The sequence below is a fragment of the Sebastes umbrosus genome, chromosome 16 (genome assembly GCF_015220745.1).
Source record: "Sebastes umbrosus isolate fSebUmb1 chromosome 16, fSebUmb1.pri, whole genome shotgun sequence".
In the NCBI taxonomy this organism is placed as follows: domain Eukaryota; kingdom Metazoa; phylum Chordata; class Actinopteri; order Perciformes; family Sebastidae; genus Sebastes; species Sebastes umbrosus.
Genome location: NC_051284.1, coordinates 196,317 through 446,576, shown reverse-complemented (window position 1 = coordinate 446,576; position 250,260 = coordinate 196,317). Strand labels below are relative to the sequence as shown.

Here is a 250,260-nt window from a genome sequence, read left to right as displayed (position 1 = left end):
CCTCCAGTAATCAGCAGGGCAGGGAGAAGGGGAAGAAGTACATTGTAGAAGATGTATTTCATTTTGTAGCTGTATTTACCCATATGAGAGACATACTTCTAAAACATCATTTCCTAATAAGTATCATTTGAAATAACTGATATTAGTGTATGCCGACTGTTGCAGCACCAATAACAAGAATTAATAATAATTGATACTTTATTTAGAGGACAAAAAAATGTTCAGGTAAATATTATATACATTTCTACTACTTTGAAAACCAGGGTTACAAAGTGCTTCACAGTTACAAAAACATGATAGCAGCATTTGAATAAATGAATAGAAAATAAGTAATTTTTCTGCATTCTACATGTGAACATTTGCTGATTTGATTGTCTCCTCACAGCTCTCAACATGGAAACGGCTGAGCCGGCGGCTCTCAGCCAAGCCCGCAGGAAGAGCGTCGGGCTTTGAAGCAAATTTTCGTAGCAGCCAAACGTCACGTGATGCCATTGAACCCAGGATTACTATTTCCCATAGACTTCCATTGGGAAAGAGACGTCTGTATATCAGCGGATACATTTTTTTGAGGTGAATCAACTCCCCAGTATGAACACTCTAATAGTCCTTATTTAAATCATCAGGTCCTAAAAGTCATAAAACGCACTAATAGCTGAATCTTTATCACTCAGCAATTGAGCCATGTTGGCTTCATGTCCCACTGAGCAACTCTCATAGGAATGAACGGGAGCCTCCAACGCTGGATCCAGTTCTCTTTATAAATCGCAGCTAACGGTGCTGACAGAACTAACAGTGTTAACCTGGGGGAGGAACCGGAGGGTGGGTGTTCCGCTTCTACGATGACGGTGTTATCAGCTGTAACCGCTGTATGAGAGCAGCGCAGAGCGACGGCCGTGAGCTAGCCAGTGAGGTACACACACACGGACTTACATGCACTAAAAGGCACGCACGATCGGAGGAAATTGTGAATCCTGGAGACTAACTGGACATTTGAAAATAGCAATGTATTTTGTTTGCCACCTAATTATATATAGAAATAAGATCCACAAATATAAACTATCCTAAAGCAACAGTTTCAGGTATCGTTCTGACAGTTAAATGATTAATAGGAAAAATTAATCCACAGATTAAGCGATAATGGCAAAAACTTTTCGTATTTACAACCACAGTGTGTGTGAGAGAGGAAGACAGCCACAGACTGTACTGTGAAAGGATCCATGCATCTAAAGTCTGTAATGCATAATGTGTTTTCTCTCTGGAAAAAGTGAGTTAGAAATATGATTGAAACACGCTGAATCTACTGAAATGTTATAGGTCACCAAGAGTCCAATTGGACAAATTGACTCCGTGTGATGAGCTGATTATGGCTTGTTCCTTTTTCAACAATAGATGGAAAAAGACACTTTATGATCATCATCATAACATGGCCAAAAATCACTAAAAGACAATGAATGAACCTGTTAACATGTATGTAAAGTGCAAATGTAAATACATCAGATTACTAGATGTTAATAATCACCAAAAACAAACTTGTAATTTACTTGTGTTGGCAGCAGTCACACAATGGGAGGGCTGTAGCTCAGTGGATAGAGCTGGCCGTCCTTTAGCCACAAGGTTGGCGGATCGATCTCCGACTCCTACAGTTGAAGTGTCCTTAAGCAAGACACTGAACCCCAAGATGCTCCCAGACTTCTTCACAGCAGCTCACTGCTCCTAAATGCTTAAGATGGGTTAAATGCAGAGGTTGAATGTCATGTATGTACAGTATATGATGATTGTAATAAAGTTTAAGCTTTTAATAACAGGTGGTTGTACTGTATATGTGTAAATGTCCTCGATCTTTCTCTGGTCGTCTGCTGACTCCTGCTCGATACCCTTTGACCTCTTCCCAGTAGATGCTGTGAGTGGTTTTAGGCCCTGTCTACACGTAAACAGATATTTTTAAGACGGATATTTTTCCCTCCGTTTAAAAAAATAAATCTGTCCACACGACCTACGTTTTACTAAATATCTCCGTCGACACTCAAAACGCAGAAACGACTCCAAACGCTCACTGGAATATTTACATGTCACCACAAGTGAAATCACAAGTTAAGGGTCAAAGAATTTTGTTACCATCCTTCTCTCTCCCTTTCCTTCAGCTTCATTACAGTCAGTGTGATAACAGTTATTGTTGATTGGCCTCCCCACCCCCAACCTCTCAAACCTCAACCACAGAGCCATTCCACTCAGAGCATACACCGTATCATGTGACCCCAGGCACCCCATCAACCCATTCATCACACTGCCTCCATCTGGTCCTAGATACTGATCCCTGACCTGCACACAAGCTTTATCCCCTCTGCAATAGCATCACTCAACAAGACACAGTGTATAGGTTTATGTGTATAGGTGAATGTGTACACATGTGGATGTATCTGATGTCTTTCATGTAGTTCTGTTGTTGTATATAATGTATTTATGTGAGGCTCTGTATAGACTGTTGCAACACATTTCCTTGGAAAAGTACAATAAAGAATCTATCTATCTATCTATCTATCTATCTATCTATCTATCTATCCATACATCCATACATCTATACATCCATACACCCGACCCACCCACCCAAGTATCCATCCATCCACCCTTCCATTATCCATCCATCCATCCATCCATCCATCCACCCATCCATCCATTCATCCATCCATCCATCCACCCTTCCATCATCCATCCGCTGGTCCATCCATCCATCATCCATACATCCATCTATACATCCACCCAACCCACCCAAGTATCTATCCATCCACCCATCCATCATCCATCCGCCTGTCCATCCATCATTCATCATCCGTCCATCCATCCATCCATCCATCCACCAACCCAACTATCCATCCACCCACCCTTCTATCATCCATCCACCTGTCCATCCATCCATCCATCCACCCAGCCGACCCAAGTATCCATCCATCTATCCATCCACCCACCCAACTATCCATCCATCCACCCTTCCATCATCCATCCATCCATCCACCCAACTATCCATCCATCTAACCTTCCATCATCCATCCACCTGTCCATCATCCATCCATCCACCCACCCAACTATCCATCCATCTACCCTTCCATCATCCATCCATCCATCCATCCACCCAACTATCCATCCATCTAACCTTCCATCATCCATCCACCTGTCCATCATCCATCCATCCATCCACCCACCCAACTATCCATCCATCCATCCATCCATCTACCCTTTTATCATCCATCCACCTGTCCATCCATCCATCATCCATCCATCCATCCACCCACCCAACTATCCATCCATCTACTCTTCTATCATCCATCCACCTGTCCATCCATCCATCATCCATCCATCCATCCATCCATCCACCCACCCAACTATCCATCCATCTACCCTTCTATCATCCACCCACCTGTCAATCCATCCATCCATCATCCATCCATCCATCCACCCAACTATCCATCCATCTACTCTTCTATCATCCATCCACCTGTCCATCCATTCATCATCCATCATCCATCCATCCACCCACCCTACTATCCATCCAGCCACCTGTCCATCCATCCATCCACCCAACCCAACCAAATATCCATCCATCCATCCATCCATCCATCCACAGACCCAACTATCCATCCATCTACCCTTCCATCATCCATCCACCTATCTATCTACTCCTGTTCATTCATGGGGATCACTACATCGGTGAAATGGCGAGAACCCTGGACAGAAACAGACAACATCCACTGATTAAGACCATGATATGCAGTTGAAAGCTCCGGGAACAGCTAGTAAGTGAACTTTGAGTCTTAGGTCTTCTTATAGCAACAAATCCCATGTGCAGATCCAAAGCAACAATGACTGTATCCTAGTTACACAAGTATTGTGTGTGTATCAAAACCTGGTATATGTGCCAGAGAACTCCATTGTCGTCCAAAATCTATTAAAACCGCTTCAATGAGCCACACTGTGTAACTGGGTGACATGTTCCTTCATCACCATGAACACACACACTGGAGTTTATTGTGACTCAATCCCACATACACTGTCCTGCTGCTACTAATTAACTAGAGCAACCAAATGAGGATTAATCCGACGCTGAAGTAGTCCCCAACAAATGCACTATTTCCTCCTGTTTGAGTTATTCTTTTATACATTGAACAGCTGTTTTAGAAATACGGAACATCGTTTTTTGGGGGGTGGGTTTTTACATAAAAAACACATCAGCTTTTTACTGTCACCAGTCACTGACATGGTTCAGGTGAGGATTTGAACAGCTTCAAACAGTGTTAGTCTGTAAAACCTGCATGAATGTACTTTAATCTGCCTTCAAGAGCTGGAAACATGTTTAAACACTCTCTTGGTCATTGTCATAATATCTCACTAAACACTTGGATGATTTAGTTCAAATGTTCTTTGGCATAAAAATGTAAAAACACCAGCAGGAAACATAAGCTGTCAGCCCATTCAGGTAAAAAATAGCAAACCACTTTGAGAGGCTGTCCTAATATTTAGATTGTGTTATATAAGACAAAAGATAATTGTGTTCTGTGTTTCACTGGTAGAACAAGAACTCCTGAGCGCATGCCAGTTGGATGATGTGAAAACAAGTGACTATCTTCTGCAGAGCACTGGTTTAGTAATTATTCTTGTTGAATTTGTGCGTAAACAGCAGCTGAACGAGGCTTCAAAGCGAAGAAGTGCGCTGCATCTCTTCCTGTGCTGCAGTCATTAAGTCCAGGCTGAAGGTGTGTCTGGTCTCTGTACACTGTCACCACACGGGAAATGAGGATCATATTAGTGAAGCCTGTTTATACGCTTCAGACAGACAGCCATGTTTCAGTTTACAGTGGCGCTATACAAGGGTAATAAGAGGTGTGGGTGTGTAGACAGACAGGCACTGAATTAAAAACGTCTTCATTGGCATCTTTTTGGTATGAGCAATGTGGATACCAAACCAGTCCAGGTTAAAGCATTCCCCCATATTAACAGTTATTCATTATATATGTCTGAGGTGTACAACATCCACTCATCAAGATTGCATTTTTCAGATTCTCGTATTCACATCGGTGATTAAGTATGTGAATAGATGATACCGGCCCTCTGAACCTACTGGTAGGTGTAGCAGGCCCCTTCTAACCCATATCTATGAGGCTGATAACCTCCGGTAATGCCCATTCAATCGGCTGAGAACATTGAAAGCGGGTGGATATCATCACAGAGTATTGTTGTCACAGTGAAGCTACCATCTTTAGTACCATCATGCCTGCTCAGAGATACCAAACTAAAACCTTACCTGGCAATCTGTGCTAGAGCCATATGCTGAACAGAAGTACTGTAGTGAGCGGATGGATACACAGTTGTTTGTCAAGAAATAAATACATAATAATTCAGAAGAAAACGTTGTTTTTCTCCTAATAGACTTACTAAACAAACAAAATACAATGTTTTAATTGGTGACAACAATTAGTCAATAACTATTTTGATAAACGATAAATACTTTCTCAACAAAAAATGCCAAATATTTGCTGGTTCCAGCTTCTCAAATGTGAGGAATTGCTAAATTAATTGTCATATACGATAGTAGACCAAACATCTTTCGGTTTTGGACATTTGGTAGAATATGTATACATCACCTTGGAATGTGAGAAACCGAACAATTAATAAATTAATCAAGAAAATAATTGGCGGATTAAGCAAAGATGAAAATAATGATTAGTTGCAGCCCTTCCTTCTTTAGAGTTAATGGTAGGTGTATTTTTCCAACTCAGCTGTTTCCCCCTGCTTCCAGTCATTATGCTAAGCTACAACACTAAATAACACAACATAATACATAAAGAAAGGAGCCCTCTAAGAACTGTATGCTAGATATTTAAATACAAGATCATTTACTCCTGTAAAACTTTTCAAGGAGCAGCCTACACTCCATTAACCCACATGTAGAGACCCACAGCTCATCCACAGTCTGGGATTCCTATAAATAAACACACATGAGATGAGAGAGAAGCAGATTTTCTGAGAAGAGCACATTTGCATATTGACCCACATTAACCCAGTGTAACAGTTAGGAGGTTATTTTCTGCCTCTCGGATGCTATCCTTTAAACAGCAGAGTCAGTGCACCTCAGCCCACATGATATAAAGCAGAGGCAGATGTTAGGTAACCATTTCAGAGACCAAAGTGATCATCCTCCTACTGGCAAAAACCACTGAAGTAAATCAACCTTAAAGTTGATCCTAATCTTCGGTGAGCTAAAATCAGACATCAGCCAGCCGATATCATCTAGAGTAGTCTAATCTGTTTAAAAGCCATCTGGCACATTTCACTGCACCCAGCTGTTCAACAAATAATCAAATCTCACAGCAATACTTCCACCGGAACAATCTTTCAATTTATTGTCTTACAATCAGCACACAACGTAAACTCCTCCCATCACAGTGCTAAATATGGTTCTGCATGTTGTTCCACTGCTGCCGTCTCCCTGATGGGACTCAATCTCATATGATCACATAGTTGTGTTGGGTTCATTGAACCTGTTGTTGGTGCTTGGCTTCTATCTGGAAGGGCATCAGCCTTGTAATTGCTCGTGGGGAATGCAGAGAATGCCACAGATGAGAGGAGGCCGACTACAGTCTCGTTATATGTGTCAGAAGGCTACGGACGTTTTTACTTGGCGGAGGTAAAAATGGCATTTGTTTGTCTGTCTGTCTGTCTGTTAGCAGGATTACTCCAAAAGCCCGCTATGGGTTTGAATGAAATGTTTTGGAGGGGGGCGGGGGGGTTTGGGGTGGCACAATGAACAATCCATTCGATATTTTGGTCCGGATTCAGGACTTTTTTTAAGGATTCCGATCAGCCTGAGCATTAAGAACACAGGGTATAACACATGCACAGTGTAGCTGATGACATGTTGAAGACGCATGACCCCGCCTTGTGTGTGCAGGAGCTGCTGTCCGTCCGCGGTGAGAAAGAACAAAGCGGTAGATGACGGGATGAGAGACAACGCAGTGTAACGTTATACAGACATAACAAGGCTGCTGAATGAGAGAGGCATCTGCCGATACATTACATGGAAACACACCGTGTTAATAATAAGCCGACCACCTCACGGTACCGCCAGCTGGGAGCTGTGATCTGTTTTTAAAGTCAGGCACCTTGGCGGAGGTCTGCGCTCTCCGAGTGCCATTCTAGTTGTGTTTTACTTCAGTACGGCTCTTTATAGGCTGACGTTTTACTGGCGTCCGGTAGTCGCTTTCAGTCCAAAGTGGTGGAAGCGTAGCTCTGCTGCCGGGCGCTGATGTTGCAATGGAACGAACTATTGATATAGCAATATATGTTCTTTGATAAACCATGTGACAAAGTGAAATTGTGACTTGATGTCAACATATCAATGAATAAGTGAAGACTTTAACCTGTTGGCGGCACTAAATGAAAAGTCAGGGATCACCAAATATTTGTGCCAATTTTTATGGCAATAAATGAAATAGTTATTGAGAACGACAAAATGCACCCATCCACTCTGACACGCTGTGGCCGGCCAGGCAGGTAGTCCATGACGATGACTTCTGATCCCACATTGGTGGATACGTTATGGAGGTGGGTGGGGGTCGTGGTGCAACGCCATCCAGTGTCATGGAAGTGTTGAGTTGGGGAGAGCTGGAGGGGGGGGGGCCGTGGTCTTGATGGACCTTTCCATGACTGAGCACATGCTTTATTTACAGTAACGGACTTGCTCATGAGTCATAATAGGGAATAAACCATCAACTTCTCATGTCCTTCTGGTGCTGAGTGAGTGTTTAACATCTCTACAGTGTTGTCGGGAACATCATGTCATTTATTGAAGAACATTTGTCTGTGACAGAGCTGGCAGTGAAGACAGAAACAGGAAGTGAGCCATAACTCATGAAATATTCAGTATATGTAGGTGTTAATGCAGTCTTTGTACAGGTGTCGGTAATAACAGTGTCCTCAGGGGACGTCTTCATCAGACCCAGAGACTAACAGGACACAGTCCCTGCAGGGCACTCAGCCAATCAGGAGCAAGATGACACATGGCAGGGTATATTTAAGGGCGTTTTCACATTAGGTACGATTGATCCGTACCGTGCCCGAGTACGAATGCCCCCCTCCTCCCCTCCCGGTCAGCTTTCACATGAGTAAAGTTGTTCCGTACCCAAGTATACTCGTGTCATCAACCACGTGTATGTGTTTATGTTGAGATCAGCTGTTCTAGTATGAGCATCGTAAAACACTTCATTCAAACTGGACAGAAACTAAATCAAACTCACCAACACATCGTCGTTAGTCTTTCCAACAATCACCAACTCTGGTTTGGTCTAAATAAACTCTGATTTCACCGAGTTAGATGTGAAAATAGGCCGACTCTACACGTTGTCTCCCCCCCCACCCCGTCTCTCTCTCTCAGCCCACTGAGCAGCTGAGCGTCTCTCGTTCTTCACAGACAGACCATTAAATCAGCTAAATAAAATAACCAACATCACTCAACCCCATCGCCTATTGTTTCTATTTTAATGAACCTCTCGCCGGCCTTCCTGCTGTATCATCCACGGCCGTGCAGTTCAGAGGATGAGATCGGTGCATGATGCGCACAGATACAGACATACTGTAGATATGAAACTGTTTTATATGTTTACAGATTTCAGAGACCGGCGGCGTTGAAAAAGCCTGACCTTTCAAAACTACTCGCTAACTGCTAACGTTACTGGCGTTAAATAGCGGTCCACTTCCGTGTTTCGGGTACGGTTGGCTTTCACACCTGATGCGAACCGTACCCGAGTCCACATGATCCGTACTCCAGACCACCTTTTCAAGTGGACTGGAGTACGGATCTACGAACCGTCCCCGAGTACGGTACGGAGCATTCACACTAATCAAACCAACTGGACTTTGGGGACAAGTGGACTCGGATCCGGGCCCGGGTACTGATGTGAAAGCAGCCTTACTGTATCTGGGTCTGAGTGCAGGCATACTGTGCATGTGGAATTGTGTGTAATGTCACAACATTTTATATTTATTTATTTATATTATCTGTATATCTATATCTATTTATATAAGCTGTGTGTGTGTCCCACTAACTAGCTCATACAGTGGTTAACACTAATAACGCTGCACCACGACACACGGTGGCGGGATTGCGTTGGTGTGGAAGCGTAACACTCAACCTGCGGTTCCCCCCCAGATTAAAACTATTAGCTCTGTCAGCACTTGTTGCTGTTAGCACCGTTAGCACCGTTAGCACCGTGAGCACCATTAGCACCGTTAGCACCGTGAGCACCGTTAGCACCGTTAGCATCGTTAGCACCGTGAGCGCTGTTAGGACCGTTAGCACCGTTAGCACCGTTTGCTGCTAGCCACCTGCAGCTCAGACATCTCCATGTTCAGAGCCGTGTGCAGGCCGTCGATCCCGGCTGTATGGGGTTGTAGCTGCTGTAGTAGTTGGCCAATCACACGCCACATTAAATCAAAGAAGGCTTGTGGTGATTGGCTGCCAGCAAAACCATACAAATAATTTTTTTTTCTAGATGTGTGCACAAAAAGGATGGACTGCAGATCCGGTTTGGCTGGAGAAGTTTCGATACTACTTGGTGCTGGGCTATTAGGGTCAATACCTTCAAGGTATTGAATACCGATACCCAGCCCTATTTGCGTTACCCCAAATATGAATGTGATTTTCAACGAGGTAGTCTTACTTCTGGATGATATTTTGTAAGTTCTGAGGCCTGTACTATGAAGCCAGTTCATCATCCCCAGGGTATCTTCTTTATCTGGCTTCACTAACCCTAACAAACAAGATCACACTAAGCGGTCCTACGACGCTGGTTATCAACTCAGTAAGTCAACCCAGGATTTCTCTAGCTGGCTGTGAGCATGTTCACATGAACGGGGAGGTGTTTGCAGCATCTGACCAATCACAGACATGAACAAGTCTACAGACTGCAGACAGACAGGCAGAGAGACACATTTAACAAAGGAAGAGTAAACTATATTAGACAACTACCAAGAAGTTAAACACTTAATCAGACTAAAAGAACCACAGTTAAAGCTGCTGAATGCAGGAAGGACAGCTGGTGAAAGAAATAATTACCGATGTGAATGTGAAAATTAACAGACTTATTAATTTAACGGAGTGATGTATTAATAGCTATCAAAATATAATAGATAAATAGATCACTCTTCATTAAACCGCTTAGTAATATTGAGGCGTGTATGACTATTTCAACCTTTTTTCAACTGTGTCTCCGTCTCAGGCGGTGTGAAACAGACTTGAGAACAAGTAAAAACATAAATATAAAAACAGAATTCAAAGCAGTAAACACCCACAGCATAAATCCAGCTGTCCTTCCTGCATCTGTCAGTTTAAACTGAGTTGTTTTTAGTCTGGATTACGACTGTAACTTCTTCACATGTGTGTAATATTATCATACGATCCCCGCACTCAGCTGTGATTGGTCAGTAGGCGGTGCTTTTAAACAAGTTGATCTCTTATCTCCAACATAACCTGCTCCGGAGCAGTTATTGGAGCAAGTTACCATGGAAATCTAGCAGCAGGTCTCACAAAATTTCAGAGATAAACCGAGGAGCTCAGGTAATGTGGTACATTGTAGAAGATGACGACATCCCATCATTTAGAAACATTTCATTTCAGGAAGGTTTGGTCAATCCGTACAGACGTAACAAAAGGAATTACTCAAAAACTGTGACATGTTTATTAACTGCATATAGTGTGGGTTGATGCCTGGTAGCCAATCAAATTCATTATTTACAGCAAACTTTCAAAATAAAAGTCTTAAAGACAAAAATCATAAGAAACCAAAATCAAGAGAATCAAGTTAATTCAGTCGCAAGCACTTCCTCATCCACCTCTCAACACGCTGTCACAAACACACATTCCTCCCCTTCCTGTCACAAGCATGGTGTCCATCTCCCTGTCCATCTGTTGTGTGACTGCCTGAACACACACGCACACGCACACGCACACGCACGCACGCACGCACACACACACACACACACACACACACACACACACACACACACACTCTCACAAACACACACACACACACACACACACACACACACCCCTTCCCATTGACACTAATGTAGTTGGAGGAAGGGCAAGCCAACACTTGACTGCACAAACACAGAGCTGATTGAGTGTGTCTCATCATGCAGCGAACCACAGCGCAGTAGGACTGGATGCTCAGTGAGTGTCCATGTCTGAAACATGGTGAAACATGGTGAAACATGGTGAAACAGTGTGTTGTATGAAGATGGCGGCATGGGTAGCACAGCTTGGAAATCAACAATAAGGGTCATATACAAATGATATTGTGTTTTGACTTATTTACAACTAGCAGGACTAGTAGAACCATGGTATGATAATCCATGTTGTTGTCTTTTCATATAACCTCTGTTTAATTTTGCATACTGTAGATGATGGACTCAGGCGACTAATTTCACTTTCAAATCAGCAGCAGCTCAGCTGGTATCCTCACTGTGTGACCACAGAGCCTTACAGCACCGAGAGGTGTTTACAGTAGTACACATAGTCTGGATTCTGCTCTTTTTAGAGCATCCGTTAACTCCACTGAGCTCCTTCTAAAGACTGAAGGCCTTTGCACACCAAGTCTGGATTTTTTGCACACGTTTTTTTAATCCGTCATCTGATAAAAATCGTTACTTACAGAAATCATAGACTGTATATAAGAAGTGGACGTAGTCACCGTGACCTCACCCCTTGGTTTGTGGACTGCCGTTTTGAAGCCTCGAGTTCGGCATTTTGGATGTCACTATCTTGGTTCTTGGCCGTCGCCATCTTGGTTTTTTGCAACCAGAAGTGACACGAGAGGGTGGAGCTAAGTACAACCGAACGCCGAACAAGACATTTTTAGGTGACCAAAATGTTATTAACTTTGATGAAGTGAAAACACACTGTGAGAGATCGGTGTCTTTCTGTAGTCCTAGCTTGTCACGAAGCTCTCTCCATCTTGGAAATGCCACACCAATATTTACCCTCGTTTCAGCTCTCTGCTTGTCCCATACTTTTCTCAGGTTGTTTCGTTCACCCGTACATTGCGCATTATGGGGGTCTAAAAAAACGATTGTAAACAATAGGGCGGTTAGCTACACAGGTGGATCGCTGGCTTCCTTCCTCACTCTCTGACGCATCATCCGGTGTTTCCTGGGAAATAATAGGAACTAGAAGGAGCAACGTGGATATGTCGTCATTGACAGGAGACACAATGAAACGGTCCGTTACCATAAATAAAATTGAAGGTTTCTCTGTGTTTAAACATTGTTGGAAACACTTGGGATAATGTAAGTACACTACTAAAATACATAGGTAGAGTCATTTTTAGACATTTTCATGCAGAAATGTTACATATCATACCTTTAAAGTGTAAAAAACAGCCCAACCTGTGTCTACTGGATGTTCCCAAAGCTAGACTTGAAGGGATGACCGAGCATTTACTGTCTCTAGCTCAAAACTTTGGAATAGTTTACCTACAGCTGTGAGATCCTCTAATTCAACTGAAATCACTGGTATTTATTCCCTCAACTTTCCTTGATGTTATTTCTGTTTTGTAAATTTGATTTCGTTGCTCTTGTGTTTGTTGCTATTTTTTTGGTATTGAATGCTTTTCGTGAAGCACGTTGTAACTTTTGTTTAATAAGTGTTACATCAATACATCTTTACTTTACTACTTTACCTTTGCTAGGGTGCCAACTTTGGCCATCAGGATTTAATCTAAATACTCATTCACACACCGATGGCTCAGCCTTTGGGAGCAATTTGGGGTTAAGTGTCTAGCTTAGGACACATCTACATGTGACCCGGAGCAGCTGGGGATCGAACCACCGACCTCCGATTGTTGGACAACCTGCTCTACCCTCTGAGCCACAGCTGCCACTCATAGATCTGTAAGGTTTCTATGTGTAACAATTTTTATCAGATGACAAATTTAAAAAATGCAGACGAAAAATACAGACTTTACAGTTAGAGCTAAAGATTTTTTTTCTATAATTTTATTTTTGTCTACATTTTTCTAAAATGCTTCAGATTGAAGAGGACTGGAACCTTCTTCAGGAGACAGGCTGCTCTGGTATTTGGCAGAATGTGAGCTCCAGATTGCAGCACAGCTCGGTGGGCCTGGCTGGGAGGACGAGGTGAGAGCAGCGTAGGAGGCTGCACACACTCAGTGAGAAGAACACACACACACACACACACACACACACACACACACACACACACACACGTTGATCAGATGATGAGAGCGTAATAATGTCTCAGGAGATAGTGGTAGCAGGAGATAGTAACAGGATACATCAAATAACACGCTTAGTGTGTGTAATTGTACAAGGAGTACTTTGTACCACTTTTACACTCTACTGTATATGTTGATGTTAAAGGATGAGGTATTGCTGTGTTCAGTGTAGATATACTGTATATGTTGATGTTAAAGGATGAGGTATTGCTGTGTTCAGTGTGGATATACTGTATATGTTGATGTTAAAGGATGAGGTAATGCTGTGTTCAGTGTAGATATATTGTATATGTTGATGTTAAAGGATGAGGTAATGCTGTGTTCAGCGTAGATATACTGTATATGTTGATGTTAAAGGATGAGGTATTGCTGTGTTCAGCGTAGATATACTGTATATGTTGATGTTAAAGGATGAGGTATTGCTGTGTTCAGCGTAGATATACTGTATATGTTGATGTTAAAGGATGAGGTATTGCTGTGTTCAGCGTAGATATACTGTATATGTTGATGTTAAAGGATGAGGTATTGCTGTGTTCAGCGTAGATATACTGTATATGTTGATGTTAAAGGATGAGGTATTGCTGTGTTCAGTGTAGATATACTGTATATGTTGATGTTAAAGGATGAGGTATTGCTGTGTTCAGTGTAGATATACTGTATATGTTGATGTTAAAGGATGAGGTATTGCTGTGTGTTCAGCATAGATATACTGTATATGTTGATGTTAAAGGATGAGGTATTGCTGTGTTCAGCGTAGATATACTGTATATGTTGATGTTAAAGGATGAGGTATTGCTGTGTGTTCAGCGTAGATATACTGCGGGCTATCTAACTAGAAAGCAAGGAATCTGTCTGTCTGTGTGTCCTTCGCATTTCTCGAGAACCGTTCACCCCATCTACTTCACGTTTGGCAGGTGTATTGCTGGGGACCCAAGGAAGTGCAGTGTCTAAGTTCGTGCAATTTGGATGCGTGACACACTCAATATGAATAAACTGTGAATAAACAAGCGAGCGGCGCTCTGTGCAGCAGCGGGGGCGGGGCTTCAAGGCTCTGCGGTCTCAAGGCCCTGACACATCAAGCCGACAGTTGGCTGGTTTGAGGCCTTTGGTGAGCGTCTGCCGACCTAGTTTTTACGGTGTCCCGCACCGTCGGCTGTAGTCTGCCCGTGTTGGAGGCTGATTCAGAATGTTGAATCAGCGGCGGAGCTTGTCGGTGAGAGAAATCACTCTGATTGGCTGTTCAGCTTTAACCATTAAGTGCACGAGAAGAGAAACAGAAGTGAGGAAAGCAAGACAACGAGTAAAGTCAAGAGGACACACACAGAAGTCTCTTCTCATGTTTCATCTTCATCTCTCGGATATTTTCACAGCAACATGAACATCTGGAATGAAGTTAAGTGGTGAGTGAGAGTTGTGTGAAAATGGTCGGGAGACGCCGCTTTGTTTTATGTACGTATCATAACAACGGCTTGTATATCCGCCGTTCCCAGTATTCCTGTTTCCCTTTTTGAATGATGAATACAGACTATCGCCGCCTGCTGGTGTGGAGAGTTATTTCCTCTCAGGCAGGCGCAGAATGTTCGTGCTAACTGGCCGTTGGCTGCAGTCTTTGCGGTGTGTTCAAATGCAACTTCTTGGCCAAAACAAAGGCGACGCAACAGTCGGCCTTCATCATCGCTAGTTCTTTGAATGTTGGGTTGGTGTGTCCGGGCCTTTAGTCAATCATGTCGTCCTCAGCGGGCCTTTACAGGCGGCTCTTTGACTGCAGTTCACCTTTGCTGCAGGATGCTGGATATACTAACGTTACAACTCTTCTTCACTTCCCTGGAGTCAACAAGCGATGAGCGGTTCTCGACAACAGCACCTCTGGGGGCCAAGAAATCGGCCCGCCCTGAACGGGCAGTGCATTAGTAGCTATACTTAAATGTTTAGCCTAGCTACACACAAAGACAGGAAATAGATGGAAACTGTTAGCCCTCTATAGAAAGTGAGAATTGATTCCAAAGAATTCTTATCCTCTCGTTTTGTATGAAAGTGATGAAAAATAGGAGCTCCACTGGCAACGGTAGTCAGAAAATCATAATCTTGAAATCACAAAAACCCATATAGAAACAATAGATTCCAGCACAGAATATTCAAACAGCATTTTTATTTCATCAGAATAAAAAAACATTGGTTAAATACAAGCTCTCTTGAATAATATGATGCTTTTCTTCTCTGTTTCAAAACAATAAAATAGAATTGTATCATTTTACAAAAAAAAAGCTCTCACTAGTCAATCATTACCTTTATATTATTATTATAATGAACACCTCCATCTGAGAGCAGACACTGGGATTTAGGACATTTTTGCATAACAAGCATACTCAAACTATCCTGGCAACTTTTCTTCTGGATGTTTGTCCCACTACTGTTGGTAAAGGACCAGCTGTGCTCAGGAGATTCAAGTCATTTCATATGTTGCATAAGGTATCAATGGACACAGCGTAGGAGCGGAGCCAGGCATTGCATAGGCTTCGAAGCGACACATGCATAATAGAAGACAGAGAAGGGCAGTGCAATAAGCAGTATATAATGCAGCATTAACACACATAACTAAGGACTAAACCGTATATTGAACTTGATTATATAGAACTGTTATACAGTACATTGGTTTAGTGCTTTATAAAGCTACATACTGGATAAATACAGGTGGTTATGGCACAGTGCATTAACTGGATGGTATACATAAAGCTTTATAAGGCTATGGTAACTTAATCAATCATATGTGATGCTGCATGTAACATATTTATACATTAGAGGTCATCAGAAAAACAAGTCCTGTTTTTGCCAAACACACCAGTGGGGTTGTTAGTGAACGTGTGTGTGATATTAACTTATACACGGGATTCTTTTACAGAATGTCGTGAAGATGATTTTACTAAAAACCAAAACTTAGGATACGTTTGCCATCTGGTGCCAATGTCCCCATTGTGTTTTCTTCACCCCCCCACAGCTAAATCTAAAGGATGATGGATTATCTCTCCAGTAAAACCTACAGCATCGTTCTGCGATAATGTGAGCGCAGCATAAAACACGGGAAGAACAGTGCCTTCTCTTTCTTGTGACATAAGAAAATCCTAAATATTTTTCTGATGCCAGTTAAAAGTGTGTTTTCCTTAATTCTTTTTGGGAGTTCTACTTCTATGTGTAAACTGGGACTGGGACTCATCTGTGCCTCGTCAATCCCAAACAAAAGCTAAATTTAACATTAAATTGGAAACATGCTGGAGTACTTGTGAAGTCGTGGCAAACAAAGACACACACAAAGACGAATTAGAGCCGCTTGATTTGGTCACTGTTGCCACGGCAACATGATAAATCAATAACACACAAAGTAACTGTGTGTGTGTGTGGGTGTGTGGAGGTGTTTGGGTGTATTTTTAGGGGAGTGTGTGGTGTGGAAGGAGGGAGAAGGCGGGATAAAAAAAGTTATTTTGGGTTTGCACAAAAAAGGGTGATTGCCAAGGTTTACAGCATCAAGAACACACTGGTCCAAGAGAATGTCAGGGCCCCGCAGACGGCTTTCTAATGGTTTTCACTGGTGGTTCAGGCTGTGAAAAAGACTGAGCACAGTGTTCAAGCCAAAATAGCACCTTAAAGAAAAGAAAAGTAGTTGAACAGCTCTCATGAGATGCTTGTACAGTACAGTGAAAGAAAGAAAGAAAGAAAGAAAGAAAGAAAGAATGAAAGAAAGAACAAGGGGAAACTGCTTCAACCCTACTGAAACATAAATAGCCCTAAAGTATGAAGATCATGGACACCATATTTCTGCATCAACAGTAGCAGATTGGCTGCCATGAAATCATTGGATCTTTACAGGGTAAAAATATAGATTTAAAGTCTTCGGCTTACATGCAATAACACAAAAAGAGCATTTTTAGTTCTTCAAAGTACATTCTGCAAAAACCTAAACAAATATTGAAACAGTCCTTCTCAATTCTAATTCAGAGCATTGGATGTGGTTTCCATGAGGAAATGTGTGGAGATCCATGCAGAGAGTGCAGACTGCCCACACTGTCGGAGTAAAGATCCTATTCTATCATGTTCCTGTGATTCTTCATGTGTACCTCCTGCGACTCAACTGTCGCTGAATGAGTGAACCACGTGTGTGTGTCCACACTGTGAGCAACATGATCGACTACTGTTCAACAGCTCCGATAAGACTGCACAGGTCTAGGGTCAGGTGTGGGCCGGTTGGTAGTGTGAAGCTGAGAGCTTGGTTTGGGTCTCTCTTCCTCTCTCTGACTGTCTGTGTACATAGATTTGGAGCATGCTGCCTTCCTAAAAGCCTGAATCCACCAGACCTTCCAGGTTGTGTTCCCTAAGAAAACCTCATTCAAAATCACACTGACATTATGTAATGCATATTACTAAAAATCCCGCTTTGGAACATTACCCTGCTCAACAGTATGTTGTACTGTTCATTCCATTGGTGTAGACAGGGATGTAATATGCTTGATTTATGCACTAGGTCCGACAGAGGCAAGAAAAACCTCCCCTTTAACGGGTAGAAACCTGGAGCAGAACCCAGCTCTGGGTGGGCGACCATCTTCCGCGACTGGTTGGGTCAATTAGCGGCAATTACTCTAGAGAACACCATTTCCCACAAGCCCATGACCTGCGTGGGTTAAGCATCACAAGACTGTCAAGTGGGGATATGTGACAGGACAGGATGGGCTAGAATGGCGTAAACACCGGAGATGGAGTCAGGACTTTGGAGATCTCTATAAACAGATCCTGTATATGCATGTAGAATCTGTTTTTACATCAGAAGTATTCTGGTTTCTGCTTGTAGTCGGAGTAGTATCGACCAGTCACGTTTGAGCAGGCTTTGGTTGCATGCAGGTAAACCGTCTCTGTGGAGAGCAAAAGAGGTGTAACGTGCTGGCCCAAATGCAATCTGGGAACCCACCGGCTGTCGTTTAGCTTTTTAGTAGGGCTGTCAAATTTAACGTGATAACGCGTTAACGCAAATTCGTTTTAACGCCACTAATTTCTTTAACGCATTAGCACAACTTGCAATTTCTAGGTTGTAGTGGGCTCAGTTTTAAAGCTGGAGTGAAGATACTGGTATAGTATGAAACTAGAAAAACCTGATGAATCCATCAGTACCAACCATGTCCTACTAGCTGGCTGCAAAATAAGACTCCAAACTTGCGCTAAAACACACTGACAGCTGCTGTTGCCTGTTGGGCAGTTAGTTTTTTCTGCTAAATGCAGTACCTGTGAGGGTTTCTGGATCAATACCTGTCATTGTTTTGTGTTGTTCATTGATTTACAATAATAAATATATACATACATTTGCATAAAAGAGGCATATGTGCCCACTCCCATGTTGATAAGAGTATTAAATACTTGACTAATCTCCCTTTAAGGTACATTTTGAACACATAAAATGTGTGCAATTAATTTGAGATTAATTATGGATTATGGAACCTAATTATGGATCATGCGAATAATTGCGATTAAATATTTTAATCAATTGACAACCCAAATTTGTATTGCTAAAATTTTTTAATGTTAACTGAGTGTACATTGGCTACTACTTGTGAAACAATCTGGGCGTAAACGTCGTCTCTCAACTCCATCTCCATTCTCGTGTCTCAAGTAGCTAATCGGACTATAAACAAACAGCGGCGCACGGAAGAGAAAGTTTTGGCCCGGTTAGCCGCTGGCTACACCGGAACCCCAGAACTATAGGCCGTCGCTCCCTGAGGCTCATCTGTCGTCAGACCAACAGCTGATGGGTTCAGAGACTGGGACTTTGGCTCTCTGTTAGTGTACAGCACTGCTTCCAGCCAACAACTGAAGCCCATAGTCACACTGTACACCACTGGGGCTTTAATGCTATGGGACTGCTCGCTATGTTGACACGTTAAATGATTAGAATGATCAAAGTCAACATGATGAAGGTGATAATATATGATTTCTCTGCTCAGGTCTTTGTAACTGCAGACTCTCTCTCTCTCTGCTCACGGTCACACAGAAGGACTAGCATTAGCCATGTTGCTCTCAGTATGAACATAGTGATTTTAGAATACTACAAACACACAATGTCATTTTTTGACCTTAAAAATATGAAACATAGCAATTTAAAATATAAAGCTGCACTTTGTAGTTTCTGAAAACTATTTCTTTAACATAGCTACATATGGTTAGCCCAACATTAGCTGAAGCATTGCTTTACTGTACCTCAGGGAGTCTGTGTTGGTACCCTGGTTTTCTGGAGGGGGTCAAGAAAAGCAGCAGTTGTTGCGTTTAACAGTGTCATGTCCAGGTCTGTTGCTGTAGTCTTTGGTTTGGATCTTCTGGTACATGTTGCACATTTGGATGAACCGATTGACTTAGCTTAGCATCTCTCACCCCATGTACAGTATGACATACATTTAAATGACTACCAGGCCAGAATGAATAGTACGTATAGAAGCCCATTGCTATTCAACAGCTTTCTCTTTGTGTCTCTGATTTGTATGGTTCTTGTCTAATGAGATAAGCTGGTAGATTATAGAAGCATTTACTGTTTTGTGTAATAACAAGAAAGTTGAAATGATATGATGTTATTATAACCAAAATAGTTTCTTGTTAAAACTGAATGATTTGATATGTAGTTATAACAAGAAAAATACGTAAACATGAACAATTTCTCGTTATAACGATACACCGAGTTTGTTTTGTCATGATGGGCTGACTTGACTTCCAGCAAGCACTGGTAATATATCATTTAATATATCATTATGAAATAAATGTTGATTGCGCAATGTAATGGCTGTAGAATAATGGCACCATCAGCGTTTATACTGGTTCCCTATAAGCCTCGCTTTCACTATGCAGTTCCGTCTGTCACCGGGTACGATCTACGGGGAAAATGAAGGCTCCATTTACGACACAAAGGAAGTACGTCTACCAATGTGCAACCAAAACAGGAAGAGGAGAGAGCATTGCTACCGCTATCCCCAGGTAGTGGAAATGGTGGACAGTGGAACAACTGTAGTAAGTTGTATTGTAATATTACTGTGTCGTTGATAAAGTTTGCGGCTGGTTTTCGCCTGTCCGTCCACATCCGACAGACGCGGTTGGGCAGAGACCATGCTCTAGACGGGAGTTTTCGATACACTGCCCCCTACAGTTTGGGAAAATATTGGTTTGCCTCAAGGAGAAACCCGCACGGAGTATAAAATATCTAAAGGTTTCCTCGTCACGATTCTGCTTCAGCTCAAGTCTGTGCAACCATCCGTGTGGAAAGCATAACTGGGAATCCATAGCGTTTCCCACTTGGAAAACTTGTCCATTACCACATTAAAGTTCAGATGAACATAATTTCATTTCCATTAGATAAAAGCTGACTACGATATTTAAACTGTTGGGAAGGCATAGCGCTGAAAGATGTCAAGAAATAACTTTGGTTAACGGATGTTAAAACGGTCTGGTTCATTTTTAGAATGAGCATTGGATTTGCTGTTCTATTGGACTTGTTTATTTTTCGTGATGGGTAGTTTGATAGTTAATTAAAAATCATGATTTTTAAACTGCAAAGAAGCTGTTGCTGAATGGGATGTGAGAGGTGTAATGGTTGAAAACGTGTGAGGTAAAAAGGTTTAAAACGTGGGATTGCAGATGTGCGTGCTCCTCTAGGTTTCCTTCCATCCAAGTAGAGATGATACTAAAGGATGGTGTTAAAGCTATTAGTGAGTCGTTATTAAAATGAGAATAAGATTTGTATCAAAGCCTTAATAATAATAATAATAATAATAATAATAATAATAATAATAATAATAAATTTGACTTATATAGCGCTTTTCAGGAACTCAAAGACGCTTAACAACATAAATGGGAAGCGGTGTGAGACAAACAGCAGACAAACGACACACATGGGCGCACACTCAGACAAATGGGTGAGGGTGGGGGGGGGCTAGGAGTAGGCAGAGGAGAAGAGATGGGTTTTGAGTTGGGACTGAAATAGTGAGAGGGATTCAGAGTCTCTGATGTGTTGTGGGAGGGAGTTCCAAAGCCTGGGAGCTGACCTGGAGAATGCTCTGTCCCCAAAGCTGCGGAGGCTGGACTTGGGGGTGGAGAGAAGACCAGCCGAGGTGGATGTGAGGGGCCGTGAGGGTTGGTAGGGGGAGAGGAGGTCAGAGAGGTAGGGGGTTGCCAGTTGGTGCAGGGCTCTGGTGATCCAGTGAGAAACAGGGAGCCAGTGGAGGTCTTTTAGGACTGGGGTGATGTGGTGCCAGGATTTGGTGTGAGTTAGGAGTCGGGCAGCTGCGTTCTGGACCAGTTGGAGTCTATCGATGGAGGTAGTGCTTATGCCGTACAGGAGAGAGTTGCAGTAGTCGAGGCGGGAGGAGATGAAGCCTCTCGGCAGCAGGGGATGTGAGGGAAGGTCTGATCTTGGCAATATTGCACAAGTGGTAGAAGGAGATTTTGACAACTTGGCAGATGTGGGGCTCAAGGGAGAGGCTGGGATCAAATAACACGCCAAGGTTGCGTGCATGGGAGGAGGGGGAAACAGTGGTGCCATCAATGGTGAGTGTGGGGTTGTTGAGTTTGCTGAGGGTAGATTTGGAGCCGATGAGGAGGAGATCAGTTTTGTCGCTGTTGAGTTTGAGAAAATTCTCTTGCATCCAGGTTTTTATTGCAGAGAGGCAGGAGTTGATGTGGGAGAGGGGTGGGTTGTGGGGGGAGTTGGTGCTGAAATATATCGGTGTGTCATCGGCATAGCAGTGGAAGTCCAGGTTGAAATGGGTGGAGGATCTGACCGAGGGGGAATATGTAGATTATGAAAAGGAGTGGGACGAGTACAGAGCCTTGGGGGACACCTTGTGTGACTGTAGATGTGGCAGAGGAGTTGTTTTGAAGGGAGATGAAATGTGATCTGTTGGTGAGGTAGGACCGGAGCCAGCTGAGTGCAGTACCTTCGCTACCGATGTCTTGGAGTCTGGTGAGTAGGATGTTGTGACTCACGATATTGAAGGCTGCACTCAGGTCCAGGAGGACGAGGATGTTGAGGGCTCTGATGTCGGCAGAGGTGAGGAGGTGATTGAGGACTTGGAGGAGTGCAGTTTCTGTGCTGTGGAGGGGGCGAAAACCGGATTGAAGGGGTTAAAATAAGTTACTGGAGTGCAGGTGGGATTGGAGTTGTGTGGTGACGAGGCGTTCAAGGGTTTTGGAGAGGAAGGGGAGGTTGGAGATATGACGGTAGTAATTGAGACAGGAGGGGTCCAGACCTGGTTTCTTGAGCATTGGGGCTGACAGCAGTGGTTTAGAAGGCTGAGGGGACAGTTTCGTGGGACAGTGAGGAGTTGAAGAGGTTGGTGAGGTAGGGGCATAGGACAGGGAGGCAGGACTTCAGCAGGGGAGTGGGGAGGGGGTCCAGGGAGCAGGTGGTGGGTTTGGACGAGCTGAGGAGTTTGGAAATGGTGTCTGGGTCAACTGGGTCGAACCGGGAGAGGCAGCGATAGGGGGGAGGGGTCAGGGGGTCCAGAGGAATGGAGAGAAAAGGGTGTGGGTGCTGCTGGGTTAGACACGGGGAACAGAGTTGTTGATGGTGGTGATTTTGTCGGACTTTAGACTGAACTGGTCCTGTTTGTGGTCTGTTACAGTCACGCATGATGATCAGCGTTTCCTACATACATGCTGTAGAGATTGAGATGAGATAATTCTTTATCCATGGAGGTATTCCTATGTGGGGGGCGGTCCGTCGTAACGCAGCATGACGTTGAAGGATCGGGCGAAGTTGTTGGAGAGGGAGCAGCTGCTGCTTTCGTCCATGAGGGGCAGTAGGAAGGCCAGGAGCAGCAGAGCCAGCAGGAGGAGCCACAGAGGAAGAGCCAGCCGACATACCCGCTGCAACAAGCCGGGCTTCTGCAACAACAGCAGCAACACAGGGTTAGTGGAAAACACATTACAACCCTCTGAACCCCCAAGCAGTTCCAGGGCGGTTTTTGCTCCTGTCACATTTTACTCACCGTGGCCTTGTTTTTCACTGCATTATGTATATTAATAATTTGCTCTTCACTCCCTGCGATGTAAGGCGCAGAGTAGAGGTATAAAATGCCATCAAAAATGTGCGCAAGTTAGCTATTCACTGTTTCTAGACAGCAGTGGCAGCTGTTATTTCATTGGTTACCCTTTGAAAGGTCAGCGGCAACAGAGTTGAAATAATTTGAACTCTGAGCGGTGGTGCGTGTTGAGTGGTGCGCCACGCAAGGGGCAACACTTCTGCCTAGTCAGGCGGCCCTGCTCTCCCCATAGCAAACAATAGCACAGCCAGCGCAGAGCGATTTCACCGCTGATCATGTTTGGGTGGCTTAACACACTTAAAATGCCATAAATCATAAAAAAGAAAAAAGAAAAACACAAGTTGAATTTCTTTGATACAGTGGAAACAGTTTATAGTGATCTCCTCTGTCTGGGTGAAATTGATCACAATAAGTGGATGATTATTATAAACAAATTTTTGTTGTTATACATCATTTTTCATGAAGATTACCATCTTATTGATATCTGTATATTAATTACGTGAATACAAAGTAATGAAACGAATATCCTGCCCTTTTATCTCACCAAGGGTGAGACATTGCTGTTTTTGGCCATTTTTTGTTGATTTGGGGATAATTCATTAACTCAAAAACTGTTGAAAAATGACACATTTTCACATCTATCAACACCCATTGGCAGGAGTACATTGAGAAAGCCTGGTAAGTATAAGAAATGATAAGATGAAAGCAGAAGCAGTGCTCAGGCCCCGACACTCTCTCCCATTCCTATGTGAATCATGTTTACCGCCTACGTCCATCTTTCACCTTCTGAGCACTGCGTCACCCGGCCCCGCTGGAAATAACTCAATGTAAAACTTAACAGTTGCCTGCAAAGATAAAATCCACTGAGTCCCAGCATCCAACACTAATACACAAGGCAACAGATGGGCTGTTCTTCTGGAAGACTGTTGTGCGAATATCATTTGCTGAAAGCCATTACACTGACACACTATAGTACTAATGCAGAAGTATCTACCGTAGTTCCCTCATACACCAGTGTGGGAAAAATATTATTCTGCATTATGATCGCAACACTTTAGAAGTAAACTGTGCCTTGTGACTTATTGCCATTATGAAGTATGAATAATTGTAGGGACCTACAGTACGTTTTGCTAAATTCACTAATGTATATATATCTAACAGTATTAACATATATTTAGCAGTTTATCCAGATGATCTAAACCACTTTAGTTGAATACTGCCAATAACCCCTCATTGCACAGGAAAACACTATCACATCTAGTAGATCAAAGTTGGTTAGCATTTTAGAGGAGTAATGTCTACCTGAGCAGAGAATGAAGTCTCACTCCCTCTATGTGTGTTGTAACCAGAGCTTCGCCGTGCTTTGTTGACATTGCCTGACTGGCCGTACATGCTTTTAGTGCATGTGAGCGTGCCCCACTGTCTAGCTCACGGCCGCTGCTGTGCACTGCTCTTAGCTGCCGGCTCACTGTCGCCATGTTGAGAGCTGTTGAGAGGCAATCGAAATGCTCACAATTCCTTTAATTCGTTTATATGCAAATATTGGTGGCAGATGGTGGCTCAGATTGCACAAAAAGTAGTGCTATGATATTGGATGTTACACGGACTGTGATAAATGCAAATCCCACTGGTCTGATTGCATAGAAATAGAAAAACTATATGCTATAATAGTTTTCCTAAAATTAGAAAAAAAAAAAATCACAATATATCTCCTGGCTTACAGTATCGCAATACATTGCAATACATTGAATCGTAACCCCTGTATCACGATTGGTCTGATTGCATAGAAATAGAAAAACTATATGCTATAATAGTTTTCCTAAAATTAGAAAAAAAAAAAATCACAATATATCTCCTGGCTTACAGTATCGCAATACATTGCAATACATTGAATCGTAACCCCTGTATCACGATACGTATTGTATCACCAGATTCTTGCCAATACACAGCCCTATTCACCAGTGCATTTAGGAGTACCTACTTCCACCAAATATACCATAATGACTTGAACTGTTGTGCTGACTCTGATAAGAGTAAAACCCATACAATAGGAGTAGAGGGTCAGTTTAGCAAAGATCTGGCTTTTGCTATTTGGGCACGCATGTGGCAGTGACAGAGTGATACAAAACAACTGACATTGGATCCTAGTACAATAATCAGCTTTAATCTTCATAACCTTTTTCAGGTCTTTAAATTACGATGAAACCACATCAAAAGGTTTAATGTTTAGTGTAATCTTGTTGACTCAGTTTCAGTTTTAAAGAGCTTAATTCTTCCTGTACTGATTTTTCACTGAAAGTTTAATACAGTTCTCTGCATGTGTCTTCAAAATAACTGTAAAAAGCCTTTCATTTAGCTTCATGGACCTTACAGACAACTTGTTAATATGTCAATCAGGCTTCCATGATTACATTAATCATTTGATGGAGGTCCGTCATTCTTTAACATCAAACCCTTTAGCTATTTCAATGACGGCTGCAACTCACAGAGGGGAGGAAAATGGTAGCCACAGGACAGAAACATGAACACAACTGAAATGAAACCTAACAATGTGGTCAAACTCTTGAGATGGACGGAGGGAGAGGCATGCAGAGTGTGTTGGACTGTGTGAGTAAAGGTTAATGATTGATGGAAGAGGAAGTGAAACTAGCTAATCATACCTCCATGTGACAAACACCCACAGGACAAAGGTATGTGCGTGTGTGTGCGTTACAATCAGAATACACTACCTCAACTTACTGTGAATGACTGAATACACATGGTAGAAATACATATATAACCATAATTTAAGATACCGGTGATTCAGGAGGGGGTCTTAAAGAGACAGGAGCTAAAACGGAGCGTTTCAGACACAGGGTGCAAATGATCATTGTATGTCCCCTTTGAGGTGTAGGATGGCAACATTGAGGGGGGCTGGAACTACCTTTACTCTAATAATTCACACAGTAAATTCACAATAATGTACATTTCCATATTTGTTTGATCGCTGTCAAGCTACCCTCAATGAAACTCAACATTTCCTGCAGAAGTTTCACAGTAAAAGCCTAGCAGTACTTTTACATTGTTCCTTTTTGTTAGCTAATTCATTTAACGTGTGTTTGTGAGTTCTGATGAGTAAAATCTGCTCAGGGTTATGTGACCGGTGACACCAGTGAACTTAAAGTCCAATAACATTTTGCATTAGCAAAGTGTTCAGACTCATCATGTGCTGTAAATGGTGACAGTATGAATCCAGCTAGCAGCCTCATTTATAAAGTCTGTATTACAAACTGCTGCTGCTTTTTCCTCATTCATTTCAGTTGTCTTTGTTTCATTCATTGTTGGTGAAATGCCTTCATAAGCCCATTTATTTTTTAGCCATTATAGCAGAATGTCTCTGGCAATGTTGTTCAGTTCACCAGATTGTCCTAGACTGATATATCTCAATAACTATTGAAAGAATTGCCATGGAATTTAGTTCTGTAGACTCTTAGGGCCCTATTTAAATAACCTAAAGTGCAAGGTAAAAGTGCATTTAGGATGTGCATAATCTGGGCGCAAAATAATGCCCAAGCGGCAAAGGGGTTGTATTTAGTCTCTTCATTAATCATACAGACGTAGGCAAAATTGTTGGTACTCTTCCGTTAAAGAAAGAAAACCCCACAATGGTCACTGAAATAACTTGAAACTGACAAAAGTAATAATAAATAAAAATTTACTGAAAATTAACTAATGAAAATCAGCTGTTGCTTTTGAATTGTGGTTCAACAGAATCATTTTAAAAAACAAACTGATGAAACTGGCCTAGACAAAAATGATGGTAGCCCTAGAAAAGATTGAAAATAATTTGACCATAGGGACATATTAAACTAAGGTGTGTCCTGTAATTAGCATCACAGGTGTCTTCAAACTTGTAATCAGTCAGTCTGCCTATTTAAAGGGTGAAAAGTAGTCACTGTGCTGTTTGGTATCATGGTGTGTACCACACTGAACATGGACCACAGAAAGCTAAGGAGAGAGTTGTCTCAGGAGATGAGAAAGAAAATTATTGACAAGCATGTTAAAGGTAAAGGCTATAGGACCATCTCCAAGCAGCTTGATGTTCCTGTGACTACAGTTGCACATATTATTCAGAAGTTTAAGGTCCACGGGACTGTAGCCAACCTCCCTGGACGTGGCCGCAAGAGGAAAATTGATGACAAATTGAAGAGACGGATAATACGAATGGTAAGCAAAGCGCCCAGAACAACTTCCAAAGAGATTAGAGGTGAACTCCAAGGTCAAGGTACATCAGTGTCAGATCGCACCATCCGTCGCTGTTTGAGCCAAAGTGGACTTAATGGAAGACGACCGAGGAGGACACCACTGTTGAAAGCAAATCATAAAAAAGCGAGACTGGAATATGCCAAAATGCATATTGACAAGCCACAAAGCTTCTGGGAGAATGTCCTTTGGACAGATGAGACAAAACTGGAGCTTTTTGGCAAGTCAAATCAGCTCTATGTTTACAGACGCAAAAATGAAGCATACAAAGAAAGGAACACTGTACCTACAGTGAAACATGGAGGAGGCTCGGTTATGTTCTGGGGCTGCTTTGCTGCATCTGGCACAGGGTGTCTTGAATCTGTGCCGGGTACAATGAAATCTCAAGACTATCAAGGCATTCTGGAGCGAAATGTGCTGCCCAGTGTCAGAAAGCTTGGTCTCCGTCGCAGGTCATGGGTCCTCCAACAGGATAATGACCCAAAACACACAGCTAAAAACACCCAAGAATGGCTAAGAACCAAACATTGGACTGTTCTGAAGTGGCCTTCTATGAGCCCTGATCTAAATCCTATTGAACATCTGTGGAAGGAGCTGAAACATGCAGTCTGGAGAAGGCACCCTTCAAACCTGAGACAGCTAGAGCAGTTTGCTCAAGAGGAGTGGGCCAACATACCTGTCGACAGGTGCAGAAGTCTCATTGAGAGTTACAGAAATCGCTTGTTTGCAGTGATTGCCTCAAAAGGTTGTGCAACTAAATATTAAGTTAAGAGTACCATCATTTTTGTCCAGGCCAGTTTCATTAGTTTGTTTTTTAAAATGATTCTGTTGAACCAAAATTCAAAAGCAATGTCTCATTTTCATTAGTTAATTTTCAATAAATTTTTATTTATTATTACTTTTCTCAGTTTCAAGTTATTTCAGTGACCTTTGTGGGTTTTTCTTTCTTTAACGGAAGAGTACCAACAATTTTGCCTACGTCTGTAGGTGTGTTTTGGTAATTAAATCAGAGTGTTATCACCCATTCCCATACCCATTCGCCAGGTGAGCCTGCAAAGGGTGCATTGATATTTAAAAGGCGGATTTGGCAAATTGGAGAAGCAAAAGTTTTCACCTGCTGCCTGAATTTAGTGTTTTCCTTAAGATACTGTAAATATAAACCTTGTTCTAGCGCCGACGCTGAGGAGGAGGAGCTGCTGCATCCTTGTGTGTGTAGCAAGCAGAGTGTGTTGTGAACCTGCCTGTAGACGCATCTTACTATCTGAATAATGCTCCCTTTAAATAGCAGGAAAATACTGTTTTTGTTGGTCAAAGACGCAATCGCTTTCTGATTAGATTAGATTTCCTTTATTGTCATTGTACAGGTACAACGAAATTGAGTTTGCAACTCCCCATCACATACCCGATGCATTAGAAGACGGTCTATAAATATAAATATAGGGTACTATACAAGCGACAGCTATAAGGTTAGTGACCAGTGTCGTGTCGTATGTGCAAACTGTCTTAAAGGGCAGTAAAAGTAAGTAGACAATCTTCAATGATGTAATAAAGACAATGGTTATAAAAATAATGAAATGCATAATAAATAGATATAGTCAGTCCGCATGTGCATCATCGTAAAACAAATAATGCAGTCAAAGGTTAAAGTGCATGGTAAAAAAAGTGCATCATAAAATAAAGTAAGTTGCCTCAACAAAGCGCCTGACCCGCCCAACAAGCACTGGCACACAGATGGGCGCAAGTAAGGCATGCTCATTTTGAAAAATGTTAATGAGTTATTATTTTATTGCTTTGTTACTTGTTCAAATAAAGACTAACTTTCAGTGCATCAGTAAGTCAATAGAGGAGTAACCCAGCATTGGAATACTGGCAGATGAGTGCTAGAAAAAGGACAAGTAAACACTAAGCTAAGTGAAAACAGTAGATGGGGCTGAAACTTCCTTGGGACTGCACTACACAGCTATTAGAGGGTTTGACAGCTTAGAGACATGAAGCCCAACAGAAGCAAAGCAGACAGGATGTACACTGTTGAGCTGACATGCAAACAAAGACGCCTGTCACTCTAAGATGAATACACATTGTGTCTTGATTCACAAGACTCAAAGAATTATAAGGAACTTAAATTCAGAGTTGTTCCTGCACATCAATTCATCTGGTAAAGTCATAAGGAACTGCTAAATGGTGGGTGTTGTTTGTTACATGGCACTAGAAAAGCGGAAAACAATGCAGTGACTCAACAACCCCCCCCCTCTCGTGAAGGTAAAGGCTGAAGGAAAGCCGTGTGAAAAGATACAGGAATGTTTGGAGGGCTTTTCAGCTGGGGTGTCTCAGGGGGTCAACAGGGTGGCCGGAGGGGGAGGGCATGCTTTAATCTGCTCACTGCTTACTAAATGAATGGTGGGTTGGTTTCATATGCTTGACTTGATGCCAGTCCTGGGTGGTCAGGTCAGGTTATAAGGAACTTAAATTCAGAGTTGTTCCTGCACATCAATTCATCTGGTAAAGTCATAAGGAACTGCTAAGGTCTTTGGGCTTTCTACAACCCAAAGACCTCTGGGAAATTTCAATAAGAAACTCCCGAAAACCTTTCAAACTAACTGTTGTTGATTTAAAATAAAGACAGATTCAGCAACTGCATGGCTTATTTATCGCCTCAAATGTTTTCAGAAACATATTTCGGTGAACTACTTTCGTAATATAAGAGAAGAAACCGCCATGTTGGTTCCTGTTTGAAAGCTGGGAGCAGCAGCCCACGAGTGAAAGCATTCGTCCTATTACGTGCCTGGTGCCTAGTGGCATGCCATCAAGCGTCCAATGATGGCAAGTGGCATCAACGCCCCTGTGGACACGTACCATAATACTCCTCGGACATGTTAACAGCATTAAGCCCTTAGCACAACAGGTTCAATGGAAAAAATAAAATACCTTAGCGCAATGAGGCTCACTAAGAAAAATCTTTGTCAGTTTTAAAATAGCTTTTTAGCACGGTTATCTGAGGAAGCTGTATTAAGAAAAAAGCAGCAGCAGCAAGGCATCGTTTTGGAGTCGGTCAGGTAGGATCCTGTTGCATTGGTGCAGGTCTCCAGTTTGTGGGTTAATATGTCTAAAACTAGTGCTGAAGCAATCAGTTGATTAAGAAATTAGACAAAAAATTACTACTTTTATATTATGATTAAGGCTGTCAAAGTTAAAAGGGACTGTTTGTAAGAATCAGAAATGTCCTGTTAACAGCGACACCTTTGGCCATTAAGTCAACGAAAGTCAGCGTCGGGTTCACGCTTGTGCTCGCTCTACATAGACATGACTGAGCATCGATCAAAACAGTGAGGCGACACACGTCAGCTAAAAGCACAATATCACTCTATATTTCAGCTGCTTGGCAGTAATGTTATCTGACCAGACGAAGGTCTCTCCATGAATCAATGCTGATCCTAGTGTTGGCTTTTCCTACCTCAGCCTCCCGACTGCGGCCGGAGGGAACAGGGGAGACGATAACGTTTCTCTCTGCGGAGCCCCCTCACTTCACAAGACACGGGACACCTCTGTTATTCTCAGAGCTAAACTAACTCTTCTGCAGTGTGGAGTGTGCGCGCATGCATGTGAGAGGTGGAGCGAGAACGAGCACGGTGTGTGAGTGAAGGCAAGCAGAGGAGCAGAGTACAGCAGAGACTCTGGCCCTGGAGACCAAAGCTACGGTCTCCCCCGCGTCCTCTGACTGCGGCCAACACTGTTTAACAGACGGGCTTCACTAGATACAACCAAGAGGTTTTGGTGCTTCACTGTAGTTTGTGTTGGAGTCTGAGTCTGAACAGCGTAGCCACATGCGGTTAAATAACGCTCTAAACTTACGCTAAATTTTTTTTTTTTTTTTAAAAGTTATTTTTTTGGGGGCATTTTCCATTTTTATTGACAGGACAGTGGATAGAGTCTTGAAAGGGGGGAGAGAGAGAGTGGATGCGGAAAGGGCCACAGGCCGGATTCGAACCCGGGCCGCCGCGGTCAGGACCAAGCCTTGATACATGGACGCCCGCTCTACCAACTGAACTAACCCAGGCGCCCAACTTATGCTAAATTTTAAAAGGAAAAACTGTCATGTCCATTTTCAAAGGGGTCCGTTGACCTCTGACCTCCAGATGTGTGAATGTAAATGGGTTCTATGGGTACCAACGAGTCTCCCCTTTACAGACATGCCCACTTTATGATAATCACATGCAGTTTGGGGCAAATCATAGTCAAGTCAGCACGCTGACACACTGACAGCTGTTGTTGCCTGTTGGGCTGCAGTTTGCCATGTTATGATTTGAGCATATTGCTTTATGCTAAATGCAGTACCTGTGAGGGTTTCTGGACAATATCTGTCATTGTTTTGTGTTGTTAATTGATTTACAATAATAAATATATACATACATTTGCATAAAACAGCATATTTGTCCACTCCCATGTTGATAAGAGGATTAAATACCTGACAAATCTCCCTTTAAAGGTACATTTTGAACGGATAGAAAATGTGCAATTAATCGCGATAAACTACGGACAATCATGCGATTAATCGCGATTAAATATTTTAATCGATTGACAGCCCTAATTATGATATAATTTCTCAAGCAAAATGTCAAGCATTCACTGGTTTGTGAGGACGTGTTGCTCTTCTCTCATACACACTGTATATATCAGTGTAAACTGAGTATCTTTGGGTTTTGGACTGTTGGTTGGACATATGACGCTTGAAGACATCAGCTTGGGCTCTTGGAAATTGTGAAGGGCATTTCACTATTTTCTCACATGTTATAGTCTAAATAGATTAATCAGACAAATAGACCGATAAATAATAGTGAAATGCAGCAGTATGAGCTGCCTCTATCATCATGTGTGGAGTGTGTAATGTATTGCTGCTCTTATCCACCACAGCTACTACTTTTAGTTGGTGGAGCATCATGCCACATTTGTGCTGTCCAGTTATGTTAACTCATCTTTTTAAAAGTTACCTTCTGCACCTTTGCTGCGATGGCCGGCTCCTCTTGTTTGGCTTGGACTCTCTGCAGAGATAATCACAATGTTGACAGAGTTACACACCCTAACCTTGTGCACTGGGTCATCATGCTAAATTCAAACCACATTACTGACTACTGACTCATGCAGCACCACACTGTTGTCATGTTGAACACCCCAGTTGGGTGTTCTTATCATCATCATATGAGATTGTGAATACTTTTGTTTTCACCACATCTGGAGAGCAGTCTGCTGTAAATCTGTCTACTGAGCAGCAGCTACTTTGCAGATGTGTGAATGACAGGGAACTTTAACTGTGACAGTAAAAGCAGTGCTCTAAATAATGTTACACTGACACCTTGTGGTGAACAAACAACAGTGCACTTAAACGGGGATCCCACATCACATCAGTTAATGCAGGACCCTGACATACAACATGAATAGATAATTTCCTAAATCAAGCACAGTTCCATCTGCACTCGAGATTTAATATTATTTTCTGTTTCAGTGTTTCGGCTCACAGAAACCTGTCTATTATGACCTATACTAGGCCTTCTGAACTCTTTTATTCTGGGATCCACAATGCAGTGTCCCAGGGACCCAAGCTCATGAATGCATGATTCCCCTCTCGTCTACAGTTATTAAAGGCAAAAATAATCCAGTACACAATTTCATAGGACGTCAGTAAATCATCTCACAATGTCATAAACTTTGCTTTACATTTTTTGAACTGACAAAAACTTCCTACAATCAACACATCAGCATGTGGGAGAACCAGAGCCTGAACCTGGGAACAGAAGGTGCAGACTACCAGACGGAGGCTCTGATCCAGCTGTTGATTGGTCATGCAGCTGTAGTATGAACTCACAGGTTTAGTGTTGAACTGAAGGAAAGTCAATGCATATTGTTCTCTTTTTCAACATTTCTTTTTCTTTGCAAACTTTACTCTTTATGGTTCACGTGATGCCAGGAGAGAAACAGTTGGATTGGTGCATCCCTAATGATAAAGACATATGCCTCTAGAGATATACAGAGACATCATTATCTATTAACATTATCTGTATCTGTTCAACCAACATCATCATCTCTTCTGTATTCAGATAGAAGACTGGAAGTGTGGAAGGCGTGGTTTATACAAAGTCACATTAAATTGGGCAAATATTGTATAATATCTAACCTAATATTTATTGGCATGCGATTTTTGTGCAATGGAATTGATTTAATATTGGCATATACAGTAATTATAGGGCTGTGTATTGGCAATAATCTGGTGATATGAAACGCATCACGATACTGGGGTTATGATTCAATATTAGGGATGGGTCATGATTTTCGATTTTTCGAATAGTCGTTAAATTATAAAAAAAACGTTTATTCGAATAATAATCGACTAATTCCCAATGATTTTCGAGTAGTATTTTTGCTTGGAATGCACATCCCTATTCAATATATTGCGATATATTGCGATACTGTAAGAAAGGCGATATATTGCATAAAATAATAATGCATAAAATCGGATTAAAAAAAGGTTTACCTTTTTATGCAATCAGAACAGTAAGATCTGTATTTGCCTTTATCACCACCTTTTCATTTTGAAAGAGCAACGGCCAATGAGAAAACTCCAACACTTGGCCGACCAATCATGTAGCTTCATCAGTCAGTCAGACAGTGCCAGCCCTCTGCAGTCCAGCCAAAAACATATGGAAGAAATGTGTCTTTCTATTTATGTTTTGGCATGAATTTGGTTGAAAGCTAACACTTGTTTGTGAATGGCCTGAATCTGACTGATAGTGCACTGATGTCACAGACAGGTTGTTGATGGAATCTCAAAACATAGTCAGACAAACACAAAGACTCCCAGGAACAGAAGCTGAATCAAACCAATTAACAGGAAAGACAATGTGAGCATTTGTGACTAAATCTAAAGAAAGTATAGCGCACTTTATGGGTTTGGTGTTGACTACAGTACAAAGGCAACAAATGGAGCTGGCCTTCAGCGGACACACACACAGAAAGCCTTAAAAAGGAATTGTCTCTAGGCAGCTTTGACTCAACAATGGCCTCTCACCTTGGCACTGGCCCTGGCCCTGATGTCTCCCACATCCTTCAGTTTGGACTTGAAGAGCATCCAGCGGTAGCGAAGTTCCTCCAGACTCACATCTTCTGCTGGTCCAGAACCAGCCTCACTGCTCTGACTCTCCTGGAGCAACAGCTGGAACTGCACCTGACCCCAGGCCAGTCTTGACCTCAGAGCCTGTACCGGCACACAGCAGAGAGTTTCAGGTATACTGGACTAGAACAGAGTTGGAATGAAAAGCAACATAAGGTGCAATAGAACTGAAACATTTACCAGAAGAGGTCAAGGGCTTTTATAGAGTCAGCTTAATGAGGCTAAACATTACATCAGTTTACTGAAAGTTAAAGGGGGACTTTGGTATTTTTCAACCCTATCATCCCATGCTTTTGTGTCTAAGTGACTAGTGGAGACAATCAATTCTGAAATTGGTCCAGTATTGAGGGAGAGCACTGTAACCGGCAGCTGCTAAACGGGTGTTGTTTCTAACCAAGTCTCGTTCTGAAATCATCGAAATACTCAGCCATGACATTGAAAATCTTTGAGATAACACTAAGCTACACTTTCTGTCCTCCAACACAACAGACTCTGACAACACCGGCACTCCTCTCTCCAACTCTCACTCAAGTTTCCACCACTGTCTACCGGGAACATAAGGCTCCCTCAGATTACCTTTTATACATGGTCAAACATAAAATACTATTTATTCTGTGGCTTGGCTGAGTACATGATTGTTAATATTTACTGATAGATGTGCATCCATATTGCCCAGTATGCCCAGTTAATCAATATTTTAAATTCAATACTTAATCAATAGTCCATGTCAATCCATTGCTATCCATCTTGCATTAGTCTGACCCGTTCTCACTCCCAACTCGTAAAATACCGACGCTTAGTCAGTGTCCCTCGACGTCTGATACCAACACACGGGGGCACCCATCCACCTCAGAGCAACTGATGTAGTATAAAGAGCGACAAAGTCTATGTAGGGCGGGTGGGAGGCTTGGATGGATGGGTCAAACAAACACAGGACTTTCACCCAGGACAACGCTGTTCGTGTCCTGTGTGAAACCAAGTCAACGTTCACTTATTTACCGTAGTTTTATTACGTATCTTATGTAGATTACGTGAACTTATTTTGCTTAACAAATATACTTATTTTAAGTCAAAACCACAATTTCCTAAGCCTAACAAAGTACATGTGTTGTGTAAGTAAAAATAAAAACGAAGTAAACCTACGTTGGAATTATATTTTTAAAAGAGATTGTATGCATGTAACGAGTGGAAACTGTGTTTCCTGTGAACACGGAAGTTTATTTTGAAAAGACACTATGCATGTAACGAGTGGAAACTGTTTCCTGTGAACACGGAAGTTTATTTTGAAAAGACACCATGCATGTAACGAGTGGAAACTGTGTTCCCTGTGAACACGGAAGTTTATTTTGAAAAGACACTATGCATGTAACGAGTGGAAACTGTGTTTCCTGTGAACACGGAAGTCTATTTTGAAAAGACACTATGCATGAAACGAGAGGAAACTGACATGCCGTCCCTGACACGTCCAAAACTGACACTAGAGGAGTAACTAGAGCATCACAGTTTGAAGCGTAGGGCCACTGACAAAGCGTCAGTATTTGGCGAGTTGGGAGAACGTGTTGAATTGGCCATTGTGTTGGGTCAATGATCCACTGTTATCCAACACACTGAAGACGGGGGAATGATGGCAGAGGTAAACCTTCATTTATTAAGGTATTGCAAACGCTCAGGTTCAGCCAAGGTTGCAAAGTAATTATTAGATGTGTCTATAAAACAACAAGAAATACATGCATACAAACTTGTCAAAATAACAATAAGTCAGGAGTCAATAAGTCATCAGTAACAATAACCTGTGATCCATCTGCTCGTATGTCAAGGTTACAACCATATACATACTTAGTACGTAACAAAAAGCTGGTGAACAGCGTACAGTCTTAACATGTCTTGAAAATGATTTAATGTCAACAGAAGTTCACCTTGAGTGTTTCCTGTCGGATCTTGAGTTCTTTGGCGCTGAATGTTGCTCCCTTAGTGCTGCAGATCCCTGAGAGGAGTTCATTCTCTTTGGACAGCCAGGCCTCGAACTCCCTCCTCCTGGATTTGTACTCTCCTGTGCCCCCCTGTAAGACCCCCAAACAACTCAGAAAACTCTTGCACAGCACACACTATCGACAAGTAAACAGTCATTTTGTGCCCTTTCTGAGTTTGGAGTGTGGATACTCGGCTGATGTGTGGACTGTTAACAAAACCATCAGTGAGAAAAGCTGGAACACAGCACTCATCTGTCAACACAGCTTTTGTGCTTCTCTGTTTTTCTATTGATTTCATTTCAAGGACAATTCTTCTGCCAGACAAGTGCAAAATGGGCAAAGGTGATTACAGCCATTCAGAGCTACAACTGAAACTGGAAAGATGACAGAATAAACATCTCAAGACTGATGTCTGAACACCTGCATGCATCCCTGGAGTGAATGCTAAGCTCTCAATTAACTTTATTCTGCCTTTTTTGGACTAATTCTACCCTCATTAGCACTTTCGAGCTGAGATCGAGATTTTTGAGCCAGATCAGCTGTCGTTCAATGTCTAATTTGTGATGTCTCACTTCTCTGGCTGTATGATTGGATGGATTACTGGCAGCTCAGAAATTCTGCTCAGCTGTCTTGCAGTTTGAGCAGTTTCATGGTCAAACGTTCTCTTTTTGTCAACATTGTTGAAGACTTTCTGCACAGTATCGGCCATGAAGAAAGGTGATCTGTGATTCTACCTTGACAGGCAGCAAGGGTTTTTTATTCACTTTTTATCCTCGTAGTAAATTTTACAGGATAGGTTGGATGTTTCCCACATCTGACATGGGAAAGAAAATCCTTTTTGTTGAATTATCAGTACAAACAATAAACCACTGTGCTGAAAAATTCTGGTTTGTTGAATAAAAGAGAGCATTGCCATCATGAAATAGTTTCAGCAGCTTGAATCTGGATCAGTTTGGGATGAATTCAGTGATTCAGTTCTGCTAAGGTGCTTTGCAACAGCATGTAATAGTCATGGGTATTATAGTGTTTACCACTACATTAAAGGGATAGTTCAGGTGTTTTGAAGTAGGGTTGTATGAGGTACTTATCCATAGTCACGGGAGCAAAGCAATGTACTGCTATGGACGGGGGCAGCAGCAAAACGCCTAAAAGAAAGACTCCCCTAAAAAAAAATCTATTTTAGTTTAAGTGTACGCTGTATTTAGAATATTTTCACCGCTTTACCTTGCCGTGACAGCTATACAGTCTTTGTTTCTCTCGGGGAACTGAAGCGGATATCTATGCTGTCTTCAAAGCCACCAGACTCCATTGAAAAAAAACAGTAATTTGACCTCTCAGAACACGGGAGTTGCTGGTGTAACATATGCCTCTTGCATGTTTCATTAGATACACAATTTCAGCTTTAACAAATTGTTACTATTGTTACTAGCAATTTTACTTTCATGTGATAGTCGTTAGGTGCACATATTTGTGTTATTTTCATATTTTTATGCAGTTATTTTATATTTTATATTTAATACTACTGTATCCAAGGTAACGATAGCTATAAAAGCTCATCACTGAGGGAACAAGTCAGACCCTCAGTCTATGTATAATGTATAATGTATAATCAAAGAGAACGGGCTTGTATCTCCCAGGAGAACGGGTGTCCCGAAGTGCTTGTAAGCAAATAAATCCATCTTGAAGCGTCATCGGAGCTGTCTGTGGTTTGTTGGAGTGTTAACCGTTAACGTTAACCGTCAGCCGTTTACAATCTGGCTGCCAACGTCATCAGCGGTACAAAACTGCGCCAATGGGGCCGTTATGAACTGTGTATGGAGGAAGTAAACAGAAGAAAGACCTCCCGTTACACCGGTCTACCACTACCTCCATCAGTTAGTTTGTTTGTGTCATTGTGTGACTTTGGTTGATTCGGATTCACCAAAGTCACACACTAACACAAACAAACTGGTGGGTTTGGCGAGAGCATAGATGGATACAGCGGCTTCAGTTCTCCGTCAGAAGGTGAAGCGGTGAAAATATTCTAAATAGAGCATACACATGAACTGATTTTTTTAGGTGAGCCTTTCTTTCATGTGTCTAAAGTCAGTTTTGTTGCTTCCCCTGTCCACATCAGTACATTGCGTCTGTTTCTTCAAAATGGGGGTGTGCTGACCACCATCTACTGTAGGTAATACACTGACTATGGATAAGGACCTCATACAAGCTCAATACAAAACACCCCAACTATTCCTTTAAGGAAGGAGAGCCATAACCTTTTAGTATTCCTGTGTTTCTGAGTAGAGGAACATTGAGTTTAGGATTGAAAGTAAACTTTACAGAGAAAAACACCTGAACACCTGACTCGGTCCACATCTACTCTACAAAGTAAACCAAGGGGCAGGAAGTATGAACACTGCACAACAATACCATAGTGAGTTGCGTTGTTGTTGATGTTTGCTTGGTCGGGTCCCTTCTGAACAGCATGAACGCTCCTCCTCCTTCTGGACTCAGGCCTTCCCCTGCCTCCATGCTGCCTTCACCAGAGCTCGTTGTTCGCCCCTCACCATAGCTGACCTTTGTGGTTAATGCTGTTCCCCCTCTGTCTCTGCTGCCGCCCCCTGTTGATTTATCACTGTCTGGGCTTCCATCCACGGTGGAGTCTTTGGGACCTTTCTGGCCTGCTCCGCTGAAAAAACTCCAAGCAGAGGAATCTACTTTGTCTCCTTTAAAGGAGCGTCCACTGTCCTTGTCTGTCCTTGATGGGCTGAGATGTTTATCGTCTTGTCCAGCCAGAATGAGGTGACCTTCACCCTGGCCCTGTATCCAACCACCCTGCCCCGTCATCACCCCCTCTCCTGCCTCTCCCTCCAGGCTTGCTCCTCTTCCAGGCCCAGAGCTAGCCACGGCTCCATACAGCTCAGCTGGCTTGTCTTGTTGTTGGCCTCTCTGGCTCCTGGAGCCTCCTGCCCTGCCCTGACTGTCTCCCTCCCCCAGACTGAGCTCTGTTGTTAGGGATGTGCGGTCTACAAACAGGCCTCCAACGCTCCATGAGTCAGACTCTGTCTGCTCTGTGGAGCTGTTCAGCAGCCTGGGAGGGACACAAGAGAGAGGTTAAGTAATAACTCACCTGGAAGTCTAATGCACCACAACCACAGGAAGAGACTGTTGAACAACAGAGAAGCAACGCTCCTTAAATTCAGTATTGATTAGGGCTGTCAAAGTTAACGCAAATGAGTTTTAACGCCACTAATTTCTTTAACGCATTAACGCAACTTGTGATTCCTAGGTTGTAGTGGGCTCAGTTTTAAAGCTAGAGTGGAGATACTGGCATCGTGTTATACTAGTTTGTCAGGAAAGAGGCTACAGTAAATAACGCACCAAACTTATGCTAAATGTTGGGGAGGAAAAACTGGCATGGTCATTTTCAAAGGGGTCCCTTGACCTCTGACCTCCAGATCAGTGAATGTAAATGGGTTCTATGGGTACCCACGAGTCTCCCCTTTACAGACATGCCCACTTTATGATAATCACATGCAGTTTGGGACAAGTCATAGTCAAGTCAGCACACTGACACACTGACAGCTGTTGTTGCCTGTTGGGCTGCAGTTTGCCATGTTATGATTGGAGCATATTGTTTTCTGCTAAATGCAGTACTTGTGAGGGTTTCTGGACAATATCTGTCATTGTTTTGTGTTGTTAATTGATTTACAATAATAAATATATTATTATTATAAATAAATTATAAATATAAATTGCTGTTATTTCTTCTGAGACAACACTTAGGGTGTTGAATGTAAAACTGAATGCTCAAGACATTAGAATAAATGAAAAGACACATGTTAAGGCATGGATCACTCCCGAGCCAAGCTGTTGTCTTTATATTACATACACATTTTTGAATCTTAGAAATGATATGTTTCATATCAATATTAGGGCTGTCAATCGCTATTAATCGCATGATTGTCCATAGTTTATCGCGATTAATTGCACATGTTTTATGTGTTCAAAATGTACCTTAAAGGGAGATTTGTCAAGTATTTAATCCTCTTATCAACATGGGAGTGGACAAATATGCTGCTTTATGCAAATGTATGTATATATTTATTATTGTAAATCAATTAACAACACAAAACAATGACAGATATTGTCCAGACTATGTTGACTATGACTTGCCCCAAACTGCATGTGGTTATCATAAAGGGGTTATGTCTGTAAAGGGGAGACTCGTGGGTACCCATAGAACCCATTTACATTCACTGATCTGGAGGTCCGAGGTGAAGGGACCCCTCTGACCTCAGGTTTTCTAGTTTCATATGATACCAGTATCTTCTCTCTAGCTTTAAAACTGAGCCTCTACAACCTAAAAACCGTAAATTGCGTTAACGCGTTGAAGAAATAGTGGCGTGAGTTATTATCGCGTTAATTTTGACAGCCCTACTTAAAAGACAACAGTCTTTGTTTTTCCCAACTGACGAAGGCCAACGCAGCAACAGAGGCTTTGTTTAGCGGCGCACATCCTAATGAATCACAAAAAGCTTTGCCTATGGCGGGACTGTAATAGAGGCGATGACTGTGGTGGCTGAAACATTATTAAAGGACCATAAGAGTAAGACAGATTTTACGTCTACTATTGTTGATGTACAACTTGGTGCTATGAATAGCTCTCGGAGGAAAAAAGGTTGGAGACCCCGGGACCAGTGAAACTGGGCTAAGAGTTGTTCTGTGATAGTCTTGCCTACCACACACCAAGCAAACCAAACTAAAAATACTTATTCTCCTATTGTTTCATGTACCTGTGAAGATTGAGACTCATATTGTACAGGGCCAACCAGGACTCTCGTAGGCGCTTAATGTCCCGCAGAATGTGGACCTGTCCCTCTTCTGAAGTCCTCTCCAAAACCCCCCTGACCCTGGACCTCCATCTGCTGCAGCTGAAGCTCCTTCTCTGGGAACTCTCCCAGAGCTCTCTGTGGACAAAGACAATGGAGCACGTTAATAAACATGGTGGTCAGAGAGAGGAGGTCAAACGCTATGGAGGCTCAGCAGTCACGCAGCAATCCTGATGCAGCCGCCAAGAAGTTCATCTGTGATAGTGAACTTCATACGGTGTGACACTTTGCATCCTTGTACAGGTAGTTTATGTTCAATAATCTCAACACACCTACACTGTATGTCATATGTCTGTCTGTCAGTCCAGCTGTTGGAGAGATAACAGCTCTGCTTTAGTGAGGTACACATGTTTGTCCATTAACTAGGCAACAACAAACAGAATTTAGCTCCAAAGCCCAGCCAATAGCAGACAGTAGATGGCTTCACACACATTTGGGTTTGAAGATTGGTTTGAAGTTAAACCTTCACGGCAAAATCGCTGCCAAAACAATAAGAAAAAAAAATAAACTACTTAACCCTAAAATCTCAATATTTTTTTTTTTTACTATTGTTGTGGTGCCAATATCTAGCAGCCATCTGCAGAACAGCAGTAGAAAGGGACTGTATGTAAGTTTTTACACCTATAAATGTCTTTTACTCATTTGTTTTTGCCAATGTGTTAACAGGTTGTAACCTAGCCTAAAAATGAGACCTCACGCAACTTTCTGGGTTTCCTCTATCAGTCTATAGTCTGCTTTTTAATGTGAAGAAGAGTGCCTTTATTTTCAGCTCCGCTACAGGGCTAACAGTGTGCAGCCATAGCTAATGCTTGGTTAGAAATGGATAACTCCAACAAACGACCATTCACCACCAAAACTCAGACTTCAACACAAACTCCACAGAAGCACAAATTGGGTCTCACTGTAAAGCTGAGGCTCTTGTGGATCCAATGAGCCCAACTGTACCCCATCTGGATTACTCACCTACAGTGATATTGGTAAATGGTTAATGGACTTGCATTTATAGAGCTCCTTTCTAGTATTCCGACCACTCAAAGTGCTTTACACTACACGTCAGCATTCACCCATTCACACACGCATTCATACACTGATGGCAGAGGCTGCCATACAAGGTGTCAACATGCCCATCAGGATCTAATCTAAACACTCATTCACACACCGATGACTCAGCTTTCAGGATTAATTTGGGGTTCAGCATCTTGCTCAAGGACACTTCGACATGTGGACATGTGGACTAGAGGAGTTGGGGCTGGGTGACCCACTCTATATCTGAGCCACAGCCGCCACAATATTGTCCTATTTCAGTCACTGTGGGTGTATGTGTGTTAATGCCCCAGCCAACTGTATTTGTAGTAATGTACAAGTGCCACAAGATGGCAGTAGCTACATCTGAAGTACAGTATGGGAACTGTGAAAGTCTGTTTTACAATAAAGGCCTTGTCAGGGGAAATGAAGGGATTATGTTCACTGAAATGCTACGGAGCTTTTAAACAGATACAGAAAGTATTGAGATAGCATTAACAGCATGATGCTTTAACAAAGAAAAGAAGGGTGCTTCATACTAAAACAGGGCTCCCACTCTTTTCTAGAGATCATTTTCCAGGACTTTTCCAGGAATCTTCCAGGACATTTCCAGTGATGATCTGGATGCTATGACAAACAGGGCTCGCGCCATACACCAATATGTTTCTCTCTGTGGAAGTCTGATTTAAAAGACGTGCTAGAAGTTATGGCTGTAACTTATCTATGAAATCATTTCTTACATGCTTAGAAATTATGACAAATTGATTTAAAGTTAGAGTCGAGTTTGCAAGGATTATTAATTGCCACCGACTCTTATCAGTTTATCACACCATATGTTAGCCGTATAATTATATTAAGTGGAGTCTTTAACGCGGCTAATCACACCCACTGTACCACTACAAAAGTTAAACATTTCATGTCATGTTATGGTCCATTTTACCTAAAAACATCAACGCAGCATTGCGTTTGAAGAGGCAATGCTAGCAAAGTAAAAAAGTACCGTTGACTCACATGCATGGGCTTCCCATTCATTCATGCCCAACAAACCATTGAAACCATTGCTCCTAGCCAGAGTTGAATCACAAACCTTGAAACTTTGCAGGCAAACAAGCATGTCAACTTTAGCAACTAAACCAAAAATGCTAACCAATTTAACATAAATCTACCGTTTAAAATAAGTTGGGAAGAAAGCAACGTTATGTAAAGTCATCCAACCTGCCTGTGCTACCATGTGATGTGACTTGGGGGTGTGGTCATAGCGAACCTATTCAAAATACTCTTGTCCATAAACAACCATTTGATTTCCAGGACGCATGGGAGCCCTGTAAAATATGAACAAATATATTTATCAGGCAGAAATAAAGGCCAGTCTCTAATATAAGCCTGCTTTAAATAAAAGCCTGGCACCGTCTCTAGTTGAGAAAGGGCTAACAGCAAAACGTTACCAGCAGAAACATTGTTGCACCTATTCATTCTGAAAGACCAACGGCCAACGGGGAAACTACGACATTCAACCGTCCAATGGCTTTACCTCATCATTCCCACAGTCACTCACTCACTCAGTAAGTCAGACTTTCGCATTTATAGGGCTGGCATGGTTTGCTGTGGTCCTACGACATGTCTAGAGCGTAACCACAAATTGCAAAAAAAACTTGCAAAAAGCTCTTGTGAGAACTCGCTGCCCGACGACCTACCTAACCGTAAACATTCAAGGTCAATGCCTAACCTTAACCGTTTGAGGTCAGTGTCTAACCTCAACCATTAATAGTCAATGCCCAACCTCAACTATTTATCGTCAATGCCTCACCTTAACTATTCAAGGTCAATGCCTAACCTCAACCATTTATGGTCAATGCCTAACCTCAACCATTCAAGGTCAATGCCTAACCTTAACTATTCAAGGTCAATGCCTAACCTCAACCATTTATGGTCAATGCCTGACCTCAACCATTCAAGGTCAATGCCTAACCTTAACTATTCAAGGTCAATGCCTAACCTCGACCATTTATGGTCAATGCCTAACCTTAACTATTCAAGGTCAATGCCTAACCTCAACCATTCAAAGTCAATGCCTAACTTAACTATTCGAGGTGAATGCCTAACCTCAACCATTCAAGGTCAATGCCTAACTTCAACCATTCAAGGTCAATGCCTAACCTCAACCATTCAAAGTCAATGCCTAACTTGACTATTCGAGGTGAATGCCTAACCTCAACCATTTATGGTCAATGCCTAATCTTAACCATTTATGGTCAATGCGTAATCTTAACTATTCAAGGTCAATGCCTAACCTCAACCATTCAAGGTCAATGCCTAACTTAACTATTCAAGGTCAATGCCTAACCTCAACCATTCAAGGTCAATGCCTAACTTAACTATTCAAGGTCAATGCCTAACCTTAACCATCTCGCGAGATTTTCGCTATTTGCATCCTACCTTCTGGCCACGACCGCGGTCCTACGTGCCAAGGTATTTCCACAGGTTTTTAATGTGTATATGAATGGATAGAGGTGAGTGTCAGTGTCCCAGGGATAGAAGTGCCATGTTGATGAGACATTCCCTGGATTACTGTTGATAATAAGGGAAAACTATGGTTGAAAACTATGGTGTACGGTCTAAGACCTGCTCTATATATAAAGCGTCTTGAGATAACTTCTGTTGTGATTTGACGCTATACAAAAATAAATTGAATTGAATTGAATTGAAAAGTTTAAACAATGATTATGATGCAAAACGTCTGAAGTGGAATGTGGAATACCTATTTTAATGATTTCTAAGCAAATTTATGGACGTTAATTCTCAATTAAATAACTTACTTGCTATCACAAAGTAAGAGAGTAAGTTGTGTTTGACATCTGTGTGTTTCTGTTTTAACTGACTTATGACTCATGAGTGACTCACTGACCGCAGGAAAAGGGCTGCATCCAATGACATCATTGGATTCAAGGGGTTAACTCCCAGTAGTTTAGGTAACATGCTGTCAGTAAACTACACAATGTTAAATACTGGCTCGGCTGTGATTCAGGCCACAGGTCGCAGGTTGTCGAATGCAGCTTTGCAACACTCACTCGCACGCTCTCTGCTGGATAAGAAAGAGCATGAATTTTTCTTTCAAACTTCAACACATCATTTCCTGTCTGTGGTGAAGCACACGTATTCCTCTGGAGCGGCTGTTTAATGTGGGCAAACACACTGAACCAACAGTGTTATTTTACTGGAATGGATTTCTCCTCTCTGGTACACCCGTGGTGTCTGTTCTAGGCTGATAAGATGGGTGTTAGTTTTTTTATTCCTAAAGAGGAACTCTGGAGAAACTTTTCTGCACACTGCTACATATCTTGGTATCTCTTATAGTTTAAAAAGAGCAGAGCTCCTGAAACAGATTCGGCCACATGTAACAATGCTCCGAGTTAATGAAATGCAGAGGTGAAGAATCTTAACCCACAGTGGTGATGAGACTGGCAGGTAGGTCAGTGTAATAATGTACATTGGAATTATAAAGACTCCTTGGTATTCCCATTAACATTCATGACTGGGACCATCAGTTAAGGTCACAGTGAGCTGCCATCAGAGAACAATACGTGACAATGATATGAAATCAAAAGCGAGGCAAAGTGATTTGAATGAAATCATGAGTTTACCCTGCTGGATTTCCACACTACAAGTAGGGCTGAGCGATAATTTATCGTCTTTCAATGGAATCATATCCTGATGAAGTCCTATATAGAGATATCATGATACGCAATGACGTTGTCCAAATTGATAATAACAAGCACATACTAACTCAAATTGCTCTGAATATTGTTCCTATTGGGGGGATTATTGGGGAATACCCCAGTGTGGTTAAATCAAACTGTTGTCTTAATCTGATTACACCGTAAACATAGTCAGTGTACAGCTGGAAATATTTAATCATTTTTTTCTCTCTGTAATTTCACTTGAAAGTTGAAAATGTTATGTTAATTATGAACTAAAGTTCTTGATTCATTGAGAATTAATACTCAAGTGTTTAATTCACACAGGAGTATACAACAATAGGCTTTACCATGTGACTATTTGATATAGACTATTTATTTATCGAACTAGCAGAAGACATGCTATATGGTGATATACTGTATATAGCTATCAAGATATGAAATGCCCTATATCAGGATAGAAGATTTTACCAAATCACAGCATGCATTTTTCTCTGGTGTTCCTTGAGGTCTTGGTGTCTTAATGTGGTATTTTGGAGGGATTATTGATTATTTTATCAATTCCCCAGTGGCTTTTTTTAATTGCATGTATGTGTGAGAGTGTTAATATGTGTATAATATGTATGTAAATATGTATATATGTATGCATGTGCTCGCATATATGGACTATGTGTATGTATGCAGATGTATGTGTATATGTGTATATAGATATGTATATGTATGTATCCCTCTTTATTATCTTTTTTTCCCCTCAGTTATCTATTTACTCATTTTTATATCTTACTCTTCTGTTCTGTGTGTGGGTGTATAAAATATTAGGGGAAAAAAAAATGCAAATATATACTGCACATATTGTGAATGTATAATTCACGAGTAATTTGCAATAAACGTATTTAAAAAAAAATCTCTAGCGGTAGAAAATGGTTAAATTTAGCACCAAATCAACCCCAAAATGCTGAAACAACTTATGAGACATAATAGAGCATGGGAATGGCCATCATAATGTTCTAAACCCTTATACACTTTCACTATTTATTTTTGATCAATTAATTTACTTATTCATGTTTATTTTATTTTATTTATGACTAGAACAATTTGACACACAGTGCTGAGCTGCATCTCAAATTAATCTTCAGGTTACAGCTTTCAGATGATGTACATCACTTCTATGTGACATCTACTGTTGACCAGCTATCTCCCCCTAAAGACCCCCTAGACCCCCTAAAAAAGACAAAACGGGTCTATTGTGGGTTAATGTGCACAATTGTAAACCCTTAAATAAATAAGGGCGGACTAATGTCCTCTAAATGTGCTGATTGTGAGGTGGAGGAATACACACACCTGAGCTTCGAGCTGGCGGCCCTCTACGCTCCATTGTCCTGAGGGGCTGTTGAAGGACTCCAGCTTCTGCTTCATGATCATCAGCCACTTCTCTATGTTCAGCAGGCTGTCGTGGAAGCTCTCATGGTCAGCGATGCTCCCCTCGCTCTCATTCACCTTCACCTGCAAACAAAATGAAAAGATTAGCTGAAATCATGGAAAAACATTTTGAAAATTCCTGCAATGCATTAGCAAAATATCTGCAGCAGGTCTCATTCTAAATGATAAATAGATTGGTGCAGCTTTAACTGTGGGTGAAATGATTCAGAACTTTTCTTTCTCCTCTTACCCTGGCTGCTGTGTGCAGGTGTTTCCAGTCAGCGTAGAGCCTCTCAAACTGGGTCCTGTTACTCTGACTGGACGACACCAGAGTCTCCAGCGCTGAGATGTGGGCTTCACAGTCCTCCAGGTCCTTCAGGATCACCTGAGGACACACAGCGGGACAGCGTGCCATGGGATAACACAACAACACACAACTGCGGGTTTGGTGTAAACTTTCGGTTCAGGCAACGCATCGTTTAAAAAACAATCTAATCTATAGATACTACAATATTCAGTATGATATTGCAGCACCGTCTTTTATAATGAATGAATCAATCAATCACTTTGACAACACTAAAGGCAGACAGTGTTCACACTAATAACGATAAAGTTTCAAGTCTCTTCAGACTCATTCTCATTGTGAACTGAAATGAGCTGAAACCAATGGCTGCCTGAAGGAAGTAAAACACATTACAACACTACAGCATGCTTTCACAAATGCCTGTTATGCAAAGTGTACTTGATGTGTAGTAAATGTAGTGAATCAAAAACACAGCATTAATCATGTTGTTCGTAATGGATCCAACTGTGGAAACACCCTTCCATCAACACTGGTGTCTTTTTAGAATATGATAAAACCTCCACTCATGATCTTTGCACTGCGGTTATTTACCGTGACTTCCAAGAAGTTGCATCCGAACTCATCTGCTTAACCTGCTGGAGGCTACAACATGAGAGTGTGCACAGTAGACATGTTCAACTGACTCTGACTTGGCCCTGGTCTAGTCTGGGATTAACCTCACCCTAAACTGGTCTGACTGGCTTTTCTTAGCCAGGATGTCAGGCTGGAGGCCGTCAGCTGCCACCAGTTGGTCCCGGAGAGCGGCCAGCTTGGAGCGAATCAACTCATAGGCATCCCCAAAGTCCTTGGTTCTTGAGATTAAGCCCTGAGAGTGGGGAAAAAAGAATCATTAAGTGTGTTGTTATACAGCCAGTCATGTCTGAACTGTATATTGAAGCCAGTATGACCTCCATGATTTGACTTTGCATATAAAGATGGTGACCAAAACAGCTTTTTATCACTTATGAAACATTGCCAAAGTACAGCTGTTCCTATCCTATAAAGATGCTGGAGAGCTTTTTATTTCAAAAAGATTAGACTATTGCAAAGCTCTTTTTGTTGGTCTTTCAAAACAATCAATTGAAAAAACTTTGTGTGCTGCTAGACTTTTAAAAAGTACACAACACACTGACTGTCTGTCTCACTCGCTCTCTCCTTTACCCTCTCCTCCTGCTGGGGATAAATTAACGGAAAGCAGCCAGTACCGGAGGTTTGTGGGCCTCTAACAGATCCGAACGACGGGGAACACACAACTTCCAGCTCAAGAGAAAACTACAGAAAAGTCCCGTTAGAGAAATAAACATATCCCAGTGCTGCCCGGTGCGGTGTCGGTGCTGAGGCGAGAGCGGCCGGTGCTGGTGGACGCTGCACCTCAAAAATGTCCCAAAACTGCATTTCAAACGGTGGACATCGGCAACATGTCTATCCATTCTCCGGTGCGGTGAGACCGGCGTACGGCGGTGCATCTCCTCAGTGCAGCAGCAGGCAGACGGCCGCCTCACCAGGAGGAGACGGTGAAGAAGAGAGCGAGATAGAGTGAGAGAGAGTAGGTGTGTTGAGATAATTCTTGTCTCACTTGTGGTCTGATAAACAATAAATTCATCTAAACTGGGTTGAAAACGATGCAATCTGGTTGCCATGGTAATGAATTACGTCTGACTATTAATCACACCCCCATTCTCTGTTTGAGAAAGAACGTTGACCAAAAAACAGGAAGTAAAACTGTCTGAGATGATCTTTTAGATGAACTGAGGGTCATCTCAAAGGCACAGATTATTGTTTTGGACCCTCAACATCTTTTACATGTTGAGTTCCAGATGCTTCCATCAGAGCAGAGGTTAAGTCTCTCCAAAGGTAGCACTGATAGACACAGATTGTCCTGTGTTCCATCTGCTATTGTTTTTTAAAACAGACTATAACTCCGGATGTCATGTCATTGTGTCTACTTTTTCCATGAGTCATAGTGACAGTGTAGATATATGGTGATATGGAGATATGGATCGTGTGTTGTGTTGTGTATGATATATTGTATGTATTTGTTTAAACTACTGTATGTAAAGCAAATTGCCCCTCAGGGACATCAAAGTTATTTTTAATCTGAATCTGATCACTAGTGGGACCTTTAGTAGTTTAGACTAAAAACATGGAGATATGAAGGGCTCATTCTAAGCTAACGAAAACACAACCATTCTTAGTTTCAGGTGATTACACACTAATGAAAACATAGTTATGAATATTATATTCCATTTCTGCCAATAGATCCCCCGAAATGTTACACACTGGCTCTTTAAAAGTACATTTTTATTCACGCAGTAGTGATTGCATCAATCATTTTAAATTAAAAACGTATTAAAACCTGCCATTTAAATTGAAGTACAGCCAAATGATTGACAGTAGCATGCTGGTACCTGTAGTCGGCTCTTCCTCTGCAGCAGCTGAGTGTGCAGCAGCTCTCTGTTCCTGATGGCAGCACTCAGCTCGCCCTGCATGCCGTCAGACCTCTCAGGACCGAACACAGAGTCCAGCAGGTCCCCCTTGACCTGCAGCAGACTGAGGCGCTCCTGCAGCAGGACACTGCCCTTCAGCAGACGCTACAATAAAACACAGAAATGTCTTCAAAACCAAAGTAAAGGCATCCACAAAGATTGTGCAAATATGAATATTAGTGTATTTACATTCATTTTAGAATCAAATCTCTGGAATGACAATGACAATATTAAATAAATAAATAAATAAATAAATATGCCTATGAAATAAATGAGGCAATAAATATATAAATAAGTTCGATAAATAAATAGGTTTTGCACATTTTTTAAAGAACGACATTTATATATTTCAGGGGATTTTTTTTATTTCCATCTGATATATTTTTATCTCAGAGATTCAGACCAAAGTACAAGAATTAGCTAGCTAGTTAGTGCACCCCCGGAATCCCTCCGCCTCAGTCCCCGCCGTTGGGAGACTACTTTGCTGGGAAGTTTGCTGATCCGGTGGGGAGCCGAGGTCCGTCTCTGGGAAATATGACCAGATACAGTAGTGTGGAAAATAATGCTGCTAGTAGATTACTTCACCGGGTGTAGAGCGGACGACGGCTCCAGAGATGGACTCATTTGGCAGCTGTAGCAACTTGAATTCAGCCAGCGCAAACCCAAGCATCGAAGATAAATGTGGCTTTAGGAAATAAAAGTCCCTCAATAGTTACCTGAGCTTCCGGGGGCGGCACGGCTGCGACCCGGGCTCCGTACATCGCTGCAGTTTTTAGTTTTTTTTATTCTTTTATCTTAGTGTTAGTTTAGGTTTTTATTACATTTTATGTTGTGGTTCTCATGTGATTGTGTGTGCGGATGTATGGCACAATGTCTACACTTAAGAAACTTTGGTTGGCACTTCTTATCTACCTCCTTCTGCCATGCCAAACATTCCAAGCAGTAAATAACAAGGCGGTGGTATCATACACCAGAGACGCACTGCTGGCTCTCCGAGCTGTAGGCAACACGCCACCCCCCGATCTGCCGGAGAGTATTCGACCGCGGCCGCCGGGGAAACGCCACTGGAGGAGAGGACGGAGAGGAGGCGTCTGTAAGCTGCTCCGTCGGAGAGGCAGCAGACCGGCGCTACCGTCCATGATACTCTGCAACGCCAGGTCCTTGAAGAATAAAATGGACGAGCTGCGGACCTGCGTTACGACCTGCTACGAGTACCGTGAGTCATGCATGTTGGTCTTCACTGAGACATGGCTTCATCAGGACATTCCCAACTCCCTGTGTGAACTAGAAGGCTTCTCTCTCATACGAGCCGACAGGAGTGGGATGTCGGGGATAAACAGAGGAGGGGGCCTCTGTGTTCACATGAATGACAACTGGTGTAGACAATACACGATGCGTCAGACCGTCTGTAACCCCGACGTTGAACTTGTCTGCGTGAGCTTGAGACCCGTTTATCTGCCTCGAGAGTTTGGAAACATCATCCTCTGCGCTGTGTATGTTCCACCCAGCGGGAACGCTGCTAGCGCAGCCGCCCAGGTTACAGACTGTGTTCAACAACAACTTTTACGCTGCCCTGAGGCCCCGGTTTTTATCTTAGGGGACTTCAACCACTGTAAACTGGAAATGTCACTTCCAGGTTTTGTGGCGTTAAAGTTGACACGTTATTATTGCGTTAACTTTGACAGCCCTAATATTTACGTATTTATTTATTTAACATTGAATGAAATGGTATTCCATACAAATCCACATAGTTACTCACACATCATTTTAAGTTCAACTTCAGAAAATCTCTCCATACTGAACTTCATACAAATTTTTTATGAGTATACTAGAGTGCTGCCACAGTGATGCAACTCTTACATGAGCTTAGACTTTGAAATGCATTTTACTGTAGACCTGAAATTGGAGAGTTATAAATCTGTCTGATCTTTTTTTAGAAGGGGGTATAAATGTGGGCAGCAGGCGTGTTATTTCACTGACCTGACATCCCCCTGCTGCTTGTTTGTTCTCCTTTTTCTTGGTGACTCATTGCATCCTGACTAGTTATTAAGTGACATTGTTTGTCCCCATTGTTTCATGTGATTGTGTAACAGCAGAGTGAGACAGGAAGCTTTGGGAGAAAGCTGAGCCTGACATGCAACAAAGGAGTGGACTGAACTCTGTTCTGTCAGAGCTCCCACTGTGTCTCTCAGAGCGCGTTGAGGTTACCGGCCGCAACAGTGTGTGGCTGGTATTGTTTTCACCTTGTGAGTCTGTGTGTGAGTCATCATGGTTAATGTGGTCCTGGAGACACCTACTGTAACAGGAACTACCACAGAGGAGATCTCTTGTTTAGCTCTGGTTTGGTGGAAACATCTATGTTCACCAACTAGCCTCTAACTGTGTCTGCTGCTGAGCAGATAGTGACCAGTGGATTTATCACAGCCTTGTCACTGAAAACAACGCTATGAGACCGGTGAAACTGAAACAAAACAGTAAGGTTGCACCCAGACAGCTAAACAATGAGTTGAATCTCACTATGAAGTTCCATAAAGACAAAGGGAGCTGCATATTCAGGTGATAATTCTCTGTAGGTCCCTTCACATTACACAGCCCCTTTCACACTGCCTGTTCAAAGCCGGACTCTTGCACTATTATTACACCTTGCTGTTCTGTATAAAAGGTACAGAAGCAGAATGGGGGGACAGAGTTGTTCAGCTACCGAGCCGGCAGCAAAGGTAGTAACGGAGCCGAATCAATAGCTGGGCTTCCACCAAAAGTTCCTGGGACTACTTTTCAAGGAACTAAAGGGTTCCTTCAGCCCACTGTTGTCTGCGTTTCCACCGTGGTCTAAAGACAAATTAGTCCACTGACGTATGAAAAAGCAACATGACATGAGACGAGGGCTGCTGGTGGTCACAGCAGTAAACTCACTCTGCAGCCTGACGTTCAGTGTGTCGTCTGTTTACTCTGAAAAACATGCTGGAATAAAATAAATGGTTTGTCACACTGCGAGGATATTTACTGCTGCATGTATTTACTGATGAACGTTGGATGTAATGAATGTAATGCAGAGGAGTAAAATGAAACTAAGAGTCTGTCTCCTCAGTAGATCATCTATTGAGTGTTTAATGGTTATTTATTTGTGATTTAGAACTTTAACACCGTGAAACAATCAGAAAATAACTTTTCTTTCTCTCATTCACAGCACCGCCGGCTGTCGTCCTCATCTCACGTTACCTATTGCCCTTGCGATCTCTCTCTCTCTGTTTTTAATGAGACGGGAAGCCGACAGCAGAGCCTAACTTTACTTTTAATGTTATCCAACAAAGAGAAATGTTTTCCTCTCGTCCTAAAATGATCCTAAATCAATACTAGAGGACTTCCTTGTTTTATGAATGAAGCGGTACAGTTGAAGCAGCGCCGCTGTGTGTGTGTGTGTTTCACCAATCAGTGACGGTCATCCCTGTAAACTCCGTCCCAAAAGTTCCTGTACCTCAGAAAGTACTACCCCCGAACAGGGCCTTTTTTGGGGGTAGAAAGGCCCCATGAAATGTCCTCGGAACTGAATTTAGATCCTGGTCCCTGCGGTCAAAACACAAGTTCCTCAAAAGGTTCTTAGTTCCAGGGGAAAGTTCCTGTGTTGGAAATGGGGCTAATGTCTTTGTAACAGCCGGCAGGGCGGGACTACACACTAGATGCCAACACTGTTTTTTTTACTCGTTGTGCCTCTTTTGCTCCTGTAATGCCGGCGTGCTATCTAAAATCGCACAGTGGGGAAACATTATGCGGCTGTTGTTTGTTTCACAGTGTAAAAAAGCAAAACCGGCGTAATGGTGGATCTGATTCACGGCAGTATTGCGAAGTCTCTGTAAAAAGGGCTATTGTCATTTTATACATTGTCATTATAAAAATAATCAATTACAGCCGCTTTAAGGAAATATGTGTGTATTACCTCTATGTTCTGGACTAACATGGCGATGTGGGAGAAGTCAGTAACCTCAGAGGAAGCCTCCAGAACCTGAGAGACCATGTGGCTCCACTGTGCGTAGACCAGCAGCGGGTCCTGGAGAATGTTTCTGAGCCCTGACTCGGACTCTGAACACAGCCTCTTCGCTCTGCTTTTCACACTGCAACAGGAGCACAAGCACAGTTACAACAGATAACTTCTGTGAAGGAGATTAACCCGAGTATTCCAAAACTGACCTTCGAGGCAGTGATTAGGACGTTGTACATATAATATATATATTTTTAAAAAAGACAAAATTATGTGCCAAATAATATATAGCAAAGGAAAACCAAAGTAAATCATCACACAGTGAGAGGCTTGCGTCAATATTCTTCACTAGTTCATCAAATAAAAGTTTCCCCACAGGCTTCATCAGGTTCTCTTTACAATGATCTCACACAAACAATATGAACAGTTTTGGTTGAACATCAAACCTTCATGAATCAATAACATTCAGTCTACAATAACTCTGATGTACACAGCATTCAGCTGCATCACGTTCTGGCTATGCTCCGGGTCAGTCATGGCTGAGTCACGGCTCCGTCACAGTTTCACTGTCCATTGGAGACATTTCAGAAGCAGAGCGTCTGTTCTTCAGCGGCCACATTTATAATACAGTTTAGAGTTGTTTTGTTGACATTGATCATGTCCTACAAGCATCACTGCAGCTCATTTAGATGGTAACAGATGCTTTGTGGCGGTGCTTGAATATGAAAACCCTGTTGTTGCTTCTAACTCTCTGTCATCCCTCATTTTAAATATAAAACAGAAAATCCCATAGCACAGCTGCTGTCATAAACTTGTATTTTTTATTATTTTGTCTGACAATGTCCTTATCATTAAACGTTATCTGCAGCTCGGTGACGACTGTTGGTGAACATAGTATTAATGACGCTCCATTACGATAATAACACGTTAGCATATCATACGTTAACATATGAAACTAAAAAAAACGAAGGAATCGTAGCAGGAATGGTACCAACCATGTCATACTAGCTTGTCGTGAAGGAGGTTAAATAACACTCCAAACTTACACTAAATTTTTACGAAGAAAAACTGTCATGTCCATTTTCAAAGGGGTCCCTTGACCTCTGACCTCCAGATCAGTGAATGTAAATGGGTTCTATGGGTACCCACGAGTCTCCACTTTACAGACATGCCCACTTTATGATAATCACATGACGTTTGGGGCAAGTCATAGTCAAGTCAGCACACTGACACACTGACAGCTGTTGTTGCCTGTTGGGCTGCAGTTTGCCATGTTATGATTGGAGCATATTGTTTTATGCTAAATGCAGTACCTGTGAGGGTTCTGGGCAATATCTGTCATTGTTTTGTGTTGTTAATTGATTTACAATAATAAATATATACATACATTTACATAAAGCAGCATATTTGTCCACTCCCATGTTGATAAGAGGATTAAATACATCTCCCTTTAAGGTACATTTTGAACAGATAAGAAATGTGTGATTAATTTGCAATTAATCACTATGGACAATCATGTGATTAATCACAATTAAATATTTTACAGTGAATGTAATGTGAACTTTGTTTACAAGAAAACCTTTAAGAATACATTTAAGAAAAAGTAAAGCAACATTGTTATTTACAAAAAATATTATTGGCCTTTTCAAATTAACTCATGCTTGGTCGCAATTTCCTCCTGACAAAGGAAGCATTTGTCACAGGCAACATCATGGACTGTGAGCGTGACTGCACAGTTATTTATAGGGATGCAAATATTAAAGCCCCCTCCAGTAAAACATGTGTTTTGCTTATTGTTCTTCACTGGGATGTTGGAGCTTCACTGTGCAGAGTTTGTTTTCATAGTCATCTGCTGAGGAGGGATTCATCTTAAATCTCAGTTTAACACCTGGACGTATCAGCAGGATTTATGACATCACAACTAGTTTGGAAGCCAATCATGGTCCAATATAACCTGATGCGCCAGATGGTTGCATCTGAGAAACTGTCATTTAGAACTGTTCAGAAAAGGGCAGGCTCTATCAAGAAATACTTGGTAGGTGATTTGATGAACCATCTGTCAATCAAACTCTTGCCTAAGCCAGTCTTTTCCATCGAGAAAAGCCTTCAGTGCCGTACTTTGCTTTTCTTTCAATGAAGAAATATACTCCAGTTGAGGTGGTTCGGGCAACTGATCAGGATGCCTCCTGGGTACCTCCCTGTAGAGGTTTTCTTCAAGCGCGTTCAATTGGTAGAAGACCCTGGGGTAGATCCAGAACACACTGGAGGGATTATATATATCTCATCTGGCTTGGGAACACCTTGGAATCCCCCAGGAGGAGCTGGAAAATGTTGCTAGGGAGTGGCACGTCTGGGAGACCTTACTTAGCCTGCTGCCACCACAACCTGGCCACGGTTCCAAAGTCACGGCTAAAAACTAAAGGTGACTGTGCATCTGCTGCTAGAGACCCCAGACTTTAGAACTCCCTGCCTGAGGAGATCAGGTGTGCATAAACGGTGCCCCATTTTAAATCACTACTTAAAAAACACTTTTACAGAGCTGCTTTGTATTCCTGATTTCGATGCTTTTATGTTTGTTTATTTTTGGTTTTCACTTATTTCATTGTCTGTTGGTTCTTCAAATTACTTTTATTACCTCTGCCAAGGCTGAAGGCCTAGGATGGAGGTTAGGTTTTCACCTGCGTTGGTTTGTAAGTTTGTTTGTTGGTTTGTCCGTCTGGAGGATTACTCTAAAAGTCTGTGATGGATTTGAATGAAACTGTTTGGAGGGGTGAGGTGTGGCACGATGAACAATCCATTACATTTTGGTGGCGATCCGGATCATGAGCCGGCTTCGGGAATTTTTTTTAATAACTCCGCTCAGCCTGTGCATTAACACCACAGGCTTTAAGACATGCGCAGTGTAACTGATGACGTGTTCATGACATGTTCATGACATGTTCATGACGCGTCACCCTGCCTCTTTCCTTCTGCCTGCAGAGAGAGGGACAGAGAGAGAGTGGGGGATCAACTGTAGATTCTGCGTTTTTTCACATTAAACTCTGTGAAATTCCAGTTGAGTTGGACCAAAGCACACTTGGGGTGTATGCCAAAGCTCTTAATTTTCGTTTCCTCGCTCCTCGATCCTCGCTTGAACCGGAAGTTGTTCTGGTGCGCCATCTTGAAGACCGTTCCAAAGCTCTTATTTGTGCATCGAGGAGCGAGGAGCGAGGATCGAGGAGGCTTGCCGGAGGAGCGAGGATACACCAGTGTATCCTCCACGGAAGTCTTTTACCGACCGATACGCCCCCTTATTGGATATCAGTTACTGATTGGACGCTGCTGGGCCGATCAGACTGATCTAATAACTTTACCTCTTAACATCACTGGAGTTCTAGTCCATCTAGTTATAATCTGTGTTTAATTGAAACTCTGAGCAGCAGCAGAAGGACCTGCAATATCTCTGCTTCACACACGCCAGTGAAACAGTCTGTCACTGAGAGGGGTTTATACAACCTGACAAACAGACTCAAGAATAACTTTCTGCATTTTATTAGAAAGATTTTTCTCTTCATGATCTGTTATTTCCCCCCGTAACTTAAAGTCAGAGAGAGAAGAAGATTCTGTCTGTCAGCAACAAACACCTTTTACATTATTTATCATCATTTTCCATTCAGTCACATGAGGCCTGATCATTCCTGAACGTCGGGTTTGATATGAGTTACATCATTTACATTTTCCCTTTAGCCTAATAAAAAAAAAAACACCATAGTCATATTCTGAGTTATGAAATAATGAACTCACAATCAGAATATCAATACTACAGACGCTAATAATGAATAAATATACAAAGTTATTGTGCCAGTAGAGATGGTTCCTTGAGCCTCTAAGCAGTCCACAGTAGAAATACAGACTGCAGCTGCACACTTTGTCTTTATTAGTATTAGATCAGTTCAAACATAAACAGCTGTTAAAGCTGACTGACAGCTGATCCAGCCTGTGATCAGCTGCTGACCTGTCATCAGAAACGGACGTCGCTTCACGTGACGCTTCAGAGGAAACGACGTTCCATTGCTCTTAAAACGGCTTTCCTCGTTTCCTCTCTCCTCGCATGGTTTCCTTGCGTCTCTCCATGCTTTCCCTGTGGGAAGGGACTAAGACGCAAAGGAAAAGACGCAAGTGAGGGGAACGAGGATTGCAATTAAGAGCTTTGGGATGCCCCTGTGTGATTGTTGGAAAGACTATCGACGACGGTTTTTAGGTGAGTTTTATTTTGTTTCTGTTCAGTTTGAATGAAGTGTTTTACGATGCTCCGCTACGTACAGCTGATCACAACATATAACAAAAAAACACCATGGATGATGGCGCAAGCTGAACGGAGAAGGGGGGGGCCATCGTACTTCTGGGCAGCCTTGGCAGAGGACCTGCGTTCTCCAAGTGCCATTCTAGGTTGTTTTGTATTCTATTCGTAATTGCACCTGTAATACTTTCTTTGCTACCTGACACTTTTGTCTCTTTGCTCAATATCTTTTTCATTGCTTTGTTCTGTTTTCTGTATGTTCAGCCACTTTGTAACCTCTGTTTTTAATAAACTGCTATATAAATAAAGTTATTATTATTATTATTATTATAAGTGGCAGAGACTGGAATGGAATGGATGGATGATAGATGGAATGGGCAGACGGACAACTAACTAATTCCCTAAAATTACGTCCCAAAAATCACAAAGTTCTTTCCAGGAAACTCAACAGTTACTGTGGAAACTATTAGGAAATAACGGACCCATTTAATAAAGTGTTACCAGTATTTGTTAGCTATAGGAAAGACAAAGAAGAAATAGGGTTACGGCACATAATTAGGGCATTAAAGCTACAAAATCCACAAATGGGACTCCTGATGGTTTGTTATACGTCACAGAGCAAATTGTGAAACTGTCCCTTCATATGACCGTAATTTTAGGCTTTTGAACCAAACACCACTTAAATAGCATTACCTCCCAAATAAGGGAACACATGGCTCAAACAGCTAACTCATGACTGAATTTTAAACATCCAAAACTAGAACACTCCATTAAGCCACACAAATCTCTGAAAGTAGCACTAAAAGCTAAGTAGGATGTCCTGCGGCAGGGAAATACAATTCACATGTGAAATATTTACTTATTATGAGTAGTTTATAATGTTAAAAGACAAGAGAAGCACATTTAATCATGACCTGATGCTGTTTCTGGACTGTATATTACCCAAGCACTCCTAGATATCATTATCAGTTTTGAAAACATTTCCTACCATGTGAAATATTAGCTATTTTTTCATTTTAAAAAACTACTTTGTTTACATTGGCTTGTGATCTTCTTCTCCTCTTTCATTGTGTATTACCGCCACTAACTGTTAATATGCAATAACATGGGCAAATGCCCCGTGGCCCCAGACCCCTTGTCGACTGGGTCCTCGGTTAACCTGACCTTGATGAGCGTCCCTGGTACATAATCTAGTTTTATGCTTATCACATTACAACCTGGGGCCAGATAGTATTCCAACATAGAGAAACTACACAGAGAGGAGAAACAGGGCTTTAATTGAGGCCTCAACAGCTCAATGTTGCCCCAGGGCCTGCTAACAGGATAATCTGTCCTAAACACTGTAAAAAGTGTTATCCCATCAACCTCATGTCCGTGGTGTGCATGTGCATCCTTAAAAACGTGCAGGTAGAACATTTCATTTAGATTGAATGGAAAGATTTGACTTGTAGATATTCAAGAAAGCGATTACGCCCAATATTTCTGGAAAAGGTCGGGGAATGACACCAAGAAGATATGCTCAAAGATGTGTAATGAGTAAAATATTTAATTGTGATTAATCACATGATTGTCCATAGTGATTAATCGCAAATTAATCACACATTTCCTTATCTGTTCAAAATGTACCTTAAAGGGAGATGTATTTAATCCTCTTATCAACATGGGAGTGGACAAATATGCTGCTTTTATGTAAATGTATGTATATATTTATTATTGTAAATCAATTAACAACACAAAACAATGACAGATATTGTCCAGAAACCCTCACAGGTACTGCATTTAGCATAAAACAATATGCCTCCAATCATAACATGGCAAACTGCAGCCCAACAGGCAACAACAGCTGTCAGTGTGTCAGTGTGCTGACTTGACTATGACTTGCCCCAAACTGCATGTGATTATCATAAAGTGGGCATGTCTGTAAAGGGGAGACTCGTGGGTACCCAGAGAACCCATTCACATATCTGGAGGTCAGAGGTCAAGGGACCCCTTTGAAAATGGCCATGCTGCATTCAATGAATTGATGTCCTCTTGATTTGTGTCATTTTCTGCTGAATACAGGTTAGCACATAATACGTATATACTATACTACATACTTATTATTTTCTAGATTTTGTTTTATTTGATTTGCAAGGTATTTACTAGATTTATTAGTATATTCAAATTCTTTATGTCTGAGCCTGTGTATCAGGAATTCACATGTGTGTTTTGACATGAAATACTTGCAGGTATTATGTGGCCTACATATGGTCCACGAGGTTTTCACTTTCAGGGTTTTTAAACAGCGGTGGGCTTCCTGTCACATACCTTTGATGTTCTTTGACAACAGCCAGGACATCGTCAGAGAGGTGGCGCGAGTCCTCTGAGAACCTGAAGAGCTCCTTGAGCTGAGCCTTGAGTAGTTCCACCTGGGACTCCTCCCCTGCCAGAGTGTTCCTCACACCCTGCAAGACACAAACATGGAACAAAAGTAAGCTCAAGACACAACAGCAGAATACCAAACGGTGTGATCTTTACCACAGACACCCGAGTTGCACTCATGGACTGTATATAAGAAGTGGACGTAGTCACCGTGACCTCACCCATTGGTTTGGGGATTGGTGTGGATGTTTTTGGCTGTCGCCATGTTTGTTTTTCTTGCAACCAGAAGTGAAAAACACACTGTGAAAGGGTTAAAGTTCTGAGACGAAAACACGGACAACTCCCAGACAGGACAACGCCGTGGTAGCGACCTGTCAATCACAAGGTAGCCCCGCCCTAAAGCATCCCCTGCTTTATGGTCTATCTGACTCTCAATGGGACCATCATTTACTAAATGAACATCATGCTGTATTGAAGAAGACTTGAAACTAGTGATTGAGACCATAAACTCATGTTTACAATGTTTACTGAGGTAATAAATCAAGAGAGTAGTAGGCTCATTTTCTCATAGACTTCTATTCAATCAGACTTCTTTTAGCAACCAGAGGAGTCGCCCCCCTGCTGGCTGTTAGAGAGAATGCAGGTTTAAGCCACTTCTGCTTTGACTTCACTAGCCCACTGGTTGCACACTCACTAAGCCATTGTCTATACTACTTAATGCCATGTCCACGTTGTATCATTCAGACAATTAATTGTTAATTGTGTTAATTCTGATTTGGAGATCTTGGGAATTCCTGACAGCTACAATATCTCTCAGTTGGTTGAAAGAACTAGAGAAATGTCAACAAACCTGTAACAAAATGACTGCTCCTTGAGTAAATCAATTAAAACCCAATACTGTATTAACGCTGCCATGCCATTGTTCCAACAGCCCATTAGGTTCAAGGTTCAAGGTTCTTTATTTGTCATTTGTCAATTCCAGCAAAGCAGTCATTGGCAATGAAAATCTTTGGTCTCAGGTTCCTTCAACAATGCTCATAAAAAAAATATATATATATATATATATATATATATATATATACTGGAAAAACTAAATTTGGAAACTTGTGTTTGGTGGATTATTTCTCTGTTGTTACAATGCTAATGGTCATTGTATTTTACATCGTTGGAAAGCCTGTTTATTTACCTTCACAATGATGTCCAACTTGTAAGGATCATGCATTTGTGGGATGAGCAGCTCAGCTGATTATGTGGGTAGCGCCCAAGAAAAATTTGCCAAAATGCTCTGCCAATGGTAAACAGTGTATTCTCATAAGGCTACCAGGAAGCCTGCAATGACTGCCCTTCACCGTCAGGCCCGTTTGCGCTGGTGTCGACAACACAGACAATGGAACCTGAACATGTGGGGGAATGTCATGTTCAGTGATGAGTCCAGGTTCTGTCTGCCAAAGTTGGATGGCAGGGTCAAAGTATGGAGACGACAAGGAGAACGCTATGCTGATTGTTGCAGCGATGGAGTAACAGCTTTTGGTGGGGGCAGTGTCATGGTGTGGGGGTGGGGGGCATCTCCCTCACTGGAAAAACAAGGCTTGTCATCATTGAAGGCCATCTCAATGCAGGGAGATATCGGGATGAGATTCTGCAGCCAGTGGGGATCCCATATCTCCACAATCTTGCACCTAACTTCATCCTCCAAGAAACAACGCTCAACCCCACAAAGCCAGGGTTATCACAGACTACCTCCACAATGTGGGAGTAGAGAGAATGGAACGGCCTGCCAAGAGTCCACACCTCAACCCAATTCAACACTTGTGGGATCAGCTTGGGCGTGCTGTACGTGTTAGAGTGACCAACACAACCACGCTGGCTGACCTGCAACGAATCCTGGTTGAGGAATGGAACGCCATCCCACAGCAACGTGTGACCAGGTTGGTGACCAGCATGAGGAGGAGGTGCCAGGCTGTTGTGGCTGCGTATGGATCTTCCACCGCTACGGAGGCTCCTGACGGTGTATTAAATGAATAAAGTGTAAAATTGCCAATATGTCTTGTTTGTTCTTTGTTACTGATAGAGAGTTCAATCATCCAATCCACCAAACAACTCAAAACAAGAGTCAACACCAACAGGAGAATACACTGTTTACCATTGGCAGAGCATTTTGGAACATTTTTCTTGGGCGCTACCCACATAATCAGCTGAGCTGCTCATCCCACAAATGCATGATCCTTACATGTTGGACATCATTGTGAAGGTAAATAAACAGACTTTCCAACCATGTAAAATACAATGACCATTAGCATTGTAACAACAGAGAAATAATCCACCAAACACAAGTTTCCAAACTTTGTTTTTTCCAGTTTATATATATATATAAAAAAGGGGAAATCATACAAGTAAAAGTAAAAGCAAAATGATAATCTAAGGCATAAAATAATGCAGTTAAAATATAGGGCTTAAATATAAACATAAGTAAATTTAAAATAGTAATGGAATTGTAAATTTGTAATTTTGTTGAAGACAATATTTCAGATGGGAAAATCTATTATTATTTATCATTATTCTGAAACCCCAATAGTCTTCCTGTAACAAACAGAAGCTCATGAGTAATTATTATTCACAATGACATCACTGGACCTTCCCAGTTGCAATATTTAGGGCCCGAGCACGAAAGTGCCAGGACCCAACGGCGTCCTGGCACGAATTTTCGTGCGAGGAAACCTATTGTTTTTCTAAGTATTATTATTATTATTTTTCTGCTGCGAGATCGCGTTTTTGAGGCCTTTCCCATCCCCAAAAACTCACCAAAATTGGAACGTGCGTCGGGAGTGGCGAAAATTGCAATGTTCTGTAGTGTTTGGGAACGGGCGTCGCCAGTGGGCTCCATAGCGCCCCCTAACGCGTTGAAATCTTAACTCGGTCAAAGTTGATCAGATATTTATGAAATTTGGTATGCATATCCCAATAATTATTGGAAACATATTCCTAATTGGGTTTCATTAGCTCCGCCCACCCGGAAGTCGGCCATATTGAATTATGTGTATTTTATGTATTATATTCATACTTTTATCAAATCCTCCTAGAGACTTCATCGGATTCGCGTGAAATTTGGGTGGAATAACCCTCAAACTACTGTGATGGCACCTTGTGAAGGAATTTTTGATCGCTCGAATGGTGATGTCATAGGTCATGTGCGAAGACGCCAATTTATCACGTTTTAGGTATGGAACTGTGCGATACACCTCCTAGAGGATTCAAGCGATCCATCTCAAAGTTGGGCAGCAGATTCTCAACACCTTCATGATGCTAAATTGAAAGGCTTTTGTGTTTATGCAAAACGGCGTTGTTGTGGCGGCGCGGCGAATTCTGATGTTTCGCCATGACACAGGAAGCTGTTGTAGCTTGACTTTACATAGTCCAATCTGCCCCAAATTTCACAAGCTGGATAATAGTCCAGGCCTTAAGACATATATGTGGTATTATGAGTGAAAGTCATAGCGCCCCCTACAGGAATCAAGAAATTGTTGTAAATTGACTATACATTGTCCAATCTTCCCCAAATTTGGTATGCATATCCCACTCATTATTTGAAACATATTCCTGAATGGGTTTCATTAGCTCCGCCCACCCGGAAGTCGGCCATATTGGATTTTGTGCTTTTCATGTAATTTATGTATTTCATGCATACTTTTACAAACTACTCCTAGAGACTTCATCGGATTCGCGTGAAATTTGGGTGGTATAACCCTCAAACTACTGTGATGATAAATGGTGAAGGAATGTTTGATCGCTCGAATGGTGATGTCGTACGTGATTTTTGATTGTTCGCCATGACACAAGAGACTGTTTTAACTTGACTTTACATAGTCCGATCTGCCCCAAATTTCACAAGCTGGATAATAGTCCTGGCCTGAAGACATATATGTGCCATTTTGAGTGAAAGTCATAGCGCCCCCTACAGGAAACAGGAAATTGTTGTAAATTGACTATACATTGTCCCATCTTCCCCAAATTTGACATGTTTTATAAGGGTGCCGGCCTGAAGACATATACGTGGTATTATGCATGATAGTCATAGCGCCCCCTACAGGAAACAGGAAGTTGTTGTAAATTGACTATACATTGTCCAATATCCCCAAAGTTGACATGATTTATAAGAGTCCCGGCCTGCGTGCAGTTTCCGACTTTCACGGGAATGGACGACAGCGGATACCCCGACGTGCACGTTCCCCAGACGTGCCCGCGGGGGCGAGGGCCCGTTCATCGCTGCTTGCAGCTTTAATTATTTGCTACTATGGTGAAGGCATGACTGACCTTACTCTGATTGGCTTACCCCAATATTCAATAGAAAATGATGGCAATGTGTGTAACAACCAATGTGACGACCAACTTGGTCACATTGTGAACATTTTCCCAATTGAACGTTTAAAAGTGTACTTTGAGACTTTGTTACTATATCACCACGTTCTGTGAGCTATCTGGAGCCTCTTTTCAGCTTTAAGCAGCTCCTCCATTGTTGTTGTACTTTGCAACAGACCTTGGATGAATACTTTGACGAGACATAGCAAGAACAGCACAGGTGCAACTAATAAAAGCAACAATGGCTCTGTATCATTTAGATGTGCATGCACAATGCCAAAGCCCTGGAAGTGGCCCATGTAAACAGACTGCAGCCATTACTAATGTCACTCACGAAGGACTAAATGACACAGATGTAGATAATTAACAATGAGTAAGTTTGCTTCAGGTGTGTCAAGAAGAAAGCACCAAAAGTGTAATTACTGGCTGGCTGCTAATTGGCACCACCAAATGAAACGCAGCCATAATGACTTTTATCAGCCTCAGCTGCCATTACCCTGCTATGACACATCTGTGACAAGAGTCCATTGAAATGCACAGCTGCAATAATGTGAAAACACCCACACCAAACTTCAAACTATTGAAACAGCTAGATATATACACTTTATTTTACATTACATTACTATTTTACATGACCTTCTAACTAACTCAGTATGTTGGTAATTATTACCAATGGGAATAAATGCACTGCAACTGTTTTCAGAGAAATACGAGAAATAGTTCACATACACATTTACCATAAAACTGCAATTAATAGCCCAGGCTTTGCTTCAATCACTGAACTCAACCAGCCTATATTTGGTACAGGCATCTATATGGGACAGACCTTTAATTCCTTTCACACAAAACTCACACTCAGCAAAGATGAAAATTACTTGTTGAAAATTAGGCTATCAAATAATTATGAATCATTCATTTGCTCTAGCTCAGAGCACCGGCATACCGGCATAACACCTCTCTTTATCCTGTTAAACCCACCTGCCCGTCAGCGACGAGCCTATGTAGCATACCGAAAAAGGACAAGGGGAGAAAACTAAACAGAGAAAGGGGACGCTTTTATTTTGTAGCTAGCAAGGTAACGAAAACAAGCGTACCTGAAAACACGGGGCAGGGAGAAGAGAAAATATTGTTTATGTCAGTTAAAGTGCGGTTGGCACACAGTGAGCAGCAATGGACTTCACATGACAATAGTCTAAACTTGGATTCATTTTTATGAAAAAAATGTTTTGATTCATTCGATTGGTGAACCCTTACGGACTAAAGGAATATAAATAATCACGGAATGGACACCAGAGCTGGGCGACATGAAGAAAATCAAATATCACAATATTTTTGATATTGTAAGGTTGACTATTGGTGCTTTCACAAAACATTTAGACAATGAGATTTTGATAAATAGTCATCAGTAATGTGGATATAATGACTACATGTAAGTCAGTAAAGGCAAATAATAGAACAGACAGTTCAGAAAATCACATCACTTTACTGTAATGCAGTCTTTAAAATCAGGAAAACACTTATGCCATATTACGATATCCAATATCTAAGATGATATCTAGTCTCATATCATAATATCGATATCATATTTCTATATTTCCCAGCCCTAATGGATACATTCAGACTTTATGACAGTTTCAGAAGTAGAGTGTCACTACTTTTTTTTTCGTCTCTCTTGTTTACCATGCCGGTAAACCTGAATGAATTATATGTTGGTGCTCATGGTTTCTGTAAAAATGAACTGAACGACTGAATTGTGGAGAATATAACCGATGTGCAACATGTTCCATATTGACAAAAGTTGCCCAGCGTCTAGATGAGACTTGTATTTGTGAGAACGCGTAGCCACACCCTGCAGGTGAAAAGGACTCGGTGTCTTATTGGGGCTTGACTTAAATTGTTAAAAGTTTTTGGGTATAGACATATTGATGTGTATATGTGTATATTAAAAACTGAAAAAAACAAAACTGAAATATCACATTGGCATAATTCAAACCGTTAACTCAGTACTTATTTGAAGCTTTTTTGGCAGTGGTTACAGCCTCAGGTCTTCTTAGGTATGAGGGACAAGGTTTGCACACCTGGGCTATTTTTCTCTGCAGATCCTCTTGAGCTCTGTCAGGTTGGATGGGACCGACAGCCATTGTTTGATATACTGTATGGTATAACTCATTTAAGGCTGCACTGCAGTAGGCAGTATATTTATTTATCATTGGGCAAAAACTCCATAATAACCTTTCAGCATTTTGTAATTCAAGTGTTCTGAGAGAAAACTAGACTTCTGCTCCTCCTCATGGCTCTGCTTTCAGGCTTTAGAACATCTAGCCCGTGACTGATGGGAGACTTTGACCAATCACAGGTCATTATAGAGAGAGAGAGCGTTCCTATTGGCTGTTAATTCAACGGAGGCAGCTGTCAATCACTCACAAACTCCGACCAAATGGTCAAACTAGGCAGCGCTGATCAAATATGAATCAATATTCTGTTACTTTAATGCCCATCTCCTCAGATGTTATCAGAATCATCTTGTAGTGAGTGAGATCTCAACATGGCTGCCGAGTCACAATCTTTCTCATTGTACAGCTAAACAGTACACTACAAGATGATTCTGAGAACATGAGGAGAGAAATAGTCATTACAGTAACAGATATTGATTTATGTTTGATCAGCGCTGCCTAGTTTGACCGTTTGATCGGAGACGGCAAACTCCAGCTCCGCTCTGATAGGTTGTTTTCCTCCAGTCTGTGAGATCTTGTAGATGCCATTAGGAGCACCGGAGGACATGGAGGAACACAATTTTTTCAGATTACCTGTCTCATGTATTACTGTCAGGATATAGTGACTGTTTGATAAAAATAACTTTGTTTTTTTTTTATCATATTTGCTCCAACCTGCCTACTTCAGCTTTTAAGTATATATCCAGCATTCAACAGAGATGTGACATTTTTTTTTTTTATTGAGGCTAAAATGTTCCAATGTCTTATTTCTAGCAACTGCTCTCATGAATTATTAAACACACTTATTCAATAAGAGCACACAGCTGTATTTTCTTTAAGGTTAGAGCCATTACTGGAGCGTGTTCTGTAATTGTTTGACATTTATTTCCATTACCACTCAATGCAAATTCTCAGGAGTGAAATATTTCAGCTACAATGGCATATTTGCAATTTAGATAAACTGGAGTTGTTTACAATCCATTTCACGTCTTCAGCTAAAAGTAAGAACAGGCTGTGTCACAGTGAGGTGACAGCCTGTCTAGATTGCAGCAGAAGATAGACAGACGAGTCCACCGGATCATTTAGCATTCCAGTCACACCCGACAGAAGCAGCTCCGCAGGTACACAACTCTACCTCTGGAAGATTCTCTGTGAACTGTCAACTCATTGTCTCCTGCTGATTCTGCCTGTTATCTGTCACATGCTGCAAACAGCATGTTATATACATATATAACAACATATGAAAGCTGAAAGCTAAATTCTATAGAGGCAAAGCTTGTCACGTTCATTCCCACTGTCCTACTACACAATGCTGCTTATCAATCCACAGCCAGCGGTGACTCGTCAGACAAAGAGATGGATGGACCTGGCACATGTCCCAGATAGAAATAATAATGTGATTGTGACTCTACCACACCTCTCTGAGGCATTCATTCAGTGGATCCACTAAAGTGATAAAGCAGCTTCCCTGACAGGGCAGCAAGATTCTGTTTCCACAGTGTGTCAGGCATGTGAGATAGGCTGTAAAATATAGTGTGATGGAGAAAAAGAATCCAGTCAAGAGCCATCATGTCAGGGCACATAGATTGTATCACCTCTAAGAGGGACCGGCGGAGGAATGATGTTTATGTAAAGAGGAAAGGCATCGAGGGAAGGCATCAAAATACAAAATGAATGTGAGCAACCGCGGAGAAGAATGGATAAAAGCAAGAAATAGAGAAGGGATGGGGGAGGACAGACGGGGTGCAAATAGATTTGGTATGCTGGAGTGGAGACTCACATATTCAAACCTACAGCTGGGTATCAAACCTCAATCATGTTTTTGCTACCACCAGAAATGTGTCCGTAGCACTGAGTATCAAAACTGTCAAGTAAATGTATTGTTGTATTTTCAGACCTGCAAACTTTAGAGCAGTGACAAAGGTGACAAGATACAAAACTAAAATCATGTGGGGGTGGGGGGCTCCGGGGGCATTCCCCCCTGGAAGAGATTGTTAGCGATATTAAAAGGGATTGTATGTTACTTTTTACACCTAAAAAACTTTTTTTCTTGCCAATGTGTGAACAGGTTGTAACCTAACCTAAAAAAACAGTTCTGGTTCCAAAAACCAAGATGGCGACAGCCAAAATGCTGAATTTGAGAATTCAAAACAGCAGTCCACAAAATAATGGGTGACATCACGGTGACTACGTCCACTTCTTCTATACAGTCTATGAGTTTAACAGAATTCACACACATTCTCAGTGTGAGTCTCTATCTTTTATACATTCATACAGTACATCCCCCTGAACTGTCACTGAGAATTTTGCCTTCTGTCTGCTGTATTTGTATTCTCAAATTTTACCTCACGCAGAACTTTATGAAAATTACACGCCAGAAATACATGACAGGTTCAAAGGAACTTCAGTTGAGTAGCCATCAATACATATTACACAATACGTTTCCTGCATCTAGGACACTTCCACTAAACTTTAGAATACTGCTGATATATTTAGAAAACCTACCGTGTATTTCCTCCACTGGCCCACCATCTGCTCCTCGGTCCGGTCAGTGCGGTCCCTCGCCTCGCGGCCCTCCCCCAGTTCCTGGTCCAGCTCCTGTAGCAGCACCCTGAGGTGGCCGATGTCCTCTCCCAGCCGCTGGCATCTGGCCATGTACTGACTGTGGGAGTCCAGGCTGGAGCGCAGGCCCTCCTCAGTCTCAAACAGGCCCTGCCTCAGCCTCTGCCAGCCCAGCCTCAGCTCCTCGGCCTCTTCCACCACCATCTCCGCACCAGAGGGAGAGGTGTTACCCCTCACCGCCTCCGCCACTCCCTCGATATGCTGCAGGGTCTTCTCCTCGCCGGCCACGCTATCGTCCAGAGCCTGACACGGAGGCAGAAGAAGAAACATTACAATGTGTTGGACTTGACTATGACTTGCCCCAAACTGCATGTGATTATCATAAAGTGGGCATGTCTGTAAAGGGGAGACTCGTGGGTACCCATAGAACCCATTTACATTCACACATCTTGAGGTCAGAGGTCAAGGGACCCCTTTGACAATGGCCATGCCAGTTTTTCCTCACCAAAATGTAGCGTAAGTTTGGAGCGTTATTTAACCTCCTTCACAACAAGCTAGTATGACATGGTTGGTACCGATGGATTCTTTAGGTTTTCTTGTTTCATCTGATGATGATGCAAGTTGCATTAATGCGTTAAAGAAATTAGTGGTCTTAAAACGAGTTTGCGTTAACACGTTGTTATCGCGTTAACTTTGACAGCCCTAAAAATCAAACTGAAATAAAGACAAAAATCAACTGAGCTTTAACGGTGCAGTTGCAGTAGGATTAAACAGAACTTGGATTTATATTTGGAGTACTGCAGTATTATATATGTTCTCCATTCCTTTGTCCCCCAACATGCTTTCACCATGCTACAGACCACACTTATTGTATCCATCCATTTATGCTCTTTTGATGTCTTGCTGCTCAGGCACGATTCACCATGAGGATAATTATATTCACTCTTCATTTGGTTGGTACTTTTAGATGTTACACAGCTGAGACTATTTATTCAAACTCCAGATAGAATATTCTCCCTTTGCCTGTTGAAAATAACAAAGACATCAAGCAGCAGCTTCCTAATTCAGCTTCAGTGAGTCTCACTTGTAAGGCTTTGAGCTTGTTCTCGGCTGTATCCTCCCTCTCCATCAGATCAGTCAGCTCCTTGGTTTTTGACAGCAGCCAGGACTGGAACCTCTGAACGCGGCCTTGGTACGTCTGGTGCTCCTCAGCGATCTTCTGAAGCAGTGACAGACGCTCCTAGCACAGCAGGAGAACACATTTTTAGCAGCGCACTGTTTAAAATGAACGAAGATCTTTCAGCATACATCACAGACTTGATATTTGGGTATCTGAGCGTGGAGCGTGAATGTGAATTTGTATACTCCTGTGAGACTGAGATCTGTTACTTCAATGACAAGACTCTTGAGACCACATTGAAGAACACAGAGACTACTAAAAAGAGCCAGTTCACAGGTAGGAGGTGCTTCCACAAAATAGTATCCTCGTCAAACACAGCATTATTTAAATCACAACTTTCCCATTTGGAGTCAAAAGTACAGATTTGCCAGCAGACTGGTGTGTTCGTGTGAATGCATGATGTAGGTAAAGATTGACTTGGTGGATGTGTGTGGTAAAAGAAAGAGCTGTCTGAAAAGGGAAGAGGAAGAGCCGTCTCACTGTGCGGCTCACGGAAGAGAAAAGCAGCAGTATGACTAATTCAACAGTATCTCTGCTCTAAATCAGTAAACACTAAACTGCTGTCTTCCTTGGCAGCTTTGATTATAGACATCAGCATGCTTTGTATGGCTGAGGGATTCAGTCAGAGAGAGAGAGTAAGGTACAGATGTAAACATGAGTTTAAGTTGGAAATGCATGTTGTTCATGTAAATTAAGGGATCACTGATTTGTGGGCACATACTGTATGCTCACTGTGATTCAAATATAATGCAAATCCCACTAACACTCTCACACATAGTGAGCCTCCCCCACACCATCATCTCCTCAGTGAAAAATAGGGATGGTAATTATTAACCGTTTAACTGTTTTTTAACCGATTATTGGGATTATTATCGGTTAGAAGAAATATTCAAAATTAAATGAAAAGCTGAGCAAAACTCAGAAGAGCGGCTTGTCACTTAAAGGAGAATAGCTGGTCCACTTTAACAGCCCACCTTAAGTGAGTCTGAGCCGCTGTTGCAGATTACAGGAAGTTGGCTTGGAGGAGTTGTGGCATTTATTCACCAACAAATAAACTGTACACACTGATACTGCTATGTTCACAGCTACAATACTACTGAAAACTTCGTACTCACCGTCGTCACACACGGTTTGTCGAACACTCGCTAACGTTACAGAGTAGCCAGTCAGCTCGCAGCTCAACTCATTTATACGGTGGAGACTTACGGGGAGAATACACACAGTGTCGTGGCTGCTACAGTAACTCTCCTAGTCTGGTGAAGTGGAGACTCAGTTGTCTGTTGTGCTCATACACTGCTGTTGCTGGTGATAATTGATGGATTTAACCTGTTTGTGCATCAGCTTTTAGTTGCAGCTGGGCGGATTGTTAGTCACTAAAAATAGCACCGCTGCATGCTTGTCAGTTGATGGTTAATAATCGGTTAATGAGGGTCGGTTATCAGTTAGGAAAAAAATCTAAATTAGAATCCCTAGTGAAAACATTTCAACCTTTTAACCTCACAGCCACAATTCCTGTTTCCTTGATCCTTCACAAAACTACTAGTAAACTTAGTCAACAATATGTACTCTATATGTGTGTATGTGTGTGTGTGTGTTTGTGTGTGTGTATGTGTGTGTGGTGTTGGTTGGGAAGCATGAGCGCATCATAAACAACTTTTCAAGCCACTGGCATTGCAACTGGAAGGGTTTCTCAAGCTCTCTACTTCCTGTTAACAAAGAAGCTGTTCCTTATTCAGACAAAGGAACTCTCTTCTGTTTTATTAACAAGCTTTTTTCACTGCATGGTTCATTTTCTATTCTTTCTTCTTTAGTTTATTAATTTACTTGCTTTGTCTCTCTCTTCATGTGCTGAAACTGTTAAAGTATTTTTCTACACACGTTCAACCAGCTGACCTGTGTGCATTTTCACATAAACCTCAAGCAAATGTACTATACATCCTTTGCATTAGCATAACCAGAGCTGTCACAGGCAGACTGGGTGCAAGGCTCTGTCCATACTTGTGCAAAAGTGCAAGACCCTGATCACTGACATGAGACATAGAGATGTGTGCCTCGAGGCCATGGCCTATGCAAATCTTACTAAAAATTGCTCTATGTGCAGCATTATACTATTTTTATATTGTTAGAGCAGAGTTATGCACGCCTACTTCAGCATTATGTTCGTCCTCTTGGCTTATAAGTTGCTGCTGTAAAAAACGGAAAACAAAAACATTTAAATGTTTTATGACAGTCTGCTGTAGGGGTGACCCTGAATAGTCAACTATTCAACGATTCGATCCAAGGAGCCCGATTCGACTGCCAATCTCACAGTCCAGTTGTTGCAGTGATGGGAAAAATGTGGTTATGAAACAAAGGATCATTCCATTGGGGTTATATGGGGGAGATAAATGTCTGATTGTACATAGATTTGCTCGGTTTCTCCCAATAAATCATGATATATACTGTAGCCTGTTCTGGGGTACATATCAGCCAATTGTAGTAAAAAATAGAATTAATAATACTGTTAATACAAATAACTCATATGCTTTCAATAAATCTCCTTAGTGTGCATGAATAAATCACCACATGGACTAAGTTGCACTATGCAAATTAACAGGACCATCAGAGCCGGATCTTGGCGACAGCCTCAGAAAGACTAAATAACACCTTATAATAATAAGGTTTTGTGTTGTTATTTGATTTTCAATAATAAATATATACGTACATTTGCATAAAGCAGAATATTTGCCCACTCCCATGTTGATAAGAGTATTAAATACTTGACAAATCTCCCTTTAAGGTACATTTTGAACAAATAAAAATGTGTGATTAATCGCGATTAACTATTTTAATCGATTCACAGCCCCAATTTCAGCCAATCATGTTGATGTTTTTCTATAGATGCATAAATCTTAAATCAGAGGGGGATCAATGAGCAAAAAAAAAACAAAAAAAACTGATTCAACGATCAGTTAACGATACACAAGACTTGACAAATCAGATTCGACTTTGTAAATTCTTTGTGGGGGATACCCCATGGCTGTATTCAAAACCGCATACTATACTGGTAGTACGTACTGATTTGGCCAAAATGTAGTACGTAGTATGCAGTATGCGAACAAAAGCAAAATCTCCAGTATGCCAAAAATACCCGAATGACGTACTGATTTGGAAAAATTCTCCAGTATGCATCGGACCAGTCTATCTCGCCCACAATGCAAAGCACTGGAACAGTACAGGCTACCGGTACAAAAACAGCAGCCAAAAGCTGCTTGTTTTTTACGTTTTTTGTAGCCATTTCAACACTAAATTCACTTCTGAAAGTTTTTGAGGCGAGAAATCAACTGTGTAGATTATTAATATCGGCAGTTTTACGAAGTTAGATGGTGAATCGAACATTTGTTCCACCGTTGTCGGAGTTTAGAAGCTCCACAAAACACCATGACAGCCAGCGAGTGCCTGCCCGGGTCGCTGCCAGCAAGCCGGGTAGTCACGCTCAGAGACCGCTATGAGCTGCTGGAGCTCACTCCGGTCTCATAGGCAAGAGGCTTTTATTTCCTTGTTGACGGATAGTTTGTTTAAACATCACAACACAGATGTCCATTATAAATTAACAGGAGCCTGTGTTTATTTGCCTTTTTTCGAGTGAAAAAGCTCCACAATCGCCCGCGGGCGTAGCTCGCTGGAGAGCCGGCCAGTGACGCTCACAGAGCGGCTGCAGAGCAGCAGAGTCGCGAGGGAAAGAGCAGCTTCTGACGGGGCAGAGAGATTCCTGATGAGACAACATGACACTTTTTTAGCATTTCTCTAATATCTGGAGGGAGATCAGTCCACTTTTTTTTTTGCTGTAACTGAAAAAGCAGTTTGAGTAAAGTAAACGTTGTGGATGAATATTTTATATTTCCCGTCTCTCCTCGTTGATGATCCTGTTTGTCGGACTTCATTATGAGCTGTTAGAATAAATAGTTTAAACCTGCAGTATCTTATAAAGTAAACAAGCACAACATAAACAACAAAATCAAAGTTGTATTTTTTGATAATATTGTAATAGTGGTACAAGTTTGTTTTTTTTGTCCTGCTTTAAGAGCTGGTTTAAAGGCTTAAGCCTCGTCTAGCATACTGCTAAATACATCACTTTAACTGTCACATACTGCATACTACTCAGCAGTATGCGGTTTCGAATACAGCCCATTTCTGCTGCCGCACTGACATTTTTATGTATGGCAGTACTGTAAGAGATGGACTCACTGTGTATGGAAGTCACGTTTCTTGTTTTATTAGCAGCAATACTACTGCAGTCGCATCTGTCACACACCTATTGCAATGGCTCTAAGCATATGCACACCTTGTATGTAAGTATGCAACAGGCTGCACTGCAGTAGAGTCTGACCACATGAGTAAGCAGCTTACCTCTGCTCTATCTCTGACATCGTTGTAGGCCTCCTGCAGCCTCTCCTGGGCCTGGGGCTCCACGCTGGGGTCCTGGGTTCTGTTGTGCAGCGCGGCGGCCTCGTCCAGCAGCCTCTCCAACAGCGCCGCCTGGCCGTGGATGTCGCTCACCACCACCCTCTGCTGGTCCACCTGCCAGAGCTTCTCTTTCACCCCCAGCTGCAGCTCCACCGCGACATCCAGACTGCGCTGCCGACTCGTCAACCACAGCTCAAACTCCTCGTAGGCCTTCAGGTACTCGCCCCAGTGGAGCCACACCCACTCTATGCGACTGGGTGGGAGGTGAAACACATGGAGAGGAGTTAGGCTGAGCAGTTTGGGTCTGGTTTACTACAGACTACATACGCATATATTTCAACTAGGGCTGTCAAAGTTAACACCATAATAACGAGTTACCGCAAATTTGTTTTAACGCCACTAATTTCTTTAAAGCATTAACGCAACTTGCGATTTTTAGGTTGTAGAGGGCTCAGTTTTAAAACTAGAGTGAAAATACTGGTATCATATGAATGAATGAAACTAGAAAACCAAAGGAATCCATCGATACCAACCATGTCATACTCGCTTGTCGCGAAGGAGGATATATATAACGCTCCAAACTTGCGCTAAATTTTGATGAGGAAAAACTGGCATGTCCATTTTCAAAGTGTTCCGTTGACCTCTGACCTCCAGATCAGTGAATGTAAATGGGTTCTATGGGTACCCACGAGTCTCCCCTTTACAGACATGCCCACTTTATGATAATCACATGCAGTTTGGGGAAAGTCATAGTCAAGTCAGCACACTGACACACTGACAGCTGTTGTTGCCTGTTGGGCTGCAGTTTGACATGTTATGACATAGAGAACTGTCTTGTCTTAAAGACAATTTAACATCTTATAAAAACTGGATTCTATTTCCCTTCCAACTTATTTATCTATCTAAATAAACAGCAAACTATTTTCTGAACAAAGCAATTAAAATACGACTACAAGCCCGCAGCTATTTGGCATGTAGCATCAGATATGGCGCAAACCAGATGTGTGATAACTGCCTGATAACATACTACTCCAATTTAACTAGCTCTCAGGCTGATGTTATCAAAACTAAATATTTACGACTATAATTGACTCACTAATAAAATGATACGTTCTTAAAGTGGAGGAGTCACGCATTTCAACTCCTTCTAATCCTTCCGGATGTGACACATTTGGCTGACAGAATAAGTAAACTAATCAATTAATTGGTTTAAGTCATTTATCAAGAAAAATTGCCAAATATTCTCTGGTGCCAGCTTCCCCAGTGTGAGGACTTATTGCCTTCCTCTGTTTTATATCACTGTAAACTCAATATCTTTGGGTTTTGGACTGTTGGTTGGAAAAAAACACACGCCGAATTCACACCAGAGCAGTAGCGAAGTGCGGCCTGCGGTGTACTCCCACGCAATGTCTATGGAAAGCTGCAGCGGCTACTCCCGAGCTCAGCGAGCTGCAGCTGTTTGATTCTGCTGCGAAGTGCTGCCAAACAAAAGTTGGGAAAAATTTAACTTTTAGCGGCGAAGTGCAGCCAGAGAGGACCCATAGCCAATCAGTAAACAGATCATGTGACTCTTGTTACATGTTGACCTATGTTACAGAGATTTTATTCCCGCCTTATTTCACTATCATTCAACATTTTGTAGCCTAGAGCATATGTAGCATTATAATAACAGTATGTCAGCGTCACCATGATAGCTAGTAAATCTTGCATCATTCAACTATTTCTGTGGTTTACATTTGCACCATAAAGGTTATGCAGTACAATGGAAAGAAGCCCAAACAAACATAGATCTGTGTGAAATCAAGTCATTTGGAGCGGTTAAACCAGGGGTGTCAAACATACAACCCGAGGGCCAGAACCGGCCCACCAAAGGGTCCAATCCAGCCCAGTGGATGACTTTGCAAAGTGTATAAATTGGAGAGAAGTCATCCAATTTTTCAATAAAATGCACTGCTATTCCTGTTATAGATCCCACATAGAGGCTACGTGACACAACACTATGAAGTCTAGGCTAATGTTCATGCAAGAGCCGCCAGTGAAAAACCTGTGTTAAACCAACGCTGTTCATGTCCCGTGTGAAACCAAGTCAACGTTGATTTATTTTACAGTAGTTTGGTTACATAGCTTCCGTCCTTTACTAACACCAGTTACGTAATAAACTTAGTTATTTTATGTAACAAACGTACTTATTTTAACCCAACCCACAATCTTTTCCTAAACCTAAGCAAGTAGTTTTGTTGTGCAAGTAAACCTAAAAAAGAAGTAAACCTACACTGGAAATTTATTTTGAAAAGAGACTGTATGCATGTAATGAGCCCAAACTACGTTTCCTGTGAATACAGATGTTTATTTTGAAAAGACACTATGCATGTAATGGCCGTATATTGACACAACGTCCTAAACTGACGCTAGAGGAGTACCTACAGCGTCATAGTTGGAAACGTAGGGCCACCTACCAGGCGGCAGTGTTTGACGAGTTAGGAAAACGTGTTTGTTAACGCTCTATGTGAAGCTTTTTCTGCATATTTGATGGTTCAAGTGTGGATTCTGGAACAATTACCTGAAAACACACATCCGAAGCTACTCAAAACAGAGCATTAACGGCTTAATTGTGAATGTAGCCAAGGCTGTTCTCAGGGCAAACTAACCAGGAATATCAAATACCCTCTAATCACTACACACACTGTCCAGCTGCAGTCTGCAGTGAGTAGGGCAGCACCTGTGACAGTGGATGATATAGGTGCAGGTGTCCTCCCACAGGCTTTTCAGCTTTTTGAGCTTAGCGTGGGTGTGGTTCCTCAGCTCTTCATCTCCGCTCTGCAAAAGGTTCTCAGCCGCCACCAGCGCCATGTCCATCTTCACACGACCTTCATGCTCCGACTGATGGATCTTCTACACATTCAGAAGAGCACAGGGAACAGCATTATAGTCAATATAAAATTGAACATAGTGTAGTGAATAGTGGTGTGACGATTCACTCAGCTCACGATATGATACACAATATTGGGTTCACGATCTCGATACGATACGATATTAAAACAATAATTTTAACAAAACTTGAATGATGAAAATATATGACTGAAAAAGTACCTTTTTATTCAAAAGACAAAATGCAAAACAATGCTGTTTTTTGTCCTATAGTTCCATTTTTTATGATAACAGTCCTTCCTCCTGTCCTGTCTTCCATCATTCAGTATCAAATCAAATCAATTTATTTTTGTATAGCGTCAAATCACAACAGAAGTTATCTCAAGACGCTTTATACAGACGTAGGCAAAGTTGTTGGTACCCTTCCGTTAAAGAGAGAAAAACCCACAATGGTCACCGAAATAACTTGAAACTGACAAAAGTAATAATAAATAAAAATTTACTGAAAATTAACTAATGAAAATCAGACATTGTTTTTGAATTGTGGTTCAACAGAATCATTTTAAAAAACAAACTAATGAAACTGACCTGGACAAAAAATGATGGTACCCCTAGAAAAGATGTAAAATAATGTGACCATAGGGACATGTTAAACCAGGGGTCTCAAACTCGCGGCCCGCGGGCCAATTGCGGCCCGCAAGACGATATTTTGTGGCCCCCACCTTGATATGAAATTGTTTTTTTTGTTTTTTTTCAACATATTTTTATTATTTTCAGAACAGAAGGCTCACAACAATGTTATGTTCAACAGTTATTCTATACAGTCAGACCCCCCCCCACCCTCCCCCAAAACCAATAAATAAAAATAAATGAATTATAAAAATGGGTGAAAAGGGACATTTTACATAAAATCTCATAGAGTAAAGTATATTGTCCTCAGACTCTCATGAATGGTAAACGGTGATCATAGAAATATATTTTATGTTTTACATGGCACTAGGCATAATTTGCTTCCACCCTGAAGGGTATTGGCCTTTCAACAGAGTGTGTTTGAGCTCTAATGGTATATAGTCCAGGACAGGGTTCCAGATCTTAATAAATGAGCCCTCAACACCCCTAAGGACTGCACTCATCCTTTCATGTGGCAGTACGTTGAAGATCTCCCTGTACCAGAAAGTTACTGTGGGTGGGGTGTCTTTCACCCATTTTAGCAGGATGCATTTACGAGCAAGGAGCAGAAGTTTGTCCAGCAATTTGTACTGATTGCTCGAGAGAGAGATATGAAAGTTTAATGTTAGTGCGGCCCGCGAGTTTTATGTGAATGGCACTTTGCCGCGTTGTGTGTGGAAGGTCCCTTTGTTGCGCGAGCCCGAGCTGAACGAACCTACCAATCACAGTGGGGTATATGGCTCCCGGGGGCGGGCAATCGGCCGGGCTTGATGCAAGCAGAGAAACATTTCACAACAACTATGGCGGCGCCCTTGTAACATCGCATAAGCCTGATTAAAGCTTGATTTATACTTCTGCGTTGAATCGACGCCATAGCCTGACGTGCACCTCTCCAGAAATGTAACTACACGTCGCGGCGACGCAGACCGCAACAGCTGTGATTGGTCCAGTCTCTCAGCGATGCTGAGCGGCCAGGACCCCGGACAACCACAGAAAGTTCAACTTCTCTCTGCCTCGATCTTTTCAATGTTTGTTCACACAAATCGACTCAGATATATTTTCTCTTTTCGGCGTTCCAGTAATGTCAGTAAAAGTTCTGTGGTTCAACAGTTATTAGCTCCAACTCCGCTCAGTTTCTGTTTGTAGTACAAGAAGAAGAAGAAGAAGAAGGAAACTCATAGAGACGCCGCCGCCAACTAGCGGTTTGGTGGTGTAATTGCAGAGCAACACAAACACAGCAGGCACAACTTTATTGCGGAGTGACACCAAGTGGAATGAATATATATCTTGTCACACAGCCCCAATCATATCTTTTTCAAAGCCTGCAGTGAAGAGAAAGGTTGGTGACGAGCACAGACAATTTCAGGAAAAGTGGGAGACGCAATAGAGGCCATGTTCAGAAGAACTGTTCATGTTCTTCAATGTTCCATTCATGTTCAGGACAGTTCATGTTCAGAAGAACCGTTCATGTTCAGAAGAACCCATTCAAGTTAAAGAACTGTTAATAATGACGTTTGAGAAGATTGTTTTTTTTTAACAAAGCTTTTTTTGTGGAATATCTGATGCGGCCCAGCCTCACCCAGACTCTGCCTCCAGCGGCCCCCAGGTAAATTGAGTTTGAGACCACTGTGTTAAACTAAGGTGTGTCCTGTAAATAGCATCACAGGTATCTTCAAACTTGTAATCAGTCAGTCTGCCTATTTAAAAGGGTGAAAAGTAGTCACTGTGCTGTTTGGTATCATGGTGTGTACCACACTGAACATGGACCACAGAAAGCTAAGGAGAGAGTTGTCTCAGGAGATTATAAAGACAATTATAGACCTTCATGTTAAAGGTAAAGGCTATAAGACCATCTCCAAGCAGCTTGATGTTCCTGTGACTACAGCTGCACATATTATTCAGAAGTTTAAGGTCCATGGGACTGTAGCCTACCTCCCTGGACGTGGCCGCAAGAGGAAAATTGATGACATATTGAAGAGACGGATAATACGAATGGTAACCAAAGAGCCCAGAACAACTTCCAAAGAGATTAGAGGTGAACTCCAAGGTCAAGGTACATCAGTGTCAGATCGCACCATCCGTCACTGTTTGAGCCAAAGTGGACTTAATGGAAGACAACCGAGGAGGACACCAAATCATAAAAAAGCGAGACTGGAATTTTCCAAAATGCATATTGACAAGCCACAAAGCTTCTGGGAGAATGTCCTTTGAACAGATGAGACAAAACTGGAGCTTTTTGGCAAGTCACATCAGCTCTATGTTCACAGACGCAAAAATGAAGCATACAAAGAAAAGAACACTGTACCTACAGTGAAACATGGTGGAGGCTCGGTTATGTTCTGGGGATGCTTTGCTGCATCTGGCACAGGGTGTCTTGAATCTGTGCCGGGTACAATGAAATCTCAAGACTATCAAGGCATTCTGGAGCGAAATGTGCTGCCCAGTGTCAGAAAGCTTGGTCTCAGTTGCAGGTCATGGGTCCTCCAACAGGATAATGACCCAAAACACAGCTAAAAACACCCAAGAATGGCTAAGAACAAAACATTGGACTATTCTGAAGTGGCCTTCTATGAGCCCTGATCTAAATCCTATTGAACATCTGTGGAAGGAGCTGAAACATGCAGTCTGGAGAAGGCACCCTTCAAACCTGAGACAGCTGGAGCAGTTTGCTCACGAGGAGTGGGCCAACATACCTGTCGACAGGTGCAGAAGTCTCATTGAGAGTTACAGAAATCACTTGATTGCAGTGATTGCCTCAAAAGGTTGTGCAACAAAATATTAAGTTAAGGGTACCATCATTTTTGTCTAAGCCAGTTTCATTAGTTTGTTTTTTTAAATGATTCTGTTGAACCATAATTCAAAAACAATATCTGATTTTCATTAGTTAATTTTCAGTGAATTTTTATTTATTATTACTTTTGTCAGTTTCAAGTTATTTCAGTGACTATTGTTGGTTTTTCTTTCTTTAACGGAAGGGTACCAACGATTTTGCCTATGTCTGTATATAGAGCAGGTCTATGACCATACACCAGAGTTTAGAGACCCAACAGGATCCACCAAGCGCACTGAGGCCAGGAAAAACTCCCCGATTACTGGGAAGAAACCTGGAGCAGAACCGGGCGCAGGGCGGGCGGCCATCTGCCGAGACCGGCTGGGGGGATAGGGATAGGGATAGGGATAGAGAGAGAGAGAGAGAGAGAGAGAGAGAGAGAGAGAGAGAGAGAGAGAGAGAGAGAGAGAGAGAGAAGCAGCCACAATAGTAGCCTAGCAGCTGTAATAGATAACAAGTAGGACTGATAACACAAAACCAATAGTGGTGGATGGAACTATCAGAATTGATGTCATTGGGTCGTCCTCAGACGGGCTTTCAAGCGGAGCTTCCAGCTGTCTCAGTCCTCCATACATCTTGCTAGCTCGCCAGCACTGTCCAGCATCTGTCCTCAGTACGTCCATGTGTGTTGGTGTGGGACGTCCCTGCGATCGATGCCCGTGCGTTGGTTCCCGCAGCATTAGCATGCTTGCTGGGAGCTCTTGATGTCTTTGGCAGTGACTGAGAAGTATCAGTCCTTCCTCCTGTCCTCCATCAGTCAGTATCAATCCTTCCTCCTGTCCTCTGTCCCCCTGTCCTCTTTCTTCCATCAGTCAGTAACAGTCCTTCCTCCTGTCCTCTGTCTTTCATCAGTCAGTAAAAGTCCTTCCTCCTGTCCTCTGTCCTCCTGTACTGTGTCTTCCATCAGTCAGTAAAAGTCCTTCCTCCTGTCCTCTGTCCTCCTGTACTGTGTCTTCCATCAGTCAGTAACAGTCCTTCCTCCTGTCCTCTGTCTTCCATCAGTCAGTAACAGTCCTTCCTCCTGTCCTCTGTCTTTCATCAGTCAGTAAAAGTCCTTCCTCCTGTCCTCTGTCTTGCATCAGTCAGTAACAGTCCTTCCTCCTGTCCTCTGTCCTCCTGTACTGTCTTCCATCAGTCAGTAACAGTCCTTCCTCCTTTCCTCTGTCTTCCATCAGTCAGTAACAGTCCTTCCTCCTGTCCTCTGTCCTTCATCAGTCAGTAACAGTCATTCCTCCTGTCCTGTCTTCCATCAGTCAGTAACAGTCCTTCATCCTGTCCTCTGTCTTCCATCAGTCAGTAACAGTCCTTCCTCCTGTCCTCTGTCCCCCTGTCCTCTTTCTTCCATCAGTCAGTAACAGTCCTTCCTCCTGTCCTCTGTCTTTCATCAGTCAGTAAAAGTCCTTCCTCCTGTCCTCTGTCCTCCTGTACTGTGTCTTCCATCAGTCAGTAAAAGTCCTTCCTCCTGTCCTCTGTCCTCCTGTACTGTGTCTTCCATCAGTCAGTAACAGTCCTTCCTCCTGTCCTCTGTCTTCCATCAGTCAGTAACAGTCCTTCCTCCTGTCCTCTGTCTTTCATCAGTCAGTAAAAGTCCTTCCTCCTGTCCTCTGTCTTGCATCAGTCAGTAACAGTCCTTCCTCCTGTCCTCTGTCCTCCTGTACTGTCTTCCATCAGTCAGTAACAGTCCTTCCTCCTGTCCTCTGTCTTTCATCAGTCAGTAAAAGTCCTTCCTCCTGTCCTCTGTCTTGCATCAGTCAGTAACAGTCCTTCCTCCTGTCCTCTGTCCTCCTGTACTGTCTTCCATCAGTCAGTAACAGTCCTTCCTCCTTTCCTCTGTCTTCCATCAGTCAGTAACAGTCCTTCATCCTGTCCTCTGTCTTCCATCAGTCAGTAACAGTCCTTCCTCCTGTCCTCTGTCCCCCTGTCCTCTTTCTTCCATCAGTCAGTAACAGTCCTTCCTCCTGTCCTCTGTCTTTCATCAGTCAGTAAAAGTCCTTCCTCCTGTCCTCTGTCCTCCTGTACTGTGTCTTCCATCAGTCAGTAAAAGTCCTTCCTCCTGTCCTCTGTCCTCCTGTACTGTGTCTTCCATCAGTCAGTAACAGTCCTTCCTCCTGTCCTCTGTCTTCCATCAGTCAGTAACAGTCCTTCCTCCTGTCCTCTGTCTTTCATCAGTCAGTAAAAGTCCTTCCTCCTGTCCTCTGTCCTCCTGTACTGTGTCTTTCATCAGTCAGTAACAGTCCTTCCTCCTGTCCTCTGTCTTTCATCAGTCAGTAAAAGTCCTTCCTCCTGTCCTCTGTCTTGCATCAGTCAGTAACAGTCCTTCCTCCTGTCCTCTGTCCTCCTGTACTGTGTCTTCCATCAGTCAGTAACAGTCCTTCCTCCTTTCCTCTGTCTTCCATCAGTCAGTAACAGTCCTTCCTCCTGTCCTCTGTCTTTCATCAGTCAGTAACAGTCCTTCCTCCTGTCCTCTGTCCTCCTGTACTGTGTCTTCCATCAGTCAGTAACAGTCCTTCCTCCTTTCCTCTGTCTTCCATCAGTCAGTAACAGTCCTTCCTCCTGTCCTCTGTCTTTTATCAGTCAGTAACAGTTCTTCCTCCTGTCCTCCTGTACTGTGTCTTCCATCAGTCAGTAACAGTCCTTCCTCCTGTCCTCCATCAGTCAGTAACAGTCATTCCTCCTGTCCTCTTGTCCTGTCTTCCATCAGTCAGTAACAGTCCTTCATCCTGTCCTCTGTCTTCCATCAGTCAGTAACAGTCCTTCCTCCTGTCCTCTGTCCTCATGTACTGTGTATTCCATCAGTAGTAACAGTCCTTCCTCCTGTCCTCTGTCCTCCTGTACTGTGTCTTCCATCAGTCAGTAACAGTCCTTCCTCCTGTCCTCTGTCTTTCATCAATCAGTAAAAGTCCTTTCTCCTGTCCTCTGTCTTTCATCCTGTCCTCTGCTGATGTCCCTCACTGCTGCATGTAACGTTAGGGCTGGTAGGGGTGGGGGTTCTTTGTCTCAGCCAGCTGATCAGTTTACCAGTCAGATACATGACAAACTAACCTGAACAGTGAGACTACACAGCCTACTGCCAACTCCTCTGTCCCCCCTGTCCTCCATCATTCAGTGACAGTCCTTCCTCCTGTCCTCTGTCTTCCTGTACTGTGTCTTCCATCAGTCAGTAACAGTCCTTCCTCCTGTCCTCTGTCCCCCTGTCCTGTCCTCCATCATTCAGTAACAGTCCTTCCTCCTGTCCTCTGTCTTCCATCAGTCAGTAACAGTCCTTCCTCCTGTCCTCTTGTCCTCTGTCTTCCATCAGTCAGTAACAGTCCTTCCTCCTGTCCTCTGTCCTCCTGTCCTCTGTCTTCCATCAGTCAGTAACAGTCCTTCTTCCTGTCCTCTGTCCTCCTGTCCTCTGTCTTCCATCAGTCAGTAACAGTCCTTCCTCCTGTCCTCTGCTGATGTCCCTCACTGCTGCATGTAACGTTAGGGCTGGTGGGGGGGGGGGGGGGGGGGGGGGGTTCTTTGTCTCAGCCAGCTGATCAGTTTACCAGTCAGATACATGACAAACTAACCTGAACAGTGAGACTACACAGCCTACTGCCAGCTTTAGTTTCAGTCTTGTGTAGCCGAGGGTTACGCTGCTCCTATACTTTATGAAGGTAATAAATGAATAACACGGAGCCTCCGTAGTCTGCAGCCTCGTCAATAACAGCACGTCACCGCTTCACGTCTTCCGTTCCTCCCTTCACAATAAACTCCCCGGACACAAACACTGAAACACTGAAACACTGAAACACGGCTTACTAGAGGAACTAAAGTCATTCACAACTCAACTAAATAACCTACACGTGTTTACAGTTAGCTGTTAGCCGCCGAGCTAGCGCGCTCTGCTTGTGTAAACAGCAGCGCTGGATGAGAGACAGCGGACAGAGCAGATTGAAACGTTGCTTTCCTCCATGTTTAACTGTTTCATCGCGTTTATGCTTGTTGAACAGGTGGAATAACTTATCTTGGCTTTACACTTGCAAAGTTTTATTGCACTTACAGACACGAGAGTAACGTCAACTCGTCTCTCCACCGCAGCCTCTCTGATCAGCTGTTCACTGACTGCGCTGTGTGTGTGCGTGTGTGTGTCTGTGTGTGTGTGTGGAGCTCCGACAAGGCCTATGAAAGGAGGCTGAGTCATGGCCAGACATGGCTCCGGGGGTATAACACATGCGCAGTGTAACTGAAGCTGCGGCCGTGCGTTATGATTGGTTCAATTTCGGAGAGGGCAGACCAGATTCTACTCAGCCTCCTTCCATAGGCTTTGCATAGCAGCTGCAGATTTAGCCCCGGAGCCCGTATGTACCTAGTACACCTATTATGCCCTGATATCGCGATTCAGTTTTTCATTTCGACGATGCATATCGTCATGTTTTTATATCGCAATATTTCGTGGCACGATATTTCGTCACACCCCTAGTAGTGTATATTCAACATTAAATAAATAAATAATACTCTCAAATGGTAAAATGACTGTGAGCTCATGAGCAGCTTTCTCACCCAACATGTATCATTACTGCTAATACTTCTCATTAACCCCATTCATTTCACTCTTCCTGTGTAACATCTTTCACAGAAGAGAATGTTGGAAGTAATTTCATTCTCAGTTCTCCTTAGATCTCATTTCTATTTGTATTATCAAGTAAGCTGCACTCATTTTAAAATCTAGTGTACTCTTTCTAGTTTCTCAGCATTACCGACCCTACCTTTAAGTTTCATTATCTTATGAACAAAAGATATATACATCCCACTTCATCATTTTGTAATTCCTGCAGAAATCTTCAAATGTCAAAAGTTTTTGATCCCAAATCACAGCATGGCTTTTTCTCTGGTGTTTCTCAAAGTCTTGGTGTTTTAATGTGGTATTTTGGAAGGATTATTGATCATTTTTATCAATTCTCCAGTGGTAAAAAATTGTTAAATTTAGCACCAAATCTGTGTAACAAATGGTATCAACACAAAAGTTCCTACAACAATTCAAGAGACATAATAGAGCATTTGTAATCATACACAATCACAATTAATTTTAATTAATTAATTCATGTTTTTTTCTGATTTATGACTAAAACAACTTGACACACAGTGCTGAGCTGCATCTCAAATGAATCCTCAGGTTCCCAGCTTTCAGATGATGTACACCACTTCTATGTGACATCTACTGTTGACCTGCTATCTCCCCCTAAAGACTCCCTTGCCCCGCCTAAAAAAGACAAAAAAATGTGTCTATGATACAGAGGGGGGGAGTGGAAAAGGTTAAAATATACAAAACACTGAAAACTGATGATGTGTACACACTATAACCTTTCAATTTTTAAAATGTATTTATTTATTTAAAATGTCAGACTATCTAAGGATCTTCAGACATTTGGTTTCTGGAGGTACTGTATAAGTACTGAGGTGTGTTTCATTCCCTTTCCTTTTCGGAAAATGACGGTGTCCATGATTTCTTAATTTGTTTGTATATCTACTGATATGTAAATAGAAATTGGTCACAAATAAAGGACCTCAGATACTGTACCCTGCTCAGAGACCAGAAGCTGCAGCTGTCCTCACTCTGGAGTTTAATCACAGAGTACTGAAGTAGCAGCGGGGTCAGAGGTGAAGGGTCAAACAGTAAGTTAAGGGGCAGTACACATGCCGTGTCTAAAAATGCGTGGAAAATGCCAGCTGTGCTGCTTTTTTTTCTTTTCAATGGGAAGTTGAGCTCCTGTCATGTCTGCTGTAACTAGGCAACCAAAATCTGTGTGCTGCGATGGCGATGATGATGAAGCTGCAGTAATTTAGCAGGAAGCCTCGCTGACTAAACTAAAGAAAATTAAAACAAAGACAAATGGATTTCCAACACCGGTAATCCCTCACAGTAGTTTTACTCCTGATTGTTAGTCTGGCTGAACTTTTAACTGGATGTTGTGTCGTCCTTGGTCAGAAAGGGTGAAGCCAGTAATAGAGTCTGTGGGACAGATCGTAAAGCTCTGGGTAGTCCTGAACTAAAAGTACACCATGTGTACAGCCCCTAGGTATCTCACCTCTGTCTCCCTGAGTCGGATCTCCAGGGCATCACGGGGCCCCTGGGTGTTGTCGTTGGCTTTCAGTCTCTCCTGGATGGCCCGCATCCAGGAGAGGGCCGCCTCCAGGCTCTCCATGAACTCCTGCTCCTCCTGCTGCGTCATGACCAGTCCCAGGCCTGAAAAGAAGAACAGGAGTCAGATTCTAGGTCAGCAGGCTCTTCATTTTAAAGGGGAACGTATTTACACATTTTGAACAAAAATGTTGTGTTACAAACTAGGAGCTTGAAGTTTGAAAAGACATGGGCATTTACATAGTAGGCATGGTCTAACAAAATGTTCATATAGGTTGCATCATTGGAAATGTAGGATCCAGTGTTTAGGGGAGTTTCTCCCATACCAGGGACTAAAAGTACAATGGAACGCCACTCAAAGTCGGAGTTCCTACTTGTAAACTCGGGGCGAATCCATCTACCCCGACTTCACTAGGACGCAGTTGTCTGACGTCACACAACAAAGCAACGTAAAGTATATCTACCTTTAAAACCTGTTCTGCATGTAAATTGATGTCAAAATACGTCACCAACGTTATTAGGTAGCTGGTTCCAGTACACAATCTGTGTGAGTGTGTCATGCGTCATTTTTCCTCCTCCGTTTCATTTATATATACATGGAGACTGCAGAATTCAATAGTGTTTACACTTGCCAAAGAAACATCAGTTTGTCACAGTCAGCCATGTTTTTTGTTTACGTTTTGGCATCGTGCATCTGGAACGCTTGGAGGTGGGAAGTTGGAAATTTCCACTGGGGAATTACGAGCTCCGACTTTGACTGGAACGCATAAAAGTAAGGATATCTCGGCTTCCGCTGTTTCGAGTTCGGCCACTGATCTAAGGTATAATGTTGAATCAACACCTCACTGATGGGACTTTTTTTGTATGTGTCCACCTCCTGTACTGTATATTATATTTCATACTTTTGGAAGAAATTTAAATAACTTGTCCCCTGTCTTGTTATGTGCATATTCAAGAACATGGTAATGGCACAATTCCAGGAATTCCGTCAACTGAAGCCAGTAAGGCATTGTGCAGAAACTTCAGTGTGCCCTCAGGAGAGGCTGCTGGAAGAAAACTTTGAGAGAACATAACTGGCAGAGGTAGTCATGAAATGAAGAGTGCAGTAAAACGTATGGCAGGGAGGAGATCTGGCACTGGAGGAGCACAAAGAGGCACCACATCATTTCTTATAGGGAAAATAAAATGCAGGCAGCATGACTCATTTCTCCCCACCACCACAACATTCCTTCTACCCAATATGTGCTTGTTTTGTCTCAGACTCTTGAAACTTGGTAGTATTTAGAAGTCCCTGTCCTCAGGGAAAGAGCATTTAAATCATTTCTTTATACTTAATCAAACTTTCTTGTGCTAATACTGATGAAGAGCTCGACTGCAGTTGTTTTTTGTCTTAATCAGATTTCTTTTTATCTAATGTTTTAATTTGTAATAGAATTGTGTCATCATTAATAGCATTGCATCTGGCAACTATAGTAGATGCAAGGTTCTTTATTTGTCATTTGTCAATTCCAGCAAAGCAGTCATTGGCAATATGCGCACATAAAATATGTATAAATACAAAAGGGGAAATCACACAAGTAATATCAAAAGCAAAATGATAATCAAAGGCATAAAATAGTGCAGTTAAAATAGATATAAACATAAGTAAACATAAAATAGTAATGTAAATATAAATTGACTGAGTTCATCTTTGCATGCAAACTCTTAATTAGAAACCAATACCGTGTTTTTGAGAATCAATACAGTATCACAAAACATTACATAGCGATATTCAATTTTTTTCCGATATTTTCTTACACCCCTAATAATGAGAAGAAATATATAGACACGGGTGTAAACAGGAATGGAGTGTGTAATAATGACAAGTAATATATATACACACAGGGGTGTAAACAGGAATGGAGTGTGTCATTATGACAAGTAATATACAGTATATACACACAGGGGTGTAAACAGGAATGTAGTGTGTAATAATGAGAAGTAATATATATATATCCACAGGGGTGTAAACAGGAATGGAGTGTGTCATAATGATAAGTACTAAATGTATTGGGAAATAAGCTATAATTTTTTTCTCCTTTTCACAATTCAAATGTGTTTTATATTCTCACCAGATTTAGTTTTAGGGGACAAGGCTGCCAACATGTGCTGCACTTAGCTCAGCAGCTAGCTACATTACTAGTACTAATTCAGAACCTGTAACGTTGCTTAGTTACCTTTCTCTCGCTTTCACACTTGAGTTCTCTCTTTCTGTACTTTTAACAAACTCACAACATATCAACAGATGCTATGGGGCCACTTTTAGTGACAACAGTTGAAACAAGAGGAACAACTGTAAACATGCGTTATAATAGCTCACTGTTGTCTCCATTTGAGAAGTGAACTGTTTAGTGAAACTGTAGCAGGTTAACCGTTAACCGGTGCGTGTGTGTGTGTGTGTGTGTGTGTGTGTGTTTGTGTGGAGTCGGTGAAGCACCTCCTCCCTCAGTTTGACAGCTCGTGCAGTAAACTCGCGCATTAACACTAACCTTAATCCAGGTCACTCACACGTGCCAGTGACGGCGGTAATATTATATATGAATATATTTGTTAACCGCTGAAACTGTCTACTTTATGGATAGACCTTCAGTCTGCTACTAACCACCTATATGCTCTGCTCATTTAGAGGTGAAGCTTCAACGTTAGGACCTGGTATCCGGTAAATCTCCGCGGTCACATAACACAACAAACCCATATGAGTGAGACGTCCACCTCCGCAGCTCATTCTAGTCCTGTCATAGAATGTAGAAGTGTCGTAAACACGAGAGACTCCGGGGAGTTCAACCGTCGGTATGTAGCAGTAGGCCTGTTATCATGAAGCTAGCTCAACTAGCTGCTCAAGTACGGCTTTCTAACCCTCAAAACACTCACGGCTTCGTGTTCATCAGGTGTGATCAGCCGCTGGTGTGAACGCTGCCCTCCGCTGTGTCCCGCTGTGTACACTGTACAGTGAAGTTGTGGCATACAGGAAGTAGAGCCGAGGGGCACTGGGGGGGCGGGAGTCAATGCTGCATTCAAAGACTCCTTGTAAACTATAGTACGAGCCGAGACTACAACAGAAATGCAACCTTCGTTTATTATTAAACAAAACTTACAGAGAAACTGACAAAACACAATACAATATGTTTCAAATGGAATGAAAATAGCAACAACTAAACGATAACACATGCATGTCGGCGCTTCCTTAAAGAATGAAACAAAGGTGCTTGCAGGTGCACATTACACTGCAAAAATAGGATGAAAAAGTATATTCTTATCCATTTTTACTTTAAACTTAATATGATCAAATAAGAGATACATTGGAAAAATATTGCACCTATAGTAACAAGATTGTTTGAGCTACACTAATGTGTGATTTCACATGTTTTACCACAAAGTATTTATATTAAGGATTCATAAATCTATAGAAAGGATTCATATTTTCCATGTCAGTCATTTTGGATTGATGAATATATTCTCCTAAAATAATGTCCCAATAACTTACTAAATTAAATAATAGCCATCATAGAAGCTTCCTCCAATAATAAACTAAAAACAGCAGTAGTATACAGTAAAAGGTGTAAACAAAACTGAAGAAAATATATATATATATATATATTTTTTTTTAATTTATTTACTTATACAATTTGTTATGGGTTATAAATTGTGTAAAATCCCACGGTGAATGGTAACCTTAGTTATTATATGTATGTCCTCACAAATAAATAATAGTTGTGCTTTATTAAACATTTATAGGCTAGCCAATTGGGAAGGTTCTGCAGGAAACCAAGTGATGCCTTCATGTCCTTAGAGCACCAGCTATCCATTTTCTTTTTACAGAAATTGTAATATTTTTAATTCTACAATTTATCTCTCTCCTGAAAAGGTGGAAATACAGACAGTTTTAGTTATCTGTGATCATATTTATTTATGTCATGCCATTTTTAACTAACCTAAATTAACATTAAAATGGGAGGAAAGAGCTCCCAAAATAAACACAAGAACAGGCAAACTTCAAACACAAGAGTGCTTCATGAGACCACAAAGGCTTTCAATGAGCATATTTATTTATTCATCTATTTTTCTTCTCTTTAAATCTAGTTTCAACTCACACTGTATTTCAGTATTTCTGGCAGTTCACTTCAAACTCATACTAAATTCCACTCATTGTGTATCTCAGTGTTTCCGGCAGCACATGAACTCAGCAGCAGACCAGCTTGAACCAGAGGAAGGAAACAGATCCAGAGCAGCTGCTGGCTCAGAGCTCAGAGCCTCACACATCACTGATTCAAACTGCAGGCTGCATCTCACAAGTTTGTTCCTATTGGTGGAAAAAACAGCAACCACCCAGTTTCCAGTCAGCCTATCAGAATTTACCCTGGGTTTAAATTACAAATACATAGTAAACTCCTCATGGAATAGATTTTTTAGATCACCATTGACAACATGCTACAACAATGGATATTACTAGATTACATATCAATTTGCAGTACTTGGCAGTAGTCTATGCATATATCAAACAACAGTTATTTGCTGGCATTTATTATCAGGTTAAATTGATTAGTATAAGGTCAATGGATCATCTGGAGTAACTGTATCTCAAAATGTTGGCAAATAACCACTAGTAATATGTGTGAACTGACCCTTTAAGACAGTGAATTTATTCTAACTTGTGTCTCCAAACAGCAAAGAAGAAGACAGAGATGTATTGTTAAACAGCATGCAATGTGACTGCCCTCCAGTCACATCTGTCTCCTTCCTTTTCTATCTATGGAAATCACAAACCGTCCCAACAGACAACTTATTCAAATTGCTGCTGGCATGCAGCCAAACTAAAGTTTATGTAAGGTCAAGTTGGAACTGAATACAAATGTCTGCTGCTTTATTTCAGGGTGGCTTTAGTTCGTTTATTAGAGTTGGCTTACCACATTTAGATAGGTTTTTAATAAACTATTACATTATTTTACAATGTTGATTTTGGTTTAGTTAAATTTTTTTTGGTAGGGGTGCTATTTCTCTATGTATTAACAACAGTGAATTCTTTTGTGCATGCTTTTACATTTAATACTCACCTCAATGGCTTTCACATTGGGACACTTTTTTTTAACCCTACATATAATGCAATTTATTTATTTTTTATTTCATAATAAAAAATGTCCCAACACTTTTATTTGATGACACTTTTTATTTCATAATGTCACTGTACATGACAGTTTCGTAGTCACCGTCCTCTCACCTTTCAGCCAATCACATGCCCCCTAGCAAGCTCAACAACTGCTACCAGAATTAGCTAGCCAGTTAGCTCCTGTTGGCTAGAGCAACACCAATGCTAAAGTCATTCTATACTATCTAGCTGCTGCTGTAAATGAACACACAACACAGACACAAAAAACCTCCACATTCACTTTTATTTGTTTAGCTTAACAAGACTGCACATGCTACTTCTATACCTTGTTAGCTAGGCGTGGTTGTGAGCTTGTTTAACGCTGTTACCTGCAGTAGCTACTGTACTGTTGGTTAGAGCATCCACAGAGAAAGACTGTATTTTTGCTCTTCACAGAGTTGTCTTTCTCTTGGCTGCCAAGGTTAGTCTGAATGTTAGCTGCTGCCGTTAACACTGGGCTCTTCACTTTGAACCAGCGTAATAATCCAAGCAAACAACCTAACCTCCAGTTAGCTGGCTAGGTAGGTATGTGCAGCCTTGTTAAGCTAAATAAAGGGAGCGGTTTGGTTAGCCTACAGTGTCTGTGTGCTGTGTTAACTTACACCAGCAGCAGGTAGTTTTTGTATTCAGAAGGCTTAAGAGGCTGGGGGCATGGGATTGGCTGAAAGGTTGGAGACGGTGACAACATCACTATCTTGAAAAGGGACATCATGGAATAAAATGGGACATCAAATAAGAGTGTCATTGGGAAATGAAAACAAATCTTTTCAAGGCCTCATGTCTCAGCAGTAATAGTTTGAGTCTAGGGTGCTTAAAAAACATATTACAATTATCATATAAATACAGGTAAATACATGAAATTTGACTTCTGCATTTAACCCATCCTATAAGCATTAGTAGCAGTGGGCTGCTGTGAAGCAACCGGAGAGCAACTTGAGGTTCAATGTCTTGCTCAAGGACACTTAGACATGTGGACAGTAGGAGTTGGGTATCAAACCCACAACCTTCTGATTAAAGGACAACCCAGTCAACCCACTGAGCCACAGCTGTCGCCTTCCAAAGCTGGTCTGTGGTGTTAGATGTGAATGTCCTGCCCACTGACACCTGGATGATGACCTCTGACCTCTTCCCAGTTGATGCTGGGACTGGTTTGATCTTTAATGCTTGTGTCTAGAAGGTAAACCACAAGTTGTGAAAACATGAAAAAACTCTCATGAGACTCATTGCCCGATGACCTTTCCTAACCTTAACCATTCGAGGTCAACTTTTTATATTTGTGAGGTTTTGTTTTTAAGATTTTTATCTTCAGTAGGTGTCTGTGGGCTAGGAGCTGAGAGCCACAGAATGTATTGAGAGACAGACTAATACATTGTTGGTTTTTGTTCTTTTCATGGAATTTGATTGCCATGGAAGATTACTGTTCATCAGAGAATAGGCTTTTCCCATTTTTGTACAGTCCTTGAGCTTTCCTCTCCCAGCATCATAAAATCAGCTGCGTTTTGTAACTGAAATGGAGAAAACACACCTTAACAGATTCAGCATGACCCTCTTCACTTCAATCAGTAACACATTCTACATCAACTGTGAATATAATCTCAAAAAAGAAAAAAGAAAATAAATAATCTAAACTGGATGTCTAAGACTCAATAACCAGGTCTGCTAAAATGTCAGTAGATTCAATTTGGGATTCAATTTGAATTTAGATTCAATTTGAGGATGATCGAGTCCATCCTCACCTCCTCCATCACCGTCTGGTTCGCCGCTGCCACCGCCAAGGACAAGGCCAGGCTGCAGCGGGTCATCCGTGCTGCAGAGAGGGCGATTGGCTGCAACCTTCCCTCCCTCCAGGAGCTGTACACCTCCAGGACCTTAAGGAGGGTAGGGAAGATTGTGGCCAACCCCTCCCATCCCAGACACCATCTATTTCAGACTTTACCATCTGGCAGGAGATTAAGGTCCATCAGGACCAAAACCTCACGCCACAAAAAAACGTTTTTTCCCCATGGCAGTGGGGCTCTCCAACAGCCCATCCGCCCCCCTGTGACTGTCTCTCCCTCACATACACACCACTGCCCCCCCCCCCCTGCCGACACTGACTCTCCCCCTCTCTCAATATTTGCACTATCTGTTTACATCTGTTTATAGCTTATTTTGTAAATTGTACATTTTATTTTATTCTTATTTTATTCTACGTTTTTTATCTATTCTTTGTAATTATACTGTTTGACTGCACCAAAAAAGCCAAAGAAAATTCCTAGTGTATACCCCTTACACCTGGCAATAAACACCTTTCTGATTCTGATTCTGATTCTGATTCCCAGCATGTAGAGTAGGTGTGATGACTGACTTACAAGTCAGAAAGTGAGTAGCTTCTCCTTTTCGCATTCAGCTCGCCCACAAGCACTTTTATTTCCGAGGCATATGTATTCAGGTGATACATATTCATGAGCACCTGTTTGTGCCTTTCTGCTGTTCCACATATAGGGCACTGAGATGCTGTCAGAAGCTCCGCTGTGTCATAATGTCAAGCAACATCACACTTGGTCAGCTTCCATCCCAGAGCTGGATGGTAGTGCCACCTTGGCTCAGAAAGTGGTGACTTCTTCATGCATTCCTTTTCTTCTGCCAAGTAAACCATGTGTTTCCTTGCACTGTTTCACAAATAAGCTTTGCATATCTCTGTAAATTGTCTGCCTTCACAATCAGGACTCTATTTTCAACAACCCATACATAAAATGGTCCAAGAAATGCATCAAGCCTTCTACTCAATGCCAGTTACCAATGTATGTCTATATAAAGAAGGGATTGAGGCTTTATCTGTTTGCGGTGTTCTGTTTTGCAAATAAGAGTAGTCCTGTTATCATGCTTAGTGGTGGGTTGGATCAAGCCTGTGAAGTCACTATCTATCGCCGAATGAGGTAACACAATGGTGATCGAGCCTATGACCCACTGATGAAAGTGGGCCACAGGATCAGATCTGGCCTGAGACTGGTTGTGATGATCTCCTGTGGAAAGGTGAGCTTTCGTCTAGAATTAAACCAGTGGTTTCCACATTCGAGGCTGGGATAAGTTGTGTGTATGTTGTAAACATTAACGATCATGCTGTGTGTGAAAAAAAACACTGCTTTTTCTGCACAACCAACCCGGTCTCACGTGAAGGCGTATAAATACCACGACATTATACGGACATTCCACATTATGAGTATGCATTTTAGCGTTTTCGACTTAGATTTAGGCAAGAACACCACTTAGTTAGAGTAAGGGAAAACATCATGGTTGGGCTTAAAATACGTAAGTAAACTAAGTAAAACATGTACAGAAACAATTACGGAAAACACATCACAAACAAACAAACAAAAGTCACTAACATAACTTACAAAACAAACACCTGTCAACAACGGTCTCGAAGACGGGACTGCTGGTTAAAAGTCTGGTGTTTGTTGGGCCCATCCACCTCTTCACCCACCCAACATAAGAGGTCTTTCTTGCTTTTTATACTTTGTCACTAACTTTTACCGTAGCATTTGTACGCGGATGTGTTTACATTGCAGTGTAATTACACACGAAAATCAAGAAAAGCATACTTATTGCACACTTAACGCCTTGCGCATTATCGTGGCATTTATACGCCTTTTAGTGCGAATGAGCTGGCTCAACATTAACTTGTATGTGTCTGCTTGGATTTGAAAGTTTGTTCTCTGCCCCCTCCCCAACAGTGATGAAGTAGGTCTATGCATGCTTTAAATAAAGGCATTAGATCAGTTAAACCCTAATTGTCCCAAAGCTCCAAGTCTCACCACACACCCACTCTGCAGAAATGATTACTTATTTGGACAGGAGATGAAAGATTTGCATGCAGCTGTCAGCAGCTTGGCAGTGTGATGAGCAAACCTGAAAAAAGCTGAATTGGAAATGCATTCTCCACATCAGCCTTGGTGTGTGGCAAGGTCGGAAACTTTGAAACAGCCATTTGTCAGCACCCGACAAAAAATAATCTCAAATGTTTTTAGGATATATCCCTTTTGTCCATTTAGCATCCCAATATACAGTACATCAGACCGGCAATACTTCATCCAGGGTAGGCTCTCATGACCACGCCCCCTTTTGGGGGAAACAATCCTGTGTCACTCATAGACGGTAACAGAGTAAACAGAAGAAGTTGAAACATGTCTCCAAACTTCTACTTTAACAAAGCTATGCTGTGGAGTTGCTGTGTAGCTGGTTGCACCAACCTGCATGGCTTTATGGCTCCAAGCTATAGTCCAGACCAGCATGGCTTTATGGCTCCAGGCTATAGACCAGACCAGCATGGCTTTATGGCTCCAAGTTATAGACCAGACCAGCATGGCGTCCTCTCCGAGGCTGCGCTCCCTTTTAGGAGAAAGAAACTCACTGTCACAGGAGAGAAAATGATGAAAAGCTGTTGTGTAGCAGGTTAACGAGGCTTTCATACTGACATCTGAGGCTCTTACGATACGTGAATATTCACTGTCAGTGTGCTAAATGGATGAATGATGCTGGTGACAGTGACTAGCATGGCTAGCTAACGTTAGCTTGAGTAATACAGTCATACATTAATGTTATAGCAGCATCATAATGTCGTCTCCAACTAAATCTCAGCCTATAGATCAAACAGTTGGTTATTAACACGTTGGTTATTTACAGACAATACTTAGCCTAACAGGGTTCAATCAGATATGTAGAGATGTCTGGATCAGGAATATCCTCCACTGTGTTGGACGGGGGAAGACTGAAGGGACATGGTGGAGATCAACCTTCATTTATTAAGGTATCATGAACGCTCAGGTTCAAGCAAAGTCGCAAAATAATTATTAGACGTGTATAAAACAAACGTTTGTATAACAAGAGATGAATGCATATGAACTTGTCAAAATTAAGAAACATATGTCAGATTGCATTGAAGTCTATGGGATCTTCGGCCTTGACTCTTTGCGAAGTACCCGTATGTGCCGGTCTGATGTATTAGGTTTGGAACCTGAAACGTAGCACTGTAAAAGTACCGGCAGAAAGTACTATGAATAGAATGGAAATGTTTCTAAATCAAAGGCATACTTAGTTCATCATAATTCCATTTAATGTCCCCTGATAAATACATTATAACATTCTTTAATGTCAGTAGCAACTCATGAATGCTTACAGTGAAAGGCCTACAGAACATTTCAACCACAGGCTTCATGTTTAATGAGATAGGAACAGCTTCCAAAATAGTTTTATAAATGTGCATACTGTGACAGTAAAGCTTTACTGTGGACATCAAATATTATCAATCAAATGTTATCAAATTTTCAGTTGAGCAATACTCAACTGTCAATAAATGTCATCATCAGATGCTGTTATTTGACAGAACCAGTCACGGCTGTATTAGAATAAATGAGACATATGGCAGTTTGGTTGATCTAGAAATGGCTACACTAATATACAAAATCATTTGATTTTTTTTTTTTAAAAGCTTATAAATATTTTACATTGTTACAATACATTAGCACAACCAGTATATTTCAAATGTCACTTTAATATAATATGAATACATTATTATTGTTATATTTTTTGGGGTCTAAAAGAACTGTGTACATTACCTTGGCTTCAAATGATTTTTTCTTTTTTTACTTCACACATGTATGACTCCAGAAAATGTATGGCTCTTTACAATTTACCTGTATAATTTCACAATTTGTACCACCTCATGAAAATGTTACGTTGTGCATGTTAGTTACTTTCCTGGCTTTAACTGATATTTTTTCACATTTCACTTTGATAGAACTGCATTGGCCATGAGGTGCAAAACAGAACATGTCAACACAGTCGGGCAGTGCAGTGGCTCTGTGCAGCAATGAGGTCCTGGGTTTGAATCCACAGGTCAGTCATGACCTTACCCTCTGCAAGGTAAGTGGTTATAGAAAATTAATGGATAAAAATAAATTGAACATTTGTTTTTTTTGACAACACAACATTGAAAAAAAACATGACTTTTCAGAAAACATGACACAAGAAACCAGAAGATGTAGCTGCTATCTTTTTCATACTTAGAGGTGCAATGCGTAAGATCTGGCCAGAATTATAATTTAAAACATTCAAATAATTGACTTACATTATCAACCGAATGTGAAGAGGTCACAGGGCTACTGATATTAGCATGCTAACCAGCTAGCCCCGGCCCGTCCTGTCAAACAAACACAAGACTTTCAATCAGCAAACTTTCTGTTGCTGCCGTTACACAGACCACAGCTGCCAACTGAAGCTCCGTCCCCTCCACCGCAAGCTCCCGCCCCGGCGAAGCAGTCCTCCCTTCAGTGGGGAAGACGAAAGGGAAAAAATAAGTCGTTCCCTCGTCAGTGCCCCCCCCCCCCCCCCCCCCCCCCCCCGGACACAAGCCAATACACTATCAAGAGTATCGACCGTACAGCCCCCAGTTAGTGGCACAGTCAACACAATGCAGGCTGATGCAGATAGCAGCGTTATTTTGACCAGCTCTCAGATTTTCAGCAGTTTGGTTTAATTTTGCGTATTCTTGCCCTGCTGTTAGTTAGTAGTTGGCTTTTTGTTTAAAACTGATGACTGTAAACTTAGATTGTATGAATCCAGTAGTAGAGGTCAAATGCTGCCCCCTATCTCTTTGGAGCATGTGGCTACATGTTACACATTGCACCTTTAATGCACTGAACTTGTTTTCATATTGTTTGATTCATCTTCATCAAATACTGTCAGTGCTCTCAAGATCAATTGCAGTGAATTGCCAAAGGGATTATTTGAATAAACAGTCAAGTCTGGCAGTGAATACAACTTTAAATACACACACACCTGGCTTAATTTAAACAGCAACAGTTAATTCTGCTACTGAAATGGGATACTTTTTGGTAGATACCAATGGCCAGGGTGAGCTTGTTTTCCTACAATCCTCACAGGTGACCACCCTGCTACAGCAACAGGCTTCTGTAGGTATTCTTACACATTGTGGACAAACTAGTCCTTATCTCACCACAGTATCTTAAAGTAAACAAAGTTTGACAAGTGGAACCACATTACAGACTGTAATTTCAGTCCATGGGGGGTGCACAAAACACAATAAATGAGCTTGTCCTAATTCCAGCTTCTTGTAGCCATCACAGACTATCATCAACATCCAATGTCAAAATGGGAAAAATAGAATCTGACCTTTCTAGTTTGTAAAACATGTCTCTAAAATGTGTTTTCAAAAGTTTTGTGTTTTTTTAAAATGCTGATGTGTTGTTTTTTTTTTTCAAATGTGTTGAATAAAAGTGTATTGACTAAAATGTACTTTCTGATTTCAAGTTTTATGAACTAGATGTGGGCCGCACAGTGGTGCAGTGGTTATCACTGTTGCCTCAAAGCAAGAGGGTTGCAGGTTTGAATCCGGTTTGGGGTCCTTCTGTGTGGAGTTAGCATGTTCTCCCCGTGTTAGCCTGGATTTTCTCTGGGTTCTCAGGTTTCCTCCCACAGTCCAAAGACATGCAGGTTAAGATCATTGTTGACTCTAAATTGCCTGTACGTGTGAATGGTTGTCTGTCTTTATGTGTCAGATCTGTGATAGTCTGGCGACCTGTACCCCGCCTTCACCCAATGTCAGCTGGGATCGGGTCCAGCACCCCCGCGACCCTGAATAGGATTCGGGTTACGGATAATGAATGAATGAACTGCAATTTGCTTCAGTTTTGTTCATGTATTTTCTGAAATCTTGAGTTTTAGCACCTCTGGGCCACCACATATCTAGCCAAAGTGCTGTCCCTGTTCCACCATCTTCGACCAGACATGGATTTTCTTACGGATAGTTTCTGTCATCGGTCTTTCAAAAAAACTGAAAAGTATCTGTTACTGGACTGGTTAGTAAAACTTGAGCACCTCATCCACAGAGATGATGATTAGTTAAAACAATGATTAGTTTGTTGGCCTTTACATTTTCCATACATGGTCATTTATCTTTGTTGAGCAGATACTCATGGACACCCCAGTAATGTGTTTCAGCTTTTCAGTGTTAATGATGCAAGAAGCCTTAAATTAAGTATGAATTCCCAAATGACAACCACGGTTGTCAGCATAGTCAACTGTGTTCATTACTGCTTACGTAGATTCACTACCTACTTTAGCCCATAAACAACCCAGTCGCCAGAAAAAATGTTGGCATTGTACGTTTCGGGATACATTGAATGTCAACGTTTCTGAACCAAACCAAGTTTCTTAAATACATTTCATAACAGCCTCGTATCACACTTGCAGAAACACACAATGTCACAGGGTTAATGTTATCAGGCGTTTGATTAGGTTTAGGCAAAAAAAGTACTACTAGATTAGAACAAACATCATGGTTTGTGTTAAAATATTAACGTACAACTGTAATGTAGCATAACGTAATGCAGCGTAACGCAACGCAGCGCAATGCAGCGCAGCACAACGCAGCGCAGCGCAAAGCAACGCAACGCAACGCAACGCAACACAGCGCAGCGCAGCGCAGCGCAACGCAACGCAACGCAACGCAACGCAACGCAACGCAACGCAACGTAATGGTTGTTACGTTACAGGTGTTACGTTACGGTTGTTTTGTGATGTTATGTATGTTACGTGTCAACCGGAACGTAACCATGAAAAACAACATAAACGTACAATTCCAAAATTTTTGTCCTGGCGACTGGGCTGCTATAAATCATATGCAAACCCTCTAATTGAGACTTGGGTCACTGTTATTTCTTTTAATGAGATTAAATTAGTCAAAACAAGTATTACAATGATAGCTTAGATCAGTTACCAGCTACATCAACTGGGTAAGCGCGTTTTCACACTATGAGAAGTCACCACTCGAATTTCTAAAGAAGTTCAGGCAAACTCAATGTTCTGCCTGAGAAGTGCAACATGGACAAGAAAGCTGATTCCAGTGTCCCAAATCTGCACTTAACTTTTATTTCAAAAACAAAAAGGATCAATCTTAAATGATATTGAATGAATGGCTGCATTCAGTGGGGTTGCTGTTAAGTTCTGAAGTTGTTTTATTAAGCTAGCTTTTGTTCGTTAGAACTGTTTGCCAACAAGGATTAAATGACTACAGTGACCTTAGGAGAAAATGTCCCACTAAGGCAATTAGCAATAATTAAGATGCTCCTTTAAGTAATCCAGTGTTGTGTTGTGCAAACTACCTTGCTGCGAAAGTTTACAGTAGCAAGAGGCCAGTTTATCAAAAAGTCATTGTAGTCTTATAGAACAGCATAACCATATCAGAACTAATACGGTGAAAAATACACAATTTGCATGTTCAGTGCTACGGAAGTTGAGATTGGTCATGATGGCCAATATTTTTTTAGGCCTGTTATCTCAAGATCATCACTGAAATATCAAATTTCCTCAAGAGATCAAGTGTTGCTGAAGATAGTTATCCTATAGATGTTCATTTTTGCTCTGTTCCCTCTGAGGGTGTCTCTATAAGTGCGCTTCCATCCATCTGCATTTTTGAGCATTAAAAAAAACCTGTGTATAGCGATGAGGAGACTAACGTTCCTCAAATTAATACATGAAGCAAACAGAAATGTTCCATTTCCTACATGGTTTTCCATCATTTCAGATTTGACCAGTGCTCATTTAATTATGTCACGTTGAGCCATTTTCTTTCGCAATAATATGGTAATGGCACCTGACTGAAGCATTAGTGCAATAAATAACTTTTTCTATTGACGAGAAATTAGCGCTACCTTTGGATAGACTTGACTTATATGTCAAGGTAGAGAGAAATGATTAATTGATGAAAAAGAGCTTTTCCACAGCAGATGACAGTTAATGAAGCTGAAACAGACTGAGAATTAGCATCAGTAGTTTAAAAGCAGCATTCAAATGATTATTTTCTTTGTTTATAGTTTAGAGCGCTAATGAACATTCAAATTGCTGCATGAGGGAAAAAAATAAATAAATCAAGAGAGTACTCAATCAATCCCAAAGTCTCAATGCTGAATTTTTGCAGAACTTGCACTTTGCAGAGCCAGACATACAGGACAACAGCACCCTCAGAATTAGTGTCCCATTCTGATGCAGCATATACGTATATGTCACTGTCTCTGGCCTCAGTCCACACTCAGGAGTGTCTTTCAGCAGTAGACGGACCAGTAGATAAGGTTGAAGAAGATGTACGAACCCAGGGAAAAACATCCGGGAGTATTTGTCAATGGCGTGCGTGTTCTGGATGATGTTGAGGCCACGCAGGCTCTTCTTCTTCTTGGTGGTGGTTGACTCGCTGCTCACGGACAGATGGACCACCATGTGTTCAGGTTTCTCTGGAACCTCGTGCAGCTCCTCCTGCTCCTCCTCCGGCACCATGGGCTCCTCGGTGTAGCCGGCCAGGCTGTTGGTGTCGGCCTCGCTGTAGGTGCCATCCAACATGGTCATAGTTCGCGTCTGGGAGATCCCGCAGGTGCAGGGCAGTGACTGGCAGGGAGAAATATACAATAGAATCATTATTGGAATTTTAATTGGATTACACCAAAGTTTAGGGAGATTTAAGGCAACCTGAGCCTGAAGTGTTCAAATAAGAAATCAAAACCCATCAGTGGCCTGAGTAGATGGTTGACTTTGGTAATCCATGCTAAGAACTTTTTTTCCCTGCTTATCATGGGTGATTGTTAACTTGTTGGTTTCTCCAACACTCTGGTCCAGAGCAAGAATTCTCAACAACCACAGGCAGAAATACTGCAAAATTTGATATTAATTTCACTGATAATCCTTTTTAACTGAGTTGACCAATGGGCCCATCATTTAACACCACCATTAGATGACCCCCCTGACTTTTCCTGGAATGAAATAGTTCCCAAACCTTTTAGACTGGGACCTCTTCAAACCATCGCCACTGTCTATACGTATATGTCTATGGGTTGTGACCCAATCAACCAGTTTATGAACCTTGTATGAATTTATAACCGTTGCATACACACCAAACTGGGCCTAAAGGAGGTGTACGCCACTTCCCATGCAAAGGTTGTGATCTATAAAAATAAACTTGATGGGAAATTGCTGACGCAGATTGAGAGGTGAAGCCAGATTGTAGAAATAAAATGTGTGAGAGGCATCATAATGATGCCTCTCACACCTCACAAGTTACTTATAGATCCACTTTATCATAAACATTCAAACCAGCAGTGTAATTTGTGCTAATGAGCCATAACTATTATATATATAATATAGCCATTCAAATGTAAAATATATAAGCCACCTCAAATCTCTAATCAAATTCTGCTTTCAACAGCGCTGTCTCAGCATCACATATCTGACTGTGCTGTCAGGCACACAGAGCACACTGGAGACACCGCGGTGGTTTCCCAGAGTATAGTATGCATGTATATATATGTATATATATATCTATATATAGAGATATATAGATATATATATATATGTATATGTATTTGGGTTTCCAGTGATGATAGCTCGGGTGTGCCCTTGCCCCGACCAGAAGCAGACACACTCTGACGATGGAATGCAATATTTTTTTTTCCCTCTGCCTTTAGATCTGACCACGTTTTTTTTTTTTAATTTCAGGTACTGCCCTGTTTGATGAACTCACTGCATTAACCACCCGCTGCATTTTCTTCTGTTTATGACCCTGCTGCTGTGGCTGCTAGAGTTGGGCCGGTTAAAATTGGTAACTCTTCATTTTACAGGTCTGCAAATTTCATGGTAATTATGTGATAATTAGCAGGTAACCTATTATAAATTTCTTTGGAATTACTGCCAAATTACCCCAATATTTACCTCAACATGTATCGAAAATGACTATATTATAATAATTATATACTGACATTGCATATAATGGTTAAAATAGGGCCCTTAGGCTTGAGAAACGTCTGTGCGCTGCTCTTCATCGGAGGTGGAAAACCAAAACTAATAGAAGACACTTGTGATCAGGCACACATCTCACCGTTGTGTGACTTATTGTCTACAGATGTAACCTGGTAGCTGATGTCATGATTGAGGGAGTTTTTTTTAAGACATTTCAAAGAACTTATTTGCTATTAAATTAAATGTATTTTTATATCATTAAATGTATTAAATAATTTATCAGTTATTGGGAAATACCTGATATAATTATTAAATAATGTTTATAATAAAGTAATTTTCGATAAATGTTGAGGTAAATATTGGGGGTAATTTGGAAGTAATTCCCAAAAAAATTCTAATAGGTTACTTGCTAATTATCACTTAATTACCATGAAATTTGCGGAGCTGTAAAATGAACTGTTTCCTAAATATTTTCCAAACTGGTTTGATATTAAGGCACAACACCGGACCGGACTGTCAAACCAAATTTTATCGCTAGGTGTTGACTCAGCAGCCACTCCACCAGAACTCATAGGAGTGGCTTGACACTAAAATGAGAACAGCTGATCCACTTTAACAGCCCACCTTAAGTGAGCCTGGGCCGAAGTTGTCAGTAGCTTCGGGGCTAACCCTCTTCACTTTAACCAGCAGGTGGCCAGCAGGACACGGGATCTTGGCTTGGGTCTTGAGGAATTGTAGCATTTATTCACCGACAGTGTAAACTGCTCACACACGGCACTGCTACATTCACAGTTACTATAACGTTACTGACTACTTCATATTCACAATTTTCTAAACCAGCTGGTCAGTGTAGTTTTTATGAAACATTTCTCAATCAGGAGGAAATAGTGCATTTGTTGGGGACTATTTTCAGTGGCGGATTAATCCATATTTAATGTTCTAGTTTTTACAGCAGGATGGTGTGGATTGATTTGCTGACAATAAGAAAAATGTAGGACATCACCATATCTTTTTAAATGGTTTACAATAGTTTAATTAACACATTTTTGATGTATAAACCTTTTTCTGGTTTTCTAGTTTCTGGCAAACTGAGAATCATAATCCTTAGAAATTTAATGTTGCTGCTCACAAATAATTCATAGCTTGTTACCATGATTTTTGGACTTACTTGATCGAGTAAAATGAATAATGAACACAGACGAGCCCTTTCAGGAGTGTTAAGTGTGCAGTATATGTAATGAGTCTCTTCATTCCCTACAGAAATCATACAGTACTATGGAGCCAGATCAGTCTCAATATTAATGAATGAACGCAGATGGATTCCTAAATGTATTTTGTGAGTTATATATGAATAACTCCTTTACACTTCTTTTCACAAAACTATTTTTTCTTATTCTGTTAGCTACTGCTAAGTGGTGAACGTGTTCAAACTTTTCCTCAGATACTGAGCCAGAAATCTCCCCTTCAGTAACACTTACATACTCCAAACTTTCCAATTTCATTCCAATCTATATTCTGAAGGTATTTAGAGAGGGGTTTGTTAATTTATCAATCTTAGCCTGATTTATACGACATTTTAATCGTGAAAACATGTCAACAGTATTTTCTGATTTATGTAGTGATAAAAAGAGATATCCTAAATTCCCCTCTCCCTCACTGGAAAACAAGGCTTATCATCATTGAAGGCCATCTCCATGCAGTGAGATATCGGGATGAGATTCTGCAGTCAGTGGCGATCCCATATCTTCACAATCTGGGACCTAACTTCATCCTCCAAGACGACAACGCTCACCCCCACAGAGCCAGGGTTATCACAGACTACCTCCACAATGTGGGAGTAGAGAGAATGGAACGGCCTGCCAAGAGTCCAGACCTCAACCCAATTCAACACTTGTAGGATCAGCTTGGGCATGCTGTACGTGTTAGAGTGACCAACACAACCACGCTGGCTGACCTGCAACGAATCCTGGTTGAGGAATGGAACGCCATCCCACAGCAACGTGTGACCAGGTTGGTGACCAGCATGAGGAGGAGGTGCCAGGCTGTTGTGGCTGCGTATGGATCTTCCACCGCTACTGAAGCTCCTGACGGTGTATTAAATTAATAAAGTTTAAAATTGCTAATATGTCTTGTTTGTTCCTTGTTACTGATAGAGAGTTCAATCATCCAATCCACCAAACAACTCAAAACAAGAGTCAACACCAACAGGAGAATACACTGTTTACCATTGGCAGAGCATTTTGGCAAATGTTTCTTGGGCGCTCCCCACATAATCAGCTGTGCTGCTCATCCCACAAATGCATGATCCTTACAAGTTGGACATCATTGCGAAGGTAAATAAACAGGCTTTCCGATGATGTAAAATACAATGACCATTAGCATTGTAACAACAGAGAAATAATCCACCAAACACAAGTTTACCAACTTTGTTTTTTCCAGTTTATATTGTTTGTTAGGCACTAAATACAGCACCGCTGCATGCGATGCACGCACTTAACGGCTATCGGTTTAAAAAATAAATAAAAATTAGCATCCTAGTTTAGAGCTGATGTCATGCTAACAGTATAGCCCCATATTGTAACCTCCTAAAGCATTAACACTTTTTTTCAAAGTTGTCTGTAATAGTTCAGAATCACGACTCCGTCAACATAAAAAAATCACTCACAAACTGATTTTTGAACCCACGTGCTTACCACTTATCACATGGGCCTATCTCCATCACAGGGTCAGTTAAATGGATGACTCTTCAAAAATGTGTGGTCAGATGACCAATTTTGTCTATGGTTGCCTAGAAACAACGGGTGGCTCAACTTCACCACAGGCTCAAATCAGCCCACTCCCCCCTACAGGGCGCGGTGTCACACATACGCACACAGAGACAGACCTGCCAGACGTCAGGCGCACCGGTGCCACCAATGCAAATGTTTACTTGCACTAGACAGATAAGCGACCAAAATGGTTGCACTCTGGAGCCCTGTTATGTGCATTGAAAAATATTTTTTGTGGAGAGAGTCAATCATATATATAAATATATAAAAAATTGTGAATCACTCTGTGTGCATTCATTAATATTGAGACTGATCTGAATATCAAACAGCAGTGGACACTGATTCACTCATAGTGCCAGACCTCCTATCGTGTACTCAACAGCCTGGGCTCACGGAAATGAACTTTAACATCAGTACCGACATCCCCAGATAACCCAACAATTCCACCTGTTTGTTCACTGTTTCTGTGAGAGAAATTTGACATTAAAATATCAGAAATAAAGCAGCATTTTTAAAATGAGGCTGGCATAAGCAAAGTAAGTTTGCTGTTTTTAATGACCCACAAACAAGGTGAAAAATACTACAGGCAACAAGTACAATAGACCCCATGATGCCCATTCCCTCTGTCATATTTACCTAATAATGATAATGAAACCAAAACTTTTATATTTATTATTTATTACTGTAATATAAATTCTGAATCAGTTTAATGGCCATTTGTGTCCATTAGCAAATTCCCCAAACTGCTTTGGTGGCTTAGTGAACACGATCTCCGGTACATTCATTCTTTAATGCTCATTATCTTTTACAGTTGCATGCACTCCCTGCTGAATGCTGTGGAACCCAAGCTTACTGTGTGTGTATATTAAATATTATTATATATATTATAAAATGTATACATGTTTTATTTTTTTATCCCAAAATATAACAATTTTTACATTAGCGCTGGAAGTTAAGGGGGCATATCGTGCTCATTTCCAGGTTCATACTTATATTTTGGGTTTCTACTAGAACATGTTTACATGCTTTAATGTTAGAAAGAAACACATTGTTTTTCTCATCCTGTCTGTCTGAATATCCCTGTATGCACTCTCTGTCTGAAACACTCCGTTTTAGCGTCTGTCTCTTTAAGACCCTGTTATGCTCCCCCTCCTTCTGATCATGCTGATCCTGTCTCATGCCTAATCTTGAGGTGCTTCTCATTTCATAATTTTTCGCCTCCTCGTCTCCTCGCTCCTCGATCCTCCGGCTGTGACCCTGAAATCGATCTCCGTCCTCCATTTTGAAGGACGTCCCAATTCATAAAATGCGCATCGAGGAGCGAGGATGGAGGAGCGAGGAGGCTTGCTGGAGGACCTATGAGCGAGGATACGCCAGTGCATCCTCCAGTGTCTCCTCCACGGAAGTTTATCACCCGACCGACACGCCCCCCTTATTGGATATCAGTTATTGATTGGACGCTGCGCCGATCAGGACTGATCTGATACATCAACATCACTGCAGTTTTATACCGGAGTGAAGACAGATCACAGATTAAAAGATTTAGAGTTTAGTTGTCTTCTGATTCACCATCAGTGTTAATTGAAGGTGTGAACAACAGACGGACCATGTGATGGTAAAGTGATCCAGCAGCAGAAGGACCTGCCAGCAGCTCTGTTTCACACACCGTCACTGAAGGAGTCTTGACACTGAAAGGGGTTTCATAAACCTGACAAGAACAGACCTCAATCAACTTTCTTCAATTCATTAGAAAGAATTTTCTTTTGATCATCTGTTATTTCCCCTGTTAACTTTTATTAAGGATCCAGTTAAAGTCAGAGAGAGAAGGAGAGTCTCTCTTTTACACCTTTTTACATCATTTATCCTCATTTCCATTCAGTCCTGTGAGGCTGATAATTCCTGAGTGTCGGGTTTGATATGAGTTATATCATTTCACTTTTCCCTCAAACATTCAGCTTTATAAATAACTTCTACTGTCAGAATATCAATAACTACAGACGCTAATAATGAATAAATAATATAAAGATATTGATCCAGTAGAGATGGTTCCTGGTCCTCTAAGCATGACTCAGTCCACAGTAGAAATACAGACTGCAGCTGTTATTCATGTGCAGGTGTTTGTTAAACAGAGAGAAACACTGCTGCTCTGATAACTCTGTTTCTTTATTAGTATTAGATCAGTTCAGACATAAACAGCTGTTAAAGCTGACTGACAGCTGATCCAGCTGTGATCAGCTGCTGCTGTCATCAGAAACGGACGTCGCTTCATGTGACGCTTCAGAGGAAACGACGTCTCATGTCTCCCGTGGGTGGGACTAAGACGCGAGGAGAGGAGTCGAGGAGAGGACTCAAGCCGTATAAAAGCACAAATGGGAAAGACCCTTGGTCTGTGTTTCTTCTCTCCAGGTGTGGCTGCTCTCTCTTGATTGGGAATCAATAAAAAGGGGGATGGGATTTGGGATCACTGGCCTGGCAGCAGCAGCAACAGAATAGTGACCACATGTAGTTTTTGTTGTTTAGTTCTTTATCTTTTCTGGTGAGTCCGGTGGTCTAGTTTTTGGTGTTTTGTTTCTGTTTGTCAGGGTTTAGTTTGGGGTTTTGTTGTTCAGGGGTAGAGGGAAGCACCCGCCGGCTCTGTAAGAGCTGGGTTGCGTTCGAATAGTCCTTTTTGCTTAGGAAGGTTCCTAACTGAGTGAAATGACCCGGAAGTACCTCAGTAGCAGCCATGATAAGAGCCGTTCGAACTCACCAAAAGTTAAGGAAAGGAGCTTCAATGTTTCCTTTATTAACTCCTTTAGCATAGGATACACTGGAGCATCCTTTACCAAAGGAAACGAGAGAATAACATCCCACAATTCCTTGCAGCCGTAGCATGTAAAGCGACGCACCATTCGGCCGTTCATAATAACAAACTATATGCTTATCTTGTATATTACTTTCATACGCTCATACACTAATTGGGATTCATGTTAATATGAGGGGACAGTGGACAACCATTTTTGTTTCACTTTATTTTTAATTAATTATTTATTTCGAACATGTAACAAATACCTCCAGTAAAAAACAAAACAAGAATAAACTGACTGAACAGTAAACAACCAATTAACAAATAATCAACATAAATTCATATTACGAATATTTCGAAAAGAAGTTGGAAGAAGTCCAGCCTACACTTACAGTATATGGTCCAACCCCTTCTCCATAACTTGAACAATTAACTCAATATTTATCATATATTCCTGTTTATTTCAATTCCAACCATGGTAATTAAGTGATATTTTTCCACGTTAGGTCAGATGATGAGATTATATGATGATAGAGTGTTCCAGCAGCAGGAGGAGGAGGAGCTGTGTTATCTCTCTTTCACACACCGCAGGTGAAGGAGTCTGTCACTGAAAGACCTATTCAATAACGCACGGGGAGAAGCAGCGCCTTTTGTAGTCCATCTTCAGAACATTGTAGTTTCACCACGGCAGACTGACGTCACTAACATCCGCCGCCGTCGCATCATGATGATGGAGTCTAGTGAAAGAGCAGTCGGATTCTCCTAACACCGCTGTTGTCTTTTCTAACTCCTTCTTAATTCTCCTTCTCATCTTCCTTGACCTCATGACGTTTTCCACTGAGGTCAAGGAAAAGTGGTTAGGAAAAGACGTTAGGACGTAATTATTTGACTATTCGAACGCAGCCCTGGGCTGAGGTGGCTTCCCCTCTTTTGTTCCTTTTTGCTGGCTCACCAGTTTAGTTAGTTATGGGTAAAACTTTAGGGGTTAGTTTGGTTTTTACTTAACTTAGCTGTTTGGTTACTTATTGGTCAACTATATCTGTGTTGCACTTAAATAAAAACTTGTATATTTTTGAAAACTCTTGATTCGTGGGATTTTCTCTGGGTCGTAACAGACCCCCTCCTGAAAAGGCCCAGTCTGCTCTAAATGGCTTCCGAGAAAAATATGGTGCACCTTTGCAAAGGTAGTTCTCAAGCTGTGGGCGGTATATATTCTAATGAGCCTGCATGTGATATAGGAAGGGGAGCCACATCTGCAGCCAGTTCACACAAAAAGCTGTATAAATGCAACAATAACGCACAAGGCGTTTAGTGTGCAATAAGTACGCCTTTCTTGATTTCCGCTTGTCAATTGTACGCCATGTATCCTGTACTGACTGCAATGTGAACGCATCTGCGTATAAATGCTACGGTAAGAGTTAGTAACACATAAGCAAGAAAGACCACATATGGTGGGCAGGTGGTTTAGGTGGATGGGTCTTAGTTACATACTTATGTTAAGCCTAACCATGACGTTTTTCCTAACCTAACTAAGTGGTTTTCTTGCCTGACCCTAACTGTGGATGTTAGTGTGGCGTACAAATGACACGCAAAAAGGCTAAATGCGTACTCATGACCTGCGAATGTCCGTGTAATGTTGTTCATGCGCCTACCCGTGAGACTGGGTTGAAATCTGAATGGCTTGTTGAGATCACATGTTTTCTGATCCTTAGACAGCCCACAAAAACTGACTGGGTTGTCTGAGTTCACAGTTTGTGGGTTGGCAGGAACTCCAGATACCCAGATGGGGCAACAGGCGATCAGCCCCACTTGCACATCAAATTTGTGCCGTCCGCTTTACTTGCCAAAGACAATGCATATTCTTGTTTTCCCACACTCGGGGCACTTGACATTATGAGCGTGGGGCTCTGGCAGCGGCGGTAGTGTACAGTAGATGTGGCGGCCGGTAGCTCCTATGAACTTCGCTACATCTTTTTGTCTTTATTACTGGAGCATGTATGGCCTATGACAGAGATACACTGTGAAGTGTTCAAAGCACTTAACTGTGTGTTTCCAGTTACCAACTTGGATTTTAAAGCCACAGAAATTGTACTGGAAAATACAACTGCGGAGCAATGGTTTAAACCAGCCATTCTCAACCAGCGCTCTGCGGCCCACCGGTGGGCCGCAGAGCGCCATCTAGTGTGCGCGGAGGCAGTGGGTACCAGATTATTGTTTTATATTATTATTTAGCAAAGTGAACGGTAAAACCTAAAGGAGGTAAGATGCCAGCTGCCGTAAAACCAAGCCTATTGAAGGAGGCTGAGGACACGGGCGGACACGATGTCTCTGTATTGGTATAAACACATGCGCAGTGTAACTGGAGCTGCGGTCGTGCGTGCGATCGGCTCAATTTCGGCGAGTGCAGAGCAGATATTACTGCGCATGTGCGGTAACCGAGGGCGCGTTGATTAAGTGTGACCCCAACCTCCTTCAATAGGCCTTGTGTTAAATGAACACAAAACATCATCAGGTAGAGACAAAACGTGTTTGCCACTGTTAGCTAGCTAACCGTTCTCGGATGCAGTGAGACAAAATGGATCGGTTTTTAAAGCAAAAAAGTGATGTGGGAGACAACCCTGCGCCAGTAAAAGCTCCGAAGCGTGTGTTGAGGAAATATGACCCTGTTTCAGAAGACATAGCTCTCTCCACTGTGTTGGAAAATGACTGATGGAACTATCAGCAGACAGCAGCCTGAAGCTTCTAGCTCACACAAGTAGACCTTGCTTCATTCTGGATACTGGCTGCCAGTCAATATCCCTCTTCTGTCAAAACGGGCAATCAAATTTCTGTTGCCTTTCACCACCACTATTTATGTGAGTCAGGGTTTTCCATTGTGGACTGTCACAAATCAAAGGCAAGGAACAAACTGAAAGCAACTTTGATGCTACTCTGCGTGTCAGCCTCCCACCCATCCCACCACGACTTGATCTCATTATTTCCCAGAGGCAAGCCCAAGTGTCTCACTGAGGGTAAGCAGAATATGTATTTTGGTCTTTACAGCTGACAGTGACATAACACATATCTACAGCCCAGTTTATTATTTGTTGTATAAACATGTTAGGTTTTTTACTCATTTATTTGGGAAGGTGGTCCTCGGAAATGTTTTGACAATCACAAGTGGGCCTTCAGTTGCAAAAGGTTGAGAACCCCTGGTTTAAACTGTCTCTATGTAGCTGCTTAACACTGGTGTCATGTATACCTCCCACGCTGCTGCTCTCAGCCTGCTGGAACCCCACCACCTCATCCTCTCTACTGTGGTTTCATTAATCACACTTAGAAAGAATTTGCTGTAGCAGCACCCAAGAGAGACCTTTCCCGCCAAACAAAACTACAGTATGTAGTCAGTTGTACAACTTTTGTCTTTTGAAAATCTGTCTTGTAAGAGACAAGTCTGAAAAGTGGACTGCAGGACTGTCCCATTAATATCCCAGTTATTGGGTTTTAAAGGGACTGTGTGTAACTTCTTACACGTATAAATCAATCCGGGTCGGTGTCCCATGCGCGCTTGCGTGTGGCTACGCTGTTCAGACTCAGACTCCAACACAAACTGCAGTGAAACACCAAAACCTCTTGGTTGTATCTAGTGAAGCCCGTCTGTTAAACAGTGTTGGCCGCAGTCGGAGGACGCGGGGGAGACCGTAGCTGTTGGTCTCCAGGAACCGGAGTCTCTGCTGTACTCTGCTCCTCTGCTTGCCTTCCTCACACACCACGCGCATTCTCGCTCTCTCGCTCCACCCTACACGTGCATGCGCGCACACTCCACACTGCACACTGCAGAAGAGTTAGTTAGCTCTGAGAATATCTAGTGGAATGTACAGTGACGTTTGTGCAGAAATAACTGCTGCAGCTCCTCCAGACACAACAGAGGTTTCCCGTGTCTTGTGAATGACGGGGCTCCGCAGAGAGAAACGTTATCGTCTCCGACCAAACTCCGGCGTCTCCCCCCGTTCCCTTCCGGCCGCGGTCGGGAGGCTGAGGCAGGAAAAGCCAACACTAGGATCAGCATTGATTCATTGGAGAGACCTTCGTCTGGTCAGCTAACATTACTGCCAAGCAGCTGAAATATAGAGGTGATATTGTGCTTTTAGCTGACGTGTGTCCTCCTCCACTGTTTTGAGCGATGCTCGCTCACAATCAGGTAGCGCGTGCACCACGAAGCTGAGCGCGAGCAACAGGACGCTGACTTTCGTTGACTTAACGGCCACAGGTGTCGCTGTTACAACCAATTTCTGAAACAGTCCCTTTAAGGACATTTAATGTACACTATGACAAAGATGTGTCATACTATACTGAACCATTCTGAAAGGAATGGGGAATTATTTTTTTTTTTTTATAAATTAAAAATTAAAGTTACACCATAGGATTGCAGAGCTTGACTGTAAAATGTATTTTGATTGACATGCAAAGCAACAATCCACATAGCCTGCATTGCTTTGCTGCAACAGGAAGCAGAAGCCCATTGTGTGCTAGAACGAAAATGCCAGTCATTGCTGCAACAACGTCTTGTGTTTGTGGTGTTTGCAGTTTCAATTCTGTGTGACAGCTCCCATTTCCAGAGTTTATGTGTACCGTTGCCATCGCGGCTGTTGTTGCGGGCTAACTTCCGTATTAACTAAACCGACTTACGGAAAGTTGCAGACTAACTGAGGTGAGGATCTGCAGTAACGTTACCAAACAAGCAGAGTAGTAACGTTAGCAAACACAGAGAGACGGAGTAAATGAGTAACATTTAACAACTTAATGCTTCATCCACACACTCTGGTCACAGCGGAGGAAAGCACAGTGCTGCATTAAAGCATGGTGGAATTAGCATGCTAGCTAGCGTACAGCCGGCTAGTTAGCTAGCTTGCTAATTCCCGCCACGCTTTAATGCTACACTGGTTACAGACAATGAGCCAAACAGCAGGCTGGTGGCCAGTGGCAGAGCTGGTGTAATGGTTCCTCCGCCTCCTCACTCCCACCACTCCGGAGAAGGACAAGCTACCGGCGACAAGACTTTACGGCCCTCTGATGTGTGTTGTCACCAATAACAACTAACAACAATCACCATTTTCTTATATACCAGTCAAATGACCACGGGAAACAGTCCAATGTCCATTCTATTCCTATTCTATTTCTATTATTCGCTGTAAAATGAGAAAGTTTGTGACCCGGCCGCCATGTTGAAAACAGTTGAGCCAAAACCAAACTTTCTCATTTTACAGATAAACAGTAAGCTAAAATATGTTTCTGAAAACATCTGATTTGAGAAATAGACGTCACAGTTTGAAGTTTCATGAGGCTGTGATTATCCTAGAGGTCACCACAGGTCATTTTATACAGGGAGGTCAATGAAATGTCTCCTATGGGGACCAACATCATCACACATGAATACAGTTGGGCTCATTGGATCCATCAGAGTCTCAGCTTTACAGTGATACCCAATTTATGGAATTCAAGACTGTTTATGGACCCCAGTATGCAGAAATATTCAAAAGTAGTGCTGTCAATCGATTAAAATATTTAATCGCAATTAATTGCAAATTAATCACACATTTTTTATCTGTTGAAATTGAACCTTAAAGGGAGATTAGTCAAGTATTTAATCATCTTATCAACATGGGAGTGGACAAATATGCTGCTTTATGCAAATGTATATATATATTTATTATTGTAAATCAGTTAACACACAAAACAATGACAGATATTGTCCAGAACCCTCACAGGTACTGCATTTAGCATAAAACATATGCTCAAATCATAACATGGCAAACTGCAGCCCAACAGGCAACAACAGCTGTCAGTGTGTCAGTGTGCTGACTTGACTATGACTTGCCCCAAACTGCATGTGATTATCATAAAGTGGGCATGTCTGTAAAGGGGAGACTCGTGGGTACCCATAGAACCCATTTACATTCACTGATCTGGAGGTCAGAGGTCAAGGGACCCCTTTGAAAACGGCCTGACAGTTTTTCCTCACCATAAATTTAACGTAAGTTTGGAACGTTATTTAACCTCTTTTGGTTGGTACTGAAGGATTCTTTAGGTTTTCTAGTTTCATATGATATCAGTATCTTCACTCTAGTTTTAAAACTGAGCCGCCACAACCTCCAAAAGATCGATTACATTAATGCGTTAAAGAAATTAGTGGCGTTAAAACAAATTTATGTCAACTCATTATTATGGCGTTGACTTTGACAGCCCTACTTTTTACATAAACACAGATTTCACAGAACCTCCAGTCATGAAACGTATTGGAAAAGTGGTGGAAGTCTATTAGCCAAACTGTGTATGAAGCCTGAGGGAGAGAGGGTTGACCAGGGAGCCCTGATGGTTATAGTAGTCAGGGACTTTTAACAGTGTGTGTAGTGAGTTCCTTTATTCATCCAAAACCAGATCAGTTATTCTAGTTCAACAGGCTAACTGTTTCAAACAGAATTGTTGAACATACTTTACCAATTTTCTCAAACTATCCAGTTAACTGCTGAATACAAACACTGTGTTTCTCACTGTTTCACTGCTGCTCTGGTCGTTCTGGATGTATCCAGGCAGCCTGACAGATGCTGCTGTAAGTGAAATAGCACAAAGTGGCTGGAGCTTTTGGATTCTCTGAACAGCTGAAGGGACTGGCCTGGCTCATGGGCAGAGACAGACGGATGCCTCTTTTATTAATATTGCATGCCAGTTTGGAGTTTTTTTCACACAGCACCCGGCAGAAACCAACCTGAGACCGTGCCCGCTCTCTCATCTTGCGCTCTCGGCGGTCCTGGACGGTGGACAGGTAGTTGACGGCGGCGTACTCCAACACAGATAAGAAGACAAAGACGAAGCTGACCCACAGGTAAATGTCCACCGCCTTGATGTAGGACACCCGGGGCATGGACGCATTGACTCCAGTGATGATGGTGGACATGGTCAGCACTGTGGTGATGCCTGGACACAGGATACACAACGTTCTAATCACACGACAGGAAATGGGTCTGAATCTGAGTTTGTCTATTTTTATTACTCTCACAGTGTACACACAGTATAACGGGCTGCTCTGGATCAGGAAGATGACCCAGCTGAAGCAATAACATGACTACTTCTACAATATGATGCAATGTGGACCAACAGCATTGCAATGAATACTCCTCTGTGAGGCTCCCAGTTAGCATGCTCTCCAACACTCCCAGGTTAGAAGGTATCAGTGGTGGAATAAGTACCAAGAACTTTTACTCAAGTAAAAGTAGTAATACCACAGTTTAGAAATACTCTGTTACAAGTAAAAGTCCTGCATTCAAATGTATACTTAAGTAAAAGTACAAAAATATTGGCATCAAAATATACTCTAAGTACCAAAAGTAAAAGTACTCATTATGGCCCATTTCAGAATTATAAATATTGTATTACTAGATTATAAATAGGGCTGTCAATCGATTAAAATATTTAATCACAATTAATTTCATGATTGTCCATAGTTAAAATAAACATTTTCTTATCTGTTCTAAATGTACCTTAAAGGGAGATTTGTCAGGTTTTTAATTCTCTTATCATGACTTATGACTTGCCCCAAACTGCATGTGATTATCATAAAGTGGGCATGTCTGTAAAGGGGAGACTCGTGGGTACCCATAGAACCCATTTACATTCACTGATCTGGAGGTCAGAGGTCAAGGGACCCCTTTGAAAATGGAAATGACAGTTTTTTTCCTGATCAAAATTTAGCGTAAGTTTGGAGCGTTATTTAACCTCCTTCATGACCAGCTAGTCTGACACGGTTGGTACGATGGATTCATCAGGTGTTCTAGTTTCATATGGCTTTTTTCTGTGATGATACATCAAATATATTTTCTGATTGCACTTTGTATAATAATAATCTAAATCTGAAAAATAACCACGTAAGTTATCAAATAAATGTAGTGCAGTAAAGAGTGTATAGTAGTATAATAGTGCTTAGTGTTGTATGAGCTGTTGATAGTACGAGTGACTCGTACCATACCATGCTATAGTGGAGACGATAAGGACAGCTGCTGAGGGCAAACTGCAGCAACTTCAACAGGAAGATTGGTAACAGAACTCCATTACTTTTTCTCTAATTCTGTCGCCCACATCTGTCAGTGATGGTGTATGATATCACTGACTGGTGTGATGTGGATATGAGACACTCTACAACAGAACAATAGAGCATCTAGTAGCTACAGGCTTTAGCACACATCAGCCATGCTGTGTACGTTCACATTATACTTGACGCCTGTAGCGCACACTGGACGCACCACACACACAGAAAAATTAGTCAAGGTATGGTACAAGGATAGGCTGATCTGGGAAACAATTGTGATGAAAGTTGACAAGTGTGGACACTTGGAAATAAGAAGTGGAGTATTGTGGCACAGTTAACATGAAGAGCCAGCAGGCCGTACTGTGGCTTTACATAAGAAACAATAGATAGCACGATTGGTGGATCTTGTTGGGTCTCTAAACTATGGTGTACGGTCTAGACGACCTGCTCTATATATAAAGCGTCTTGAGATAACTTCTGTTGTGATTTGACACTATATAAAAATAAATTGAATGAATTGAATTGAATGTTGTGACACGTCACACGCCACCAGTATGTTTGGCCTTAAGGTGTTTTTCTGTAAACCAGTGGTTCTCAAACTCTTTCTGTCATTCCTCCATTTGGAGGGAGAAGTGTTTTCTTGTGTTCACCATCACCTATCCCATTACTATGGTACAGGGTACAGGGCACTCCGTCAGTCAGTTTGAAGGAGACAGACACAGATCTCCCTCATGTGCTCTGTCTATTTCTGTTCGACACAATATACAAATGAAACTGTAACTTTTCCGAAAATAATAATAATAATAATAATAATCTGTTGGTTTCTTCAGATGACAAACATAACTAATAATGTTTTGAGAAGAAATAAGTTTGCCTGATGATAATTTCCTCTAGTTTATTCAGTCGGTAGTCCCTGTATGTTTAATAGGTTGGTAGGGTGAGACGTGACTGGGATGTAATGTTTCTAAAGGTCTTCTTCATTTGTTGGGTCTCATACTGTCAGCTGCCACAGTTTTCAGACATAAAATACACACTACCTCTCCTCATCTCCCACCGCCTTCATTATTATTTATATTTATATAAATGTAATTTATGGTGCGGTTGGATTGCTGCTAGAACGCCCCGTTAATAGAGGTGCGTGAAGGAGAAAAAACTGTTTCTAACCGGTGAAAATGTTGTTTTTCGTCATACTTTCAGATGAGCACATCGTCTTGTTTGTCTCCGAAGCACCGTCTGTTTTTCTTTTTGTCCCTGTCAAATATCTGTCCGTTGTGTAAACCTACAGACTACCTGTCTGAGTGAACACCATCGCTACCATGGATGTACCATGTTTACTGTTCCACTGTGAAAAAGATTCAGACGTCAGAACATTCATTCCGCATCACATTGTCCCGCGGTCACGTGCACCCGACCTGTCATGCCTCTGTGCCCCACTAGGGGGGCGCGCCACACAGTTTGAAAACCACTGTTGTAAACTAACTAACTAAAAGTCCATGGGGACTTGATGGAGTGTTAGGGAGTTGTTGCATCTTTGAATATAATGATTGTAAACAAATATTTGGAATTTTTTTATGAATAACAATGAAGATGGTAAAACTCTTTTTTTTAATTGTCAACAGATTCCATGAAAGGACTTAAACCAACAATATGACTCTTTTCTCTGTCTCTTTCTGACTTCCCTACCCTGTTTGGCTCTCACATAAACAAACACATACATCTTTAAATACAGATCACTAATATAAAGTTTCATTTTGTTTTTTAAACACTCATTTGAGTCATTTCCTCAAACAGCTGCTCAACGTAGTTTTTAGCAGACGTTACTCCAACAGGAGGAGATGTTACATTTGTTGGGGACTATTTTCAGCGGTCGACTAATCCACATTTGGTGCTCTAGTGAGTATTAGTGGCAGCAGGATGGTGTGTGTGGGAGTGAGATATAATTGGGATTGGGATATAATTATATATTGCAAATAGGAGAAGATAAAAACAAAACAAAAGGCAGTAAAGATATCAAAAAGGATTTTGTAAAAATATCCCATCCTAACAGCTGACGTTAATAAGAGCGATGAGATGAGCCACGAGAGGATCTCAGCGAGGGGGAAAACAAGTACAGCAACAGCCCCAACACAGAAAATAATTCAAAAAAAAAGTGAGAGTGGTAGCGCGTGGGAGGTTTGTGTGTTCACACATGCATGTGTGTGTTCCCAATTGGTGGAGCCATGTCACAGCTAGCTTTCATCATTTTACAGACAGATTTTCCTCCGGCACGCACAATCTCTTCAAAGGACATTTGACAAGAGTTCTTTTTTCTTCTTACCCAGGGAAACTCTGGCCGGCACAGCCCGGCGGTCGATCCAGAACGACACCCATGAAAGCATCACCATGAGCGTGGCGGGGAAGTATGTCTGCAGCAGGAAGAAGAAGATGTGGCGTCTCAACGTGAAGTTGATGTAGAGACGATTGTACCAGCCTGCAAATAACAGCAAGAGACGGGGTGGAACACTCGACAAAGTAGAAACAGGTCACACAAAACGTTGTCAACATTTCCCATGGGGTTTCATTTCCTGCATTTAAGAAATGTGCTCAACTTATACAGAGTATTCTAAATCCTTATTATTAGTATAATATGTGATTGATGTAATGACATGTAATCTATGTAATGATGTCAAACTACACAGAGTTCTTAAAAGGTGCTGGAGCATAATCTGTGACCTTTGACCTCTAATATCAAAGTATACATCCATCAAATGAACCTCTCATGCCCTAAAAACCCACCTAAAATAACTTGTAAATAAAATAATCTATACCATGGAGATTACAATGGAGAAGCAATACAAAGAAGAGATTTTGTATCCTTGCCTAGTATAAAATATGATCCAGTATATAAAGTTGCAACTGAATGTATTCTGCTACTCTTTGACTACAACTGTAACTATACATTTGATGAAAATACACTAAAATATAACATTTATCATACAATTTCAAACATGTGCAATCGTATTATTTTTTTAATTATTATTTTTTAAGATTTTATTGTTTGAAAGGGATGTGAAATTAATCCATATTTTGTTGTCTTCATGTCAAGAAGGCGACAGCCGGGCAGTCCACGAACATGATGTCACTGTGACTACGTCCACTTCTCATACACAGTCAGTGGTTTTACCCCTAAACTTTAGAGCAGTTCACCTCTCACAGTGAGGTCATTTAATTCAACCTTTTAAGACTCACTTCAGTTCCCTTGCTTATCCTAACTGTTGTTTTATTCTGTTTTGATTCTATTTTGTTGATGTCCTGCCTCTTTCACAATTCCTTTGAAATGCTTCAAGGGCTGTGTGTATAAATCTTCACTTACTTTGCATCAAGTCACAAAATGCATGTGTCCATTCCACTTTAAATCCCTGCTACATACATGCCATTACATCAAAAGTATTTCTGTGTAGTACCTGAACTGCACTTTTATGTACTTTGCAACTTTATCAAACTATATCTAAATGATAGCCATGCACTCACGTTACACTATTGAATTACAGTATTTCCACTTGTTAATGCAATTCTTGCAATATATATTATTATAATTATTGTAACATAGCAAATAATAATCATGTCAACAGTAAAATCCAAACCTAAAAAGTGACTGATGATGTGACTGTTGATAGGGGAATATTTACTAAACCTACAGCTATTTGCTATCAGGTGTGCAACGTTTTGCATCACTATAATTTCTCTACTTAGCTGGTTGTTTGCTAGATGTAAATTTGTACAGCCTCCGTTCATCTGATTTGCATAAAATGTTGCCAATTAAGATGTGATGCTGGCTGAAACATTTTGCACGTCTGGAAAGAAATTGTTTTATGCTGCCGAGCTCGGAGTATCGGTTGAGGAGATGGCAGTCTGTAAAGCAGCCAGTGTGTATTCGTAAGAGGAAGGTAGTTTAAACCCTTTTAAACTAATTTGACAATATTCTTGCTGTGAGTGTGAACAGATTGGTGCAGGCCTACTTTAAGTGTTTGACTGGCTGCTGAACTGGACTGGACCTGTTGGGAGCTGTTAAAAGTCAGGAAAACACACATTGAGTCAGGAGAGAAAATGTCAAATCATTGTCTTGTGTTTAAGCTACTACAACTTGACGTTATATACATATTTTGATTCAATGCAGTATTTTTCTCTGATAAAACAGTTCTATAGATTTTCCCCAGATAATACATTTCAGACTTTCTCTCTCTCTGCCTGTTGGCAGTGATAAATCAGGTTCACCCCTCCACCCTGAGGACACTTACAGTTAATGCTGCTCTAATCAATATTTTGATATTGTGGATCAATGACTATGTGTGATGGGAGGCTGCTTTTAGTTATAAACCCACAGATAATTATCACCAACTCTGCAGTTCCAACACAGTCTAAATAAATAATGATCTAACTAGTAATAATAAAGGTCCTAAATGATGTCAAATTGCACAGTTTTAAGTCAAAAAACATTAAATTTTCTAGGGATGGGACCCCCAAACCCAGTATCTCCTAGTATCTTTGATTCACTGTAGAGATTCAGCATGTGTCTGTGTATAATATGTACGAGCATCCTGACTGGGATCTGAATGATACCCTACTATAGGCTACAGATAACACAGGAAAGCACTACTGTGACCAGGTGTTCCACTTTACGAGGGACTGCACAGCATTTTTCTCCCTTGTCCCACGTCCCACATATTGAGACAATGTCCCATATTTTCATTGTCTCTAGTTTTTGGAAGTCAAACCGCTGCAGGACAGACGCTTCTCTAAAATCTGTCTTTTATCCTGTTGGCTGTGAAGGAAGCAGGAAAGCTGTCATCATCACGGCGCTGTGTTTGCTGTCAAACTGAGCACACGTCGGTCGAGTTCAGGTTCACATTTCACCGTCTTTGCTACGCTATGCCCAACGGAGAAATACACGAGTCACCGCAAAGTCCATAACTCTGCAGATTTAGGAGGAATATGATGGAAACTAACACAAAGAAAAGGAAGATCAGCTACAACAAAGACTGTGAAACTACTTATCAGTGTTTATAAGCTGGTGGAAGGAGATTCTCAGAGTTTTTAGTGAAATTTGTCAGTTATTTTTCTATTTCACACAGCGGGAATATGACATGAAAGGACACAGTTCATGTGAATCTCACAAGACTCAAAAGGAGACATGCCGATCTCTGGATGCATCCGGACATTAAAGCATAGAGATGTTACGAGATGAGGGGCAGAATAGAAATGTTTATTATTTAAGTTAGATAGACATTATATCAGAATTATAGACTACCTCTCAGCCTTGGTAACGTGTCCCACATTGTCCCACACAAACATACTCTTTGTCCCACATTTGGTTTGTTGGGATCTGGTCACCCTAGAAAACACTTTAACTATTAACACTAATCACACCACCTTAACCCTAGAATGTTCCAGTGTGAATATTATTGGAGTATTATGGGCCTCCTATAGAAGATTCACAGCCCTAGTATAATAATATAGAAATAACATCACAGCTGATTATAAGTGACACAGTATAACACACTTAAAGACATAATGAATAAACAGGAATAAGACGCAACAGATTGATGATAGCGGTCGATACACACGCCAACATGTAAATAACAGTACTGGCACTTACTAACTAACAGTATATGGCTTATTTCCACTTCAAGCTCTGGTGGTATGTGTTACAATTACTGCTTCTGTTGACCCATCTATCCACCCTGACCTCCCCCTACACTATGTCACTCTATAACAACGTCACCTCATTTTCTGCTATTATAATTCTGAAGGTTTTTTTCTTTTTACTCCAACTCAATGTGACTGTTTAACAGAAGAATCCTTTATAAATATCCTCATTAGAGCCTTGCCAGCCATGGAGCTAAAAATACAACATTAGCCCTGAATGTAGAGCTAGAGGAAAGGTCATGGGGTCAAAGTAGCCTAGATACTTATGTTCAGTGACTGTCGGCCGATACCTGTAAGCACAAATGACTGCAGCCGTGATTCATTTGGAGAAAATAATTGTTATTCACATCATGATATTGTACACAAGAACAATGTCTAACAAGCATCATTTATAAATGATTTAATACAAACACGTCTGAGCTCTTGTTGCCTTAGTCAATCCTGTGTGTGTTTGTGTGTGTGTGTGTGTGTGTGTGTGTGTGTATGTGTGTGCATACCTGTGCTGCTGTAGAAGGCCAGGCGAGATGTGGTGTGGAACTTCTGGATGAGGAACTGTGATAAGGAGATGCGATCGTCAGTGCTGAGAGACTCATCACCGCTCTTCCAGTACAGCATGAGGTCTTCATCTGTGTAGGCATCTGCAAAACATCACACAGTCCAATCCAATTGAGTTATTAACCCCCTGAGACCGACCAACTTTACTGTATTTCAGAGGTTGTAGCAGGTTCATTGGTACCAACCATGTCATGCTAGCATGTCGCAAAGGAGGTTAAATAACGCTCCAAACTTGTGCTAAATTTTGTTGAGGAAAAACTATCATGGCCATTTTCAAAGGGGTCCCTTGACCTCTGACCTCCAGATATGTGAATGTAAATGGGTTCTATGGGTACCCACGAGTCTCCCCTTTACAGACATGCCTACTTTATAATAATCACATGCAGTTTGGGGCAAAAATCATGCAGTTTTTTTGCATGCAGTATGAATGTGTAATTTTCGCCTATTCTAAAATGCTGTATTTGAACATATCTGCATACTGGGGTCCCTAAACAGTCATGGAATTGCATAGATTGGGTATTGAACCTCTAGGATAATCACAGTCTCATGAAACTTTACAGCCACAAACTAGAGGATGGATGGATCAAACTAGAGACCTAAAGCATTCAGAGGATGGACGGATCAGACTAGAGACCTAGAACATTCAGAGGATGGATGGATCAGACTAGAGACCTAGAGCATTCAGAGGATGGATGGATCAAACTACAGACCTAGAGCATTCAGAGGATGGACGGATCAAACTAGAGACCTAGAACATTCAGAGGATGGATGGATCAAACTAGAGACCTAGAGCATTCAGAGGATGGACGGATCAAACTAGAGACCTAGAGCATTCAGAGGATGGACGGATCAAACTAGAGACCTAGAGCATTCAGAGGATGGACGGATCAGACTAGAGACCTAGAGCATTCAGAGAATGGACGGATCAGACTAGAGACCTAGAGCATTCAGAGGCTGGACGGATCAAACTAGAGACCTAGAGCATTCAGAGGATGGACGGATCAGACTAGAGACCTAGAGCATTCAGAGGATGGACGGATCAGACAAGAGACCTAGAGCATTCAGAGGATGGACGGATCAGACTAGAGTCCTAGAGCATTCAGAGGATGGATGGATCAAACTAGAGACCTAGAGCATTCAGAGGATGGATGGATCAGACTAGAGACCTAGAGCATTCAGAGGATGGATGGATCAAACTAGAGACCTAGAGCATTCAGAGGATGGATGGATCAAACTAGAGACCTAGAGTAACATATAGATACATTCCTCAGACTCTTTGTTTGGATTTGTGTACGTGTCTTGTACTTAGGGAGCTGTGTCTGTAGATCTGGGACTGTTTATTTGCTGTATTTCCATTGTGGGATGTACTGTATCCTGGAGCATTATTTGTGGGAGGTTCACGTGTGTGATTATATCTGGATGATGTTTAACTTGATGTTTGGATGATGCTGGTGTATTGTGCTGTTACAGTAGATGATGGTGGTCTAGCATAATGGAATGTCACCTATGTTCTCATACAGATGTGCACCAACACTGAAAGACAAAGTGGTACCTAGCTATCTTCCACCTTCCACACAAACAACCTGGCTACAAAAGCCCCGTGGAACTTTTAAATGTGGAAATTGCAATCATTGTGATAATGTCATGAAAATCATTCACTTTCAAGATGTGCACACATCTCGCACATATCAAATGAAATGTTTTGCTAATTGCAACACCACATTTGTTGTCTACAGATTGGAGTGCCCCTGTGGTTGTTTCTATGTAGGACGAACAAAAAGAAGACTAAAAGACAGAGTTGCGGAAAATAAAAATGCCATCCGTACAAGCAATGCTGATTACGCGATGGCATTACATTATGCGCAAACGGGACACGGCAACCCTAACACACTGAAAGTCAAAGTGTTAGAAGTTGTTGAAAAGGACTTCAGAGGAGGCGACTGCCTGAGAAGACGACTCCAACCAGAGACCTTTTGGATTGTACAACTAAAAGCAACAAAACACGCCGGCCTCAATGATGAGATAGACTTTCTCCTTTTCTGTGAATTGTCACTTCAGGAATAACACTGTGTACAAATTGTAGTTTAATAGATTGAACTATTGAAAGTTAAGGTGATTTGTAGATAATACGTGTTTGTTGCCATGAGCAGGAATAATTATGAAATATCACTTCAGGAATAATAGACAATTGTATTTTATTATATTGAACTATTGAAGGGTAAGATCATTTTGTAGTCAATGTGTGTTTGTAGGCAGAAACATGTGGATGAGATTATAGTTAGATATGGAGGAACTCATCATTTGTAGATCTACATAAGAAAGTATTGGGTCCACCTTAACGTAGTAGTCACATTGTATCATATTTGTCTTTATTTTAGTCATTTATGTTTACCTCTCATCTCCTCTTTCCTTCACATCCTTTTAATTCCCCCTCCCTCCCCTTCTTTTTCCCCCTCCCCTTTTTCTTTTTTCTTTTTCTTTTTTCTTCTCTTTCTCCTCCCTATTGATGATGTATCATTTCCTTGTTTTTCCACCAATAGGCTTGCTCATTTATGGAGAACCACCATCCCACTCTACTGATTAGTATAACACAATATATGTGTGCAAACTACTGTTGAATGCTGACAGTGACCCTGATGAAGACCTATGTTGGTCGCAATGCGTTGGTCATTCATTGTATATTTCTGATGTATGACTAGAACAACTTGACCCACAGTGCTGAGGTGCATCTCAAATTAATCTTCAGCTACATCTCAAATTAATCTTCAGGTTTCCAGCTTTCAGATGATGTACACCACTTCTATGTGACATCTACTGTTGACCTGCTATCTCCCCCTAAAGACCCCCTGGACCCTCCTTAAAAAGACAAAAACAGGTCTATTGTGGGTCTCAGAGGAGTAAATAAATGGCTCATATCTAATTATCATCAATTTTAATGAAACTGACTTTCAAAAAACAAAAACATGCCCCACATAGTCGGACGTATTTTAAATTCCTGCTATGTCTTCCACAGTTGCTCTGTATTCCTGTGTGAATGTGAATATGTTGATGGGAGCTGATGACGAGGCACCTGTGAGAAAAAAGGAACGGCTTTTGGTGGCCAACAACCAAGCAGCAGCCTGAGGCAGCAGTCAACAATCTGCACCATCAAACCAGCAGTAGAAGGAAGCAGCAGCATGTGCTACAGTGGAAGAACTGTAATGCCCGACAAGTGCATTTGAGTTGAGTCTGATTCTGCGACGCTGCACGAGCCCCTTCCTCTTCGACTGCCCTTGTCACAGTTAACGCACACATCCGGCGCCCTGCGGAGCAGCGTCCTCACTACTCCGGCATTTCCGAGCCACTAACACAGAGAGGTTTGAAAACTCTGCTGACCCCGTTTTAGTTTCAGCGTAGCCACACGCGAGCGCGCATGGGGACACCGACCCACAATGATTTATACGTGTGAGAAGTTACAAAAAGTCCCTTTAAGATTATCGTGGCAAAACCTTTTTTCCATCTGTTCTTCGGTCATAAACACGGGAGAGAAAAACTATTTAAATCACACTTAGAAAATTGAGAATATTTTTTTCTAACTTGCCTCTTAGGGCCTCCGTAAGTATTCCCTTAAATTTGATGAAATGTTTGATACATCTAGCGATGTTTTTTACCCCTGAATTGAAGTAAAACCAGGTGAACTCTGATTATTACATCTTCTAATGACCACTTCACGTTTTTTAGAAGCATAAATGAAACATTTACTCACAGCTCTCCAGCTCCAGTGAGCAGGTCTGAGAATCCAGAGGGAAGCGGCTGAAGTCCATGTTACAGGCTGCTGTCACCGTCACTCTGTTCAACAACAGAAACAAGAACAGACACTCAAGATGAGAACTAGTGCAGTGTATTCATTCACTAATGTCACTGAATTATCTTCACTCCATCACATGGGGACTAGAAAAGACCTCCACATAGTACATGAATACCATGACAGCATGTCTATCTGCTGTGTGTCATTCCTTGTTTTCTGTGGCCTGAATCAAAAGACAAAGGTTTACTTTATGCTATTTTTGTTAATCTAAATGTGAGCACCAGTGAGCACCATGAGTTGGCATGAAGGATGAAAGTAATGCCTTTAAGCAGTGGTCCCGAACCTAGGGTCCGGGCCCCCCTCAGGGGGGTGCCATACATCACAGGGGGTTCTGCTCTGAGGTTGACAAAATTAGATTTGCGCATGCATAACTAAAATCATAATAACACACATACCAGATAATTTATATAAAAGTCTGCATATAAAATCATTTAAAAAGATATTTCTTTGCTGCTTAGTAGATCACATTCTGTTTGAACCCGGTATTTGTGCACAGTTGCAGATAAAGATCAGGCTAATAAAATTAGTATTATACTGTTTGTAGAATTAGATTCCAGTGGTGGCTGCATAGGATTATATATATATTTATATTGTATATGCAAATTCATTTTAACATCACTCATTTATTTAAAAGGCTCAGTTTTAAAGTTTGAGGCTGCAGTTTGCCCTGTTATGATTTGAGCATATTTTTATGCTAAATGCAGTACCTGTGAGGGTTTCTGGACAATATCTGTCATTGTTTTGTGTTATTAATTGATTTACAATAATAAATATATACATACATTTGCATAAAGCAGCATATTTGTCCACTCCCATGTTGATAAGAGGATTAAATACTTGACAAATCTCCCTTTAAGGTACATTTAGAACAGATAAAAACGCAATTAATTTATGATTAATCGCGATTAACTATGGACAATCATGTGATTAATCGCAATTCAATATTCTAATCGATTGACGGCTCTAATTTTAAGCCAAACTATGATGTTTTTAATGAACATAATCAAATAGTTTTGTTTCAATTTACAGTGTGTCCGTAATCTGGGAGTAAATATGTTTACTTCTAAAAGTTATTGAGAATGCAGTTTAGTTGTATGGGAATGTTTGTACAGGAAATCATCACATTCAGGAAGTAATGTTACTATTTACAGTAAGATGACAGACCAGATACTACCTCCAAAAATATCCAACTGAAGATTTGAATTCACACATATGTATGTGTCCAGAAAAGAGTCTGAACCAGAATGTGAGAGAGACTTTCATCTGTGGACGTTAAACTAGATACATCTAACTCAATTTTTCCCCCAAATTGTTTAAATTTTTTCAAATACTCTAAACTCATCATGGCATATGATGACTCTATGGTCCTGTTTTGACTGACGTACTGGGAGCTTGTGAGTGAGTGAGCCTACAGGTTGGTATGTACTGTGTGGAGGTGCTGATTAAAGTGATCAGTCAGACTGACATATGACTCTTGAAATGGGATAAAATAATTCATGAGTTTCCATGTCATGGATTTGGACATATAGACTTGAGCTGAACTACAGTCAACACTTCAAACATGTCTAGAGGACTCCTGTATCCTCCTTGCTGTGTCCCCTGCTGCATTAAGTGAATGTCAATGTAATGTGAGCAGAAGAAGTAAACACACACATGGATCTCTGTGGCTGCAGACTAAACAGTAGCAGGATTTGTTAAATGGTGTAATGAAGTCTGCAGGGCTTCAGTAATGGATAGCGGGCTTCATTTGCACTGGATCTTGTATATACTGTAGTGCACATTGGCACTAATTGCACAGTTGAATAAATAAATGTAAAGCCGGGAACAGATTTTAAGATTATTGAAACCACGTCTGGATTAAGATGCCAGAGAGCCACCCAACCAAAATAAGATACTGGTCCCCCATTAACCGCCATTCCTTCCACTCTGTGCAGTTTTTCTAGGCTGGACAACTACTCGGCTTCAGGTTTGGCTGTGTAGAAGTTTGTTTGAACACAAATCAATGTAGGAACATGCAACATGAAACACAAAACTGAAATAATGAAGGTCTCCGATCTAGATTTTGCTACTACTGTACTGCATAATGTGTCTCCAGAGAAGGCTGTGTGAAGTCTGATAAATATTCTCAAGTGATGTCACTCTAATCAGCTTCGCTTGGGACTACAAGTTTAAAATGAAACTAGAATTACTCCTTGTGGTTGTCTGCCTCCGCCTCAGTCAAGTTACAGCTAACATCCATGTCTGTCCAAAATACCATCATTTCATCATTTGATCCTGTTAGACATTTGTGAATAAGTGAGTTGCTGAAATGCTACAGACCTCAAGCTGTAGAGGACATGTCCATCAGGAAAGACACGAAGCATGATGTTATCGGTGGTGGTGTCGTGGATGAAGGACCTCTTGGAGTGGACAAAGAAGACATCAGGGACCCAGATCTTCTTCACCAGACGACCATCAAACGTCATGCTCTTGTTGGTGCTGCTGGTGAATGACAGGCGCTCATCCTTCCAGTAGTGCCTCAGGTACAGAGTCATGGTGAAGTCCTGGTGGAATCAAAGGAGAGAAGGATGATGTTCATCAGTCTACACCCCTAAAACATTACATTTTTAGTCCGTGAACGACTTAAAATCCCAATGAAATAATAATAATAATAATTCAGGTTCTAACACCCTGAGTTAGTTGTTCTATCTATTTATTTCACCCTATCTACCTATGCTCACTAAGTCACGCCCACTTTTGAGTGATGAAATCAAATCTCTGGACGATTTGATGAAATCCCTCTTAATGACATATACACACGTAGGCAAAATTGTTGGTACCCTTCCGTTAAACAAAGAAAAACCCACTATGGTCACTGAAATAACTTGAAACTGACAAAAGTAATAATAAATAAAAATTCACTGAAAATTAACTAATGAAAATCAGATATTGTTTTTGAATTGTGGTTCAACAGAATCATTTTAAAAAACAAACTAATGAAACTGGCCTGGACAAAAATGATGGTACCCTTAACTTAATATTTAGTTGTACAACCTTTTGAGGCAATCACTGCAAACAAGCGATTTCTGTAACTCTCAATGAGACTTCTGCACCTGTCGACAGGTATGTTGGCCCACTCCTCGTGAGCAAACTGCTCCAGCTGTCTCAGGTTTGAAGGGTGCCTTCTCCGAATGCATGTTTCAGCTCCTTCCACAGATGTTCAATAGGATTTAGATCAGGGCTCATAGAAGGCCACTTCAGAATAGTCCAATATTTTGTTCTTAGCCATTCTTGGGTGTTTTTAGCTGTGTTTTGGGTCATTATCCTGTTTGAGGACCCATGACCTGCGACTGAGACCAAGCTTTCTGACACTGGGCAGCACATTTCGCTCCAGAATTTCTTGATTGTGTTCAGATTTCATTGTACCCTGCACAGATTCAAGACACCCTGTGCCAGATGCAGCAAAGCAGCCCCATAACATAACCTAGCCTCCTCCATGTTTCACATTAGGTACAGTGTTCTTTTCTTTGTATGCTTCATTTTTGCGTCTGTGAACATAGAGCTGATGTGACTTGCCAAAAAGCTCCAGTTTTGTCTTATCTGTCCAAAGACCATTCTCCCAGAAGCTTTGTGGCTTGTCAATATTCATTTTGGCAAATTCCAGTCTCACTTTTTTATGATTTGCGTCCTCCTCGGTTGTCTTCCATTAAGTCTACTTTGGCTCAAACAGCGACGGATGGTGCAATCTGACACTGATGTACCTTGACCTTGAAGTTCACCTCTAATCTCTTTGGAAGTTGTTCTAGGCTCTTTGGTTACCATTCGTATTATCCGTCTCTTCGATTTGTCATCAATTTTCCTCTTGCGGCCACGTCCAGGGAGGTTGGCTACAGTCCCATGGACCTTAAACTTCTGAATAATATGTGCAACTGTAGTCACAGGAACATCAAGCTGCTTGGAGATGGTCTTATAGCCTTTACCTTTAACATGCTTGCCCGAGACAACTCTCTCCTTAGCTTTCTGTGGTCCATGTTCAGTGTGGTACATACCATGATACCAAACAGCACAGTGACTTCTTTTGACCCTTTAAATAGGCAGACTGACTGATTAAAAGTTTGAAGACACCTGTGATGCTATTTACAGGACACACCTTAGTTTAATATGTCCCTATGGTCACATTATTTTCAATCTTTTCTAGGGGTACCATCATTTTTGTCCAGGCCAGTTTCATTAGTTTGTTTTTTAAAATGATTCTGTTGAACCACAATTCAAAAACAATAGCTGATTTTCATTAGTTAATTTTCAGTGAATTTTTATTTATTATTACTTTTGTCAGTTTCAAGTTATTTGAGTGACCATTGTGTGTTTTTCTTTCTTAAACGGAAGGGTACCAACAATTTTGCCTACGTGTGTACGTGAGTTTCTCTCAACACACTCCTGATTTACTGGGTCTTTAAAGTCCAGGTAAAGCAAACATAAATATGTGTTGTGAGTTTGTCACACCACAAAAAAATGTTTTATTATCCATCCACCCAAATTCAAACATCAAAAATGTATTAATGGATATTAATGGATGATTAACGTCTCTGTTCCCAAACAACCAGCTATTGGCCAGTAGCTAGTAGTGCTAGTAGCATGACAAACAGAATTTCGGCAAATATATAAAATTAGGTATCAAAATGGTGGAAAAATAAGCAGTGTTCTCTGCTCTGAAATGCTGAAGGTTCTGAAACCACGGCCAAAGAGAGGGTTGATTGCTTTTGTAGTCACAATATATACTGTACAACTTTTCTTGTTGGCCATCTCACTACTGTGCGCTACTTTTGCACTATGTTAATGTAAATGCTCTGTGGGCAGAGCATGAGCACCAGAGACTTCTGCTAGAGTCAGCTAACTTCCTGTTACCCCTATGCTAACTTGAATGGGGGATAAAATAACTCAATCGTGCGGCTCTTCTAGACTTTCCAAATGTTATCAGACCAAACTGATCAAATCCTGAAAGTGAAACGAGACATTTTGCTCAAAACTATTTATCCATCATTTTACAGCCGCAACAGTAGCGACGGAGTAGAAATAAATACATAAATAAATAAATAAAAATAAATTGTGAAAGTGTATAAGATCTTAGAACATTATTTCTATAAGTATATGATGGTCATCACCATGCTCTATTATGTCTCCTAAGTTGTTGCGGCAATTTTGGGGTTGATACCATTTGTTACACAGATTTGGTGCTACATTTAACCATTTTTTACCACTGAAGAATTTATAAAAATGATCAATAATCCCTCCAGAATACCACAATAAGACACCCAGACCTTGAGGAACACCACAGAAAAAGCCATGCTGTGATTTGGTTTAAAAAACTTTTAACATTTGGAGATTTCTGCAAAAATTGCATTTTGCTTGTGTTGAATAAACTGCTCAGAACCCCCTTATTGTCAATCTAGCTAGGAAAGCCATCCATCCTCTGAATGCTCTAGGTCTCTAGTTTGATCCATCCATCCTCTGAATGCTCTAGGTCTCTAGTTTGATCCATCCATCCTCTGAATGCTCTAGGTCTCTAGTTGATCCATCCATCCTCTGAATGCTCTAGGTCTCTAGTTTGATCCATCCAATCTCTGAATGCTCTAGGTCTCTAGTTTGATCCATCCATCCTCTGAATGCTCTAGGTCTCTAGTTTGATCCATCCATCCTCTGAATGCTCTAGGTCTCTAGTTTGATCCATCCATCCTCTGAATGCTCTAGGTCTCTAGTTTGATCCATCCATCGTCTGAATGCTCTAGGTCTCTAGTTTGATCCATCCCTCCTCTGAATGCTCTAGGTCTCTAGTTTGTGGTTGTAAAGTTTCATGAGGCTGGGATTATCCTAGAGGTCACCACAGGTCGTTTTAGACAGGGAGGTCAATGAAATGTCTCCTATGGGGACTAACATCATCACACATGAATACAGTTGGGCTCATTGGATCCATCAGAGTCTCAGCTTTACAGTGATACCCAATTTATGGAATTCAAGACTGTCTAGGGACCCCAGTATGCAGAAATATTTAAATGCATCATTTTAGAATAGGAGACAATAACACATTTATACTGCATGTGATTATCATAAAGTGGGCATGTCTGTAAAGCGGAGACTCGTGGGTACCCATAGAACCCATTTTCATTCACATATCTGGAGGTCAGAGGTCAAAGGACCCCTTTGAAAATGGCCATGACAGTTTTTCCTCGCCAATGGATTCCTCAGGTTTTAAGTTTCATATGATATCTGCATCTTCACTCTAGCTCTAAAACTGAACATGCTACAGCCTGTGACAGACAGAGGTACTACATAGTTGACAGTCTTTTCACATTTTTTTTTTACTATTCCCAGACTTTAAAGTGAGACTATGGAACTTTTGTTTCACCACTGTGGCCACAAATGGGAGTTGTGGGGAAAAAGAACACTGAATTTCATCTCATTTCCCAAACTGTTTGTACGTGAGTCGCTTTCATTTCCCCCTCAGGGATCAGTGAAGTCTTCTCTTATCTTAACGGCTGACAGACTGACAGACAGTGGAATGGGATCACATGCAGGGAACAACAAATAGGCCTATGTCTCCAGGTACGCTGCTTTTACTTCTTGTTTTACTCTTGTGATAAAACCATTGAAATGTTTATCTGTGACATGCTAAAATGTAGTGCAACAGTAGCACAGAATCAGTATCAAGAACTAATATCTTTCTATATTTAGCTAACATTAGGCATTTCTCTAAATGTCTCACTTTAAAGGACCAGTGCGTAACAATTAGGAGGATCTAATGGCAGAAATGGAATATAATATTAATAATAGGGCTGTCACAGTTAACGTGATAACGTGTTAATGCAAATTCATTTTTAAAGCCACTAAACGCCTTAACACAACTTATGATTTTTAGGTTGTAGCGGGCTCACTTTTAAAGATAAAGTAAAGATACTGGTATCATATGAAACTAGATGACCTGATGAATCCATCGGTACCAACCATGTCATACTAGCTTGTAGTGAAGGAGGCTAAATAACGCTCCAAACTAACACTAAATCTTGTCGAGGAAAAACTGTCAAGGCCATTTTCAAAGGGGTCCCTTGACCTCTGACCTCCAGATGTGTGAATGTAAATGGGTTCTATGGGTACCCACGAGTCTCCCCTTTACAGACATGCCCACTTTATGATAATCACATGCAGTTTGGAGCAAGTCATAGTCAAGTCAGCACACTGACACACTGACAGCTGTTGTTGCCTGTTGGGCTGCAGTTTGCCATGTTATGATTGGAGCATATTGTTTTATGCTAAATGCAGTACCTGTGAGGGTTTCTGGACAATATCTGTCATTGTTTTGTGTTGTTCATTGATTTCCAATTATAAATATATACATACATTTGCATAAAGCAGTATATTTGTCCACTCCCATGTTGATAAGAGTATTAAATACTTGACTAATCTCCCTTTAACTACCTGGTGTTTAGTAGCATTTGTTAGGAGGTGTGAGGTGTGTCTCTGCAGTAAGTATAAATTAGGCACACCTGTAGTTGGGTTCATTTGGTCCGGACCAAGAGGAAAGATTATAGCCTACATTGTTGAATTTTAGTTCTGGTCCGGTTCCTATTCACACTGACTTTTTACAAATGAACCAAGAGGAGTAAACAGGAAGTTCCTCAGAGTGACAGGAAACTCTCCGATTGTCATCCTGCATCATCAGGACCAACGTGGGGAAATCAGACTCTGGTGACTGACGGAAGGTCATGCTGCACTTTAATGCTTCTGACTGCAAATGGATGAATAATGACTAACAGGCATGTTGTGATGATTCGGGGAGTTAATGAAGTGACAAAGTCCACAGAGTCGGATACAAGCGCAGTAGTTTTAACAGCTTTTAACCTGTTGATCAGGGAAAAAACCTGCAGTGACGAGTATACGTGTTACCATGGTTACCAACTGAATTGCATACAGTACATGGCCTTATACAGATCAATTACAGGATCGCTTCCTGAACATATTTCGCCATCAGCAGATGGATTCATTAGTAGTTTAGATGCTAAAATCACATATCTGCTATAATAACACATATCACACCACAAACATCACCAGAGACCAAACTTTCAAACAGTCTCGGTTCGGTTGTTTGGTCCGCACCAGGGTACGATTGACAGCTTTCACACCCGCCCCAATGAACCAGGTTAGGTCTGAAAGCACCCTGAATAGCTGCTGTAAGTAACCGTAACCCTGACCCATGACTGACAGGAGCTGACCAACCAGGGAAATCTGGCTGCTGTGTGGACCACCAGACGGCCATTAGTTGGGAAAACTGGCCACTGTTTAAGTGCTTTTAGTCCTCAGTTGTCAACATTTAATTAGATTTCCTCCCTTTCCAGTCTCCCTTCCTACTGACTTCATGATACGAGCAGTTATTCTGCCTGACAACTTCCCAGGAGACAATAATTGAATCCAACTATTCAAAGCTTCACAGCCCCGTACATCTTTAAGGCCTTTCCCCGCCCCCTTTCTAGCCCCGCCCCCTTTCATAACTCATGAACCGTTTGTCGTAGTGTCTTGTGGGAGGTGTCATATCACTCAGCAGAGAGTTCCTGTTTCATTGGTAAAGGTTATTCCTGCCCCCTACACATTGCGGTTCATCGCTGCTCGCAGCTTTAATTTATATTTGTTTTTCAATCTATGTGGAAATGTGTGTGTATCTTGTACTGTAGGGATGCACTGATACCGATACTAGTATCTGGTACCAGGTCTGATACTGGGCTCATGTACTCGTACTCGCAAAATGGCTCCAATACAACGGCACCGATACCACTTTACGGTGGTGCGCCCGACCCCGCGGGGCCAGGATCCCACCTCAGCCAGCGTGCACCGGCCCTCACTTTCATTGCGCCACGGGGTTTTGCTTGCACCTTCTGACTCGCGCGTGCTCTAGACTCCTTGGTCCGTGTTTCAAGACGGGTCGGGTGGGTTGCTGTCATCGCCGCAGACCCCTGGCGCCTTTTACATGGGCCGAGCCCTGATCTGGCGGCAAGACACGGTTGGGGCGCACTGAGGACAATTCGCCACGGTCGACAGTCGCACCGGGAGCAGGGGGCTGTCCCCGGCGGGGAGAGAGGGCGCAGCGAGCCCTTTGCCACGGTGTGGTGAAGTCCGGGCAGGGAGTGCTGTAAAGCTGCGGCCGCGAGCCACCTTCACCCCGAGCCTTTCCAAGCCGACTTTTATGTCCGCCATGTGAAGCACTTTGTAATGAGAACTTACAAATAACCTTTATTATTATAATTATGATTATTATCAATACCACAAAATATGTTTGTTAACAGATGAAACCTTTATTGCACAACATGAGACTAATAAAATCTAGAGTTAAATATTACAACTACACAGAAAGTTGTGACTTTCTACAACATGTGGTGTTTGCTGTCAAAACTAAGAGCCAAACAGCTCTTTGATCAGACAACCGCCAGGCTTTTCCCATAATGCCCATGGTCTTGCAGTCGATGGAGAGCAAATGGAGCGCCTGGCTCTAAAAACTGCGGCCGCCTCGATCTCGTGAGGTTATCGTCACCCACGTGGTCACGACGTCAGAGCAAGTCGGCATCAAGTCGGGCACAAATCTAACCGGCATGCATCGCCAGTAGTCTGGCTCATCTTGAACGAGCCTAATGCTGAACGAACCAGGGCGGCAAACTTTATTACTCCTTTCATCCTTGACAAAGGCAGCGCAGACCAGATCCACTTCTTCTGTTTTTACCTTTCACAATAAAAGCCCTAGACATATAATGTACATAGGCGAGTATTTCACATTTTCGTGATGTTTATTCGTTAGTTGCATGGAGTTGAAGTCACTTCAAGGTAGAAAATGGAATTAACTGAAATTTCTTCACCATAAAGAGCTACAGGAATGAGTTCTAAAACCTGGAAATGCATTTTAGCACCGGTTTCCTCGTCTAGAAGTCAGTGGATTTTTAGTTAGATGCCTGAAATCAGGTCTCTGGTTAACACAAGCTGAAGAGATTTTAACATTTTGTTCTACGACATAAAGTACATCAATAAATCTCCCACTCGTGAATTTTGTAAATTTTATTTGTCTTAAAAGAGGCGGTTGCTAACAAGTGTCTAAATGAGACTACTAAACGTCATCGCGCCGACTCGTCGTCCTTCACAGCCTCGTTGTGTAAACTCACGTTAATGCGACCGTGGTGTAGCTAGTTTACAGCCTAAAGTTTTTACTTCTTGTGATTGCATTCACACTTCAAAAATCATAAAAGTGGTGTTCATTTATGAAGATTATCTTGCTGAACAAAACATGTAAGTATCATAAATGTTTGTTTGCCACAGAGCTGATTTTCTCCCAAACACAATGAAACAATCCCATTGGCTGTTAGTGGAGGGAACCAGGGCAAAGCTAACTTCCTGGTTGGCCTACAAAATACGTCCTCCCTGGACCACTCTATTATATCTACAGATCATTTTAGCCTTCATTTCACAGGAGGAAACTGTATGAGACTGTATAGATGACTGTTTGTGCATGAATATTGTATATGATCATTGAACAAGTTGTTTTACACTGACATTACTTTTTCACTAAAAAAGATTAACCAAAATTCTCTACCTGACCACCTCCACAGACAAATTCCATACAACATATTCAGCATTCTGTCAGAAACCTAAGCGTGATTTTTAATTCCAGCCTCAATTTACATGTTAATGTCATTCAATCGTGTGCCTTCATCTAAGGAATATTACCAGAATCCCTTCAATTTTGCACATAGACTAAATCCAATGTCAAATCATACATGCTTATGTTTCCTTATTGTAAATATCTTTTAACAGGCAATTGTACAGAATGTAGCAACAAAAACAAAACGTATTACTCGCCCTTTTAATTTCTTCACACTAGGTGGCAGTTTGTTATAGAACTATACGTATATTGTTGATTTTGAGATTGTACGTATAAAGCACTTCATAGTCCCAGAAAAGTTCCTCTCTCTGTTATCAACATACACACACAGAGATTGTCAGGCAGGAACCTGCTGGCTGTTCTCACTGTGAGGTTTAACATCATGTCTACACAGCAGGCGAAACAGAAGTAGCACATGATCAGCTTCAGTCCTCTGTCTGGGTCTACACAGGATGTGTTCAGGCACAGTATTGAGTGTAGGTCACCTACATTTTGGCAGCAGTCAGAGCCCAACACACAGTCACTGTAGTTAAATATCGTGAAAATAGATTTAAATTGTAAAAAAAAAGGTCCCGTAAACTTATTAGGGCTGTCAAAGTTAACACATTGATGCGTAAACGCAATTTTTTTTTCAACGCCACTAATTTCTTTAACGCCTTAACGCAATCGATCTTTCGGAGGTTGTAGAGGGCTCAATTTTAAAGCCTCTAAAGATACTGGTATCATATGAAACTAGAACCTGATGAATCCATCGGTACCAACCATGTCATACTAGCTGGTCATGAAGGAGGTTAATTAACGCTACAAACTTACGCTAAATGTTGGTGAGGAAAAAACAGTCATTTCCATTTTCAAAGGGGTCCCTTGACCTCTGACCTCCAGATATGTGAATGTAAATGGGTTCTATGGGTGCCCACGAGTCTCCCCTTTACAGACATGCCTACTTTATGATAATCCCATGCAGTTTGGGGCAAGTCATAGTCAAGTCAGCACACTGACACACTGACAGCTGTTGTTGCCTGTTGGGCTGCAGTTTGCCATATTATGATTGGAGCATATTGTTTTATGCTAAATGCAGTACCTGTGAGGGTTTCTGGACAATATCTGTCATTGTTTTGTGTTGTTCATTGATTTACAATAATAAATATATACATACATTTGCATAAAGCAGCATATTTGTCCACTCCCATGTTGATAAGAGTATTTAATACTTATAGGATCAGACTACACGAATCTAGCCCGATTTTGAGGCGATTTTGTCGTGGCCGACAAATAACCAGTCGTGGCCGATTATGAACGAGAATCGGGCGTCTTTACCCGTGTAGTTTGACATGCTAAACGACCTGTTATGCAGCGTCTGGGACGCCCAACGAAACCCAGAGAAGTCTAGCCTGTCAGAATTTTTTTGTCTTGACACGCCTAGTGTGACATCTCCAATGACGTGTTCCTTTGCGTTGACCAATCAGGTCGCAGTCAGGTCACTTGGTAATAAACAAACATGGCGAAAAGCAGGAGGGATGCAGAGTTTGCTGCTGTCAGGTGGGACAACGAAACTGACAAAAAGTTCATTGAGTTGTAGCGACTGTACCCCTGCCTGTCTGACGTTGCGTCGAGGGAGTACCATGACAGAGTCAAAAAAGTCAAATGTTGGCGAAAAATAGCAAAGCACTTCATCAACCAGGTGAGTAGATATGCTATGATATGCCCGGTCATAATTGCGGGAATATGCAAAATTATCATTACCCCCAGTAGCATATGGTTAGCTAGCCACTAAGTTCAGATCTAACGTTACAGTAGACTGTTTGATGCGACCAACAAAGCCAACCCGGCTTCTTGTAGAATAAAGAACTGTGGAAATAAAATGACTATACGTGAAACTCGCTGTACCTGTTTGTATAGTTATTTGGATGCTACCCAGTAGATGTGTAAATAATGACCGAATGGGCCGACGTCTACACTGTTCCTGTTCTGCCCTGAGTGCGTTTAAAATGCTAAAAAGACCAAGTTGACTGTTAAAAATGTGTTTGTATTGTTATTCTCAGAAAAGATTGTTGAGCTTTATTTTGAAAGCTGGAAAGATAGTGTAAACAGGAAGCGGGTAACAGGAAGTAGGAAGTATAGAGGAGACCTGAAAACAGAGAAAGAACATGGTGCAGTTGTATAGTTTCTCATGTTGAATCCAGTGTAATCCTGCATATGAATCCCTCAGAAAGCAATGGCTGTAAGTGATATATGTTCTTTACATGCTTGAGAATTGATATTGATGACTTTGATGGGCATTTTTCTAAGATTTGTACAAATGTAATAACTTTGTGTTAACGCTCATAAGATAACTTTACCGCTTATACTTACCTGTTACATACCTATTGAATTATAAGTTAATGGTAGGTTATTTATATTTACCTGTTTTTGTAATAGCAGTTCATTAAGTACATCTTTTGTATTTTCTTTTCTAGTTTCACTCCAATTCAATGTGTCATCTTGACTTGACCTGCTGTGAAAGAAGTCATTAAAGGAGCAAGCACGCTCACTTCCTGGCTCTTGAAAAGGAGTTTGGCTGGCTGTCTATTTATGTTAACACTTTGGAAGTAAAACACATACAGAGAACAGTACAGTGAAAAGCCATGAATTAGAAGGATTCATCAGCCGCAGTTATGGAAGCTCAAGCAACAGAAAAAGACGAGAAAGTGACATCAGTGTCCAGCTCCAAATACACATCCTCCTCCAAGTCTTCTGTAGCCAGCGCTGCTGCTAAAGCTAGAGCAAAAGCTGAAGCTGCCCGCACCAGGGTCACATTCGCACAAAAGGAGTTAAAATTGAAAAAACAAAGAGCCAAATTGGATTTGGAAAAGTCTACATTAGAAGCAGATTTGGAAGCACTAGAACTGGAGAAAGCAGCTGCTGCTGCCAACGCAGAGGCCGAAGTTTTAGAAGCTGCAGCTGGGACAGGATGTGAAGATATGCGCAGCGCCAAGAGTAGCGTCTCACCGTAGACAATAAGACAACGTACAGAGGCATACTTGGAACATCAGGCTCAGGTCAGCTTTAAACCTGCCACACCCCTTCCAGTTAAAGCCCCTCCTCTCCTTAAAGAGGCAACGCCGCTAACAAAGCAGGAAGCCCCTGAATTAACCCCAGCATACCACTGTGATGTCACGTCCACAAGAGATACACAGCAGAGTGAGTACTTTCCAGCACCTGAGCACCAGACACATCTGCCTAAGCCTCCAAGCTCACACCCTCAGAACCCCCAGTCTTCCTTTAAAACATATTTGGAGCAGGGCTCTCCTTCATTTAGACAAGCAAGCTATCCAAACAGTTTCACAAGAAACAACACACAGGATTCTTCTACTGCTCCAGCTGCTAACATGGTAGACTTTGCTAAGTATCTTGCCCGCAGGGAGTTGGTAACCACAGGGCTCACTAAATTTGATGACCAGCCTGAGAGCTACAGAGCATGGGAGTTCTCCTTCCTTAATGCCACTCAGGATTTAGAGTTAACAGCCAGTGAGGAGTTAAGTCTACTTGTAAAATGGCTTGGAAAGGAGTCATCTGAACACGTTAAAAGAATACGTGCTGTCCACATCACCAACCCTCAAGCTGCACTCGAATTATCATGGACCAGACTCCAAGAGTGCTACGCTACCCCGGAGGTGATAGAGAGTGCTTTATTTAAGTGACTGGACAGCTTTCCTCATCTCACTTCGAAAGATAACATCAAGCTAAGAGAACTTAGCGACCTGCTCTTGGAGCTACTCTCAGCCAAGGAGGATGGGTACCTTCCAGGACTGAGCTATCTTGACACACCTCGAGGAATTAACCCCATTGTTGAAAAGCTGCCACAAGGCTTACAAGAAAAATGGCTTTTTGCTGGTTCACATTACAAAGAACAATACAGGGTTTCCTTTCCACCTTTCTCCTTCTTTGCTGACTTTGTCAGACGTCAGGCAAAAGCCAGAAATGATCCTAGCTTCGTCTTGACGAACAGCAACCGCAGCCATTACCTCAATGAAAGGCCCACAGCTAGGAATGATGGTGTGAAGACAGCTATATCTGTGAAAATGACAGATGTGTCAGCAACAGCAGATTCAAGCTCACTGCACATATCATCAACAGACAGGAAAAATAGTACTGATCTGGCCAAGTTCTGTCCACTTCATGATACATCTCATCCTCTGGAGAAATGTAGAGCCTTTAAAATGAAGCCACTGACAGAACGCAAGACACTACTAAAAGAACACAGACGTTGTTATAGGTGTTGCTCTGCTACTCATATGGCCAGAGAATGTCCAGTGGAGCTGAAATGCAATGAGTGCGAGAGTAATCAACACTGCACAGCCATGCACCCAGATACTACCGGCTCACCTGCTGTGTCTCCTGCAACGGAGTCAGAAACAGAGCAGCAAAACAGCTCTCCTCCAGAGGTAACCTCCAGGTGCACTGAGGTCTGCGGAGAAGGTCTCCCAGCGCGATCGTGTGCAAATATATGTTTGGTGCGAGTTTTCCCACAAGGGCAACGAGAACGCTCAGTCAAAATGTATGCCGTCCTCGACGACCAGAGCAATTGCTCGCTGGCCGGATCTGAGTTTTTCCAGCTCTTTGATGTCAATGGTAGCGTTGCACCTTACCTGATGAGGACCTGTGCTGGAACCACTGAAATGACTGGAAGGAAGGCAGCCGGTTTTCAGATCGAAGCAATGAATGGTGAAGTGTGTTTGGACTTACCTCCACTCATTGAATGTAACGAGATCATGAGCAACAGATCAGAAATCCCTTCACCAGAGGTCGCTCGCTCCCATGCTCACTTGAGGTCTGTGGTGCCTTACATCCCAGAGATTGATCCTGAAGCCCAGATCTTAATCCTACTGGGGAGAGACCTCATACGTGTTCACAAGGTGAGACAACATATCAATGGGCCCCACAACGCCCCTTTTGCCCAGCGTTTGGACTTAGGGTGGGTGATTGTAGGGGAGGTTTGCATCGACAGTGCCTACAAGCCCACTGCATCTGTTTTTAAGACCAATGTCCTGCAGAATGGACGTCCATCTTTTCTGACGCCCTGTCAGAATCACATCAGCGTGAAGGAGAGAGTAGGCTACGGCGGGGAGCACAGACACTGTACCCCCACACATCTGTCCAACTGTCCCGCTTCTGGTGTCCCTGCTAAAGACAAACTTGGACAAGATGTGTTTGTGAGAACAAAGAACGACAACAAACCTGCCTTGTCTTTCGAGGATGAGACCTTTCTGGAGATCATGCAAGCAGAGGTCCAGAGAGAGGAGCAAAACTATTGGATCGCCTCAACACTCACTGACACCATGTGATTTACAGGACCAGAGTTCCTTCGCAAACCACACCAGCCTGAAACACATGAGTCTTTCAAACTAGTGGATCCTGAAACAGATGTCATTGTGAGACCTGTAGTCCCTGTCTCCACTGATCCCTCTTCTCCAATGCTGCTGACGACTGCTATGCTGCTAAAACCAGGTGTACTTGCTCCAGCCGGCAGCTTCTATGAAAAGGATCTTTTCAAGTGTCAGCGGAAACAGGTGCAGCCACTAGCAAATGAGTTTTGGCCCCGATGGAGAAACAAGTATCTCCACACTCTTCAGCCAAGGTGCAAGTGGCACACAGCACGTCGGAACCTGGAGGTTGGAGACATAGTGCTGCTAAAACAGAGTCAAGCGCCTCGCAACGAGTGCCCAATGGGTCTTGTCACCTCCACTCTCCCGAGCAGTGATGGACAGGTCCGCAAAATCGAGGTCAGGACAACATCGCGTGACAAACTAAAGACATTCTTGAGGCCTATCTCTGATGTTGTCTTGCTCTTGCCAAAAGAAAGTCAAAGTTCAAGTACGGACAATTGAGTGGCACCAGTAAATGCCAGACGGGGAGTGTTCTGTCCTGAGTGCGTTTAAAATGCTAAAAAGACCAAGTTGACTGTTAAAAATGTGTTTGTATTGTTATTCTCAGAAAAGATTGTTGAGCTTTATTTTGAAGGCTGGAAAGATAGTGTAAACAGGAAGCGGGTAACAGGAAGTAGGAAGTATAGAGGAGACCTGAAAACAGAGAAAGAACATGGTGCAGTTGTATAGTTTCTCATGTTGAATCCAGTGTAATCCTGTATATGAATCCCTCAGAAAGCAATGGCTGTAAGTGATATATGTTCTTTACATGCTTGAGAATTGATATTGATGACTTTGATGGGCATTTTTCTAAGATTTGTACAAATGTAATAACTTTGTGTTAACGCTCATAAGATAACTTTACCGCTTATACTTACCTGTTACATACCTATTGAATTATAAGTTAATGGTAGGTTATTTATATTTACCTGTTTTTGTAATAGCAGTTCATTAAGTACATCTTTTGTATTTTCTTTTCTAGTTTCACTCCAATTCAATGTGTCATCTTGACTTGACCTGCTGTGAAATAAGTCATTAAAGGAGCAAGCACGCTCACTTCCTGGCTCTTGAAAAGGAGTTTGGCTGGCTGTTTATTTATGTTAACACTTTGGAAGTAAAACACATACAGAGAACAGTACAGTTCCATTTGCTTTTAATGTTATAGATGTAGACCCCACATTTTCATTTAGTTTCTCTTCTAGAAGATGGGAGAATGGATGGATAAAGATGGAGACATAAACGTTTTTATGTTCGGGAATGATGCACAAAACTCTTTTATCAATACATTACAGTTGGAGAGGTACAAACCAAAGCTGCTTCACTGAGAACACAATATGGAAAACTGCTCTGTCCAAAAGCAAGTGGAAGTGGTGACAAAGAGCTTACACCCAGGCAGAAATGGATATTAAAGAACTTGGAGTTTCTGCGATCATTTGTGGTCCACAGAATTTCTCAGACCACCCTGAATGTCAGTAGGCTGTTACAACAGCTTCTATGTGGTTACAACCTATGAAACAATGAATGTTATAGCCTACTACATACAATAAAGCAAAACTGTCTTTTAAAACTCAAAATGATAAACTGAAACTGCTTCATATTGTGTTGGTATTATTTGCGATTTGAATGTGCCTTTGAAAATAATACACAGCAGCCAAAAGGGATTAAGATAATAAGGGTTAATAATAAAAGGTGGTGCGTTTGCTCAACAAGCATTACAGATGTCCCATGTGTCATGCAAAACTGTTTAAATTATTAGTACCTATAGCTAGCCAAGCACAAGTGTTGTACAAAGGCCATTTTGACCCAGATGTGCTTCCTGCCTTACATTTATATTTGTATTTTTTATTCTAGGTAGATGACAAACAGCCTGTCAACTCAGATGCTACAGAGGGGGCTAGTGATGACCAGGAGACAGAGGAAGATGTGTCTGAGTCTTCCTCTACACCTCCAAATATGGTGCAGATGACAACTACATCAAGACCATCAACTCCAATGATCTCACGTGAAAACACGTCATTGCATCCTGGTCAGGTGCAGGCTAATGAATGTGATAGAGCACATTACACCAAGGTCAAACAAAAGTCAAAGGACAGAGGATCTGATGATATTGAAATTGAGAAGGTTGCCATTTTAAAGACTTTGTCCCAAAAACTGCCAGTCTGGATGTTAATGAAACATTTGGCAGACAGGTAGTAACTGAAATTAAGCAAATTAAGGATTCAGTGACCAAGATGCAACTCCGTCGAAACATCCTTATGATGATAGATGATGCACATGAAGCTGAGAGCAGAGACCTGAGAACCCCATCACACCCAGTCCCTCAAAGCACAATACAGCCAATGTACATCCACCAAACACCTTGGCAGGGAAACACAAGTCATAATATCCAGCCATCTTTCCATCAAAATTCAACCAACCACATGCCAACAACTGCTCCTCCTTGGCAGCAGTACATGACCCATATGAACCAGAGAGAGACAGGTATGACACTCTGTGAACACAGTTCCTTCTCCTCTGTGGTGCTGGACTGCACGCTGTGAAATGTTACTGTTCAATTTAGTTAGCAGCCATGTTGTGCCTTGAAAGACACCTGAGGCCTGGACTACGAAGCAGGATTTGGCGTTATCGAGGTAACTTCAGGGTTAACTCAGGGTTTTCCGTCCTACAAAGCTGGATCACTTCTTACCCGGGTAGATTGCCAGGGTAACTTATGCTGAACAGCTAACCTGCTCTAGAGCAGGTTATGTTCCAGATAAGAGATCAACTCTTATAAAAGCACCGCCTACTGACCAATCAGAGCTCAGTGCGGTGATCGTATGATAATATTACACAAATACGAAGAAGTTTAAGTCATAATCCAGACTAAAAACAACACAGTTTAAACTGACAAAATGCAGGAAGAACAGCTGGATTTATGCTGTGGGTGCTGTGGGATTTTTCATACTTATTTTTTAACTTGATCTTGAGTCTGTTTCATACCCCCTGAGACGGGGACGCAGCTAAAAGAAGGGTTAAATAGTCATACACGCCGTGTTGTTAGTACTGGTCATGGTTGGGTATAATCCAGTCATCGATTATACATTTAAAAGTTATTTATATCTAGACGACTATATCTGACTTTTGAGTGTTCCGTTAAATTTATAAGTCTTTTAATTTACGCAGTCATACATCAGGAGTTTTTTCTTTCACCAGCTGTCCTTCCTGCATTCAGCAGCTTTAACTGTGGGATGTTGAACTCGCTTCATAGTACAGGCCTCTGAAGTTTACCAGATTTATGATAAAGTTATTGCAAGGTGTTATGATAAAGCTGCTGAGCCATATTTGCATAGTGGGCATGTTTATATGACCTATGTTTATTTATGTCTCCTTGTGCTCAGGTTTCAGTAATGAGCCAAACTTTCTTTGTTCCCTTGAGTCACTGAAATAATATGTTAAGGGTTTTCCTTTATCTAAGATACATTTTAGATAAAGGGAAAGCCTTAGATATTTAAATTGTATTGATTTATTTTTATGAAGCTTAAAGCGAAAGTTCAGACAGGAAGACCCTTAAACTCTTTCTCATTCACAACCTTTCTGTCTCTCTCTCTCTCTACTGGCTCCTACTCTATCAGCTGACTGTGGGTGGTTCAATCTTAGATAACCAAACAGATTCTACCACGCTCTCTCTGAGCCAATCATATCGTTGCAATCACATTTTAAAACTGTTCTCCTTTCTGCTGCTGTCAGTTGTCATTTCAGTGAGACTTGATGCAAACGGCAAATAGTTCAGGTTACCTTTTCATCAGTCTGGTGGTAGTAACAAGCGACGTCTGATCCTCAGCAGAGGAGTTTCTTCTCCCTCTTGTTTCACTGCTCAGGCAGCCTCATCTGCTACTCCAGGCTACAAACGATCACACTCACAGTCTCCGGTTAAATCCAGCAAACATTACGCTCGCCTCCAGCCTCATATGCTCAGGCTCACGCCTCATCACCATCTGGCTTCTTCATCGCAGCCGCCTCGTCGCTACATTCATTCCACCTCAAGCCGCTCTTCATCTAAAGGTAAAGGCTTCAAAGAATTCACAAGCCTCATCTTACCTGGCACAAGGCCACATAATATCACCATCGAGAAAACGTGGTCTTACGTTTTGGTCAATGTGTCATGATCAATCCGCTCAGTATTCAGACAGAGATAAAACATTTCCGGATTCCTCACGGAAGAACCGGCGTGATTCAAAGTCATCTGATCAATCATTCCCATAAAAGTTCAGCGGTTACATCCAAACAAGGTTTCTCACTCGGATCCAGTACTTGTAGATCATCCAGCTGCCTTTTTTGACTAGTTTTTGAGGCTCTTGTCCTGTAACACTGTTTCATTTTCTCGGCGTATCAATGCTCACAGGGAACTATTACCATAAATGCTGTAATAGCGGCGGGCTGTAATTCTAATAGTGTACAGGGTAACAGACTTTGTACTGAAGCAGCCTTCTGTTCATAAAGTCTGTGACATATACTGTAGCAAACTCTCGGTTTGCATGGGTATTCTCGGACATTATGCCGTCTTAACCTACATATATCACTCTGCCTAATTCATAAAGCATCGCAAATTTTGTGGAACTTGAAATATGTATATTGTGGTAATAAGCACTGCAAGTTTCTCATACGGTATCTCATTGCTGTTTCCATCTCGTGGCACTCGTACGTTCCTACAAGTCCTGTGTAATGGGACTTAAAGTAAATGGACTTGTATTTATATAGCGCTTTTCTAGTCTTCCGACCACTCAAAGCACAAGTGGCATTAGACAGTATATTTTTGGCATCATTGGGAAAAGATTCCATAATAACCTTTCAGTATATTGTAATTCAAGTGTTCTGAGAGAAAATTAGACTTCTGTTCCTCCTCATGGCTCTGTTTTCAGGCTTTAGAATTTAGCCGCAGGAGACTTTGACTAATCACAGGTCATTTCAGAGAGAGAGCGTTCCTATTGGCTGTGATCCGTTCATGTGACCGGTACCTGGCGTTCCTTCAAGCCATCTCAACCTGATCTCAACATGGCTACCGGTCACAAACGTTCTCATTCACAGCTAAACCGCACACTAAAAGATGATTCTGAGAACATTTGAGAATAGACATTACAGTAACAGAATATTGGTTCATATTTGATCAGCGCTGCCTAGTTTCACCGTTTGGTCGGAGTTCGCGAGTGATTGACAGCCGGCTCTCATACACAGCAGATGGACAGCAGACCTCAGATCAGCTCTTACTGCTTGTTTTCCTTCGGTCTGTGAAATCTTGCAGATGCCGTTAGGAGCACCGGCGGACACAGGGGCACATGACTTTTTCAGGTTACTTGTTTCATGTACTACTGTCAGGACAGTGACCGATTTATAAAAATATATATATGTATAATTTTTTTTTGTTTAATCATATTTGCTCCAATCTCGCCTACTTCAGCTTTAAAAGCATCAGGTGTACCTCAAATGCGCCTTAATACGTTATAGTCCTATATCAGTTAAGTATTGACTAAGCAATAGAAGGACTCAATGCTATATGGTGTACATTCACCACATTCACAGAGTTTATCTAAGTGCAGCTTATCAAGCAGTAGTCACCGGTAACATAAGTAAGTAAGTAAGTAAGTAAAGTTTATTTGTATATTACCTTTCACAGATACAAAATCACAAAGTGCTTTACAATAATAAAAAATACATCAGACAATATTAAAAGTAGCGATGACAAGCACAGGGCTGTCAAGCTAAAAACACAACAAAACAAACAAATGAGGACAAAGACACATAAACAGGTAATAAATATAGTCAAGAAAAGGCCAATAAAAGCAATAAATTAAGTGGAGTTGATTATTCAGACGAATTATCAAAAGCCTGTCTAAATAAAAACGTTTTCAGCTGCTTCATAAAAATGTCACAGGGCTCTAGGGATCGCAGCGATAGGGGGATGGCATTCCATAGGTTGGGTGCGACAGCTTGAAAGGCACGATCACCTCGGGTGTTATAGTGGGTTCGGGGGACTGACAGAAGTTTTTGGTCAGAAGACCTAAGAGCCCGATTAGGTGTATAAGGCAGGAGGAGGTCAGTGATATACTGGGGTGTTTGATCATGCAAGGCTCTGAAGGTTAGCACCAGTATTTTAAAATGGATACAAAATTTGATTGGAAGCCAGTGCAGAGGGTATAAAATAGGGGTTATATGGGATCTTCTGTTGTGTCTAATTAAAAGCCGAGCAGCTGCATTTTGGATGGTTTGAAGGCGGTTCAAGGAAGTTTGATTAAGACAGGTAAAAAGGGCGTTACAATAATCTAAACGAGAAGAAATAAAAGCATGAATAATAATCTCCATCTGAGCCTTGGTCACCACGGATCTTAATTTGGCTATGTTCCTCAGTTGGAAGAAGCAAGACCGAATAATCTGGCTGACATGATTGTCAAGCGAAAGGGATTGGTCCACTGAAGCCACTGAATGATAATAATAATTATTATAAATAAATAAATATGGTAACATTGACTTAATTCACACGGGACTCGAGACCCCAGTATCCTGGGTGAAACTCTGACGTTAGGCTTTATTCACTACACCTCCCCCCCATATGCTTTCACTACGTCGCCTGACATCTGGCAGAAGCCTTAAAGCTTCAATAGGCAACAAATTCAGCACATTGGGCAAAATTCCATAATATTTTTTGGCTTATCGTAATTCAAGTGTCTGAGCGATAATTAGACTTCTGCATTTCCTCAAGGCTCGTTTTCAGGTTTTAAAATATAAAATAAATAAATAAATAAATAAATAAATAAAATTCTAGTTCGGGACGGGAGACTCCGACCAGTCACAAGTTCAATTCAGAGAGAGAGCGTTCCTATTGGCTGTGCTCTGGCTGATGGACGGTGCTGGTATTTCCTCATATTTTTTATCTCAACATGGCTGCTGGTCGCAAACTTTCTCATTTACAGATAAACAGTACACTACAAGATGTTTGTAAAAACATTTGAGGAGAGATATAGGCATTACAGTAACAGAATATGATTCATAATTGATCAGCGCTGCCTAGTTTGAAAGTTTGGTCGGAGTTTGCAAGTGATGTCTCGTGGCTCTCATAGAGGCAGCTGGAGACAGATTCCGAACTATGCTCGAAATAAATAAATAATAAATAAAATTCTAACATCGTAGTAAAGGAAAGCCAGTACCTCTCATACAAAAACTAAAGCCTTATCAGTCGATATATAATACGATGGTGTGACAAGCGTCGATATTCGATGCCCTGGAATGAGATCGGGGAGAAATATTATGATCAAAATCTACGAGCATAAAAGAAGGTCTGTCTGAATATATTGGACGTGGAAACAACGTCACCTTCTGGCGTCACCTCATAACCACGTTGCAGCTACGGTGTTCTACTGGGACCATAGTGGCAGGGACACGTCACCTTCCGACATATGCTCGATCACACGGTCCACTCAAACAGTGGTTAGTCATGGCTGACGTCATCTCAGCATCACACACACAACTGTGCAGCGGCATAACAACATACATTATTCACATGCAAGCGAATTCCTCCGACTCAAGTTCCCACGCATACGTCATACGTGAGTCTTTTTTTTTGGGGGGGTGGGGGCAGGAGGAGTATATTAAAGCAGCCATTCTCAACCAGTGGGCCGCGGCCCACCGGTGGGCCTCAGAGCGCCATCTAGTGGGCCGCGGAGGCAGTGGTAATAGATTATTTTTTTATTATTATTTAGCAAAGTGAACAGGTAAAGCCTAAAGGAGGTAAGATGCCAGCTGCCGTAAAACCAAAGCCTATTGAAGGAGGCTGAGACACGGGCGGACACGGGTCTTGTATTGGGTATAACACATGCGCAGTGTAACTGGAGCTGCGGTCATGCGTTGCGATCGGCTCAATTTCGGCGAGTGCAGAGCTGATATTACTGCGCATGTGCGGTACCCTGAAGACGCGTTGATTAAGTGTGACCCAACCTCCTTCAATAGGCCTTGTGTAAAAACACCAAACATTATCAGGTAGAGACAAACGTGTTTGCCACTGTTAGCTAGCTAACATTCTCGGATGCAGTGAGACAAAATGGATCGGTTTTTAAAGCGAAAAAGTGATGTGGGAGACAACCCTGTGCCAGTAAAAGCTCCGAAGCGTGTGGTGAGGAAATATGACCCTGTTTCAGAAGACATAGCTCTCTCCACTGTGTTGGAAAATGAACTGATGGAACTATCAGCAGACAGCAGCCTGAAGCTTCAGCTCACACAAGTAGACCTTGCTTCATTCTGGATACTGGCTGCCAGTCAATATCCCTCTCTGTCAAAACGGGCAATCAAATTTCTGTTGCCTTTCACCACCACCTATTTATGTGAGTCAGGGTTTTCCATTGTGACTGTCACAAAATCAAAGGCAAGGAACAAACTGAAAGCAACTTTGAATGCTACTCTGCGTGTCAGCCTCTCACCCATCCCACCACGACTTGATCTCATTATTTCCCAGAGGCAAGCCCAAGTGTCTCACTGAGGGTAAGCAGAATATGTATTTTGGTCATTACAGCTGACAGTGGCATAACACATATCTACAGCCCAGTTTATTATTTGTTGTATAAACATGTTAGGTTTTTTACTCATTTATTTGGGAAGGTGGTCCTCAGAAATGTTTTGACAATCACAAGTGGGCCTTCAGTTGCAAAAGGTTGAGAACCCCTGTATTACAGCATGGTTCTCACCACCAGCCTCCCTCTTACTCCAGTATTCATATTGGCTCGTGGAGCTACATGTCTGGGCCTTCATCGGAACACAATCACATTTCAATCAGGAGAGACTCGTATGAATTGAATGATGATTTATTACAAAGTGCACGAATTATGAATGGTAACAGTCTTTGGCGAATTAGACCCGATGTGACATGATAAGGGGGAAGTGATGCCGTAGTAGGATTTAGGATTATTCCCCCAAAGAAAACAGGGAATAAATATGTTGATTTATTGCCTATAAATGTGAGATTAAAACAGAGCACGTCTCCTTACCTTACAGCATCTGTGAAATTTAAGCAGAAATAAAATTAATTAGATGATGATTAAAACAAGTTATAACTTGCATGGTATGCGGTAAAGATAGAACCCGATATAGAATATGATCACAAGACCAGGTGATTATGGTAACCACGCTGACCATGAGAGCCGCAGGTCACAGACCATGTTGAGCCGCAGGTCCACTGACCATGAGAGACGCAGGTCACAGACCATGTTGAGCTGCAGGTCCACTGACCATGAGAGACGCGGGTCACAGACCATGTTGAGCCGCAGGTCCACTGACCATGAGAGACGCAGGTCCATTGACCATGAGAGACGCATGTCACAGACCATGTTGAGCCGCAGGTCCATTGACCATGTTGAGCCGCAGGTCCACTGACCATGAGAGACGCAGGTCACAGACCATGTTGAGCTGCAGGTCCATTGACCATGTTGAGCCGCAGGTCCACTGACCATGAGAGACGCAGGTCAGAGACCATGTTGAGCCGCAGGTCCACTGACCATGAGAGGACGCAGGTCAGAGACCATGTTGAGCTGCAGGTCCACTGACCATGAGAGACGCAGGTCACAGACCATGTTGAGCCGCAGGTCCACTGACCATGAGAGACGCAGGTCAGAGACCATGTTGAGCCGCAGGTCCACTGACCATGAGAGACGCAGGTCAGAGACCATGTTGAGCCGCAGGTCCACTGACCATGAGAGACGCAGGTCAGAGACCATGTTGAGCTGCAGGTCCACTGACCATGAGAGACGCAGGTCACAGACCATGTTGAGCCGCAGGTCCACTGACCATGTTGAGCCGCAGGTCCACTGACCATGAGAGACGCAGGTCACAGACCATGTAGAGCCACAGGTCCACTGACCATGAGAGACGCAGGTCAGAGACCATGTTGAGCTGCAGGTCCACTGACCATGAGAGACGCAGGTCACAGACCATGTTGAGCCGCAGGTCCACTGACCATGTTGAGCCGCAGGTCCACTGACCATGTTGAGCCGCAGGTAACACTGACCATGAGAGCCGCAGGTAACACTGACCATGTTGAGACGCAGGTCACACTGACCATGTTGAGACGCAGGTCACACTGACCATGAGAGATGCAGGTCACAGACCATGAGAGATGAAGGTCACGGACCTTGTTGAGACACCCGGCCACATCGGACCAATGTAATTTGATGTGTGAGGTCAAGATGACCGTCATGGCCGTTCTATTGTTAAATACCCATTGCATATAGTGATTAATAGAACGAGTGCAATTGTTTGGGTAAGGTGATGCCAGTGTAACAGTAGTCCTGTGAGACGATGTAAAAGTGGTTGAAGAAAGCATAATAAGAATAAATAACCACACCACCAGCAATAGAGGGGTCACGATAGACCAGAGCAATAGAGAGGTCACGATAGACCAGCATAGGAGTAATCACCTAAGCTATGAATAATACAAAATAGCTGAATAAGAGATAATAAAATAGTGTCGGAGTATCGAAGTAGTGAATTGCTTGTAATGATCTGAATTAATTAATTTGAACAGATGAATTGATAAATGCTGAGGTCAGCTGTGACAGGAACCAGATAAAATAGAGGGACGATTAGCAGCAATGCAGCCGCTAAACGAAAACCGCCACCAGTTATATGCATGAATATAGAGGATCTGCTGTCTGTTGTTCTTTGTAAGAAGAGAGTGTATGAGTATTAAAGGTAGAGAATACGCTGATAATAAATGAAAGCATTTATTAGAAATGATAATACGAACCACTAGCATGAAATAAGATGAATATAAACATTTGCAAAATAAAACATGAATATGTAGTAATAAAGAACCCATACTTGAGCGATTAGCCGAAAGGCCAAGATTTGCTTGCAATGATCCAAATTAATTAAACTGAACAGATACCTGATGAATGCCGAGGTCAGCTGCAACCGGAACCAGCTAAATAGAGGGACAATTAGCAGCAATGCAGCAGCTAAACGAAAACCGCCACCATTTATATGCATGAACATGAAGATCTGTTGAATGACGCCGAGGATCCGCAATTTGCTGTTGCCGCTGAGATAGGTTGTGATGACCCTCTGTGCAGATGAGCGCGTGATGCCTCTGTTCAATCCGAAGAGTTTACCATTGGGATGGCGACGATTGAGGGACACATGAACCAATGTGATTGTGCTCCGATGAAGGCCCCGACATGTAGCCCACGAGCCTATGATGAACGTTGGAGCCAGAGGGAGGCTGGCGCTGAGACCGTACCGTTATATTCTCCCCCCAAAAGAAACCCCACGGATGACGTGTCCGTGGGAACTGAGACTGTTTAATTTGCTTGCTCTTGAAAACGAATGTATGCCGTTATGCCACTGCACAGTTGTGTGTGATGTTGAGATGAGGTCAGCCATGACTAAACACTGTTTAAAGTGGATTGTGTGATCAAGCATATGTCAGAAGGCGACGCGTCCCCAGCCATATGGTCCCAGTTGAATGCCGTAGCTGCACTGTGGTTATGAGGTGACGCCAGAGGTGACGTTGTTTCCACGTCGAATACATTCGTCGAATACCTTCGCATTCCCGGCGTCGGAACGCCGATGCTTGTCGCAGCCATCGCATATATATACTGGAAAAACAAAGTTCGGAAACTTGTGTTTGATGGATTATTTCTCTGTTGTTACAATGCTAATGGTCATTGTATTTTACATCGTTGGAAAGCCTGTTTATTTACCTTCGCAATGATGTCCAACTTGTAAGGATCATGCATTTGTGGGATGAGCAGCACAGCTGATTATGTGGGGAGCGCCCAAGAAAAATTTGCCAAAATGCTCTGTCAATGGTAAACAGTTTATTCTCCTGTTGGTGTTGACTCTTGTTTTGAGTTGTTTGGTGGATTGGCTGATTGAACTCTCTATCAGTAACAAGGAACAAACAAGACATATTGGCAATTTTACACTTTATTCATTTAATACACCGTCAGGAGCCTCAGAAGCGATGGAAGATCCATACGCAGTCACAACAGCCTGACACCTCCTCCTCATGCTGGTCACCAACCTGGTCACACGTTGCTGTGGGATGGCATTCCATTCCTCAACCAGGATTTGTTGCAGGTCAGCCAACGAGGTTGTGTTGGTCACTCTAACACGTACAGCACGCCCAAGCTGATCCTACCAGTGTTGAATTGGGTTGAGGTCTGGACTCTTGGCAGGCCATTCCATTCTCTCTACTCCCACATTGTGGAGGTAGTCTGTGATAACCCTGGCTTTGTGGGGGTGAGCGTTGTTTCTTGGAGGATGAAGTTAGGTGCCAGATTGTGGAGATATGGGATCGCCACTGGCTGCAGAATCTCATCCCGATATCTCACTGCATTGAGATGGCCTGCAATGATGACAAGCCTTGTTTTGCCAGTGAGGGAGATGCTGCCCCCCCCCCCACACCATGACACTGCCCCCACCAAAAGCTGTTACTCCATCGGTGCAACAATCAGCATAGCGTTCTCCGCGTCGTCTCCATACTTTGACCCTGCCATCCAACTTTGGCAGACAGAACCTGGACTCATCACTGAACATGACATTCCCCCACATGTTCAGGTTCAATGTCTGTGTTGTCGACACCAGCGCAAACGGGCCTGACGGTGAAGGGCAGTCATTGCAGGCTTCCTGGTAGCCTTATGACAATACACTGTTTACCATTGGCAGAGCATTTTGGAACATTTTTCTTGGGCGCTACCCACATAATCAGCTGTGCTGCTCATCCCACAAATGCATGATCCTTACAAGTTGGACATCATTGCGAAGGTAAATAAACAGGCTTTCCAAAGATGTAAAATACAATGCCAATTAGCATTGTAACAACAGAGAAATAATCGACCAAACACAAGTTTCCGAACTTTGTTTTTCCAGTATATTTTGACCGTTAAGGCTTCGGTGTTTCCGTGAGGCACTGGGCCTTCCTTTACCACGATGTTAGACTTTTATTTATTTATTTCGAGCATGGGTTTGAATCTACCTCCAGCTGCCGTCCATGAGAGCCACGAGATGTTCATTTGCCAACACCGACCGACTTTCAGACCAGTCAGCTCTGATTAATTATGAATCATATTCTGTTACTGTAATGCCTACTTCTCTCTCGAATGTTTTCATAAACATTTTGTAGTGTACTGTTATCTGTAATTGTTCCCAACACATCTGCAAGACATCACTTCGGGAGGAAACAGGCAGTAAGAGCTGATCTGAGGTCTGCTGCCCCTCTGCCGTCTATGAGCCGCTGTAATGAATCAATATTCTGTTACGTTAATGCTTATTTCTTTCCACAGATGTTCTCAGAATCATCTTGTAGTGCACGGTTTAGCTGTAAGATGAGAAAGTTTGTGACGCCGCCGCCATTGTGAAATCGGTGAAGGAACGCCAAGGTTTTTTCACATGACCGGAGCACAGCCAATAGGAATGCTCTCTCAATGAAAAGACCTGTGATTGGTCAAAGTCTCCCGTCGAGGGTTAGATCTTTTAAAGCCTGAAAACAGAGCTATGAGGAGGAGCAGAAGTCTAGTTATCTCTCAGAACACTTGAATTACTATATGCTGAAAGGTTATGGAATTGTTCCCAATGCAGCCCATACTGACTCTGAGTTTTAACTGATATAATGACTATAATGTATTAACTTGCATTTAAGTCCAATTACACAGGACTTGTAGGAACGTACAAGCACCACTAGATGGAGACAGCATGAAGACAGCGTATGAGACTTGCAGTGCTTATACCGTAATACACATATTTAAGGTTCCACGTAATTTGCGATGCTTTATGAATTATGCTGAGTGATATTTGTAGGGTTTAAAACTTATAATGTTGTCGAGATTACCCAAGCAAACCGAGAGTTTGCTATATGTCACAGATTTTAGGAACAGAAGGCTGCTTCAATCCAGAGTCTGTAACCCTGTACGCTGTAGAATTAGAGCCCACCGCTATTATAGCATTTACGGTATTAGTTCCCTGTGAGCCGTGATGCGCCGAGAGAATGAAAAGTGTTACAGTTTGAACAAACACCTCGAAAACTAGTTAAAAGACAGCTGGTTATCTACAAGTACTGGATCCTTTGAGACCACCGGTTTGATGTACCCGCTGAACTTATGGATTTATTGAGCAGATGACTTTGAATCACGCCGGGTCTTCTGTGAGGAACCCGGAAATGTTTTAACTCTGACTGAATGCGGAGCGAGATGAATGACGCATTGATATCGAAGCTATCCAAACGTATGACAACGTTTCCTCGATGGTGATATGTGGCCTCTTGCCAGGTAAGATGAGGCTGGTGAATTTTGAAGCCTTTACCTTTAGATGAAGTAGCTTGAGGTGGGATGAATGTAGTGACGAGGCGCTGTGATGAAGAAGCCAGAAGCTGTTGAAGACGCTGATGAGGCACGAGCCTGAGCTGAATGCATAAAGTTTGCTGGATTTAACCGAGACTGCGAGTGCGATGTTTGTGAGCTGGAGTAGCAGATGAAGCTGCCTGAGCAGTGAACGAGAGGGAGAAACTCCTCTGCTGAGGATCAGACGTCGCTGGTTATACCACTGAGACTGGATGAAGGTACGTGAACTATTTGCCGTTTGCATCGAGCAGCTCGCATCGGTTTGTGCTGATATTGACGCTGAAACAGCATAGAGAACGTTTTTTAAACTTTTGACAGCAACAATGTGATTGGTTCAGGGAGATATGGCAAGCTCTGATTGGTCACTGAAAAGAGAGACGCCCATAATCAGCTGACATAGTAATAGCCCATGAGAGAGTGACCCAGAATGAATGAGATTGCACCCCTAGTCTTCCTGACTGAATTTACGCACAAGCTTCATTAGTTCATTAGTTAGTGTTAGTGTTAGTTCATTAGTTAGTGTCCATCAATCGTTGGCATCCCAATAGTACACTCTTCAGATTGAAGGGAAGCATCACGCAGTCATCTGCACACAAAGTCATCATCTCGACCTGTCACAGTAACGACAGCAAAATGCTAGCTCCTCTAATGACCGTTCAACAGATCCTCTATACTCATGCATAGAACTGGTGGTGGTGTTTCAGCTTAGCGGATACATAGCTGCTAATTGTCCCTCTGCTTTATCTGGTTCCGGTCAGAGCTGACCTTGGCATTCATCAATTCATCTGTTCAGATTAATTAATTCAGATCATTACAAGCAATTCATAGCATATTTCAGCTAATTGCTCAATTATGCGTTCTGTTGTTGACATATTCATTGTTTTATTTTGCAAATGTTTATGTTCATCATACTTCGGTAAGTGGTTTAATCATTATATTCTGATAAATGCTTTCATTTATTATCATCTGCTTTCATTACCTTTGAATACTCCTACACTCTTTTCTTATCTCATATTCAGCTATTTTCTATTATTCATAGCTTAGTTGATTACTCCTATTCACTTATATTCTGGTCTCTCTCAGGACCTTTCTATTGTGACCTCTCTATTGCTCTGGTCTATCATGACCTCTCTATTGCTCTGATCTATCATGACCTCTCTATTGCTCTGGTCTATTGTGACCTATCTATTGCTCTGGCCTATCATGACCTCTCTATTGCTCTGGTCTATTGTGACCTCTCTATTGCTCTGGTCTCTCATGACCTCTCTATTGCTCTGGTATCTCATGACCTCTCTATTGCTCTGGTCTATCGTGACCTCTCTATTGCTCTGGTCTCTCATGTCCTCTCTATTGCTCTGGTATCTCATGACCTCTCTATTCCTCTGGTCTATCGTGACCTCTCTATTGCTCTGGTCTCTCATGACCTCTCTATTCCTCTGGTCTCTCATGACCTCTCTATTGCTCTGGTATCTCATGACCTCTCTATTGCTCTGGTATCTCATGACCTCTCTATTGCTCTGGTCTATCGTGACCTCTCTATTCCTCTGGTCTATCGTGACCTCTCTATTGCTCTGGTCTCTCATGACCTCTCTATTCCTCTGGTCTCTCATGACCTCTCTATTCCTCTGGTCTCTCATGACCTCTCTATTGCTCTGGTATCTCATGACCTCTCTATTGCTCTGGTCTCTCATGACCTCTCTATTGCTCTGGTCTATTGTGACCTATCTATTGCTCTGGCCTATCATGACCTCTCTATTGCTCTGGTCTATTGTGACCTCTCTATTGCTCTGGTCTCTCATGACCTCTCTATTGCTCTGGTATCTCATGACCTCTCTATTGCTCTGGTCTATCGTGACCTCTCTATTGCTCTGGTCTCTCATGTCCTCTCTATTGCTCTGGTATCTCATGACCTCTCTATTGCTCTGGTCTATCGTGACCTCTCTATTGCTCTGGTATCTCATGACCTCTCTATTGCTCTGGTCTATCGTGACCTCTCTATTCCTCTGGTCTATCGTGACCTCTCTATTGCTCTGGTCTCTCATGACCTCTCTATTCCTCTGGTCTCTCATGACCTCTCTATTGCTCTGGTATCTCATGACCTCTCTATTGCTCTGGTATCTCATGACCTCTCTATTGCTCTGGTCTATCGTGACCTCTCTATTGCTCTGGTCTCTCATGACCTCTCTATTCCTCTGGTCTCTCATGACCTCTCTATTCCTCTGGTCTCTCATGACCTCTCTATTGCTCTGGTATCTCATGACCTCTCTATTGCTCTGGTCTCTCATGACCTCTCTATTGCTCTGGTCTATTGTGACCTATCTATTGCTCTGGCCTATCATGACCTCTCTATTGCTCTGGTCTATTGTGACCTCTCTATTGCCTTGGTCTCTCATGACCTCTCTATTGCTCTGGTCTCTCATGACCTCTCTATTCCTCTGGTCTCTCATGACCTCTCTATTGCTCTGGTCTCTCATGTCCTCTCTATTGCTCTGGTATCTCATGACCTCTCTATTGCTCTGGTCTATCGTGACCTCTCTATTGCTCTTGTCTCTCATGACCTCTCTATTGCTCTTGTCTCTCATGACCTCTCTATTGCTCTGGTCTATAGTGACCTCTCTATTGCTCTGGTCTATCGTGACCTCTCTATTGCTCTGGTCTATCGTGACCTCTCTACTGCTCTGGTCAATTTACCCCTCTATTGATATAACCCACCCCCCCCCCCCCCAAAAAAAAAAAAACATTGGTCAGATGGACCCTAGCATTACTCTGGTCGTAACGACCTTATTCATCACACTTGTCTGATTTGACCTCAATCATCTAAAGGGGCCTAATTGTACCATACATTATATCTGTCTGATATGACCTAAATCAGGGGTTCTCAACCTTTTGCAACTGAAGGCCCAGTTGTGATTGTCAAAACATTTCCGAGGACCACCTTCCCAAATAAATGAGTAAAAAACCTAACATGTTTATACAACAAATAATAAACTGAGTTGTAGATATGTGTTATGCCACTGTCAGCTGTAATGACCAAAATACATATTCTGCTTACCCTCAGTGAGACACTTGGGCTTGCCTCTGGGAAATAATGAGATCAAGTCGTGGTGGGATGGGTGAGAGGCTGACACACAGAGTAGCATTCAAAGTTGCTTTCAGTTTGTTCCTTGCCTTTGATTTGTGACAGTCACAATGGAAAACCCTGACTCACATAAATAGGTGGTGGTGAAAGGCAACAGAAATTTGATTGCCCCTTTTGACAGAGAGGGATATTGACTGGCAGCCAGTATCCAGAATGAAGCAAGGTCTACTTGTGTGAGCTGAAGCTTCAGGCTGCTGTCTGCTGATAGTTCCATCAGTTCATTTTCCAACACAGTGGAGAGAGCTATGTCTTCTGAAGCAGGATCCACAGAGAAAGGGTCCAAAATCCAAAGGTTTCCATCTCGTGCATCTTCTGGGAAGTAGCCTGCAAACTTTCCTGACAACTGAGTCAAATGCTGGGTTATAACACTGGATATGTTGACATGAGGAGTGGCTTCCAGAGTTTCACTTAGGAGTGAAAACACGTCAAATTGTCCCTCCTTGACTCTTCTGTTCCACAGAATAAGTTTTTTCTTGAAGCCCTCAATTTTGTCTGAAACCAAAAACACTGTGCTGTTTCTGCCTTGCATTGATATATTGAGCTGATTTAACTGGTCAAATATATCTGATAAGTAGACCAGTTTTGCACAAAAGTTACCATCAGTGTAATGCTCAGCAAGAGGGGAGTGCTGCTCTTCCAGAAATGTGTGCACTTCTCATATTTCCTCACCACACGCTTCGGAGCTTTTACTGGCGCAGGGTTGTCTCCCACATCATGTTTTCGCTTTAAAAACCGATCCATTTTGTCTCACTGCATCTGAGAACGTTAGCTAGCTAACAGTGGCAAACACGTTTGTCTCTACCTGATGATGTTTGGTGTTTTTACACAAGGCCTATTGAAGGAGGTTGGGTCACACTTAATCAACGCGCCTTCGGGGTACCGCACATGCGCAGTAATATCTGCTCTGCACTCGCCGAAATTGAGCCGATCGCAACGCACGACCGCAGCTCCAGTTACACTGCGCATGTGTTATACCCAAAACAAGACCCGTGTCCACCCGTGTCTCAGCCCCTTCAATAGGCTTTGGTTTTACAGCAGCTGGCATCTTACCTCCTTTAGGTTTTACCTGTTCACTTTGCTAAATAATAATAACAAAATAATCTAGTACCGCTGCCTCCGCGGCCCACTAGATGGCGCTCTGCGGCACACCGGTGGGCCACGGCCCACTGGTTGAGAATGGCTGACCTAAATCACTCGGATGGGTCCAATGTTACCCACTCACTCACTGCTATGTCTTCACCCACTCATGGCACTGGTCTATTGTAAACCCATTATTTTCACTGGTCTATCGTAAACCCACTCTTTTCACTGGTCTATTGTAAACCCACTCATGGTACTGGTCTATCGTAAACCCACTCTTTTCAATGGTCTATCATAAACCCACTCTTTTCACTGGTCTATCGTAAACCCACTCTTTTCACTGGTCTATCGTAAACCCACTCTTTTCACTGGGCTATCGTAAACCCACTCTTTTCACTGGTCTATCGTAAACCCACTCTTTTCAATGGTCTATCATAAACCCACTCTTTTCACTGGTCTATCGTAAACCCACTCTTTTCACTGGTCTATCGTAAACCCACTCTTTTCACTGGGCTATCGTAAATCCACTCTTTTCACTGGTCTATTGTAAACCCACTCATGGTACTGGTCTATCGTAAACCCACTCTTTTCACTGGTCTATTGTAAACCCACTCATGGTATTGGTCTATCGTAAACCCACTCTTTTCAATGGTCTATCATAAACCCACTCTTTTCACTGGTCTATCGTAAACCCACTCTTTTCACTGGTCTATCGTAAACCCACTCTTTTCACTGGTCTATTGTAAACCCACTCATGGTACTGGTCTATCGTAAACCCACTCTTTTCACTGGTCTATCGTAAACCCACTCTTTTCACTGGTCTATCGTAAACCCACTCTTTTCACTGGTCTATTGTGACCCCACTCTTTCCACTGGTCTTCGTGACCCCACTCATTGCACTGGTTAATGATTCCTTGTTCTTACATCACAGGGTTAATTTCAAAAAGAGAATTAGACATGGAAGATAACCATCTTCCATGTCTAATTCTCTTTTTGAAATTAGGAATCCACAAGGGGGCTGACTGTGGCTCAGAGGGTAGGGCTGGTTGTCCAACAATCGGAAGGTCTGTGGTTTGATCCCTGACTGCTCCGGGTCACATGTTGATGTGTCCTTGAGCAAGACACTTAACCCCAAATTTCTCCCGAAGGCTGAGCCATCGGTGTGTGAATGAGTATTTAGATTAGATCCTGATGGGCAAAGTTGGCACCTTAGCAGCCTCTGCCATCAGTGTATGAATGTGTGTGTGAATGGGTGAATGCAGACATGTAGTGTAAAGAGCTTTGAGTGGTCGGAATACTAGAAAAGCGCTATATAAATTCAAGTCCATTTACCATTTACATGGTAATGTATTTGTAGTGTAGAAAACACTCATTTCTACCCTACTTTCTTTTGGGGGAATATATCCTAATCTCATCACAGAATCACTACCCCCTTTTGATATTCTACGTCATGATGGAGTCTAATCGTCAAAGATTTTGCACTATTCTGCTATTATGTATCATATAATAAAATTATTGTTCATTCTATACAGGGTCTCTCCTGATTGAAATGAAGCTTAAAGCGAAAGTTTTTCATCATCTTTCATTCACAACCTTTCTGTCTCTCTCTCTCACTGGCTCCTACTCTATCAGCTGACTGTGGGTGGTTCAATCTTAGATAACCAAACAGATTCTATCACGCTCTCCATGAGCCAATCATATCGTTGCAATCACATTTTAAAACTGTTCTCCTCTCTGTTGCTGTCAGTTTCAATTCAGTGTGACTCGAGGCAACTCGCCTCCACCCCATCACCTCCAGTCTTCATCAGATTCAGTACCCAGTCCTGCTCTACATTCCTTCATTAGATCTTCAGCTACTCCTTCACCACCACCACCAGTGTCTAGACTCCAGGGGGAACATATCCTAATCTCATCACAGAATCACTACTCCCTTTGATATACTACGTCACGATGGAGTCTAATCGCCAAAGACTTTGCACTATTCTGCTATTATGTATCATGTAATAAATGTATAGTTCATTCTATATGGGTCCTCTCCTGATTGATGTCAGTTAAAAGGAAAACCCTTAACATATTATTTCAGTGACTCAAGGGAAGCATAGACTTTCGATGACATGACGTTTATGTAAATAAAAGTTTATCAAACAAACATTTCAAAACTTATGTGGTCCTGTCTTTGCTTTAACACACACCAGAAATGTATGACAAGTATGTCTATGACTACATCATACTTTCATCTCGTGGAACATATTTACAGGTGAAAAATAAGAACCCTGGCAGCTGAGTTTTGCACATACTGGAGCCTGCCCAGGGCTTTGCTAGGAACCCCGGACAGAACTCCATTGCAGTAGTCCAAACGGGAGGTGACGAAAGCGTGGATGAGGGTTTCTGCCACAGAGTCAGAGAGTGATGCCGGAGACGTGAGATTGTTTTTTAGGTGGAAGAAGGCGGATTTGGTGATGAACCTGATGTGAGACTGGAATGAGAGAGTTGGGTCCAGGATGACATCCAGGTTGCGGACTTCCGAGGATGGGGAGAAAGAACAGCCATCAACGTCCAGGTGGAGATCTCCAACCTTCCGGAGCAGGGCCTTGGGTGCCACAACCATGAGCTCGGTTTTGTTGCTGTTGAGTTTTAGGAAGTTAGATGACATCCAGATTTTTATTGCATGCAGGCAGTTTACAAGTGACTGTGGGGGGAGCTGGGTGGTGTCGTCAGCATGTGAGTGAAAGCTGAGACCGTGGTGGCGGATGATCTGACCAAGGGGGAGCATGTAGATGGTGAAGAGGATGGGTCCCAGCATGGATCCTTGAGGTACACCATGGTTTACTGGGACCGGGGTGGAACTGGAGTCTCTGATTGTGACAAACTGTTTTCTGTCCCTCTCCCCTGTGTACCTACATTGGCTTAGATAAATTTATAATTTGCGTCGGCTACAGCCATGAGGACAATCAAAAATCTGGAGTTGTAGTTGTGGTAGGTACTTCTAGATTTAGCAGGGGGCTGAATGTAGATATGTTTGCCGTCTATGGCACCCAGGCAATGAGGAAACTGCCACTTCTCTTGAAAAGCCTTTGCCACCTCTCTCCACTCTTCCTCTGTTGTAGCTGAAAATAAAGATCATAGATATCATGTAACATCATGTAATGTTATTACAGTCATTTTTTAGACATAGACCCAAAACAGCACAATTCATAACAAGCACAATACACAATATGATGGGGTCAAGTGATATAGCCCAGTGGGCCCACAAGGGGTTCTAACAGCTGCCAGGGTGGCCTTGAGATGATAGAAAGTATTGAAAACAATGAGCCTAATTGCTCAACAATTACAACAATTTGTTAAATATACACTCAAACTCATTTGCACAATTAGATGAGGATGAGAATGAGTCATTGGAAACACTAACATTAAACCTCTGACACATGGAAATGTTGATATGTGAGGCCCAATTCCAGACTGCTTCACTCACAAAAGTCAAGACATAATGATTTATCTACATAAATAACGCAAATCAGTTAATATAACATAACTTTTTACTATCTGCAAATGAATAAGAATGGGAAAAAGGAGGAATCTGCTTGCATGATATTTGAGGATTACTGCAATGCCAAAAGTTGTTTTGGAATCACTTTTATGTTTTAATGAGGTCAAATAGAATAAGCTTAACTAACTGCATTGGACAGTGGAGTGTGTAACGATGGACAAGCAAACATCTTATGGAGTATGTCCTTGGGCACAGGGGGTTCTTGTTAGCATAATGATTGAGTACCACTGGTTGAGCCATCAAAAACCATGATGCATTTGCATTTCCATAATGGCAAGATCACAATACAGTTTCTTTTGTACTAGTTTTGTAGCAGTGGTGGCAAGGGGTAATGGTTGCTCTACAGTTCTAGTGCAGGTTGTAGGATTACAACATTTATTACATGGATAGGTGATGCTGATGAAAGCACAGCTTATAAGCACTGGGCCTATGATTGTTTGCTTGTATGCTATATGAAAATGAATACTGTCAAGGTTACTAAAAAGAATAATCATTGATGTTGGTATTATATTGATGTATTATGCGTGCTGCCTACTCAGTGTGTTATTATGCAAATGTCATACCTTCAAATGATCTTCCTTTAAGACTTGATATAGGGCTTCACAGGTCTCCAATACTATCTCACTGATAGTAGTTTGGCCAATCCGGTACTGGAAGCTCAGAAGGTCACGCAAGCCCCTCCTGTCATTGTCCTACAGAAGAATAAAAGCAACCAAATCTTTTGCACTTAACTGAGCATTCAAGTCAAAATTGGAAACTCAGCATGTTTGATTAACCCAAAATTATCTTACATAGATTACTTCAGTGATCTTTGGTAGAAGGCATATAAATCCTTGGTTACCTACTATTTGTAAAGGACACATGCTAGGGTGACTAAAAACATACATAAGACCTTAAAAAGTGGAGTGCTTATGTGTGCACGCCACTTAATAGCCTATGATTGAATGGCTGTAGGGCATTTCACTATGGGGGCTAATGTAAACAGCTGTATTGACTTTGTGTTGATTTCAGTTGGATTGTCTGCAAAACCACCTGATAAAAAACACATCTTTGTTTACCAAACGGTCATTTACCAACTGTTTTTCCTCCACGAGATTTTTCAACATACAGTAGCAACATCATGTAACCTATAGGAAACCATGTAGCTAGCTAGCTAGCTACATGGTTTCCTATAGATAGCTAGCTAGCTAGGCACTTGTACCTATGTAATGTTCAAACATTCGTTACCTCAAGTTCTGTTTGAAGTATGGACAGCCCATACCGTCCTCTCCGTGCCACCTAGGAGCGCATCCACAACCGTTTTTTCTTTATTTTCTTTTTCTTTTCGCAACACAAGACCGGCAGCATCACACACAACACTTCTGTCGCCATGATTGACAGTTGCTTCAACCGCCTCCCCGATGACGTCTGAACCTGTGCATGATCGTGAAAAACGACGTGCCGTAGTTGGTCGTGGTCATATGTGTAGTCTTGCCAGTCACCCAACCAAGACACTGCGAGAGTTTATTGCGCTGTGATCGTTAGATCTGACATGGTGACCATCATCAAAGACGTGTAGTCTGATCCCAGCATTAGGTACATTTTGAACAGATAAAAAATGTGCAAATAATTTGTGATTGCAATTGGAACTATGGACCATCATACGATTAATCACAATTAAATATTTTAATCAATTGACAACCCTAATATATTTAAAAATTACAAAAGAAATCTTATTTGACTTAATTCCACCTTGTTATTACACTTTACTACACTATTTCTACTTTCCCCCCCTTTTGTAGCAATAAATCAAGTTCCATCTTTATCTCATACTGTGACGTCATCTTTAATACTCTGTCACATTATATACAGTTGTGGATGAACAGGTTTTCTTACCATATCAACCTCAGAGATGCTGTCCAAGCTCTCCACCTGAACGTCCACTCCAACAGGGATTGCAGGCCCTGCCAAACAAAAGCATATCATGAGCAAATAGATGTGAAAGTCCACTGCAGGTGGTGCTGCCCAGCTGCTTTATGAGAGAACTATCTGAATTGAGTAGGTTGTCTTCCTCCGCTCTGTTCAGAGTGTTTCAGACACACAGTTTCCTTCTACCACAACTTGACTGGAGCTAACGGGTGGATGGCACAAAATGGATAATTTTCATTAGGATGTACAACATTTTAAGCAAATTTGAGTTGATATTGGCTGGCACTTATGTATTGTCCATACTTCAATACACTAAAAACCTGACTCCTCCACCCTTCTCCTAGCTTACTCTTTTGATATGGGAAGCCAAGAAGTCATATGTCCTAATATCATGAAGATTAATAATGCCCAGTGACATTATAGACTCATAGAACAACTATCAGTTCCCCTCTATCAATATGCTACCTTAGGGATAATTCTACAATTCCACAATTTAATTTAGCAGACGCGGGTGCGTCCAAGCGACATACATGTGAGAGTTTGTACAACACAAGCAAGGATCTAGATAGAAAGGAACAACGTGAGTAAGTGCCAACAACAGCTTCAAATCCAATTGGACACAGATGCTGACAGGCAGTGCACAGAGGAAATGCACGCAGATTTTTTTTTTGTCAACATCATCATTAACAATATCAACAACGTCCTCAAAATCATTATCACCAATATCATCGTCATCAACATCATCAATAGCATCATTGTCATTAGGTGCGGAGTTGTTCATTAAAGAGCTGGGTCTTAAGCTTTTTCTTAAGGGTGGAAAGGGACTCTACGGAACGAGTGGAGTCCGATAAATCATTCCACCACAAAGGAGTCTAGCTAGTGACTTAGGGCCCTGTTGTGATGGGAGTACCGGGCACCTTTCATTGGCTGAGCGTAGTGGGTGGGAGGGAGTGTAGACCTGGATGAGGGAGTTCAGGTAGGAGGAAGTGTAGACCTGGATGAGGGAGTTCAGGTAGGAGGGAGTGTAGACCTGGATGAGGGAGTTCAGGTAGGTGGGAGGGAGTGTAGACCTGGATGAGGGAGTTCAGGTAGGAGGGAGTATAGCCCTGGATGAGGGAGTTCAGGTAGGAGGGAGTGTAGACCTGGATGAGGGAGTTCAGGTAGGACGGAGGGAGTGTAGACCTGGATGAGGGAGTTCAGGTAGGAGGGAGGGAGTGTAGACCTGGATGAGGGAGTTCAGGTAGGAGGGAGTGTAGACCTGGATGAGGGAGTTCAGGTAGGAGGGAAGGAGTGTAGACCTGGATGAGGGAGTTCAGGTAGGAGGGAGGGAGTGTAGACCTGGATGAGGGAGTTCAGGTCGGAGGGAGTGTAGACCTGGATGAGGGAGTTCATGTAGGATGGAGGGATTGTAGACCTGGATGTGGGAGTTCATGTAGGAGGTAGGGAGTGTAGACCTGGATGAGGGAGTTCAGGTAGGAGGGAGTGTAGACTTGGATGAAGGAGTTCAGGTAGGAGGGAGGGAGTGTAGACCTGGATGAGGGAGTTCAGGTAGGAGGGAGGGAGTGTAGACCTGGATGAGGGAATTCAGGTAGGAGGGAGTGTAGACCTGGATGAGGGAGTTCAGGTAGGAGGGAGGGAGTGTAGACCTGGATGAGGGAGTTCAGGTGGGAGGGAGTGTAGACCTGGATGAGGGAGTTCAGGTAGGAGGGAGAGAGTGTAGACCTGGATGAGGGAGTTCAGGTAGGAGGCAGGGAGTGTAGACCTGGATGAGGGAGTTTAGGTAGGAGGGAGTGTAGACCTGGATGAGGGAGTTAAGGTAGGAGGAAGGGAGTGTATACCTGGATGAGGGAGTTCAGGTAGGAGGGAGTGTAGACCTGGATGAGGGAGTTCAGGTAGAAGGGAGTGTAGACCTGGATGAGGGAGTTCATGTAGGAGGAGGGAGAGTAGACCTGGATGAGGGAGTTCATGTAGGATGGAGGGAGTGTAGACCTGGATGAGGGAGTTCAGGTAGCTGTTTTTGTTTCTGTTTTAAGCGAGCAACAGGGTTTTGAATTTGATGCAAGCGGCAACTGGGAGCCAGAGAAGGGATATGAACAGTGGAGTGACGTGTGCTGTTTTGGGTTGGTTGAAGACCAGTCGCGGTGCTGCATTCTGGATAATCTGCAGAGGTTTGAATGTGCATGCAGGGAGGCCTGCAAGTAGGGAGTTGAGCAGATCGACACGACCGAGCAATAGAGGCCACGTGAACCTTAAAGGTTAGCTGGCCGTCAATTATGTCAATCATGTCAACAATGACCACAGTGATTCACTATACACAGCGTTGGATATGTGCCCCTTTAATATGCTGCAAATGATACCAACAGTTACCATTGTATGTGGGAGATTTATATTGTTAGCAGAAAATAATAAATAGAAGATCAAATCACCAGTGTCTTGATTCTGAGCTAAACCTTGGAGCCACATCACTACTTGACAAACACATTCTCACTCCCAACTCATCTAGGGCTCGTGGCTCTACGCTTCAAATTATGACGCTCAAGGTACCCCTCTAGCATCAGTTTAGGACTTCAGGGACAGTGCGTCAGTTTCACCTTGCTATATGCATAGTGTCTTTTCAAAATAAACTTCCCTGTTCAAAGGAAACGTACAGTTTATGCTCATTACATGTCCCTCATTACATGTCCCTTTTCAAAATAAACTTCAAACGTAGGTTTACTTAGTTTTCATATTTACTTCTGTAATAACTACTTGGTTAGGTTTAGGGGACAAAAGTATGTGGTTAGGCTTAGGAGATCATGATTTGGGTTAAAATAAGTACATTTGTTATGTACATACGCTACATTACTTATGTAACAAAACTATGGTAAATAAGTCAAGGTTGACTTGGTTTCACACAGACATGAACGGCGGTCTAGTGGATGAAAGTCTGTGTTTGTTTGACCCATCCATCACCCCCCACCACCCGCCCTACAAGGACTTTCTCGCTCTTTATACTGCGTCAGTTGATGTGGATGGGTTTACATTGGAGTCAGTTGAAAGCACTGACAAAGTGGCGGTATTTGACGTGTTGGGAGGGAGAACGGGTTGACTTGACCCAAATAACTCATTGCCTTTTCTTTTCCTGCAGACACTTCCTACTTGTCAACGCCTTAGCTAAAGCAATGCAAAGTCTGAGGAGGCAGCAGGAGAAGTTCAGTGATTTGTTGTGGGAAATGGCTTATAACCTGAAAGTCCAAGGGAGGGCAGGTAACGGCAGACAAGGAGCAGGGAGCAGTTGGCAGATAGCAGATAAATCCAAAACACAAGGAAAACTAGAAAAACAACCACTAAGAAAAATAGAGTGGAGCTCTAAGCACAAGGTACGAAGAGACAATCTGGCAATGACACACAGACTGTGGGGCGGCTGTGGCTCAGAGGGTAGAGCAGGTCGATGTGTCAAGACACTTAACCCCAAATTGCTCCCGAAGGCTGAGCCATCGGTGTGTAAATGAGTATTTAGATTCTGATGGGCAAAGTTAGCACCTTGCATGTATGTGTGTGTAAATGGGTGAATGCTGACATGTAGTGTAAAGCGCTTTGAGTGGTCGGAAGACTAGAAAAGCGCTATATAAATACAAGTCTATTTACCATTTACAGACTAAATACACAAGGGGTGTAAACGAGGAACAGGGGAAACCAATCAGGATGGGGCAGACACTCAAAAAGGCGGCAAAACACACAAAGACAGAAAGTAAAACCAAACATGACACATGAGGAGTGAACTTAATTAATATAAAACAGGGAACACTACAACCAAATGTCAGGACCATGACACTGATAGCATCCAAATCTGCTGATATTGTGCTAAACTGTTGACAAGGTCAAACCCAAACTATTGGTCCACAGGGGAACATCCTGAATGTTTCCGTCAGGTTGTGAGATGATTTATGTTTCTATATTGTTGCACTCACTTTGCTCCAGAACAATAAATCTCTACAGGTGAGAGTGTCACGACATTTGCTGGATATTCATGATCTCCGGTGAAGCCCTGACCTTCTCTCCAGCACCACCATCCAAATATTTAAAATGACCCCTTGACCAACATTTTGGTGCATGGTATCACAACATTAACAGTGGAAATTCATGTTCACTGAGGATGCATCCTCATGTTTCTGTCAGCGCTCTGACCTTTCCTCTAGTACTACCATCACGCACAAAATGTCTATTTATACACAAGAAATGAGAGAATTTAACATGTAGATTGCTGTGGAGTTTTTTTTTATCACATTCATGCTGCCCGATGGATGGACCCTTTCCATCTTGAGCATTCCCTGATCTTTCCTCTAAAACTAAGAGGCGAAAAAACAACCACTTGGACAAAAACACAAGGTGGCAAGGGACCAAACAAATAAATGAAAAAACTAACAATCTCACTTTAAGATTGGCAAACTAAAATTTATATGATTTAGACCACCACACCAAACTTTACATCCTTCTCACAGCATACAGATTTGCCAAAATGTTAACAATTAGGTTTTATGCAAAACAAAAATATTAAAGAAACAATAATTCTTAAAAATAAGACTTGGAAAGATTAGGAACTTTTCATCCAGCCCATTTGTACAAAAAGGCGTATAAATGCCACGATAATGTGCAAGGCGTTTAGCGTGCAATGAATACACCTCTCTTGTTTGTCGCGTGTCATTTGTACGCTATGTATCCTGCACTGACTGCAATGTAAACGCATCTGTGTATAAATGCTACAGTAAGAGTTATTGACGTAGTATAAAATGTGAGAAAGACCACTTATTGGCGGGGTCCAACAAACACTGGACTTTAACCAGGAGACCCTTGTTGACCGGTGTATTGTTACCTCCGCCAAGGCCAAAGGCCTAGAAAGAAGGTTATGTTTTCACCGGCGGTGGTTTGTTTGTTTGTTTGTTGGTTTGTCTGATAGCAGGATTACTCCATAAATTTGCGTTGGATTTTAATGCATTTATTCAGAGGGGTGGGGTGTGGCACAATGAACAATCCATTACATTTTGGTGGCGATCCGGATCATGATCCGGATTCAGGAATCTTTTTAATAATTTCGATCAGCCTGAGCATTAAGACCACAGGGTATAACACATGCGCAGTGAAACTGATGACGCGTTCATGACGCGACGACGGTTTAGATGAGTTTTATTTTGTTTCTGTCCGGGGGGGTGGGGGGGGGGGGTGGCGGGGAGTAATTGTACTTGGGCACCTTGGCGGTGGTCTGCGCTCTCCGAATGCCATTCTAGTTTTATAAGTTACATTAGTGACGTTTGTCACTGACAAGTGTTGCGCTTTTTTGTTGACGTTTGTGACGTGTTTTTTCCGTAGTGACCTACGTACATGTTTTACTTAGTTTACTTACTTATTTTAAGCCCAACCATGATGTGATGTTCAGAGTGTCAGTGAGTGTTTTGCAGTCAAACTACGCCATCGGTTTGGTGTGCATATACACAACGAGTCAGTGAGACAGAGTGTACGGTGCCTGCGGAGAGCTCAGTCAATAAAGCCATGCCTCTGTTCAGTATATCGTTGTCGGCCTAGTGCATAGCCACACAACAAAAACATTACACATGACTATTTCCCTTACCCTAACTAAGTGGTTTTCTTGCCTGAACCTAACTGTAGACGTTAGCGTGGCGTATAAGTGACACATGAAAATGCTAAAATGCGTACTCATGACACGCGGAATGTCTATGCACTGTCGTGGTATTTATACGCCATCCTGTGAGACTAGGTTGTTTCATCAGATATTGAAGCCTGGCATCCCGAAAAGCTTGCGAGGGGGAAATGGTGGGAAATGACAAGCTGAATTCTGCAGTAAGTTCTTAAAAGTGCCAGTAATTTATTTCCACCCGTATCCTTAATAGTTACACATTAATTTGTTGTATTTTTGGAGGTGGCGTTCGAATACAGTTCTTCATTATTTGGTTGATGCAGATACGTACTTCAAATATTGTGTATTGTTTTATATAGCTATATGTATATACTGTATATGTACTTATATGTATGTATAGAGCCTATATGCTAAGTGAATTTCTCCCTGTTAAATCTGAATGTGAGTTTTGGGGACCTAAATACAGTGAATGGGATCTACATTTTAAAAAAAGCATTGGTGACACCAATTGTCACTCCATGTGAACTCATGGTGACATTTGGCCCATTTTCTCAGTGTGATTTAACTTGTGTGGAGTCCAGGAATTGGCAGCTGTCTCACTTAAGCAGTGAATAAACGAGGGATCACAACACATTACGCAAATCCACAGGAAGTGGAACAAGTGACCCAAAAACAGATCGGAATTCTGTTTCAGGGTTATCTTAATGGAAAAGAGGAAATTCAAGCAACACCTGTTGCAAAGATGTATTATTTAAACAAGCAGCTTTTAGAATATTTGTGACTGCTGCAAGTGCTGCAGAGAAATCTTGTTTTACATAGTTATGTTCGTACACGTTGGGTCAAATCAAGGTTTTTTCATGATTGGTTGAATTAAAAAAAGTTTTTGAAAAACTTTTAACTTTATAAACGTGGGGTTCAGTGTTTCGCTCAAGGACACTTTGACATGCAGACAGTAGGAACCGGAGATCGAACCGCCAACCTTAAAGGACAACCCACTCTACCCACTGAGCTACAGCCGCTTCATGCCATTACAGTACATGAACTGTACCTATAGGAGGCCACATGTTCTATTTACTGCATCTCATTCTGCTTTACTGTAACTGGATTCTTGTAAATGTTTCATATGTCTTTACCATCTCCGTCATGACCTCTGATCTCTACATAAAGATAACAGCATTACATGTGACCCTCGCACATATCACCAGTCAGCATGTACACACTACATAGATTGAACTAAAATAAAGTGGAGGGAAGATTTAAAGGCGATTTCAACCACTTTGCATCACTTATCAATACAGTCTGTAATCCAGAGAGATTAGCAGAGATGCTAAATGCTAGATTACAGTTATCAGAGCTCTTCATATGAGGGGCTGCGGAGGGATCTCTGCATTCGGGATTATTCTTCACTTACTGGGACAATGTCATCAAGTGTGTGGCACTTTACGCATAAAGGGTTCTGCTCTCAGAGTGACCTGATCAACCAATGTTCAACTGATTCAATAGAGTCAGTCATTCAGAGAGCTCAGAGAAGGACGGGTCAGAGGGTCTGGAATTTATAGCAGGACTTCAGATCTGAGATACAAATTATACAAAAATTTGGGCTGTCAACTGATAAAAAAAACAAAAACGAAATCATGATTAATCGCATGATTGTCCATAGTTATCATGATTAATTGCAAATTAATCATACATTTTTTATGTGTTCAAAATGTACCTTAAAGGGAGATAAGTCAAGTATTTAATACTCTTATCAACATGGGAGTGGGCAAATATGCTGCTTTATGCAAATGTATGTATATATTTATTATTGTAAATTAATGAACAACACAAAACAATGACAGATATTGTCCAGAAACCCTCACAGGTACTGCATTTAGCATAAAAAGCCAGAAAGGCAGTCCAAACAGGCAGCTTATCCAAAGGGATCAGGCAGAAGGTTAGGCAAGCAGGTACAGACTTTTTATTTACCCGGAATCCCCATTAGTTACTACCACGGTGGAAACTACTCTTCCTGGAGTCCGTACCAAAACACTATATCGCAATGTAAAAACAGATTGGTAATTAAAATCCAAATCAAAAAAAGGAACTAAAGACAAACAGACTTCAACCAAAACCAAACAAGAAAAAACAACTAGAATGGCACTCAGAGAGCGCAGACCTCCGCCAAGATGCGTGATTTTAAAAACAGATCCCAGCTCCCAGCTGGCGGTACCGTGAGGTGGTTGGCTTATTATTAACACGGTGTGTTTCTGTGTAACGTATCAGCGGATGCCTCTCTCATTCAGCAGCCTTGTTATGTCTGTATAACGTTACACTACGTTGTCATCTACCGCTTTGTTCTTTCTCACCGCGGACAAACAGCAGCTCCCACACACACATCCACACACGTATATCTCTGCTCGATGAAGAAGGCGTCATCAACGCGTCATCAACGTGTCATCAACGCGTCATCAGTCACACTGTGCATGTGTGACTGGCTGATCAGAATCCTTAAAATATTCCTGAATCCAGATCATGACTTTGCAAGTGTGAAGCGAAGATACTTTATCATTACACCTGTTCACATGCACGTCTCACATGCAAGCACGACACATTAGCTTGGTGGCTAACAGCGGATTGTAAACAAGTGTAAGTTATTTTGTTGATGTCTGTGTTCTTCAGTCTTCTTAAGCTTCAGGAATATGATTTATTTTCTTAACATGTTAGATTGTGTCCAGTGAGATATTAATGAGTTTATATGGTGACTTTGCTGTTGTAAACATTACTGTTGCTGCTCTAGAAACAACATTTAGCCTAGTTATATTTAAAATATATGTATAGCTAATATGCACACTTCAATGCTGATGACCTTCAAGGCACTTTATAGTGGATGTCTTGCAGACACCTGCCTCCTCAGTTTGTATCAGCCCGTCACTGAATCAAAACCAGACCGGCTAGGCAGACATACTGAAAGTATTAGATTGACCCAGTCTGACAGGCAACGTTCAGCTCTGTGCTCTCAGCCTGCAGTTACTGCTATTGGTTACTTTTTATTAACATAGTATTATTGTTATTTTGCTCATGATGAATAGTTGTCCCACACTTCGCTACCCTTGCCAAAGTGCCGCCCTAGGCAATTACCTTGTTCGCCTATATGGACGCGCCGGCCCTGGAGACAATGCAAACTCTCATTATTAGGAAAGCATCCAAAGGAAAGCTGTGCTGCAGGTTACAGTATATGTTTTTAATGCAGAACCAGCAGCTGTCACACATATCCAAATTGCTTTACTAATTTTATGCAGACATATTATAGGCTAAGTGTGCACTGAAAGCTGTGTAATGTAAAGAATTTAAATTAGCTCATACAATATTTAAAGATGAAAGTGAGATACTTAAATAACTATAGAAATAACCAACTGGGATGTCTATGATAGGCGTTCTCTTAGGGCAGGGGTCAGCAACCTTTACTATCAAAAGGGCCATTTTAGGCAAAAAAAAAAAAAAAGATTCTGTCTGGAGCCGCAAAACATTTGATCATTGTGATGAAGGTAACACAGTTTATAGTCTAAGTATATAGTATATAAGTCTAATGCAGTGAGGGCCAAAGAGACAATGTACTACGGAGTATTAGGGCCACATTGAAGGAAAAAAATCAAAGATTTCCAGAATAAAGTCAGAATATTACAAGAAAAACGTCGTTACATTACGAGAATAAAGTAATAACTTTACGAGAAAAAAAGTTTTAAAATTACCAGAATAAAGTCATTATTTTATGCGAAAAAAAGTTTTAATATTACGAGAATAAAGTCATAACTTTATGGGAGAAAAAAAGAAAATAACACGTCAAATTACTACTTTATAGTATTATGACTTAATTCGCATAATACTACGACTTTTTTTCTCTTAAACTTATGACCTTATTCTCCTAATATTATGACTTTATCCTCAAAATCTCCGATTTATTTTTTCCCTCAATGTGGCCCCTAATACAAAGCGTCTCTAGACTTCTGTTATGATTTGACGCTATATAAAAATAAATTGAATTGAATACTCCGTCGTACCGGCGTACCAAAGACAATGATAAATAAAACTGAAAATGTAAACAAAAACACAGTTATTCATTTCCACTAATTTTTAAAAAATCCACAGGGAGCCACTGGAGAGGGGCTAAAGAGCCGCATGTGGCTCAGGTTGCAGACCCCTTTCTTAGAGGATCAGTAACCTGATAATGTTAGAATCATATATAGATATGAATAATATGGATATCATATCCTGAATATGGTTAAAACTAGCATTTGTCATGACAGAAATTACTATTTAACATTTGTCGTTGATTACATGACAAATACCAGACGTTGAGGGAAGTCCAGTTAATTAGTATTCTAAAATATTAAGTCATTTGGCAATGAAAAGATCACCAGGGGATGTCTGGCCTCGCGCAGCATCATGGCCCTGAAACAGCCCTGGGACTAATTCCCCACAGCAGCGGAGGAGAGCGGACAGCGCTGCTGGCCAAACACCAGGCCAGAGCCAAAATGTTTTAGCTGGCGCCGCTTTGCATCGCAGACCAGTCCTTGTGGTCATACAATCACACAGAAACTGCATAACTTTATGTCTTTGAGATTAAAGGTTGCATTGATAACATCTTTAAGTAGAATAATCCTTTAAAAAAAACAATACATCAACAGAGCTTTAAAAAAGGCCGATTACCGATTATTAACCGTTAACCGACAAGATTAGTGCGTCGCATGCAGCGGTGTGCCAGCTGCAGTGTATGAGCACAACAGACCCCAGTTCACCCGTCAGGGACAATTAGCAGCCACGCCGCTGCGTGTAGTATTGAGGACATGCAGCCACTTTCCCAGTAAGTCAACACCGCACCATTTAGTTTAGCTGCGAGGTTGTCAGCTGTGTGTCTGCCCGGCGTAACGTTACTCTGTCAGCCCATCAGCGAGTGTCCGACAGACTGTGTATGTGTGAGGTTGTCGGTGGCATTATAGCTGTGAATGTAGCAGTAGCAGTGTGTGTACAGTTTATTTGTTGGTGAATAAATACTACGACTCCTCAAGACCCGAGCCAGCTTTCTGTATCCTGCAACAGCAGCTCAGACTCTCTTAAGTTGGGCTGTTAAGGTGGACAAGCTATTTTCCCTTAAGTGACAAGCCGCTCGTGTGAGTTTTGCTCAGCTTTTATTTAATTTTTAATAATTTTTTAACCGTTTAACTGATAGCATTAATCAGTTAAAATCCTTAATGTTAGTTAACAGTTAAACGGTTAATTATTTACATCCCTAATTATGACTGTGAATTAATCCTTTTAAAAATTCTGACGGGTTGAAAATGAATATTTTGTTTATCTCTCTGGAAGATATCTGACGTTCGGTTCCCACTTCTAACAAGGCTTGTGAGCCAATAGTAAAACGTTAGACGTTAGTATCATGTGGTGTCTCTGGGTCGTCAGCGATCAAGTTACCTTTTGGAAAAAAACAGATAAATGGCTGAGTTTCTCTACATCAGCCTGCTGGATAAGTGAATATTTACCGTGACAACAGGTGTAGGGTGACCATTTTTTCAAAACCCCAAACTGGGACCCTTTACCACACGTTCATTATTATATGGGGGGTACATTAGAGGCTGTGACAATCATGACTTCACATTCACTACTTTCACCCCCTTTAATCACAGGGTTATCTCCGTCATGATGCACTGACAGTTTGGGAGTTCTGTAGAGAGTTTCCCTCAGAGGAAACGTATTGTTATCTGGGACTATGGAAATTATTTTTCAACTTTAGTTTCGAACCAGAGCAACACAGCCACACATCTACCTGTAGGCTATTAGAATTAAAAATGTGGAGCTCATACAACATTTTGGCCAGGATGGAGACACCGGGTGAAACTAAGACAGGAACAGACGGTCCCAAGGGAGTTATAAGCAGAGCGAAATGTTTTAAGTGATTCACAATTTTTCACCTACACTCCGGTGTCATGTTCTGGCTGTGTCAGCCTCTTATTATTTACTTTTGTGGTTTTGGTGTATTTTGGTATTTTTCCGGTGTTTCCTGTTTTATTTTGGTAGTTCACTCCTCCTGTGTCTTGTCTGGTTTTACTTCCCTCCTTTGTTTGTTTTCCCGCCTTTTGTTGATTGTCTGCCCCGCCCTGATTTGTTTCACCTGTGTGTAATCTTGTCTAGTATTTAAGTCTGTGTGTTTCCCCTCTGTCCTTGTCGGTTCGTCTTGTCTTCCCAGCCCCGTCTACCTTGTCCTCCGTGTCTCTTGTTTCCTCTGGTCCTAGTGTTCCTCCTGCCCGTGTTCCTAGTCTCTTCTGGTTTGTAGTTTCATGTTGTTCTCAGTTTGGTTTTTTTGGTGTGTTTCATTTGTACTTTGTGGTTTCTTTGTATTTTTGTTCTCCTCCCTGTTTTTGTGGTTTTTTGGATCTGTTTTCAGCTTAATTAAAGCTCGCTTTTATTTAATACATACCTGTCCTGCCAGTTACTCTGCATTTGGGTTCAATGTTAAATTCATCCTAAACGTGACAGAACGAACCGACCAGTAAAATGGACCCAGCAGAGCTGCAAATGTTTTTTTTGAAAGTTTGTAATTTTGAAAGGACTGTGGAAAGACTCTTTACTGCTGATTCTGATGCTTGGAGTCCCATCTTGGAACAGCTTGCTGTGCAGAGGCTATATTTTAAGGAGAAGCCATGGGTGAGCCATTTTGTGCCCCACTTAGACATTGTAACCAAGAGACTAAACCAGTTCATGCACACCCATCAGCTCTCTCTGCCTACAAATCACCATTCTCCACTACAGACTGTTAACATTGGCTTCCTGAGCTTCCAGCCCATGCCCCAGCAGTCAGCTAGCTCTAAGCTAGCATCAGCCCCAGATCTGTTCTTAGGAACCCGCCTTGCCCTGGGAGGCCCACTAAGTTTCCAGTCTAATCCTCGCCATGCTAGCATCCAGGACACTAGCTTCAAGCCGCATGCCATGCTAGGAGTTGGATCTCCCAGAAGGAAGCGTGGGTCTCAGAGGCGGCGTCCTCCTAAGTTTCTAAGTGTTCAACCCGAATTCAAGCCTACTCCTGTGTCGGAGGTCCGGCCGACCTCTGCTCCCAGAGTCCTGTCGGAGGTCCGGTCGATCTCTGATCCAGGCGTCCTGTCGGAGGTCCGGTCGACCTCTGCTCCAGGCGTCCTGTCGGAGGTCCGGTCGACCTCTGTTCCAAGTGTCCTGTCGGCGGTCCGACCGACTCCTGCTCCACGTGTCCTGTCGGCGGTCCGGCCGACTCCTGCTCCACGTGTCCTGTCGGCGGTCCGGCCGACTCCTGCTCCACGTGTCCTGTCGAAGGTCCGGCCGACCTCCGCTCCATGTCGCCTGTCGGCGGTCCGGTCGACTCCTGTTCCAAGGGTCCTGTCGGTGGTCCGGCCGACTACTGTTCCAAGTGTCCTGTCGGGGGCCCGGCCGACCTCCGCTCCACGTCTCCTGTCAGGGGTCCGGTCGACCTCCGCTCCACGTCTTCTGTCGGCGGTCCGGTCGACTCCTGTTCCAAGTATCCTGTCGGTGGTCCGGCCGACTTCTGTTCCAAGTGTCCTGTCGGGGGTCCGGCCGACTCCCATTCCAGGTGTGTTGTCGGGGGTCCGGTCAACCTCCGCTCAATGTCGCCTGTCGGTGGTCCGGCCGACTACTGTTCCAAGTGTCCTGTCGGGGGTCTGGGCGACCTCCGTTCCACGTCTCCTGTCGGGGGTCTGGGCGACCTCCGTTCCACGTCTACTGTCGGGGGTCTGGGCGACCTCCGTTCCACGTCTCCTGTCGGGGGTCAGGCCGACCTCTGTTCCACGTCTCCTGTCGGGGGTCTGGGTGACCTCCGTTCCACGTCTCCTGTCGGGGGTCTGGCCGACCTCCGTTTCGGTAGGACCGCAACCGCCACCTGCTTTTCCGGTTGGGTCGCAACCTCCACCTGCTGTTCCGGTTGGGTCGCAATCGCCACCTGCTGTTCCGGTTGGGTCACAACCGCCACCTCCTGCTCCGTCCGGTTCGCCGGTTGGGCCGCAACCGTCACCTCCTGTTTCGCCTGGGTTTCAGCCCAAAAACCTTGTTGAGGCTATGTCATGTTCTGGCTGTGTCAGCCTCTTATTTACTTTTGTGGTTTTGGTGTATTTTGGTATTTTTCCGGTGTTTCCTGTTTTATTTTGGTAGTTCACTCCTCCTGTGTCTTGTCTGGTTTTACTTCCCTCCTTTGTTTGTTTTCCCGCCTTTTGTTGATTGTCTGCCCCGCCCTGATTTGTTTCACCTGTGTGTAATCTTGTCTAGTATTTAAGTCTGTGTGTTTCCCCTCTGTCCTTGTCGGTTCGTCTTGTCTTCCCAGCCCCGTCTACCTTGTCCTCCCTAGTTTAGATTTAAATATTACCCATTTGGACTCATATTTTACTGTCACTAAGTAGTCAGTAGTAGTTGATTGCATCGCTGACTGTGATCGGAGGGTTATTTGATTTACCTTGCAATATCATGGTATTATTATGATTCAGAATATTTTAAGACCACATCACTTGCCCTTACACCCATGTCTGTATATTCCCAAAGCCTCTCTTTGGAGCAGCTTCCTCTCAACATTACCTCCCATGCCTGCTGCTGTGACAATCACTGAGCCTGCACACTGACGGAGGCATTAGTCAACAGCTTTGTGCTTGTTTTCTGTTCTGCATTACAAACATATAAAGACTTCAAAAGACTGCTTTTTGCTCTGAGTGCCAAACCAGTTTACCTCTTGTTGGACATAATTGAAAAAATTAAAAACTGGGGACGGTGTATTCTGAGGATTATCCAGAGCAACAGGGACACGGTTCCTGAAAAAAAACAAGCTGCTGTTCAGGTTTTCAAATGTAATTTTATAATACTGTGAGCAGCACAAAATAAATTCCATTCACCTCCATTGTATTGGTGTGGACGCAGATATCTCAGGGATATATATATATATATATATATATATATAGATACACTTTATTGATCCTCAAAGGGTAATTGCAGATATATTATATATATATTAGGGCTGTCAATCGATTAAAATATTTATTCGCAAATTAATCGCACATTTTCTATATGTTCAAAATGTACCTTAAAGGGAGATTTGTATTTAATCCTCTTATCAACATGGGAGTGGACAAATATGCTGTTTTATGCAAACATATGTATATAATTGTTACTAGAAATCAATTAACAACACAAAACAACAACAGATATTGTCCAGAAACCCTCACAGGTACTGCATTTAGCATAAAAAATATGCTCCAATCATAACATGGCAAACTGCAGCCCAACAGGCAACAACAGCTGTCAGTGTGTCAGTGTGCTGACTTGACTATGACTTGCCCCAAACTGCATGTGATTATCATAAAGTGGGCATGTCTGTAAAGGGGAGACTAGTGGGTACCCATAGAAAACCCATTTACATTCACTGATCTGGAGGTCAGAGGTCAAGGGACCCCTTTGACAGTTTTTCCTCACCAAAATTTAGCGCAAGTTTGGAGTGTTATTTAACCTCCTCAACACGAAAAGCTAGTATGACATGGTTTGTACCGATGGATTCCTGAGGTTTTATAGTTCCATATGATGCCAGGATCTTCACTCTAGCTTTAAAACTGAGCCCGGTACTACCTCCGAAAGATCGAATAGCGGCTGGGACTGTCGGATTTTTAAGAGGTGTGTAACTAGAATGATTTTGCCCACATGTGCTATGAGCTTGCCTGTTTTTTTTTTTTTACAAACACCGGTTACTCCTATTCATTGGAAAAGAGTTGACAACGCAGGGCTCGGCTTTTCGGTTGGATCATTTTTTTACAATCTAGTGTACTCTTGCGCTTTTCAGCTAGCAAGAGTACACAGTAAACAGCTAGTTTGCTGTTAAGGGATTAATATCGCCCACCCTGCCTTTAAATCTGACAGAAATCATCTCAAACTACATAAACAGGCACAAAAGCTAGGGGCAGTAGTCCCAGAGAAATCCTTGCACTGTATTTTCAACACAACACATGGAGATACACAGTGAATAATACAAGTAAAATGTTATCATAACCAAACTGTCATAATGCACATAACTCTGAGAGTATCAGAGTACCTTCACCAACACTGGATGCACTTTTACAGCCAGTTTTGGGCCCATTTCATTTCAGTGTCTGTTCCTCAGTTGGGACAAAGTGTCATTGCGGGGTAACAGCTGCCTGATGGCGTAACAGATTGGTGCCTGTGCTAATCTAAGCTGTAAACAGGAGGAACCGCTGCCAGCTTAATCTGCTCATCTCTGCTGGAGTGGGGCCTGCCATGCAGCTGTAGGCAGAGCTAGGCTAGGCTAACACTGCAGGCAAACTGAATCAGAAGCTAGCGGCTAAAGCTATACTCCAGTCACCTCATCTCCAGATGGTATCTGGGTGCTACTGACCCATCCATCAGTGAGCACTGCTTAAAGCTTTAGCTACATGGTTATTATTGTGACGATCCCCTGAGATCATGTTCCCTCACAGATGACAAACAGGGATAGCATGTCACTTTGGTGATCGGGGATGAAGCAAATGACACATTTCTGCTGTTCACGACATTTAATAAGCTGAACGTCTTCTCGTGCCAATACAGAAATAATGAAATTATGCACACATGTAAAAGTGACAGCATTAACTTGGTTTGAAATAATAACGCAGCCTAAACCCTTACAGCTCCCTTTGATGTAGCGAGCTCGATACAATCTTCTAATTGAATCTCCACACTTGTGACATCAAACTATGGCAGCAGCAGTCACAGCCTGATGTCTGCTGGATATCATGCCATGTTATTTTAAGACTTGCAGGGGATGATAGGCTATTCAATCACTTCCTTTATAATATGGGGGTTTTAAGAGCCTCTAAACAGAATATAAAAGTAGTTATTATAATAGTTACGGCTTTCTGTGCATTTCAGTGATGCAGCAACATTCCTTGAACCTTTTCATCAAGACGTAAAGGACCAATGTGTAACAATTAGGGGGTCTGTAAATCAGAGGATCATTTTTTTAGGTAAATCAACTTCCCAGTAGGAACTCTTAAATATCCTCATTTAAATCTTTATGTCCTAAAAGTTGTAAAATGAACTAACAGCTAAATACAGTTATTTTCTTCATCATAATGAACGGTCATCAGACCCATGGGACTGCATCGCCCTGCACGCTCATATGACATATCGGGTTCTGCCAGCTTCCTGCTAGCTGTATGCGGCTGTAATAACGGATATATTGGCTGTAATTCATCACTGTTATTATCTTCTAATACACCCATGGGCTGTATGCTGTAAGACTGTACCGTGGTGGATATCGTCTCAGTTCCTAAACAACCGGCTATCGGCCAGTAGCTAGTAGTGCTAGTAGCTAGTAGTGCTAGTAGCATTACATCAACAGAATTTAATGGAGTTGTAGGCTAACTACTAACACGCAGGGCAAAAGCACAGGACAAAACCTCTTCTTCATCCATGGTCTGTGGTCTGTTGGACCCTCTTCTACATCCATGGTCTGAGAACTGTTGGACCCTCTTCTACATCCATGGTCTGTGGTCTATTGGACCCTCTTCTACATCCATGGTCTGTGGTCTATTGGACTCTCTTCTACATCCATGGTCTGTGGTCTATTGGACCCTCTTCTACATCCATGGTCTGAGGTCTGTTGGACCCTCTTCTACATCCATGGTCTGTGATCTATTGGACCCTCTTCTACATCCATGGTCTGTGGTCTACTGGACCGTCTTCTACATCCATGGTCTGTGGTCTGTTGGACCCTCTTCTACATCCATGGTCTGTGGTCTATTGGACCCTCCTCTACATCCATGGTCTGTGGTCTATTGGACCCTCTTCTACATCCATGGTCTGTGGTCTATTGGACCCTCCTCTACATCCATGGTCTGTGGTCTATTGAACCCTCTTCTACATCTATGGTCTGAGGTTTGCTGGACCCTCTTCTACATCCATGGTCTGTGGTCTATTGAACCCTCTTCTACATTCAATTAAATTCAATTTAATTCAATTTATTTTCGAATAGCGTCAAATCACAACAGAAGTTATCTCAAGACGCTTTATATATAGAGCAGGTCTTAGACCATACACCATAGTTTAGAGACCCAACAGGATCCACCAAGCGCGCTGTGGCCAGGAAAAACTCCCCGATTACTGGGAAGAAACCTGGAGCAGAACCGGGCACTGGGTGGGAGGCCATCTGCCGAAACCGGCTGGGGCAATAGATAGAGAGAGAGAGAGAGAGAGAGAGGGAAGCAGCCACAATAATAGCCCAGCAGCTGTAATAACTAATACAAGTAGGACTAATAACACGAAAACAATAGTAGTCCAGACCATGGTCTGTGGTCTGTTGGACCCTCTTCTACATCCATGGTCTGTGGTCTGTTGGACCCTCTTCTACATCCATGGTCTGTGGTCTATTGGACCCTCTTCTACATCCATGGTCTGAGGTTTGTTGGACCCTCTTCTACATCCATGGTCTGTGGTCTATTGGACCCTCTTCTACATCCATGGTCTGTGGTCTGTTGGACCCTCTTCTACATCCATGGTCTGTGGTCTGTTGAACTGTCTTCTACATCCATGGCCTGTGATCTACTGGACCCTCTTCTACATCCATGGTCTGTGATCTACTGGACCCTCTTCTACATCCATGGTCTGTGGTCTGTTGGACTCCATTTTGGATCCTTGACATGAAAAAGTTTGAGATTGTTCTAAAAATCTGTGTGCTGGATTTTTCTAACTTCCATTTATGTCCATCGCTCACTTTATGCTCCTCTGGGAAGCAGCCGGGCTAAAAGGTTAATACATAAATAAGTAAGTTAGTAAATAGTTATAATAGTATGAATATTTATAATATTTTTATTGTTCAACACAGGCCATTTCAGTAGAGACATAAAAATTATTACAATGGAATAGAAATTATTTTGTTTTACTTTGTACAACGTTTTATTGGCGTCTGACAGTTGCTGTCAGTCCAAAATGGCGGAAGCGTAGCTCTGCCGTTTGGCGCTGATGTTTGAATTAACAATTGACTTTCACTTCTTAGCAATATACGTTCTTTGTCGTTACTTGCTCCCGTCGCCGTCACTCTCTCTCTCTTGCCTCACCACCCACTTCCCACATACACACACACTCTAGGCACTAGCTCTGCTTCAGATGGCTCTGGAGAGGGACATTCACGTTTTTGCGTCGGCCACCGTAGCTCTCCAACCCGCTTGGCACAAGGGAGAGGCTTCAGTTGGTTGCAATCTCCTCACCTCATCACTAGATACCATCAGATCCTGCACACTGCTCCATTAAAGATTAGAAGCTGCTCAGTGGCAAAGCTCCCAGAATGAGGGAGCAGCAGGGAGTTTTTAGACCCACAGCTCGGTTGACTTTCCCTGATAAAAAGAGGAAAAAGGTTCTTAACTTTCCCGTCCCAGTTTAGCCTTCTTTTTAAAGCCAGTATTCCTCAAGGTCAAGTGTGCTTCCAGTTATTATCATGATGAGGGCCACTGTTCTTCTGCCTTCAATCATACATTAGTTATTGATTGTTTGGACACGTGAACACACAAATGTAACTATTCTCTTCATTTACACACACACACACACACACACACACACACACACACATACACACACACATCAATGTGGAGAGATGAGGCTGCTGCTACACAGCACCCCGAGCAGTTAATGGTTCGGTGCCTTGCTCAAGGGCACCTCGGCAGTCCACACTATGTCAAACACTTGGCTAAAACAGCTTTGTAGAGTTCAGCAGAACTGTAGGGTTGGTGATAATACCCTGTGGGTTTCATTCGGGTTGAATCAAATGATTGGACGGCTACCTACCTACCTACCTGCCTACCTACCTTCCTGCCTGCCTACCTACCTACCTTCCTGCCTACCTGCCTGCCTGCCTGCCTGTCTACCTACCTACCTACCTGCCTACCTGCCTGCCTGCCTACCTACCTACCTGCCTACCTACCTACCTACCTTCCTGCCTACCTACCTACCTACCTACCTACCTACCTACCTACCTACCTTCCTGCCTGCCTACCTACCTACCTACCTACCTACCTTCCTGCCTAGCTACCTACCTACCTACCTTCCTGCCTGCCTACCTACCTACCTACCTACCTACCTACCTACCTTCCTGCCTGACTACCTACCTACCGACCTACCTACCTACCTACAAAAAAGACCTTAGCAACGAAAGTAAAGAAAAATACCTCTCACTCTCTCTTAACTGCAACATGGCTGACTTTATGGCGATAAATAAAGAAAATGAATGCATCCCGAGAGGAGTTTCCCGCAACCGGGAGAACCCAATGGATACGCTTAATGATGAGCAATTGATTTTACACTATAGATTTGACCGGAGGCTGCATTATGCACGGGCTTGAAGACGGGCACTGGCGTAGAGGCGGTTCACCGAGACATCACCCTCAAAACGCTGCCATTTAGGGGGCGAGCCGGCCCGCAAACATGACTTTAATACCTTATGTCTACAACATGGACTGTTTATAAGAAGTGGACGTAGTCACAGTGACATCACCCATTGGTTCGTTGACTGCCGTTTTGAAGCCTCCGTTCGCAGCTCTTTATACTTCCTTGTTTACAATTACGTGTATTACATACAAATTGATTTTGTGTACAAATCATAGTGTATTTACGTTTCGTAGGTATGGCTACGGACGTTGTATGACAACAGCCTGAAATAAAATAACCAATGTTGTAGCACAATGGCGTGGCAGTTACAAGCAAACGGTCCCCATGGAAACTGTCGAATTTTACAGCTGTAGAATATATTTCAATGCAGCAAATACCTTAACGTGTTTCCTTAACTAAGGAAACCTTTTAAGGAATTCTGTGCTACACTCTTAAGTAAGTTTCTCAGCTAAGGAGAGTGTAAGCTGTAAGAATTATACTTAAGGTGCTCTGTGCGACCGGCTCCTGAACTACAGTATAGACCATTTCAACAGAATTGCATTGCTAAGCAACAGCTTGGGTTCATGTTTACTTCCTGTCAGCTGATGTTATTCACATACACTGCAACAATAAACTGGGACACATTTGGTATGTTTAGGTTTACAACTCTTATATTGTCTATAGTCCAGCCGAAGACCAACCGCTTTGCACTTGTATGGTTACAATAGGGCCATAGTCATCTGATCCATATGAACGTTACTTTTAGGTCATTTGAAAGAAGGTACTCACTGCAAGGTTTAAAACCGCCAGAGTTTGTGGGCTTGACACACTCTGAGTCATTGATTGTCTCTCAGCCCTAAGACAGACCTACTTCCATTGAATCCAGCAGTGAGGGCTGGGTGGAGCAACCCCACCTGGCTTTGTGACCTCCAGTAAATCCGCAACACTGCTAAGCCACCACATTTTCTGAAAAGCACACAGTGGCTTTGGTATACAGTTAACAGATCATAACATGACTCGCTCCAAGCCCATACATCAAATGATCTGGCCGATGGGCTTTCTCTCTCTCTTTCCCTTCAGCACGGAGGATTAACAACAAGCTTAATGTGTTATTTTACCGAGGATTAAGAGCAATAATACACCCCACACGTTAGCTACACTCACCCCCCCCCATATCCACTGAAAGACATGCCACATCTGACTTTTTCATCTTTCTGTTTGGATGTATATGTGTACAACTATGTAAATATGTAAAACTGCAGTTCATCGAACGGCGAGTCAATCCCCATAGACCTCCATGTTAAAATGCCCAACTTCACAGCAGAAATAAACATGTTTACAGCCTGGTACAAAACACAGTTTTGGTTTCTATAGCTAATTTCCCTGTTCATGACAACTGTACAACTCACCTGTTCATAGGGCTGTCAAGGTTAATGTGATAACGCATTAATGCAAACTCATTTTAACACCACTAATTTCTTTAACCCATTAAAGGGACTATTTGTAACTTTCAGAATGTCTTGTTAACAGCAAAACCTGTGGTCATTAAGTCAACGAAATTCAGCGTCGGGCTCGCGCTTGCTCGCTCTAAGTAGACATGAACGAGCATCGGTCAAAACAGTGAGCACGTCAGCTAAAAGCACAATATCACTCTATATTTCAGCTGCTTGGCAGTAATGTTAGCTGACCAGACGAAGGTCTCTCCATGAATCAATGCTGATCCTAGTGTTGGCTTTTCCTGCCTCAGCCTCCGGGGCTGAAGCAGGAAAAGAAACGTTATCACCTCCCGACTGCGCCCACTGGGAGACAAAGGCACCCGGTCGGAGACGATAACGTTTCTCTCTGCGGAGCCCCGTCACTTCACAAGACACGGGAAACCTCTGTTGGTCTGGAGGAGCTGCAGCAGTTATTTCTACACAAACGTCCACTGAACATTCACTAGATATTCTCAGAGCTAAACTAACTCTTCTGCAGTGTGGAGTGAGCGCGCGTTCACGTCTAGAGGTGGAGCGAGACAGCGCACGCTGTGTGAGTGAAGGCGAGCAGGGAGAGGAGCAGAGACTCCAGCAACACGCGAGTGCGCATATGCGGGCGCGCATGGGATCCCGACCCGGTAGATTTATACGCTTAAAAAGTTACAAACAGTCCCTTTAACACAACTTGCAGTTTCTAAGGTTGTAGCGGGCTCAGTTGGTCCAAAAGGTATCATATGAAACTAGACAACCTGATGACTCCATCGCTACCAACAATGTCATACTAGCTTGTTGTGAAGGCGGTTAAATAACGCTCCAAACTACATTTTGGGGAGGAAAAACTGTCATGTCCATTTCAAAGGGGTCCCTTGACCTTTGACCTCCAGATCAGTGAATGTAAATGGGTTCTATGGGTACCCACGAGTCTCCCCTTTACAGACATGCCCACTTTATGATAATCACATGCAGTTTGGGGCAAGTCATAGTCAAGTCAGCACACTGACACACTGACAGCTGTTGTTGCCTGTTGGGCTGCAGTTTGCCATGTTATGATTGGAGCATATTGTTTTATGCTAAATGCAGTACCTGTGAGGGTTTCTGGACAATATCTGTTGTTGTTTTGTGTTGTTCATAGGTTTACAATAATAAATATATACATACATTTGCATAAAGCAGCATATTTGTCCACTCCCATGTTGATAAGAGTATTAAATACTTGACAAATCTCACTTTAAGGTACATTTTAAGGTACATGTGTGATTAATCACGATTAACTATGGACAATCATGTGATTAAAGGGACTATTTGTAACTTTCAGAAATGCTTCTTAACAGCGACACCTGTGGCCGTGAAATCAACGAAAGTCAGCGTTGGGCTCGTGCTTGTGCTCGCTCTAAATGGACATGAACGAGCATTGCTCAAAACAGTGAGGCGACACACGTCAGCTAAAAGCACAATATCACTCTATATTTCAGCTGCTTGGCAGTAATGTTAGCTGATCAGACGAAGGTCTCTCCATGAATCAATGCTGATACTGTGTTTGCTTCTCCTGCCTCAGCGCAGGCTTCAGCAGCGGGGCTCCACAGCGAGAAACTCGTCTCCCTCCGCCCGCAGCCGGAGAGAGCAGGAAGACACCGGCAACCGGTCGGTAACGAGACGATAACGTTTCTCTCTGCGGAGCCCCGTTACTTCCCAAGACACGAGAAACCTCTGTTGGTCTGGAGGAGCTGCAGCAGTTATTTCTGCACAAACGTCCACTGTACATTCACTAGATATTCTCAGAGCTAAACTAACTCTTCTGCAGTGTGGAGTGAGCGCATTTTCAATTTTCAGCCTCTTTCATTGTGATGGGGCTTAGCCAGTGGCTTACTGATCTGTTTTGGTGGAAAAACCATGTTAAAGTATTATTCGATATAAAAAAAAGCTGCTGGTTTAAACACATCTGGAGGGGGCAGCCCTTTCTAGGGAAACAGGATGGAGTATGAGACTCTTTATACTAATGCGACTAGAGCCGTGTATCCTCTGCTGGGACTTTGTGCATGTACCTGGGCTATTTTTAGTCCCATGTCCACTGTGACCTCCTGCTACACTCTCTGCCTTTCTCTGAAGTAACAATTGCTCTAACAGGGGAGAAGCGAACTCACTTAATGACAGTTACATCTTCTGCTGCCAACAAGGTACGGCTTCAGAGAAAGACGAGTCAGAAGAAGATTCCTTTCTTGCCTGGTTTCAGGGACGCGGGCGTATCTTGGTATCCAAATATCTTCATGAAAGCTTGGTCGAGTTTTGAGTAATCCTGCAAGTTTCATGTGATTGCTAAAAAGAGACACACTTCTGAGCATATCAACAAAGAGCTAGCCTTGAGCTACTCTCTGAAGCATTTCAATGATAAAATACCTCTAATTTGAACTCATGCCATGAAACATCAAGACACGCAACATGAACACAAGAGTATGAAACATCTTGTGAACTGCTGTCTTTAGATGGCACACAGAACAACACCAGTTGGGATGTTTAATAACTTAGGGAACAACTTGTTAACGGTTGAGCATCTACGGCACTGAGAAATTCATCTTAAAAACCCAGAAGAGATGCTGACATTGTCAGCCTGGGAAAAAAAAAAGCTTTAGATCTAGTTTTTCTTATCCAGCAGAACAAAGCAGAAGAAAAAAACATGTCTGTTATTTGCAGTCACAACAGGTGTTGGTTGAAGATGCTTCATGCTTTGAGATGATTCCAGGAGAGGGATGGCTACTTTAAATTGGTGTAACATCAAAGAGCCCTACACATCAGACCGAACACGAAAGACCAGTCAATATGAGACATGAGGGCAGACAGAAGTGCTGACATGCAATAGGTTTTTCAAGCTTGAGGGAGGACAGGTCACGTACACTCAGGTCAACTAAATATCTATATTAGGGCGAAGCATAAAGTAGTAGTAAGATGGAGCTCAGAAATGGAGGAGCAACTTGTTGATTTGTGTTTATTTATTTAACGTGTCTCCATGAGTTCATCCATTATTTGTCTTTTTTCTTCAAGAATTTTGAGTACAAAGTAGTGCAAAAACGTTGCTAATTCTTCCTGCCCGTCCTCTGCCATGTTTGTTACAATAAAGTCACGTTTGATCGCAAGACATTTTGCAAGATTTCTGTTTTTTTTTAAAGTGGGGATTGTTGATGATGAATGAATCTGTTAGTGTGTGGTGTGCTGTTTTGGCCAAATTGTTGCTCTCCACACACTATAGGAAGAAAACTGTTCAATTAAACAGAACATGTCGTGTGTGGGCTCTCTCACATTTTACACATCTGTTAAGAAAAATGTTTTAGTGTGGGCCAGCCTTAAGCAATAAAGGAGATGAGATGTGGTTAAAAGCTCTCTAAAAAGCTAGTAAGTGGGCACTTTGTGTGTATACAACAGGGAAATCATATGTAAAAATGACAGGAGATCATTCCACACCTACCTCCAAATGCTGGCCTCATGGTGAAGTCATGATCGTCTACTTTGAGCAGATGCTCCGTCTTTGTTTTGCGAGACTTGGTCACATCTGGAGGCTTCTTTGCCAAGGAGCTGGAGGAAGATGACATTCATGGTCAGAGGGAAGGCAACTGATAGACTGGGTTTTTTGTTTTGAAGAGATAAAAAGCAACGCAGCAACAGCGGAGAATACTGATTCAATCTGCTGTGACAACTGAGAAAAAGAACAGCATGAATTGATCATTTATTTACAGCCTGTTTTTCTCCTCACCTTCGATGCTCTAGTGTATAGAGACCAAAGTAAAAGCCTTTCTCTCTTCTCATCACATCTGCATTCCAAAGCTCCAAAGCACCACACAGAAAACGTCAGCAGCTGAAAGCTCACACAGAAACTAATCATCATATTATGGGAGAAAAAAATGCTAATATATTTTAGAAATGTTGAGATCAACCGTGTGTTCAAGCAAAGCAGTCACCCTGACTGCAGACATTCCACTCCTAAAATTGTATTAGTGTCCTTGGTTGAATGGAGTGTCGTGCTGTGATAATTGGCAGTGGTGTGTGTGTGTGTGTGTGTGTGACAGTGATGCTGGTGGAGCTGTTTAGACCGCATGTTGTGTTAGATCACCTCTGAGGACAGAAGGGCTTGACATGGCGCAGCCCTGCCTTAGCTATAACAGACAGATATGCGTTTGTGTTTTCTCCGGCAGCGAGCAGAAGGGAGAGATAAATGTAGTGCCCTCCCTGCCCTCAAATCCATTTGGGGTTTTATATGATGGAATACAGCACATTTGTGCACCACACTCTGTAATTCCTATTTTTTCTAAATAAATCTTTAAACTTAATGTCTAGAATAGTGAATAACTTGGGGTTATATGGTTAGGGTTCCTCTGAGTGAGTCACTGACTACGTTCGCATGCATACCAATATTCCACAATATTCCAAATTCTATCCTGAATTAGGCCTTATTCTGAAAGGAGCATTTCCTAAATAAGACATGTGGGATATGCTGATATCAGGTTTTAGGAGCATTCTTTGGACAACGCATTCTCACTCCCAACTCGTCAAATACAGCCGGTTGGTCAGCGTCCCTTGGCATCGGAGACCGACGCACTGGGTACCCCTCTTGCGTTACTGTTTGACGGACCAGGGACAGCCCGACTCTCATGCTATTGATATAAAGGTACGTAGTCGGTCTCCAATGCCAAGGGGCGCTGACCAAACGGCGGTATTTGACGAGTTGGGAGTGAGAACGGGTTGCTTTGGACATGTATAGCCTACACCACATTCAGAATATGAGTCTGGGGGTTTTACGGCAGTTTGCGACACACTGTCTCTTTCCTGTTTACGGACAGCTCTGTGCATTGTACACAAACCAACCCAAGTCCACCACCAGTTACGTTAATTAGAGTATGCACGGCTGCATGTAAATGCGGATATTAGTGGGGTTTACGTAAACTGTCAAATGCTGACCTTTTGTCAGCAAAACATGTAGTTGTCCGGTGAATTAAATTATCAACGGCCTAAATGTCTGTTAAATATGCCAAATAATGAAATAAATTCTTTAATAGCATGATAAATAGTCTAATATTGTGTGACAAACATAAGATATGTTGCCAAGACAACTTAAACTTGATCTTATTTTATACAAAAGTTTACATGCCTCTGCTGCGATTCTAATACAAAAGAAATCACTTTTTGTCAAATTCAGCTAATATCTCCTCTGTCCATTCTGTGTGCGCACTGAAAAAAAAAAGATGGTGTTCATACACAGCCATGGCTGTGTAAACGGGAAACAAAGTCTCGGACCAAGCCACCAGGTACCGAAGCTTCTATTGATGATTTCAAATGAAGCTTTGGATGTCTGTTCATCATATTTTATGATGTTTTTTTGCGCGCAACAAAAATGTTGTTTTTGAAAGGCTAAACGCCATCAAATATGGATTGAAGCAGAATATTTCGTTAGATAAAAACAAGTTTAATAAATTTTGACTTTTGGACTTCGGACTGGGACAATGAGCCCTGCAGTGCTTGCTGTGAGTGTGTTTGAGAGAGAGACAGAGAGGGTGGAGCTGTGAAGGAGCAAGGCCCAGTGGGGCCAGGTATCCGTAATCATGTTAACTGATATATTATTTGGGATGCTAATCCTGGCTAACGAAAAAACAGGCTTGTTTGTAAAGTACCGGAAAAAAATTAACAGCCGACTCATTAGAGTTTCTTTTAGTACAAAGAGCTAAGCTAACAAGCCAGGAATGGTGAGCGCAGACCAAGCCCCCCAGGAAGAGCGCCAGCCGTTGATCCCAACTTTCGTAGTGGCCAAACGGTGGTACTACAACTTCCGTGTCTGTCATTTGATGCCATTGAGCCCAAAAAAACGTTTTCCCATGGACTTACATTGGGAAAGAGATGTCTGTAACTTAGCCAATAATTTTTTTTTAGGTGAATCAACTCCCCAGTATGAACACTCTTAATAGTCCTTATTTAAATCATTAGGTCCTAAAAGTTATAAAACGCACTAATAGCTGAATCCAGAGTTATTTCTCTTCCTCCGTTCATGTGAGTGAGACCCAGACTGAGGCTGGAGTGCCAAGCCATGATGATGGCTTGACGTTAGGACCCGTGACCGAGTCATGTGACTGAGCGGACGCTACTGTGCATGTTCCATGTGCCCAAGTGGAGCAATTTAGGCTTCATGCTCCACTGAAAAACTTTCATAGGAATGAACGGGGCCAACGCTGTATCCAGTTCTCTTAATACATCCATGTAACAAATGTTAAGTTACCAGCTAGCGCACACTAGCTGGCTTGGTTAGCAAGGTGCATCCGTAACCATGTTAACTGTGCTATTAATTGGTGAGCGCAGACACAGATACCTGCTAATTAATGCTAACGCATAAATAAAATAATACTAGAAAAAACTGGAGCACAGATTTCTTAGATGGTCTGTTATAAACTGCACAGCAAGCCATATTATTTTTCCGATATTTGCATGAAAAATTCTTCAAAAGGCACCAACACCACAAACACAGCCGAGCTAGGCTAGCCTGTGACGGCACCCACTTGTCACTCAAAGCGGCCACGCCCTTAATTATGCATAACTTTAATCCTTAATATCATTTAAATGGATGAGTTATATAAAAAATCCCCCCCCCAACCAGACTGTAAACATGTTTATTTCTGCTGTAAAGTTGGGCATTTTAACACGGAGGTCAGTGGGGATTGACTCCCTTTTGGAGCCAGCCTCAAATGGCCATTGAATGAACTGTAGCTGTTTGGAACACTTCAGCTTTGGGCTCATTTTTGCGCCCTGGAGGTCACCGCTTGCACCTGATGAACAGGTCAGTGTCTCGCAGGCAGCTTCAGCACCATGAATGTGTGTGTGGGTGAATGTTTGGCAGAGCACTGCAGTCCATTAACCATTTAAAATACACTCCATGCCGTTTTAATTTGCCTCATTTGAACATTTTTTTATAGTATTTTTATGATTTCCACTCCTTCTATATGATATCTTAATCAATATATTTGTTAACAATCTTGTTTCTAACTGTTAACAGACACAAACTGTTGCATGCCTTTTAACAAGATGTCATCATTCTGCATTAAAGCCACTTCTGACACACCTCATCCCTGCAGTGCACAAAGTTCACACTGTTGCTTTTTACCAAACCAGAAAAGCATTACAACTAAAATAATACTGGGAAAAATTAAGAGAAGGTGTCAAGAAAGTAACTATATTTTAAACTTGGCTTTATATACCTTTTAAATAAAACATTTCACCCAGTATATAGGCTACTCCATAATGCATATTTATTATCAGCAGGAGATTTGGCTCAATATGAGCCTTCTATTGCTTGTTATTTTTTTATTTGTAATTCGGGAAAATGTTAATTCAAAATGATATGACAAGTGATCCATGAGCCCCACAACTGCATAGACTCTAATTCTACTAGAATAATGACAATTCAATTGAAATTATTATTTCTATCTGCTGGATATCTGCACATCTCAACGCATTTATAAATCCCCTATTTCTTTTCACTTACGTGCCATGCTTTTGGGTCTCCACGGTACCGGTCCATCTCCGCACCCGGTGGCCGTGCTTACGGCATTCACCGGTAACAACCAGACATAGAAGAAAAATCAGAGGCTTGGTCAAATAAGGCATCTTGACGGCGCAAATCCACAGGTGAGTCCCTTGAAAGCCCCTCTCAGTCGGTTCCTTCCAGCAGGGCTGTGCAGCCTCCAGCGCATGGTGCTCAGCAGAGGATGGATGCGTCCGCGGTCATGGCATCGGACTCGCTGCCGCGCGAGGCTGCAGGAGAGGAATGTGTCCGTGTGTGTGTGTGTGATGCTACACACTGTCTGCACTTATCCTCACGAGAGAGAGAGCTAGAGAGAGAGGGGCTGAACATCTGTAGCCTCCATGCTCTGGGGGGAAAACACACACACACACACACACACACACACACACACACACACACACACACACACACACACACACACACACACACACGGATTATTTGCAGCCTGGCATGACACAACAAGAGAGGCAGATTATTCCTCCCTCTTGTAAATAAAAACCTCATCACGTTTCAGTCCACTCAGGGGCCTGGTGGAGCAGTTAACCCCCCAGGCCGTCTCCATGGACCCCCCAGCACAACCATCCACCATTCCTGAATTTGGACTCCAGTTCCCACATGATATGTTATAATGGCAGCTATTGGTTTGATTCCCATCTCCTCTTAACAGTGCGTCAGTGTCCTTGAGCAAGACACTGAAGTGTAATTATGCGCCCAGCACAGCAGCTCCATCAATGTCTATGGGTGAATGTTTGGCATGGCATACTGTATATGCACCACTCTCGTGATGATGTCAACATGTTTCATTTAAGAAGCAGTCAATTATGAAATATTGTCAACTTAATTTTTTTTTGCAAAATGTTCACTCCTATATATTTGTTAATAACACATGTACTTAAAGGATAAAGCTGGAGAAATTCTATATTTGTATTACTCTGTCAGCTATGTTTAGTCTGTCTCTCAATACTTTGACTTCCCTATCCTGTCTGTAACTCTCAGCTCTGTATGGAGGACAGAACCTGCCAAAATAAAATTTAAAAAAATGAATAAATAAATAAATGACTCAATAAATAAATAAATATGTCATTAAATGTTGCAAAAATAATAAAAAAAATAAATTTAGCCATGAATTAATTGATAAAATGTGACAAATTGAATTTATCTTTGTATTAATTCCCTTATTTATTTACTCTTTTCCCTTTTATTTATTAATGTATTTATTTTTACCTTTGCTTTTATTTAGTATTTTTTAATTTACCTTTGCATTTGTTTTTTAATTACTGTGCATTTCTTTTCAAATGTATGCATTTATTTATGCACAATTTTCCCTTTGCATTTCACCCCTTATTTATTTTCTCAAATTTATTTTTTTCTGTATTCTTTTCTTCATACATTTCTTTATGCATTTCTGCCTCATTATGCAAATGAGGGCACTGTCACTCAACATGTAATAATAATACATAAAGAAATACACATTTTTAAATAAATACATAAATGAATAAAAGGGAAAAATGAAATGGAAGAGTAAATAAAAAAAGGGGAATCCATAAAAAGATAAATAAAGAAGCAAATTAAAACAGCAATAATACCATATATCACATTTTAGCAATTAATTAAAGGGACTATTTGTAACTTTGTACGCGCATAAATGTAGCGGGTCGTCACACATGCGCGCTCACATATGCGCGTTCGCGTGTGGCCGCTGCCTCTCCAACTTTGCCTGCCTGCCTTCGCTCAGAGAGCGCGCGCGTTCTCAGCTCGCTCCATCTCTAGACGTGAACGCGCGCTCACTCCACACTACAGAAGAGTTAGTTTAGCTCTGAGAATATCTAGTGAATGCACAGTGGACGTTTGTGCAGAAAAAAAATGCTGCAGCTCCTCCAGACCAACAGAGGTTTCCCGTGTCTTGTGAAGTGATGGAGCTCCTTAGCTAGTAACGTTACCCTCTCGTTACCGACCGGGTGCCGGTGTCTCCTCTGCTCTCCGGCTGCGGGAGGAGAGAGCAGGGAGACACGCTGCAGAGCGCCGCTGCTTCAGTCTGCACTTAGGCAGGAAAAGCCAACACTAGGATCAGATCTAAATCATGTTCATGGAGAGACCTTCGTCTGGTCAGCTAACATTACTGCCAAGCAGCTGAAATATAGAGTGATATTGTGGTTTTAGCTGATGTGTGTCGCCTCACTGTTTTGAGCGATGCTCATTCAGGTATATTGAGAGCGAGCAAGCGCGAGCCCGACGCTGACTTTCGTTGATTTCACGGCCACAGGTGTCGCTGTTAAGAAGCATTTCTGAAAGTTACAAATAGTCCCTTTAATGGCTCCATTTATTTTTTTAATTATTTTAGCTGCATTTAATGACATATTCATTGATTTATCGAGTCATTTATTTATTCAGTCATTCATTTTTGATTTTGGCAGGTTCTGCAGGAAATAGTGCATTGATTGGGGACTATTTTCGACAGCGGATTAATCCACATTTGGTGCTCTAGTGAGATGTCCTGAACTGATTTGTATCAAGGCTGTTCTGGGCATATTTTAATGGGCTGGTATTGGCTAAAATAGCCAATGATCAGATGCTGATCCTTACTTTACTGCACTCTGTTGCCCCCTCTTAGTTGATTAGTCGACCAATCGATTCTTTTGGTCTTAGTCGACTAAGATTCCTTTAGCCGATTAGTCATTTTTTTTGCTTTTTTCATGCTGAATGATGTATTTCTAAGAAACTTATGAGCACATTTCTGTGTAGATATGTCGATTAAATCAGAGCAAAGCGATTATGCTGCTGATCGTATAGACAAGGCAAGAACTAGTCTCTGTTATGGCCTGTCATAACAGAACAAAGAAGGGAGATGCACACCAAACTTAGTAATAACAAACCAAAATGTATTAAAGTAACTTATTATAAGTGTAATGGCATAAAAAACGTCACGGGCATAGAGCTAACATAAACATTAAAATATTGCAAAGCCCAAATTAAAGCTAGTGTTTCCTTTTCAATTACTGAATAGCTCAGGTGGTGTTTGCTTTATTTCCTCAGAAGGAAACCTATATCCACTCCCAAATCATCAGACTGGAACAACACTGCCCGTGCGCCCACATAACTTGCATCTACCCCCATTTTAAAAGGTTTATCCCACTGTGGAGCAGCCAAAACAGGGGCATTACAAATAAGCTTTAAGGCTTTAACACTCTCAAAAGCTTTTTGGAAATCTGAGCACCAAACATATTTGTCCTTAGCCTTCAACAGGTTTGTGAGGGGCTCAACAACGCCCGAAAAATCCCTACAAAAACATATGAGCTCATTTATTTGCAGGCGGGGCGTAGTCATCAATAGCTTTCACCTTTTCACCCACCGGACACACTCTGCCTTGTTCCTCACACAACCCAAATAAATAACAGAGCTAACAGAGCCAAGCCACCCGATTCGACTGGCGTTATCAGTTGCTATAAGCACCATAGATGTGGGTCATTAGGGGCCTACTACATCTACTACGTTGTAAAAGTGAAACTTAAAAGCAACACGTTCTAACATGTTGTAAAACTGAATGAAACGTCACGTTTTGAACAAAAATAAAAAGGCTTCTTAATGTTTAGGCAATAAAACTACTATTTCTTTAGGTTTAGGCAACAAAACTGCAACTTCTTTAGGTTTAGGCAATATAACTAGAACTTTTTTAAGTTTAGGTAACAACTACAATTTCTTTAGGTTTAGGCAATAAAACTACAATTTCTTTACGTTTAGGCAACAAAACTGCAACTTCTTTAGGTTTAGGAAAAATAACTAGAACTTTTTTAAGTTTAGGTAACAACTACTATTTCTTTAGGTTTAGGCAATAAAACTACAACTTCTTTAGGTTTAGGCAATAAAACTACAACTTCTTTAGGTTTAGGCAACAAAACTACAACTTCTTTAGGTTTAGGCAACAAAACTACAACTTCTTTAGGTTTAGGCAATAAAACTACAACTTCTTTAGGTTTAGGCAACAAAACTACAACTTATTTAGGTTTAGGCAACAAAACTACAACTTCTTTAGGTTTAGGCAATACAACTACAACTTATTTAGGTTTAGGCAACACGACTACAACTTCTTTAGCTTTAGGCAACAAAACTACAACTTATTTCGGTTAAGGCAATAAAACAACAACTTCTTTAGGTTAAGGCAACAAAACTACAACTTCTTCAGGTTTAGGCAACAAAACAAAAACTTCTTTCAGTTTAGGCAATAAAACTACAACTTCTTTAGGTTAAGGCAACAAAACTAATACTTCTTTAGGTTTAGGCAATACAACTATAACTTCTTTAGGTTAAGGCAACAAGACTACAACTTCTTTAGGTTTAGGCAATAAAACTACAACTCCTTAGGTTTAGGCAACAAGACTACAATTTCTTTAGGTTTAGGCAAAAAAATGACAACTTCTTTAGGTTTAGGCAATAAAACTATAACTGCTTTAGGTTTAGGCAACAAGACTACAACTTCTTTAGGTTTAGGCAATAAAACTACAACTTCTTTAGGTTTAGGCAAAAACAACCCATTTAGGTTTAGGCAACAAAACTACAACTTCTTTAGGTTTAGGTAACATAACTACAACTTTTTTAGGTTTAGGCAAAACAAAAAACAATTAGATTTAGGCGACTAAACTACAACTTCTTTAGGTTTAGGCAACAAAACTACAACTTCTTTAGGTTTAGACAATAAAACTACAACTTCTTATGGATCAGGCAACAAAACTACAACTTCTTTAAGTTTAGGTAATAAAACTACAACTTCTTTCCGCAGCTTTCCTCGGGTTCACGGCCCTCAGCGTGCGCCTCACCTTGTGCTCCTCCACCGTGAGGATGTAGCTGCTGTGGGCTGGTGGATGTAGTATGGCTGCCTCCGGTGACTCCACCTCGAAACGGGTGAAGAAGTCATTCAGCTCCTCCACCAGTGACGCGTCACCGTCATCAGCCGAGAGGTTGCTCGGTCTGTAGTTGGTTATGTGCCGGACCCCCTGCCACACCTGCGTGGAGTTGTTGCTCTGGAAGCAGTCCTCAATCCTCCTCCTGTAGGCAGCCTTGGCCTCTCTGATGCCTCTCTTCAGATCAGCTCTGCAGGACTGTATAGCGCCCCATCACCAGACCTGAAGGCGGTGTTCCTCTCTCTGAGCAGGCATTGCACTTCTTTTGTCATTCAGGGCTTTTTGTTGGGATAAACCCGGATGCACTTGTCCACAATGACAGTGCAGTACTTGATGTATCCCAGGACAGCTGTTGTGTTCTGCTCCAGGTCCTGATGTTTGAAAACATCCCAGTTTGTTGACTGGAAGCAGTCCTGCAGCTGTTGAGAGGCACCTCCGGGCCAGGTTATAATTTCATATTGTAACAACTTTGAATCCTGACTTCTGTTAACTCAACTCAAGTTGCAGTAACTTAAACCTGTACATAGTTCCCACTTAATATTAGTTGAGTTAATTTAGTGGAATAGGTTAGAGTAACTTCAAATTGTGCACTGCAACAGTTAAGGTAAGTCAAATTTATAAATTAGGACCGATAACTACCCATCAAATGTATAAATAATAAAGATGCAACATCTACCTTCAAAACTTCTTTTTTTAATATATTAAAACACAGCCTATCCAATCCTTTGGAACGAGGCCAAGTAACTGCTGAGACCCACAACTGTCCCAGTCTTAGCACTTAACTAACATGAAGCACTTAAGTAGTGTTGTAATATTAAATACTAGCGTGCAGCACTTAACTTGTGTTTTAACATCGTATACTAGTATGAATCACATCTTGAACACCATAATACAATGAGGTAGCAGTTGTGTGGGAGCATAGCAAGATAAAGTTAAAGGGAAAAGTCAGCACTTCGACAGTGCGACTTCTAAAAAGAGAGTACACTCATCTACGTAAGGGATAATGTACAGCGAGCTGGTCATTGTTGTGAAAGGAACGTTGAGTGGCATCGCCCTGAAGGGGATTCTTTCACAACAATGACCCGCCAGCTGTACATTATCCCGCTTATTACACGGCTACTTACTTAAGAAACCAATAATTTGACACAAAACGGTCTGTCCGAGTCTGACATCAGAGCTGCGCCCATAGTTAAAGAAAAAACAGACCGCAGAATGCCGTGATTAACCAATCAGAATTGAATATTCAACAATGCCGTGTAATAAACCATTATAAAATACAAAACATAAGAAGATTCAGAGTTTTCACAAGTAGCTCATGGGTTGAAATGGAACTCCAAACAGAACTAGTGTGATCCAGAACTCTCAATCTAATACAACTGTTTAACAATAAAATAACAAGGCTACTTTGATCCAGAACTTTCAGTCTCAAAATGATCAGTAAATGCTTCATGTATGAGAATATAGCCCAATGGTGTGTGCCATCAATTTACACACTATTCAATCTTAAAATAAGCCACGTGGTTAACAATATCCAGTAAGGTGCAGGATAAATGTAAGAGAGCATTCAGGCACGTCGGAGCGCAAGAGATGGGCAAGTAGGGAGATATAGAAGAGGAGTTAGAGGTAGATAAGAGTTTGTGAGTTGCAGAGACAGTTATCGTGTTGGCTGGACAGAAGGGGAGAGTTTTAGAGGTCAGAATTTGAGTGAGAATGGGAGAATATGCAAATTAAGTAAGAAAGTAAGACAAGTTAAGGTGACCGATTGAGAGAGGAAAGAAGATGGCGAGAGAAATAGAGAAAATCAAAAAGGGAGAGGAGAGGTGGAGAGAGTGAACTTAAAAGCAGAAGAGTGGGAGGAGGATCCATCTCAGGCAACTGAGGTTTACATCATTCTACGAGGGGCAACAGGAACCTGTGCAATCGAAAACTGTCCCAGACACAACATTATCATCTAACTCGGTGGATTCACTGAAGGAGCACCATCTTTTAAACAATAACCCACGTCAGGTGTGGCAGAGACTAAAGCAGATAACCAACTATAACACCTCTGTATCCATCAGTGCCAACGCTTCACTGGCAGAGGAATTAAACAATTTCTTTGCCCGCTTCGAGACAACAACACCCCAGACCGTCACACTTCCCCCACAGACTGCATTCTCACACGCACTCTCTCTCCAGGAACATCAAGTGAGCCGTGTTCAGGTCTGTGAACATGAGGAAAGCTGCTGGGCCCAATGGAGTACCTGGCAAAGTACTCAAAGCTCAGCAGTTTTTACTAAGATCTTTAACCTCTCCCTGACACACGCCACGGTCCCACCCTGTCTCAAATCGGCTACTATAATCCCTGTCCCTAAAAATTAAAATTCAAACATCAGCAACCTCAGCAATTACAGGCCCATTGCATTAACACCGGTGGTTGCAAAATGTTTTGAGAGACTCATGGCACAACACATCAAAGCCCACCTTCCTCCTGCCTCCCTTCCCATCAGTTTGCATACAGAGCGAACAGATCGGCTGATGATACCATCTCCACAGCCCTACACACTGCTCTTACCTGGAACGTCCGGGGACCTCTGTAAGGGTGCTCTTTGTTGATTACAGTTTCGGCTTTTAACACCATCATCCCTGACATCCTTGTGGACAAGCTAGCTGCCCTGGATTTCCCCCCTGCAACCCGAGCCTAGATCAAAGATTTTCTCACAAACCGCCCACAGACTGTTAAGATTGGCACCCACAGCTCTTCCACCCTCATGCTCAACACTGGCTCCCCTCAAGGCTGAGTGCTGAGCCCACTCCTGTACGCCATCTACACCCATGACTGCACTCCCACCCACCCCACCAACACTATAATAAAATGTGCGGACGACACCACCTTGGTGGGGCTTATCACAGGAGGTGATGAGTCGGCTCACAGGGACGAGGTGCAGCAGCTGACAGAGTGGTGTGCTAGAGGCAACCTGTCTCTCAATTCCAAAAAAAACAAGGAGGTGATCATGGACTTCAGGAGGAACAAAGCTGACCCTGAGAGGGTCCCCACTTTTAAATTCCTGGGGACCTATATCTCTGAGGACATCTCCTGGTCAGCCAACACCACAGCAGTGGTGAGGAAGGCCCAGCAGCGACTCCACTTCCTGAGAGTACTCAGAAGGAACAGACTGGAGGAGAGGCTGCTGGTGTCCATTGAGAGCGTGCTGGCATACTCCATCACCGTGTGGTATGCTTGCTGCACAGTGGCTGACAAGAAAAAAGCTGCAGAGGGTGATAAGGTCAGCTGAAAAATCTATTCACTGCTCTCTACCCCCCCCCCGGATGACATCGCCAGGTCTCGATGCCTCTCCAGGACCAGAAAAATCCTCAATGACCACCTCCACCCCGGACACCAGCTGCACAGCCTGCTGCCTTCTGGTAGGAGATACAGGAGCATCAACAGCAGAACGAACAGACTGAAAGACAGCTTTTATCCATGGGCTATCAGGACACTCAACAACCACAAGAGCCACTAACTTCCCTCAGCTGTCGAAGAAATGTGCAATATTAACACATCCGCAACAATCTAACATGTGCAATATATTTATTACCGCATCCTGATTTATTTGCTGTGACATCATCTGTTCTGTTATGACCTAAGTGTTCTTTTTAATTTTTTTAAAAGTTTTATTTCATTATTATTTATTCTTGTTTTTACGTGTTTTTATTCTTGGTTTTATTGCAAATGCACCTTCAGTTGTGGCACCCCCAATTTCGTTGTATATGAGACAATGACAATAAAGGCCATTGTATTCTATTTTATTCTATTCTATAGTTAAGTTTCAAGCTTAGTTTATTGACCACATACACATTGACATGGCAGTGAGATTCTTTGTTCCAGTTTGTTACTCTCTCATCCCTGTATAATAGACAATCGATCAATCAATCAATTGAATAACAATAATGAAGTAAAATACAATCATCATTATAAACATATAAATATAACAGCAACAATAGAAAATTGTTCGATAAATATGAGATAGGGAACACATACACAATTATAAAATAAATATAAGAGAATATACACAGAGAATATACACCCACCCGCACACCTGCACGCATGCACACACACCCTCACTCACACACACACTCCCCCTATACAGACATACTTATGGAGCTTGTAAGTGTGTGGTGCAATAAGTGCAGTGTAACCAAGGGTGAGGAGGTGGGTATGAATGGATGAATGGATAGAGACAGGGCTCCAGTGGGTCAGGGTCAGTTGTGAGACTCAGCTCAGCATCCGGATGGCATGGGGATAGAAGCTGTTTCTGAGGCGTTTGGTTTTTTGCTCTGATGCTGATGTATGCAGAGTTATGTTGCTTTAACCTCTTTTATAGGCATAGTTAATAAATTCTTTATAATACTTTTATATAATATATTAATTTATTAATATGAATATTATTATATTAATTTATAATGTTTTGGTGATTTTTCGGGTAAATAAAAAGCCCAGTTACTTTCAACAACTCCTGTTTCCCTGTTGCCTCACTGCTTTGTCCCTAACAACTCTGCAAACCAAAGGGCATCACTAGCTTTGTTTCCATCCAGTTGTAGAGCACAGTTTAAGTGATCTTTTGAAATGTTGCAAAAAATGAAAAGCTAGTTAGGCGTGTTTCCATCAACTGGTTTGGAGCGAATAAACTTGGCTTGTCGGCTACAGCGTAGTTTGGTCAGGAGTTGCTGTTGTAGGCTTGCATGGCTGTAATCTGCCAGTAAACAGAGTAGAAGAAGAAGTAGAGGTTGCGAACCAGAAACAAAACAAGTCGGCTTGGTCATCTAACCATCTACGAGAGAAAAATGGAGAGAGATCTTCAAGAATTTGTTTCAATTGGTCAAGTTTTAATAGTTCTTTCATGTCAGCTAGTATTGGCCATGTCCATGTTTCATGCTTTCCGGAGAGTACGACAGTGGAAGCAGTTGATGAGTCATGTGAGTCAAATGTTGGCAATGTTAGAATTTATTCATCAAAGTCGTTTCCATAATTCATTTAGTGAATAAACTCTTTTGATGAAGGCAAAAACCACCTCAAGTGAGCATAAAACCTTTTTTGCAATTGAGGAAGTTTTATTGAATTTTGCCGTTTCCATACAGCTGTTTTTCAAAATGCGCATAAAAATATGTGAATGGAAACACGGCTGCAGTATATGAATATAACCCACTGAGAGTACTGAATGAATCAATCTCTCATGGTCTTTTAGACGGTGCCATGCCATTGTTACGGCGGCCAATTATTCCGAAACCCCAATAGTCCTTAAAATGCCCCTTGAGACTGAAAGTTCATTTGTCCGACAGTCCGTTACCCTGAAAACAAATACCCAATGTTCCAATACCCATTGCTCTGAAAATACAAACTCTCCCTGCAACGAACAGAAGCACATCTCTAATTATTATGCAAAGTGACTTTGTGGCATACCATGGCAATTGCATGACCCATCCTACTCTGCCTCTGGATAGTTTACGCTGATATTCTTACCCTAAACCTAGCTAATCTCACTCCTCATGCCTGAACCCAACCAACCAATCCAACCAACGAAGGCAACGAGTAATAAGAGGCAGAGTGGTGGGTCATGCCTTCGACAAAAAAATCAGTAAGGTCCGATGACTTCATTCAGCATAGTAATTAGCCTTGTGCTTCTGTTTGTTGCATGGGGAGTATTGCCAGAGCAATGGGCTTTCGGAACAACAGGTGTTTGTTTTCGGAATAACGGGTTGTCGGACAAATGGGCGTTTGTTCAGTTGGGACATTTTTCAGCCTGTTGGGGTTTCGGAATAATGGGCCCTCGCAACAATGGGCAGTCCCCCTTGCCAGTAACCCTTCAGCAGGTCGAACTTGCTGAAAAACTTGGCAGACCCCACTTGGTCAATGCAATCTTCCATACTGGGAAGTGGAAAAGAGTCTGGCTTTGTTACGTTATTGACCTCAGCTGTCTGAACAGAATCTGGGAGTGTTAGGGATTCAATCACAGAACTCGAATCTGATTCCCTTCATCATCCACTCAGCCGGCACCTACTGTGCAACCTCAGAGAACTGCAGCTTATCCTGGATTTCCCTGCCAATCGCCCCCTCAATCAGCCACTGTATGATCTGGCTGGTCGCCAATGCTGCCTTCGGATGGGATGAATTATGTAAAAACTTTGGTCTGGCATCTCCATATTAAAAAGTGATGAACCCTTCTGGTTAACTTAGCTGCAGAAGCTCCCAGTGCCTTCCGCAGCCATTCTCATGCTGTTAATAGGTTTTGAGTTACTGTGGAGCTGAACAAAAGCTCTGTACAGGGAGAACAGCACATGGAACTCTTCACTGTAACAATCATATTGATATAGGGTTCACATGAGCAAGATATGCTACAGTATTTGACACACAGCATGCTGCCATCCAGCCTTTAATCAGTCAATAAACTGTAAGTTTCTAGTAGCTGTGTACTGAGAGTGCCTGCAGATACTGAATTAATTCCATTCTATTAATATCGTTAGGCTATCACACTCTTCTATTCTATTTGTTGTTGTCCCCTAAACACTTTTTATTCAACATTTTTGATGCTTGTTTCATTTGTGCCGGTCTTTGGCTGCTCTCATTTTTAGGATGAATTCTGTGAAAATGGGCCCCTGGGCATGGAAATGTTCATGTTACTCATTTTCTTTGTGTAAATAAAAACCCACCTTTTTAAATCCCAAAACTTGCATCCTGTGTCTGGCTGCTTGATCCCTAATAATCAGAATATCTTTTCACCAACTTCACCACTTATTTATGTGTATAATTCCATAAAACTAATTTTACATCTGTAATAGATATTTACCAATTTAGATGTTTAGATTATGTTTACTGTATGATACATTAGCGAGCAAATGTGTCATTCTGAGACAAATAGTGAACGGAAACTGTGAACATTTGGAATAATGCTATAGGTATACATGTGTTGTAGTTGTGATGTTGCAGACCAATTTGTCTATAGATCTATGAAAGACACACATACCTCAATATCGTTATAGAGCGTAATCCATCAGATGAAAAGAGAGTAGCGTGTGTTGTACATCCAAAACAGTCTCACGGCAGCTCATGAAATAGTCACGAAATTTAATCTATTTGATTCGTGAACATAGACACAAATATCTCTTTTTTCGTGACGCTCATCACAACTTTCAAAAACGTATTTTTCGTGCTTTTCCTATGAATGTTAGGTATAGACAACAAAACTACTTAGTTAGACTTAGGAAAACATCGACTTGGTTGGTGGCGTAACTTAGTGTAAGTACAGAAGTTGCGTGACAAAAACTACTTAGTTTTAGGAAAAGTTTGTGGTTTGGGTTAACTCTGGAAGTGCTGTAACTTAAGTACTGAAATTACAACCTGTGTTTTTTGACCCACCCATCCACCCCAACCTCCTGCCTACACGGCGTTCGCCGCTCTCTATACCTCCCGGTTCACGAGTACGTGGATTACATGCAAATTGACCATATCAAAAAAAATATTGAAATTGTACATATTGTCTATGTACAGAAATCAATACATTTAATTATTGTGACTATTTCACAAACTGCTGTGCGACTGGGCTGGTACACCTTGTCCTGACCGTAAATTGTTTTAAGCTTGGCTGTTGAAGCGCCGAAATCGGACGAGGTAATGAGCACTTTGAGTGCGATTGGGGTGCAGGAAGCCATCCCCTTTGCTTACCAGCAGTGCTGTGTTCCCGGACAATACTGCCAGCTCACTCATTGTCCTTTCCAAGTGCATTCAATACAATTCACAGCAGTCTGACAAACTGGACTTGCAATTATCTGTGTGGCAGAACACAATATGTGCTGCTGAATGGCACTCAGTCTGTAACAATGGTAATTATATACTGATTAACCGATGAGTGTGTTACCAGCCACTAATCATATCATCCCTGGATCCTGTTAGACTCATCTTTGATAGAAACGCATTAATTACCTCAGCTTGTGAACATCAGTTACATTAGTGTGGCGTGTGTTTTTTTATATCATTCTGTAGCTTCCCAGAGTGCTGTTTCTTATGTATTAAAATCCCAACATTTCCGTATCCCCTATCCATATCCAAAATGCTATTTTCCCAAGCTCTTCTAAAAACTTTTTCTGTGACCTGACGTAGGTTTCTGCATGATGACGCTGCTACATACATAGTATATATACAGTAAATCCTTATAGTCGGTGTATTAACATTACATACCAACACGTTCTCACCCCAACTCGTCACGTACTGATGCTTCGTCAGACTCCTGGAGTTACTTTTCAGTTGCAGTAAACACATTCTTAACGCTGTGAATTAAGCAAAAACACTTGCTTAGGTTCAGGCAATAAAACCACTTATAGTTTGGTTTAGGAAAAAACGACATGGTTTAAAATCACTATGTTTGAACAGTAAAAATGATTGTAACATGAAAGTGAAACTTAACTCACGGGACAAGAACAGTGGTCTCCTGGATTAAAGCCTTGTGTTTGTTGGACCCATCCACCTCCCCTCCCACACACCCTGTGTGTCTCTTTCGCTCTTTAAACTACGTCACCGCAGCCCTTTCTCTGAGCGTTTACTGCTGCCGCGGAAGGGTTTACATTTTAGTTAATGGAAAGCGTCTCATACCAGCGCTAAAGGGTGCCTTGTGCGGCGGTATCGAACGCAGACGTTGGTATTTGATGCCCTGGAAATGAGAATGGGCTGTACATACAGTAACGTTAGGGTGGTTGGGGTGCCCCCAGTTTGGAGAAGCAGATAGGAGTAACGCTAAGCTAAGCAATGTATTGCCGTGGACGCCACATTAGTTAGTTAAGACACAATTACACAAATAAAATACTGTTTTTGTGAATGGAGTCTGGTGGCTTTGAAGACAGCAATATATCCTCATCCAAGATGACGCTAACTACGCTGCCTCGGTGAGTTGGTGCGCCCTGTTTTTCTTGTTTTTTTGTGTTTCTCTAGTTTTTGGTGAACATTCACGGATTGTTTTCTCAAGAGAAGACATCCTTAACCTCAGGGAATCCACCCCATCAGATCTTTTCCCTACCTCTCTGGCCCCTTCAGCGTATTTAATGCACTTTTTACTTGGTGCAGTGGCCCTCGGCCGAGCGGTGAAGCGCAGAAGAGGAAAACGCTCTGGAGCGCTTGTTCGCTTCAGACAGAGAGGATTAAAAACTCTGCTGCCCACGATATTCCTCTCCAACGTGTGCTCACTGGGCAACAAAGTGGACGAGTTGCTGATGATGGTCAGTAACAACAGAGACTTTTCCCTCTCTTCTGTATTGTGTTTTACTGAGTCGTGGTTGTGTGGAACTATACCGGACTCTGCGCTGCAGCTTCCCGGCTTCCAACTGTTCCGAGCCGACCGCGACCCGGAGCTATCACACAAGTCAAAAGGAGGGGGAATATGCTTCTATATTAACGACGGCTGGGGCAAGGACGTGACAGTGATTCTGCGGACATGTTCTCCGGATCTGGAGTCTTTTATTGTCAATTGCAAACCCTTTTATTCCCCCCGTGAATTCTCTTCCTTCATTCTGGTCGGTGTTTACATCCAGCCGCAGGCTCACGTGGAGCTCGCGCAGCGGCAGCTTGCCGACCAGGTACAGGAGGTGGAGAGGAAAAACCCGGACTCTCTAGTTATCGTTCTGGGGACTTTAACAAAGGGAACTTAACACAAGAACTCCCAAAATACAAACAGTTTATTAAATATCCGACCAGAGAGGAGAATACGCTGGACAAATGCTACTGCAACGTCAGTAACGCATATCACGCCGTTCCCCGCGCTGCGCTGGGTAACTCCGACCACGTCTTGGTCCACCTCATCCCCTCTTACAGCAGAGGGTCAAACTGGCTAGACCGGTTGTGAGGAGCACTAAGAAGTGGAGCAGCAAATCGGTGGAGGATCTGCGTGAGTGCCTGGACTGCACGGACTGGGAGATGTTTAAGACCGCCACTGACAGTCTGGACGAATACACAGACGCTGTGACGTCATATATCAGCTTCTGTGCGGACAGCTGTATACCGACACGCACCAGGGTTCACTATAACAATGAGAAGCCCTGGTTCACAGCCAAACTCAAACAGCTTCGTTTGGTCAAGGAAGAGGCATTTAGGAGTGGTGACAGAGAGGGCTTTAAAGAGGCTAAATACGCGTTTGGCAAGGTCGGTGAGGGAAGCCAAACGGCAGTATTCAGAGAAACTACAAAAACAGTTCTCAGCCAATGACTCTGCCTCAGTCTGGAAAGGGCTGAGGCAGATCACAAACTACAAGCCCAAACCGTCCCACTCCATAGATGACCTCCGACTGGCAAATGAGCTGAATGAGTTTTACTGTAGATTCGATGGACAAAGTACCAGCCCAGACTGCATCTCCTCTCCCCCCCGCCATCAGCCATCAGCAGTTAACACCAGCACCCCCCCGCTTTCCCGCAAGGCAGCCGGCCCAGACGCTGTCTCACCTGCAACCCTGAAACACTGTGCAGACCAGTTGTCTCCAGTGTTTACAGGGATCTTCAACACCTCCTTGGAAACCTGCAGGGTGCCTGCCTGCTTCAAAGCCCCCACCATCATCGCGGTCCCCAAGAAGCCAAGGATCACAGGTCTTCAGGACTACAGACCCGTCGCTCTGACCTCTGTGATAATGAAGACTTTTGAACGCCTTGTGCTCCACCACCTAAAGACAATTACCAACCCCCTGCTGGACCCACTGCAGTTCGCCTACAGAGCCAACAGGTCTGTAGACGACGCAGTAAATATAGCCCTCCACTACATTCTCCAGCACCTGGACTCCCCTGGCTCCTATGCCCGGATCCTGTTTGTGAACTTCAGCTCTGCATTTCAACACCATCAGCCCAGCTCTGCTACAGGACAAGTTTTCCCTGCTGAGCGTGCCTGACTCCACCTACAGGTGGATCACAGACTTTCTAACTGACAGGAGTCAGCACGTAAGGCTGGGGAAGCAAGTCTCCGACACCCAGACCATCAGCACCGGTTCCCCCCAAGACTGCGTTCTCTCCCCACTGCTCTTCTCCCTGTAGACCAACGGCTGCACCTCCAGACACCAATCTGTCAGGCTCCTTAAATTTGCAGACAACACCACCCTCATCGGCCTCATCGCCGAGGGTGATGAGTCTGCCTACAGATGGTAGGCTGACCATCTGGCATCCTGGTGCAGCCAGAACCACATGGAGCTTAACATTCTGAAGACAGTGGAGATGGCGGTGGACTTCAGGAGAAACTCAGCCCCGCTCCCCCCCTCATCCTGCGCGGCTCCCCAGTCAACACGGTGGAGTTGTTCCGTTTCCTGGGCACGACCATCGCCCAGGACCTCAAGTGGGAGCTAAACCATCAGCTCCCCCATCAGTAATGCCCAGCATATGATGTACTTCCTGCGGCAGCTGAAGAAATTCAACCTGCCACAGACTATGATGGTGCACTTCTACTTGGCCATCATCGAGTCCATCCTCACCTCCTCCGTCACCCGTCTGGTTCGCTGCTGCCACCGCCAGGGACAAGGCCAGGCTGCAGCGGGTCATCCGTGCTGCAGAGAAGGTGATCGGCTGAAACCTTCCCTCCCTCCAGGAGCTGTACACCTCCAGGACCTTAAGGAGGGCAGTGAAGATTGTGGCTGACCCCCTCCCATCCCGGACACCATCTATTCCAGACTCTGCCATCTGGCAGGAGGTTAAGGTCTATCAGGACCAAAACCTCACGCCATAAAAAACTGTTTTTTTTCCCCCATGGCAGTGGGGCCTCTCGAACAGCCCCTCTGTCCCCTGTGACTGTCTCTCTCTCTCACACACACACACTACTGCCCCGCCGACACTGACTCTCCCCCTCTCTCATACACTCTCAATACCTCCCCCTACTTTATCCCTCTCTCTCTCTCTCTCCCTCTCTCTCTCTCTCTCTCCCTCTGATACCTGATTGTTTGCACACCGGCAATATTTGCACTATCTGTTTATATCATGTTTATTTTTGTTTATAGCTTATTTTGTATATTGTATATTGGTAGAATTTAAATTTTTTATTTTTTATTTTATTCTAACGTTTTATCTATTCTTTTGTTATTATACTGTTTGACTTTGCACAACAAAACCAAAGCAAATTCCTAGTGTATACCTCTTACACCTGGCAATAAACCATTCTGATTCTGAATAGCTTCAGTTCCCCGTTAGAAACGACTGTTTGACGGTGAGGTAAAGCAGTGAAAATATTCTAAATACAGCATACACTTAAAAGTACTTTCTGCTGCTCCGGTCGAGACGCTTTACCTCGCAGTCCTTTTAGTTATTTCCAAAACTTAGCACAAACTAACACTGACACAGCTAGTGCTAGCATTCACATTATTCACAACTAAGGTTGTGTATTGGCAAGAATCTGGCAATGCGATGCGTATCATGATACAGGGGTATACATTCAATATATTCAGGATATATTTTGATACTGTAAGTAAGCAATATATTGCAATTTTTATAAACAAATTTTAGGAAAAACTGTCATGGTATAAAGAACACACCACCAAATGCCATAAAATCTGAGTAAAAACAATTTTACTTTTTATGCAATCAGAACAGTGGCATCTACATTTCCATTATAGCACTACTTTGACATGAGGAGTTGATCTTTGCATGTAAACTATTAATTAAAAATCAATATAGTGTTTTTGAGAACCGATACAGTATCATAAAATATGTCGCGATATTCGATTTTTTTTATATTTTCTTACACCCCTATTCATAACGTCATTGATTAGCTTACTTGGGTAACCTACATCACTGCTTTTTGCTAACGGCTGAGTGGTCGTTTCCATTTGAAAAAAATAAAAATAAAAAGTAGAAAAGAACGCAGATGAACCTTTATTGATTCCAGCGGGAAATTTATCATTTATTTTAACACAAAGCTAGCCTGATCAATATTTGATATTACCAATGGTTCAGTGTGTAATGAGAAACAGTCCATTAATAGTGATGAACCCACTGATAATTAGCACCAAATCTGCAGTTGCCCTCAGCTTTATTCTCTTTTCTGCTGTACATGCTGTAATGAGGATTCTAAAGTTAGCCTTGAGCTCATCTGACCAGATAATAAAATACCCAGGGCAAAGTTCTGTTTGACTTCCTTTAAAGTAGTTGCAAAGCAAGCTATGTATTCAGATACAGTACACTCTTACACAACACACATTTGCCAGCTGGAGTTGTTCCAAAACCAAATGTATAAAGTGCCCTTTTTACAACAGATGTACTGTAAATAGGTGCAGCAAACAGCAGTAGAATTATACTGTAAAACATAATGGCACAGATGGGCTGCATGAACAGCTGCTACTTATACTTACATTCTGCCCTTCAAACACTTCTATGGATTCACTTGGTGCAGTACACGTCTTACAGTACACATTAAGTATGATCAAGCCAGAATGATCTGCTTTGCCTTCAATGCAAATGGCTTATGTGTTCCATTTAGCTCCATAATGTAACACATAACTCAAGCTGACCATGGGTATATTGCACTATAAAGAACTCAAAGCCAATGTGCGCCAAAGGGTTTCACATTATAGAGCAGTAATTACAAAACGTGGGGGGAAAGATTAAGCACTTTAAACATTAATGAATCAAAAGTATGAAAGTATATTTGAGGCACGAGGTGGAGCTATAAAGGGCCTTTTATTGGATCTAAGTGAGAGCTTGGCCGCAGCTCTATATGCAAACTGCAGAAATACAATAGTTGCCTGACAAAAGCAAGAATACAGCGAGTGTTAGATGAGCCTATCTGGTTCTTCTGGGAATAGCTTTCTGTTGTTCTCTTTCATCACCAAGCTGTCAGGCCACTGTGATGCACAACACAAGCCTTTAGCAGAGAAGAAAAACATGGTGACTTGATCGATCGACCAGTATATGATTCACAACTCATCACTATGGGAAAACTACTTCAAACAAATGTGGGAAAAGATGATTGTTGGATTAACAGCTTTCCCATCTAGTATCATATAACTTTAACCCTCTGAGACCCACAATAGACCTGCTTTTGTCTTTTTTAGGGTGGTCCAGGGGGTCTTTAGGGGGAGATAGCAGGTCAACAGTAGATGTCACATAGAAGTGGTGTACATCATCTGAAAGCTGGAACCTGAAGATTAATTGAAATGCAGCTCAGCACTGTGTGTCAAGTTCTTCTAGTGTGTCAAGTGTTCTAGTCATAAATCAGAAATAAACATAACTATTCAAATAATTAGTGAAAGTGTATAATGGTTTAGAACATTATGATGGAAGTATATGATGGTCATCACCATGCTCTATCATAAGTTGTTGCAGCAATTTTTGGGTTGATATCATTTGTTACACAGATTTGGTGCTAAGTTTTCATAATTTTTTATAACTCAAGAATTGATACAATTATGAATAATCCCTCACCAAAATACCAAATTAAGATACCAAGACCTTGAGGAACACCAGAGAAAAAGCCATGCTGTAATTTGGTTTAAAAACTTCTGACATTTTGAGATTTCTGCAAGATTGCATTTTTCAGCGATTGGATGGTGAGCACTTCTGTTGTGTAAACTGTGTAAACCCCCTTATTGTCAATCTAGCTAAGAAAGCCATCCATCCTCTGAATGCTCAGAAAACCCCCTTATTGTCACACTAGCTATGAAAGCCATCCATCCTCTGAATGCTCTAGGTTTTAGTTTGATCCATCCATCCTCTGAATGCTCTAGGTCTCTAGTCTGATCCATCCATCCTCTGAATGCTCTAGGTCTCTAGTCTGATCCATCCCTCCTCGAAATGCTCTAGGTCTCGAGTTTGATCGCTCCATCCTCTGAATGCTCTAGGTCTCTAGTCTGATCCATCCCCTCCTCTGAATGCTCTAGGTCTCTAGTTTGATCCATCCATCCTCTGAATGCTCTAGGTCTCTAGGTCTGATCCATCCCTCCTCTGAATGCTCTAGGTCTCTAGTTTGATCCATCCATCCTCTGAATGCTCGAGGTCTCGAGTTTGATCCATCCATCCTCTGAATGCTCTAGGTCTCTAGTCTGATCCATCCTTCCTCTGAATGCTCTAGGTCTCTAGTTGATCCATCCTTCCTCTGAATGCTCTAGGTCTCTAGTTTTGATCCATCCATCCTCTAAAATGCTCTAGGGTCTCTAGTTTGTGGTTGTAATCATGAGGCTGTGATTATCCTAGAGGTCACCACAGGTCATTTTAGACAGTGAGGTCAATGAAATGTCTCCTATGGGACTAACATCATCACACATGAAATACAGTTGGGCTCATTGGATCCACCAGAGTCATCAGCTTTACAGTGATACCCAATTTATGGAATTCAGACTGTTTAGGGACCCCAGTATGCAGAATATTCAAACACACCTTTTTAGAATAGGCAGACAATAACAAATTTAAACTGCAATGGTTTTTGCCCCAAACGTCATGTGATTATCATAAAGTGGGCATGTCTGTAAAGGGGAGACTCGTGGGTACCCAGAGAACCCATTTACATTCACATATCTTGAGGTTTGAAAATAGCATGCCAGTTTTTCCTCCTCAAAATTTAGCCTAACTTGGAGCACTACTTAACCTCCTTACTGACAAGCAAATTTAATATATTCTAGCTCTAAAAACTGAAACCTGCAACAGCCTCTGAAAGGGACAGTAAATCGTTTGCGAGTCGCCCGTGATCCTGTGGGTCTCAGAGAGTTAACAAGCTGTATGGTACCAGACATGAGAGGCAAGGTGGAGCCTGCTACTTTGAGTTGTTTGGGTTAACAGGATGTATAGCTTTTGGTGGAGGATGGACGTATAGCACATCCAGCTTTCATGGCAGGAGAGTTTGCGTTCTGTCACAGACCAAATGGCAAAATGCAGCATTCATAAAGGGCTTTTATCCAAAAGCGCTTTACTTTTGCCTTTCATTATATCCATTTACACAAACTACGTTGCAAGGGTGCTGGCCTGACCGTTGGGGAGCAATCTGAGGTTCAGTGTCTTGCTCAAGGACACTAGTGAAACCAGGGACAGGACTCAAAGTCAGAGACAGGAGTTAGATTCAGACAGCATAAAACAGGTTTTGGTACACAGGAGTCAGTCTGAGGAGAGAAGCAGACTTATGCAGTTGGGAGTAGACAAATGCAAGAGATCAAGTACACGAGCAGGGATCAAAAGTAAACCTTGAACACACAACACTAAGAGGAATTTGCGGAAAGCTTGATACTGAGATCAAAGACGAAGTGGCACAGAGTGAAGAAACACTAAATACTCAGGAGAAAGGGGAGGATAAACAGGAAGCACGAAATATGGAGGAATGAATGAATGACATGAACAAAGAGAAACCTAGTAAGCAGAGCGGGGATATGACAACTTGGACATGTGGACAGGAGGAGCCAACCCTGTGATTAGCTGTACCTCCTGAACCCCAAACCAACCTTAACCATATTAATCCTAACTACAACTTTCTCTAACCTGGACCATGATGTAGTTGCCATGCACAGATATTGCAAAAATAATAAATTTGTGGCAGAATGCGTTCTGTCTGAGCAGCCCGTGCTCATTCCAGGGCGTCAACACTGAGGCTATTTTGACGGTCATTGGTGTTCGGTACCACCGCACACGGCACCCTTCAGTGACGGCTTGAAAATCCTCCGGCGTTCCATTAACTATAACTATAACTAAATTTATATAACACTATATACTGAGTGTGGTGACGTAGTTTAAAGAGCTAGAAGACACGGCGGGCGGGGGAAGTGGGTGGGTCCAACAACACAAGGTTTCATCCAGGATGCCACTGTTTGTGTCCCGTGTCACAACGTCCTAGCGTCATTTTCACTGTACACAACATAGCTTTAAGCCCAACCATGCAGTTCTTGTAAAAAAAGACAACGACATATGGATCAAGTAAATAAGATATGCAACGATATCACCTCTGAATGAGACAATATTTAGTTGCCATAGTGATTACTATGCAGTAGTTCACATCTGCAATGAGCAAGAAATGACTGTCCCAAGGCTGGTCTCCGCTGAGAGTCAAATCCTTTTCAGTATGCCCCATTTTCAGTAAAAGAGTCACTTAGCTGAAAAACAAAGCTGATTCAGTATGCAAATGATCTCCCACATGTTCTGAAAACTGCAGCCACCGCAAATTCACTGGGATGGAGTTTTTCTGAGAGAGTTAATTAGTTTAAGTTTATCTTTGCCATAATAGAGTGACTTATCTCTTGTTGTGTAAAATAAATCATATTATTAGTTATGACAAGGAAACAAAACCCCTTAAGTCGTAGAGACTGATGCTTGTGTTCCCGTTGTCCTCGGTGATTTTAGAATTTATTTTAGATTAAGGAATTACAACCAAATATTAAGGAGTCACAGAAACTAGCATCTGATGTTTTATTGATCTATAAGTTACATTGAAAACTGCCATAAAATATAGTTCTAGCTCAGCAAGGCCTCATCTCTTGAGGGCTGTTAACTGTTTTTCAATGAATAATATTCAGGAGTTGGTGGAGACCAGAAACAGGAGAGTGAATATTGGGACTATTCATCAGGTGGATACAAACATTACTCCGAATGAATGATAATCATGATGGATTGTAAATACTGTAATAGGGCTGTCAATCCATAAGTATTTTTATCGTGATTAATCACATGATTACCCAGAGTTAATCACGATTAATCACAAATTATCGTACATTTTTTATCTGTTCAAAAATAGACCTTAACGGGAGATTAGTCCCATTAGTCAGTTATCAACATGGGCGTGGACAATATGCTGCTTTATGCAAATATGTATTTATTGTTTTAAATCAATTAGCAACACAAAACAATGACAGATATTGTCCAGAAACCTCACAGGTACTGCATTTGTATAAAACAATATGCTCAAATCATAACATGGCAAACTGCAGCCCAGCAGGCAACAACAGCTGTCAGTGTGTCAGGTGTGCTGACTTGACTATGACTTGCCCCAAACTGCATCATGAAGTGGGCTGTCCTGTAAAGGGGAGACTTGTGGGTACCCATAGAACCCATTTACATTCACTGGAGGTCAGAGGTCAAGGGACCCCTTTGAAAATGGACAAGACAGTTTTCCTCACCAAACATTTAAAAATTCTTGACAAGCTAGTATGACATGGTTGTACCAACTGATTATCAGTGTTCTAGTTTCATATGATACCAGTATCTTCAACTCTAGCTTTAAAACTGAGCCGCGACAACCTGAAAATTGCAAGTTGCGTTAATGCGTTAAAGAAATGAGTGGCGGTTAAAACTAATTTGCGATGACGCGTTTATTATCGCGTGGACTTTGGCAGCCCTTGTAAAATAGGCAACTGTTACCATGTTATCTTAAAGGTGATGATACATCAATGTTGTCTTTACAACTATTGAACTGTTGCCCTCAAGTGGCCAAAAGTTATTGCAGGTTGGAAAATGGTCTTACGACTGCGGTGTAATGTAATAAAAGCAAAGAATCTGTGTGGTCTATGCGTGTGTGCGTGTGTGGAGGTGTGTGTGTGTGTGTGTGTGTGTGTGTGTATGTGTGTGTTCCTTCTCATATCTTGAGAATCGTTCATCTGATCAACTTCACACTTGGTGGGTGTATGTGCTGGGGATCCAGGACGTGCAGCATCAAATTTTTGTGCCAATTTGGACATGCGATCATAACATGTTTCAATATTAATAAACTTTGAATAAACAAGCGAATAGCGCGCTCTGTGCAGCAGCGGGGGCGGGGGGCTTCATGGCTCTGAGTCTAACATGTCGTCCTTAGCAGGATGCCGGATATACTGACAGTTACAACTCTTCTTCACTTCCCTTGAATAAACAAGCAATGAGCGGTTTTTCTTCAAGCAGCACTTACGGGGGACAAGCAATGGCCCATTCCATCTGGGCATGCATTCCATTTGCCAAAATCTACATTACTGTTCTATATTCTCCTGCTTTACACTATGTAGGAGTTTTAGTTGTAGTATTTAACAATATGCACATTATTTACAGATTTCTTTCAGATTGCTGTTATAATCAGTAGGCATCAGTCCAACAACTGTCGTCTACATCCCAGTGTATAGTGGAACTAAAAAACACTTTTATTTCGGTGATTGATAGAAGACAGGCAGCTGATCTCTGGGCACAGGTTACCCCCCCATTATTTTCTACCACAAAGTTCAACGTGTTCAGTCTTCTCACAGCACCTCCTCCCTGCAACCTGACAGATATCCCGCAGAGGTGTTTTTTTGCTTTTGAATGATGTCTTTATGTTGCAGTGATACGGGCTCAGTCAACACTCAGAGCGTATTACCTCAAGGTGACCATCACACCTGGATATAGTGCAGGCTGGTTGATACTGCAGGGCTGCAGCTGGCAGGAAACGCTGCTTTAAAAATAAAAGAGTTTTGTCTACTTTGGGGACACCTTGTACAGATGGCCTTCATGGGTGATTTTATTATATATTAAAGGATCAGTGTGTCTCTATTGGCAGAAATGGAATATAATATTAAGAAGTGTGTTTTCTTTAGTGTATAATCACCTGAATAATAAGAATCGTTGTGTCTTCGTTAGCATTAGAATGAGCCGTTCATATCTACATAGGGAGCAGGTCTTTTTCATTGAGTCCTCCATGTTACACCGCCATATTTCTACAGTAGCCCAGAACGGACAAACCAAACTCTGTTCTGCTTTGGCCGGAGTCGATAACGTGACTACCTCTGTCTCTGCCGTCGCTCTCTCTCTCTCTTGCTTCACCACTCTCTTCCCAAGTATAACACACCTCTATGCACTGACTCTGCTTCAGTGGCTCTAGAGATGGACTTTCATGTCTTCATGTCGGCCACCGTAGCTCTCCACACGCTTGGCACTCGGGATAGGTTTCAGTTGGTTGTAATCTCGTCACACCTCGATACGCCATATCCTACACACTGGACCTTTAAAGGTTTAAATACACACTACAGGGAAACTTTGAAGTTTGTCTGTGTGAGGATCCTCCGAGTGCTCCACTTTCTCCCACAGTCCAAAGACATACAGTTTAGCTCACTGCTATTGTATTGCTTAATTTCCTGTAGGTGTGAATGTGATTATTTTTTTTTGTCTGTTATGTCAGCCCCAGGCTGTATGCTCCCACTAGCCTGATGTGAGCGGGAGAAGCCACCCCCCCCCCACTGCCAACCCTAAACAGGATAAACGGGTAAAAGATAATGGCTGGATGGATGGATGAATTTTTCCCATTTCAAGCTCTTTCCATGCTCTTTTAATACAAATTAACAGTAATACAAAAATATGCAATTGTCTACTTGAATTCACATGACAACTTGACAACTCTTGCTGATAATTGCTGTGGTACTGAGAATTGTGAAAAAATAAAAATGGGAGAAAAGGACAGAGCAATGGTTATGTATTGTAACCCTAGTTCTAGAAGCACAGAGCAGCTCTCTGGGAATTCTCTTTTTTTTCTCTCCCTTTCTCCCTTTCCTTCACCCACGACTGTGTGTCAGTTGGATCCTGTCATTCATTCAGATGTCTCTGATCTGAGTCCCCAGCCTCCAGCTAGTCTTCAACACATTCTCACTCCCAACTCGACAAATACCACCGCTTGGTCAGCGTCCCTCGGCATTGGGTACCCCTCTTGTGTTACTTCTGGACGGACCGGGGACGTACATGTGTCCTTTCAAAATAATCTTCCGTTTTCACAGAAGTTAAGTTTAGGCAACACAACCACTTGGTTAAGGTTAGAAACAGTTGAATTTGACATAGAGCTATACAGGAATCCTAAAACCCAGAAATGAGTTAGCATATTTAGCACTTCTTGGTTCCCTCGTCTGGAAGTCAATGGGTTTTATTGAATGGGTTTTTAGTTAGATGCCTGAAATAAGGTCTGTGATTCACACAAGTCGAAGAGATTTTAAACGTTTTGTTCTACGACATAAAATACATCAAATGCTGAACAATACGTGTAAGTATAATTAACGTGTGTTTTGCCACAGAGCTTATTTTCTGCAATAATCCAAACCCAATGGAACAATCCCATTGCTGTTAGTGGAGGGAACCAGGGCGATGCTAACTTCCTGGTTGGCCAACAAGAATACATCATCCCTGGAAGCACTCTATTAACTTAACGCACTAGCGAGCTCACGTGACCCACGGGACTGACCAATACCGACGAGTCATGTGAATAACGACAGACGTGACAAATAAGTCAAAATTTCTTTTTAGTTTACAATGTTTCGCCTTGTCCTGTCTTGATATTTTTTTCTTGTTTTGAGTCTCTGGGTTATCTTTAAATGCCCAGTCATCAGGTACCGTGTTTTTTAATCTATAGGCAGCCCATGGATAACACTGGTTTTATGAAGAATTTTCTGAGCTTCTTTCATTTATTATGGCCAAATATGATAGAGTTCTTACTTTTACTGCCAATTTGTTAACCTCCTTGAGTCTTTTAATTATTTGTTAAAAAACCTACTCTTAATAAAGGACATACCCCTGACCTTGTGCTGTCTTATGGTGTTTCTCTAAATACAATTTAATTGCTCGATTTTAATGTCAAGGCTGTGATCTTCCATACCTTGCTCCCACTTTCCTGCCCATAGGCCATCTACCTGTATCCCCTGTCGGTCTTTTAATTCCAAGGGCAGCTAGCAGTTTTCTGTGAAAAGTTTTTAGCTTCCTCTGTCCGTGATACCCTTAATGAGAAGGCTCTCTCCGTTAAATAAAAATGCAATTGCCTACTTGAATTCACATGACAACTTGACAAACTCTTGCTGCTAATTGCTGTGGTAATGAGAATTGTGAAAAAATAAAAATGGGAGAAGAGGACGGAGTGAGAAACAGAGCAAGGTAGTTATGGATTGTAACCCTAGTTCTAGGAAGCACAGAGCAGCTCTCTGGTATTCTGTTTTTTCTCTCCCTTTCTCCCTTTCCTTATCACCGAGGACCTGTGTGTCAGTGGGATCCTGTCCATCCATTCACATGTCTCTGATCTGATGTACGATCCTCCAGCTCCTCGTCTTCAACACAGAAAAAACGCTTGAGGGCTTTTATTTTGAAATGAAAGCAGGAGGTGTTGATTTAAAAATAAATCTTTACTTTTTTTATGTCTGTGACATATTCTACAGATACAGACATTGAAACTGTAGTAATGTTGCTGATATGATGTCAATGATACTGTCAAAAAGCGATCACCGTTCCCTGGTCTGTTGCTGCTGTGACCGCAACAGCTACGCAGTAAAATAGGCGAGACCTTGAATCTCTAGAAGAGACGCAGCCGAGCGCTGCTCATTCTGGCTGTTTGGCTGCTCTAACCTGTTAACATGGACGCCAAATAAAAAACAACAGGTTCCACAGCCGCCACGCCCTGCTGACGTTCCCTGTGTGGTCCGGGCTTGAGACGCTGCTGTAATGACAGTGACCATGGAGTCCTGTGAGTTTGATCCCCGCTCTGGCCTCCGATGCCTCCACCGCTGCACCAGCCATTCCTGAGATGCCGGCTTTGTCTGCTGATGACGATAATGTTTCCTTGGTGTCTAGTACCTTGGTGATGGCCACTGCTCCGGAATGCATTGGGCTTACAGATTCCCCCACCCAAACCATAAAGCTGTCTTCAGCACAGCGTTTATGGCCCAGCTCGGACAGCTGGTGTAGGTGGAGCAGTTACGGTGCAGGGCCACACTGAGGCTCTTGCCCCAGCGTGCCCCTCCTATAAGAGGGCCCCACGGCCCACCTGCTTCCTTAATCCAGCTAGGCTGACAGGTCGTGGAGGTGGTGTAGCTATCAACCAACTACAAATGTTCGCCTGTCTCTCTTAATATGTTTTCTTCTTTAGAGTCTGCATCAGGTACCGTGTGTTTTAATCTATAGGCTGCCCATGGCCAAACACTGGTTTTACTGAAAACATTCACTAAGCTTCTTTCTTTTATTATGGCCAAATATGAATTGATGTTCTTAACTTGTACTGCCCCGATTCTATTAACCTCCTTGAGTCTTTTAATTATTTGTTAAAAAATCCTACTCATAATAAAGGACATACCCCTGACCTTGTGCTGTCTTATGGTGTTTCTCGAAATAATATTGAATTGCTAAGTGAGAAGGAGAGAACGGCGGTGGGACGAGGGCACCAATGCTCCCTGCGCTTCCACTTCACAAATGCCTCGGTCGAGACGCCCCGGCATCGTCCACCATGTGGAACGTGAATTTCAGAAATTATTGTTCCCATTAGTCACTTAGACACAAGGACAGGGGAATATAGGGTCCAGGTTGAAATATACCAAAGTCCCCCTTTAATGCTGAGCTCAGTGTCACATAGGTCGACTGGATGTTTAACCAGTGGGAGGTGTTGGTGTCATGATTCCATTCATGACCTCAGCCTTCCAGTGTGTCTTTTCCCTTTTTCCCTGTGTGCCCAGTTCCCTGTCTGTCTAGTGTGGCCGTGTCTGGCTGTTGTGTGTGTGTGTTTACGGCTCTTCTCCCCGGCAGACTCTCGGGGTGCATCCCAAAGCTCTTAATTGCATCCCCGTTTTCCCTCACTTGCGTCTTTTCCTTGCGTCTTAGTCCCTCCCACCAGGGAAGCATGGAGAGACGCAAGGAAACCATGGCGAGGAGAGAGGAGAACAGGAAATATGTTTTTAAGAGAAATGAGACGTCCTTTCCTCTGAAGCGTCACGTGAAGAGAGGTCTCGTTTCTGATAACAGCAGCAGCTGATTACAGCTGGATCAGCTGTCAATCGGCTTTAACAGCTGTTTATGTCTGAACTGGTCTAATACTAATAAAGACACTCAGTTATTATGTGTGGCAGAGCAGCAGGTGTTTCTAGTGGAGGCGGATAGTGGAAAAATCGTGCAAATAGTGATACAAGCACCAAATTTGGCATGATGATTCCCGAGGGGTCACTAGCAAATATAAACGATCGGCCACTTGAAAAATCCAAGACGGCGGCCAATTTTTCAAGATGGCCGCCAAATTGACTTGCCGTTAATGGTTTCTCTCATAGAAATTCATCTACTGGGTCAATTTGAGTGATCTTGGTGTCAAATTATGTGATTTCTAGCATGCTGGATCTTATTTGATAGTTAAATAATTTTTAACTTCAATATAAATTTAGTCGCGGAGAATGTTTTTCTTAAAAAAATGCATGATATTTGATGAACTTGAATGATTGTGATGTAAGAATTATAGTTTTCTGGTATGCCTATCTAATTTAACAATTTTTACAGCTTTAACATCCTCCAATACGTTTTTTTTTTTTACTTTTGGCTGTCCGGTGAGTCTTTGCTTTGTGGTGTTTGCAAGGCTCAATTGGCTTGTAGGCCTACTGTTGTAGATATCAATAGCTGCTGTTGCCATAGGTGTAGGGGCTTAGTGGTAGAGGTAGCACCTTTGTTTCAAGAAGTCAGCCACATCCTCCAGGATGGACTACTCGCCACTGGTTCACACTCTTTGCCACACTCTCAATCTCTGGCTCCATGAAGTTGGCCAGTGCACGGCAATGACCACACCTCGGACACCATGTTTGGCTCATGGGCTGAAACTAGGTGAGGGGTAAAGCACAGAGAGTCTCTGTGTGATGGAGTATTTCTAGCTCCAAATTTCAAAGTGCATAGAGTCAACGAACCAGCCATCTTTATCCATGAGGTTCCCACACCAACATATCTATCAGTTGCTCTTTCTGGTCTTGGAAAAACACAGACAGGCCAACATACATAGCAAAAGGTGTCTCCTGTCCTTGGATTGCCTGTGGACCTGCGATCCTTCCCTGTATTTGGCAAAACAGCTCTACTGTAACAGTTGCAAGGTCAGATTTTGATGTGCCATTTTGGAGTTGTGACTTGATATCAGCCCCATGTTCAATCATACATACAAACTGAAGCAGTGATGGTGGGACGGTATCTTCAAGGTACCCATCATGAGACGTGCTGTTGAATTCTGATTTATGCTGAAACATGTCACGACGTATCATCTGAGCAGCCTTTGCCAGGTGGACTGCTTCTCCATATTTGCTTCCTTCTTCTGGGACAGCTCTTCTTTCTTCTGCAGCTGTTGGGCATTCAGATAGGCTCGTTCTCGTTTGTACAGAGCAGCCAAGCAAGCAGGCTGACATCTCCAGCACTCAGATTGGGAAGGAGCTTTCCATCACTGAACGGGCACTTGCTTGCATGGGATACAGCTAGGTTCATGCATTATTTTACGCAATCTGTACACTATCTGGATAACTGAAACCCCATTATCCTTGGCTCGGCTCTCCCGCGCTTGCACATCCTGTCGATTCAGGTTTTGCTGCCTTAAACTGATCAGGGGTTGGTAGTAAGCAGCATTTTGGACACTAAGTATAATGCTGAATCCTACTTAGCTGACGTTAAACCCCATTCTGAGTTACACAGCAGCGATTGTCACCAGTGTGCCCTGGTAGTGCCCTGACAATCACTCCTTACAGTTCTTTGCTGTTTTTCCAATTCTGGCAGTTGGGTTGGAACCTCATGGATAAAGATGGCTGGTTCGTTGACTCTATGCACTTTGACATTTAGAGCTAGACATACTCCATCACAGAGATACTCTCTGTGTGCTACCCTCAACCTAGTTCAGCCCGTGAGCCAACATGGGTCCCGGGGTGTGGTCATTGCCGTGCACTAGCAACTTCATGGAGCCACAGGTGAGAGTTGGGCAAGTAGTGAGGACCAGTGCCAGTAGTCCATCCTGGAGGATGTGGCTGACTTCTGAAACAAAGGTACTACCCTACCAATAAAGCCCCTACACTATGCAACAAGCAGCTATTGATATCTACAACAGTAGAACCTACAAGCCATTGAGCCATGCAAACACCACAAAGCAAAGACTCACCGGACAGCCAAAAGTAAAAAAGAAAAACGTATCGGAGGATGTTAAAGCTGTAAAATTAGATAGCATACCAGAAAACATATAATTCTACATCACAATCATTCAAGTTGACCAAGTACATTGCATTTCTTTAGAAAAGCATTCTCTGCGAGTAAATTTTGACAGCCGATCTTAAAAAATGTCCGCCATATTGCGTTCAAAATTATTAAACTATCAAAATAAGATCCAGCATGCTAGAAAACACATGTAATTTGACACCAAGATCACTCAAATTGACCAAGTAGATGAAATTTCTATGAGAGAAACCATTAACGACAGGTCAATTTGGCGGCCATCCTTGAAAAATGGCCCGCCGTCTTGGATTTTCAAGTGGCCGATCGTTTATATTTGCTAAGTGACCCCTCGGGAATCATCATGCAAATTTGGTGCTTGTATCACTATTTGCACGATTTGACTGAAAAATGGATGTTAGCCGCTCCACTATTCCTCTCTGTTAGCCTGTTACGTGTTTAACTAGAAATAGCACTCGGAGAGCACAGATCTCCCCCACCCCCTCCGCTCAGCTTGCGCCATCATCCCACAAGTATTGTTGTTTATGTTGAGATCAGCTGTACGTAGCGGAGCATCGTAAAACACTTCATTCAAACTGGACAGAAACAAAATAAAAACTCACCTAACCGTCGTCGTTACCTTTCCAACAAACACCAAATGTGCTATGGTCCAACTCAACTGTGATTTCACCGAGTTTAATGTGAAAAAAATGCTGATTCTACAGGTGCCCCCCCTCCCTCGATCCCCCTGCTCTCTCTCTGTCTCTCGCAGGCAGAAGGAAAGATGCAGGGTGACGCGTCATCAGTTACACTGTGCATGCCTTAAAGCCTGTGGTGTTAATGCACAGGCTGAACGGAACTATTAAAAAAAAGTCCGCGAAGCCGATCATGATCCGATCACCACCAAAATCTAATGGATTGTTCATTGTGCCACACCCCACCCCTCCAAAAAATGTCATTCAAATCCATCATAGACTTTTGGAGTAATCCTGCTAACAGACAAACAAACAAACAAAACCAGCGCCGGTGAAAACACAACCTCCTTCCTAGGCCTTCAGCCTTGCGGAGGTAACAAACACCTGCACAAAAATAACAGCTGCAGTCTGTATTTATACTGTGGACTGAGTCCTGCTGAGATATCTTTATATTATTTATTCATTATTCTGATTGTGAATTAATTAATTTAATAAGCCAGAATATGACTATGGTGTCTTTTGAACACTGGACATTATTTATTAGGCTCAATGTTTCAGGGAAAATGTAAATGATATAACTCATATCAAACCGATGCTCAGGAAATTATCAGCCACGTGATGGGAATGGATAATGACGATAAATGATGTAAAGGTGTTTGTTGCTGACAGACAGACTCTCCTTCTCTCTCTGACTTTAATAGTTATCCTTAATAAAAGTTAACGGGGAAATAACAGATCATAAGAGAAAACTCTTTCTTATAAATGCAGAAGCTGTTCTAGGTTTGGTTGTCAGCTCTTATAAAGCTCTTTCAGTGTCAGGGCTGCTTCACTCGCAGTGTGTGAAGGAGAGATACTGCAGGTCCTTCTTCTGCTGTTTCAGAGCTTCAGATAACACAGATTTTAACTAGATGGTGAATCAGAAGACAACTAAAATATAAAACGTTTAATCTGTGATCTGTCTTCACTCCGGTATGAAACTCCAGTGATGTTGAGAGGTCAAGGTATCAGATCAGTCCGGTCGGCAGCAGCGTCCAATCAGTAACTGATATCCAATAAGGGGGCGTGTCTATCAGCAGCAGCGTCCAATCAGTAACTGATATCCATTCCCCTTATTGGATATCAGTTACTGATTTTACCGACACGCCCCTTGCGTGTCGGTCGGTAAAAGGACTTCCGCGAAGGCTGCTCTCGTGTATCCTCGCTCCTCACGCATCGCTCCTTCGTGCAGAAATAAGAGCTTTGTGACGGTTTTTTCAAGATGGAGCACCAGAACAACTTCCGGTTTCATGCGACGATCGAGGAAGCGAGGAAACAACAAATAAGAGAATTGAGATGCACCCTCCTCTCTCTCTCCCTGATGCAATCAACTCACCTGTTCAACCTGTGCGCTGCATCTCATTTAATCATCCACCTCAGCATAAATACCACGGCTCTCCACTCACTCGTCGCCAGATCGTTGACTCAACCCCAGTGGTAGCTTCACCTCTTGCCGCTCAGCCTTGTTACTTACTGAGTAATTCTAGTTCATAGTTTTTGATTTCGTTTGTGTTCTAACATTTTGTTCTCCAGGCCTGCCTGCCTGCCCTGCTCATTCCAGCCTCGTCATTCATCCATTCCATTTCACAATTCATTCTTTTTGGCAATAAAGCCTTTTGTTCAACTTCCCGCCATCATCTGTGTCTGCGTTTGGTGCAGAATCACACTGATCGTAATAATTGTCATAGCTGATAACGTACTGTTACATACATATACAGGCTACATTCTGCTTCCTGTGCTCAGATTTTATCAGCTAATCTTGGATGTCTTGTTATTAATTTAATATTAGTGTTTCCCTATAGTGACAATAACCTTGTCAGTAATCTGGGTGAGTGCTCCTGTTCTGAGAGCTTTGTTCAGGCCTGGAGCCCTGCAGCAGGGTACATGAGCTAGCCAAACACTACTCGCTTGAAACAGGAACCCAGGCCATGTGGCTATATTTATTTCCAACGCAGAGAGCTATGACTAAAACCTCTCCACTTCTTGTAGCTGGAGGTCATCTTTCTGGCTCTGCATCCCTGTATCTGGGCTGAGTTCTGGACACCATAAAGGGGACCGTGTTAGACGCCATTTGTCTGTGAGGTTAAAACTAGGGTAGGTAACTCTCATTGGAGAAGAAACCAGTAACAGGTATGCTAGATTAAAAAAATTATCCAACTTAAAACCCAGCCCAGTGTTGCCAACTTTTTTCCAATGAAATTAGCCCAGCAGCACTAGCTCCAACAGGCTCCCTCCTTCCCAGAACCGTCCCAAACTACAACCTTAGCCGTCCCGAAATAAATGGGGGACCGTCCCAAATTTAAAGTCTTTGTTCTTCTTCATTATCACTAGTTACAGTAATCATTCAAAGTGACCTTTAAAATAAATCTAACAATTCTTTTTCATAAATTTTATAATTTATCAAAACATTGTTTTTTTTTTATTTTAAAAAGTAATTTTATTGATTTGTTATTTGTAATTTGTATTTTTTTTTTTGTTTGTTTTGATTTTGATTAAAAATGCAGCTAAGTTAAGTTAAAATATTTTTGAATGTCTAAAAAGTAGCATTTGATCAAAAAACAGATTTTGCATATGGGCCCCAAAAAGCCAAACGGACAAATTGGTGATGGAGAGATCTCATTGCAGCCTATTACCCAAAGGTGATGAAGAGGAGACAATTAAATGATGGGATGAAGAGGAGGAAGTAGGTAAACTAGAAAATTTCGCAAGACATTTTGACCAGTGTGCCTGGTGCTGGGGGGGGGGGGGTCTGAGGACCATAGTGAGGTTATAAGAAGGGGGATGATAGGCCCAATAAAGTCCCAAGTCTCGTGACCTGGTTTAAACTTTGATTCATTTTTCTACGTTAAAGTATGGCGATTCTGTTTGGCCCTAAAGAGGAGTGTATTCGAGTGTTTTTGAGCTCTCTTACGTCGATTTGCCATTCATTCCTATGGAGCCAAAAAATCGCGATTTTTTTTTCGGGAGCTGCTAGCCAATCTCTTAGAAAAGTCATAGCAGACCATTCCCGATCATTCCGCACTGTGTGCATGTCTGTCACTGGTTGCCATGGTGATTGGGGGGCCGTGACGAGTGTTTAGTTTTCCTGTTATCATACAGTAAGAGTTGAGGGCTTTTATTTTGAAGCTAGGTGAATACCTAGTTTCCTGTTATCATACAATGAGAGTTGGGGGCTTTTAATCACAGGTGTAATTAATAACATTAATTATGGCCTTGATCCATTAAAGCCCTGGGTTAGAGCATGCAAGCTCACTGAAATGGTTACAGTAAATAGAGTGTGTGTGTGTGTGTGTGTTAGTCAGCCTGCTCTGATTGGCTAATGTGAATCCCCTGTCTACCAGCAATCAAACGTTGCCGTGTCGATGGCCACTGCTAGGCACCCACCCTCACTGAGGCAGTTTTATAACAGGAGTTAAACAGAGACGTACATATCATAAAAGTGCTTCTCAGGCAAAAACCGTGACACCTATCGCTTAAATAGTTCATGAGACGAGTTAGGAGTCTCTGGATGAACAAATGGTGTGAAATTTGGGTGTGTAGTGTCACAAATGTTACCTCAGCAGCAGTTCTAAATCTAGAAACTTTTGCTCTGATCCCAAAAAAAAACCTTCCAAATTTAATATGGGCCCCTATGGGAGCATAGCAGGGAGTTGCTCTCATGTTCAGGCATGTATCACCAGATATGTAAGTCTGACTGATTCCATAGCTACATGACTGTGACCGGCACAAAATTTCCTACATTTTGATGTATTAAATTGTGTATGTGGAAGTGTGGGCTAGGAGCAATTTGTTCAGAAAGTTTTCAAAAGATTTAAAAGCTTTCCCGCACTCTAACAATAATGTCCACACTCTAGCCCTTAACGATCCACGCAATACACAACCCATTATAAAATCTGAAATGCTCTGAAAATTTAATAAAACGTAAACTGCGATTTCGTGAAAAACCGTGCCAGCTATCAAAAAATTTCCATTTGGCCAAATAAAGTCCCAAGTCTCGTGACCCGTTTAAACTTGTAATCATGTTTCTACGTTAAAGTATGGTGACTCTGTATGGCCCCAAAGAGGAGTGTTTGTGAGCACTCTTCACGTCGATTTTCCATTCATTCCTATGAAGCAAAAAATCACACGATTTTTTCAGGACCACCGCTGCGCGAATCTCTTAGTCAGGTCATAAGCACACGATTCCCGATCATTCCGCACGTTTTGATGTATTTTTTGTACAGGTGTTGGCAACAGCTGCGGGAACGAGTAGCGCGCAAAGTTTTGTGGGCGGAAGAAGCAGAATAACTAGAAAAATGCATTTCCTGCTGAAAATGCGTGGGAATGCTGACCGCTAAAATGTATTGCTAAGCATTGCTGAAAATGCATAAATGTAAAATGACTTGCCTAAAAATGTTAAAGCTCAAATGCATTGCACTGCACTGCTGAAAACCCCTAGAAGATGAAATGTACAACTGGCAGAGTTGGAAGTTGAACTGCATTAGCTAAAGAAACTAAAAGCTGAAATACATTGCTAGAAAAGCTGGAAGCTAAACTGTAATACTGTCAAAAGTGGTAAATCCGAATTTTCCTGAATAGGCGGAAAGAAGAAATGCTTTGTATGTATATCAGACAGATGAACTGCATTGCTAAACACAAACATAGACAGAGAGAGAGAGAGAGTAGTATTTGGGTGAAATTAACCTTTAAAATCTATAAGTTGTTACACAGAAAGTGGTATTGGGTGGAAAGTAGCAGTAGAGTTGTAGTAGTAGCAGAAGGAGCAGGAGCAGGAGCAGTAGTAGTAGTAGTAGTTGAGGCAGTAGGAGCAACTGCAGGAGCAGTAGTAATAGTAGCAGTAGTGATAGCAGTGACATCACTGGTAGTAGTAGCAGTAACAGTAGTAGTAATAGTAGTAGTGGTAAAGTAGTAGTAGTAGTAGTATTAGTAGCAAAAGCAGTAGTATTTGTAGCAATAGTAGTAGTAATCGTAATAGTAGCAGTAGTAGCAGAAGGAGCAGCAGCTGTAGTAGTACTAGTATTAGTAGCAGAAGGAGCAGCAGCTGTAGTAGTAGTAGTAGAGTCAGTAGGAACAGAAGCAGTAGTAGTAGTAGTATTAGTAGTAGTAGTAGCAGCAGCAACAGTAGTAGTATTAGTAATAGTTGTAGTAGTAGTAGCAAGCTAGAACGTCGTTAGACAAAATATAGTAGATAGAGTTACTCTATAGAGATTTTATTTTTGAAAAAAAACCTTGTGCTGAGTTCCCTGTTAAGATACAGTTACCTTCTCTGTGTGTATGTGTGTGTGTGCGTGTGTGTGTGTTAGTCAGCCTGCTCTGATTGGCTAGTGTGAATCAGCTGTCTAGCAGCAATCAAACGTTGCCGTGGCAATGGCCACTGCACCCTCAATGAGACAGTTTATAATAGGAGTTAACCAGAGACATACATGTCATAAAAGTGTCTCTCAGACAAAAAACGTGAGTCCAATCGGCAAAATAATGTCATCAACAGAGAGAAGTGACTCTACCGAACGCATTGATGTCGTTTTTTTTGTGTGTGGAGTCAAAATGGGATCATGGGAGCAGGTTAGAAAGTCAACTTTTTGTCAGACATTTCCCGTCTGATTTAACATTGCTCTCTATGGAGCGGCTTGTTGGTCTGACTCTCACTTTTGTGACCCTAGAGACAAATGTGTAAGTCTGACTGATTCCATAGCTACATGACTGCGGACCGGCACAAATATACCTACGTTTTGATGTATTAATTGTGTATGAGGAGTGAAAGTTTTGGGCTAGGGAGCAATTTGTTCGGATCATTTTCAAAAGATTTTTAAGGTCCTGCTCCACTCTAGCGATGATGTCACGTGCTTAGCCCTTAACAACCCACGCAATACACACCCATTATAAAATCTGAAATGGTCTGAAAATTTCATAAACGTAAACTGCGATAAATAAAAAACTGTAAAAGTTATCAAAAGCTGCGTGCGGGACGGATCGGGCACTGACAGTATGTGCTGCATGCGGGACGGATCGGGCACTGACAGTATGTGCTGTGTGTGTGCGGGACGGATCGGGCACTGACAGTATGTGCTGTGTGTGTGCGGGACGGATCGGGCACTGACAGTATGTGCTGTGTGCATGCGTGCGGGACAGATAGAGCACTGACAGTATGTGCTGTGTGTGTGTTTATGTTGTTAAGGAGGTTTAACAACAACTGAGCGCTACACAAAACGTTCAGTCATTTTCATCGCTGTTCATTCTAATATAAAAGGTATTTTCTTACTATCATCCCAAAATTAATTTTTGTTCGGCCCCAGGTCGATGGAACATCCTAAAGCTCGAGCCCAGTCCAATATAGAGCTGTGTATTGGCAACAATCTAGCGATACGATACGTATCACAATACAGGTTTACCATTCAATATATTGCAATTTTTTTTATCTGATTTTAGGAAACTTTTATAGTATAAAGAACACATCACCATATGCATACATTTTTTTTATGCAATTAGAACAGCAGGATCTGCATTTGCTTTTACCACAGTCCCTGTAACATCCAACATCATTTAAAGTATTGACTAAACAGTAAACTAAATGGATACAGTGTTTTTGAGAATAGATACAGTATCACAAAACATAATATCGCAATATGAGATTTGTTCGATATATTTTTACATCCCTAGTCCAATAGTCCCTAAATCTTGCGAGAAAACACTGACAGTCCGTCCCTTCAGGCCTCCCTCCAAAGACACTCCTCCAAAGTGATCATTGAACATGAACAACGAACATGGTTACTCACAGCTGTTAAGCTAGCAGCTTGTGGAATGAGTGCACGGGCAGGTAGCCGAATGAAATGATTGGATGGGCTAATTACAGTCCTGCGACAGCCACAGCCACAGACATCGAATTTGTTTCCTTTTGTAGTCAGAACATTTGATTCCTTCTTCATTGTACCCACTGTCCCTCAACCTCTCTTATCTACTTCAACTTTAGAGAGTTCCTGCATTTCCCAGAATACCTCTCAACACGCCCCAGAAATGGTTCTTTGTGCTTGGTAGTGAAAGCGATAAAGTTTTTCCAGCACGGAGAAAGTGAAGGTAAAGATAGAACGATGCTGCAGTTTGTGTTATGGTTTCATGGAACTGAAGCAGGCATTGGAATTCACATACCCACAACATATCTGCCAAAATATAATCTTCCATTGCATTGCGTTTTTCATGACAGGGATAGTTATTAGTGCAGAAATTGGTATTTCTGCATCTTTTACAATGGATTTCTCTGTGTATGATTGCTAATTTTACTCTGCATCTGCAGTAAAATTGGCTTCATGGATAAATAATAGCATAAAGAAATATCCAACACGGTTTGAAGAAAACATGGCGGTGTTCTCTTTATTTGTGAGCTTTAGTGGATTCATTCATCAAAATCCGTTATTTTACAGTTGCATTCATCAAACCAAATAATTGTGTCAGAAAGGTATCTTTTCTTGTAAAAGAAACATTTAAACGTCAAAAGGTACTGTAAATAAGGACAAAAATACACAGCATAAAAATAACTCTTATTTCATCATTTCTAAAGGGATCATCTCAACAACCCCACACTGTCCAGACAATGAGGGAATAAGATACACATATTGTTACAATTCTGTTGGTTTTGGTTTTGTTGTTGTGTTGTTTGGTGTTTGTTTTCCCCTTCCTGTTCTCTCTTTTTCTCCTGCAGGGCATGTGTGTGGCAGGGGTTGTGGCTGGCTCCTCCCTGGGCAGCAATGAGGCACACCAGGTCTTCATTCAGTTAATCAACCCCTCCATAAAAGCCTGGGTTGCGTTCGAATAGTCAAATAATTACGTCCTAACGTCTTTTCCTAACCACTTTTCCTTGACCTCAGTGGAAAACGTCATGAGGTCAAGGAAAGATGAGAAGGAGAATTCAGAAGGAGTTAGGAAAAGACAACCGCGTTGTTAGGAGAATCCGACTGCTCTTTCACTAGACTCCGTCATTATGATGCGACGGCGGCGGATGTTAGTTGCTGTGGTGAAACTACAATGTTCTGAAGATGGACTACAAAAGGCACTTCTTCTACCCGTGCGTTTTAAATATCTCCTTCAGTGACAGACTGCTTCACCCGCGGTGTGTGAAAGAGCGATACCACAGGTCCTCCGGCTGCTGGAACACTCTATCAACATATAACAAAGGATCATCTGACCTAACGAGGACAACCGTTGAAAAATATCACTTCATTACCAAGGTTGGAATTGAAATAAACAGGAATATATGATAAATATTGAGTTAATTGTTGGAGTTATAGAGAAGGGGTAGGACCATATACTGTAAGTGTAGGCTTCTAACTTCTTTTCTGACATGAAATATTTATTTATGTTGATTATTTGTTAATTGGTTGTTTACTGTTCATTTTATCAGTTATTCTTGTTTTTTTTTTAATGAGGTATTTGTTACATGTTCAAAATAAATAATTAATTCAAAATAAAGTGAAACAAAATGGTTGTCACTGTCCACTCATATTAACATGAATCCCAATTAGTGTATGAGCGTATGAAAATAATATGCAAGATAAGCATATAGTTTGTTATTATGAACGGCCGAATGGTGCGTCGCTTTAAATGCTGCGGCCGCAAGAAATTATGGGATGTTACTCTCATTTCCTTTGGTAAAGGATGCTCCAGTGTGTCCTATGCTAAAGGAGATAATAAAGGAAGCATTGAAGCTCCTTTCCTTAACATTTGGTGAGTTGGAACAGCTCTTATCATGGCTGCTACTGAGGTACTTCCAGGTCAATTCACTCAGTTAGGAACCTTCCTAAGCAAAAAGGACTATTCGAACGCAACCCTGGTCTCCACTCCACTACCGCGCCAGATAATTCCGTCTCGTACGGTAGTTGCTCTGAGTACTTTCTCTAGTGTTTTTCAAGTCTACTATTTTTCCTAGTGTTTTTGATCGTGTTACTTACCTGTGGTGTTTTTTCCTGCTCTCAGATTCCTTGGTGCCTTGTTGCTGCTCTGCTTCCGTGTTCTCTGGTGGCTGTGATATTTCATGTGCTCCAGCCTTGTGTTCATTCTCACCTCGCCACGAGCCTGCCAGCTCCCTGCCACCCTGCCTGCATTTTTGTTTTCCTGGTTGGAAATTAAACTCTGTTTCATTTTTTACTTACCTGAGCCCGTCTCTGCTTCTGGGGTCCAAAACAAAACTTAAACCTAACACATACGAGCAGTTCTGCTGTTTGCTGTTTTGTAGCAAAATGATTAGGAGTTGAGGGGAGTGGTCAGAAATGAGGAAGGGTTATGTCTTTTTCCTTTGGCAGAAGGGAAGGTAGTCTAATTTCTTTGGGAGAGCAGGGACAGGTCTTTGAACATTTGTCATCATTTGTTCTTCCACACTTGTGGGTCTCAGAGGGTTCTCTGAGACCCACAATAGACCCGTTTAGTCTTCTTTAGGTGGGTCCAGGGGGTTTTTAGGGGGAGATAGCAGGTCAACAGTAGATGTCACATAGAAGTGGTGTACATCATCTGAAAGCTGGAACCTGAAGATTAATTTGAGATGCAGCTCAGCACTGTGTGTCAAATTGTTCTAGTCATAAATCAGAAATAAACATGAATGAATTAAAATAAGTTGTGAAAGTGTATAAGGGCTTAGAACATTAAGTAAGGGATAATGTATAGTGAGCCTGTCATTGTTGTGAAGAATCCCAGACAGGGCGATGCTGCAACCCGATGCGCAGATATTACTTGAAAAACCTAGGTGGTGTAGTGCAAGCAAAATATTTTGTGTCAACACTTTCCAGGCTCTATTGAGAAATATGATGTACAAATTTATTTGTCCACTGAATTATTCTCAGTACTCCATTAACATGCTGCTGTCATATCCTGGTTTTAGTGTTATTCGGTACCAATGACCCCCGTGGAAACATTGGTATAACTGTCTTTTAGAAAAGTGCTGATGCTTTTCTTTTACAGAACTGAACTTATTCAGTAAATAAAATAAATCATTGTTATTATTCATTGTCTTCGTCTTCCCTTTTGTTTGTCACCCCCTTCACTGCGTTAATGACCCAGTTTTACTTGAAGGCATCAATCAAGTTTCATTTCAGAGTACAAATATATTGCTTTCATTTATTTTAAAATGTCCTTAAGCAAGTATCTTCTGTGTATTGTTGTACTTTCATTTAAAGTAAATATATTCAAAAAGTGTATATTCTTCAGATGAGAGGAGACTGGTCCGTCTCTTTGACGGAGTACGTCCCTCTCCCCTCTCCCTCTGTTATCATCTCTTGTCTTTAATACTCTTGCTGTAACAGGAACATTTCCCACCAGGATTAATAATGTTGAAATCAATCAGTCTGTCTGTCTGTCTATCCATCCATCCATCCATCCATCCATCCATCCATCCATCCATCAAATATAATAGGCCTGATGGAGGCATGCAGCAGGATTTGTGATGTGTTTTTTTCGAGTCAGAAAGTGGGACAACCTTGGCACCCCTGTCCTTGTATCTTCAGATTTCAGAAAACTTAATTCCTTTTGAATACCTTTTTGACAGGTTTGTCTGAACATACTGAAGCTTAAAGTGGAACTTTGGTGTTTTCCAACCTGGACCCTATTTTCCCATGATTGTGTCAAAGTCATTATGGGGACAACAGTTTTTGAGATTGGTCCAGTATTGAGGGGGAGCGCTGCAGACGGCAACTGCTAAACGAGCTGCAATGTCACTTTACATTCACTAAAGGTTCTTGTTTTTGCCACTTACAGGCTCAGATTGTTATTTTAAGTGTCTGACAACATTATGGACCCTACAGAGAAATAAAACCTTTCCCTTGATTCCCTCCGTTTGTCATGTGACTTGTTGCCGGTAGGAGGGGTGGCAACGTGAGTGAGAGTTGGAGAGAGGAGTGCCGGTGAGTCTGTTGTGTTGGAGGACAGAAAGTGTAGCTTAGTGTTATCTCAAAGATTTTCAATGTCATGAATGAATATTTAAATGATTTCAACAATGTGGATACCACACAAGAAACACAATATCAAACAGACTGGATCAAGTGAAAAGTAAAGAAAAATGTATTATTTCTCTGTAGAGCCCTTTCCTTTTTTTGTGATAACATTTAAATATTTCAATACTGGAAGTTAGATTGAGCATGACCCCAAATCATCAGCATTTGCATCTGTAATACTGAACATGGATCACTTTAACATAAGTATACAAACATTTTTAATCCATGTATATTATGTACATTTATTACACGGCTTTGTTGAATACTTAATTCTGATTGGTCAAGCACGGCATTCTATGGTCTATTATTTCTTTATAGCAGACCATTGCCATGTATAGCAGACCGTTGCTATGTATAGCAGACCGTTGCTATGTATAGCAGACCTTTGCTATGTATAACAGACTGTTGCTATGTATAGCAGACCGTTGCTATGTATAGCAGACCGTTGCTATGTATAACAGACCGTTGCTATGGGCGCAGTTCTGATGGCGGACGTTTTTGTGTGAAATTATTGATTTCTTCAGTAAGTAGCCGTATAATAAGCGGGACAATGTACAGTCGCTCATTGTTGTGAAATAAACCCCTCCGCATCGCCCTGTCGGGGTTTATTTCACAACAATGACCAGCTCGTTGTACATGATCCCTTACATATCTGCCCATATCTGCCCTCCAGTCTTTAAAATATCCCCTCCTCCCTTCCCCCACCCCTGATGGCACTGAGTAAGACAACCAATGCATACAAAAAAAATACAAAGTTTTAAATGTCATAAACAATGTAGACCATTGATTGGTAATGGCATTTGTATTTATATTGGTATACAGTCAGAGACGCTATTTTCACAGTCTGGGTTATGGAAAATGATTTAACTTTCACCAGTGTCTTAGACAAGGTGTCAATAGTATTTCCTTTTGCACCGTTGGTTCGAAATATGGAGAGTTCCAGAGAGATGATGTCTAATAATGAGAGAATCCACCAGGGAGGCTTCCACTTTCAACTTCAGATTTCCCAGGGTTCTTTCCATAATGTTGTCAGATACTTATAATAACAATCTGAGCCTGTCAGTGGCAAAAACAAGCACTTTTAGTGGACTGCATATACGGAGCAGAATTGCCCAATATGATTACATTACAGTCTGTCTAGCATTCTCCCTCAATACTGGACCAATTTCAAAAATGGTTTTCCCCATTAATCATTTACACACAAACATGGGAAAATATGGTCCAGGTTGAAAAATAAGTCAGTTATGAAACTGTAAATGGGCAGAATGTGACAAAAAGATAACAGCAACATGAACAGCAGAAAAGTTTTTTTCTGTATTTTCTGCCACAAATCCCATTCTGTATCTCCTGTCATTGCACATTGAAAACACATGACATAACTGTTTAGCTGTAAAATGAGAAAGTTTGTGACTCGGCAGCCATGTTGAGATCAGCTGAGGAAATACCAAGCACCGCCCACCAGTCGGAGCACACTCTCTCATTTTACAGCTAAACAGTACACTACAAGATGATTCTGAAGACATCTGAGGAGAGAAATAGGCATTACAAGAACAGAATATTGATTCATCTTGGATTAGCGCTGCCTAGTTAGACCATTTGATCGGAGTTTGTGAGTGATTGACAGCTGCCTCCGTTGAATGAACAGCCAATAGGAAGGCTCTCTCTCTCTCTCTCTGAAATGACCTGTGATTGATCAAAGTCTCCTGTCACGGGCTAGATGTTCTAAAGCCTGAAAACAGAGCCAGAAGCCAAAAATATTCTGCCTACTGCTGCTTTAACAGAGCCGAGCTTGCCAGTGAACATCTACTCCTTCTAAAGGATAATTTATGATTGCATATGACTCATGAATAAACTCTAACTAACTAAATAATTCAGCCTACTTGATTTCCATGTAAAGTAAGTAAATGAAATATTTCCCAGATAAAGCTTGTCTGCCTTAACGACACAGTTTACACATTTTTATAACTGCTGATTTATTTATCCTCTGCCCAGATGTGAGCAGTGCCCTAATGTCCTTGCTTGACCAATACTTTTGGTTATTGTCCATTTTTCCTTTTTACATTATCCATCCATCCATCCATCCATTTTCTTCCGCTTATCCAGGCGTTCCCTCTCTCCAGCAACGTTTTCCAGCTCTTCCTGGGGGACCCGAGGCGTTCCCAGGCCACACGAGAGATAAAATCTCTCAGGCGTGTTCTGGGTCTTTTTCCCTTTTTTTCCCGTGACGATCAGCACGACTTTCAACAATATATTTGTTGTGCTTTTTCCTACACTTGACACACATGTCAATTTCCGCTCCAGTCTTTTCAAAATAAAACTTCTTAGTTAGGTTTAGGAAAATGTCATCGTTTGGGTTTAAGTGACTCCGGCAGTGCAGTAACTTAAGTACGGAAGATACGTGACGAATAAATCCACTCTGACTTCTGGTTTCACCCGGGACACGATAATATAGCGAATCATTCTAATAGAACACTTGCTCCACTGTTGCTGATGATATCAGTTACCACTTTTTGGAAAGAACAGCTAGCAGCGATAGAGGGAGCAGATGTTTGTTAACAAACAAACAAAAGGACCATCGCAACATCAAGTGCAGTGTGAAATGATATGACATGAAGGAGAGGAGACTGGGCTTCAGAGGCAGATACACACTCTGTCTATCTGTGGCTGTGTGTGTGTAGCTGTTGATGTGATGCTGTTTACATGATGCAGCCTACTGTATCTTTTTGATCGGTCCCTGAAGCTGTTGTGTTATAGCTGCTGTCTGCATCGACATTCACACTTTAAATAATTTGGCATTTCTGCAGTTCTGCATTTATTAGTTGTTCAGTCACCTGTTTATTTTTTAATGAGCCTGTGCACAAGGTCTGCTGCTGTTTACTTGTGAAAATTCATTCAGTCCTTGTTTTGTTTTTAAAGGTGCAATGTGGAAGATCTGGCCAGAATTTTAGTTTAAAACATTCAAAAGTGAACTACCATTATCAACCGAATGTGAAGAGGTCACAGTGTTGACATTATGTCAAAGACGTCTATGTATTGTGCTGCAGAGATATCTACTGATATTAGCATGCTAACCAGCTAGCCCCGGCCCGTTCTGTCTTGTAATACCACTTGTACCTCTAGAGGTGATGGTGAGTCATTGTAGTGTCCAGTCTGTCCTCAGTCCAACCAGAGAACACCAAGAAGTAGAGCTGCCAGAGGGCTGGTGAATAATACAGCTATTCTGTTAAGTGCATTACTGCCTCCTGTGGACGTTTAAGGTAGTGAGTGTTTTTTCTAAGTTTCACTTTCGATTCTCCATGTGGTTTTCAGTTGAACAAAGAGCAGCCCACAGTATGCATGCAAAAGCAGTTATCTCGCTTCATTTGAGCCTTGGAGTATATATGTCCGTAAGTAAAGATGTGAATCATTGTTAGATTGACTGTTTTGATAAGAAATAGTCCTGTGGAAGGAAAATGTTATTTGATTGATTGTTATGAATCTACTTTAGTCTACACATGTGTGTATGCTCACTTTTCAGATTGCTAGCTAACCAAGGGAGATTTCAATGGAGGTCTAAGCTAATAACTGTACAACTTGTAAACTAACCTAAGTTACTTACCTGGTGGATATGTATGTTAAGTTAAAACACTAACCTGCTATGTTATTACCTGAAAAGAGAGAGGGTTAAAATTCATGGTCATTTAAAAAAGAAGTTTAATTCATGTTTATTACATTAAGTTAACAAGCATTTCATAAGCAGAACTATTTACATTGTAATTTCATTTCATATGCTTGTATCTGCTGTGTATGCAGAATATTAATACATGCTTTGTATGTATTTATTTCAGTTTTACAGAAACGACCATCAGTAAAGCCACACCTTTTTCAAGACACGGTTTTATTGGAGTTTTTGTTCACTATCTGTCTAGCTTTGCTCTGACACGTAATTGTGAGGACAGAATAACAGCCATGGTCTGTGTGCATGTTATAGTTTGTTTGGTGGATTAAATCCAAGTGGTGGAAACGATAAGACGACTTGCACCCTCGCCTCGTCCACCCCGCCACCATGACACTACTTCGCCGTGTGTAGAAGCTCCGGGGCAGCTCCGGGAGATGGACGAGACATCCATTAGCAGTTAGCTTGAATTCAACCAGCAGTGCAAACCCCAACTCTGAGGGCCTGATCCCGGGGTCTGATCCCGGGGGACTGCCCCGACTCTCCACCGGATCAGCAAACTTTCTGGTGCTGTGATACGCAGGTTAGACAGAGCGCTCCCTATGCCCGACTCCCGGGTTTTCACCGGCTGAATTCGAGTCTCCACAGCCGCCAACAAAAGCTCTGTCCCCCGGCTAAAGGAAAACACAAGCTGATCCTTTGTCTCTGCCACCATGGACCCCAGCCAATAAAGTAACTATCTAGACGACCGTACAGCCCCCGGTTAGTGGCACAAACGTACAGATAGCTATAGTAAACTACAGGCCAACGCCACATGTGAAGATTATAAAATAGCAGTGTTGAAGTTCCAAATTAATTGCCTTTATTGGTAAAATGACACATTATCGTGCTTCATACATCATGTCTTTAGATGACCTGTTTGATTTGGCTTCTGAACAACTCCACTGAGTTTTAGAAATTCAGAATTGAATTGACCCCTTTAAAAAAACAGCTGGACCCCAGGATTTAAATGGGTGAGAACCACCACTGCCTTAAATGTCTGTACTAGGGCTGTCAATTGATTAAAATATTTAATCGCGATTAATCGCATGATTGTCCATAGTTATTCATGATTAATCGCAAATTAATTGCACTCTTTTCATCCATTCCAAATGTACCTTAAAAGAGAGATTTGTCAAGAATATAATACTCTTATCAACATGGGAGTCGGCAAATATGCTGTTTTATGCAAATGTATGTATATATTTATTACTTTAAATCAATTAACAACACAAAACAATGACAGATATTGTCCAGAAACCCTCACAGGTGCTGCATTTAGCATAAAACAATATACTCCAATCATAAGATGGCAAACTGCAGCCCAACAGGCAACAACAGCTGTCAGTGTGTCAGTGTGCTGACTTGACTATGACTTGCCCCAAACTGCATGTGATTATCATAAAGTGGGCATGTCTGTAAAGGGGAGACTCGTGGGTACCCATAGAACCCATTTACATTCACACATCTGGAGGTCAAGGGACCCCTTTGAAAATGGCCATGACATTTAGCGAAAGTCTCAAGCGTTATTTAACCTCCTTTGCGAGAAGCTAGTATAACATGGATGGTATCAATGGATCCCTTAAGTTTTCAAGTTTCATATGGTACCAGTATTAACTCTAGATAACGCGTTACCTAGACCTCAGGTGCAGCATGCTCAGGATCCATTGCAGTTTGCTTACCAGGCAAAGGTCGGGGTGGAGGATGCAGTCCTCTACCTCCTACACCGGGCCCACTTGCACCTTGACAAGGGAGGCGGCACAGTCACAATCCTGTTTCTTGACTTCTCCAGCGCCTTCAACACCATCCAGCCCCTTGTACTACAGGACAAGCTGGCCAGGATGCAAGTGGAGCAACACCGGTGCTCCACAGGGGACTATACTGGCCCCCCTTCTCTTCACCCTCTACACGGCGGACTTCAACTACATCTCTGAGTCATGTCACATTCAGAAGTTCGCCGACGACACGGCCATTTTGGGATGTGTTGGGGGTGATCAGGAGGAGGAGTACAGGAGCCTGGTGGGGGACTTCATCGCGTGGTGTCACTCCAACCACCTGCAGCTCAACACTGCAAAAACCAAAGAGATGATCATAGACTTCAGGAAGTCTCGACCAGCCCCACGACCAGTCCACATCGATGGGAACGAGATGGAGGTCGTGGGTACCTATAAGTACCTCGGGCTGCAGCTGGACAACAAACTGGACTGGACAATAAACACTGACCACCTCTACAGGAAGGGCCAAAGCAGACTGTACTTCCCGAGGAGGCTGGTATCATTTAACATCTGCTCAAAACTCCTGCGGATGTTTTACCAATCTGTGGTCGCCAGCGTCCTTTTCTACGCTGTGGTGTGCTGGGGGGGCAGCACAACTAAGAGGGACACCTCGAGGCTGGACAAGCTGATCAGGCGGGCCGGCTCTGTGGCCATACTGGACAACGCCAGCCATCCTCTGCACGCCGTCATCACCAAACAGAGGAGCTGGTTTAGCGGCAGGCTGCTGCTCCCCAAGTGCTCCACAGAGAGACTCAGGAAGTCCTTTGTCCCCCGAGCCATCAAACTGTACAACACATCTCTAGGGAGGGGGGGAGGGAGGAGACAAAGGAGGACGGTCTGCAGGACAGATAATGCATACAGTGCACTTTCATAGACTAAGCTACTGGAGTTACCCTGCACTATACTAATTTTTAACAGTCTCTTCTGCACTTTTTAATAGTTGTGTATCACAGCTGTTACCCTGCACTATATTCAGTTCTAACAGTGTTCTTCATCTCCTTGTATTTTTATATCTGGTATATTTTTTTGTACTTTGTAAATTGCACTACTAACTTTTTTACTGCCTTTTTACTAACATGTTTTTGCACTATGGAACTGTGATGCTGGAAACTTGAATTTCCCTTGGGATCAATAAAGTTACTATCCATCTATCTATCTATCTATCTATCTATCTATTAACTCTGACAGCCCTAGTATGTACCAAATTTGATGGCAATCCATCCAATGTTTCTTGAGATATACCAGTCAGGACCAACTGACTGACATTGCCACCCCAAAAGTCCGGCTGCCAGAGAGATTAAAAAACAAACCAAACTCTGCTGTTTAAATGGATGAAAAGTTAAAGGAAAGCCATGACAGAAATGTGTCAGTGAGGTGTCCAGTTCCACTGGAGGGAGTTTGGTGTTTTGATGATGGTGGTGGAATGCACTGTCCAACAAACTGCTCCAAAATCTTGCTCATTTTTAATTGGGTTGATATCTGTTGCATACGATTCATAATCTATCATACCCATCACCATTCAGTGACCTCTGGTAACCTGCATTTATTATTTTACTGCAGTACACTCATTTAGTCAGATTTTCTTTTAATTTGTCACCTGTCTGTATACTGGTGAGCTAATGAGCAAACCAGGGGCAGCTGTGCAGACAGGTAGCGGATCAAAGAGTGATCAGGGGCATTAAAGGAAGACTCAGTTAACATAATATTACCTTTACTCTGGTACACTATTTGAAAGCTCTCCACTATGTGTTGTCCAATTAAGTAAGTGTAAGTGGGGACAACAACATCTGTTAATCAACAGCTGGTATGGTTTTGAAAAAGTGACACTTCTTATGTGACTTTCAATAACTGCAAAATCCTCAGGTCCACTCCACAAACATAAACCTTCATCTGCAAGATCTGTAAAACATCATATCCTGAATTCAACTCAGACAGCTTCAGCATCAAATGTACCAAATGTGGTGACCGTGCCCGAATATCCACTCTCAAACCAAAAGTAAAACCTTTGTGACATTACAGGTTTCACAGAGGGAGAAGAAGTTCTACTTATCATCACATCATTTATGAAACATAGTCAAAAATGCAAATACACAAACTGCAGAACAATTACAGATTCAACTGCTGCTGCCGCCACAACAACGGCTGCTGCTGTCACAACTGCTGCTGCCACGACAACTGCTGCTGTTGCCAACACAACTACTGCTGCCACAACTGCTGCTGCTGCTACCATAACTGCTGCTGCTACCACAACTGCTGCTGTTGCCACGACTGCTGCTGCCACAACTGCTGCTGCTGCCACAACTACTGCTGATGCTACCACAAATACTGCTGCCAAAACTACTGCTGCTGCTACCACAACTGCTGCTGCTGCTGCTACCACAATTACCGCTGCTGCTACCACAACTGCTGCTATCACAACTACTGCTGACACAATTGCTGCTGCTGCCACAGCTACTGCTACCACAACTACTGCTGCTGCTATGAAAAATACTGCTGCCACAACTGCTGCTGCTGCCACAACTACTGCTACCACAAGTACTGCTGCTATCACAACTACTGCTGCCACAACTACTGCTGCTGCTATCACAACTATTGCTGCCACAACTGCTGCTGCCACAACTGCTGCTGCTGCTATCACAACTACTGCTACCACAACTACTGCTGCTATCACAACTACTGCTACCACAACTGCTGCTGCTATCACAACTACTGCTGCCACAACTGCTGTTGCTACCACAACTGTTACTGCCACAACTCCTGCTGCTGCTATCACAACTACTGCTGCCACAACTGCTGCTGCTGCCACAACTACTGCTACCACAACTACTGCTACCACACCTGCTGCTGCTGCTACCACAACTACTGTTGCTGCTACCACAACTGCTGCTGCTGCTGCTGCTACAACTACAGCTGCTGCTACCACAATTACTGTTGCTGCTACCACAACTGCTGCTGTTACTACCACAACTACTGTTTCTGCTACCACAACTAATACTGCCACCACCACAACTACTGCTGCTGCGACCACAACTGCTCTACAACTGCTGCTGCTTAAACTGCTGCTGCCACCACAACTACTGCTGCTGCCACAACTACTGCCGCTGCTATCACAACTACTGCTACCACAACTGCTGCTGCCACAACTACAGCTGCTACTACAACTACTGCTGCAGCTGCAACAACTGCTGCTGCTGCTTCTACCACAACTACTGCTGCTGCTACCAAAACTGCTGCTGCCACAACTGCTGCTATTACAACTACTGCTGCCACAACTGCTTCTGCTGCTGCCACAACTATTGCTGCTGCTACCAGAACTGCTGCTGCCACAACTGCTGCTGCTGCTATCACAACTACTGCTGCCACAACTGCTGCTGCCACAACTACTGCTTCCACAACTGCTGCTGCCACAACTACTGCTGCTGCTACCACAACTACTGCTGCTGCCACAACTACTGCTGCCACAACTACTGCTGCTGCTACCACAACTACTGCTGCTGCCACAACTACTGCTACCACAACTGTTGCTGCTACCACAACTACTGCTGCCACAACTCGTGCTGCTGCTGCTACAACTACTGCTACCACAACTGTTACTGCTGCCACAACTGCTGCTGCTGCTGCTACCACAACTGATGCTGCCACCACAACTACTGTTGCTGCTACCACAACTTCTGCTCCCACAAATCAAATCAAATCAATTTATTTTTGTATAGCGTCAAATCACAACAGAAGTTATCTCAAGACGCTTTATATGTAGAGCAGGTCTATGACCGTACACCATAGTTTAGAGACCCAACAGGATCCACTAAGCGCAATTTGGCCAGGAAAAACTCCCCGATTACTGGGAAGAAACCTGGAGCAGAACCGGGCGCAGGGCGGGCGGCCATCTGCCGAGACCGGCTGGGGGGATAGATAGATAGAGAGAGAGAGAGAGAGAGAGAGAGACAGAGATGGAGAGAGAGAGAGAGAGAGATAGAGAAGCAGCCACAATAGCAGCCTAGCAGCTGTAATAGCTAATACAAGTAGGACTGATAACACAAAACCAATAGTGGTGGATGGAAAGAGTGATAATACAACTATCGGAAAGCCAGCACTGTCCAGCATCTCTCCTCAGTACGTC

At 42.2% G+C, this 250,260-nt stretch overlaps 2 protein-coding genes and 2 long non-coding RNA genes across 4 annotated transcripts; 2 read left to right on the top strand and 2 right to left on the bottom strand.

Moving 5' to 3' along the window:
* Nucleotides 1-20,469: 20,469 nt before the first annotated feature.
* On the bottom strand, nt 20,470-91,455 carry syne3 (spectrin repeat containing, nuclear envelope family member 3). Its single transcript, XM_037796506.1, is given in 19 exon segments — nt 20,470-23,183; nt 32,569-32,619; nt 34,641-34,826; nt 36,659-36,802; nt 39,122-39,782; nt 41,488-41,597; nt 41,599-41,661; nt 47,643-47,804; nt 47,971-48,105; nt 48,746-48,889; nt 50,472-50,654; nt 54,484-54,658; nt 61,112-61,248; nt 70,240-70,599; nt 71,381-71,536; nt 75,866-76,175; nt 78,642-78,814; nt 88,343-88,500; nt 91,306-91,455. Coding segments are annotated over 18 exon segments (3,477 nt in total). The 5' UTR covers nt 88,487-88,500; nt 91,306-91,455; the 3' UTR covers nt 20,470-23,000.
* Nucleotides 91,456-103,545: 12,090 nt separating this feature from the next.
* On the bottom strand, nt 103,546-198,552 carry gabrr2a (gamma-aminobutyric acid type A receptor subunit rho2a). Its single transcript, XM_037747184.1, is given in 10 exon segments — nt 103,546-103,728; nt 103,730-104,017; nt 117,660-117,868; nt 121,294-121,446; nt 125,159-125,299; nt 128,962-129,044; nt 131,383-131,606; nt 169,133-169,200; nt 194,136-194,242; nt 198,192-198,552. Coding segments are annotated over 10 exon segments (1,443 nt in total). The 5' UTR covers nt 198,314-198,552; the 3' UTR covers nt 103,546-103,680.
* On the top strand, nt 141,717-142,280 carry LOC119474879. Its single transcript, XR_005203676.1, has 2 exons — nt 141,717-141,953; nt 142,189-142,280. It is a non-coding gene; the product is annotated as an uncharacterized LOC119474879 (long non-coding RNA).
* LOC119474880 lies at nt 145,260-146,732 on the top strand. The gene is made up of 2 exons (XR_005203677.1): nt 145,260-145,884; nt 146,430-146,732. It is a non-coding gene; the product is annotated as an uncharacterized LOC119474880 (long non-coding RNA).
* Nucleotides 198,553-250,260: the final 51,708 nt, after the last annotated feature.